The sequence below is a fragment of the Cloeon dipterum genome, chromosome 4 (assembly GCF_949628265.1).
Source record: "Cloeon dipterum chromosome 4, ieCloDipt1.1, whole genome shotgun sequence".
NCBI lineage: Eukaryota > Metazoa > Arthropoda > Insecta > Ephemeroptera > Baetidae > Cloeon > Cloeon dipterum.
In genome coordinates this window covers 35,164,461-35,448,409 of record NC_088789.1, presented here as the reverse complement: position 1 = coordinate 35,448,409, position 283,949 = coordinate 35,164,461, and the positions used below count along the sequence as shown (strand labels likewise).

At 39.8% G+C, this 283,949-nt stretch overlaps 18 protein-coding genes, 9 long non-coding RNA genes and 1 other non-coding gene across 33 annotated transcripts; 20 read left to right on the top strand and 8 right to left on the bottom strand.

The window, feature by feature from the left end:
• The first annotated feature begins 56,190 nt into the window (after positions 1-56,190).
• LOC135944400 (uncharacterized) lies at positions 56,191-58,170 on the top strand. The gene is made up of 6 exons (XM_065491305.1): positions 56,191-56,255; positions 56,952-57,007; positions 57,069-57,169; positions 57,493-57,694; positions 57,756-57,878; positions 57,938-58,170. Exons 1-6 carry the CDS (start codon positions 56,195-56,197, stop codon positions 58,130-58,132), a joined length of 738 nt encoding a protein of 245 aa, XP_065347377.1. The 5' UTR covers positions 56,191-56,194; the 3' UTR covers positions 58,133-58,170.
• A 2,190-nt stretch (positions 58,171-60,360) lies between these two features.
• On the top strand, positions 60,361-61,296 carry LOC135943894 (baculoviral IAP repeat-containing protein 7-A-like). The gene has a single exon (XM_065490562.1). It carries the CDS (start codon positions 60,361-60,363, stop codon positions 61,294-61,296), a length of 936 nt encoding a protein of 311 aa, XP_065346634.1.
• Positions 61,297-61,484: 188 nt separating this feature from the next.
• LOC135941697 (uncharacterized) lies at positions 61,485-61,841 on the top strand. Its single transcript, XR_010575003.1, has 3 exons — positions 61,485-61,565; positions 61,626-61,680; positions 61,730-61,841. It is a non-coding gene; the product is annotated as an uncharacterized LOC135941697 (long non-coding RNA).
• Positions 61,842-64,083: 2,242 nt separating this feature from the next.
• LOC135943893 (uncharacterized) lies at positions 64,084-65,499 on the top strand. The gene is made up of 6 exons (XM_065490561.1): positions 64,084-64,222; positions 64,271-64,509; positions 64,559-64,693; positions 64,742-64,777; positions 64,830-64,947; positions 65,375-65,499. Exons 1-6 carry the CDS (start codon positions 64,147-64,149, stop codon positions 65,497-65,499), a joined length of 729 nt encoding a protein of 242 aa, XP_065346633.1. The 5' UTR covers positions 64,084-64,146.
• A 10,121-nt stretch (positions 65,500-75,620) lies between these two features.
• On the top strand, positions 75,621-76,183 carry LOC135944303 (uncharacterized). Its single transcript, XR_010575306.1, has 4 exons — positions 75,621-75,793; positions 75,852-75,900; positions 75,954-76,072; positions 76,129-76,183. It is a non-coding gene; the product is annotated as an uncharacterized LOC135944303 (long non-coding RNA).
• A 748-nt stretch (positions 76,184-76,931) lies between these two features.
• On the top strand, positions 76,932-79,152 carry LOC135943892 (uncharacterized). The gene is made up of 14 exons (XM_065490560.1): positions 76,932-76,983; positions 77,061-77,225; positions 77,275-77,519; positions 77,581-77,637; positions 77,691-77,724; positions 77,775-77,842; positions 77,896-78,004; positions 78,057-78,168; positions 78,226-78,364; positions 78,417-78,473; positions 78,559-78,592; positions 78,643-78,701; positions 78,748-78,850; positions 78,905-79,152. The coding sequence occupies exons 1-14, from the start codon at positions 76,932-76,934 to the stop codon at positions 79,150-79,152; spliced, it is 1,482 nt and encodes a 493-aa protein (XP_065346632.1).
• A 1,213-nt stretch (positions 79,153-80,365) lies between these two features.
• On the top strand, positions 80,366-88,309 carry LOC135943891 (macrophage mannose receptor 1-like). The gene is made up of 19 exons (XM_065490559.1): positions 80,366-80,744; positions 80,802-80,835; positions 80,894-80,967; positions 81,020-81,122; positions 81,176-81,426; positions 86,076-86,166; positions 86,218-86,382; positions 86,424-86,668; positions 86,731-86,787; positions 86,841-86,874; positions 86,926-86,993; positions 87,049-87,157; positions 87,210-87,321; positions 87,372-87,510; positions 87,561-87,617; positions 87,672-87,705; positions 87,756-87,814; positions 87,865-87,967; positions 88,022-88,309. The coding sequence occupies exons 1-19, from the start codon at positions 80,379-80,381 to the stop codon at positions 88,267-88,269; spliced, it is 2,349 nt and encodes a 782-aa protein (XP_065346631.1). The 5' UTR covers positions 80,366-80,378; the 3' UTR covers positions 88,270-88,309.
• Positions 81,494-83,764, top strand: LOC135942224 (uncharacterized). Its single transcript, XM_065488236.1, has 14 exons — positions 81,494-81,568; positions 81,621-81,785; positions 81,827-82,071; positions 82,123-82,179; positions 82,233-82,266; positions 82,320-82,387; positions 82,440-82,548; positions 82,597-82,708; positions 82,762-82,900; positions 82,950-83,006; positions 83,090-83,123; positions 83,174-83,232; positions 83,281-83,383; positions 83,439-83,764. Exons 2-14 carry the CDS (start codon positions 81,683-81,685, stop codon positions 83,684-83,686), a joined length of 1,368 nt encoding a protein of 455 aa, XP_065344308.1. The 5' UTR covers positions 81,494-81,568; positions 81,621-81,682; the 3' UTR covers positions 83,687-83,764.
• LOC135942223 (uncharacterized) lies at positions 84,610-86,048 on the top strand. The gene is made up of 7 exons (XM_065488235.1): positions 84,610-84,720; positions 84,788-84,839; positions 84,886-85,343; positions 85,401-85,434; positions 85,493-85,566; positions 85,620-85,722; positions 85,774-86,048. Exons 1-7 carry the CDS (start codon positions 84,691-84,693, stop codon positions 86,046-86,048), a joined length of 1,026 nt encoding a protein of 341 aa, XP_065344307.1. The 5' UTR covers positions 84,610-84,690.
• A 1,091-nt stretch (positions 88,310-89,400) lies between the features above and the next one.
• Positions 89,401-90,533, top strand: LOC135942903 (P-selectin-like). The gene is made up of 6 exons (XM_065489245.1): positions 89,401-89,497; positions 89,554-89,587; positions 89,637-89,710; positions 89,765-89,867; positions 89,924-90,177; positions 90,375-90,533. The coding sequence occupies exons 3-6, from the start codon at positions 89,687-89,689 to the stop codon at positions 90,480-90,482; spliced, it is 489 nt and encodes a 162-aa protein (XP_065345317.1). The 5' UTR covers positions 89,401-89,497; positions 89,554-89,587; positions 89,637-89,686; the 3' UTR covers positions 90,483-90,533.
• A 69-nt stretch (positions 90,534-90,602) lies between these two features.
• Positions 90,603-92,546, top strand: LOC135942902 (uncharacterized). The gene is made up of 13 exons (XM_065489244.1): positions 90,603-90,830; positions 90,884-90,940; positions 90,993-91,026; positions 91,077-91,144; positions 91,196-91,304; positions 91,357-91,468; positions 91,522-91,660; positions 91,713-91,769; positions 91,819-91,852; positions 91,910-91,968; positions 92,024-92,126; positions 92,192-92,433; positions 92,492-92,546. The coding sequence occupies exons 1-13, from the start codon at positions 90,675-90,677 to the stop codon at positions 92,501-92,503; spliced, it is 1,182 nt and encodes a 393-aa protein (XP_065345316.1). The 5' UTR covers positions 90,603-90,674; the 3' UTR covers positions 92,504-92,546.
• A 1,195-nt stretch (positions 92,547-93,741) lies between these two features.
• LOC135942552 (uncharacterized) lies at positions 93,742-94,166 on the top strand. Its single transcript, XR_010575101.1, has 3 exons — positions 93,742-93,943; positions 94,003-94,036; positions 94,090-94,166. It is a non-coding gene; the product is annotated as an uncharacterized LOC135942552 (long non-coding RNA).
• A 2,270-nt stretch (positions 94,167-96,436) lies between these two features.
• LOC135942034 (uncharacterized) lies at positions 96,437-97,024 on the top strand. Its single transcript, XR_010575042.1, has 2 exons — positions 96,437-96,831; positions 96,885-97,024. It is a non-coding gene; the product is annotated as an uncharacterized LOC135942034 (long non-coding RNA).
• An 11,630-nt stretch (positions 97,025-108,654) lies between these two features.
• On the top strand, positions 108,655-112,599 carry LOC135942717 (uncharacterized). Its single transcript, XM_065488993.1, has 24 exons — positions 108,655-108,883; positions 108,934-108,976; positions 109,031-109,140; positions 109,197-109,257; positions 109,315-109,502; positions 109,558-109,591; positions 109,643-109,716; positions 109,769-109,871; positions 109,922-110,178; positions 110,238-110,328; positions 110,385-110,549; positions 110,601-110,845; positions 110,892-110,948; positions 111,004-111,037; positions 111,087-111,154; positions 111,210-111,318; positions 111,371-111,482; positions 111,540-111,678; positions 111,732-111,785; positions 111,845-111,878; positions 111,929-111,987; positions 112,036-112,138; positions 112,194-112,435; positions 112,488-112,599. Exons 1-24 carry the CDS (start codon positions 108,833-108,835, stop codon positions 112,497-112,499), a joined length of 2,445 nt encoding a protein of 814 aa, XP_065345065.1. The 5' UTR covers positions 108,655-108,832; the 3' UTR covers positions 112,500-112,599.
• A 2,849-nt stretch (positions 112,600-115,448) lies between these two features.
• Positions 115,449-155,195, top strand: LOC135943961 (uncharacterized). Of its 3 annotated transcripts, none has more exons than XR_010575251.1 (5): positions 115,449-115,631; positions 115,975-116,058; positions 116,115-116,237; positions 116,650-116,885; positions 155,079-155,195. It is a non-coding gene; the product is annotated as an uncharacterized LOC135943961 (long non-coding RNA). The 3 variants fall into 3 exon arrangements; XR_010575249.1 differs by lacking the exon at positions 155,079-155,195 and adding an exon at positions 129,972-130,103 and having other exon boundaries at positions 115,450-115,631; XR_010575250.1 differs by lacking the exon at positions 155,079-155,195 and adding an exon at positions 117,069-117,244 and having other exon boundaries at positions 115,450-115,631.
• Positions 118,346-126,522, bottom strand: LOC135943959 (uncharacterized). 2 transcript variants are annotated; one of them, XM_065490626.1, is made up of 12 exons: positions 126,456-126,522; positions 123,580-124,050; positions 123,312-123,528; positions 123,126-123,216; positions 122,865-123,070; positions 122,628-122,809; positions 122,430-122,565; positions 122,143-122,365; positions 121,791-122,047; positions 121,518-121,735; positions 121,383-121,461; positions 118,346-121,316 (listed from the first exon to the last, which is right to left on the bottom strand). In XM_065490626.1, exons 2-12 carry the CDS (start codon positions 123,991-123,993, stop codon positions 118,753-118,755), a joined length of 4,587 nt encoding a protein of 1,528 aa, XP_065346698.1. In that variant the 5' UTR covers positions 123,994-124,050; positions 126,456-126,522; the 3' UTR covers positions 118,346-118,752. The 2 variants fall into 2 exon arrangements, with proteins under 2 accessions (XP_065346698.1, XP_065346699.1); XM_065490627.1 differs by having other exon boundaries at positions 123,312-123,507.
• On the bottom strand, positions 130,639-157,120 carry LOC135943964 (uncharacterized). Of its 2 annotated transcripts, none has more exons than XR_010575253.1 (3): positions 156,887-157,116; positions 156,679-156,823; positions 130,639-131,129 (listed from the first exon to the last, which is right to left on the bottom strand). It is a non-coding gene; the product is annotated as an uncharacterized LOC135943964 (long non-coding RNA). The 2 variants fall into 2 exon arrangements; XR_010575254.1 differs by lacking the exon at positions 130,639-131,129 and adding an exon at positions 156,240-156,258 and having other exon boundaries at positions 156,663-156,823; positions 156,887-157,120.
• Positions 136,533-148,789, bottom strand: LOC135943092 (uncharacterized). Its single transcript, XM_065489498.1, has 12 exons — positions 148,655-148,789; positions 141,906-142,399; positions 141,602-141,779; positions 141,421-141,511; positions 141,164-141,369; positions 140,928-141,109; positions 140,699-140,834; positions 140,412-140,634; positions 140,050-140,306; positions 139,731-139,996; positions 139,595-139,673; positions 136,533-139,537 (listed from the first exon to the last, which is right to left on the bottom strand). Exons 2-12 carry the CDS (start codon positions 142,335-142,337, stop codon positions 137,064-137,066), a joined length of 4,524 nt encoding a protein of 1,507 aa, XP_065345570.1. The 5' UTR covers positions 142,338-142,399; positions 148,655-148,789; the 3' UTR covers positions 136,533-137,063.
• LOC135943965 (uncharacterized) lies at positions 152,822-153,919 on the top strand. The gene is made up of 3 exons (XR_010575255.1): positions 152,822-152,941; positions 153,405-153,641; positions 153,817-153,919. It is a non-coding gene; the product is annotated as an uncharacterized LOC135943965 (long non-coding RNA).
• Positions 157,121-161,139: 4,019 nt separating the features above from the next.
• LOC135943955 (uncharacterized) lies at positions 161,140-177,148 on the bottom strand. Its single transcript, XM_065490622.1, has 12 exons — positions 177,035-177,148; positions 168,483-168,967; positions 168,266-168,359; positions 168,038-168,122; positions 167,781-167,983; positions 167,566-167,726; positions 167,346-167,481; positions 167,056-167,284; positions 166,688-166,944; positions 166,378-166,631; positions 166,240-166,318; positions 161,140-166,179 (listed from the first exon to the last, which is right to left on the bottom strand). Exons 2-12 carry the CDS (start codon positions 168,903-168,905, stop codon positions 161,936-161,938), a joined length of 6,165 nt encoding a protein of 2,054 aa, XP_065346694.1. The 5' UTR covers positions 168,906-168,967; positions 177,035-177,148; the 3' UTR covers positions 161,140-161,935.
• Positions 177,149-186,074: 8,926 nt separating this feature from the next.
• Positions 186,075-187,164, bottom strand: LOC135943963 (uncharacterized). Its single transcript, XR_010575252.1, has 2 exons — positions 187,069-187,164; positions 186,075-186,666 (listed from the first exon to the last, which is right to left on the bottom strand). It is a non-coding gene; the product is annotated as an uncharacterized LOC135943963 (long non-coding RNA).
• Positions 187,165-190,930: 3,766 nt separating this feature from the next.
• Positions 190,931-197,069, bottom strand: LOC135943889 (uncharacterized). Its single transcript, XM_065490556.1, has 12 exons — positions 196,647-197,069; positions 196,425-196,533; positions 196,160-196,276; positions 195,975-196,065; positions 195,717-195,922; positions 195,479-195,660; positions 195,229-195,364; positions 194,942-195,164; positions 194,572-194,828; positions 194,303-194,520; positions 194,160-194,241; positions 190,931-194,098 (listed from the first exon to the last, which is right to left on the bottom strand). The coding sequence occupies exons 1-12, from the start codon at positions 197,067-197,069 to the stop codon at positions 191,394-191,396; spliced, it is 4,749 nt and encodes a 1,582-aa protein (XP_065346628.1). The 3' UTR covers positions 190,931-191,393.
• A 6,204-nt stretch (positions 197,070-203,273) lies between these two features.
• On the top strand, positions 203,274-203,392 carry LOC135944823 (5S ribosomal RNA). Its single transcript, XR_010575369.1, has one exon. It is a non-coding gene; the product is annotated as a 5S ribosomal RNA (ribosomal RNA).
• A 2,421-nt stretch (positions 203,393-205,813) lies between these two features.
• Positions 205,814-211,381, bottom strand: LOC135942800 (serine/threonine-protein phosphatase 6 regulatory ankyrin repeat subunit C-like). The gene is made up of 3 exons (XM_065489113.1): positions 211,169-211,381; positions 211,034-211,112; positions 205,814-210,977 (listed from the first exon to the last, which is right to left on the bottom strand). The coding sequence occupies exon 3, from the start codon at positions 210,787-210,789 to the stop codon at positions 206,389-206,391; it is 4,401 nt and encodes a 1,466-aa protein (XP_065345185.1). The 5' UTR covers positions 210,790-210,977; positions 211,034-211,112; positions 211,169-211,381; the 3' UTR covers positions 205,814-206,388.
• Positions 211,382-211,448: 67 nt separating this feature from the next.
• LOC135941941 (uncharacterized) lies at positions 211,449-212,229 on the bottom strand. Its single transcript, XR_010575032.1, has 3 exons — positions 212,093-212,229; positions 211,809-212,031; positions 211,449-211,699 (listed from the first exon to the last, which is right to left on the bottom strand). It is a non-coding gene; the product is annotated as an uncharacterized LOC135941941 (long non-coding RNA).
• Positions 212,230-215,794: 3,565 nt separating this feature from the next.
• mEFTs (elongation factor Ts, mitochondrial) lies at positions 215,795-217,982 on the top strand. Its single transcript, XM_065488703.1, has 4 exons — positions 215,795-216,036; positions 216,396-216,641; positions 216,888-217,194; positions 217,671-217,982. Exons 1-4 carry the CDS (start codon positions 215,896-215,898, stop codon positions 217,853-217,855), a joined length of 879 nt encoding a protein of 292 aa, XP_065344775.1. The 5' UTR covers positions 215,795-215,895; the 3' UTR covers positions 217,856-217,982.
• Positions 217,983-218,050: 68 nt separating this feature from the next.
• LOC135942546 (villin-1-like) lies at positions 218,051-227,079 on the top strand. 2 transcript variants are annotated; one of them, XM_065488702.1, is made up of 12 exons: positions 218,051-218,177; positions 220,472-220,596; positions 221,854-221,967; positions 222,019-222,215; positions 222,685-222,910; positions 222,966-223,253; positions 223,600-223,849; positions 224,233-224,483; positions 224,539-224,817; positions 224,999-225,222; positions 225,556-225,997; positions 226,801-227,079. In XM_065488702.1, the coding sequence occupies exons 2-12, from the start codon at positions 220,510-220,512 to the stop codon at positions 226,996-226,998; spliced, it is 2,556 nt and encodes an 851-aa protein (XP_065344774.1). In that variant the 5' UTR covers positions 218,051-218,177; positions 220,472-220,509; the 3' UTR covers positions 226,999-227,079. The 2 variants fall into 2 exon arrangements, with proteins under 2 accessions (XP_065344774.1, XP_065344773.1); XM_065488701.1 differs by lacking the exon at positions 218,051-218,177 and adding an exon at positions 219,702-219,838.
• Positions 227,080-238,236: 11,157 nt separating this feature from the next.
• Positions 238,237-254,443, top strand: LOC135943622 (uncharacterized). The gene is made up of 5 exons (XM_065490263.1): positions 238,237-238,715; positions 243,579-243,809; positions 251,414-251,572; positions 252,890-252,997; positions 254,064-254,443. Exons 1-5 carry the CDS (start codon positions 238,275-238,277, stop codon positions 254,262-254,264), a joined length of 1,140 nt encoding a protein of 379 aa, XP_065346335.1. The 5' UTR covers positions 238,237-238,274; the 3' UTR covers positions 254,265-254,443.
• Positions 254,444-283,949: the final 29,506 nt, after the last annotated feature.

The window sequence follows — 283,949 nt, the reverse complement described above, 5'->3', positions numbered from 1 at the left end:
AGGCAGTGTTGGAGTTTTTCCAGCACAAGGCAATGAAAAGCGTTTCCTTAGAATGGCCTTTCGTAGGGTTCGTGGAGTAATTGTCCACTGAGAGGCAATCTACCAGCATGTTGGTCATTTCTTTTCGGTTGAGGAAGCTGCCTTCGTAGATTGGGTGCTCAAGATTGAGTATTTCTTCGAATTTAACGATGAGGTAGTCCTCCGTAATGCGACACATGCGGCCGTCCTTGGTGTGGGCAGTCTGCAACTGCTTGATGTACATCTTGGCGCTCTCCTCAAAGTTGGAATTCATCATTTGCTGTTGGTTATCCATTTGAATATCTGCAGGTAAAAAATGTTGTATATCATACACTGCATAAAAAGACTAAAGAATTGGCAAAAAACTGACTCTAATCCAGTTAAATCCGAGCCTAAACTAGTAAATTGTGTATTCCCTCGAATCCTCTCCACAATAACGTGCATTCTCACCTTAAATTCCGTCAGAAAACTCGTAATTTCAGAGATTTTTTCGACTCAAGCCTGTCCGAACACGTGCGAGGAAACAGCAGTAACCTTTGTTTGTTTGGTTACGAGAGTGTAATAGACCAGAAGAGGATAGGCACACTGGCCGCCATAGTGAAAACCAACTACAGCGCCACTGATACCATTACACAGGCTACAGTGGCAGTAATTTTAACTAAATCGGCACAAATGAGCCCGCGCAATTGAACGTATGATTCAAAACGGATCAGTCTATTGCGAGTAGGATATTTCTTTGATCATTTGGTTTCGGCAATGAAAAAATATTGAAGGCTGCATTAAGAGCACGAGGGTCAGGGTTGGTTGCGATCTGTGTTTGTTCCCGCTTGTCAGAAGTCAATATGGCGTTGAAATAAGCGCCCCTCATGGCTTCAGACTAAATCAAAGACAAAATTGGTGTGTTCTTGTTGTTATTGTTACCTGGCAGCAGCTGTTTTAATCCTGGTTTTCTTATTTTCAGCGCAAAAATGTACAAATCAAGGATATAAGTCATGGGCCTGTTTTTAAATGTTTGTCATTTTGCATACATGGAAAATATATATTTACGTGTGTTGGCATTGACAGTAAAGAGGCTTGGGGACCAATTTTTCCAATGTTAGCCTCATCTATATGTAACGTAGGCAAATAAAGTCATATTAAAGATTGCATGAAAGAGAGAGTTCAGCTACAAAATCTTTGATATTGAAGTCAGATGCTAGGTAATTACTTTTGCATGATTTTGATTCTTATAGAGAGAATCTATAGAACGTTGTCTTGTAGTGCTATAGAGCCACCACTTTAAATATTCCATAGACGTGAAAAGCTTCACATTTTCAATATTCATGTTTTGCACAGTATCAAAAATTCAATCAATAGAATTGGAATCCTAAAAACATAATTAGATTAATAATTGCTCCATGAGAATTTCGAACAGTTGCGACTATTTGAATATTTGGTTTTTCAAATTGAAATAATAATAACACGAGAAAAAACTTAAAAATTAACTTTTATTTATAAGTGTCGACACATTTCAACTAACACGAATTCGATTGAATTGGTCAGTAATAATTTTGATACAAAGCAAGAGTATCAATCAGCTCGTCGTCAACGAAAACGTCTTTGACTCTTTCATCAGATGTCTGGCCAGAGAGGAATGCTGCTTTGAAAATTTCGCTTGTCTTCATGCGCCTAGCAAGAAACAAATAATCCGCGCCACAGCAAGAAAACTTCAAATCTTTCAAATTTGGCAGGAAAGCAGACGCATATTTTATCATTTGATAAACAGCCATGGAACCATCAGCGGTCTGATCAAGACTCGCGTCTATTCGTAATATTTCCAATTCTTGCAAAATTTGCTTCTTTTCTATCAACGTTGCAATTCTTCCAGCTTGCTTTTCCAAATAAGGTGAATAGATTTCTGTCAGCTCCAATTTCTGCACTCGAGGCAGCAGAAAAAAGTCTGGCTCGAAACTGAAAAAATTAATAAAATTCGAATTAAATTCAACATATTTGAAAGTATATTAAGAGTTTGAAGCTGCTGCGAATTCAAAGTTGGTGCCAGTATTTAAGTTAGATTTTAGTGGACCACCGCAATGATTTTAGGCTCAATCTTGATTATTTTAGCAATCTAATATGGTGACATTTTATGACCTGGATGCGCTCAAACTGATAATTCGTCTAGCCAATCTCCGTACAGAGGTAAGAACAATTTTTTTTTAATATTTCACAACGTTTCGACCAATTTTTTATTCAGCAAAGCAAAATTGAATATTTTACGTGGCAGAACATTGTTATCTAAATTATCCGTAGATGCCATCTATTAGAAAGGCAACTGGTCAATAAATTTCAAGAATAATATTTTCGTATTAATTTGAATGCTAATAGCATCAAAATATCATATTTAATTAAGTATATCGATTAATCTTACCGTAAAAATCCAATCCAGGATATTTCTTTTAGAAGTGGGATGTAAGCCACATACCCAGGACTGGTGTAGCCTCGTGAATGTTCAAGTGAAAGGCTCTCAATATTAGGACAAGAATTGAATACGTGCTCAATATTCAACTGTACATCATCCTCTGGGTTCCTTGGCTTTCCCAGCTGAAGGGAAAACGAACGCAGATTTTCGCCAAAGTGGTTCAAGAATCTTTCAGCTAAACGCATCAAAAAGGTTTTGATCTCTTGGTTTGAAGTCTCAATCGAGAGTGACGAGATGTTTGGGAAATGAGGAAGTAAGAGGTTGGCCACACCGACATCAAACGCGTCGTCACCCTTAACCTGGAAAATAATTGTGGTCATGTTTACGTTGAATAAAAGTATATTTACCTGGAGATGTACCATGTTAGGGTGTCTTTCGTGTATTTCGGCCTCTGGATGATCCCCAACTGGGTGCAAGAAATCGTCACAGGAGAGCCTGGTGTGTTTCAGGTCGGTGACAATGTCAAGGTTGGGCACATGCTGCCTTGTGATCTGAATTGCCTGACGTGACATTTCCATATCTTCAACGACAAGTAGTCTTAAATTGCGGAGGGAATTTGATATTTCTTCTCCAGAAGGAGGAAATACGTATGGAATATAAGAAAATTTCAGTACTCTCAAGCTTGGTAATAGTCCACACAGAAACACAAGGTCGCGCAGGTCAGCTGTAAAATTTCGCACTTCTAGGATTTGTAGATGCCGGAAGTTAGTTACAAGTAGAATCAAAAGAGCAATATTTGCAGCGATGTCATTATCTGTCAGTATTCCTCTGTTTTTGAAAGAGAGGCGCTCAATATTTGGTGCGAGGTGAGCAGCCCTGTTCAGAACCTTGAAGAAATTGAAATAAATACAGTGGACTTTTACAGTTTTTTTTTTTCTAAAATACCTCATCAATATAAGGTGGACCAAGGCAGTCGTAAGACATTCGCAAATCAAGTACTTTTAGGTTTAAAATCTTCGTCATCGGGCTCAGAAGGAACGGAATGAACCTCTCCAACTTTTCGAATTGCTCAGGGTATTTGATCCGTCTGAACACCTCTTGCAGCAACTCGTCACGCAGTTCTGGAGCTGAAATTTAATTTTCAGAATTACTTACACATTAAACCATTATAAAATAACTTACAGACTCTTGCTGCTATTTCATTTCGTTCGTTTAAGGATGTACAAGAGTTGAAACTTCCGATAATAGTTTCGATGGCGTTCTGTTTCAGACTATTGTCTCTTAACAAGCTCTTTAGTCTCTTTCTCGAAAGCTCCACAATATCAGTAGGAGTGTTTTCCATCCTGGACGGAGTTTGCGATGTTTCTATGAAAAACAATCCTTATTTTGCTTATTGCTATGAATTTAAATGCTTCAATACCTCTATTTTAAAGTTTTTAAAACAAATATTTTCAAGAATTTTGTTGACCCGATCCTGCACTGGTTTGTTTGTAAACACAAAACATGTGTTATCCAGCTCATCCCCTGTTCACTCATGCGGCGCGAAAATGCGCCAGCTAAATAGTTCTGCAGCCATACACAGGTGGCAGGTCGATAGCTTTTTAAGCCAATCAGAGGCAATCTTTAAGTTTGTTACCTGTTACGCCCACGAAAAACTCCGCACACACGCCCCTCTTCGCCTCCTTCTATACGATCCTTCTCATTCAAGATCTCGTTATATGAGTCTATCTCTCTCTCTCTCTCTCTCTCTCTCTCTCTCTCTCTCTCTCTCTCTCTCTCTCTCTCTCTCTCTCTCTCTCTCTCTCTCTCTCTCTCTCTCTCTCTCTCTCTCTCTCTCTCTCTCTAACACACGCTTAAAAATGATTTCAACAAATTAGAGCGCAACCGCGACCTAGCTTGAAACTTAATATTATCTGCAAGTGAGCAACAATGAGCTGGGTTTGATAAATTGCTTTGAGAAGTTGTTGTTGCGAGTGGTTTAAATTCTCCCGCCCTAGCTCAGGCGCAAAACGAAAACATCCATGAATCTCGGCTAGGGTTACCACATGCCCAATTATACTCAAAGGTTATTCTTAGTAATTACTGTTTTAAGCGCGAAAAGCGTGAAAATCTGCTCAATATATATTTAGGATTTTCCAGTTAAAAAATTTAAAATCAATTATCTTGCATAAATCACTCTGGAAATTCAGATATTATTGTCCAATCAGCTGGCACCCCTAGCTCCATGCTCGCAGCGCCATTAAGCCGGAACTAGAGTTGTTATTCTCATCTCCCAGCTGTAGCGTCGCGTGCGTTTTCGCTGTTGTTCCGAAAATTTCCGATTTTCAACTGAATTGAAGGTGAGTTTGCAGTTAAACTTGTTGGAATTACCTCAGCGAAGGTTTGGCGATAACTTTAAACGTGTAGCCGGGTTCCCGTGATCCCGTGTGGCACGAAACTAGCCGATTGAATCAAAACCTTCCATAAATACCACATGGTCGATTCGGATCTCTGAGAACCAAAATTTCTTGTATTTCCGGGGCTTATTCGATCATTTTTCTCCGTGATCATAATATTTCAAAAGGAAACTACACTTTGGTTATGCTAAGTGCAAAGATTTCTCAAATTATGTTGAAAACGTAGGTACACAAAAATATTCCTGGCCATTCATAGTAAGGATTTGCTATTCACACGTATATTTGGTGCAAATTAGAAGGGCTATTCCTTGTGTATCCCTCAAAATTATTAATTTTTTGGTTCATTTTGAAAGGCATTTTAAAATAGAAGGTTTCTCTGCAATGATTTCTTTCCAAATCCTGCACCAAATTTTGATAAATCAAAAGTCAAAATATTTTCGTAACTAGGTGAGATTTTATTTTACCGTAAAATACGGCCGCTGGTGCTACCTTCGACCGTGACCCCTCATCGAATAGCTATTCGTTTGGGCTATACCCTGACGACCTTGTTTAGGGTACCACGACCACCTCGGGGGCAATTTTTTGCACTTTCTTAGCGATTTTGCGAAGCCTGCGGTACGGCGGCGCACGATTCTGCTGCCACCAAAAATTCAACCACTCGTCTGATCGGCAACCACGACCCCTCGTTGAATAGGTCTTGGAACAGGCTTTAACCTTACTACCTTTTTCAGGGTACCGAGAGGTCCGAACAGCTCTAGCCACTATACTTGTTTAAAGAGGATATTAGTGATCGATATAAATTCTTAATGGGAATGATATATATTTGTGACCAAAATATAATTTTCACAAAAGATGGCACCAAGAATTTGTTACTTGGACTTTGAAATGGAATAAAAATCAGAAGCGAAGCAAAAATTTCATGCTTTCTGACTTCAGGCTAATTAAGATCTCAAACAAAATAATTTTTTATTTTCAGATGAGTGCGAACGGTGAAAAGACAGGGAAGAAGCCCCTCTCTCTAGAGGAAATGGCTTTTAACACAGCCTTAGAAAACTTTACACGCTACGGCGAGGAGCTCATCGTGTCAAAAGTTTGTAAGGAAATAAATTAAAAATGGAGGAGAGGATTGTACATAATAATAATTTTTTCTTTATATTTTCAGCTCCACCTTTTCGGAGAGAATTGTATGCAGAAAGGGTCAAAGGTTTTTCGTTGGAACGCTGGAATACAGGGAAAGAACCCGTACCCGAAGAAAGATACGGTCTTTGGAGATTGTTGCCATATATTGAGCCGCACAAAGAGAGGGAATATTTCCAGTTGCCTCATAGCTTACGTTGGATTGTTTCCAAGTTTGATGTGAAACCTGGGGAATCTGATTCCAAGATTGAGAATGAACGGAAGTATGGAGTCTCATTAGACGAGGTAAATGCACCACGTAAGAAAAAGAAATAGCTAAAAACTAACACAATTTGGTTTCGATTCTCTCAGGTCCTGCAATACGTTATACAACATGCACCAAACGTGAAACATATACGCTTAGATGACACGCGTCCGTACAAGTGGATATACAAGAAGCCCCAGCTCGGGCAAAAATCCATTGATCTGTTCGTCCAGATGAAAATTTTGATAACAATCTCGTTACTCGAAGTTAACATCAACTTTTCGGGATTTGTACGCATCTGCAAGGAGTGCAAAAATTTGCAGGAAATCGAGGCAGAGAAAATTGTGGTTGACGTTCCATTATCTGATATTAAAGCGACCATGGAGACATTCAACACTGAATTTTATCTTCAACACTACTATCAAGATACTTTCCCGCGGAAATTTTCCGTTATGTTCTGGAAAAGACACCCAGTGAAGTTCTGCCCGCGCCGGTTAGCGAGCGTAAAATTAGATGATTCGATTTTCGCTGACTTATTTGCACCTCAGCTATCGCACCTGCAGGTATTAACTTTTTAGGTTTGCTGATTAACTGTTAATTAATTTTTTTTATTTTGCAGGCTTCCGGCAGTGAATCTGATGATCATCAGTGTCATGCGAAGAATTTGCTGCACATGCTGAGCAAAGTAGGAGGGAGTTTGAGAAAACTTTACCTCTATGATATAAAGCCAAAATCTAAATTGACGTTCAATCAACTTTTTGAGCACTGCAAAAGCTTGGAGAGCCTTTATTTATATGATTCATATATTGCTGATGATGACAAACCGATAACATCTTTTGGGAAACTGAGAAAATTATTCTGGCGCTCAAAGTACGTAATAATAATCTCAACTGATTTATTGCAGTCTAATTTATAATTTCTTCTTTTAGAGGAGACTGTGTCTATCCCATCATCCTAAGAAGCATTCTCCATGCACCGCTTCTTGAAAAAATAGAAATTGATGCCTATGAATTTGATCTGGGCGGCAAAGAGACTCTTTTCAACCTGATTAGAAACGGCAAAATTTGTACAAACGTAAATTTTTTTTGGGTTTTTGACCATGTATATGATGATGACCCTGTTTGGAATTACTTTTTCCAAATTTTTAATGCAATTGACATGAATCGTCCAGAACCTATTAATTCCCACTTAACGATGTTATGACTTGACGTCTGACCCCTTTGACCTTCCCTCTTCGTAGTATTCACACAATTTCTTTGCTGAGATTGCTATAAATCATTTAGCAAAATCGAACAGCTCATGTGCAAGACAAGAGAATGTAAATTGTATCGCATGTAATATTTCTGTTAAATAATATAATTTTAAAATATTTTTTGACTTGATAATTTGTATCAAACCTATTCAAACATGGCCGCTCCTCGCAGAGTACAGAAATTTCTACCATCCCTGCTTGAAGTTATTCCTCAGAATATAGACATTCTTTGCTAGAGGGAAAACGATAATTTATGTTTTTTTAGCTCTATACCTATATGCATCATTTCTATGACGAATAAAAGTTTTCCGTTTAAGTAAAATTCTTAGACAATGAGATCGATAAATAATTCAAATACTTAATTGTTTAATAGGATTCTCCGCCAGCATGGATATTTGTATCAAGTTTTAATAGATGATAGATGAGTTTAGTTTTAAAATCAATCAAGTACTTATTATTTAATTAATAAATAAACACCAATCGTGTACAACAGACATGGTCATGTACAATAATATTCGTGACTAGCGTGCCTGGTGAAAACATGTCTATTTAAATTGAAACACGAATTATTCCAGCCCGAAACGCCCTTTATTGCTGGGGTGCCATAAAATCCACATTGATTTGAGAGAGCTTAAAAAGTCTATTATATATTAATAAAACTATTAAAAGCTGTCTCAGGAACTAAAATATTTTGGAGAGGATTGTTGACAAAAAAATCAGTGTCAGCTAGCACATATGCCAATCTAGAATTCATGGATTTTGACAATGCTAAGGCTTTTTGAGAAAAAGAGATTTTTGGCAGATTTTTTCTTATTCAATTCCATCAAACCCGCATTCAGGAAGTCTTAGTATTTAAATTAAAACAATATTTTCCGATCAGCAGTCATTGACCATAATCTTGGACTGAGATACATGCATAAGAAATACCTTCCTTTTTTGCAGTCACATCATCTGCTGGTGGGAGTGGTTTTCTCACCGCACGATATGAGCTGCGGATGAGGAAGAAACATATAATAATTTATATGATTAGGAACAACAATACACACTGCAATATCAAATTGATCTACACTTTACCAGTTCCCAAAGAATTAAAATTAACTGCTTAACTTACACTGGTTATTCTTAATATTTTTAAGAATGGTAGGATGTTTTAGGTTTTCTAGGATTGCAAATAAACTTAAATTTATTAATTTTGAATTTGCAACCTTCACCTTTATCCTGCCATCGCCAACAGCCGGTTCGTAAGCTTCTGCCATCGTCAAATATGATGAATGGTCCTCCTGTTTTTATTAAAACTAATTTTAATCATTGTTTTAAATTTTAATAAACTTAACCTAAAATACAAGCTTATTAAAATTAAGTTGTTTTTCCTATTGCGAAAGGCATAACAATAGGAAATAACTAAATGCAATAAAAATATCAAAGTTGCTTTTTTCCCAAGTCGAAAAAGTACCAAATAAAATTCATCCTTCTTTATATGTATCTGATCCATCTGAAGATCCCCAACATCGGAAAAATAGTCCTGAGCTCGAATATAGACATGAAAATTCAATCCTCACCTTAGTTCGTGGAAACACTCAGCTGAACAGGAGATTTCTGGAAAATTTCTAAAAAACGTGCAATAGAAGGTTCTTGGTATGATATGAAATAGCATTTAGGATTACATCAACGGGCATTGCACTGCAACTGCACAGCAAACACGCTCGCGTGGGAGTTGGAACTGGAATGAAACAGCTGGCAGCTGCAGCTGGCTCGATGGCTCCAATGGCACCCTCTAGCCGTCAAGAGCGTAACTATGGGTTTAACTTCTTGCCATGCATGGGAATTATCACAAATAAACGTCTTTTTAAATTTTCTCGTTGATGGGCACCTGTTGTTATTTATATTAAATTTTGACAAAAATTACGAGGCGTCGTTCAGTACTGATTTCAAGTAATTTGAAGTAGCCGCGTGATAAAGATTGTTAAAATAAAATTGTGAAGTAAAACGCTCCATTTTTTTACCCTTTCCTGCATATAAGGGAGGAGTGGGCGTAACTCTCGTTGACCGCAGTGCCGTCTGCTCAACAGCGCTTCATTGCGTGTTAATTATTCATCACTAAAGAAAACGGCGGCGGCTGACACACTCGCTGACTTGTACACTGTAAGTGCAGGTGGGTTAAAGGTGGAGTTGTGGCTCTGCTGATGACACCCTGCCAGGGCGAGTTAGTAGAGGGTCAGTCGCCTTTTGTTTTTCTACATTCTTTTCCTTTTTTGTTTCGATACACAACATATAAAAAATATTTATGTTCACCATTGTATTTTATTCCTGTCGCTTTCTTTATAATAAAGTATGACAGTGTGATTAATAGAAAAAATAGCAATATATCTCGAATAAAGCTAAATTGTTTAACGTGGAATTGATTAGGGTTTCCAATTGAAGAACTAAGTATACTTTACCGTAGATCTTAAATTTTTAATTGGAATATACCTAAAATGGACATGAGATTGGTACAAACAATAGACGAACTGACCTTCTACTAACTCGCCCTGGCAGGGTGTAATCGGCAGAGCAACAACTCCACCTCTAACACACCAGACTCTTCCAGATGACAAGACAGTGAGACTGCCATTGAAGGCCTTAGGCGCTTCACGCTATTTCTGATTGATTATTTATTCGAAAGGAAGCTAGATTTGAACTTAGTGTGAAATTGTTAAGTTTAGAAAGAGGGCAGGGGTGGCTTGGTAACTCGGACTCTTTCGTCGGCGAGCGCGGCCTTTTCGGACGCTGCCGTTCATCGTCGGTGGGGCAATTGGAACAGATAGAGGGCCTCACAGCAAAACTCGCATGGGCCCTCTCGGTGCCGAGCCCAGCGGCCCCGCGAAGCAACTCTGTTAGCATCCGCGAGGCCACACCAGGCGTAGTGGACCGGTTCCCCTAAAATTAAATTTAAATTAAATTCCCCTCTTTGCTTCAAGGCCCTATAAACGCCAGAAAATAATTAGGAGGCGTTGTTTTTAGTACTGATTTCAAGTAATCTGCAGTGGCCACGAGATAAAGATTGTTAAAATATAATTTTCAGGTAAAACGCACCAATTTTCTCCCCTCTTTGGATTTACGGAGGAAGAAGAAGGCGTAAATCTTGTTGACCAATGTTCCATCTGCTCAACAGCGCTTAATAGCGTGACATTTATAATTGAATAATTCTTTGCAATGAAGATGGTAAACTAAAATAATGTGCATTCATTAAATAATATTTTAAATTCATATAAAAATAAAAACTACATTGCAGATGAGGAAAACGGTGAAGGTTATTCATTTGCAAACCAGCAGATAAGATTTAAACTTTTATTCATCTCTAACTAATATGCTTTAGTTGCGAATACAGCGTTTTATTATGATAGAAATCTTTGACTGAGTGTCAAAGAATATACCAGTTTAACTATTATTATTGTCATCACCAGATTTGAATCTGAAATGCATATTTGTTGCTATTTTTAACCCTGTCCGTGGAGCGGGAAGGGCGCGCACTGCACTAGCACGAATGTTGAAACCCGCGGGGTGCGAATAACACCGCGAACGGATTGAATGGACGCAACAGGTCGCACAGGGTCCAAGCCCACTCAAGGGCCACTTGCCGCCGCACCGATTTCCAAAGAGATCTCTTTCAACTGACGTGCATATTTTGATAAAATGACCGCGAGAAGTTTGATATCTAAGAGGAGAGGCCGTCTCTGAGTTTGTTGCCTGTTACGCCCACGGGCAGAGGGAGGCGGGGACGGGCGTGTTTGCGGAGTTTTTTATCCAGCTGACTAATCGTGGTCAAATAAAAATCGATTTTCAATATCGATGTTATTTCTGACGATATTCATCGGCTTCTATCGTTATTTTTGTGGGGCGGATCACAGCACCGTTTTTTAACTCGACCTTGAAACACTGTACAATGCTTGCCTTATGCCCAGCGTTGCCATTTTTTCTCAAGGTTGCGTTGCCGTGATCCGCCCCTGTAGCTTTACATTGGGTATATAGGACGAAATTTTTCCATCGATTATTTTCAGACGATATGTATCGATGATCAAAACCCTTTGGTGACTACTACCGTACCGTTGACACGCGTTTTCGGCCATGATGAAATTTTTCACGAACTATAATGCCGCTGAATTCATGACGGGAAAATGTGGTGAGAGTTTGAACTAAAAAAACAACAGTCTCTTTCTCTGCGCGCTAGTGTGTTGAGATAAGCTCAACCCTATTCAGGTGACGTCACGTACTCTCAGCAGATGTTACATGGAAATTACAAATAATGTTCTTCTTTTTTATAATTTACGAATTGATGAGCCGAAGTTACTTTTAGATTTAAAATTTAGAGTAAATTACATATCGTTGATTGATACCAATTTCAAACAATTTAGAGAAGCCATGAGATAAAGATAATGAAAATGAAATTTTCAAAACGCGCCGATTTTTTCCCATTTCTAAATATGAGCGAGGAGTGGGCGTTACCCTCGTTCACTGCAGTGCCGTCTTCTCAACAGCGCTTCATCGCGTGTTAATTATTTTAAACTAAAGAAAACGACGGCGGCTGACTCTCGCTGAATTGTCAAACTGGAGGTTCAGGTGGATTAAAGGTGGAGGTGTGGCTCTGCTGATGACACCCTGCCAGTATTTCGTGAGAAAAAAATGTCAACATGGCAGAGCAGATATAATAATAATAATTCAATCATAACATTAAACTGATATGTTATTCTTAATAAAACTTTGAAATGCTTTATTCAAATAATTTTAAAATCTCGTTGAGAATAATGTCAACATGTTTGGCAGTATTCAAGTGATCATACCAATACTTTTGTTGGTAGGAAAATTTTAATTTTCTTAGTTCTGGGAGAACTGCAGCTGCATTGGTCACTATAGCCGCAATTTCCTTGTAGACGCGATCAGGAGTAGATAATTTTATTTTCCATTCCAGGGACTTCAACGAGGAGAGTATCTTGTTTTCGATCAACAATGTCTTAACCTTCTGCAGATCCTCGAGGTTGTGCTGGATGGTGTTGAGCATCACCATTTGCAGGTTTCGAGCAGAGGAAAAAAGCGTTGCTAGGAACTCGCCAGACTTGCTGCAATTGTTTTCATGTGTTTTAATTCAATTAAAAAAACTCCCGAGTAATATTGACTTACCACTCCGTTTGATCAAAAACTAATTCCGCCAGATATAAAAATTTTGCCGGTTTGGAGTAATTTCCTGTTACTTTCACTCCTCTCAGGTGGAGTACTTCAAGCTTGGGAAATAGTTCAGAAATGCGGTCGAGTTGCACACTTGGTAAACTGATTCCTGTTATGGAAAGCCATCGAATGTTCGCTCCAAATTTGAGCAAAATGTCATCAACTGTTTCTGAAACGTTCCATAAGGTCAGGTTCAAACTGTCAAGTAAGATTGGCCACTTCAGGATCTTCTCAAAGGTGTCCCACGTTTCCTCGTTGTAAAAAAGCTATAATTCATTAGATTAATTTAATGGAGACAAAATGAATGATTAATAATTACATTTAAGTGCCTGATGCTGGAGAAATCTGCATCGGCAAAAACTGTCGAATAAAAAAGGTAAGTTACAGAATCGAGACATTTTCTTCCTCTTGTTTGATGATTTTCGTCTTCAATGAAATCTTCCAAATTGAGTCCGTTTGCTCCGACATTCCGGACGATCTCCAAATTAGGCAGAGTCTTCCAAATCTGGCACATTCTGTCTGAAGAATAGAAATCATATTCAAGCAGTGAAAGGTGTCCAAATGATTTTCTGATTTCTTCCTCGGACATCTTGCTGATATCCAAATCTATCATATTTGCGCTAAACACACGCAAATCGGGAAGTGCCTTGCACAACAGCGCAATGTCCACTTTTTTGTTGGACCATCCGACGATCTCTAGGATTCTCAATTCCTTCAGGAAACTTAGAAAACGAATACACGCGTCTCGATTGAAATCGCTGCTGAAACAATCTTCGATGTTCTTAATGTTTATTTTTAAGTGCCGAACGTTCGGAGCAGTAATCGAGAACATCATGAGAACCTATAGAAAATTAATTTGACTAGTCACAATCGAGGTTTATGTTTATGAGATGTTTTACCTGGTAGAACTCATCCTTGGTAGTCATTCTTCTTGGATGAAAAGACATGAGGTAGTCCAAATCGAGTATTTTGGTCCTGGTGTTCATCAAAACACACAAAATCTTCTTCTTTTCAATGTACAAGTCCGTAGTAGTTGTTTCAATATGGCACCTGCTCCTCAGCAGCAGCTCCTGAAGCACGACATCCCTCAGATCTGGGGCTGAAATAGAGAGAATTCACCTATAAATCATTTTTACTGAACGCTTTTAGTACATACACAATTTTTTTTGCATGTAGTTTCCTCCTTGTTTTTTAGTTAGTGCATCCAAGTTTTGCAGAATGGTTTCCACTGCCAAATCCTTCAATTTCTTTAGTCCCCGCAACCGGGATTTGGTTTTCTCAAGCAGAATGGCGTCCGTCATCCTGAGTCAGACCTGTGGAGAGCGAAACTGTATTCGGAGCTTCTTGTATCTCGCTTGCAATAGGGGTTTCAAGGCATTTCAAACAATACTGACTCTGTTAAATTTCAAAATTAAGCTGCAGTCAGCAAAACTCACCTTCAATTCGTGTTTTTTGGCGAGAAAACACTGGTGTTTGATGGCTTCACTCAGTCTTCAGATGTTTTTTGGAGTAAACAAACACAGACTCTTCACTTTGTAAAAAGGATTGCTAGTCATCGCCACGTTTTTTCCGTTTGAACTTTCCCGCCCTCAGCGATCCGTGTAAATCATACAGGCTATATGACGTCACTCGTAATAAAAATGAAAACATGGCATCTAGGCGTGCACTCTTGTGGCCTTTCAAAGTACTGATATCAGCGCCACTCCGTGGACGTGTTCAGCTTAAGAAACAAAGAAACAGATGAAAAACAGACCAAGGGCTTCAAGCAAACACGTGATTTGAGCTGCGGGAAATTCAATTTTGTATTTGAGATTAACTTACAAAATTATATTATCAAAAGGAGTAAAGTAAGCGACAGTTATTGAGTTCAAACAGCGGCCAATGGAATGAGAGAGGCCTAATCGAGACTGTCGCTCGCTCATCCGTTTCTCATGTGCGTGAGAAACAGCCAAAACTGCGCCCTTTTATTCTTTCGATGCGTAATAAATCCTCACGATGGAGATTTTCTTGTTTATAAAATAAAATAAAGGTCCAAGACCGTAAAATTCTAGTTATTTTCTCCTATATTTACTAAAATTTTCTTGATCGGGTGTGTCATAATTATTCAGATTTCAAGCGTCTGATGCTTTCTTTTATCGATTGCAACAGTGTCTCTCTCATCCCATGATTTTGCACCGTCTATATTGAATACAACCGAACACAGCAAATGGAATATAGTCAGTAAATTGGCATCAGCTCCGCTTGTCAGGGATGGTAATATCACAGAAATTACCAAACCCTGAGTTTTTTACTGATCCAACTACGCTCCTTCACCTGAGTATTCAGGGCGGAGCTTATTAGTTCCAGCGACTCTAGCGCTCGGCTTCGAGTTGTGGTAATCACATACTTCCAGAGGTTTTCTGTTTCAAATTAATTATAAATAACACAGCGCGCCTGTTAGTTTTATATTTAAAAATTGTAAATAACTACAACGCATTGAATTATATCGTTTTCAAATTATTTAGAGTTGCCTTGTAATAAAGATTGTTAAAATAAAATTTTGAGGTAAAAGGTACCAATTTTTTCCCCTGCCTTGATATGAGGGAGAGGGGTTGTTACTCTCGTCAAGTGCAGTGCCGTTCTGTACTGTAAATAATAAGCGGCGGCGGCTGACCGATGGTCAGTTCGCCTTTTGTTTTTTTCTTCATTTTATTTACTTTTTGTTTCGTCACAGTTTACATTCGCCACTAGTCTGTATTGTCTTCTATCCCTGTCTCTTTCTTAATAATAATTATGGCAGTATGATTCATGATAGAAATATTTTCCATCTCAAATAAAGATTAATTGTATAAGTTTGAAATGATTATGGTTTCCAATTTCCAAAAAAATATCTAATTATACTTAACCGTAGATCTAAAATTTTTAATTGGAGAAATACCTAAAATTGTCATGCAAAAACAAAAGGACGGACTTTCTACTACCTCGCCCTGGCAGGGTGTCCAGACTTTAATTGTACTCGCGCTTCTTAAAATAATTGAAATCTGATAAATTTCAATAAAATTTTCGATTTAAAACTATACAAAAACGTCTTCAAACCTTACTAGAGTAAACTGCAGATTTAAACAAATTTCAACTATAATTAAAAGGACTTGATGAGCAACTCGACCTGGCAGGAATTCAACAGAAGCGAGCCATAATACTCCTCCTTTAACAAATCTCCAGCACGCATCACAGAGCAAGCAAGCCTCTGCCGTTTCATCTCGTAAATAATAATTCACACGAAGACGCCGCTGCAATCAACAGAATTATTAGTTTAATTTTTCCTCTAAGGGTCGAGATAGAGGGAAGTTATTGCGATTTTCTTGGAAATTTAAATTTAAATATCTTTATCTCATGTCCATTCCGAACTATTTGAATTATGTACCGATCTGCGCCTTGTAATCAAAAGAGAAAACTTGAAACCAAATCACAAAGATGGCTCAATGAGTATGTTGGTTGCCGGCTTTAAATTCAATATAAAACAGAAGGACCCCGACATTTCATTATTTTTGTGCTCTAACTAATAAAGCAATTAGAGTTCTTACAAAAATATCATTTTTATTTCAAATGAGTGAGTACGATGCAAAAACAGAGAAAAAGCTGTTCTCTCTATAACAAATTGCTTTTAAAACCACACTAAAAAACGTTGAATGTTACAAGGAGCTAATCAAGTCAAAAATTAGTAAGAAAAAATTTGTAAAATGAGAAAGCAGATAGAAATAATGTTTTCTTCTTAAAATTTTCATCTCCTCCTGGTACTATTTCATCATCGTGGGGTAGGCCAGCTGTCTGATGTACGTTGCATTACCCACACCTATGTGGAAAGTGGAAATCGTTGCAACATTGTAGCGAAAAACTTCTCGTTCGCGTAGCAGTGCAAAGTGACACGAATTGGCAGTTGGCAGCACATCAACATCAAAGATACTTTTTTATTTACTTCTGGCTACAGATTTTACCCTAATTCAGGACCAATTATACAGATAATTCTTGTTTATTCTCATCATGTCATAATACAAATACAGTACATCATATCAAAGTCAAAAATTATCGATGAGTAAAAGGCAACAATGCTAGCGGAAAACCGATTTAACAGACCAAAGTCATCGCAATGCGCCCGTGGGAAAAATCACTAACACTAAAAGCACACGTTCACAGACACTTTAAAACTCTTGCCACATGTGCTGCTTGAGGAGAGCGGGGAATTGCGCGGCGTTGCAGTCTTTGAGTGCCGGAGGCAAATCGTTCCATGGCTTGACTACCCTGAAGGAGAACGCGCGCTGGCCGAAAACACTGCGGGTCGGAGGCGGCTGGAGGCGGGGGTGCTGGCCACTATCACCTCTCAATACACGACCCTCAATTATTCTCGCACGCGCGTTAAAATCGGTCTCACCAGACTCACACTTTTTGAAAGTCATTGGTATCTCAGCAGCATTGGGAATGGCATGATTTTTTGCTCATTGGCCGGTGGCGGATTGCGACCATAGATGAAATGCACCGCCCTCTTTTGCACCCTCTCCAGCCTGTTGACGTTGTCTTGTGTTGTCGGGTGCCAGGCTGGGAGGCCGAAAGTCATCACCGGTCTCACAAGAGTCAGGAATGCCACCCTCTTAACGCGGGCCGTGCACCCTTGCAAGTTACGCGCCACGAACACGAGGTTTCGTGCTGCCTTCATACGCACGATGTTCGTGTGCTCGTGCCATCGGAGGTGTACACGCCGAGCATACGCTCCTTGTGCACGTACTCGACAACCGAAACATTCACAACAATTTACGTGAATTAATTACAATCAACCCTTTATGCATATCCACATGACTTTAATACAGAGATTGTTTTTACTTTTGAACGAATAAATTCTTCTTCTGCTGCGGATCGTCGCATTTATTTATAAACAAAAATTATTGTGCTCTAGCTGCTAATATAAAATTCTTACACAAAAAGTATTGGCTAGAGTGAATTTATTCAAATGGCTTTAAATTTTCCCAATATGCTTTAAGTAATACGTAGATCATCATTAAAATAAATGTTTTATTTAAATTCAAACATGAAATTAAACTGATGTTATTCTTAATAAAACTTTGAAATGCGTTATTCAAATAATTTTAAAATCTTGTTGAGATTTTTGTCAACTTGTTTGGGAGGATTCAAGTGATCGTACCGATAGCTTCGTTGGTAGGACAATTTTAATTTTCTTAATTCTGGGAGACCTGCGGCTGCATTCGACACTATAGCCGCAATTTCCTTGTAGTCGCGATCAGGAGTAGAAGAACACATTTTCCATTCCAGGGACTTCAACGAGGAGAGGATCTTGTTCTCGATCAACAATTTCTTAACCTGCTGCAGATCCTCGAGGTTGTGCTGGCTGGTGTTGAGCATCACCGTTTGCAGGTTTCGAGCAGAGGAAAAAAGCGCTGTTAGGAACTCGCCAGACTTGCTGCAATTGTTGTCATGTGATTTATTCTATAAAAAAAATCCCCGAGTAATATTGACTTACCACCACTCCATTTGTTCAAAAACTAATTCCTCCAGATGGAAAAATTTTGCCGGTTGGGAAGAAATTCCTGTTACATTAGCTCTTCTCAGGTGGAGAACTTCAAGCTTGGGACATAGTTCAGAAATGCGGACGAGTTGCACACTTGGTAATATGATTCCTGTTATGGAAAGCCATCGAATGTTCTCTCCACATTTGAGCAAAATGTCATCAACTATTTCTGGATCGCTCCATAAGGTCAGGTTCAAACTCTCAAGTGTGATTGGCCACTTCAGGATCTTCTCAAAGGTGTTCCTCTTTTCCTCGCTGTAAGAAAACTGAAATTCATAATAGATTAATTAATGGACACAAAATGAATGATTAATTACCTTCAAGTGCCTGATGCTGGAGAAATCTGCATCGGCAAAAACTTTCGAATGCAAATGGTAAATTTCAAAATCGAGACATTTTCTCCCTCTTGTTTGGAGATTTTCGTCTTCAATGAAATCTTCCAAATTGAGTCCGTTTGCTCCGACATTCCGGACGATCTCCAAATTAGGCAGAGTCTTCCAAGTCTGGCACATTTTTTCCGAAGGTAAAAAATCATATTCAAGCAGTGAAAGGTGTCCAAATGATTTTCTGATTTCTTCCTCGGACATCCTGTTGATGTCCGAATCTATCCTTTTCAAGCTAAACACACGCAAATCGGGAAGTGCCTTGCACAACAGCGCAATGTCCACTTTTTTGTTGGACCATCCGACGATCTCTAGGATTCTCAATTCCTTCAGAAAACTCAGAAATCGAATACACGCGTCTCGAGTGAAATCGCTGCTGAAACAATCTACGATGTTCTTTATATTTATTTTCAAGTGCCGAACGTTTGGAGCAGCATTGGAGACCATCATGAGAACCTATAGAAAATTAATTTGACTAGTCAGAATAGAGGTTTATGTTTATGAGATGTTTTACCTGGTAGAACTCATCCTTGGTAGTTAACTCTCTTGGATGAAAAGACATGAGGAAATCCAAATCGAGTTTTTTGGTCCTGGTGTTCATCAAAACACACAAAATCCGCTTCTTTTCAATGGACAAGTCCGTAGCATATTCTTCAATTTGAATATGGGACCAGCTCCTCAGCAGCAGCTCCTGAAGCACGACATCCCTCAGATCTGGGGCTGAATTAGAGAGAATTAGCCTCTAAATCATTTTTACTGAACGCTTTTAGTACTTACACAATTTTTTTTGCATGTAGTTTCCTCCTTGCTTTTTACTTAGTGCATCCAAGTTTTGCAGAATGGTTTCCACTGCCAAATCCTTCAATTTCTTTAGTCCCAGCAACCGGGATTTGGTTTTCTTAATCAGAGTGGCGTCCGTCATCCTGAGTCAGACCTGTGGAGAGCGAAACTGTAATCGACGCTTCTTGTATCTCGCTTGCAAAAGGGGTTTCAAGGCATTTCAAACAATACTGACTCTGTTAAATTTCAAAATTAAGCTGCAGTCAGCACTACTCACCTTCAATTCGTGATTTTTGGCGAGAAAACACTGGTGTTTGATGGCTTCGCTCAGTTTTCAGGTGTGTTTTGGAGTAAACAAACACAGACTGTTCACTTTGTAAAAAGGATTGCTAGCCGTCGCCACGTTTCTTTACGTTTGAACTTTCCCGCCCTCAGCGATCCGTGTAAATCATACAGGCTATATGACGTCACTCGTAATAAATTTGAAAACATGGCGTCTAGGCTTGCACTCCTGTGGCCTTTCAAAGTACTGATATCAGCGCCACTCAGTGGACGTGTGCAGCTTAAGAAACAAAGAAACAGTTGAAAAACAGACAAAGGGCATCAAGCAAACATGTGATTTGAGCTGCGGGAAATTCAATTTTGTATTTGAGATTTCCTTACCAAATTATCAATAGGCGTTAAGTAAGCGACGGTTATTGAGTTCAAACAGAAACCCATGGAAAGATAGGAGGCCAAGCTGAGTCTGTCGCTCGCTCATCCGTTTCTTATGTGCGTGAAAAACAGCCAAGACTGCGCCTTTTTATTCTTTTGATGCGTAATAAATCCTCACGATGGAGATTTTCTTATTTATAAAATAAAATAAAAGTCCGAGTCCATAAAATTCTAGTTATTTTCTCCTATATTTACAAAAGTTTTCTTGATCGGGTGTCTTAGTTATTCAGATTTCAGCCGTCTCATGCTTTCTTTTATCGATTGCAACAGTTTCTCTCTCATTCCATGATTTTGCACCGTCTATATTGAATACAACCAAACACAGCAAATGGAATTATAGTCAGTATGGTGACATCAGCGCCGCTTGTCATGGATGGTAATATCACAGAAATTACCAAACCCTGAGTTTTTTAAAGAAGATGACGAGAATTTTAAAATACGAACTGCGAGAAAATATTTATTTTGCAAGTAGTTTTAACTTCACTTTTTTCTCTCATTTTGGTAACTTCGCATTACAGTTGCCTGCAGCAGAGGGTTGCGTCGAGGTGCCATTGTTGGTTGGCGGTGTCGTCAAGCGAGAGCCAGGGTTACGAGGGCGCACGCGCTGGGGCCGCACAGGGCCCACGCGAGATCAGCGCATCATCAAGCCGAGCCGACGTCATTTTCCAGACGGACAATTTTTTTGCCTCCGTGACTCTCATCTCGCGTTAATGCAGATTAGATATCTTTAAACGATCAAATTCTCTTCCTGCTGCATTAACAAAAAAATTGTTAGAGTTCTAGCTGTTACTCCAAACGGCAAATAAAGCAATGGATAAATTATTTATATAATACATAGACTGCAAGCAACCTCTTTAATAAAAAAAGATCATATTTCATATTAATATAGACAAAATTTATTCATATAATTTTAATATGTCGGCGAGATTTGTGTCATTAATTATGGCTTCATACAAGCTATTGCCATTTGACCAGGGATTGAATTGGATTCTTTCCATGCTTTTCAAAAATTTCACAGGGCGACTCTCATAAGTAAGTTCGCACCAACGTTTTCCCCTCTCTGCACTTATAGAAGAAGAGTTGGGTGTTACTCTCGTTGACCGCAGTGCCGTCTGCTCAACTGCGCTTCATTACGTGTTAATTATTGATAAATAATGAAAACGGCGGCGGCTGACTCTCGCTGACTTGTCAAACTGGAGGTTCAGAGGAGTTAAAGGCGGAGTTGTGGCTCTGCTGATGACACCCTGCCAGGGCGATTCAGTAAAAGTTCAGCCGTCTTTTGTTTTTTTCTACAATCTTTTTCCTTTATTCGTTTCACCACAGAATAAAAACAACTTAAATATGTTTAAATACTCTTTATCTCATGGCTACTCCAAATTAAATGAAATTAAAACCGTTCAATTCCTTGTAATTTACGGAAAATTTTAAATTAAAATCACCGCATTCGTACATTAATAAGAAAATATTATGTATGATAATACGCAGTCTTGGTTTTTTTACTGATCCAACTACGCTCCTTCACCTGAATATTCAGGGAGGAGCTTATTAGTTCCAGCGACTCTAGCGCTCGGCTGCGAGTTGTGGCTAATTGCATACCTCCAGAAATCTTCCGTCTCATTTTAATTAGAAATTACACGGAGCGCGTGTTAATTTTCTATTTAGAAATTGCTAATAATTACAAGGTGTTGAATGACATCGTTTTCAAAGAGTTCAGAGTTTCCGTGTGATAAAGATTGTTAAAATAAATTTTTGAAGTAAAAGGTACCAATTTTTTCCCCTGCCTTGATATGAGGGAGAGGGGTTGTTACTCTCGTCAAGTGCAGTGCCGTTCTGTACTGTAAATAATAAGCGGCGGCGGCTGACCGATGGTCAGTTCGCCTTTTGTTTTTTTCTTCATTTTATTTACTTTTTGTTTCGTCAAAGTTTACATTCGCCACTAGTCTGTATTGTCTTTTATCCCTGTCTCTTTCTTAATAATAATTATGGCAGTATGATTTATGGTAAAAATATTATCCATCTCAAATAAAGATTAATTGTATAAGTTTGAAATGATTATGGTTTCCAATTTCCAAAAATATCTAATTATACTTAACCGTAGATCTAACATTTTTTATTGGAGAATACCTAAAATTGTCATGCAAAAACAAAAGAGGACGGACTTTCACTCTCCAGGTCTTGGTCTGTCAAAGGTGGAATTAAAAATCTGCCGATGACACCCTGCCTGAGGGAATCCTGAGTAGGTCAGTTCGCCTTTTTATTTATTTTTCGAATTCTAATTTTTTCATTGAAAAATAAGTAGTATATATAGGTCAGTACTCGCCGGGACTCTCTGCACTCTGAGAGCTATATGGAATAAATATCTCTATAAGAAAAATGCAAAATAAATTCAATTATTTTTTAAAATATCCAGACTTTAATTGTACTCGCGCTTCTTAAAATAATTGAAATCTGATAAAATTCGATAAAATTTTCGATCGAGAACAATACAAAAAACGTTTTCAAACTTTACTAGAGTAAACTGCAGATTTAAACAAATTTCAACTATAATTAAAAGGACTTGATGACCAACTCGACCTGGCAGGAAGTCAACAGAAGCGAGCCACAATACTCAACCTTTAACAAATCTCCAGTACGACGTCACGAAGCAAACAAGCCTCTGCCGTTTCATCTCGTAAATAATAATTCACACGAAGACGTCGCTGCAATCAACAGAATTATTAGTTTAATTTTTCCTCTAAGGGTCGAGATAGAGGGAAGTTATTGCGATTTTCTTGGAAATTTAAATTTAAATATCTTTATCTCATGTCCACTCCAAACTATTTGAATTATGTACCGATCTGCACCTTGTAATCAAGGGAGAAAACTTGAAACCAAATCACAAAGATGGCTCAACGTGTATGTTGGTTGCCGGTTTTAAATAGAAATCAGAGGCAAATCCGACATTTCATTATTTTTGTGCTCTACTAAAAAAGAAATCAGATTTCTTACAAATATATTATTTTTTATTTTCAAATGAGTGAGTACGATGCAAAAACAGAGAAAAACTGTTCTCTCTATAACAAATTGCTTTTAAAACTACCTTAAAAAATTTGGGATGCTACAAGGAGCCAATCAAGTCAAAAATTTGTAAGAAAAAATTTCTACAATTTCATCAATTTCGGGTATTCCAGCTGTCTGATGTACGTTGCATTACCCACACCTATGTGGAAAGTGGAAATCGTTGCAACATTGTAGCGAAAAACTTCTCATTCGCGTAGCAGTGCAAAAGGACAAGAATTGGCAGTTGGCAGCACATCAACATCAAAGAAACTTTTTTATTTACTTCTGGCTACAGATTTTCCCCTAATTCAGGACCAATTATACAGATACATTCACAACACTTTACGTATATTAATTAATAACAACCTTTTATGCATAACCACACAATTTTTATAAAGATGTTGTTTTCACTTTTGAACGAAAAATTCTTCTTCTGTTGCGGATCATCGCGTTTTTTATAAACAAAAATTGTTTTAGCTCTAGCTGCTAACATTAAATTCTTAGATATAAAGTATTGGCTAGAGTGAATTTATTCAAATGGCTTTAATTTTTCGCAATATGCTTTACGTAATACGTAGATCTTCATTAAAATAATTTTTAATTTAAATTCAACCATGAAATTAAACTGATGTTATTCTTAATAAAACTTTGAAATGCTTTATTCAAATGATTTTAAAATCTCGTTGAGATTTTTGTCAACATGTTTGGGAGGATTCAAGCGATCATACCGGTAGCTTCGTTGGTAGCACAATTTTAGTTTTCTTAATTCTGGGAGACCTGCGGCTGCATTCGACACTATAGCCGCAATTTCCTTGTAGTCGCGATCAGGAGTAAATGAACTCATTTCCCATTGGAGGGACTTCAACGAGGAGAGGATCTTGTTTTCGATTAACATATTCTTAACCTGCTGCAAATCCTCGAGGTTGTGATGGCTGGTGTTGAGCATCACCCTTTGCAGTTTTCTAGCAGAGGAAAAAAGCGTTGCTAGGAACTCGCCAGACTTGCTGCAATTGTTTTCACGTGTTTTAATTAAATTAAAAAAAAATCGCGAGTAATATTGACTCACTTCCACTTCATTTGTTCAAAAACTAATTCCTCCAGATGGAAAAATTTTGCTGGTTGGGAAGAAATTCCTGTTACATTAGCTCTTCTCAGGTGGAGTACTTGAAGCTTGGGACATACTTCAGAAATGCGAACGAGTTGGGCACTTGGTAAACAGATTCCTGTTATGGAAAGCCATCGAATGTTAAATCCAAATTTGAGCAAAATGACATCAACTATTTCTGGATCGCTCCATAAGGTCAGGTTCAGACTCTCTAGTGTGATTTGCCCCTTCAAGATCTTCTCAAAGGCGTTCCACGTTTCCTCGTTGTAAGAAAGCTATAATTCATTAGATTAATTTAATGGAGACAAAATGAATAATTAATTACCTTCAAGTGCCTGATGCTGGAGAAATCTGCATCGGCAAAAACTGTCGAATAAAAATGGTGAGTTTCAGAATCGAGAAATTTTCTCCCTCTTGTTTGGAGATTTTCGTCTTCAATGAAATCTTCCAAATTGAGTCCGTTTTCTCCGACATTCCGGACGATCTCCAAATTAGGCAGAGTCTTCCAAATCTGGCACATTCTGTCTGAAGAACAGAATCCATATTCAAGCAGGGAAAGGTGTCCAAATGATTTTCTGATTTGTTCCTCGGACATCCTGTTGATGTCCAAATCTATCCTTTTCACGCTAAACACACGCAAATCGGGAAGTGCCTTGCTCAACAGCGCAACGTCCACTTTTTTGTTGGACCATCCGACGATCTCTAGGATTCTCAATTCCTTCAGGAAACTTAGAAATCGAATACACGCGTCACGAGTGAAATCGCTGCTGAAACAATCTTCGATGTCCTTAATGTTTATTTTCAAGTGCCGAACGTTTGGAGCAGCAATTGACACCATCATGAGAACCTATAGAAAATTCATTTGACTAGTCACAATCGAGGTTTATGTTTATGAGATATTTTACCTGGTAGAACTCATCCTTGGTAGTTAACTCTCTTGGATAAAAAGACATGAGGCAATCCAAATCGAGTTTTTTGGTCCTGGTGTTCATCAAAACACACAAAATCCGCTTCTTTTCAATGTACAGGTCCGTAGTATTTGTTTCAATATGGCACCTGCACCTCTGCAGCAGCTCCTGAAGCACGACATCCCTCAGATCTGGGGCTGAAATAGAGAGAATTCACATTTAAATAATTTTTACTTGACGCTTTTAGTACATACACAGTTTTTTTAGGACGTAATTTCCTCCTTGTTTTTTAGTTAGTGCATCCAAGTTTTGCAGAATGGTTTCCACTGCCAAATCCTTCAATTTCTTTAGTCCCAGCAACCGGGATTTGGTTTTCTCAAGCAGAATGGCGTCCGTCATCCTGAGTCAGACCTGTGGAGAGCGAATCTGTAATCGACGCTTCTTGTATCTCGCTTGCAATAGGGGTTTCAAGGCATTTCAAAAAATACTGACTTTGTTAAATTTCAAAATTAAGCTGCAGTCAGCAAAACTCACCTTCAATTCGTGTTTTTTGTCGAGAAAACACTGGTGTTTGATGGCTTCACTCAGTTTTCAGGTGTGTTTTGGAGTAAACAAACACAGACTCTTTACTTTGTAAAAAGGATTGCTAGTCGTCGCCACGTTTCTTTCCGTTTGAACTTTCCCGCCCTCAGCGATCCGTGTAAATAATACAGGCTGTATGACGTCACTCGTAATAAAATTGTAAACATGGCGTCTAGGCGTGCACTCTTGTGGCCTTTCAATGCACTGATATCAGCGCCACTCCGTGGACGTGTGCAGCTTAAGAAACAAAGAAACAGTTGAAAAACAGACCAAGGGCATCAAGCAAACAAGTGATTTTAGCGGCGGGAAATACAATTTTATATTTGAGATTTCCTTACCAAATTATCAAAAGGTGTTAAGTAAGCGACAGTTATTGAGTTCAAACAGCGGCCAATGGAATGAGAGAGGCCTAATCGAAACTGTCGCTCGCTCATCCGTTTCTCATGTGTGTGAGAAACAGCCAAAACTGCGCCCTTTTATTCTTTCGATGCGTAATAAATCCTCACGATGGAGATTTTCTTATTTATAAAATAAAAAAAAATCCGAGTCCATAAAATTCTAGTTATTTTCTCCTATATTTACAAAAGTTTTCTTGATCGGGTGTCTTAGTTATTCAGATTTCAGCCGTCTGATGCTTTCTTTTATCGATTGCAACAGTCTCTCTCTCATCCCATGATTTTGCACCGTCTATATTGAATACAACCAAACACAGCAAATGGAATGGTCAGTATAGTGGCATAAGCGCCGCTTCCCATGGATGGTGTTGCTACAGAAATTATCAAATCCTGAGCGAGAGCGGGAATTGGACAGAAGATGACGAGAATTTTAAAATAAGAACCGCGAGAAAATATTTATTTTGCAAGTAGTTTTAACTTCACTTTTTTTCTCTCATTTTGGTAACTGCGCATTACAGTTGCCTGCAGCAGAGAGTTGCGTCGAGGTGGCATTTTTGGTCGGCGGCGTCGTCGAACGAGAGCCAGGGTTACGAGGGCCCACTCGCTGGGCCGCACAGGGCCCACGCGAGTGCGGCGCACCAACAAGCCGAGCCGACGCCATTTGCATGACGTTAATGCAGATTGGATATCTTTAAACGATCAAATTCTCTACCTGCTGCATTAACAAAAACATTATTAGAGTTCTAGCTGTTACTCTCAACGGCAAATAAAGCGATGGATAAATTATTTATATAATACATAGACTGCAAGCAACCTTTTTAATCAAAAGATCATATTTTATATATATTAATATATACAAAATTATTTGATACATTTTTAAAATATCGGCGAGATTTGTGTCACTAATTATGGCTTCATACAAGCTATTGCCATTTGACCAGGGATTGAATTGATTCTCTACATGCTTTTCACAAATTTCACAGGGCGACTCTCGTAAGTGAGATTCGCATCAATTTTCTCCCCTCTCTGCACTTATAGAAGAAGAATTGGGCGTAACTCTCGTTGACTGCAGTGCCGTCTGCTCAACAGCGCTCCATTGCGTGTTAATTATTTTCAACTAAAGAAACGGCGGCGGCTGGCGCATTCGCTGACTTGTCAAACTGGAGGTTCAGAGGAGTTAAAGTTGGAGTTGTTGCTCTGCTGATGACACCCTGCCAGGGAAAGTTAGTAGAAGGTCAGCCGTCTTTTAATTCAACAATACTTTTCCTTTATTCGTTTCACCACAGAATAAAAACAACATAAATATGTTTAAATACTCTTTACCTCATGGCTACTCCAAATTAAATATATTATAGTCTTGTTTATTCTTGCAGTAGTCAATCCAATAAATACATTGAATAGAAATATTAAAAGCAAGAAATGGCAAACAGTACTAGCAAAATAAAGCTAAAACGGTCCTTTACAGAGTAATATCACGCCGCAGTGAGCCGCAAATTAAAATTTTAACACTATCACTATGCACTTGCCACAAGTACTTTTTGAAGAGGGACGGAAATTCAACCAAGGTGCAGTCCTTGAGCTCAGGTGGTAGATCGTTCCACGGCTGTACCACTCTGAGGGAAAAAGCACGCTGGCCGAAAACACTGCGTGCTGGTGGCGGCTGCAGAAGCTGGTGCCGGTTGTTCGCGTCACCTCGCAGCTGCCGCCTGAAATTCAAACCGTTCAATTCCTTGCAATTTACGGAAAATTTTAAATTAAAATCACCGCACTCGTACATTAATAAGAAAATATTATATGATAATATGCAATCTTGGTTTTTTTACTGATCCAACTACGCTCCTTCACCTGAGTATTCAGGGAGGAGCTTATTAGTTCCAGCGACTCTAGCGCTCACCTTCGAGTTGTGGCTAATTAAATACCTCCAGAACTTTTCCGTCTCATTTTAATTAGAAATAACACGGAGCGCGTGTTAATTTTCTATTTAAGAATTGTTAATAATTACAAGGTGTTGAATGACATGGTTTTCAAAGAGTTGAGAGTTGCCGTGTGATAAAGATTGTTAAAATAAATTTTTGAGGTAAAAGGTACCAATTTCTCCCCCTTCCTCCAAATGAGGGAGAAATGGTTGTTACTATCGTCAAGTGCAGTGCCGTTCTGTACTGTAAATAATAAGCGGCGGCGGCTGACCGATGGTCAGTTCGTCTTTTGTTTTTTTTTGTACAATTTTTCCTTTTATGTTTCGTCACAGCTCGACGGTGAATTATTTAAATTGGTCCACGACTATTCAATTGTCCACAATCCACAAGAATCCTTTGTTCAAATGATCTTGCTTTGATCCTTGGGCACGTTTGAGGAAATAAAGAGAAAATGTCGTATTGAAATCGAGAGACGATCGGTCTTGAGAGGCAGCCGGAGCGGCCAACGAGTCTTCCTTAGGACACGCCAGGACCCGGACCCGCATTAGATCCTCAAATCATGAGTTGGACGGTTGTGGGGTACGTGCTATTCATATTTTCTGGTGTTACACTGTGATCAAGAAATTTGGATTTAAATTTGAAAACCATGCTTGCCAACGCACGCAAAATTTTCCTATTCATATAATTGATATTTTGGAATCAAACATAATAAATTTAAATTTTGGTGCAGAACAAAATACAGCTGTGGATTATCAGCTCTGATGCCATTGTCGCCTGCTATTATTACTACCAAGCTTAAAATTTCCCACTGAAGTACTACCCAGATTTTGCTATTTCAGATTTAAATATCAATAAACAGAATAAATGATTAGCACTTGTGCAAAAAACGATTAGTGCAATTTACAAACGTGTAATATGATTTTTAAAATAGGCAACCCCTCGAGGTTGTTTTATTTTTTTGTATTTTTTTAAACGATGTTACATTAGATATCGCATTGATTTTAATTTTGTTTTTACTCATGATTAGGCTGTACTGGATGACGTCGAAACTAAAGTCGAGAGATTAAAAACGACAGTTTTTTTGCAACGAGGATGAAGCCTGGTTTAATTTATTGCCATTATGTAATTTAAAATATAATTGTTAATAAGAAATGAATGACAATATCTGATTGAATATTATAAATTAAAGATTCCAATTTAAGTACATTAAACCGTATATCTAAACAAATTATAATAAAAAAAGATCTTTGAAATTGAACAAAATCAAATGCCAAACTGACTACACTCAGTCCATGAAACCCCAAGGAGCCCTCGAGAGAAGAGAAAGCTTGAATATTAAATAGTTGGTTTTATTAATCTTTATATCATGGCTACTATAAATTAAATGAAATACATATCGATCAATTCCTTGCAATTTGCAGGAAAATTTAAAATAAAATTTCCGCACGCGTACATTATTTAGAAACTAAAAATATATTCCAATCTTGGTTTATTCTACTGATTCAGCTGCGCTACTTCACCTGGGTATTCAGGGCGGAGCCTATTAGTACCAGCGGCAGCAGCGCTCACCTGCGAGTTATGTCAAATATTAACTTCCGGAGGTTTTCGTCTAATTTTAATTAGAAATAACACAGCGCGCGTGTTTGTTTTATATTTAAAAATTTTAAATAATTGCAAGGCGTTGAATTATATCGTTTTCAAATACTTAAGAGTTGACATGTGATAAAGATTATTAAAATTAAATTTTCAAATAAAACGCACCAAATTCTCCCCTCTCTGCACTTGTAGAGGGAGAGTTGGGTGCTACTCTCGTTGACTGCAGTGCCGTCTGCTCAACAGCGCTTCATCGCGTGTTAATTATTCGTCTTTATTGAAAACGGCGGTGGCTGGCGCATTCGCTGACTTGTTACGCTGGAGGTTCAGAGGAGTTAAAGGTGGAGTTGTGGCTCTGCCAATGACACCCTGCCAGGGCGAGTTAGTAGAGGGTCAGTCGCCTTTTGCTTTTGGTTTTCAAATTTAAGTCATGTCTTGTTATTTTGTCACAGCGCCCTTAAGCCTGAACTAGAGATGTTATTCTCCTCCTAAAGAAATCCGTGTTAACTGGTTTCGTTTATTTATTTTAAAACCCTGAAATACCTGAAATCGTTAAAAAATTCTAATTAATTAGTTTCCAGCATCCCACTTCGATTTTGTATTCATAGCTGACAAAGAAAGTAATTTAAAACACTTTGAAGTAAAGAAATCCGTGTAAACTGAATCCGTTGAATTTACATTAAAACCCTGAAATACCTGAAATCGATAAAAAAATTCTAATTAATTAGTTTCCAGCATCCCACATCGATTTTGTATTCATAGCTGGCAAAGAAAATAATTTAAAACACTTTGAAGTAAAGAAATCTGTGTAAACTGAATCCATTAAATTTATTTTAAAACCCTGAAATACCAGAAATCGATAAAAAATTCTAATTAATTAGTTTCCAGCATCCCACATCGATTTTGTATTCATAGCTGGCAAAGAAAATAATTTGGAACACTTTGAAGTAAAGAAATCTGTGTAAACTGAATCCATTAAATTTATTTTAAAACCCTGAAATACCTGAAATCGATAAAAAATTCTAATTAATTAGTTTCCAGCATCCCACATCGATTTTGTATTCATAGCTGGCAAAGAAAATAATTTAAAACACTTTGAAGTAAAGAAATCTGTGTAAACTGAATCCATTAAATTTATTTTAAAACCCTGAAATACCAGAAATCAATAAAAAATTCTAATTAATTAGTTTCCAGCATCCCACATCGATTTTGTATTCATAGCTGGCAAAGAAAATAATTTGGAACACTTTGAAGTAAAGAAATCTGTGTAAACTGAATCCATTAAATTTATTTTAAAACCCTGAAATACCTGAAATCGATAAAAAAATTCTAATTAATTAGTTTCCAGCATCCCACATCGATTTTGTATTCATAGCTGGCAAAGAAAATAATTTAAAACACTTTGAAGTAAAGAAATCTGTGTAAACTGAATCCATTAAATTTATTTTAAAACCCTGAAATACCAGAAATCGATAAAAAATTCTAATTAATTAGTTTCCAGCATCCCACATCGATTTTGTATTCATAGCTGGCAAAGAAAATAATTTGGAACACTATGAAGTAAAGAAATCCGTGTAAACTGAATCCGTTTAATTTATTTTAAAACCCTGAAATACCAGAAATCGATAAAAAATTCTAATTAATTAGTTTCCAGCATCCCACATCGATTTTGTATTCATAGCTGGCAAAGAAAATAATTTAAAACACTTTGAAGTAAAGAAATCTGTGTAAACTGAATCCATTAAATTTATTTTAAAACCCTGAAATACCAGAAATCGATAAAAAATTCTAATTAATTAGTTTCCAGCATCCCACATCGATTTTGTATTCATAGCTGGCAAAGAAAATAATTTGGAACACTTTGAAGTAAAGAAATCTGTGTAAACTGAATCCATTAAATTTATTTTAAAACCCTGAAATACCTGAAATCGATAAAAAATTCTAATTAATTAGTTTCCAGCATCCCACATCGATTTTGTATTCATAGCTGGCAAAGAAAATAATTTAAAACACTTTGAAGTAAAGAAATCTGTGTAAACTGAATCCATTAAATTTATTTTAAAACCCTGAAATACCAGAAATCGATAAAAAATTCTAATTAATTAGTTTCCAGCATCCCACATCGATTTTGTATTCATAGCTGGCAAAGAAAATAATTTGGAACACTATGAAGTAAAGAAATCTGTGTAAACTGAATCCATTAAATTTAAATTAAAACCCTGAAATACCTGAAATCGATAAAAAATTCTAATTAATTAGTTTCCAGCATCCCACATCGATTTTGTATTCATAGCTGGCAAAGAAAATAATTTAAAACACTTTGAAGTAAAGAAATCTGTGTAAACTGAATCCATTAAATTTATTTTAAAACCCTGAAATACCAGAAATCGATAAAAAATTCTAATTAATTAGTTTCCAGCATCCCACATCGATTTTGTATTCATAGCTGGCAAAGAAAATAATTTAAAACACTTTGAAGTAAAGAAATCTGTGTAAACTGAATCCATTAAATTTATTTTAAAACCCTGAAATACCAGAAATCAATAAAAAATTCTAATTAATTAGTTTCCAGCATCCCACATCGATTTTGTAGTGATGGTTGGCAAAGAAAATAATTTAAAACACTTTGAAGTCAAGAAATCCTTGTAAACTGAATCCGTTTAATTTAAATTAAAACCCTTGAAATACCTGAAATCGATAAAAATTCTAATTAATTAGTTTCCAGCATCCCACATCGATTTTGTATTCATAGCTGGCAAAGAAAATAATTTGGAACACTATGAAGTAAAGAAATCCGTGTAAACTGAATCCGTTTAATTTATTTTAAAACCCTGAAATACCAGAAATCGATAAAAAATTCTAATTAATTAGTTTCCAGCATCCCACATCGATTTTGTATTCATAGCTGGCAAAGAAAATAATTTAAAACACTTTGAAGTAAAGAAATCTGTGTAAACTGAATCCATTAAATTTATTTTAAAACCCTGAAATACCAGAAATCGATAAAAAATTCTAATTAATTAGTTTCCAGCATCCCACATCGATTTTGTATTCATAGCTGGCAAAGAAAATAATTTAAAACACTTTGAAGTAAAGAAATCTGTGTAAACTGAATCCATTAAATTTATTTTAAAACCCTGAAATACCTGAAATCGATAAAAAATTCTAATTAATTAGTTTCCAGCATCCCACATCGATTTTGTATTCATAGCTGGCAAAGAAAATAATTTAAAACACTTTGAAGTAAAGAAATCTGTGTAAACTGAATCCATTAAATTTATTTTAAAACCCTGAAATACCAGAAATCAATAAAAAATTCTAATTAATTAGTTTCCAGCATCCCACATCGATTTTGTAGTGATGGTTGGCAAAGAAAATAATTTAAAACACTTTGAAGTCAAGAAATCCTTGTAAACTGAATCCGTTTAATTTAAATTAAAAGCCTTGAAATACCTGAAATCGATAAAAATTCTAATTAATTAGTTTCCAGCATCCCACATCGATTTTGTATTCATAGCTGGCAAAGAAAATAATTTGGAACACTATGAAGTAAAGAAATCTGTGTAAACTGAATCCATTAAATTTAAATTAAAACCCTGAAATACCTGAAATCGATAAAAAATTCTAATTAATTAGTTTCCAGCATCCCACATCGATTTTGTATTCATAGCTGACAAAGAAAATAATTTAAAACACTTTGAAGTAAAGAAATCTGTGTAAACTGAATCCATTAAATTTATTTTAAAACCCTGAAATACCAGAAATCGATAAAAAATTCTAATTAATTAGTTTCCAGCATCCCACATCGATTTTGTATTAATAGCTGACAAAGAAAGTAATTTAAAACACTTTGAAGTAAAGAAATCTGTGTAAACTGAATCCATTAAATTTTTTTAAAACCCTGAAATACCTGAAATCGATAAAAAATTCTAATTAATTAGTTTCCAGCATCCCACATCGATTTTGTATTAATAGCTGACAAAGAAAGTAATTTAAAACACTTTGAAGTAAAGAAATCTGTGTAAACTGAATCCATTAAATTTTTTTTAAAACCCTGAAATACCTGAAATCGATAAAAAATTCTAATTAATTAGTTTCCAGCATCCCACATCGATTTTGTATTAATAGCTGACAAAGAAAGTAATTTAAAACACTTTGAAGTAAAGAAATCTGTGTAAACTGAATCCATTAAATTTATTTTAAAACCCTGAAATACCAGAAATCGATAAAAAATTCTAATTAATTAGTTTCCAGCATCCCACATCGATTTTGTATTAATAGCTGACAAAGAAAGTAATTTAAAACACTTTGAAGTAAAGAAATCTGTGTAAACTGAATCCATTAAATTTTTTTTAAAACCCTGAAATACCTGAAATCGATAAAAAAATTTAATTAATTAGTTTCCAGCATCCCAAATCGATTTTGTATTCATAGCTGACAAAGAAAATAATTTAAAACACTTTGAAGTAAAGAAATTCATGTAAAACCAGTTCCGTTTAATTTTAAACCTCCATTTAGAACGCTCGTATTTTGCTGATGGTGACGAACCGATAAATTCTTTTGGAAAACTGAAAGAATTACGCTGGAACAACCCGCAAGAAAAGATTTAAGTGCTTTTGGCAACTATTAATGTTATTTTTGCCATGCCGTCCAATTTAATCTTGCTACTTATTATTTTAGTCAAGTGTGTGGCTTTCCTCTCAGTAAACAAAAATCGCGACAACGCCAATGGGCTTCTTGACTATCGACCCCGATCAGCTGGCTTTTAGACCAGGGGTTCGTGTTCGGTTATGACCGCAGCACAAGTCGCAAGCGGGGCGAGTTCCACTCCAACAACCCGTCGGCAAGCAGAGCGCAACCACGACCAAACTCATAAATTTATATTATTTGCAAGTGTACAACAATTAGCTGGGTTTGAGAAATTTCATAATAGAAGGTGTTGTGGCAAGTATGATTTAAATCTTCCCGCCCAGCTCAGGCAAACATATGATATTTACTCTGACTAACAGGCTCCATGCTCGCAGCGCCACCAACCGAGAGCTAGGGTTGTTATTCAGGTTATTCTCCTCTCACAGCTGAAAGGTCGCGTGCGTGTTCGCAGTTGTGTCTTCAAATATCTGAATTTCTCTTGAATTTAAGGTGAGTGTGCAATTAAATCGTTGAAATTACATCAGTGAAGGCTCGGCGATTACTTTAAACTTGTAATTGTGTTTGCGTGGTGCCAAATATTGACAAAGCGAATCAAAATCTTCTCGAATTTTAATACAACGTGATCAATTCAGGCCTCTGATTGCCGAATTTCAGTATTTATCGAGCCAAATCTAGATATTTTGTCTCCGAATCCATATTATTTAAAAAGGAAGTTACATTTTGGAAAAGGTTAGACAGCTAAGAATTCTTTAATTATTTTAAAAATAGAAGTAAATCTAATTTTCTGATAATTCAAATTATGAGTTGGCTATTCGCACGTACATTTGGTGCAAATAGGAAGGGTTGTTCCTGGACCCCCGTGTCCACGTAACATTAGCAATAATGGAATGAAAATGAAGTATTATAATTTTTTTAAAATATAGTAAAAAATATAATTTTATCTGTCGTGACTCTAACTTAAATTTCATGATCTCTGTGTTCAGGCTAAAAAATCAATTCTATTGTTGTTTATTCTCACATTTTGATCTCTAAATAGAATTTTATTCTATTTTCAGATGAGCGAGTCCGATGCAAAGACAGAGAGCAAGCTGTTCTCTCTACAAGAAATAGCTTTTGACACTGCCGTATGCAACTTGGGACGCTACAAAGAGCTCATCAAGTCGAAAATATGTAAGAAAAAATTGCCTACATGATAGAGCAGATTTTATTAATATTTTGTTATTTATTTTTTCAGCTCCACCTTTTCGAAGAGAATTGTATAAAGAAGCGATGGGAGGCATTCGGAACAAAACTTACAAAGAACGATACGATCTTTGGAAATCCTTACCATATCTTGAACCGCACAAAACGGCGGAAATTTTTCGCTCTCGAGAACTATATTGGATTTCACCCAAGTGTGAGACTAAGCCAAGAAATTGGAATAATTCTGATGATGAGGATGACTCTGACACTGATGGTGACTATGAGGTCACATTAGACGAGGTAAATGTGGAAAAATGAAATTACTGAGAACTAACTCGACTAATTGTTAATTCCCTTAGGTGCTGCGCTACCTTGAACAATATGCGAAAAACCTGAAAGAAATATTCATTGAATACCCGCGGCCCTTTATTAATTACCAGAAAATATCCAAAAATCGTCAGCTTGGGCCAAGTTCCATTGATCTGATCTGCCGAATGGAAAATTTGACAACAATCTCGATAAGCGAGTTTACCATCAACTTTACGGGATTCGTGCGCATCTGCAGGGAGTTTGATTATTTGCAGAAAATCGAGGCAGAGAAAATTTTGTTAGATGTTCCAAAATGTAATATGAAGACGATCCTGGAGACTTTTAACAATGCATTTGATCACCAAGAGTACAATGAATGTACTTTCCCAACGATATTTGAAATTACTTTCAAGAAAACAGACTCTGTAGAAAACTACCGGATAGCGCGAATCAACTTAGATGATTCGATTTTCGTAGACTCGCTTCCTGAGATAACACACCTCGCGGTAAAAGGTTGTTAGATTTGCTGAGTAGCTGTTAAAAATGTTTTCATGTTGCAGACTGGTTGCGGATATGAATGTGAAGATTATCAGCGCCATATGATGAATTTTCTGCGCATCTTGAGCAATGTAGGAGGGAGTTTGAAGAAACTGACTCTCATTGATTTCGAACAAATTGCCGAATTGACGTTCAAGGACATTTTTGAGCACTGCAAGAGCTTGGAGTCCCTCGATCTACGTGGTTCGTACATTGCTGATGCCAACAAGCCGATGAATTCTTTTGGAAAACTAAAAGAGTTTGACTGGAGTAACGGGTACGTTATATTAATTTTTACTGATACATCGCAATCTAATTCATAATTTCTTTTAATTCGCAGAGATAATCACCACAAACTCGCCCTAAACAGCATTCTCTGCGCACCCCTTCTTGAAAAGATTCATCTGATATCCTTCGAATTCGATCTGGGCGACAAAGAGGCACTTTTCAATCAGATTAGAAAAGGCGATATTTGCACAAACGTTAAAAAATTTACGGTTCTTGATCTGGAATTTGATGATGAACCTGGTTGGGATGAAATTAGCGAACTGTTTCATGTAATTAAAATGAATTCTCCTGAACCTGTGGATGCCGTGTTAGAAACGTGTAGTTTTCGCCCCCACTGTATGTCCTGGTGGTAGTGTTTAAGATTCTCACGATTTTTAAGTGGAGATTGCTAGATATGTAACAGCCAAAATGCAATAAGCAAAGGATTTTAACTGATCGAATATCATGTATTATATTTTTTAATTAAAACATTTCGCTGATTTCTTAAAATCTATTCATTTCTTGTTATTGGTTCTGACGCACTTGTTTCTCTCGGCTTCAATTTTATGAATTTTGAACAAAAATCCAATGGAAAAGTAAATGCATAAAAATAACGTAACCAGCTCTTTTAACTTATGTAAGAGACATTGTCATTTTGCACATATTTTTCTTTAAGCGTAGTGTACCAAGCATGAGTTCTCTGGTGCCATGTTTATAACGACTGTTGCTGATTTTGTGTTTGCGGGGATGACACAAAACTATTAACAAGGAAGGAGTTCCACCTTTGGAGGGCTCTTGGGCTATGACCTTCTGTTGCAGGGCCGGAGAAGTTTAGGTATTTGGTTTGGCAGTTTGTCGTGGAGCCGTCACTCAGGAAATTCCTTTCAGGTTTCCGGCGGGTGAACGGCCAGGCTGCTGCTAGTCCCTGCCGGTTTTAAAGTCAGCAGCCATTGCTGCCAGGAAGACTGGCTCGACATCTTCAACATGTACCGACGGGAAGCTGGTCGGCCAGTACTGCAGCGCCACAGTCCTCAAGGTCCTTCGATCAGCTGGTTGGCAGACGCACGCCGTGTGCCTCTCTCTCGCTTTGAAACTAATTCATCAAAAATCACAGCGCCTGCAGCAAGGTGGAAAGCAGGCCGAGCGCAACCACGACCTACCTTTATTCTGCGAGATGAGCTGCTGGGTTTGTGAAATTGCAAAAGAGTGCGTATTGACATGTGGTTTAAATTCTCCCGGTCTTTAACTTAGGCAAACAAATGAAGGTTGCCCTGTCTATATATCAGTTTCGTTAAGTAATTACGGTTTGGAGCATAACAAAAGCGTTTAAGTCTGCTTACTACATAATTATATTGTTCATTATCGACACTGAAATTCCCTTTTCTCGCATGCATCCCACTCAGAAAATTTAGATTACATAGACCAAGCAGCTGGCATCCCTAACTCCCTTGCTCGCAGCACAACCAAGAAGCCAGAACTAGAGATTTATACACTCCTCTCACATCCCAAGTGTTCGCTGCTGAATATTCAAACATTTGAACTAAGGGTGAGTTTGTAATTAAACTTATTTAATTTACTACCGTGCAGGCCCAGCGATTACCTTAAACGTGTAACCTGGTTTCCGTGGCGTCAAATATCGGCCGCTCGAATTTTAATTTAATCACACCATATGCTAAACTTCAGCTGATTTTTCCTACCCCTGTTTGAGGAGCAGAAAGGGCGCGCAATGTGACAGCACGAATGCCAATTACCCCGCGAATGGACACCATGGAAGACCCAGGCCGCACAGGAGCCCGGCCCACTGAACGCCACTTTGGTCCGCACACAGTATTATTTTCGTTACTCAGGAAAATCCTCCGCAGGTCGGAAAGGCGGAATCAGGCAAGTAGCGAGTTTGCCTAGAGCTATGCTATTTCTATATATTTTCGGGGCTTCAAATATAAAGGAACAAATATTTTTGAAAGTGATAATCGACAAATATGATACAAAAACGGATGTTATCGAAATAATCTATTTAAATTATAGGTCTGTGCTGCGAGTTTTAAGGCGTCTGCTGGCGGGATCAAATTTGGCCGTTTTTTCCTAGCCATATCTCGGCTGACAATAATTTAAACGTTAATTTTTATTGATCTTAGCGGGCAGAAGGGCCGGAATAAAATTTTCTCCTGCGTGCTTTTTAATTGTTGACCCTATTTCACCGGCAGGTGCCATCGCGACCCAAAATTTGCCGCCTGGCTGAGACCTCTAATAAAAATCGATCATCACATATTTTTCATTTAGCCATATTTTCAACAAAACCCCTCAAAAACTAGAAAAGTTCCAATACAAATTCTAAAATGTTGATTTCAAGGTGAAGGGGTACAAACGTTTTAAAAAAGATTTTCCATTCACAACCTGTCAAATACAGGTCTCTCGCCTAGAATAATTTCATGCTTTCTGTGCTCGATTAGGTCTCTAACACTCATAATATTCTATTTTCAGATGACTAATAATGATGCAAAGAAAGGAAAGAAGGTATTCTCTCTACAAGAAATGGCTTTTAAGACTGCCTTAAAGAACTTGGGTTGCTACAACGAGCTCATAAACTCAAAAATTTGTAAGAAAAAAAATTTTCAACTCATGATAGAGCAGACGATAGTAACAATTAATCTTTTATCTTTATCTTTTTCAGCTCCACCTGTTCGGACAGAATTGTATGAAGAAGCGAGGAAAAGTGTATGGAAGAAAACTTACAAAGAAAGATACGAATTTTGGAAAGCTTTTCCATATCTTGAGCCGCACAAAGAGACGGAGTCTTTTGATTTATTACGCGACTTGGATTGGATTAAACCTAAGTTTGAGGTGAAACCTGGGCAATCTGATCCTAATTGTAATGATGAACGGGACTATAAAATCTCATTAGACGAGGTAAAATTTTATACTAACAAAAAGAAATCTCTTTAAACTAACATGACTTTGTTTTGTATCACTCAGGTTCTGCTGTACCTTGAACAACATGCGCCGAACCTGAAAAAAATATTCTTAGTTGACAAGCGGTTCTCTGATGACCAGAAAATATTCCAAAAGCCTAAGCTCGGGCCAGGTTCTATTAATCTAATCATCCAGATGAAAAATTTGACAACAATCTCGACACACAATGTTGCCATCAACTTCTTGGGATTCGTGCGAATCTGCAGCGAGCTCAAAAATTTGCAAGAAATCGAGGCAAAGAGAATTTCGGTTGACGTTGAACCAAAATATAAAATGAAAGTGATCCTGGAGGCTTTCAACACTGCATTTGATCACCAAGAGTACAAGGAATGGACTTTCCCACGGAAATTTGGCATTGTTTTCAGAAAAACAGACTCTGTAGAAATCTATACCGTCATGCGCAAGTCAAATTAGATGATTCGATTTTCGTCGACTCAATTCCTGACATTACGCACATGGAGGTGAAAAATTTTTAAATTGGCTGATTACCTGTTAAAAATGTGTTTTGTTGCAGACATCTTGCGGATATGATTGCAAAGATAATCGGTGCCACATGAAGAATTTGCAGCGCATCCTGAGCAAAGTAGGAGGGAATTTGAAAAAGCTTACCCTCAATTATTTCGATCGAAAGTCGAAATTGACATTCAAGAAAATTTTTGAGCACTGCAAAAGCTTGGAGTCCCTCGAGTTAAGACATTCGTTTGTTGCTGATAACCACGAACCGACGAATTCTTTTGGGAAACTGAAAGAATTAAGCTGGTACAATCCGTACGTATTACCAACTTTAACGTAATTAGCGCTGTCTATTTCATTATTTTTTCTCAATAGCAGAGTTTGGAACTGTCCCATCAACCTGAAAACCATTCTCTCTGCGCCGCTGCTTGAAAAAATTGACGTCACAGCCTTCAATTTTGATCTGGGCGACAAAGAGGCTCTTCTCAGTCGCATTAGGAATGGCGAGATTTGCACCAACGTTAAATATTTTAGGGTTGATGATAAAAAGGTTCGTGATGAACTGGTTTGGGATGTCTTTAACAGACTGTTTGATGCGATTAACACGAATTCTCCACAACCTATTCGTTCCCACTTAGAGATGGCGAGGGTATATTGACCCCGTCGCTATTCTTGCAGAAGGCAACAATTATCTGACGATGATTTGGATTTCAAATTTGAAGGCACACATTGATTGTGTAATAGCCCCTGATTTCCCGTCAAGTTGAAAATATTGGATTAGAGATGAAATTTTTTAGAAAATAATACTGTAATAATTTATTTTAGCTGATATACACTGTTGGGTGACTCATTAAAAATACGTTTAAACTGACCAAGCTGTAATTAATGTAAATATATTTGTTATTTTTACATTGTTTTAAAAACCAAGTAACAATTTTATTTGTCTGACTGCAAAATTTATTACATAAAATAGCAAATCTTGTGTTGATTAGAATTAGGAAGTGTTATATAATTAATTAAATTAACTCTTTATTTAAAAATGTTGAAAATCTCGTTCAAAGCCCGAACTTGAATTTTAAAAATTCTAAAGGCAATTACTAGGTTAAACTTGTGCTTGCAAACCTATACACCGCGAACGGATAACATGGGCGCACCAGGCCGCACAGGGACCCAGCCCACTGAAGGGCCACTTGTCTCCGCACCGAGGACTGCATTGAAACGCTAGACATTCGTCCCGTGAAGCCAAATCACGCATGCTGGAAAGGTGCAAAGCAGCCCGTTGAGCAATTTGAGGAATTCGAGTCACTAAACGAACCACTTTTTGCCATCTCTGACGCATTGGGTAGCCAGTATTAGATCTCCCAACTGCTCAAATACCTTCTCATTGTTTTGACACTCCTGAGAGTGCGGCTGAACAATGCGAGCCAACGGGCTGGTCTTCACCTCATTAAATTCTGTTCAAATTCGAAATTGACGTTCAAGAAAATTTTTGATCACATCAAAAACAGTCCCTCGATTTACATCGCACACACATATATATTGCTGATGCCAACAAACCGATAAATTCCTATGGTAAATTGAAAGCATTTTGCTGGAGCTAATTGTACGTTTTAATAATTTTAACCGATTAATCGTAATCTCATTTGATTTTTTTTTATTCGCAGAGGTTTTGACCACACACTCAGCATAAACAGCATTCTCTCTGCGCCGCTTCTTGAATCAATTCAACTCACATCCTACAAATTTGATTTGGGCGAGAAATATGCTCTTTTCAATCAGATTACAAACGGCGAAATTTGTAACAGTGTTAAATGTTTTTTTGTTGAAGACCTGATATATGATGATGAACCTGTTTGAAACGATTAACAGGAATTTTCCACGACCAATTCGTTCCCACTTAGAAACACGGTCGAGATTTCGCTACTTTTATTTTTCCTCTTGGATAATAAGATTCCCACGATTTCCATGTTGAGATTGCTATATATCATTTAGTGAATTGGGACAGCCGAAATGCATGAAAAAAGATGTTAATTTTGAAACATACTGTAATATTATTGTTAAATACAATGTATTAAAATATTTTTGGCTGGATAAATTGTTCAAATCCTTTTAAAGCTGCTCATAGAGTCAGAGAATTCAATTATACATGTTTGAAGTAAGTATCGGAATGTCGCAAATTAATAAAGGCACACTACACTGGACTTTCTTTCCTGTAGCTAGAAAAGATTTAAGCGCTTTTGGCAACTATTAATGTTATTTTTGCCATGCCGACCAATTTAATCTTGCTACTTATTATTTTAGTCAAGTGTGTGGCTTTCCTCTAAGCAAACTAGACATGCCCAAATAAAAATCGATTTTTAATATCTATATTTTTTCTGACGATATTTATCGATTTTTATCGATGTTTTTTGTTGCTTAACATAGGTTATATAGGACGATATTTTAACATCAATATTTTTTCAGACGATATATATCGATTTATATCGATAGTCAAAAACATTTGGTGATGTCTAAAGCAAACAAAAATCGCGACAACGCCAACGGGCTTCTTGACTTGACTATCGACCCCGATCAGCTGGCTTTTCGTGTTCGGTTATGACCGCAGCACAAGTCGCAAGCGGGGCGAGTTCCACTCCAACAACCCGTCGGCAAGCAGAGCGCAACCACGACCTAACTCATAAGTTTATATTGTTTGCAAGTGTACAACAATTAGCTGGGTTTGAGAAATTTCATAATAGAAGGTGTTGCGGCAAGTATGGTTTAAATTTTCCCGCCCAGCTCAGGCAAACAAAATGATGTTTACTCTGACTAACAGCTGGGGCTACCACATGACCATTTTTACTATTTTATTTTTCATAGAAAATGCAGTTTGAAGCACGGAAAGCGTGTAAATCTACTGACTGTAATTAGATATCCCAGCATAAAAAGTAAAATATCCCTTTTCTGTCTTAAAACACTCGGAAAATTCAGATTTTAATGTTCAAGCAGCTGGCAACCCTAGCTCCGTGCTCGCAGCGCCACCAACCCTGCCTGAACTAGAGTTGTTTTTCTCCTCTCACAGCTGAAAGGTCGCGTGCGTGTTCGCAGTTGTGTCTTCAAATATCTGAATTTCTCTTGAATTTAAGGTGAGTGTGCAGTTAAATTCGTTGAAATTACATCAGTGAAGGCTCGGCGATTACTTTAATCGTGTGACCGGGTTCCAGTGGCACCAAATATCGGCCGATTTAATCAAAATCTTCTCGAATTTTAATACAACGTGATCAATTCAGGCCTCCGATTGTCGAATTTCAGTATTTATGGGGTCAAATCTAGATATTTTGTCTCCGAATCCTTAATTTTTTTAAAAGGAAGCCACATTTTGGAAAAGGTTAGACGGCTATGAATTCTTTAATTATTTTAAAAATAGCAGTAAATCTAATTTTTCTGATGATTCAGAATTGCTATTCGCACGTACATTTGGTGCAAATAAGAAGGGTTGTTCCTGGACCCCCGTGTCCACGTAACATTAGCGATAATGGAATGAAAATGATTTTTTTTCAAATTATAGTAAAAATATAAGTCGTGACTCTAACTAAAGGCAATTACTGGGTTGAATTCGTACTTGCAAACCTTAATAACGCTTTTTAAATATTATTTTCCAAGTTTGCAGCAAATTTGAGCGGTTAGAACTCGAGATTTTGGGGTTTGGAATGTTTGTACAACACAAAAATCACTATAATTTCTTGACTTTTCGAATTTTGCACACTCAAAATCTCGGATTCTTACCGTTCAAATTGCTAATATTAACAAATAACACTGTTGGACTCATCTCCACCTCCCCTGATCATTTAATCGGTTTAAGGGTGCTTCCCTTCCACCCCTTATTGTAATTGGCACTGCATAAAAAACCTTTGAAAAAGTAGTAAAATTTTAACAAAAAATTAATGTATTAATTTATATTTTTTTCATATTTTTCTGTGTTTCTTTTAAAGAACGGACGTAGCGGTAATTAAGAAGGAGTTTTGGGCAATTTTAAATATTTTTAAGCCCTGAGGAATCATAAGTTTACATTTATTTATTTTATCCATTGTTATTATTTTTGGATAAATTATCATTTGTTTATTATACTTGTCTAACAGTCATAGTTAACTTCTTTAATAATTCCAATCAAACAAAAGAGCGGACGAGACGCCCTAGATTTTTATTTTCCCTAGTTAAACATTTTTGTTAGCGGCTCTGTGTTTTAATTAATGGAGCCATCTGGGCCTAAATTGGTAATAAGTGAAGGCGCTAGTGTTTAGTCGAAATCATGAGCGCGGGAGTTAAAACAAGCCTGAAATTCACGTCCGAAAAGAGTCCCTTTTTGCCTGGCCAGAAAGAGTGAATCTGAGCAGTCACGTGACTCAATCCCTCCATCTCATTGGCTAAGAGTCTCTTGTCTCGTTGCTAAATCCTTTCCATACTCCCGTGCCTGCTCTTGGCCAATGAGATGGCGAGATTAAGTCACGTGACTGCTCAGTTTCACTGCTCTCTCGCTGGGTATGTGCCAGTATGTGCTGATGTCTCTACTGACTCCTGTTCCAGCTGTTGTGCCAACATGCCATTATTTGTTGTTATTTCCTTACTAACAGCTGATTACGCCTGTATTAGGCGAATCAACCATACTGGATATAACACATTTAATTCCTTGCTTAAGGTACGCAGGTGACTAAAATTAAAGAGGAGAGCAGTACTGGCCGTTGGCGTGCTCTCACTCGCATATCCAGGACAATTAGTCAGCCAAAGGTTGTGCGCAGGCGACAGTAGAGACATCTTCGCATTCCCAGTAAGAAGAGTGAAGCTGAGCAGTCATGTGACTCACTCTCGCCATCTGATTTGCCAAGAGCAGGCAGGGTAGTATGGAAAGGAGTTAGCAACGATCACAAGAAACTCTTCTTAGCCAATGAGATGGCTTGATTGAGTCGCGTGACTGCTCAGCTTCACTGTTCTCTCGCTGGGTAAGTGCAGATGTCTCTACAGTCTCTATATCACACGCTCAACAGCGCCACCGAGTCGTAACTAGAGGATTTGTTTACATTTCTACTCGCTATCGGAGGGTCGCGTGCGTGTCCGCTGTTCCCTTTTCTAATTTATCGATTCCAACAATATTTAAGGTGAGTTTGGAACTAAACTTAATGAAATCAAGTCAGAGAAGCCTCAGCAATTACTTTAAACGTATAGACGGGTTCCCGGGGCGTCAAATATCGGCCGATTCAATCAAAATCTACACGATTTTGATCACCACGTGCTCGATTCAGACTGCTGAAAGCTAGAATTTCCAGTATTTTCTGGGCATAAACTGCCTGACTCTTGACTCTTGACTCTTTCGTTAGACTAGAGAGCGAAGCAGGAATTATGTAAGTGGTAGTCGCCTGCTTGTTCTTGTTAGTCTGTCCTGCTGCCTGTCACCCCCTCCCCTGCTGCTTAACACAGGCAGGCAAAGGCATACCATGCAAGCGCGTGCATGCTTGTGCAGCCGCCGCTACCGCGCGCAGACTAAAATCGTCCTTTTAACCCTTTCTTGTCCTTCGTCATAACCAGATCTGTATTTAAAAATATGCCCGTTTGTCGTTAATTTAATTAGGACAATTTATTTAGCTTTAGTGATAATAGAATAGAATATTTATTAAACGCCAACGGCGTACAACTATTTCCAGCATTTATATGAGGCAGCTTTGGTTAAAGTCAAAGGTTTTAAAGGACAATCAAGAATGTGGTACATACTATACAGATCAGCATTACAATAACTACATTTACATTTGTCGGTAACATCCGGGTGAAAACAAGAATTTGTGCAAATAAGAAAATGATACCCATAAAATGAATGTCTGGTTAACATGGAACGATCCTTACAATTCGTTTTCTTCCAATCGGTATTTAACATTGTGGGAGTATAATAGAATTTTGGATCAATATTTTGCTTTTCAATATTCATATTACTTACAAACTTGACAAAAGCTTCGGAACAAGTGAGAGAGAATTTTGATTTTAGCTCATTTACGAATAGGTCGGTCTGTACAAGTTCATAAACCAATCTCGAACGCATTTGTTTATCAACGCCCAGTGCCTTTTTAAAGAATCTAGAATCTAGCTTTAGTGATAATAATCAAGTTTATTTAAATGAATTTATAGCAAAATTTCAATTTTTGACTCTGGGGCTTCATAAATTTTAGTTGAATAATGAAAAAATTGTAACTTGCTCTTGCTCACATGTTCCACTGGTGTCCACAGAAATCTTGCCCGCGACCCCTGTTCAGCATGCAGAGCCCGAGGAGCATTTCTTCGGAGGAGGCCATGTTAGCCGAGGCGAAATTCCTCAAAGAAATTTCGTTAAAAAAAATCGACCACGATCGCGAAATGCGCCGCACCAAGCGCCGCGCAATGGGCCTGCACAAGAAAATGCTCGTGAAGTCCATGGTGAGGCAAACGCGCAGAAAGATCGATTTTTGCAGGCCGAACCTTGACATTCGGCCCAAAAACAGCGGTGCGACGCGGGCACGCCTGAAGCGTCGCCAGACGATGAGCAAGAGGAGGAGGGAGACAATGGAGGCCGTCCTCTCAATCCTTCTCGAGAAGAGACAGTCCCAGATGGTCGACTCAGGCGTCGCGGATCCTGAGACTGAACCTCAGCTGGCCGACCATAACGACCAGTCGACAACGATGGAAATCGGCCGCACCACCAGCCATGTTTGCAGCCCCAGCTTGGGAAGCCTTCCCAACCAGGACGCCGCGTCGTCCGGCAACCTCATCTCCCTGCAAGAGGCCGAGGACTCTAGCTCGGACAAGGAAAACTGGCTGCAAACCACCTACCTGGACCCACGCGTCCGCGAGATCGGACAGCGGACCATCAGCATGCAGCACGAGATTTGTCTGACCAACAGCGGTGAAACACAGAACTGCCTGATGCGTCGCCAGACGGTGAGCGAGAGGGAGACCGAGGAAGCCGTCCTCTCCATCCTGCTGAGTTAGGAATTGAGAAAAAGTGGGGAGACATGGCCGACGCAGTGCGGCTCCTGCTTATTACTGCCACAACTGTGGTAATACGATCTTGCAGACTGGGACTTCGGACCACCAGAGGTATGAAGACCCGCACTTGGGATTTCGGCAACTGGACGGTGCCGACGGCACCTCTTCTGTCCGGGAGCTGAGTTTTCCCGTATTGCAAATCGTGCTGCATTATGGGCTGCAGCGGACACTCGAGCAGTTCAGGGAAGGTAGACGCAGGAAGAACCTGACCGCCCGGCACCAGCTCATCCTATCTGGTATGCGCACCACTCGTCCGATTCAAAAGCGAGGCCGACAAGGACCGTGCGATGCGCAAAACTGAAGAGGACAGAAATCGTGGTGTCCGATGCCCTTGACACCAATTTATTTTTCTGTATATAGCAATGGATGGGGGCTAAATAGCCCTACAGAATTATAATAAAGAACATTGGAAACTAAATATATGTTTTTTATCCCTTTAAAAAAATACCTATCCGCGTAGGAATGTTGATTCCATTAATATTTCGGTTATTCTTAGAACATTTCGTAATTTTCTGGAAAAATAATACCAATAAATTAATTCCTTATCAATTTTGACAAATCTTCCACGGAAACAATTAAATTATTTATATAAAATTCTGTCTTAAGTGACGTGAGCTACTCGATTGCCATGGAGAGAAGAGCAAGTGGCGGCGTTGACCAGCAAGGAGATCATCCTACCCGACATCATTGTCCGAAGCGTCATGCACAAGTATACCTGGAGAAGAATTGCCAAGTCACATATTGAACCATGTTTCAGAGATTATCCTATAACCGTGCACGGATGGTCATAAATTTTCTTTTGACAGCAGCCTTTTTGTCGCTCTTGCGGGCTGCAGGCAAAGTGCAGGCCGAGTGCACGTGCACGAGAACAATAGCCCGCGCCGCGCACGACCTTAGTGACCCGATATCCATACAAAAGAAATCGAAAAAAATTACTGCTTTCGGTGAAAATCAATTAATTCAAGTGTTGCGGCAGCAAAAGCAAATATTAATTAGGGAAAATTAATATGGCGTATTACAAAAAACATACCAATAACTTAACCATAAAAAATTACTCGGATTAAAAATAAAATGTTAGCTAAAATTCAATCAAACAAATGATTGATGATGACTACGGTCTGTTTTATCGGTTTTCCGCTAGCGTTGTAGCCTTTTTTCATCTGTAATTATTGACCTGTACATTGTATATGTATTTTTGACTTAGATGAAAATAAACAAGTATAATAATACAATTAAACTCAGGATCATAAATTCTAGCGAATGCAGCAATAAAAAATCAATCAATGAAGACTCAATATTTACAATTTATCTTATTTATTCATAGTATTTACTATGTTTGAAGCATTAACAAGCGCTAATGTTTGCTCATTAAATAATTTTGTTTTTCATTATTGACAGTGATATTTCCTTTATTTAAAGTATATAAGAACCACTTAGAAAATTAAGATTTTAGAGACCAAGCAGCTCCAGGGCTCGCAGCGCCATCGAATTTGAGCTACAAGTTGTTTTCTCCTGTCGCTATCCAACGGTCATATGCGTGGTCGCTGTTGCGTCTTCGAATTTCTGAATTTTTAACCGACTTTAAGGTGAGATTGCAATTAAATTCGTAATAATATTACTTGAGTGAACGTCCAGCGAATGCTTAAATCATGTAGGCGGGTTCCTGTGGCATCAAATATCAGATAATTGAATCAAAATCTTCTCGACTTATATGTAAACACACCAATAATATGCTAAATTCAGAATTTCTGATCTGATTGTTATCCCTGTCCGAGGCATTGTCCTAGAACGGATATTATCGGAATATTCAATTTATTCAATATAGCTGAAATTTTATAGAAATTAATCGATTGTATATACTATAAAATTAAAGCCTTATAATTATTTTTCTCTTTTTTGTGCTGTGATAACTTCAATAACGCAACCAATCCCCAATATTTTCGAATATATGGTTTGGCTCTGCAAATAAGTGTAAAACACAGCTGTCACCTGACTTAATTAAAACGTTCAACGCTATTTTTCTTGCAGGAGAGTTTACAAAGACTCTTCAACTTGTTGCTTATTACTGATTCACACTGCTCGTTTCTACTTAACAACTAACTAGTGATTTCCCTTTCTTAACTAAAACAATGGGTCGATCACACAATCCATAAATTCTAACGCATTTGACAGGTCAGAGATAATTATATTAATTTTATCTCTCAGCTCGAACAATTTAGTGCTTTCGTTGCTCGGGCTAAACAAAAATCTCTGACAAAATATTTGTTTTATATCCAGATGAATGTGTACAAAGCAAAGAGAGAGATGAAGCTGTTCTCTCTACAAGATATGGCTTTTGACACTGCCTTAAAGAACTTGGGACGCTACAAGGAGCTTATCATCAAGTCAAAACTTTGTAAGAAAATCATTTTGATCATGATCCAGCAGTAGATAGTAATAATAATTTTTCAGCTGCGCCTTTTCGGAAAGAATTGTATGAAGCAGCGATGAAAAGTGTTTGGGAGAAAACTTACGAACAAAGACACGGACTTTGGACAGCTTTACCGTATCTTGGGCCGCACAAAACGGCTGAAACTTTCCATTTGAAAGAGTTGGCTTGGGTTTTACAAAAGCTTGAGGTGAAACCTGGAAATTCTGATTCTTCATATTGTGAGCAACGGAAGTATGCAGTCTCATTAGACGAGGTAAATTAACTTTAAAACAAAAAGAATTAAATAAAAACTAAAACGATTGTTTGATTCTCTCAGATTCTGCGATACCTTGTTCTACATGCGCCAAATCTGAGACAAATGTTCATTGATGACCCGCGGCCCTTTGATTTTGGTTACCAGAGAATACACCAAAAGCCTCAGCAGCTCGAGCAGAGCTCCATTGATCTGATCGCCCAATTCAAATATTTGACAAAAATCTCGATACGCAGTGTTACCATCAACTTTACGGGATTTGCGCGCATCTGCAGAAAGTTTGAAAATTTGAAGGAAATCGAGGCAGAGAAAATTGTGTTAGATGTTCCAAAATCTAATATGAAGACGATCCTGGAGACTTTGAACGCTGCATTTGACCACCAAGAGTACAATGAATGTAATTTCCTAACGATGTTTGGAATTATTTTCAAGAAAACGGACTCTGTAGAAAATTACCGGAAAGCGAAAGTCGAATTAGATGATTCGATTTTTGTTGAATCAATTCCTGAGATAACGCACCTGGAGGTAATAAGTTTTTAGGTTTTGCTGATTAGCTGTTGAAAAGGTTTTTATTTTGCAGGCTTCTTGCGGGGACGAATGTGAAAATTATCAATGCCATGTGAAGAATTTGCAGAACATCCTGAGGAAAGTAGGAGGGAGATTGAAAAAACTAACACTGTTCTATTTCGATCCAGAATCGAAATTGACGTTCAACGACATTTTTGGTCGCTGCAAAACCTTGGAGTACCTCCATTTAGAACGTTCGTTTATTGCTGATGACAAAAACCCTTTTAATTCTTTTGGAAAACTGAAAGAATTACGCTGGAACAACCCGTACGTAATATTAATTTTATCTGTTTTATCGCAATCTATTGTATTTGTGTTTATTATTTGCAGAGATCCGGACTGTCCCATCAACCTAAAAAACATTCTCTGTGCACCGCTTCTTGAAAAAATTGTTCTCACAGGCCACAAGTTTGATTTGGGTGACAAAGAAGCCCTTTTCAATCGCATTAGAAAGGGCGTGATGTGCACTAATGTCAATCATTTCACGGTAGAACATATGGCTTATGTTGATGAACCTATTTCGGATGACTTTTACAGACTGTTTGAAGCGATTAACACGAATTTTCCAGAACCTATTTTCTCCAACTTAGAGATTGTGTGGTATCGCCCCCGTCGCTCCTGTTCCAGATGGCAACAAATATCAGAATAGAATTGGTATTTTTTAAATTTGTACTAGCCCCTGTTTTCCCGTGACGCTAATGGATTTAAAAAAAAGATTTTGAATTTTTTCTAAACGTTAAACACAAAATTCTAATGCAAGTTGAAATTTTTGTGTTGCATATTTTTTACTTTTAATTTAGGAAGCCCTATAGGCTATTTTTTAATTTAGTTAGCTGCAATACTTTGGTGGGTGACATCATTAAAAAAGCGTTAGAACCAACCTAGCTACAACTAACTAAGATACATGTGTTATTTTACATTATTTTAAAAACAAAATCACACTCCTATTTGTCTCCGACTGCACAATTTTTTCAAAAAAGTTGCAAATCTCGTGCAGAATGAAACTGGACGTTCTTTAAAGCAGGTGAAAGATAATTTATAAAATGTTCTCTATTTGAAACTGTCGAAAATCACGTTCAAAGCAAGAAAGGTTTATTAATGCAAGAATTTACGCATTAAAATAAAGGATAAATATGTTTCTTGGTAGCAAGCTGAGAATAAAATTAGTTCCGGAGGTCCAAGAGCTTTTTATTTTATGCACCGGTTCTTCACCTTTCTGCACTATTTTCATCGGCAAAATTCTTGGGAGTTACTCAACACCCTGATGACCCAGCTCTCACTTTGAAACTAATTCAACAAAAATCACAGCATTGGCAGCAAGGTTGGAAGCAGGCAGAGCGCAGTCACGACCTACCTTCTTTCTACAAGCGATAAATAAAACGATAAATTTGTTTGAGAAATTGCATTAGAGAGTATGTGTTGTGACACATGTGGTTAAATTCTCCCGCGCTAGCATAGGCAAACAAATGAAGACTGTCCTGTCTATCAGTTGCGTGGTAATTACGGTTTGAAGCATAACAAGCGTTAGAGTCTGCTCACAACATAATTATATTTTTCATTATTGTCACTGAAACTCCCTTTGCAGGCTTAAAACCCTCTCAGAAAATTCAGATTGCAGAAACCAAGCAGCTGGCATCCGTAACTCCCTTGCTCGCAACGTTACCAAGCCAGAACTAGAGATGGTGTATTATTCTCCTCGCACAGCCAAACAACGTACGTGTTCGGGAACGCTGGTGAATCTTCCAACTCGTATACCTAAGGTGAGTTTGTAATTAATTTTAATTAAATTCCCCGGCGATTACTTCGTTCGTATCAAAACCTTCTTGATTTTTAATTGTAACACACCATAAGCTAAATGGGGACTGCTGATTTTTCCCACCCCTGTCCTCTGCTCGGAGCGGGAATAAGGGCGCGCACTGCACTAGCACGAATGCTGAATTACGAGTGCCAATAACACCGCGAACGGATAGCATGGGCGCACCAGGCCGCACAGGGTCACTCAGGGTCCCACTCAAGGGCCACTTGCCTCCGCACCAAGGACTTTTTTTAACGCTAGACATTCGTCCCGTGAAGTCAGATCACGCATGCTGGAAAGGTGCAAACCAGCAAGTTGCGAGTCGTCCTAGAGCAATGGTTTTTCTATTGTTTTTTGGCCTGAAAAATATATTTAACTTCTTTTTCATAATACATATTTCAAAATATTAAAAAGAAAACTTATTTTTGAAAAATCGATCAAAGCTTATTCATTAATAGCTATGTTTCCCAAATTGGAAAACAACCCTCTGTCACTAGAATAATTCCCAAATTTTGTTTAAAATTTTGTTATACAAATTTCACAATATTGATTTTAAGGTCAAGGGGCTTTTAGACGTTTTAAAAAATGGATTTTCTATTCTCACGCACATTTGTTGACTACACATTACATTTACTACGAGGTATATTTTTCGTGTTAAATTCTTTGCTTTCTATGTCTATTAAAATCTTTCCGATCATTGAAGGGAATTATCGCAGAATCCATAAATTCCTAATTTCCGAAGTGTTAAGCTGAGTCTATAGAATTCCTAACGCATTTAACAGGTCAGAGATAATTAATTTAATTTAATCTCTCGCCTCCAATATGATCTCATGCTTTCTGTGCTCGGGCTAAGCAAAAATCTTAATTCGATCCCTAACTTATTTACAACATTCTATTTTCAGACGAGTAAGAATGATGAACAGAAAGAGCAGAAGCTGTTCTCTCTACAAGAAATGGCTTTTAGCACTGCCTTACAGAACTTGGGACGCTACAAGGAGCTCATCAAGTCGAAAATTTGTAAGAAAATCATCTTGGTCATGATAGAGCAGATAGCAATAAGGTTTTGGTTTTTTCAGCTCCACCTTTTCGTAAAGAATTGTATGAAGAAGCGATGAAAGGCGTTCGGAACAAAACTTACAAAGAAAGATACGATCTTTGGAAATCCTTACCATATCTTGAGCCGCACAAAACGGCTGAAACTTTCCATTGGAAAGAGTTTGGATGGATTATACCTAAGCTTGAGGTGAAACCTGAAAATTCTGATTCTGCATGTGATGAGAAACAGAAGTATGCAGTCTCATTAGACCAGGTAAATAAACTATACACAAGAAAAAGAATTAAATAAAAACTAAAACAATTGTTTGATTCTCTCAGATCCTGCAATACCTTGTACAACATGCGCAAAACCTGAAATATATATTCGTGGACATACCGTTGCTCTTTTGTTACGAGAGAACATCCGAAAAGCCAAGTTGCATTGATCTGATCGTCCAAATGAACAATTTAACAAGCATCTCGATGCCATATACTAGAATCAAATTTTCTGGATTTGTGCGCATCTGCAGAGAGTGCAAAAATTTGCACGAAATCGTGACAGAGAGAATTTTGGTTGACATTCCAAAATCTGATATGAAGGCGATCCTGGAGACTTTCAACACTGCATTTAATCACCAAGAGTACGCTGAAACGAATTTCCCGACGATGTTTGGAATAATTTTCAAGAAAACGGACTCTGCAGAAATCTACCGGAAAGCGAAAGTCGAATTAGATGATTCGATTTTCGTAGACTCACTTCCTGAGATAACGAGCCTGGAGGTAATAAAAGTTTTTAGATTTGCTGAGCAGCTGTTAAATTTTGATTTTCTGTTGCAGACGTCTAGCATATATGATTTTAAAGATTATCAGAGCTACATGAAGAATTTGCTGCACATCCTGAGCAAAGTAGGAGGTGGTTTGAAAAAACTGTACCTCATTGATTTCGATCAAAAATCACACAAATCCAAATTGACGTTCAAGGACATTTTTGAGCAGTGCAAAAGCTTGGAGACCCTCCATTTAAGACGTTTGTTTATTGCTGATGACGACGAACCGATTCAATCTTTTGGAAAACTGAAAGAATTATGCTGGAATAACAAGTGCGTAATAATATATTATTTTCACTGATTTCATCGTAATATATTATTTTTCCGTTTGTTATTTGCAGAGACGTGGACTGTCCCATCAACCTAAAAGACATTCTCTGTACGCCGCTTCTGGCAAAGATTCATCTCACAGCCTACAACTTTGATTTTGGCGACAGAGTGTCTCTTTTCAAGCGGGCTAGAAAAGGCGAGATTTGCACTAATGTTAGAGAATTCATGGTTGAAGATCTGACACGTGATGATGGAGCTGTTTGGGATGATTTTTACGAACTGTTTGATGCAATCAACATGAATTTACCAGTACCTATTTTTTCCCACTTAGAAACGTGTAGTTTTCGCCCTCATCGCCCTGATGTTTTCGATTGCAGTTGTGGCCGATTTCATAGTTCAGATTGTAGTTTATTATCACTTGAAACAGCTCAGGTTTAAGATATTCAATAATTGTTAAATATAATATTTTAAAATATTTTTCAGCCTATTATTTTGTATGAAACCTATTGAAACATGGCCGCTGCTCTCAGCAGAGTCGAAGATTTCAACCATCCTTGCTTGAAGTAAGTCGCAAATTATAAAAAGCAAACGGCACTTTCTTTTCTGTAGCAAGGAAAGGGATAGCATTGTCTTTTTTTCTCACGTCCAAAAGTATTAAATTTTATAAATGGGACCACCGACAAAGAGTTATAAGAAAGAGGACATCTTCATAATAATTACGTGTCGCTGTAAGGACGCAGAGGCAGAGGACGACGCCAAACAAAGTCGTTGACCACTTCATGATGTCCACAAGATAGAGACTGTGACATACCGCGCCCCGCCACCTTTTATACCCATCTCAGGACGCACGTGTTCGTTTTCTGTCGTGTGGCATATCAGTTTTTTAATCTAGGTCAAAAGGCACAATTTCCAGCGCTTGCTGTTCTCTGAAAAAGATAACTGAAAAAATAATGATATGTTTGATAAGAAAATAAGGCCATAAAATTCACTATCACACTGGATACGAAGAATACTTGCTGACCTGGAAACGCCGGTGAGTTTCACCGTCGATAGCAACTTCCAGGCAGCGTGTTTTATCTCTGGTGAAAATGCTGCGTGAAAACACGTACGCTGCCCACGGAAGGTGCTATCGCAGGGGACATTCACCTCCGTTTCGCTTTTTAGGTCAGCAATTATTCTTTATCACCTCCAACAAAAAAGAAAATTGAAGAACTCACAAAGCAAAGGGGAGATATGAAGGAAACGACTCAGCAATTAAATACGATATTCTACCTTTTATTTTATTTTTTTTTTTTTTGCTCTTTTTTTATCCCTGTCCGAGGACCGGAGGACCGGGAAGGGCGCGCACTGCACTAGCACGAATGCTGAAACCCGAGTGCCAATAACACCGCGAACGGATAACATGTGCGCACCGGGCCGCACAGGGACGCAGCCCACTCAAGGGCCACTTGCCTCCGCACCGAGGACTGCATTGAAACGCTAGACATTCTTGTCCCGTGAAGCCAAATCACGCATGATGCAAAGGTGCAAAGCAGCAAGTAGCGAGTCGGCGCCGGTGCGCCTCCCAGCCCGTTGAGCAATTTGAGCAATTCGAGTCACTAAACTAACCACTTTTTGCCATCTCTGAAATTGGGTAGCCAGTATTAGATCTCCGAACTGCTCAAATACCTCTCATTGCTTTGACACTCCTGAGAGTGCCTTAACAATGCGAGCCAACGGGCTGGTTTACGTGGAAAATAAAAATTAAAAGCCTCTCTCGGTTGTTCGTTTCCGGTGATAGCGAATTTTGTGGCCTTCTTTTCTTATCAAATACATATCATTATTTTTTCAGTTATCTTTTTCTGAGTACGGCAAGTACTGGAAATTGTGCCTTTTGACCTCGATCAAAAACTGATACGCTGCACGACAGAAAACGAGCACGTGTACTGAAACTGGTATAAAAGCTGGCGGGGCGCGCGGTATGTCACACTCTCTTTCCTGTGGACATCATGAAGTGGTCAACGACTTTGTTCGGCGTCGTCCTCTGCCTCTGCGCCCTTGCAGCGACACGTAATTATAATTATTTTCAAGTCGAACTGTTGGTATCATTATTCAGCCGAATTGAATAATAGTCCATTGAACCGCAGTTAAAGAAAAAGAAAATTTATTGGAACATGATAAGAGAAAAAGATAGTACTTAGCGTAGCAGATTTTGTAATATTAAGAGATTTTTTAGCACAATGGCCACGACTATCGAATATTTTTAAAACATAGAAAAAAGAGTTGCCCTATTGAACAAACACAAAATGCGTTAACACACCCTTTAGGATAATTACTTGTATTCAAAAAGAGAAAAAACTAAACCCCGGTGAGATGTCAGGGTTTTACCTGACGATATTACGATCGCATCCCCCACTCTTCCACTCTTGCTCGCGTGCAATCAGGAGAGCGAATGTCTGTGTGCGATCAGGTTGTGTGCTCGCGAGAGGGAGGCCTTTATTAGTACCTGAGTTTCTCCCTCCGCCCTCCCTTGTGGCTGGGCGCCCGAAAAGTCACGTCATTATACATATCGATGCACAACAATTATATTAATGCAATCGTAATTCGCAATATCATCAGGTAAACCCTGGCACAGCGACAAGTAATTATTTTCAAGTTGTTCCCCCCTTTCTCTCTGAAAGTTCTGAGCCACCGATTCGGATCTCTGAACTGAGACATCATTTTTTTTTAATTATACACAAAATCTTTTTGCTCATCCCTTTGCAGGTGTGCAGGGACAGACAGTGGCAACGGATGCCAACCCTGGCGAATTCCCTTACGTGGTAAGTGATGGGAAATGTCGCTCACCTCGAGGAATCCGTTGAAATTGTGATTTTAACGCAGGTGAATCTTAATTTGCTGGATAAGGCGTACCCGGTAACGGCTCTAGGACTTGTTGTCAGTGGCAGATATCTCCTGACTTGGGATAAAGCATACGTTCAAGGGTAATAAGTTTGTAGATTTTTTTAAAAAATATTTGCTTGCATAAATACTCTGCTACGGCACTGCTCAGAGTGGCGAATTCAATTATTTTTCGTTTTGATAAAAATTTCAAATGGGGCGGATTTTTAACTTGACCTTGAAACACTTACAAAGCAGTCCTTATGCCCGCAGCGTTGCCATTTTCTTCCAAGTTTGTGTTTCCGTAATCCACCTTTGTTAAACCTAAACACACGATATATATATATATATATCTTTTATAGATCTTATCTAATACATATCGATCAAAAACACATCTTCTAAACTTTCACATTACTTTTAATTGCAGAGATGTATCGAAAATGAAAATTATTGATCAGCTGGGCGTGGTTCGCACACCGATCAAGATTGAGAAAATTGTTTCTGACAATTTCGCGTACGTCAAGTTTTGCAAAATATTTAAAGGGGCAAAGTATCCGATGACGGCGTCGCTTTTCAACAATCTCTCATCAAAGGTTAGCGCATCATTGATATTTTTCAACGGCACCTCGGTAAGTGATGTGTATCTATTTGATCGTGGATTTTTAGTTTTTGGGTTTTCTTGAAATTTAGCACGTACTGAAGAAAGTTGCAGCAATGGCATTCGACAACGTAACTTGCGCTTCAAACGAAGGAATAGACGATGCTACTAAAATAATTTGCATGGCGCGGGATACCACCGTGGGATTTTGCAATGTGGGTGAACATTTATTACGTGCAGATTAGATTAATCAGCTGACTTGTATTTTGTGTAGATGCTTACCGACAGTGCGGTGAGCCCGACTTACATGTGGAATTCGATGTTAGCGATCAATGGCCAAGTGCAAGGCGCTAACTTTAACCTCAGATGTGGCACCAATGGTGGCATGATCGGTGTTTTTCTTTTTAAAAACATCGATTACTACCGCAGCGACATACTAAATGAACTCCCCAGTGTTGACATCAAATAAAGCAATCCATCTTGTGTGTTATTGGTATATCGAATCAGATCAAATAAATTGGAACGATAAAATAATAATGCTTGTTTTACTTAGAAAATCAATAAATCCTGAAACGACTGTCAATGTCCAGATTAAGGATCTCGTCAATGCTTGTTCCTCTTTTTATTTTTACGAAGACACTGGCTTGAATTGATAAAAACACTTAACATAAAAAAGTTCAACTACTAAACCATTTGAGATATACTATAAATTAATGTTCTTTTGATTCAAATACGACGAGAGTATAGCATCTTCCAAATAATTTTTTTAATATAATGTCCAACCGCTTAGTTGAACTGAGCAAAACACAGCTCATGACTTTTATGGAGCAGACAAACTGATCAAAATAAATAACCAATGATTGCTGTGATGATCGGATGGTGGACCTGAACCATCATCCCCTTTCTCTCTCTCCCCCGCTCATCCCTGCATTTTGTACTTTTCTGCGGTAATAAACTTGTAGGTATGGAAACAACGACTCATCGCCTCTTTCGTTATTCCGTGTTGTTGTGTTGCAGGGACGACATATGCAACTCGAGACGCGCTGGAACTTCGCAGGTTGCATACCTTAAGCTAAACAGGTTAAAAAATCGGAAAATTACAATATCACGCGTTCGGTTAAAAATTTAATGCGCTTTTTGCGTCAGCGGGTAAAGGGCACATAGCCGACCTTTGAACCTTTGGTCCTTCGGACGCCTGAACGTCGAGAAAATCGCGCCGAAACTATTGTATTATACCTATTATATCCCACTTAAAAACGTTTTCGGTTTTCTTATTTGCCGTTGCCGTTGTAGCCGATGTCGTAGTTCAGAATTAGATTTATTATTATTTGGAAAAGTCCGCCAGGTTTAAGAAACAAAGGATGTAAATTCAATAATGTGTAATAAGATTGTTCAATTTTAAAATATTTTTCGGCCTATTATTTTGTATAAAACCTATTCAAACATGGCTGCTGCTCACAGAATCAGAGATTTTTACCATTGTTGCTTGAAGCAAGTCTCAGAATGTTGCAAATTAAAAAGCAAAATGGAATTTCTTTCCTGTATAGCAAGGAAAGGGATAGGTGTGTTTGTTAGCATTTAAGTGTTTAGTTTTACTCTTCAGACACGTTCTATTTTTTTGCAATGCAGTCCAATTTAAATTTGCTTCTTTTATCAGTTTAGTGTGTCTCTTTCCTCTTTGCAAACAAATCGCGATAATGCAAACGGGCTTCTGACACTCGGCTCCGATTAGCCGGCTTGGGTAGATAAAGCAGGCGCACCCGATGCCTTTCTCTCAACAAAAATCACAGCGCCGGCAGCAAGCGGAGCGCAACCTCAAGCAAAATCGTGAAATAAAAAATCTTCGTTTTTTTCTTCCGATAAAAATGTAAAAATTGCAAATTTCATAGCGCAGTTCAGACTGTGCCTATTTTTATTATTACACGTCCTCGCCTTAACAAACCTGATAATTTATTTCCGTGTTCGAGTTTAAGTGTAAAAAGCTCGCAAGTGGGTGAAGGAGATATATAAGTGTGAGACTTTTTTATCACGTGTGTCTGACTAATTTAAAATTCTTTAGGTAATGAGAGGCTTGTTACATTTCAAAAGAAAACTTTGAGGGGGGAATCACCAATGCTTGCCACGCTTGCGTCTCGCTTATCAATAGCAGGGAGAAAAAGTCTAACACGAAGTAAGCGTGTAAGCATACAGACTTTTAAGTCTACTGACTAAAAATATCGCAACTGGGAGTCATTTATATCTCGCCGACACAAGTGGAAATGTCTGAATACCTGCGACGGGGGTTCCGAAGAGCACCAAATCCCGTGCGGAATGGGACTGGACCTTCTTCCCAGCAAGTGTAAGTTAAATAATTTATTCTACTCTCTTTAAAACTGTTAAATATCACGTTCAAAGCCGAAATACAATTTTTTTCTTTAAGAAATTACACATTAAAATAAAAATAAATCTGTTTTCAGGCAGCAAGTTGAGAATGAAATTAGTTCTGACGGGCCAAGGGTTGCCAACTGGAATCTAGACCTTTCCCTGCACCGGTTCCTCACCTTTCCGCCCTCTTTTCGTCGAGAGTATTCTTGCGAGTTGCTCCACATCCTGGCAGAAGTGGGCATGTACTTCAAGACACAAAATCTGCATTGCAATTTTTGCGAATTCACCATAAGTAGGCAAGACTTCCCTAAATATTTGTCGCGCGGCGCAGAAATGGCCCGATTGGAGATTCTAAAACACCAAGAAAAATTCAACTGCACAATCAGCAGCGGCGATTCGAAGAACGTGCCCTTGGGAAGCGTTTTCAGGACGCCAAACTACGAGTTCGAGGCGTTTCGTCTGTACTCGCTGGTGAAAAAGAGCGACTGGCAGTTTGTCAAGCCGTTTGACCTGGCGAGGAGCGGATTTTACTTCACGGGCGAGGAGGACAAAGTGAGGTGCGTCTTTTGCATGCTGGAAGTCAGGGGCTGGGAGGAAGGAGACACGCCGCACGGGGAACACCTCCGTTGGAACCCCAATTGCCCATTTCTGCGCGACAGCCGAAGCGTCGCTAATGTCCAAATCGGAGAGGAACTCGTTCATCAGGGGCAAATCCGTGAGAATCCATTCACCGAGGCGAACGGAATTGAAAAATACGGACCAAACCTTCACTTCCTGAAGACCAGCAACCTGCTTTTCCTGGACCTGAGCATCAGGAGTTGGTGCGCACCCGTGAACCCTGGTTTCGCAACCCTGAAGAGCCGTATGGACTCGTTCCGGGAGTTTTGGCCGCCGAGTCTCGGGCAGAAAACGGAGGAAATGGCCCGCGCCGGATTTTTCTACACCGGAAGAGGCGACCGCGCCATCTGCTTCCACTGCAACCTGGGCCTCAAGGACTGGCACCTGGGCGACGACCCTTTCGACCAGCACGCCCGCTGGAGACCGACCTGCCAGTTCCTGCCCATGTGCTCTGCACCTGTGGAAAACGCGGGAGCAGGAAAAAGCGGCGATCTTCTCCGGTGTCTAAATTGCAGGAATGCGTCGGTCTCCAAGGTGAACCTGCCCTGCGGACACCTGACCCTCTGCAGCACCTGCACCCAACCTTCTTGCAAAGCGTGCGGAAGGGAAATCGTCGCGGAAATTCAGTTGCAAGGATTTGCTGAATGTTAGTAGAGAAATTCTGGAATTAATAAATATATTCGTGTAATTCCAAACTACTGTTTTCTTGAATAAATTAAATGTGTTAGAAAAATATTTCATACTCGCACAATAGATGGCGGAATGTTGTATCATTCAAAAAGGTTTTCCAATACTACTTGCTAAATGAAAACATGTTCGTCCTGTTTGAAAACAGTTGCTGCTGTCGACAGGTAGCCGCGCAGTTGCGAATGGAATTCAGGCCGCTCGCACGATTTCTCGTCATTTTCATCATCCTCATTGTAAAATATTCTTTGATTTTTCCTCTTTTCTTCGAACTGTCATGAATTTTATTGCTTCAGGTGGTGTATGAAAATGTCGCAAACGCTCAGAGGAGGAAAAATAAACCGATTAAAGGTATAAGATTAACTTTTAAACAAGGTGGGTAAAGATAAAAAATAATCAGGAGGCCGTCGGTACATTGTGAAATGCTGTGGAATTTCAAAATGCATCCCAAAACATCGCAAAGTCAAACCCACTACAGGCCATTTCATAAACATCACTGCAATAAACAAGGCGTGAGTTATGATTTTAAAATGTCGTAAACTTAAATTGTTTGCGTTAAAATGCGAAATGCGAACAGTTTCAGCGGGGAATCCTTGTCGAAACAGGAAACCACGAGCCCTGAGTCACCACAGGAAGCCGCAGAAACGACAAACACGACATTCCCTGCTGCAGGCACTGAGGTTCCCACGCAAACAGGCACGATTCATACTTCAGTACAAAATAAAAGTTTCGAATTAATTTGCCTCTCTTGTGAAGAATCTTCCACGCCTGACGTCCCAGCGACAGGTTGATTTTATTCTTCTTCATATTGCAAAGATGTTTTTTTTTAATTTACTCCACAGATGGGGAATCAACAAAAACTCAGCCTAATTTCGGTTGGTTCATTGAATATTTTTATTAACCCTCGATCGATTTATCGTACACTTGAAGTTGAGCAGTCAACGACAAAATTCGGATTCGTTGAATCTAAGGCGTTTGAGGCAGCTCAGACGACGGGAGCAGGAACATTTATCTCATCACTTTCAAGTGAAAAGACTGTTTCTTCAATCAAAACAACTCCATCCTCGACTGGAACGACGTCTCCCTCGAGTGGAACGGTTTCTACGGCATCAAGTACTTCGACGCTCGCTCCGCCCACCACGAGTCAGGTTGAAAATCACTTCTTGCAGTCCTGCCAATCTTCAAGATGCGGAAAATTCAAACTTCCGCAGGTAGAACAAAGATTTTGCCCACTTCTTTCCTCTGAGTTTTTATAATTATTACAGATTGCTGTGAACAAATCGATTGGTTTGAGGAAATAAAAAGAATTTATTTGAACTATTTATGACGGAATTAATTTCAGGAGTTACTGTGACAGTTGGGGACAGCACTTTTGTCTTCGTCTCGACCGTAATGACGCAAACAGAGGCAGCGCAAAATTGCCTTTCCTTCAACTCGAATCTTGTTTCCTTGCAGGACATTTCGAAACTCAATCTCATCCAGTCGGTCATTTCAAGTAGGTTGAGCGAGATGAGAAGAATTTTCTTGTGTAACTATATGTGACAGGTTTCAAAATCGATTCGATTTGGACATTTGGCTCGAATGAAGGAAACGACTCATGCAGGGCTGACACTTTTCTCCAATTTGCGTGGTGCGGGAAAAATACCGACCTCGATGCGACGATTCAGCAGAAAATTAGCGGAAGAGAGGCGCAAAAAGGGTTGGCTTTTTCAGCAAATTTGTCCCTGACGCCGATTTCCTCCGTCTCGAAGCTTCCGTTCTTATGCGAAGTTGTAATTTTCTTATTTTCCAATTGATTTAAATTTTAAAAATTGGTTTTTCAGGCAAGTGAGGTCTTGTACAAAGACTCTTGCTTGGCTTTGAAGTGCGCCAAAAATGTACTAATTTAAAAAACTTTATGACAAAAATAGAAATTACGGAGTTTATAATTTTCAGTCTTCATTAATGGACGCGAATGGAATTTTGAAAGACCGCGAAAAGTACGGAAAGTGGATCGAAGCCTGTGGGAAGAACTACCTTTTTTCCAAATTCCTCGTAAATTAATTAAAAAATCAAAGTCAAATTATTTAATTAAGAATTTCCAGGGCACGTGGGAGCAAAGCGCGCAGTTTTGCTGCAATTTGGGTCTTTTTCCTTTGTGGTTCGGCTCGGCGTCCGAGTTTGAGTGCTTTTCGGGGCTGAGCAAAGCCAACTGGAACTACTGGACGGCGGGCCGCGCCATGGGCGGCTGGGGCAGGTGGGCGTGGTGCATTCCCGGGCCGCGTCCCCTCGCCGACGCGCTGGCCTGGGCGAGCGGCCAGCCGGACCACGCCAACCCCCAGGAGCTCTGCCTCCACCTGCAAATCGACAGAAATAACAAATCGGGATCGCTCCTCACGGACAGAAACTGCAGCCACAAATACGTCATCGCCTGCCAGGTTGAAAATTAATTACGTTTGGAATGAATTTAATATAAAAATAATTAATAGGGCGACGTTGTAGTTAACAATCAGTGCAAGCCGAAGTGCCCGACCAATTGCAAGAGAAACGTAACAATTTTATTCAGAGCAAAATTTTAATAAATCAATTTTAGTCAACCCTATTTAGCAATTCAATAATTAAGGGTATAAAATAGATAAAAACAAATTTAACTCTAAATGAAAGAAATATTTTAATTTTCAGATCTTTTTGTACATGGCTCCTGGAACTCTGCATGCGGAAAAGAATATTTATTCTCGAAACAATCAGTATAAATTATTAGTTTCATGTTCATATTTTTATTAATTAAATTAAAAGTTGAATTGGCTTGACGCTTGGAACTACTGCTGCTCAGTCGGGATGAAATTGGCTTCGGTTTCGGACTACGATGAACTGCGCTGCCTCTCGAAAATGGTCAATCGATACCCTGCAGCAGGTGCAAATCACGCCTATTAATAATTTTAATTATTTAACAATTTAAAAGTGTACCCGCATCAAACAAACCGTGACTTCTGGACTTCTGGCTCGAATCTGGACTGCGCCGGGCCTCATTTTTGGTGCTCGGAAGGCGAAAAATGGCGTCAGGATGATTTTCCAGGCGAAAACTGGAAGGGAGGACGGCCGCCATCGCAAGTGGCCGGCAACTGCATTTTCATCAACCTGTCAAACAGCTCCATTCTTGGAGCCGAACTCTGTTCTGTTGAAAAACAATTTCTCTGCGAGGTATTTTATTATTCTTGCATTTAAATATTCTAAATTTCAGTGGATTTAGGTCTTGGGAAATGAAAACAAATCGATGCGGATCAAGGAAACTTGCAAGGAACTTTGGGACGTCAGCGACCAGGAAATCGATGATCAAATTTTGAACGCGTCCGCCCTCCAAGCGCCGAGCAAAAGGAATTTGATGGTGCGCCCGTTTTATTAAAATAAAAATTTAAATCTAAAAATATTTCAGTGCTACATCCGATGCTGCGGCGTTCGGGGCGAAGTCGTAAAAATTGCATTTTATCGGCATTTTGGAAATTTAAAACAAATGCGCATAGATTAAGTACGGACAGCTGATGACCGAGCTTATAATTCGCAACCTTGAGGACCTGACTGTCGACGACCCAGCCCTGATGCAGTCCTCCTTCGACGGACTCGACAAATGCACTTCAATTCGTAATTAAAATTTATTAAACAATTTAAAGACCGACTTTGACAAAGTCTCTGAGCTCACCAATCGATTCCTGAGGATCGTATTAGGTAAATTAATGTTTTTAGCGACCAAAAAGTGCTTCGCGACGTGCGAACGTTTTTTCCCGCCAAAACAATGTGAATGCGAGATGTGCGCATGCGTGAGACCTGGCTGCATCTGAAAAAGAAGTCATTCGAACAGGCGGTCTCTCGGCAAAAGTGCTCAAATCAGCTCTGACGCATGCGCAGTTCTCTCATTCATATTGTTTTGGCGGGAAAAAACGTTCGCCCGTTGTTTTGGACTTTTTAGTCGCAAAAAATATCAAGTATAACTAATTCAACCCTCGGGAATCGATTGGTGGGCACAGAAACCTCGTCAAAGACAGTATTTTAAGTCTTTCCTCTGTTTAAGGCCACGACGACGAGTGCAAAATGTTCTCCGAATCGTATTACTGCGGCAAAAGGACGGATCCAACCCTGACAACGGCCCTCCTGGACGCCAACAAAGGAGGATCAACCGTGGGTTTATTTAAATAAATTAGTTCACATGTTGTTTGATTAACAAAACCAACAGATCATCCCATCGCCGACGGGAAACATCAACACCAAGTACCGCACGTGTCCTGATTACGGTCCTTGCATTTCAGACGTGATTTTTGCTTTCGTATAATCTTAAAAAATAATTTAAAACGTTATTTTCCAGCCTGCTGCTGTGAACCAGTTGAAAACAACGGGGAGTTGTAAATATCTCTTTGTTTTTATAAAATATTATATTCTAAAAAAAATATTAATCAGGGTCTGGCGGCAAAACAGTCAATACGTCAACAGGGAACAAATACTACCTGAAATATGTGGCCAAAATGGTATGCAAATGTTGAAAAAGTCTTGTTGAGTCTAATGATTTGTTCATTTTTTTTTTCTTATAGGCCTTGAGTTTAATGCACATTGAATGCTGCAAAATCGGATCACACCTGGCCATATTCAACACTTTGGACGACTTCAACGCGCTGCTCAAAGAAATCACAAACCGTAAGAAGCAATTAAAATACGAAAACTTTTCTAGCGGCGAATGCAAATGACAAATTCCCGAAATGTTTTGAATTTCTTTGTTTGAGCAGCGTCGCAGATCGCAGCGTGGATGAGTTTGGGACCAACGTTCGACAACGGCGACGGCACCGACACCTGGTGTCAAAACTGGCAACCAATGCCTACCGGAATGATCACGAACATCAACAAGTACTACCGGACCATAAAAGCACCAAACACCATTTTCATGAACGGAGAAGGCCTCAAGATTGAAGCTGGCGTGAAAACGGGAAACATTTTCTGCGGTCCTCTTCCCTTCTGATTGAGAAATCTGCAAAAAATACATAAATTTCTATTTTATTTGGTCTGTTAATCTAAAATACAAAAGAAATTGAATAAAATATGATCGAGAAGCAATTATTAAATTGGAAATATGTGCGTCACTCTATTATTTCGTGCGCAGAGAAGCTGAAATTTGGGTTTTGGTTTCTGGTGAATCAACGGCGCGCGCGCTCGTCCTGTTTGGCAACAGCCGCTGTCGACGGCAAACCTCCCGAAAATGAAAATTGCACGGGCCACTCTTATCATTTACCACAAATTTTACTGTCATCGATGCTGTCAATTTATTTGCCCATTTTAATTAAAGGCCATTAAATTTTCTCTTCAGATTTGTTTCATTAAAACGCCGCAATTGCTCAGAAGAGGAAAATAGAATTAAATTTTTACCATCGGGGTCCGGATTGCGATCTGTGTTGAAGCTGCGCAGTAAACTTGTGCGCATCTTAAGCATGCGCAGTGCGTTCAGATCGCATCTAAATCTCACAGGGAGTCTGAAAATCATCACTGCGCATGCGTGACACAAATCAAAACCTTCTGCGCAGTCGTAATTCCCAACGGGGGCCGGGTTGCGACCTGTGCGTTCGTTCTCGCCAGTCAGAAGTCAAAATGGCGTCGAAATAATGCAGGCCAATCAGAAGACAGTCCAGCGGCCAATCAGATACGTCGAAAAAGAGGCGTGCCGACCTAATAATAATTTTACCACGTATTTTGTTAAATTTCCATCAGCCTCATGTGCCATCCAACGGTCGATTCACCAATCACCGGGCCAATCAGCTGTTAGCAAAGAAAAAACAAGAAAATATTAATTGTGCTGAAAGAATAATTGAATGTCCAGGCTTGAAAAGACGAAAAATGAGTTTAAAATTTATATGAAACGTAAAAACTAGTTATTAACAATAAAATTTTGGGTGGACGCTGAAAAACATCCGTTGTTCGCATGAGTTTCATTTCCGCTGTTTCGGCTTGCTGGAGCACACTTTTCGGCCTAACAGCGCCCGTGCCACACGTATTTTTCACGTTTAAATTACCAGAAAATATTTTAATGTCAATTTGCAGCAGCTTTTTAAAGAAGAATATGTTGCCCTTTCACTTCTTTGCTTTATTGCTGGCACTCTCAAGCTCATTAATTGTGATATTGAGTCATTTTCTGTGCCATCAATCCTAATTTATTCGTTTTCCAGACCGATTCAGAAGCTAAACGTTTAGTTATTAAAGTGAAATACGGTAAGAATTTGAAATAAATTAAAAGTAGGAGTAGCCTATGGTCTCTTTGCAGTGCGAAAGACTCCAGCTCGCAGGATTTTCATCAAGAAATGCTGCTCGAGTTACAATCGCTGCAACTCAACGACCACTGCCTCGCCCACTCCACCAAAAACCCACGTAAAATTAATCCATTAATTCAAAAATCATTTCAATCCATTTTTCAAGAAGAGGACAACATCTGCGATTAGAACCACCGTTTCGGAGCAGGAGACTTGTAAATTTTAAAATTTCATATAATACGAGTACAGAGCCCGTAATTTACTGATCTTAAAGCTCTACCGCCCGCCACGGAGGAAACAATTCTTCAGACAACACTGTCCGAATTCAAGACCACTTTTTCCGAATCCGAACCGACGCAAACAATGGAAATTCAAAGCCCATCAACTGTTACCACCACAGGCCCACCAACAGCAATCGCTGAAACGACCAAAGTTGGGACCACAACTCCGGAAGTGACGTCAACCAGCACAGTGGCTACAACAACAGAGGGGCCATCAAGCACAGCTACAACACCGACAACTACTACTAACGGAACCAGCACAATCCTCACTTTAACGGCAGCCTCTACAACGGTGAAAACTACAGCGGCAGAAACGACAGTCACAACTACCCCCACCACAACAACTACGACAACTACCACCACTACAACTACCCCCACTACAACAACATCTACAACTTCAACAACTACCCCCACCACAACAACTACGACAACTACCACCACTACAACAACTACTCCCACCACAACAACTACGACAACTACCACCACTACAACAACTACCCCCACCACAACAACTACGACAACGACAACCACTACAACAACTACGACGACCACGACTCTGCCACCATGTCTGAAATACTCATGTGTGACTCAGGTAGGAAGCCCGGAAATTGCTACGGCGCATTTTATTTTTATTTATTTTTTGCAGCCCTCGTTGTTGGACGCAAATGGCTACATTAATAGTACGAGATTCCTCTTTTTATTTTTAATTCTATTTTATTTTGTATTAGCATCAGTTGGTGCGGCTGTTGGGGGATCTTTTCGATTTTCGTGCGGTAACATGTACTTTTTCAGCGATACATCGGTAAGAAATGAATTCTTATGCAGTAGAACCTAAAATAAAAATTAAAACAAAGGCCGACTGGGCTGGAGCAGCGTCGCAATGCTGCGCTCGAAACATGAAGCTGGTGAGCTTTGAAGCCTCGGATGAATATTTGTGCTTCTCCAAAATGCTCACTGGTACGCATTACAATTAAAATATTAGTCATCAAAACTATAAAATGGCGAGTTTTACAAATGTCAGTGCCAAACTACGGCATAGGAGGCGCCTTTTGGACAGCGGCAAGCAACAAAATCACCGGTTCCTACATTTGGTGCACGGCCAGCCCGGCTCAAAGTGTTTCCGGACTAAAATTTTTTCCCGGCGAGCCCAACAATTCTGGAGGAAGAGAGAACTGCTTTGAGATGGTCGTGGGAGGAGGCACACCCCCGAATAACCTTCTCATTAACGACCGTCCTTGTCTCAATGATTTCTACGCCAGATTCGTTTGCGAGGTACAAAAGAGGATCGAAATTGAACGGTCTTTTTATTATAAGTTTAAATTCTAGACGGCTGCTTTGGGATGTCCGTTTCCTCAATGTCCGACGGTGCCGTGCCAAACGGAAGCTGCCAAACTCAGCAATTCACAAAACTGGCAAAGTTCGATAGTCTCCGCTCTTATTATTATTTTTGTTAATTATAATCATCATAATCTCATAGGCAACTCTGACGGCGTGTTCAGGCCGGCTTGCGGGCGTCAGTATTTCATTTCCAAGGTGGCAAAGACCTGGGCCGACGCGCAAACAGAATGCTGCAAATACGGAATGAAACTGTTGAGCATCGAGTCGTTTCAAGAACTTGTATGTCTGGCGGCCATGAATAAAAGTAAATTGAATTTGAATGATGGAGAGAAATCCCTAATCTCGATTGGAAAGTCCAATTCCGGGACACCAGCAACACTTTCTGGACTTCTGGCACCAACCAGGGCTTCGGCTGCGAATTTACATACGGATTTTGCGGCTCGAGGACGTTGCTGTACCAAAATTTTTCAAACTGGCGGCCAGGAATGCCCGACAATCCGCTAACAGAGCAATGTTTGGAGATAAAACTCGATTTCGATCCGAAACTGATTAACATCAATGACTTACCGTGCAGAGAAACGCGATTATTTATTTGCGAGGTGAGATAGTTCAACTTCATAATCTACTCGAGGTTAATTTCTTTACGAAAAATAGGGAAATCAAACGGATTGCTCACCTACCTGCCCGGCCAAATCGTCATGCGTCAAACAAGTATGTTCTTTTTAAAGTTTCTCATTCCAGTACTAACTTCTGTCAAAAGGATTCTCTTTTCAACGCCAAAGGGGAACTGCTCAGTAAAGAATCAGTTAAAATAAATTTCTTTTATTACTAGAATTATTCTGCAGACGCTTTTAGTTACGGACGATGGGCGGTCGGCACGGATAAAAACTATCTTTATTCCACCGTTCGAGGGGTTTCACTGTTTTAAATCAAATTTTCAACCTAAAAATTTATAATTTGTGAAAAAGCTCCCGTGGGCAACAGCCTACAACACGTGCTGCTCGATCGGAATGGACTTGCTTTCGTTGGCGAATGACCAGGAAATGCAGAACGTCTTCAAGCTGAACAATGACAATAGTATAATTATAATATGAGAACTGCTAAAAAATTTACTCATTTTCCGCGAAGGTTTGTTGAGGTACAACACCGAGTTTTGGACGAGTGGGACGCAGTTGGGCTGCAACTTTCGCTACACCTACTGCTCCACGGGCACCACTTTCTTCTGGAACGACACCAAATGGTGAGAATTTAATAAAATCTTGCCAAATAAATATACCGGAGAGTGGCTTACAGGACCAATAACCAGCCGGACAATTTAAACGAGCAGCAGTGGTGCGTTTTTTCGCGTATCGTGCCGGCAGGTACGTACAGCCTGAGTGCAGCCTATCTCGACGACGCCCCTTGCACCGATTCTCGTCATTTCATTTGCCAGGTATTAAAAATTCTTATATCCGCGGCGATGCATAAATTAATTATGTTTCTTATTGTTAGATGCCAGTCAAGCCGTGTAACTCGGTCCCCTGCTACGACTACAACTGCACTGTTAACGTATTTAAAACAATAATTTGACTTAACGACCATCTTTGGCAACGTGTCTGAGCACACCAATCGATTTCTGAGGGTCGAATTAGGTAAAATGGATGTTTTTTCCGTTAAAAAAGTTCAGCGAGATGTGCGAACTTTTTTCCCGCCAAAACAAAATGAATGCGAGAAGTGCGCATGCGTGAGTGCTGGTTTGAGCACTGTACGAATGATTTCCTTGTCACATCCAGTCAGCTCTCATGCATGCGCACTTCTTGCATTCATATTGTTTTGGCGGGAAAAAAGGTTCATTGGCGTCGCGCTCGACTTTTTGGTCGGAAAAATATCCATTTTACCTAATTCGACACTCAGGAATCGATTGGTGGGCTCAGAAACTTCGTCAAAGACAGTATTGACTTTCAAAATACTTGTTCCGCAGCCAGCTAAGGTTGCCGAAGTGACAGCAATGACAGGTTTTGACCAGGAATAAAAATTAAATAAACCCAATTAATTCGAAACAGGCCCCAGTGGACAGTACCAAACATTTTGCGGCCGAAAATACTTCTTACACAAAGACTCGGTTAATTCAAATCAATAATCTCACGGAGGACTATTTTACCGATCAAATAATTTTCAGAAATCTTACAAAGACGCGTATTACGAGTGCTGCTCGTTCGGAATGAAACTCGTTTCCGTTGAGACGGATGCAGAACGAGTTTGCATTCACAACGGCTTCAAATGTGACATGTTTAAAAATAGAGCCATCATCCCTCTAACAATAATTACAGCTGCTGGCTGGCCTTTCGGTTACATCTGGACGTCAGGCACGGATAACGGAATCGGGTGCGTCAACAAATTCGGCTGGTGCCCTGACGGCACGTTGGTAGGCAGCGACCTTCGTTGGGGAACAGCTCAACCTGATTCGCCCTACGGTGAAAACTGCATCAACATGGTCATGAGCGGCGGCGATGCCTCGGCCACCATCTTCAATGACTTATCTTGTGACATGGCAACCCGGTTTCTCTGCGAAGTAACGATTGATTTTTATAAATGAAATATGTTAATAGATAATTAATAATTCCAGCAGGCAGCGTGAACTTGAAGATGATTTTGATTTTTCAATTTTGTGAAACTAAATCTTTAATATTGAAGTAAAATAAAATAGCTATAGGGCACATTAAAAACTCGTTTCATTCCAATGCACTTACTATCCCATCATGGTGTAATTTGTCAAAATAAAATGCGGGCTTGACATGATAATCACCGGACACCACGTCCGTTCAGTGCGCGCTGCACGAGTTCGGCTTAACTTTGCTCAAAAACAGTCGGCAACTGAAACATATCAGCTGCAGCCTGCAGGCAGTCGACACCCTCAATCCAATATTTTCCAAAAGGTCGTGAGTTACATAGGGATGAGGTATGAGATGTTTTAAATTAATATGTTAATACACAGGTTCTACGGAAATGAGAAAACGATGCATGCTTTGGAACTTACAATTAGTTGTAGCCACGATTTTGGTGCTCTCCTTCTCAGATGTGAATCGCTTTGATTTTTCTCTCTTTGAACATGAATACATATACGCTTTCTTTTTATAGGCCGTAAGATCCGGCAATCGTAAAACAATACGAATAGAAATTGGTATTAAATATAGAATTATATAGAATACAAATGGTTTATACCGAGTTGTTTTGCAGTGCGTGTCACTGCACACCGCAGGGTCTACATCCAAAAGTGCTGCGCGAGAAGCAGAAATCAATGCAACGTGACCAAGACGACAAAAGCTATGCAAACCAGCTCAAAATCATCTGCTGTAAGCCAATACTCACAAACCTAGAGGTCAAAATTAATTAAAAAAATAAATAAATAAAAGAAAATTGCATTCAAAACCACGCTTGCAAGCACTTTGAGCATCCTGGATGAAGGTAAATTCGTAATTATATTATGAGTCACCTGAGTTTTGCGTTTCAGAGATGACGATAGAGACCACTTTGTCCGAAATGACTACAGCAACGGAACCTCCCACTAGCACTCCTGTTGCAACATCAACAGACACGTCCTCAACAACCACAACCACTATAACTCCAACCTCAACTTCATCTTCAACCGATACACAAACAACCATGATGACCACGACTTCAACTTCAACACCAACCTCCCTTTTAACTCCAGCCTTTACTTCACTATCAACTTCAACTTCAACCATAACACAACCAACCTCAACTCAACGCTCAACCGATACCCAAACAACCACAACAACAACCATGATGTCCATGACTTCCACCTCAACTCCAACCTTACCTTTAACTTCAGCCTTTACTTCATTCCCAACCTCAACTTCAACCAGAACACAACCAACGACAACTCAAAGCTCAACCGATTCCCAAACAACCACAATAACAACAACCATGATGAGCACGACTTCAACCTCAACTCTAGCCTCTTCTTTAACTCCAGCTCTAACTTCAATTTCATCCTCATCTTCAACCGATACACAAACAACTACAACAATGATTTCAACCTCAACTGCAACCTCATCAGCAATTCCAGCGTCAACTTCATCTTCGACAGATATACAAATCACCACAACTACAACCACGACGACCATGACATCAACCTCAACTCCAGCCCCAACTACAACCATGACTTTAAAAACAACTACAATAAGAACCAAAACAACAACGCCTCCATGCCTTCCACACACGTGTGTGACACAGGTAACCTCTTCAATATACCGCTTCATGAATTGTTTTGGAGTAGAAATAATCTCCACAGCCTTCCTTACTTGATGCTAGCAACAACCTAAACAGTATATCATATTTTACATAAAAAAAAACTATAGATTTAATTCTCATCTATGTAAACAGCATCTGTCGGAGCCACTATTGGAGGAGTCTTGCGATTCGCCTGTGACAACATGTACTTTTTTAGTGACGTTATAGTAACTTAAAAAACATGCAAAAGAACAAACCAATTCACCAAATATGTACAGACGGAATGGGCAGTAGCAGCTTCTCAATGCTGCGCGCGGAACATGAAACTGGTGACCTTTGAAACCACGGCAGAATATCTGTGCTTCTCCAAAATGCTCACTAGTAATTATTATAAATTGACAGAGAAACCAGAATTGAGAAAAAAATTTCAGTTCCGAATTACGGTTTGAACGACACCTGGTGGACAGCGGCGAGCAACATCCGCACGAGCGGCCAGTTCATTTGGTGCATGGACCAGCCGGTGATCAACGTCACGTCCAACCTTATATTCAGGCCAGGCAATCCCGACAATTGGCAAAATAACGAGCACTGCCTGCACATGATGGCGGGCCCAGGCACGCCTCCCTACAACCTGCTGATGAACGACGTGCCCTGCGATGCTTCCTATCAAATCAAATACGTTTGCGAGGTACACCTGACGACCTGATTCCATGCACCATTCCAAATTAATTTTAAAACGTAGACCAAAGCTGTCGGATGCGCATTTCCAGAATGTCCGACGATGCCGTGCCAAATCAACAATTCACTGAATTGGCAAAGTTTGATTGCATCCTTTCTTCAAATTATTTTGAAAACTTAATGAAATAATCACAGGTAGCTCAGAGGGCGTGTTCAAATTGGCTTGCGGGCGTCAGTACTTGATTTCTAACGTCTCCAAGACTTGGAACGACGCTCAAACCGAATGCTGCAAGTACGGAATGCAATTGTTGAGCGTCGAATCGTTCCAAGAACTATCCTGTTTAGCGGCCATGAACAAGGGTTCGATAAAGCAACACTTGAGTTGCTAATATTTAATTATTAGTTGAGTTCAAGGACAGGAGCAATTTTTACTGGACGTCCGGCACCAACCAGGGTGTCGGCTGCGAGTTCACCTACGGATTTTGCGGATCAAGAAGCCTGCTTTACCAAAATTTCTCAAACTGGCAGCCAACGACGCCTAATAACCCGTTGACGGAGCGTTGCTTGGAGATGAAAATGGAATTTGACCCGAACCTGATGGTTTTTAATGACCTAGGCTGTGCACAGACACGAAAATTCATCTGCGAGGTAATTATTGACATTTTTTAAATTAATAATTAATAAAAAAAAGTAATTTTGCAGCAACCGTAGTTAATTTGAAGACAACTGGATGAAATTAGTGATAAAATTACAATTTGCTTTATTGATTATTCTCTTTGTATGTGTTTCAAAATAAATGGTCTGATCCTGATGACATTTTTGGAGACATTAAAAATATGAGATATTTTTTTCAAATTGAAATCCGTCTTGGAATGCACCAAATCCCGACTCAAAGCATAATCTTTGGCTGCTGGCAAGTGTTCAAATGAACCAAGGACCTTTAAAAGCGCCGCTAATTGATGCAAATAATATAATTTCAATCACTCACCACCCTGGCTTTCCTGGAATTTCGGCTCCAAAGACCAAATCCTCATCCTTCGCCGCTGAAAACATGAAGTATTGTTACTTTATTGAACATTTTTAAGGGATTTTTAATGAAAATTATGTTAAGCATAAAATAAAAATATTTTTGCCAAATTGGAGTATAATCAACAATGTCTCTGATTCTTTTTAAATAAATAATTTAACAGCTGATTTTAGAAAATTGCAGCATTTTTATATCAATTTCTGTTCACACGTTATAGCAGAACTAGAAAATGTGGAGCGAGCAAATAGTTGACGTCAATGAGAGTGTTTGACGTCACATCCACACAATATTCTTTATACAGCATGAATATCTGAAATGAAGCTGCAGTATGTTCGAGAAATAATTTTCCCATAGCAGGGCACAGGATGTAAAGAGCGACATCCGGAGTTGGCACACACCGCAACGTCATTCCCACTGCCTCCCCGGTCGTTACTTGGAAAGTTTCGATCATTTGCAGCCTGACAGCCTGTCGAAATATGTTATTTTCAAAATAATATAGGTACTATTTTTCCAATAAGATAGGTGAGTGTAGGAGTGACATTTAAATTGCACAAATCACTGTGTTGATTAATCATTTTCAAGTTGAAAGGAATATTATGCAGTGGAATTCAATGCTTGCCGCATTTCTGGCGCTCATCTCCATTGTTGTAAATAAATTATTTTGTGCCTTAAATAAGATGATGCAAAATCTTCTTAAACTTTCAGACTGTAACAGCTGCTGTTCGTCGCAATAATGTAATACGAATCAAATTTGGTTGGTTCAAGGTTTAAATTTTTCTCCGAATTTAATTAGGTGTATTTCTGCAGTGCATCGTACAAATTTAGCTCGCCGGATCAGCATCAAAAAGTGCTGCTCGAAATTCCCTCGTTCCTGCAATGTAACAACCACAACCATGGAAACCACCTCTAAACCGGACACTAATAACGTACGTGGAATATCATATCGAAATTTCCTTTCTGTACTAAAATTCGTGGCTTTTAGAAAAAGACAACAAAGCTAACTGGAATTGCGGCCACTGCGTCCTCTGCCCCGAAAAGTGAGGAAAATCATTAAAAAAAGGACATTTCACAATTATATATAAATATAGTGACTTCAAGAGGCGCAACGGACGAAAATGCACAGCCAGACAACACGATCGGCATTGGCAACCCGATTGCTGATTCTACGAGCGTTTCAGACCTACAAGAAATTCTGACAGACACTTCTATTAGCAGTGGAGACAAAACGACAACTCTGGGAACAACAACAAACTCGATACCAGCGTCAAGCAATGCGGATTCACTAGCATCAACTACAACAGCAACCAACTTAGATGCTCCAACAACAACATTCTCAGACGCTCCAACAACAACATTATCAGATGCTACAGCAAGAACTACAACAATTCTTTTGTCAGGTTCACGGCCAACAGGATCAACTTCAACACAAATTGTCACTACAGCATTAGATGCTACAACAACAACTATCAAAGATGCTACAGCAACAACTACAACAATTCTTTTGTCGGGTGCACCAACAACAGCATCAATATCTTCAACCCCGATTGTTACTACAGCATTAGGTGCTTCAACATCAACCACCAATACGATACCAACTACCCCAACAACTACAACTATTCCAGGAACCTTGTCAACAACTACAACTTCAAATTCTTCAACCACATCTACAACAAAGCCCTTATGCTTGAATAACGCGTGTGATACACAGGTAAGCACTTGAAAAACCAGCGAAAAAACGAACTTGACGAGATGATTTAAATGGTTTATTCAGACGACTGCCGTGGGATGTCCATTTCCTCAATGTCCGACTTTGCCGTGTCTGGAGGAAGCCGCGAAGGTCACCGCTTCGCAGAACTGGCAGAGTTTGTCAATTTTCTTAAATTAAAACTGTCCGAAGCAATTCTAAAATCGTAGGCAACGCTGACGGCGTGTTCAGGTCGGCTTGCGGGCGTCAGTACTTTATTTCCAAGTTGGGCTTGACCTGGGCCAACGCCATGACCGAATGCTGCAAGTACGGAATGAAATTGTTAAGCATCGAATCATTTGAAGAGTTATCTTGCCTGGCGGCCATGAATAAGGGTTAATATTTATGAAACTTTAAAAATAGAAAAATCATTCCAATTTATAGTCCAGTTCAAGAACGCCGATCATTTTTACTGGACATCAGGCACCAACATTGGACTCGGCTGCGAATTCACATACGGATTTTGCGCCTCGAAGACGCTGCTTTACCAAAATTTCTCAAACTGGTTCCCGGGACAGCCTGACAATCGGCTAACAGAGCAATGCTTGGAGACGAAGATAGCGTTTGACGCCAAACAGATTATTGTCAACGACCAGGGATGCACCAATGGGCGATACTTCATTTGTGAGGTATTCGAATTATTAATTTAAATCGGAATATCATACGAAACGAGTGTTTTTTCTTGAAAAGGGCGAACAAAAGGATTGCTCTCCCACTTGTCCTAGCAAATCCACGTGTGTCAAGCAGGTTCGTCTTTATTAAATCAATTTGTATAAGATAATAATGTTAATAATTAACAGAATAATCTCTTCAACTCGAAAGGAGAACTGCTGAGTAATATTTTATGAACATTTATTGTTATATCATTACGTATTTGGTTCCAGATGCCTTTAGTTACGGACGTTGGGCGACCGGAAGTGCAAAAACTTATCTTTTCTCTACCATGAGCGGGGTTTGTTAGGTTTTTCTGATTTAAAAGTTGTTTAAAAATGATTTAATGATAAGGTGAATTGGGCAACTGCCTACACCGCATGTTGCAATTTGGGAATGGACTTCCTTTCCATTGCCAGCGACCAGGAAATGCAGGACATCTTCAATTTAAACAATAATGACCGTATAGGCCTAAATTGAATCAAACAACAATCAAATTAAATTTTATTTCGCAGCCCTTCTGCGGTACAACACCGATTTTTGGACGAGCGGCACACAGCTTGATTGCAATTTCCACTTCAAGTATTGCTCAACCGGCGTTGACTTTTACTGGAACGACACCAAATGGTTGGAGTTAATCTTTTTATTTCAACTTGAAATTTGGTGATCTGAATTTGAAAAAAGGCTTTCTGGAGAGCCAGAGAATATAAACGAGCAGCAGTGGTGCGTCTTTTCTCGATTCGGAACGGCCTCGACTTACAGCAAGAGTGCAGCCTATCTCGCCGACGCTCCTTGCACCGAATCGCGCAATTACATTTGCCAGGTACCCATTAAAACACTTCGTAAATTGATTTGTTTCCTCTAATATTTTGTAGATGCCTGCTCTACCCTCCTCGTCGGTCACCTGCTTCGACTACAACTGCACTACCGATGTAAATTTAAAATCATTAAAACTCTTTTAAAATTACCGGAAATTCAAATTCTTTTAGCTATATACTTTAATCACTATTTTCTTAGCCTGCAAAATCTGCTCAAGTGACAGCAATGTCTGGTATGGTTTAACAATTTAATTATTTACTGATAATGATCGGAAAAATGCAGGATCTGATGGACAGTTCAAAACATTTTGCAACCAAACGTACTTCCTGCACAAAGATTCGGTAGGAAAGTCTTCCTGATGTAAATATAATGAAATCCCCTCTTCAGATGTCCTACAAAAATGCATATGACACTTGCTGCTCGTTTGGAATGAAGCTCGTGTCGGTCGAGACGGACGCAGAACGCGTTTGTCTTCACGATGGATTTAAATGTGCGTGTCATACAATAATCATTTTAAATCTGATTAAATTTTATTTTATGGCAGCTGCCGGCTGGCCAGGTGGCTTCATTTGGACGTCAGGCACCGACGTCGGTATCGGCAGCGTCAACAAATTTGGCTGGTGTCCGGACGGCCAGTTTCTCTACAGCAACCCCCACTGGTGCGGAGGGGAGCCCAGCTCACCCTACGTTGAAAATTGTCTCGTTTTAGCCATGAATGGCGGCGATCCGTCGAGCACTTGCTTCAATGACAACAATTGTGCTACCGCCTTCCGCTTTGTTTGCGAGGCATAATTATCATAAAATAAAATTCGGATGAAATTTGGTTATATTGAAAATATCTACTCAAATAAATTAACATAACAACTGAAAAAATATCTTATTCTTCCGTTTCACAAGTAGTTGAAAAACGCTCAAATTTTTTCCTTCTGCTCCTCTCGCTGATTTGACAAGAAAGATTTGTGATGAAAAGTGACGGTAAAAAATGTTCAGCCAGCATTATAGAATATTCAACGCTTAAATAAAATAGTTCTCTTTTTACGGTTGTTTTAAGATAACAGCTGACTTTTATTTCAATTTCTGCTCACGTGATAGTAGAACACTAGAAAATGTGGAGCGAGCAAAAGGTTTTGGCGTCAGTGAGAGTGTGTGTACGACGTCACTTCCACGCAATATTCACTATACAGCCTGAATATATGAAATGAAGCTGCTGTGTAATAGATAAATCATTCTCCCATGCACAGTTAAGTACATGAAGCAACATCCGGAGTTGGCACACACCGCAACGTCATTCCCACTGCCTCCCAGGTCGTTCTATGGAAATTTTCCATCATTTGAAGCCTAACAGCCTTTCAGAATAACAGTTAGTTTCAAATTATTAGAGATAGTATTGTTTAATAAGACAGGTGAGTGCAGGATTGACATTTTTATTCAACAAATCACTGAGTTGATTAATCATATTCAAGTTGGTAGGAAAATTATGCGGTGGAGATCAATACTTGCCGCATTTCTGGTGCTCATCTCCATTGTTGTAAAATCAAAAAATCTTTTGCATTGTGCTTAATGAGATGTTGTACAATCTTCTGATACTTTCAGGCTGTAACAGCTGCTCTTCGTCGTAATAATATAATACGAATTAAATTTGGTTGGTTCCAGATTTCAATTTTGACTCTGAATTCAGTTAGGGGTATTTATTTTTGCAGTGCATCGTGCAAATTTAGCACGCCGGATCAGAATCAAAAAGTGCTGCTCGAAATCCCCTCACTCCTGCAATGTAACAACCACAACCATAGAAACCACCTCTAAACCAGTTACTAATGTAAGTAATAAGTAATAACGTGGAATATCAAATCGTAATTTTATTTCTGACTCTCAGAAAAAGACAATAAAGCTAACTGGGATGGCCACTGCATCCTCTGCCCAGAAAGGTAAGGAAAATCTTTCAAAGAGGACATTGCACAATTAGATTTATAGTGACTTCAATCGGCTTAACGGACGAAATCACACTGCCAGACACCACGATGGCAATTGACAAGCCAACTGTGGATATTACGACCGTGTCACAAGAAATTCCTTCTACAAGCATTGGCGAAACAACCACGACTCTGGAAACGACAACTAAATCGACACCAGCGACTACCATCTCGGATTCGCCAACTTCAACTACAACAACAACAACAACAACCTCAGATGCTTCAACATCAACAACAACAATTTTACTGTCAGATTCTCCGACAACAGTAACAACAACTACAACATCAAGTACTTCAACATCAACCACCACTACAACGCCAACTACCTCAACAACTACGATACCGACCACAACAACCACCACTACAACAACCACCCCAAAGCCTTTATGCTTGGACTACTCGTGTGTCACACAGGTTAGCACTTGAATAACCAGCTTAAAACGAACTTAAGACCTTATGTCGATCTTACAGCCCTCGTTACTTGATGCTAGCAATTACATAAACAGTAATAAATCTTAATATTTTCTATAATAACCGAGACAAGCTTTATTCTTCCCTCGCAGCCTCAGTTGGTGCTCCTATAGGTGGAGTTTTAAAAATCGCTTGCGACAAAATGTATTTCTTCAGTGACGCTGCGGTAGAAACATTTTTATTGTGTTTTAAAGTGAAATACCTGAAAAGCTTTTCAGGCAGATTGGCCGGGAGCAGCTTCACAATGCTGCGCGCGGAATATGAAGCTCGTGAGCTTCGAAACCGCAGCTGATTATTTGTGCTTCTCGAAAATGCTTCAGGGTTTAATTTTCGAATTTTATAAATTTTCGTATCTTAAACTTCCGAAATCTTAGTTCCAAACTACGGATTGGGGGGCGCCTGGTGGACATCTGGAAGCAACATATTTAGCGGATTCTACCTTTGGTGCACTGGTGACCTGGCGAGTAACGTCACCTCCGACATCAAATTTGTGTCCGGCGAGCCCAACAACGCTGGAGGAAATGAAAACTGCATTGAAATGGTCGTGGGAGGAGGCACTCCTCCGAATAACCTTCTGATGAACGATCGGCCCTGCACCGCCTACACAACCAGATACGTTTGCGAAGTTTGTCTCCAAACCATGACGTTATGGTTTAAATTATTAAAATGTTCTCAGACGACTGCCGGGGGATGTCCGTTCCCTCAATGTCCGACTTTGCCGTGTCTGGAGGAAGCCGCGAAGGTCACCGCTTCGCAAAACTGGCAGAGTTTGTCTATTTTCTTAAATTAAAACTATCCGAGGCAATTCTAAAATCGTAGGCAACTCTGACGGCGTGTTCAGGTTGGCTTGCGGTCGCCAATACTTTATTTCCAAGGTGGGCATGACCTGGGCCGACGCCATGACCGAATGCTGCAAGTACGGAATGAAATTGTTGAGCGTCGAATCATACGACGAGTTAACTTGCTTGGCGGCCATGAACAAGGGTATCTTAAATATCAGAGCAAAATATCATTCCAATGTGCAGTCCTGTTGAAGGACACTACAAGTTTTTACTGGACGTCAGGCACCAGCAATGGATTCAACTGCGAATTCACATACGGATTTTGCGGCTCGAAGACACTGCTTTACCAAAATTTCTCAAACTGGTCACCGGGAATGCCTGATAATCCGCTAACGGAGCGATGCTTGGATATGAAAATGACGTTTGACCTGACACAGGCATTTTTCAATGACGAGGGATGCACCACTAGCCGATACTTCATCTGTGAGGTATTCAAATTATTAATTATATGATGGAACGTTGAGTGTTTTCGTGAAAAGGGCGAACAAAAGGATTGCTCTCCTACTTGTCCAAGCAAATCCACGTGTGTCAAACAGGTTTGTCTGCAAGTAGCCTAATTATACAAAATATTAATGATAGTATTGAACAGAATAATCTTTTCAACTCGAAGGGAGAACTGCCGAGTAATATTTTATTAACATATATATTGTTATATTCCTACGTTTTTTGGTTGCAGATGCCTTTAGTTTCGGACGATGGGCGTCTGGAAGTGCAAAAACTTATCTTTTCGCTACCATGGCCGGAGTTTGTTCAGTTTTATCTTATTTATCTTGAATAATAAAGATTTCATAATTAGGTGACTTGGGCCGCTGCCTACACCGCTTGCTGCAATTTGGGAATGGACTTCCTGTCTATTGCGAGTGACCAGGAAATGCAGGATATCTTCATTTTAAACAATGATGACCGTATAAGACAAATTTAAATTAAACACAAAAAAAAACTTTTTTTCGCAGCTCTTCTGCGGTACAACGCTGAGTTTTGGTCGAGCGGCACACAGCTCGATTGCAATTTCCGTTACAAATATTGCTCGACCGGCGTTGATTTTTACTTGAACGACACCAAATGGTTGAAATCTTTTTATTTAAACTTCAAATTTGATTATACGAATGTGTAAAAAGGCTTTCTGGCGAGCCAGACAACTTAAACGAGCAGCAGTGGTGCGTCTTTTCTCGATTTGGAACTTCCTCGACTTACAGCCTGAGTGCCGCCTATCTCGCCGACGCTCCTTGCACCGATTCGCGCAATTTCATTTGCCAGGTACGGATTAACATTCCAGAAATTCAATTATTTCCTCTAAATTTTGTAGATGCCTGCTATGTCCCGCACGTCGGTCCCCTGCTACGACTACAACTGCACTACCGATGTAAATTGAAAAAATTAAAACTCTTTTAAAATTACCGGAAATTCAATTCTTTTAGCCATATGCTTTAATCACTATTTTCTTAGCCTGCAAAATCTGCTCAAGTGACAGCAACGTCTGGTATGGTTTAAAAAATAATTAATTACTGATATAATGATCGGAAAATACAGGACCTGATGGAGAGTTCCGAATTTTTTGCAACAAAATGTATTTCCTGCACAAAGATTGGGTAGGAAAATCACCCTGATATATGAATAAAATTAAATCCCTTCTTCAGATGTCCTACAAAAATGCATATGACACTTGCTGCTCGTTCGGATTGAAACTCGTGTCGGTCGAGACGGACGCAGAACGCGTTTGCCTTCATGACGGATTTAAATGTGCGTATTATTTTAATTTTTTATTTAAACCTGATTAACTTTTAAATTATGGCAGCTGCCGGTTGGCCTAGTGGCTACATTTGGACGTCAGGCACCGACAACGGTATCGGCTTCGTCAACAAATTTGGCTGGTGTCCGGACGGCCAGTTTCTCTACAGCAACCCCCACTGGTGCGGAGGGGAGCCCAGCTCACCCTACGTTGAAAATTGTCTCGTTTTAGCCATGAATGGCGGCGATCCGTCGAGCACTTGCTTCAATGACTACACCTGTGCTACCTCCTGCCGCTTTGTTTGCGAGGCATAATTATCATAGTATAAAATTCGGACGAAATTTGGTTATATTGAAAATATCTACTCAAATAAATTAACATACAAGTGAAAATATATCGTATTCTTCCGTTTCACGTGTAGTTGAAAAAAGCTCCTCGTGTTCTATAATTACTCTGAAAACGCTGATTTGATAAGAAAGAAGAGTTGCGATAAAAATGTCGGTAAAAAAATGTTCAGCCAGCAATCAAGAATATTCAACTCTGTCTCTGTTTTATCTTAATTTTAATAAATCTCTTTTTTATATAGTTGTTTTTCGATAACAGCTGCCTTTTTCAATTTCTGATCACGTGATCGTAGAACACCAAAAAATATGGAGCGAGCATAGGGCTGACGCGCGTGTTTGACGTCACTTCCACACAATATTCACTCGACAGCATGAATATTGGAAATGAAGCTGCGTTGTGATAGAGAAATCAAGTTCCCCTAGAGCGAAACACAGGAAGCAACCAGAAACATCCGGAGTTGGGCACACGCCGATTCTGCTGTAGCAACGTGATTCCCACTGCCTCCCGCAGGACGTTAGATGAAAAGTTTCCATCATTTGCAGCAAAACAGCCTTTCAGAATATCAGGTTTTTCAAAATATTATAGATACTTTTTCCAATAAGACAGGTGAGTGAAGGAATGACATTTTTATTCCACAAATCGCTGAATTCAAGTTGAAAGGAAAATAATGCAGTGGAAACCAATGCTTGCCTCACTTCTGGCGCTCATCTCCATTTTTGTAAAACAAATCATTTATTTTGTTTTTAATTGGACGTGCATAAAATCTCATGACATTTTCAGACTGAATTAGCTGCCCTTCGTCGTACCAATATAATAAAAATCAAATTTGGTTGGTTAAAGGTTTAAATTTGGTTCTTGCATTCAGTTGGGGGTATTTATTTTTGCAGTAACTCGTGCAAATTTAGCCCGCCGGATCAGCATCAAAAAGTGCTGCTCGAATTCTCCTCGTTCCTGCAATATAACAACCACAACCATGGAAACCACCTCGAAACCAGTTACAAGTGTAAGTAGAAACGTGGAATAATATAAAAATATCATTCTGTACTTAAATTTGTGAATCTCACATTCAGAAAAAGACAACAAAGCTGACTGGAATGACCACTGCGTCTTCTGCCCAGAAAGGTAAGGAAAATCATTCAAAAAGGATATCTCACAATTAGATATAAAGTGACTTCAAGCGCCGCAACGGACGAAATCACGCTGCCGGACACCACGATGGCGATTGACAACCCAACTGTGGATACTCCGACCGTTTCACAAGAAATTCCTTCAACCAGCGTTGGCGACACAACCACGACTCTGGAAACGACAACTGACTCGACACCAGCGACTACCATCTCGGATCTACCAGCTTCAACTACAACAACAACCACCTCAGATGCACCAACAACAACTACAACAATTTTACTGTCAGATTCACCGACGACAGTAACAACAACTACAACGTCAAGTACTTCAACATCAACCACCACTACAACGCCAACTACCACAACAACTACAACTACTCCAGCAACCACATCTACAACTACAACTACTTCAACCACTACGACAACAACAACCACTACAACAACTACGACAACAACCACCCCAAAGCCTTTATGCTTGAATTACACGTGTGTCACACAGGTAATCACTTGAATAACCAGTTTAAAACGAACTTAAGACCTTATGTCGATCTTACAGCCCTCGTTACTTGATGCTAGCAACTACATAAACAGTAATAAATCTTAATATTTTCCATAATAACCGAGACAAGCTTTTTTCTTCCCTCGCAGCTTCAGTTGGTGCTCCTATAGGAGGAGTTCTACGAATCGGTTGCGACAAAATGTATTTCTTCAGTGACGCCGCGGTTAAACCCATTTTTATTATGTTTTGAAATAAAATACCTGAAAAACTATTTAGGTAGATTGGCCGGGAGCTGCTTCGCAATGCTGCGCGCGAAATATGAAGCTGGTGAGCTTCGAAACTGCAGCTGAGTACTTGTGCTTCTCCAAAATGCTTCAGGGTTTTATTTCGATTTTGTTTTAAACATCAATATGAACCACTAAAATCTTAGTTCCAAGCTACGGATTGGGAGGCGCCTGGTGGACATCTGGAAGCAACAAATATAGCGGATACTACCTTTGGTGCACTAGTGACCTGGCGAGTAACGTCACCTCCGACATCAAATTTGTGTCCGGCGAGCCCAACAACGCTGGAGGAAATGAAAACTGCATTGAAATGGTCGTGGGGGGAGGCACTCCTCCGAATAACCTTCTGATGAACGATCGGCCCTGCACTGCCTACACAGCCAGATACGTTTGCGAAGTTTGTCTCCAAACTATGACGTGATGATTTAAATTATTAAAATATTCTCAGACGACTGCCCTGGGATGTCCGTTCCCTCAATGTCCGGCTCTGCCGTGTCAGACAGAGGCTGCGAAGGTCACCGCTTCGCAAAACTGGAAGGGTTTACCGAATTTCTTAAATTTAATTCTTGAAAGCATTTAAAAAAACGTAGGCAACTCTGACGGCGTGTTCAGGCCAGCTTGCGGGCACCAGTACTTTTTTTCCAAGGTGGGCATGACCTGGGCCGACGCCATGACCGAATGCTGCAAGTACGGAATGAAATTGATGAGCATCAACTCATTTGAAGATATATCGTGCTTGACGGCCATGAACAAGGGTATCTTAAATATCAGAGCTAAATATCATTCCAATGTGCAGTCCTGTTGAAGGACACTTCAAGTTTTTACTGGACGTCAGGCACCAGCAATGGATTCGGCTGCGAATTCACTTACGGATTTTGCGGCTCGATGAAACTGCTTTACCAAAATTTTTCAAATTGGTGGCCAGGAATGCCTGACCTTCTGATATTAGAGCGGTGCTTGGAGATGAGGATGGCGTTGGACCCGACACAGGTTATTATCAACGACCTGACATGCACTAGTCCTCGATACTTCATCTGTGAGGTATTCAAATTATTAACTTAAATCGGAATATATGATGAAACGTTGAGTGTTTTCTTGAAAAGGCTGAACAAAAGGCATGCTCTCCTACTTGTCCAAGCAAATCCACGTGTGTCAAGCAGGTTCGTCTTCATTAAATCAATTTGTACAAGATAATAATGTTAATAATTAACAGAATAATCTCTTCAACTCGAAAGGAGAACTGCTGAGTAATATTTTATAAACATTTTTGTATTATATCTTACGCATATGCTTCCCAGATGCCTTTAATTTCGGACGTTGGGCGACTGGAAGTTCAAAAACATATCTTTTCGCAACCATGGCCGGAGTTTGTTTAGTTTTTCCTGATTAAAACCTGAATAAAACATGTTTAATAATTATAGGTGACTTGGGCCGCTGCCAACACCGCGTGCTGCAATTTGGGAATGGACTTCCTGTCTATCGCGAGTGACCAGGAAATGCAGGACATCTTCAATTTAAACAATAATGACCGTATAGGCCTAAATTGAATCAAACAACAACCGAATTAAATTTTATTTCGCAGCCCTTCTGCGGTACAACGCCGAGTTTTGGACGAGCGGCACACAGCTCGATTGCAATTTCCATTACACTTATTGCTCAACGGGCGTTAACTTTTACTGGAATGACACCAAATGGTTGCAATCTTTTTATTTAAACCTGAACTTCAATCCAATCTTGAAAAAAGGCTTTCTGGAGAACCAGACAATTTAAACGAGCAGCAGTGGTGCGTCTTTTCTCGATTCGGAACGGCCTCGACTTACAGCAAGAGTGCAGCCTATCTCGCCGACGCTCCTTGCACCGAATCACGCAATTACATTTGTCAGGTACGGATAAGCTTTCCAGGAATTCAATTATTTTCTCCGACTTTTTGTAGATGCCTGCTCTACCGTGCACGTCGGTTCCCTGCTACGACAACAACTGCATTGTCGATGTAAATTTTTAGAATTAACTGAAATTCATAAAATCTTTTGGACTATTTTCGTAGCCTGCAAAATCTGCTCAAGTGACAGCAATGTCTGGTAAAATTATAAAAAAAAATAATAACTGATTAATGATCGGGTAACTGCAGGACCTGATGGTCAGTTCAAAACGTTTTGCAACAAAATGTATTTCCTGCACAAAGATTCGGTAGGAAAATCTTCCTGATATAAATAAATATAATTAAATCCCCCCTTTAGATGTCTTTCCAAAATGCGTACGACACTTGCTGCTCGTTCGGATTGAAGCTACTGTCGGTCGAGACGGACGCAGAACGCGTTTGCCTTCATGACGGATTTAATTGTGCGTGTCTTTCCATAATCACTTTAAATCTGGTTTAATTTTATTTTATGGCAGCTGCCGGCTGGCCAAGCGGCTCCATTTGGACGTCAGGCACCGACGTCGGTATCGGCTGCGTCAACAAATATGGCTGGTGTCCGGACGGTCAGTTTCTCAACAGCAACTCCCACTGGTGCGCAGGGGAGCCCAGCTCACCCTACGTTGAAAACTGTGTCGATTTGGTCATTAAAGGAGGAGATTCGTCGAGCACTTGCTTCAATGACAACACCTGTTCTAAAACCTTCCGCTTCGTTTGCGAAGCATAATTATTATGAAACTTATTTGCTTTATTGAAAATAAAAACAAATAAATTTACACACAGCAGAAAAAAAACTATTTATTTGTTCCATTTCTCCTCGTGTTGAGCAGTTCATCTGGCAACGCTGTTTTGGCAAGCACACGATACAACTCTCAGCCTTTTAGTGACGTGCTTGAACATATGTGTTCCACTTTTCCAATATTTTAAAACGCGTATAAAATTCAGCACAGTGGGAGCGTGTCTACCAGCGGAAGCAACAAAACATCCGTTTTGTGAGAACGCTGTGTTTCTGGCCGAAATTTGGTGCAGTTGCAGTCACAAAATATTACTGGACACTTTAAATCGGCAGTTTTGTTAATAGGGTGAGTTAGGGTTAACATATTATCAGTGGGATTTTGTTTAATTTATTTTCTAAATAAGACATAGGAATATGCTGTGGAGATCAGTGCTTGCTATAATTTTTGTGCTCACCATGCTCACTGTAAATGTATTGAGAGCTTCTGACGTATTTTAAATAAAAAAATATTCTCAATTAGAAAGCAAAATCTCCTATTCGTAACATAATTCGAGTAGAAATCGGTAGGATTTTGTTTAGAAATTAATATCGGAAAGAAACTTTGGAGTTGTTTTGCAGTGCGTGTAATTACAAACCGAAGGGTCTACATCCAAAAGTGCTGCTCAGGAAACCCTAGTCAGTGCAACACCACCACAACCACAAAGATGCAAACAACTTCACAAATATCTATGGTATAAACTCCCAAACTAAAGAACTTGACATCTAAACTTAAATTAAATTTAAAGACAAAGCGATCAACAGCAATTAGTACGACGCTCGGCAGCTCCTCCGCGGTCCCAGAAACCAGTTAATTTTATATTTGAATGAAAAATCAGGCATTCAAACAATTCTCTTAGCAGCTACGACCGAAACCACGGACACAACTACAACAATTCCCACGACAGTTGCAACTACTACAACTGTAGAAACTTCTACCGAACCAACCACAACAACATCAACCACAACAACATCAACAACATCAACAAGTACAACCACACCTACCACAACTACAACTACAACTACAACAACTACGCCTACAACTACTTCAACGTCGACTTCCACCACCACAACAACAACCACAACAACTACAACGACTACGACCACGACTACAACCACCACCACCACAACAACTACAACAACACCAAAGCCTCTATGCTTGAATTACACGTGTGTCACACAGGTTTACTATTTAAAATAATTGAAAAACGAATTTCTAAACTAAAATATGATTTACAGCCCTCATTGCTGGACGCTAATGGCTACATAAAGAGTACTTTAACCTTGAAAATGAATATTAAAATAATTTCTTTTGCACACAGCCGCAGTTGGCGCCCCTGTTGGTGGCGTTTTTCGATTCGCCTGTGACAGAATGTACTTTTTCAGTGATTCTGGGGTAAGACAACAAATCATTTCTATATAGAACTTATCCCAATCAATAAAAAATCAGGTTGACTGGCCGAACGCCGCTTCGCAATGCTGTGCGCGCAATATGAAGCTTCTAAGCATAGAAACCGCCGCGGAATACCTTTGTCTCGCCAAAATGATAAGTCGTGAGTTCTAAACTCGAAAAAAACCCAAATATTTTAATTTGGTGAAATTTTCCAAGTGCCAAACTACGGCATTGGAGGCTCATGGTGGACATCCGGGAGCAATAAGTTCAGTGGATACTTCGTTTGGTGCACGGCCGACCCTGTAGTCAACATCACCTCGGACGTAAAATACGCAGCAAACGAGCCAAACAACTTTCAAGGAAATGAAAACTGCAATGAAATGATCGTGGGAGGAGGCACACCCCCGAATAACCTTCTGCTGAACGACCGTCCCTGCGTCAATGCCTTCTCAAGCAGATACATTTGCGAGGTATAAAATAGGATCAAATTTTAACGGTCTTTTATTATAGGTTAAATTCTAGACACCTGCTTTGGGCTGTCCGTTTCCTCAATGTCCGACGGTGCCGTGCCAAACGGAAGCTGCGAAACTCAGCAATTCGCAAAACTGGCAAAGTTTGACAGTGTCATATCTCTTTTTTAGAATTATTAAAATCATCATGATCTCAGGCAACTCTGACGGCGTGTTCAGGTCGGCTTGCGGGCGTCAGTATTTCATTTCCAAGGTGGCGAAAAACTGGAACGACGCCCAAACAGAATGCTGCAAGTACGGAATGAAGTTGTTGAGCGTCGAATCGTTTCAAGAACTATCCTGCTTGGCTGCCATGAACAAAGGTTTTAAAACTAAAGACGGGAACTGACACTAATTAAATTAAAATAGTCCAGTTGAAAGACAAGACCAACTCTTTCTGGACTTCAGGCACAAATCAGGGCTTCGGCTGCGAATTTACATACGGGTTTTGCGGCTCGATGACGCTTCTGTACCAAAATTTCTCAAACTGGACGCCGGGACAGCCTGCAAATCCGTTGACGGAACGTTGCATGGAGATGAAAATGGAATTCGACCCGAAACTGATGGTTTTCAATGACTTTGACTGCGCACAAACACGATTATTCATCTGCGAGGTAGAAAAACATAAAAGGATAACATTTATTTCGATTTAATAAAATTTTAAAAGGGCGATCAAAGTGAATGCAGTCCTACTTGTCCAAGCAAATCAACTTGCGTCAAACAAGTAAAAGTTTCTGATACTTAAAAACATTTTACTTTAATTTCTGATAATCTAGAACGATAATTTCAACTCGAAAGGACAACTGCTGAGTATGAATCTATTTTACTCTAGAATTTATGACCTTAAACTTGCTCCTTAGACGCATTTAGCTACGGACGGTGGGCGACTGGAACAGACAAAACCTATCTATACGGCACCAAATACGCGGTTAACATTTTTATAATTTTAATTTTTAATTAATTTAAATATATGGTCCAGCTAACTTGGACGGCAGCCTACAACACGTGCTGTTCCATAGGAATGGAATTGCTCTCGGTTGCGTCCGACCAGGAAATGCAAAACGTCTTCAACCTGAACAATAACAACAGTAAATCGAATTGAACTTTAAGAAATTTGCTCATTTTAGAATATGTTTCAAGATTTGCTCAAGTACAACTTGGATTTTTGGACGAGCGGAACGCAATTAGGCTGCAACTTCCGCTACAACTACTGCTCAACCGGAACTATGTTCTCTTGGGACGACTTAAAATGGTTGAAACAGAATTTTAATACTTTCTTTACGGTCTGACGTTTTCCAACAACAGGAACACGAACCAGCCGGACAACACGAACGAGCAGCAGTGGTGCGTCAATTCGCATTTCGGGCCGGCCGCGTCCTACAGCCTGAGTGCGGCCTATCTCGATGACGTGCCTTGCACCAACTCGCACAACTTCATTTGCCAGGTACTATTAATTTTTAAATTAAACCTTCACTGAAATTCTTCTTATTTATTAGATGCCAGCCACACCCTGTAACTCGGTTCCTTGCTTCGATTACAACTGCACCGTCGATGTAATTCTAAAATTTTAATATTTGAACCCAATATTTAAATATTTTTCAGCCCACCAAATCTGCCCAAGTGACAGCAATGTCAGGTATTCGTAAAAATCTTTATTTTAAAAAGAAAAAAATTAATCTTTGCATTTTTAAAGGTCCGGATGGACAGTTTGGAACGTTTTGCGGACGAAAATACTTCTACCACAAAGACTCAGTATAGGATTCAACTTTATGCCTCCTTTTTCTTATCAACCCTAAAAAAATTTCAGAAAACTAGCAAAGACGCGTATTACGAGTGCTGCAAATTCGGGATGAAACTCGTTTCTGTCGAGACGGACGCTGAACGAGTTTGCATACACAACGGATTCATGAGTAAACTTTTCTGTTCAATTTTTTAAACTTCTCTATTTATAAATTCCAAATTAAATCCAATCCAGCCGCCGGTTGGACCGCAGGCTCCGTTTGGACTTCGGGAACGGACAACGGAATCGGGTGCGTCGGCAAGTTCGGCTGGTGCCCAGATGGAACTTTTCTGGGCAGTGACGCCAAATGGGGTGCGACACAGCCTGACCTGCCTTACGTCGAGAGTTGCGTCCACCTGAACATTGTGGGTGGAGATGGCTCGGCAACCCATTTCAACAACTACCCGTGTGATATTGCATCTCGTTTTCTCTGCGAAGTATATTTTAAAAGAAATTTATGATTTATGATAAAAGTTTGACATCGCTCTTTCACAGCAACCTGTGTAGATTTAGAAACGGAAATGGAAGGATGGCCTCGAGATAGAATATATTTTGTTATGCTCTCTCAAATAAAAATTACATACAACGGTGCAGTAATTTTGTCATTTTTAAACCTAAAATATAAATATCATTCTTTGCGCTAAGCAATGAAGCGCAAGAGTTGCGATACGAATAATTTTAATTTGTGGCTAAAACGTAAAATAAAAATATTAAGGTTAGCTCGAGTACTTCACTCTTTAAGAATGGAAATAAGCTGGTCTTTACGTCACTTACTATTTTAGTTATTTATTTAATTTCTTCTTCTGTACGATTGTGAATAAAAAAAAATTGGAAATAAAATATTGTGTAAAATTTACGAACTGCCCAAGTTTCTATTCAGTGTTTTGCTCTCTTCTGCTTCCTCGTCAGCAAAATTTTAATCATTTTAATTCACACACTGTATAGTGATGACTCCGCTTTTCTGTTTCAATTAATTTGAAAACTGCTATTTGGCTAATTGGAAAAAACCACTCTCATGGAATACGTCACACACCGGAAGAATGGAAACACCCGATGTGCAGACGTAGCTCTGACTCTTGCACTAGAACGTGAAGTGTTAGGCTGAATTTTATCAAATATCATTCTCTAAAGCATTTAGGTCTCGAAGTCTTTAAAACAGATTTTTAAGTTCAGTTGTGAAGGTGAATATGCTGTGGAGACCTGTCCTTGTGGCAGGTGCAGTGCTCTTCTTTTCAACCGTAATAATAGCTCGATGTACCCCCTTTTTGGTTTGATTAATTTCTCCTTTCAGATCTTTACAGCGGCTCTTCCTAAAATAGTTCGCATAGAAATCGGTATGATTCAAGCAGATAATTAAAAACTTTAGCATTTGCAAGTTGTTTCGCAGTGCGAGTGATTACCAACCGCAGAGTCTACATCCAAAAATGCTGCTCTGGTACCCCTGGCGACTGCAACTCGACCACCACCACCCCAATCAAGCAAACAGGCTTGACGACGGTAGGCTTTGATATCAGATTATATCTAACAATAAGAATTATAAAAACTTCAATCATACTGTAATTCCCAAGACAAAGAGAAGAGCAATTATTACAACAACGCTTGTCAGCAGATCCTCCAGCAAGAAAACCAGTAAAAATATTAATCAAAGAAGCAAAAATTGTACCTGAAATTTGAATTTAAAAAGAAACAACAACATCAGTCGTCGAAATAACCACAGCGCCTCCCACAACCGTTGAGGCTACAACCACGACTGAATCGACCCCGACAACCTCAACTTCAACCTCAAAAACTACTAAAACTTCAACTACAACCATGACATCAACAACAACTTCTTCAACTACAACCATGAAATCAACAACAACAACAACTTCTTCAACTACAACCACGAAATCAACAACAACTACCACAACTACGCCTCCATGTCTACCATACACGTGTGTGACACAGGTAATTTCTTGTAACTCAATTGATGGTTTATTAGTATTTATTTATTATTATTTTGACAGCCTTCGTTACTTGATGCTAACAACTACATTAACAGTAAGTTGAATCTGCTCAAAAAAATACCTTAATTAATGTTGTTCTCTACGTAGCATCTGTCGGAGCCACCATTGGAGGAGCTTTGCGTAACGCCTGTGACTCCTTGTACTTTTTCAGTGACGCTGCAGTAACTAAAATAATTTGAGCTTGGAACCGAAAGTGACAAAAAATTTAGTTAGACTGGGCAGCAGCCGCTTCTCAATGCTGCGAGCGGAACATGAAACTGGTCACCTTTGAAACCGCCGCGGAATATGTGTGCTTTTCCACAATGCTCACTGGTTTAATAACGATTTAACAAAGAAACGAGAATTTTAACTGTTCTTCAGCTCTGAACTACGACTTGAGTACCACCTGGTGGACAGCGGGAAGCAACGTACACACGAGCGGCCAGTTCATTTGGTGCATGAACCAGCCGGTGATCAACGTCCCCTCCGACATCAAATTTTTACCAAACCAACCGGACAATTGGCAAAACAACGAGCACTGCATGGAAATGGTCCTGGGAACAGGCACGCCACCCGACAACCTCTTGATGAACGATATTCCCTGCGATACTTACCAAACCCGATTCGTTTGCGAGGTAAGTATTAAACGGTACAGAAAATGCCTCTCTTCTCACAAATATTTAGACCAAAGCTGTTGGATGTGCATTTCCGGAATGCCCAACGGCTCAGTGCCAAACAGACGCAATTAAACTCAGCAACTCACAGAATTGGCAAAGTTTGTTTACAGTCTTTCTTGGAACTATATTGTATTTTTTATTTTAAAAATCAGGCAACTCTGATGGCGTGTTCAGGTCGGCTTGCGGGCGTCAGTATTTCATTTCCAAGGTGGCGAAAAACTGGAACGACGCCCAAACCGAATGTTGCAAGTACGGAATGCAATTGTTGAGCGTTGAATCGTTTCAAGAACTATCCTGCTTGGCTGCCATGAACAAAGGCATTAACAACTTGATAATAAATATAAAAAATACTTATTAAAACTTAATAGTCCAATTAAAGGACACAACCAACTTCTACTGGACGTCAGGAACGAATAATGGATTCGGCTGCGAGTTCACCTACGGATTTTGCGGCTCGAGAACGCTGCTTTATCAAAACTTTAACAACTGGCAGTCTGCAATGCCCGACAACCCGCTGACAGAGCGCTGCTTGGACATGAAGATGGCAATCGATCCAACTCTGATGACGTTCAATGATCAGAAATGCACGGAGATTCGAAACTTCATCTGCGAAGTATCATTGAAAATAACTCCTTGCCGATAATCATTTTGTTAAAAAGGGGAGTCAACCAGATTGCATTCCTACGTGCCCAAGTAAATCTACATGTGTCAAACAGGTTTGTTGAGGTTATTAAAAAGACTCCTAAATCACGAGTTTGTTAAAAGGACATCCTTTTCAACTCGAAAGGAGAACTTCTTGGTATGAATCATCTTTTCTCCTATATTAAATTCTGATAAAAATTAATCCAGACGCCTTTAACTACGGTCGATATGCGAGTGGAACAGATAAAACCTATCTTTTCTATACACAGGCCACGGTTTGTTCAGTCCAATTTCTTTAACAATAAAATCAACTAAGTGGAGCAGGTGTCCTGGGCAGAGGCCTACAACATTTGCTGCAATTTAGGAATGGATCTGCTCTCAATTGCGACGGACCAGGAAATGCAGGACATCTTCAATTTAAACAACAACAATAGTGAACACTATACACAGGAAAAAATTCCAGTTTTAATTCTATAGGTAGATTTGCTGAAGACCAACAAGAATTTTTGGACGAGTGGAACGCAACTGGACTGCAACTTCCACTACAATTACTGTTCCACAGGCACAACCTTCTTTTTAAACGACACCAAATGGTTCTTTTTACGTTAATTGTTTGGATTTTAATTGGTTTTTTAAAAGGAAAAGCAACCAGCCTGACAACATAAACGAGCTGCAGTGGTGTGTTTATTCGCACTTCGAAACGGCCGCGTCCTACGGCCTGAGTGCAGCCTTCATAGACGACGCTCCTTGCTCTGATTTGAACAACTTTATCTGCCAGGTACAGAAATAATTAGGCTGAAAATTAATTCATTGTTTTTCTTAGACGCCAAAAGTGTGCACATCGGTCCCTTGCTATGACCACAACTGCACGGTTGAAGTAAACAAATAATTAGGAAGCCGCAAAAATAGATTTCAATATTCTTTTCACTTAGCCCAGCAAAGCTGCTCAGGTGACGTCAATGTCAGGTAAGAAATTATAAAAATTAGACCTTAATTGTTTCTTATATAAAATTAAAGGACCTGATGGGCAGTTCCAAACGTTTTGCGGCCGGAAATACTTCTACCACAAAGATTCGGTACGAGATATTTCAATTCGATTACAATTTTTCTTGAAACCGGTTTTTTGTTCAGATGTCTTACAAGGACGCGTACTACACGTGCTGTGCATTTGGAATGGAACTCGTCTCGGTCGAGACGCATGCCGAGCGTGTTTGTCTGCACAACGGCTTCATTTGTCAGCGTTTCAACAAAAATGTAACGGGTTACCATATTCATCATCTCAATTTCAGCCACTGGTTGGTCCGGTGTTTCCCTTTGGACCTCGGGGACCAACGTCGGAGTGGGATGCGTCAACAAATTCGGTTGGTGCCCTTCAGGAACGTTGTCTACCATTGAACTGCATTTTGGCGCAGGAGAGCCGAATATGCCCTATGAGGAAAATTGCCTCAACTTGCAAGTGAACGGCGGCGATGCCTCGAATACCTATTTCATTGACTTGTTCTGTAATAGAACAGCACGTTTTCTTTGCGAGGTATTTTCATCTTTTCAAGTTTTTCTTCCTCAGTAATTTACATCTCTTTCCAGCAACCTGCTTAACTTTGCTGACTTGCTGGGTGTTTACTGTGTCATTTTATTTAATAATGAGATGGCCTCAAGATAGAACGAGTTAAAAAATGAAATTATTGTGTGCGGTGTTCACTCAAATAAAATTCAAATACGACGGAGCAGAAATTTTGTCATTTTTAAACCTACAATAGTTATTTTATTACTTTCCAATCGAAGGAATGCTACCTCCGTCACGCAATGAAACGCAAGAGTTGTAATAAGCATAATTTTAATTCGTGGCTCAAACCCAAACTATAAATATTAAAGTCAGTTTCAGAAAACAATTAAAACCAGAGTTTTTTTACTCCTTTCGTTTGATAATGAGCTAGTCTTTTCGTGGCATACAATTTTAGCTATTTATTCAAATTATTCTTCTATACGATCGAGAGTATAAACATGGAAAAACAATATTGTGTACAATTTATGATCTTCCCAGGTTTTTATTCAGTGATTTGCTCTCTTCTGCTTCCTATGGTCAGCAAAAATGTTACTCATTTTATGTCACTCAGTGCATAGTGATGCATTTCTCCGCTTCCCCACTTCAATTGATTTGGAAATGCAATTACTGCTGTTAGGTTTATTGGGAAAAAACCACTTTCATGAAATACGTCACACACCGGAAGAATGGAAACACCCGATGAACAGACGATTTGTCAGACTCTTTCACTAGAACGCGGAGTGGTAAGCTGAATTTTATCAAATACCAATCTCTAAAGCATTTAGGTCTCGCAGAATACAAATCAATCTGATTATTGCTAAGGGTAAGATGAATCCAGACTAAATCGTAACATGCTCTTCGAATTCCAACCATCTTGAACTTTAAATTAAATTCTAGTCATCCATATATTTCATAAAAAATATGTGCTTGTGGGTTTAGTGAGATATTTAATATTCGCTGTTCATTCCTGTTAAGAATTACTCCTTCAAAACGGACATAAATTCATTCACTTATGCTTCAAAAAGTTAATATCTAACGACCGAAAACCCAGATTTTAAATTTCAGTTGCGAAGGAAATATTTCTGAGATGAACATGCTGTGGAGACCTGTGCTCGTGTCAGGTGCATTGCTCTTCTTTTCAACCGTAATAACTCGATGTGCCCCCTTTTGGTTTAATTAATTTCTCCTTTCAGATCTTTACAGCGGCTTTTCCTAAAATACTTCGTATAGAAATCGGTATGTGAATAATTCGATAGTTAAAATTTCTAGCATTTGCAAGTTGTTTCACAGTGCGAGTGATTTCTAACCGAAGGGTCTTCATCCAAAAATGCTGCTCTGGCACCCCTGGCGACTGCAACTCGACCACCACCACCCCAATCAGCAACATTATGACGGTATGCATTCAAACATTATTTAATTTTAGTTTCACAAAAACTAGAATCTTTCTGTAATCCTCAAGACAAAGAGAAGGGCAATTATATCAACTATAGGCTTGTCAGCAGCTGAAATTAACATCGTTCCTTTCCACAGAAACCTGTGAAGATTTAGGAATAGAAAAAGAAGGATGGTCTCAAGATAGAACACGAAAAAAAATAAAATTATTTTGTTTAATGTTCAATTAAATAAAAAATGAAATACAAGTTTGTGATGTCTCCGCGTCTACTTTATTTCGTTTTATTGGAAAACGCAACTGTTCCTAACCGGAAATATCTCTCTCTAGTACACACCGGCAGAAAGGAATGGAAACAAGTGGTGTGCGGACGCTATGTGTGTGTGTTGGACGCTGTTGCACTAGATCGCGCCGCTGTGGTACACTGAATTTTATCAAAAAACATTCGCTGCAACATTTCGGTCACGCCGAAAACAAATGAATTGCAGCAATCTATCAAAATGGTTCGAGAGGCTTCAGTTTAACATGCTGATCGTTTTCAATGAACCTCAAATTTTGTATTTAATTCAATTTGCATAGAAAAATAATTCACAAAAAAATCTTTGCTTCTCACAAAGTTAAGCAAAGTCTATTTAAAATCCAATTTCTCATCATTATTGTTTATAATTATTTCATAAAAAAGTTTTAGCTAGTTGTTTTTATAAACACATGACTTTTCAAAAAATTTGTTTTGAGATTGCATGGCCTGCACTGCACAGACTTTTGACCAAATAAAGAAACAAGCACATATATTTTCGCAAGCTTTGTTTATTTAGAACGCTACTGGTCAGCTTGTTGCGAAATCATGTTCCTGGCAACATGTTGCAGACAGGAAGAATGGAAACATCCGGTACATATTTTCCCACGCTTCTCCATCACTTCGTTGTCGTGTTCACTACAGCTTTTCTGGGCAACGCAGACGAACACGAATCACCAGCGCGGTTGAGTTGTTATTTCGAAATTTGTAAGGATAGTAACACCAGATTTTAAATTTCAGTTGCGAAGGTGAAAATGCTGTGGAGACCTGTGCTTGTGGCAGGCGTAGTGCTCCTCTTTTCAACCGTAAAAACTCGATGTGCCCCTTTTTTGATCAGATTAATTTCTTCTCTCAGATGATTTCAGCGGCTGTTCCTAAAATACTTCGTATAGAAATCGGTATGTTTCAATCAGATAATCAAAATTGTAATCATTTGCAATCTATTTTGCAGTACGGGTGGTTACCAACCGCAGGGCATTCATCCAAAAATGCTGCTCTGGCACCCCTGGCGACTGCAACTCAACCACCACCACCACCCCAATCAAGCAAACCAGCTTGCTTACGGTACGCATTAAATAAAGATTAAATTCAAGAATAAGTAAAACTTGAATCTTTCTGTAACATCCTCAAGACAAAGAGAAGAGCAATTATAACCACTACGCTTGTCAGCAGCTCAACCAGCCAGGAAACCAGTAAATTCTAATAATAATGTAGCATTTAATGTGTAACTGAACTTTGAATTGAATAAGAAACCACTACACCGCCTCCCACAACTGCAGAGGCTACCACCACGACTGATTCGTCAACTTCAACTTCAACCTCGACTTCAACATCAACTTCAACCTCAACTTCAACCACAACTACTACAACTGCTTTAACAAGTACGACTCCATGCTTGCCATACACGTGTGTGACAGACGTAAATTATTTTACTAAACTGATGACCTATTATTGAGCCTAAAAATGTGACAGCCTTCGTTACTCGATGCCAGCAACCACATAAACATAAGTAAAACCTTGCTCAAAAAATGTCTAGATTTATTAAGTTCTCTACGTGTAGCAACTGTCGAAGACACCATTGGAGGAGCTTTGCATACCGCCTGTGACAGTTTGTACTTTTTTAGTGACGATGAGGTAACTGAAATAATTTGTGCAATGGTCCCGAAAATAACCAAACAATTCAGTTAGACTGGGCAGCAGCAGCTTCTCGATGCTGCGAGCTGAATATGAAACTGGTGACCTTTGAAACCACCGAAGAATATTTGTGCTTTTCTAGAATGCTCACTGGTTTTATAACGATTTAACGAAGAAAAGAGAATTTTAACTGTTTTTTCAGTTCTGAAGTACGACTTCTATAGTATCTGGTGGACAGCGGCAAGTAACATACACACAAGCGGCTTCTTCATTTGGTGCATGAACCAGCCGGTGATCAACGTCACGTCCAACCTTATATTCAGGCCAGGAAATCCCGACAATTGGCAAAATAGCGAGCATTGCATGGAAATGAGTTTGAGGACAGGCACTCCACCTGAAAACCTCTTAATGAACGATAATGTCTGCAATACTTCTTACCAATACGTATGCGAGGTAAGCCTTAAACGCTAGACAACAAATGCTTCTCTTCAAACAAATATTTAGACCCAATTAAAAGCTGTTGGATGTGCATTATTTCCAGAATGCCCAACGTTTTCGTGCAAAACCTACATTTCACATATTATTTCAATCTAAATAGTTTTTTAATTAACACAAGCAACCTTAACATTATTGGTGGCGATGGCTCAGCCACCCATAAGTGTGATGATCCGTATCGCTTTCTCTGCGAAGTACGATATTTAAAAAGAAATTAACATGGTTCCTTTTCAGACACCTGTACACACTTAGGAACGGAAATAGAAGAATGGCCTCAAGATAGAACACGATAAAAAATTAAATAAGTGTTTTATATGAAGAATCAAATAAAAATTAGACACAACAGTGCAGCTTTGTGTCATTTTTAAACCCAAAATATTTATTTTTATATTTTCGGATCGTAGAAGTGCCACTTGCGCCACCCAATGATAGGCAAGAGTTGCGTAATGAATTATTTTAATTTGTGGCTCATCGGGGTTACTTTCAGGATATCATGAAAAACCAGTGCTTTTTTGTTCCTTATGTGGTGGTCCCTGCGTTGCCCACAGTTATAACTTTTTAATAAACTTATTCTTCAGTAAGATCTGGAACCAAAAATTGGAAAAATATTATTGTGTAAAACGTATGATCTGCTCAAGATTCTTTTCCGTCTATTGCTCTCTATCTCGTCGGCATCATTGTCAGTAGTGATGTCTCCGCTTCTCTATTTCGTTTGCATTGGAATGCAACCGCTCCCAACCGGAAGCATCTCTCTTCAGAAAATAAGTCACACACTGCCGGAAAAATGGAATGGAAACAGCTGGTGTGCGGACGCGATGTGTGTGTTTGTGACTGTTGCACTAGATCGGGGTGTGGTGGGCTAAATTTTATCATAGCAATTCGCTGCATCATTTTGGTCACGCAGAAGACAACCCAATCGAAATTATCTAATCATTTTTTAATGTAAGATGATTCCAAACTGAAACGTTACGTGCTTTTCGTATTCCAGCAAACTGAAATGGAGAATTCAAGTCCAGTTTCATTAACAAATATTTTTTTCATAACGTAAATCTGCTTCTCATCGGGTTTATTAAAATCCGATTTCCTAATCATTCCTGTTTATAATTATTTCTTCAAAACATTTTAATTATTTGTTTCTATACAAACACAATTCTTCAAATGATTAATTATTTGAAATTTATCTTTTGACCAGAAAAAAATAATAAAGCACAAAAATGTATGCAAGTTTTGTTTATTTAAAACGCTACTGGTCAGCTTGTTGCGAAATCACGTTCCTGGCAACATGTTGCAGACAGGAAGAATGGAAACATCCGGTACATATTTTCCCACGCTTCTCCATCACTTCGTTGTCGTGTTCACTACAGCTTTTCTGGGCCACGCAGACGAACACGAATCACCAGCGCGGTTGAGTTATCATTTTTAAATTTGTAAGGATAGTAACACCAGATTTTAAATTTTAGTTGCGAAGGTGAACATGCTGTGGAGACCTGTGCTTGTGGTAGGCGTAGTGCTCCTCTTTTCAACCGTAAAAACTCGACGTGCCCTTTTTTGGTTTGAATTATTTCTCCTCTTAGGTCGTTTCAGCGGCTGTTCCTAAAATACTTCGTATAGAAATCGGTATGTTTCAATCAGATAATCAAAATTGTAAGCATATTCAATCTATTTTGCAGTGCGGGTGATTACTAACCGCAGGGCATTCATCCAAAAATGCTGCTCCGGCACCCCTGGCGACTGCAACTCAACCACCACCACCCCAATCAAGCAAACTAGCTTGCTGACGGTAAGCTTTGAATTGAGATTAAGATTTAGAATTATTCAAACTTAAATCTTTCTGTTACATCATCAAGACAAAGAGAAGAGCAATTTTAACGACTAGGCTTGTCAGCAGCTCCTCCAGCAAGAAAACCAGTAAATTCTAATAATAATGTAGCATTTAATGTGTAACCGAACTTTGAATTGAATAAGAAACAACTACACCGCCTCCCACAACCGCAGAGGCAAACACTGCGACAGATTCGTCAACTTCATTCTCAACTTCAACTTCAGCCTCGACTTCAACCTCGACTTCAACCTCGACTTCAACCTCGACTTCAACCTCAACTTCAACCTCTACTTCAACATCAACTACAACAACTCCGCCTCCATGCTTGCCATACACGTGTGTGACTCAGGTAAATTCTTTTAATAAATTAATGGCCTACTCTTGAGCCTAAAAATGTGACAGCCTTCGTTACTCGATGCCGGAAAGTACAGAAACAGTAGGTCTTATCCAGCTCAAACAATATCTTGATTAATTAAGTTCCCTATTTAGCATCTGACGGAGCCACCGTTGGAGGAGTAGTGCGCAACGCCTGTGACACCTTGTACTTTTTCAGTGATGCTGCAGTAACTGAAATAATTTGTTGTGCAACGAAAGGAAAATAACCAAAAATTCAGTTAGACTGGGCAGCAGCAGCTTCTCAATGCTGCGCGCGGAATATGAAACTGGTCACCTTTCAAACTGCAGAAGAATACTTGTGCTTTTCCGAAATTCTTACTGGTTTTAAAACGAATTAACCATTAAAGAAACAAGAATTATATTACTGTTTCTTAGATCCCAACTACGACTTCAGTGGCACCTGGTGGACAGCGGGGAGCAACGTAGGCACAAGCGGCTTCTTTATTTGGTGCATGAACCAGCCGGTGATCAACGTCCGCTCCGATATCAAATTCAGACCAGGCCAGCCGGATAATTCGCAAAATAACGAGCAATGCATGGAAATGGTCGTGGGAACAGGCACGCCACCCGAAAACCTCTTAATGAACGACAGACCCTGCGATACTTCTTACCAAACGCGATACGTTTGCGAGGTATGCATTAAATTGCAGAAAAATGCTTTTCTTTAAAACGATAAATTAGACTGTTGCATGTCCAGAATGCCCAACGGCTCCGTGTCTACCAGACGCCACTAAACTCAGCAATTCACAAAATTGGCAACGTTTTTATTCAGCCTTTCTTTGAATTATTTAGTATTTTGGATTTTAAATATCAGGAAACACCGATGGCGTGTTCAGGTCAGCTTGCGGGCGTCAGTATTTCATTTCCAAGGTGGGAAAAAACTGGAACGACGCCCAAACCGAATGTTGCAAGTACGGAATGCAATTGTTGAGCGTCGAATCGTTTCAAGAACTATCCTGCTTGGCTGCCATGAACAAAGGCATTAACAACTTGATAATAAATAAAACAAATTCTAATAAAAACTTAATAGTCCAATTAAAGGACACAACCAACTTCTACTGGACGTCAGGAACGAATAATGGATTCGGCTGCGAGTTCACCTACGGATTTTGCGGCTCGAGAACGCTGCTTTATCAAAACTTTACCAACTGGCAGTCGGCAATGCCCGACAATCCGCTGACAGAGCGCTGCTTGGACATGAAGATGGCAATCGATCCGACTCTGATGACTTTCAACGATCAAAAATGCACGGAGATTCGAAAATTCATCTGCGAGGTACCATGGAAATCGAATCTTTACAATTAATTATTTTGTTTCAAAGGGGAGTCAACCAGATTGCAGTCCTACGTGCCCAAGTAAATCTACTTGTGTGAAACAGGTGAGTTCACATTTTTAATGAATATAAATAATATCCACGATTTTGTTAAAAGGATGACCTTTTCAATTCGAAAGGACAACTTCTTGGTATGAATCGTTATTATCTCTTATTAAATTCGAATCGAAATCATTCCAGATGCCTTTAAGTACGGTCGATATGCAATCGGAACAGATAAAACCTATCTTTTCTTCACGGAAGACTCGGTCTGTTTGTTCAGCATCAATTTCTTAACATAAAAAATCAACACAGGGAAGCAGGTGTCCTGGGCAGAGGCCTACTACACTTGCTGCACTTTAGGAATGGATCTGCTCTCAATCGATACTGACCAGGAAATGCAGGTCATCTTCAATTTAAACAACAAAAGTGAACTAAACATGCCTAGAGAGATAATCTCGTTTTAATGCCTTTATGGAAAGAATTGCTCAAGCACAACACCGAGTTTTGGACGAGTGGAACGCAACTGAACTGCAACTTCCACTACAAATACTGTTCCACAGGAACCACCTTCTTCTGGAACGACACCAAATGGTTCTTATTACGTAAATTGTTTTGATTCTAATTGTTTTTGAAAAGGAAAACCAACCAGCCGGACAACATAGACGAGCTGCAGTCTTGTGTTTATTCGCACTTTGAAACGGCCCTGTCCTACAGCCTGAGTGCAGCCTATCTCGACGACGCCCCTTGCTCTAATTTGAATAACTTCATTTGCCAGGTACAGAAATAGTCTGGCTAAAAATTGGGTTATTCTACGTTTTTTATATTTAAGACGACAAAAGTGTGCACTTCGGTCTCCTGCTATGACTACAACTGCACGGTTGACGTAAGCACACTCAAGTAATACTAATTTACATTTAAATAATCTTTTCACTTAGCCCAGCAAAGCTGCTCAGGTGACAGCAATGTCAGGTAAGAAATTTTGAAATTTAACAAATTTTACTTTTATAAAATAAAAAAGGACCTGATGGGGAGTTCAAAACGTTTTGCGACCGCAAATACTTCTACCACAAAAGTTCGGTACGAGATATTTTAATTCGATACAAATTTTCTTGAAACCAGTTTTTTGTTCAGATGTCTTACAAAGATGCGTACTACACGTGCTGTACATTTGGAATGGAACTCGTGTCGGTCGAGACGGATGCCGAGCGAGTTTGCATACACAACGGCTTCAACTGTCGGTGTTTCAATAAACGAAACGGGAGGCATCAATCATGATCTCAATTTCAGCCGCTGGTTGGTCCTGGTCTGGTGTTTCCCTTTGGACCTCGGGGACCGACGTCGGAGTGGGATGCGTCAACAAATTCGGTTGGTGCCCTTCAGGAACTTTGTCTACCAGTGAACTGCTTTGGGATGCAGGAGAGCCAAATATGCCCTATGAGGAAAATTGCCTCAACTTGTTGGTGAACGACGGCGATGCCTCGAATACCTATTTCATTGACTTGTTCTGTAATAGACCAACACGTTTTCTTTGCGAGGTATTGTCATCGTTACTCGTTTTCCATTTTCAGTAATTTAAATCTCTCTCTAGCAACCTGCTTAAATTAGCTGACTTCGGTGTAATTAATTCCTTTTCAGTTAATTTTTATTAATAATGAGAATAAATCATTAAATTCGACATTTATTTGGTGAACTGCAAATCGTGCAATTTATTTAATTATCTCCGTGAACAACATCCTAAAATGTATTTTTTATTCTGAAACAAATTGTGAAAATAAAATCCAATTACGTTAAATGATTTAATTTAAATTGCTTCATACTCATAAGTATTAAAATTAGCCTCCCTATAGCATGATATACGTTTCCATCGCTCGACGTGTTGGAAAAGTAATTTTTCTGACGCAGAGTTGCACACAGGAAGCGAAAGAATCGAAACATGCATGGACACTGTGTGACTGTCTTTTCCGACAGCTCGCAGCGAAATGAGCAAATTTATCAAAACGGGCACAAAATTCTACTGAAACGACACCAAGTGGTGTTCACCAGCATTATTTTACATTTTATTGTAAATCAACAGTTTTTTTTTTAAATTTAAAATTGAACACAAGCTAAAACAGCCACTTGAACATTATTAATAGAGATGGCTCGACCACCCATTTCAATAACCACCAGTGTGATAGTCCAAGTCGTTTTCAATAACAAATAAAATATTTTAAAATGAAATTTACATCGTTCGGATCCTGTTCAGCAACCTGTATGTTTTAGGGATTGTAAGCATGGAGTCAAGATAGAACACGATAAAAAATTAAATTATTTTGTAATTCTGACTCAAATAAAATTGAAATACAACGGGGGCATAAATTTTGTCATTTTTAAAACCTACAATAATTATTTAATAACTTTCCAATCGAAGAAATGCTACTTGCGTCACGCAATGAAACGCAAGAGTTGCAATACGAATAATTTTAATTTGTGGCTCGGACCCAAACTATAAATATTAAATAAATTAGTTTCAGAAAGCAATTAAAATAACCAGAGCTTTTTTAATCCTTTAGTGTGATGATGAGCTAGTCTTTTCGAGGCATAAAATTTTAGCCACTTATTTCAATTCTTCTTCTATACGACCAAAAGTGTAAATATGGAAAAACAATATAGTGTACAATTTATGAACTTCCCAGGTTTTTATTCCGCGTGTTTTGCTCTCTCCTGCTTCCTATCGTCAGCATAAATTTTACTCATTTTATTTCACTCGGTATAGTGATGCATTTCTCCGCTTACCCAGTTCAATTGATTTTAAAATGCAATTACTGGTATTATAGGCTTTTATTGGGGAAAAACACTTTCAAGAAATACGTCTCACAAACCGGAAAAATGAAAACTGACTCTTGCACTACTAGAAAGCGGAGTGGTTAAGCTGAATTTTGTCAATAATATCGTTCTCTAAAGCATTTAGGTCTCGTAGAATACAAGCAATCTAATTATTGTTAAGGGCAAGATGAATCCAGACAAAAACGTAACATGCGCTTCGAATTTCAACAATCCTGAACTTTATATTCAATTCTATCAGTCATCCCATATATTTCATAAAATAAATATGTGCTTGTGGGTTTAGTGAGATATTTAGAGTTCCATGTTTATTCCTGATAAGAATTACTCCTTCAAAACGGACATAAATTCATTCACTTGTGCTTAAAAAAATAAATGAAATAATTGAATTAAATTAACGAAAAACTTTTTTAGTATGGTGTACGAGCATCTTTTTTAATTGAGGTTAACGAAGAATATTTTAAATTTGAATTTAAAAAGAAACAACATGAGTGCCGTCGAAACCACCTCCCACAACCGTGTTATTGAGGCTATAACCACGACTGAATCGACTACTTTAGCTCCAACCACAACTTCAACTCCACAAACGACAATTTTAACTGGTTTTGCCGTGCGATAATTACAATTCGACTCGTTTTCTCTGCGATGTACGATATTTATGAATAAAATTTGTACAGATTTAGGAACGGAAATAGGAGTATGGCCTCAAGAAAGAACACGATAAAAAATTAATTTATTGTGTTACAGTCACTCGAATAATATTGAATTTCATCGGCGCAGTAAGTGTGTCATTTTTAACCACTTGCGCCACGCAATGAAACGCAAGAGTTACGTAATGAATATTTTTAACTTGTGGCTCATTGGGGTTACTTTCAGAAAAACACTAAAAACCAGAGCACAACCACAACTTTTTAATAAAAAAAATTTCTGTAAGATCAAGAAAAAATATTATTGAATAGTTTTATGATTTGCCCGAGTTTCTTTTAAGTCTATATCTCCTCTGATTATGTGGTGATGTCTCCGCGTCTACTCTATTCCGTTTGTTTTGAAATGCAACTGCTTCTAACCGGAAATATCTCTCTCCAGTAAATACGTCACGAACCGGATGAATGGCATGGAAGCTGCCGATGTGCGGACGCTATGCGTCTGACTGTTGTACTAGATATCGCGGAGTGCTAGACTGAATTTGATTTAAAATCATTCGCTGCAGCATCTAGGTCACGCAGAAACCAAATCATTTGGAGCAATCTAATTTATTTTTAAGGTAAGATGAATCATGCTTTTTGTGTTCCAAATATCTTCAATTGTATACAATGTAATTCTAGTTTATCTATAGAAAAAAATATTTAATAACAGAAATTTGTGCTTTTTATAGGGTGTAGTCAGATAAGATCTACTTAAAATCTAGTTGCTTGATTATTCCTGTTTATAATTATTCCATCAAAATGGATATTGTTCGTTGTTACTACAAACACAACCCTTCAAATGATTTCCTCATTTAATTATCTGAGATCATCTATCGCTCAGACTTTTGACCAAATGAAGAATTAAGCACTAATATTTAGGCGAGTTTTGTTTATTGAAAACGCGTGCTGTCCAGTTTGCTTGCGAAATCATGTTCCTGGTGAAGAGTTGCAGACCGGAAGAATGAAAACATCCGGTTTCTAGTTTGCTGGGCTTTTCCACTTCACTGTGGTGTATCGAGCAACATTTGGGCCACGCAGATGAGCACAATTCACCAGCGCGATTGAGTTGCCTTTCAAAATCTGTAAGCATCGTAAAACCAGACGATATTGAATTTCAGTTGCGAAGGTGAACATGCTGTGGAGACCTGTGCTCGTGGCAGGTGCATTGCTCTTCTATTCAAGTGTAATAATTCGATGTGCGCCATTTTTGGTTTGATTAATTTCTCCCCTCAGATCATTTCTGCGGCTGTTCCTAAAATACTTCGTATAGAAATCGGTAGGTTTAACTCGAATTTGTAAAAATTTGAAGGATTTTCAATCTATTTTGCAGTGCGAGTTATTAATAACCGCAGAGTCTACATCCAAAAATGCTGCTCTGGCACCCCTGGCGATTGCAACTCGACCACCACCACCCCAATCAAGCAAACCAGCTTGCTGACGGTAAAGGCTTATGTTTTGGAATAATTAAAACTTGAAACTTTCTGTAACATCTCCAGACAAAGAAAAGAGCAATTATAACCACTACGCTTGTCGGCAGCACAACCAGCCAGGAAACCAGTAAATTTCAATTTTAATGTAGAATTAAATGTGTTCCTGATTTTCGAATTTAAAAAGCAACAACCACACCACCTCCCACAACCGTGGAGGATACAACCACGACCGAATTGACAACTTCAACCTCAACGTCAACCACAACCACAACTACTACAACCACGACTACTACAACTACAACCACGACATCAACAACTACAACAACCACAACAACTACGCCTCCATGCTTGCCATACACGTGTGTGACACAGGTAAATTCTTGTAAAATAATTGACGGCATATTTTTTGAGCTTGAAAAATTGACAGCCTTCGTTACTCGATGCCAGCAACTACATAAACAGTAATTGTAACCCTGCTCTAAAAACATCTTGATTAACTGATCTCTACGTAGCATCTGTCGGAGCCACCGTAGGAGGAGCATTGCGCATCGCCTGTGACACCTTGTACTTTTTCAGTGATGCCGCAGTATAATTTAAACAATTTATGCGAGCTATACCAAAAGTAACCAAAAATTTAGTTAGATTGGGCAGCAGCAGCTTCTCAATGCTGCGCGCGGAACATGAAACTGGTCACCTTTGAAACCGCCGCGGAATATTTGTGCTTTGCCAAAATGCTCACGGGTTTTAAAACAATTTGCCATAAAAACAAGAGTTTAAACCATTTTTTTCAGTCCCCAACTACGGCTTCAGTGGCACCTGGTGGACTGCAGGAAGCAACGTACACACAAGCGGCCAGTTCATTTGGTGCATGAACCAGCCGGTGATCAACTTCACCTCCGATTTCAAATATTTGCCAGGCCAGCCGGACAATTGGCAAAACAACGAGCACTGCATGGAACTTGCCTTGGGAGGAGGCACGCCACCCAATAACGTCCCGATGAACGACAGGCCCTGCGATACTTCTTACCAAACCCGATACGTTTGCGAGGTAAGTATTAAACACTAGAAAACAAATTTAATGCTTTTTATTAAACGAATCATATTTAGACCACAGCTGTTGGATGTGCATTTCCGGAATGCCCTACGGCTCCGTGTCTTCCAGACGCCACAAAAATGAGCAATTCACAGAATTGGCAAAGTTTGTTTACAGAGCACTTCCTTAAAATCTGTTTAATTTTAAATTTTAAAAATCAGGCAACTCTGACGGCGTGTTCAGGTCGGCTTGCGGGCGCCAGTATTTCATTTCCAAGGTGGGAAAAAACTGGAACGACGCCCAAACCGAATGCTGCAAGTACGGAATGCAATTGTTGAGCGTCGAATCGTTTCAAGAACTATCCTGCTTGGCTGCCATGAACAAAGGCATTAACAACTTGATAATAAATATAACAAATGCTTATTAAAACTTAACAGTCCAATTAAAGGACACAACCAACTTCTACTGGACGTCAGGAACGAATAATGGATTTGGTTGCGAGTTCACCTACGGATTTTGCGGCTCGAGAACGCTGCTTTATCAAAACTTTTCAAACTGGCAGTCGGCAATGCCCGACAATCCGCTGACAGAGCGCTGCTTGGACATGAAGATGGCAATCGATCCGACTCTGATGACTTTCAATGATCAGAAATGCACAGAGATTCGAAACTTCATCTGCGAGGTACCATGGAAATTGAATCTTTGCGATTAATTATTTTGTTTCAAAGGGGAGTCAACCAGATTGCAGTCCTACGTGCCCAAGTAAATCTACTTGTGCCAAACAGGTGATGCGAGTTCCGATGTCAAATAAACACATAAAATTCATGGTTTTGTCTAAAGGACAATCTTTTCAACTCCAAAGGAGAACTTCTTGGTATGAATCATCTATTATCTACTTTTAAATTGAATAAAAATCATTCCAGATGCCTTTAACTACGGTCGATATGCAAGTGGAACAGACAAAACCTATCTTTTCTATACACAGGCCACGGTTTGTTTGTTCAACATCAATTTCTGAAACAACACATATCAACTAAGACGAGCAGGTGTCCTGGGCAGCTGCATACAACATTTGCTGCACGTTGGGAATGGATCTGCTTTCTATTGCGACTGACCAGGAAATGCAGGACATTTTCAATTTAAACAACAACAATAGTGAACCCTTTACGCAAATAGAAAAATCACGTTTTAATTCGTTATTGGGTAGATTTGTTTAAGCACAACAAGAATTTTTGGACGAGCGGTACGCAACTGAACTGCAACTTCCACTACAATTACTGTTCCACAGGCACCACCTTCTTCTTGAACGACACCAAATGGTTCTTTTTACGTAAATTGTTTGGATTTTAATTTTTTTTTTTTTTTTTTTTAAAAAGGAAAACCAATCAGCCTGACAACATAAACGAGCTGCAGTGGTGTGTTTATTCGCACTTCGAAACGGCCGCGTCCTACGGCCTGAGTGCAGCCTTCATAGACGACGCTCCTTGCTCTGATTTGAACAACTTTATCTGCCAGGTACAGAAAAATATTGATAATCGGACAGAAAATTAATTTATTTTTTGCTTTAGACGCCGAAACTGTGCACTTCGGTTCCTTGCTATGACTACAACTGCACGGTTGACGTATATAAATACGATAAAGAATTCTAAGGATAGATTTTAATATTTTTTTCACTGATTAGCCCACCAAAGCTGCTCAGCTGACGGCAATGTCAGGTAACAAATTTTGAAATTTAACAAATTTTACTTATTTTAATTTAAAAAAGGACCTGATGGGGATTTCCGAACGTTTTGCAACCGGAAATACTTCTTCCACAAAGATGCGGTACTGTTTATTAATAAAACTATTTATTGAAACCTGTTTTCTGTGCAGAAATCTTACAAGGACGCGTACTACACGTGCTGTACGTTTGGAATGAAACTCGTCTCGGTCGAGACGGATGCCGAGCGTGTTTGCATTCACAACGGATTCATTTGTGAGTTTTTTAATAGAAACGTTACAGGAGATATCGATTATGACCTCAACTTCAGCCGCTAGTTGGCCAGCAGGAAACGTTTGGACCTCAGGCACCGACATCGGAGTGGGATGCGTCAACAAATTCGGTTGGTGCCCTTCAGGAACGTTGTTCGCCAATGAAGTGCGTTGGCGCGCAGGAGAGCCAAACGGGCCCTATTCGGAAAATTGCGTCAACTTGATTCTGAGCGGCAGTGATCCCTCGGGTACCGATTTCAATGACTTGGACTGTTCCAAATCGATTCGTTTTCTTTGCGAGGTATTGGAATCATTTCACGTTTTCTCTTTTCGGTAATTAAGATCTCTTTCAGCAACCTGATTAAATTTGCTGACATGGGTCTAATTGGATTACAAATTTTCTTGATAAATAAAATTTTAAAATCTACATTTGGTGAAATAAAAATCGTGGAATTAATTCAATAACCTTTTGTTTTTGTACGACATCATAAAAATTAAATCAAGGTAATTAATTTAATTTATATTGCTACACACTCCAGTGGGAAAATCAGCATCCTTGTAGCATGATACACGTTTTCATCGCTCGACGCGTTGGAAATGTAATTTTCCTTAAACAGAGTATTGCACACCGGAAGCGTAAGAATCGAAACGTTCGTGGACACTGTGTGTCTGTGGGTCTCTGCGTTGCTTACAATTTCAGCTATTTTTTAAAATTATTCATCTGTAGGATCAATAATAAAAAATTTGGAAAAATAAAATTGTGTGTGATCTATAAACTGCCCAAGATTTTTATAAGTTTATTGCACTCCTCTTTTTCCTCGCATAAGCAAAAATAATTTTATACTGTAGTGATGCCTCCGCTTCTCTATTTCGTTCGGTTTGAAAACGCAACTGCTGGACTAACCGGAAATATATCTCTCCAGTAAATACGTCACACCGGAAGAAAGGAATAGAAACAGCCGATGTGCGGACTCTTGCACTAGATTGCGGTACGCTGGATTTTATCAAAAATTATTCGCTGCAGCATTTAGGTCACACATAAATTTGATTATTTTAAAAAGGTTGCATGAATCTAACTGAAACGCAACACGCTCTTCCTATTCCAACAATCTTGAATTTTATATTAAATTCTAGTTGCATCAAAAGAGATAAAATTTACAACATGCAGAAATCTGTTCTTGTCTCAGGTTTAGTGAAATAAATTTTAAATCCAATTTCTAATTCATTCCTGTTTATAATTATGCCTTCAAAACGGTTTTAGTTAAATTTACCACAAACAAAAAGAAAAGTTTTATTAAATTTTAAAATATCTAGAGATTTCGAAACAAGGCAAATTTATATTAATGTTATTTCCGTAAATTAAATTTCCCTCACAGATACATACATTAATTTCTTTGTACAACTTGTCTCAAAACGGTTGAAAATCGTCCGGATGAATCAGTCGAATTGAGCCGCGAATGAAATGAATGCTGTTCTCTTTATTCTCACTGCTCCTTTTTGAAACGCGAGGCGCGATAAAATCCAAATGTAAGACTTTCCTGCGGTGACGGCACACGGCCAGATAAAATGTTTCCAAGGTCAGCGCTCTCACAATCAGCCGAGCAATTTTGTAAGTTGGACTTTTCTCGATATGAAAAGTCTACCAAATTCTGTTCCTAATAAGTCTATAATTTTTAATATGTAGACAATTCTGGGCAAATTAGAAAATGTGAGACACCTTTAATAAAAAAAAATTATCTGTAGATAAAACGTCACTAAAAATAAAATAATAAGTAGCCGCAAATTATTCCAAAAAATAATTTCTGAACAATTTGGTTTCAATTGCAGGAATACCATTTAAAAAAAATAAATGCCTTTGGTGCTTTCCGGCTCAGCTTAGTGATTAAAAATAATCCAGATCCGGCAAGTAGTTACGAGAGTGCTGGAAAGGAAAACTTACCAAAACTGCCGAGTGGAAAAGGTGTAGATGAGCGCATCCGTCCTTCTCTCTGGTGTTGCTCTCGCTCACGACCTATTTGCGGCTGCCTCCTTTTCTCTCTCAGCGAAGAGTGAGAGGTGAGAGACTTTTCGTCGCTGCCTGCCTGCCTGCGCGTTTATTAATCGAGTAACAAAAACGAACAGGCTGCGCGCACGATTGTCGAGCGGTATAGCCCTCTCGTCGGCGCCCTGACCCAACGAAAAACACAAAAAATGCACTCGCAGCCGCACGCAAATCAACTCGCCGGCTCCACCTGAACCTGAACCTATTTGTAAATTTGTCATTGCTTAAATTTTCGATAAAGAGGAAAAGGTGATAAAAGCGTGTTCTAATTTATTTTAATGTTAATTTTCGACTGTGTATTGTTGCAGACGCGGATTTTGGCGCATATTTTCGAGTGTAAGTTTACCTGAGATGCATGTACCTTCTCAGCGGAGGAAAAAGACTTTGGAGGCTGACCGCGGAGCTTAAATTTCTTCAAAGCCGGACCACTGAGTGTTGACAACCCTTTTAATTTTTTTATTTAATTACTTCGGGCCGAAAATGAGACAAACCAATCTCGCAATGAGCTCTTTTTATCACATCAGAGCTTTTTAAGAATTTCATTTAATCAATTTTAACATTTATTAATTTTTATTGTGATTTGTCGGAAATAATGGAAATCATCTGCTTTGATGTTCGTATCTTGAATTAAAGTGCTTTCAGGTTTAAAAATGTATGTTTCATTGTACAAAATACATAAATTTGCTACAAATCGCGCACTGCTTCTAATTATTTTAAATATTGAGTGATGCGCGGCAGCCAAAGTAGGATATTTTTCATGAATTGACTTCTCGCCTTCCGTCAAATCCCAGTTGAATTTAATTGTGACATTTTTACCATTATTTTTATCACTCGTCTCTTCCAAGGGACAAACCAACAAAGCAAAGCCGATAAAATACCTTCGTGTTTGGGCGTGGCTAAAATTTAATGAAATTAACTTGAACTGTTGCGCGCGGCCGTTGCTTGCTTGAAATTTATTTGTTCCCGCGACTATGCGCTTTATGTGTAGTCTCCTCTGGTCGCTGCTTTTTATTCCGGCTGCGGCCGGCCGGCCGGCCGCTTCACTCTTCCTTTTTTCTCTCCTGCCGTCTGCCAAGCTCCTCCATAGAAAACAAACGTGGTTTTGGCGCCTAAAGTGATCGAATTGATTGACGTCACAGTTCTTGCCAAGCTGCAGGAAACTCTGGCAGTTGCCACGCGAGGGCAGCACTGGGCAGCACCTCTCTCGCACACACGGCCACACCCACTGCTCTATTTTCTTTTTCACGGCCAGCAGAGCAGCTGATCGAGCCCGTGTTTGTGTTTACGTCTCGCGTTTTGGACAGGATCGGCGGCGATGCAGCGGCTGTTGCACTCGTCGGCGCCGCTGTCGGCGCCGCCGGACAAGGCTACGCTCGGCAAACTGCGGGAAAAGAGCGGCGAAACGTTGAGAAAGTGCGAGAAGGTGCTCGAGAACTGCGCCAATGACAACGCAAAGGTATTAAAAAAACCTTAAATTCGCTCCTGCGGAGATTTAAAGGACGTTCGACCCTGCAGGGCGCACCTTTTAACAGATTCAGAGCTGTGTGAAATTTTTATTATCTGCGGTGTGGTTAGAATTTAAAAATTGTGGATTTCAAGGGGACATTTTTTAAATTTAATTCCGTTTCCTTGATATCTATTTAAATTTTGTTAATTTTAACATTTATGAGCAAAGTGAAGCAAGGGAATGATTATTTTTAAAGGCATGCAAAATTTGAGAACCATTACAATTTTTACCAGGTTTAAATCTCTTAAGGAATTCAATTTTTCCTTAAAATAATTACCTTTTGACCTTTCAGGTGGTACCTTGAGGACCGCGAGCAATACCCGCCGGTGATCAGTGGATCTCCCTGGTGGTGCCTGGTCTTTTAAGAATAAAAAAGGTGCGTTTCAGCCTAACCCTGCATTTCCACATTTTAATTTTTGAAATAAAATTCAGGTTCGTGGAGAGTATTTGTGCTCGGTGAATAATTCCGCTGGCGAGGAGACGGTGCAGGTGGCGCCGACAATGCCGCCAGCCCCAGCATCAGGTCGTCGACGTCAGAAAGGCGGCCGTGTTCAGGTGAGAACAGTTCCATTTAAATTATAATAAAATATTAATAAAATGTCGATCTTGGCATTTTTAAAATTAATATTTTAATTAAATAAACGTATCTGGTTGGTTTAAAATAATTTTAATCTGGTATCAGGGTGAAATTTAACCACCTTTTAAAATATCAGACCTCTCTTTTTCTCAGGGACCCTTTTATAAGGGTTCAAAAACGCTAATTTGGTTGATTTCGAGGCCAAAGAAATATTTCAAATTTTAGCTGAATTAAATTTTTTTCATAGCCTTTTTTGATCTGAAACCTTTTGGGGTTATATATCAGGGTGTTTTTTTCTCCAGCTGATCGAAATCTCGATTGATCAGGTGTTAAAATTGCCAAAACAGAGTAAATTAAATAATGACACTGAAAAAAAATTTTTATTTGCAGACACGTGAGCGTAGCCATTGCGTGAGGAGGTCGCTGACCTGCCGAGGGTTGCCGTTGATTGGTGTGGAGAAAAGGACACCCTGGGCAGCGACTCGGAGGTGGAGCAGCAGCACCGCGACTCCTCGTCGTCGTCCGAGACGTCGGTGACGAGCGGCCGCAAGTCGTATCCTTCGCCGAAGGGTCAGGTGCGCATCTCCAGCCGCTACAAGCTAACAATTCCCCGACCTGGCATCAGGGTAAAGACCTTGAGTTTTTAAATTGTTCAAAATTTGATTTATATAGCTATTTTTATTAAAATTTTTTTTTTTCAAAAAAAATCCTTTCTATTCTCTGAGTCAGGGTAGGATGTTTTTATTACCTTCTATGTCCTCACCTGGTTTGAAGGTGGTTTCGATTTAAATTTTGGACTCGTGTTTCAGTTTTGTGGCGTCGAAGTGGGCGTCGGCGTGCGAGTCGGGCCGCTTCTCCGAGTTCGCGCCACGAGTCGAGTGCCGCCTCGCCACACCAGGGACACCGCCTTCCAAAGCAGCCTCTAGCCATTGTCTGTGATTTGCCCGCCACCCCTTTTCAAAAATATATAATCACTGCGTTAACTGACCAGAATCTCGAATTTTCTTTTCAACCTTCTTCAAATTAATTAATGTCGGCCGCGCTGCTTCAACACTCCCACGCGCTGCAGCCGCTTTTAGAAATTAATTACAGGCTTTGAGATTCTTTGTTATGAATTCGCAGTATTTAGGAATAAAATCTGAGAACCCCTGCAAAATTGAGTCTTGTTCTTTTTGCAAATTTCAGCTGCAAGTTGAGCACATGGAGGTAGCGTCAAAGTCTTTAACCTGCGAGAAAGGTGGAACCTAAAAATAACCTGAAATTCGGCATAATCAAATTTAAATTTTTTCATTTTGTTTGGAAATGTCTCGAAAAATGTCGGCAGTTGTATTTTGAAAAGCAGTTTTCGCGAAAATATTTTTAAACGCGCGAGTAAAATAAATATTGCAACATACAAATTTCAGGAGTTAACGCTAATCAACCAAGCATAATCTAAAAATCCTCAAAATAATTATGCGGATTTAATAAAAAAAAATAAACTCAAATTGCATTGATGAAGCAGTCATACGCGACAAGCTGCTTTTAGAAAAGACCGCGAATATGGAATAAATTAATGAAAAGCCAAAAACGTTTCAAGCAGATAAAATAAACGTGCAATTAAATTAAATACAAGTCATAATTATCATCCTGAGATAAATTCATTGAATGATTACCATCATAAATAAGCACGGATTGAGAGTTTTGTTGCCAGCTGGCAGGACCCAAGAATTGTGTCAATGGTGTTTTCTGCATATATGGATTTTGCCAAATTTCTAGTTCTAATGATAATTAGCATTGATTTTGGAATGCTTAAAATTTCTTTGACTATAATTACGCGGGAACTCTTCAGCTGCGGTCGTCACTCAGCTTAATTTGTTGCTGCCTGAATTTGGCGATGCTCACCTGAACATCGCGAGTGTCACTTATACCTGTCACGTGTCCTGGGACCGACCTTTTGCCCTTCTTGCTGTTAGCGGTGGAGGCGGAACTTCTTCCGTTTCATCAAAGCCGGGCGGGCGGGTGAGTGTTGACAATTTGTTTATTTAATTTATTTTAAGCTGGAAATGAGACAAAGCAGTTCAAGGTTAAAAAAGTTCAAAATCAAATCTTAAATTTTATTAAAACGTGTTTTATTTAGAAAGAAAAAATTGATGCAATACATTTTTCCATTAGTCCAAAAATTTTCATTTTTTTAAATTAGTTTGATGTATCTAAAAATAAGATAGTTAGCAACTGATTAATTATCCAAACGTATCTTTTAGTTCTACCAGATGATAACTGTGACTTATTGTTTACATTTCTTAATGATAAACACACACGACGGCGACTGCTCCACCAATCCTTAATTGGTACATGATTACAAATTTATTAATTGTTTACAATTAAAAAAGTTAGTGTTTATAATATAGTACAATAAGTTTGCAAATATTTTGGCTCAAGTAATATTCCAGCTTTGAAACAAATTTTATTCATTTTCGCCAACAACTTGTTCGAATATTTAACAATTCATCAGAGTCATTTTAAAAATAGATTCTTAAGTTTGTATTTGAGGGTATTTATGTGCATGCTCCGAAATGCGGCAGTGCATTCTTTGTCATTGCTAATCATTTTATTTACTTTGGCACCATGCTCGAGCAAATTTAGAACAATTCCTCTCACTGGTTTATACTTAACCGCGAAATATAACGCAGTCTCTCCGTGATTTGTTTTTAAGTTAATATCAGGGCCTTTCTCGAGAAGCTGGTGCACTACTTCTGGAACTTCGCTATATCTAGCGGCGTAATGCAGAGCGGTCCATTTGTCATTGTCTTGTGCGTTTACTCTGGCGCCTTTTTTAAGCAATATTTGCACAATTTCTGGGTTTTTATTCCATCTAGCAGCTATTTGAAGGGCTGTAAGTCCGTCTTTATCTTTGGAATGAACGTTGGCGCCTTTTTCCAACAAAATTTTCACCATTTCTGGCTTTTGATTCCACATAGCAGCTAGGTGAAGGGCTGATGCTCCATTGAGTGTTTTCAAATGAACATCAGCAGAACGTTCGAGCAGCTTTCGGATTATTCCTGCAGCTGGGTTTAATTTACTGGCCAAACAATGCAATGCGGTACATTTTTCATTGTCTTGTGCGTTTACTTTTGCACCATTGTCAAGCAAAATTTGCACCATTTCTAGGTTATTGATCGAAGCAGCTATATGAAGAGCTGTCTTTTCCTTCCGACCTTTGAAATTGACATCCGCACCTTTGCGAAGAAGTGCTTGCACTAAATCTAATTGATTTGACTTGACGGCATAGTGCAAAATTGATTCGCCCCCTCGACTGATTTTGTTTACCTCGACATCGGCCGATATAAACTCTTTTACCACTTTCCATTTTTTTCTTTCACAAGCTAGCAGAAGTGGCGAATCTTTAACAATGCTTTCAGCGTTTTTGTCCACTTCAGTGTTTTTCAAAAGCCAAATAGCCACGTCCTCGCTGCATTCTTCGTCATCGATCGCCAGGTGGAGACAGTTGTCTCCATTGTTGGTGGTTTCGGTCGCTAACTTGCTGTTCTTTTCGTGCACCATTTTGACCATTTCAAGGTGCCGCAATGCGAAGTGCAAAGCGTTTTTACCGTCTTTATCTGTTAATGAAAGATAAGGGCTTAGCAACTTGAACATTTGTCTCAAATCCTCTCGACAAATTTGGCTCGCTAATTTCAAAGGCTCGGTCGATTTAGCCAAATCTCTAAAAGCCTCTGCGTAGGTCTCGTCCTTCCCCTTCTCCGTAGAAAAGAAAAGGTCAACAAACTTCCTGCACTGCATCAGTTCATCGTTGAATAAGGGAACTTTCTCAGGTCCTGGATTTTTTAGATCGGTTATAAATTTTTGTGCGGTGAGAAATTCTGCAAACGTTTGGTGCGTGAAATTCACCTTGTCATTGCAATATGTCACTACTCCAAAAGCGTTGATCTTCTCTAACTCTACCTTTGTTACACTGCCTTGGTCGATCTTCACTCCTGTTACGAAACGAGAGGCCACCAATTGAATAACCTTCAATTCTTTGTCGATCATGTGTTTTCCGACATCTTTGTTTTCATTTTCTGTCACCAAACAAATTTCTACTTTGCGCCGCACGATTGTGTCAAAGATTTCGTACAAGTTTCCATTGCTTTTGTTCTCGGCCAGCAATTTGAGATAGAGTGGATTTCCCAGAATGTTTTGGTCTTTGAAGATTTTCATCAATTGTTCGATTTCCTGCTGATTCTTTCCGGCAACAATCTTCAGAAACTCGATTTGCATCTTTTTATCAAGGGGTTCAATCTCGACCATCGTAGTGTTTTTTATCCTACCTTGGATGTGGTGCACTTCGTGAGGCCTGGTCCCGACAAACAGTGGGACACTTGCTTGCTTTAACGCAATCAAAATTTTGATGATTTTTTCTCTGAAATCTGGACACACTTCGTCAAATCCGTCAAGGAAAACAATGGCTTCTCTCTTCTTTATCCATTTCTTGATATCGTCGTGAGAATTGCAGGTGGTCTTCGCGAGAAATTCGATTTCATTCACATTCAATGCAGGCATGTCAAATAGGTACCGATAGTATTTTTTCAGAGGAATTCGCAGTATTTTGAATCCTCCGTAATATTTGGTGAGTTGGTGCGCCATTTCTCCGAGAACGGTTGATTTTCCTGCTCCAGCAACTGAATTAAACAGCCAAACAATGCTCGCTTTTGCTGAATTTTTTGCAGAAGAGACATTTTCTGGAGAACTCCCCGTTTCAATCGATTTTTTGTTTTCCTCAAACAAATGCTTGGCCTTTTCCGTTAATCTATCAAAGTCGATTTTTTCCACCAAAGGCGATTGCGTTGAATTATTTAAACTACCCGTTTGGTCACGGGAAATTTTTGTGTTTTTTAGTTTAAATTCGGGATTAACAAATGTTCTTGACCAATTAGGAAATTTGATGAGATACTGCAAAGTTGAATTGAGAAGAACGACATCTTCTCTTTTGGACTCACGAGTTAGCAGAGGCTCCAGAAGTTCTTGAAGGCTTATTTTCTCATCGATTTTTCCAAGGAGTTCAATCAACTTCTCTAGTGCATCTGTATAAAACGTTTTTTTAATAATTATGCAAAATTTTTAATAAAACCCATTCTTTCTGAACTTACCTTCATATTTTAAAATCAATACTAGCCAGCCACTGTGGTTTGTAGCAGAGACTTGTAGTTCTTTCACGTCCACAGAGATCTAATTTAAAAGATATGTATCAAAATAATCTTTTGCACAATTGGAGTCCAGCTTACATTGTCCGTTTGTGGTGCTTCAACGTTAACAACAATCAGAATTTTCGGCTTTCCTATCAATTTATCGTTTTTAGGGCCGACCAAGCTGTGTAGGATGTCCGTGATTGGACAAGTCGTTTTACCCACGCGCACGCAAGCCTCTTTCTGTTCGTTTTCACACACAGGGCCAAATATGCAGGTCATAATGCAGCCCACATCAGGTTCCAACTCGGTGGACACTGTAAAACCAATATTAACTCAAATTTACCTCCTCCATTGATTTGATGCACCCACCTATCTTAAAATAAAATTCCATGGATTGACCATTAAGTGTCCAGTCTGTGATTTCGAAGTCCAGGTTCTGAAGAACTCTTTTCATTTCTTGAACTTTTTTACTTTGGACCACGGATAAAATGAAACCTCTGCGACCCCTGATGTCCTTTCTCTCATCCGATTTCCAGGAGAAATGTTCGGGATGTTTTTCATTTGAGACTTTGCTCACGTTTCCAGACCCATCAGTGTTTGAAAATGGTTTTGATACGGTTTTCGCCCTGAAAAATGGTTGAAAGAAATCCTAATACTGTTTGCCAGATTCTTAGTTATTAGTCAAGTTGGATTGCTTATCCAATTCATTTATCATACTTACTTTGAGATTATGAATATCCTGTCCTGTTGAAACATTTTGAGCTCTGGTGTCTGCCCAAGAGCAGTGTTTTCACCAAAGGTTGTGAAATTGCGTGACGTTTCATGCATTCGATTCTGAACAATGGTGAAGAATTTCAACAAGGGCTTGCCATCAGCTTCGTTCAGACACGTGCAGATGTTCCTTACCAACCATGAACCATTTTCATCAGTGTTTGCCACTGTCGCTGTAAGGTTTTAAGAATTAATTAAGCGGTTACGAAAGGCGAAATCAATGTCGTTTAAAATTACTTTCTACTGTCGAATAATAGACAACATAGTTGTGCATTTTCGAGCGAATGGTGATTCTGCATGAATTCCTGTTTGCATAGTTTTGGTATGGATTCTTCATGTCGAACTTAGAATCCACCAACGACCCCCGACATGGCTAAAACAAAAAGAACAGTGATATACTATTAATCTCGCAATTTTCTTAGTATCGAAACTTACCCCAAAATTCACGACTTTCAGACATTTGTCGAATTTTGTTAGCGTCTGTAAAGAGTCAAGGATCTCATCTGTTGTGAAACATTCGTATTTGTTTGTTTTCCTATCTAAGTGGTCGGTCGCTATCTCTCCGTTCTCAGACCCGTGAGAGAGAATGAAAAGCACGAAAACTGAAGGAACGTCATCTGAATCAAAAATGTTATTATATAATTTAGATTAATATTAATTTGATCGTGATACCTTGTGAGTTGAAAAACTGCAAAAGCTTTTCTTCATCGCTGAGAAGTTGGAGCAAAGTCTTTTTGTCCGGTGACTGAAAGCTACGGAAATTGCAATTCCGGTTTTCCCCTAAGAAAGTCTTCAGGCGTTTCACGTCACAGGCGTCTCCCTTTCGGAAATATTCTGGATTGTTTTTGAACTCGTAGTGAATAACCAGGACACAAACACTTAAAAGAGCAATAACATAGTTTCTAATTAGATCTATAAACTCAGGATAATTACTTGTCTGCGTTTTGTCTGATGACACGTCCATCTATTTCAGATTCAAAAATTCCTAGATTTGCTACTCCTTCAGGTCGAATGTGTGTATCGCCTGGAATAAATGAATATCTAGTTATTTTTTCCCTACTCTTTAGTATTTATTGATGACATCTTTGTAGTTAACACTCATCAAAGAGAATTAATTACCTCTCTTATCATTCTCCGAGACATCGTGCGACTCAATCGGTTTTTCCATTATTTCTCTCCTTGCGTCCTCTGGTGGCGTAAAGTAAAGACTTGCTCTTGCAGATACAGATTTTAACTCTGCGCTCTGTGAGACCATTGTATAATCTATGCTTCTCTTTTGCTGATTGGATTCACCATTCCTGATTTGCTTGTTTTGCTGGAACATTGTCGGGAAAGTCTGTTAGTCATAATAATATATTTCCTCTCAAAGAAAAATCTCTTGATGTACCTGCTCTGGCTCGTCGTGTTGTTGGCATCCAGCGACAGAATTATCCAACCGTCGGTTTATTTCTGGAACTTTGATTTGGCAAACTTGGATTAACTTTTGTAGTTCTTGGACGGAGGAAGCAGTGGCAAGAACGAGACATTCTTTGTACTCTTCTTTGGTTAGCAAGTACTGGAAATCTTTGTTGGATTTTTTGTCCAGGAAGGACCCATCGTCAGGGTCTACCTCCAAAGACTCGTGATATGCTGATTGGAACACAGATCCCCAGAAGTCTTCTCCAAGAGTGACAAAGGCAACACCTGGTTCCGAATATATTGCTTTTGGTCTTGGGTTTAAAAACCCTGACGGCACGATGAAGTAATTTAATTTTGTCTTCGTGTCCAAACAGTAAGCGAAATAACTCTTTTCTGCTTCCATGTTACTGGGATGAACACAACGTCGTTCTTACAAGCTTTTATATTTCCATTTCACCAACTGTAATCACAGAAATTGACACAACGGAAGAATTAATGCACACTCATTAATATACTTTATTAATTACAAAAAAGCCTGATTACCGATAACTATGGAATGAAGCACACATTATGTAACAAAAGAACCATTTACTCAATTTTGCTATTTAGTAAAATTCAGAGAGTTAATCCATATTTGTAGATTTAAGATTCAGCATTTCTTTAACAAAACTTAAACATAGAGTAAGGAAGCTAATTTGCCCTACATAGCCATTTATAATTATTTAAAACAGGGTGAGATATTGATTTAAAAACTATCGAAGAACTGAATCTTAAAAATTCTCGAAATGCACGCGAGTGTTCATTCATAGATTATATACATAGTTCCCCAGGCACTGAACTTGAAAACAGCCTAAAGCACATGCAACACTCAGCCAGCCACCTGCGTGTGGGATTTGTTCAGCATAATCGAGTATAGGGTAAATATTAATTGTAAGCAACGCATATTAAGGAAGTCTATGTCTATGTTGGCAGAACATGTGAAATTATTGACGCAAGACAAAGGCAGAGATTTGATTAAATAAGTCTAACCAAGTATATTCCGTGCGACAGATTTCTTCTAATTAATTATTCCGCGCGATAATTTGAATACATTGAAGAAAGAACACAAAATTAAGAACTACACTGCATCTAAAAAAGTCTTACCGTGACATAAATATACCGGTTAATGGCCACCATATTATTACATTTATACTATCACATATAATTAAATTTACTACATAAATATAAATAAATGGAATATTGAATATCATGGTTTGACGGGCGAAACATAAAAATGTCTTACCGATTTAATCCAGCACTGGCTTTCACATCAACGAACTCCAAATTTCGTTGCACGGCGACAGAATCTATATAATATTGATGTGCGTAGGCCTTTTACGAGACTGACCAAAATGCACAAAACATTTAAACCGATCGTAGTAGGTTCTCGGATTAAAAGCGACGCGCAGATCGTGAATGAGATGGAGCTGAATTCTTGATTGATTCGAATTTCCGATGACCGTTCAACTTTCGTTCACGCCAACTATGCCGATACATGTGCAACCTTTTCGTCATGTTTTTCCTTTTTCCCAATTTCTTTCTTAACCTTTCCTGAGAAATTAATTCAATTAAATTATTTAAAATTGCTTTTGAAGGAAAAACCATGTCACGTTGATAAGGCTAAACTGCTTCGAGAGTGCTTTGACAATTAAGTTAAATATACATGTTATTTTGTGCACTCCATTTTGAAAAAAGAAACGTCCGACGTCCCAGAAATTATTTAATTTTTTCAAATTTCGTATTATACTTATATCAGCCCTTATACGCCACAAAATGAATTACTTCCGCGTATCGAATCGGTAAATCAGGCGAGGGAGAAAAACCGTCGAAATGTGCTCGAAATTATACCGAAAAAGAATTAAAAACCAGCCTGCGAGAAGATTTACCCTGAAAAAATAATTTGATCCAATCAAACAGCTGTCCGATGAAAGGTCGTGGTCGACGATCGCACGAACGGCCGAAATTTAATAAAAATAAAAATCATTTTCGCATATTATTAAGTGAGTTTGACTCGTCGCGAAGACGAAAAACACTAACAAAAAATCAAATTTACTATGTGCACTAAAAAGCCCTGAATCAGGTATTTCAGCCCGCAAAGATAACACGACGAGCCGTAAGAATGCGTGTCACAGGCCGGCGGCGGCGGCAAAGAGTGTTTTGCTTGCGCGCCTGCCTAAAAAAACGGCACGGCAGCGCAAAACCGAAATAACCGAATAAAACTAATTTTAGCAAACTCGAGATTTTAGTTTCTTTTAACCCCCCCCCCCCCGGCGTGATTGAAATGGAAAGAAATCAGCCACGAGGTCGGCGGGGCCCATTTGGCCATTTTTTCGGCCGACACATCGTCATCGTGGGTGTACGCGGCGTTCACTCGGCTGGTAATCTCACGCTGCACGCTTTGGCTCGGCCTTGAAGCCTTCGGGACTCGATCGCTTTGAATATTTTTAGCATTACTTGCCGCGGGCAGTGTACGCGTCGCGTTGGCCGAACAAAATGATTCCAATTCAATTTAATTTAAATTAAATTAAAAATATCGATTCCAAGATTAATAAACAGTTTTGAAAGTCTCACTGTTCAAGTTGGACTTTTCTCTAAATGAATAGTCAAACTAATTCCAATGGTAATTCATAATTCAAGGAGAGAATTCAGAATTTCTTGTGAAAATTTTAGCTTAATCGGCGATAAAAAATATTTTCAAACGATAATTTCTGAAATAAATTTCCCTTTGAATTATATAACGATTTTTTAAAAATCACACACGGCTTTCAGTATTATAAATATGGGCCAAAATTCTGTTAAAATGTAATTCAGTGCTGGAAAACTTACAAAAACTTTGCTTCCGCTTTCGACTGACGTGCGCCTGCCTCTTTGTTGGTATCCTCTCTTGCTCTCATCATCAGCGGAGAGAGAGTGAGACTTTTTATCGCTGATCGGTGGTGGCCAACAGGCTGTGCCGACCGCAGATCGCGCAGCTTTCCCTCTCTTGGCTCCTTACCAAATAGAAAACAGGCCGGAATAAAGCAGCCGCAGAGATGTTGCTAAAATCGGTGAAATGCTCGACGTTATTTCTAGTTATTTTATGCCTGCTCTTCGCTTCTATTTATTTTTTTATTTTAATATTTTTAAAAATGATGCGATCGACACGCAACAAAACTGCCGCACTATTTCCATTGAAATTAAACGTGGTTTTCGCGCCTAAAGTGTTTGAATTGAGAGACGTCACAGATCTTGCTGGCTGCAGATGATTCTCGCAGTTGCCACGCGAGGGCAGCACCTCTCACCCACACCCACTTTGCAGCTGGTTTAGCCTTGTTTATGTTTACGTCTCGCGAATTGCGAATTGGACAGGATCGGCGGGGATGCAGCGGCTGTTGCACTCGTCGGCGCCGCTGTCGGCGTCACCGGGCGAGGCCATGCTCGGGAATATGCGGAAAAAGAGCGGCGACACGTTGAGCAAGTGCGAGAAGGCGCGCGAGAACTGCGACAACCACATCGCCAAGGTAAAAAAAACTAAAAAGTCGCTCCTGCAGAGGTTTCAAGGGCCCTTCGACCTTCGAGGGCGCACCTTCGTACTGGTTGAGGGCTGTTCGATGATTCATCAGCTGGCAATGCGTTTAGAATTCGGAAAATGTTTGTGGATTTTAAAAAGGAAATTTAAAAAAATTCAATTCTTCATTATTTTAAATTATCATTCATTTAAAACGAGCAAACTAAATGGAATTATATATTTTTAAGAAAGAATGAAATTTTTACAAAGCTAAATTTCTCAGGGTGTTGCAATTTTTCCTTAAAATAATTCTTATTTGACCTTTCAGGTGGTAATACCTTGAGGACCGCGAGCAATTGCTGCCGGCGACTTTCCCTGGAGGCGCCAGGTCTCTTAAGAATCTGAAAGGTACGTTTTATCCAGACCCTGAATTTCCGCATTTAATTTGTTCAAATTAAATTCAGACTCTTGTGGAGGACCGTGGAAAGTATTTGTGCTGCGTGAATAATTCTGCTGGCGAAGAGAGGGTTCAGGTGGCGCTGACAATGATGGCGCCGCTGTCTGCCCACGTCCAGATCGTTGACGTCGAAAAGGCGGCCGTGTTCAGGTCAGAATATTTTTTTTAAATATAAGAGGAAAAATTGGCTTGTTAAAATAGTGAAACTTTCATTTTTGGCGTTTTAAAATTAATATTTTGATTTAATAAAATGATGTGGGTCATTTAAAATCATTTTAACCTGATATCAGGGTGCAGTTTAACCATCAAACGAAGTTTCAGACCTCTATTCCTCTCAGGGCTCCTCTTATAAGGATTTAAAAATGCTGATTTGGTGGAAATCCAGGCGAAAAAACTCGTGTTTCACGATTTTCAACTGTGAATAACAATTTTTGCAAAAACCTGAGAGGTCTGAAACCTTCTGAGTTTAATCTCAGGGTGCTTTTCTCTAGCCATGCCAATTTTCAGCTTTCCAAGTAATCAAAATCCCGATTTATAAGGTGCTAAATTTTCCAAAACAGCATTTTAAACCAAAAATTGAAAAATCAACCCTAAAATTTATTTTTTATTTGCAGACACGTGAGCTGATGCGCTGAGCTGACGAGAGTTGACCCTGATTGGCAGAAGCAGGAGGTGGAGCAAGGTGCGAAGAAAAGGACGCCGTGGAAAGTGACTCGGAGGTTGAGCAGCATCACGGCAACTCCACCTTTTCGTCCGAGACGTCGGTGTCTAGCGGCTGCAAGTCGTACCCTTCGCGTCAGGTGCGCACCTCCAGCCACGCTGACGACACCACCTTCAGGGTAACTGATTCGAATTCACTTACCTTCATGCTAAAAGTTCCCATCTCCTGATCTCAGGCTAAATACCCTTTAAATTGTTCAGAATTTTATTTCTATTCTTTTTTTTAATATTTAACGTCTTATTTGTCCCGCCTGGTGTAAGTTTAGTTTCAATTTTAATTATGGTCTCGTGTTGCAGTGTTGTGTCGTGGGAGTGGGCGTCGGCGTGCTAGTCTGGCTGCTCGTCTGACTCGCACCACCAGCTGAGAGCTGAGAGCTGGGAGAAACTGCCAGCCATTTAGGCGACATGTTTTCGACGCCGAGAGCCACGAGTGAAAAACCCTGGGCAGCGACTCGGAGGTGCGGAGCAGCAGATGGTGTCGTTCTGGCACCGCCGCGTCCTCCGAGACGTCGGTGTCGGTCGGCCGCAAGTCGTACCCGACTCGCAGCTGAAAGCCAAGCGAGGCCGAGTGCAGCCTCGCCTCACCAGGGACACCACCTTCCATGTCTGTGATTCGCCCCTTCACACCCCAAATCCACCACTCTAAAAAAATATTCACTGCGTTGACTGACCAAAATCTCGACTTTTTTTTCTTTCGAATCCACTTTGAATAATTAATTTGGTCTCAGCTGCGCTGCCTCAACACTCCCTCTCGCGGAAAGCAATTTTAGGAATAAATTAAAGCTTTGAGAATTTTTGCTGTGATTTTAGCAATAAAATTTTCTAATCCTAGTTAACGCGAAAGTCTCAATTTTAATGCAAAGTTTATTCAGCAAGAATCAATTTGGCAAATCAGTGGAAGGTGGAGGAAGCAAATTAGCCTTTTTCCGCGAGAAACAGCGAGCAGCAACCTCGTCAGGCTCGTCGGACTGAATTGTTCAAACCTTCTGCTTTCTGCTTCAATTTGTTCTCCTTGCCAGCGGCCACGATCGATTTTGAACCAAAAGCATCGCGTAATTTTAAAATTTCAGCCAGGTTGAAATCTTCCTTTTCATTTTTAGCCAGTTTTTGTTCGTTTTTCAGCTCGATTTGCGATCATTTTCGGTCTTATCTAAGATAGATTTTTTATCTTGCTGTCTCTTCGTCACAAGAATAGAGCGGTGTGCCATTTTTGCTTTAATTTAAAAAAGGTGGATTTTTACAATAATTAAAACGGCACCTGGTAGGGAGGGAGAAACTGCATGCCATTTAGGCGACATGTTTTCGACGCCGAGAGCCACGAGTGAAAAACCCTGGGCAGCGACTCGGAGGTGCGGAGCAGCAGATGGTGTCGTTCCGGCACCGCCGCGTCCTCCGAGACGTCGGTGTCGAGCGCCCGCAAGTCGTACCCTTGGTGACTCCACCTTCAGGTATAATCATCCAAAGTCACTTACCTTCTAACCTCAAAGTTGCGAGGTCTTTAACCTGATTTCAGGGGTTTGTAAATTGTTAAGAAGTTATTTCTATTATTTTTAAAAATTATTTTTCAAAAGAATGAACCTGAATATACCCTGAGTCAGGGTAGGATGTTGTTATCGGCATCTATGGCCTCACCTGGTTTAAGGGTGTTTGCGATTTTAATTTTGTGCTCGTGTTGCAGTGTCTTGGCGTCGAAGCGGGCGTCGGGCCGCTTCTCCGACTCGCAGCTGAAAGCCGAGCGCCACTTCGCCTCTCACCTCGACAGGGACACCGCACCTTCCAAACCAACGTCCGGCCATTGTCTGAGATTCGCTACCCCCTCCCCTACTTAAATACAATTTTTTGCTGACAAAAATCTCGAATTTTCTTTATTTTATCAATTAAACCCGCTATTCTTTTAATTAATAATAATCAAACATCTCGGCTGCGCTGCTGCAACACTCCATCCAATTTTTTTAGAATTTGGAATAAAATTTGAGAATCCTTGCACACAAACTAAAAAGTTTAGCAGGCGGAGGAATCGTTTCGGCACATCGGTTGGCGAATAAAGCGAATTAGTCTTTCTTTTCCGCGGCAAAGGTGCAGCCGCAACCTACACATTCGCCTGAGATTTGGCATTCTATTCATTTTTTATAATCAAGATTTATTTTAAAAACTTAAATTTGACCGATTTAATTTTAAATTGCCTTAAAATCTTATAAATTGGCATGGCAGTTTTATTTTGAAAAAGACTCAAAGAGGAAAATTAAATTCAGTTACCTCTAACTTTAAAGTGTTTTTATTTTTTTATTTAAAATTATGCGATGATCACATTGAAAGAGTCAGTGGTAATTAATTAAGCCTCTATCTAAATTCTTTAATACACGTGTATTTATTTGTATTGATCAATTTAACAACCGGATTTTTAGCTGTAATTTGTGATTTCCTTCCTTGAAACATGACAAACTTGCATTATTAACTAGAAAATTATCTAAAATTTAATTACGCGTGCGATTAAAATATTAAACACAGATTTTAAAAATAATTTTAAGAAATAGCCAAAAATGTTTTAAACACAGGACTTTTGACAGGTTACCGCACCCTGAGATCGATTCCAGTGAAACTTTTCGCAATTTGTTCAACATCCGCTCAGGGTTTTTTCAACATAATTCAAAAGAAGCGAAGCAAAAAACGCGTGCTGCGCGAATGTCTCGCCGAGGCGGCCGCCGGACCGGAGGTCTGTCTGAGGAGCCGTCTGTCGAGCCGGATCGGAGGGCCCAAAGGCTGCTTCCTGCTTCTGCCGATCAGGGTCAACCCTCGACAGGTCAGCGAGCTCCTCACGCAACAGCTAGTCACGTGTCTGCAAATAAATAAACAAAAATTAAGGGATGATTTTGAATTTTCTTTCCAAATTGCGCTATTTTGGAAAATTCAACACCTTAAAAATCCAGTTCTCGGTTATTTAGAAAGATGTAAATTATTTTTGCAAAATAAAAACACCCTGGGATGAAACTCATAAGGTTTCAAACCTGTCAGGTTGTTGTGAAAAATTTTATTCACAGTTGAATATTGTGAAAAATTAAATTTTTTGCCTTCACTCGAACCAAATGTGTTTTTAAACCCTTATCAAAGGCTCTGTGAGGAAAACTAAGGTCTTAAATATTTTAGAATGGTTAAAATGCACCCTGATATCAGGTTATTAAACCAACTAGATTTAAATATTAATTTAAAAATTTCCAAAAATGACATTTTTTTATTTTTTATTATTTACCTAAAAATATTGTCACCTGAACCCGGCCGCCTCTCCGACGTCGATAACCTGGTGCTGAGGCTGGACGTCGGTCGACCCTGTCAGCGACACCTGCAATTAACGCCTCCTCGCCAGCCGAATTTTTCACCCAGCACAAATATTTTCCGCGATCCTCCAGACAAACCTGAAAGGGAATTTTATTTTTAAAAATTAAAAGTGGAAATTTAGGGTCAGGGTAAAAACGCACCTTTTATAGATTCTTAAAAGATCTGGCGCCACCAGGGAGAACCGGCACGAATTGCTCGCGGTCCTCAAGGTACTAACTGAAAAGTCAAAAAGAAATTATTTGAAGGAAAAATTAAATGCCCTGAGAAAAAAATAGATGGATAGAGAATTTGTTGGCAGGTGGCAAGACCCAAGAGTCGTGTGTGAACTGTTTCCGCAGCCGATTTTTGCAAAATTTCTATATTTCTAATAATAATTATTAACTTCTAAAAATTGACCAATTTCACGGAAACTTCAGCTGTGATCGTCACTCAGCTTAATTTTTGTTGCAGCCTGAATTTGGCGAATTTCCCCTGGACGTTGTTGGCTCTTGACCAGCCTCAGCACCAGGTCGTTGACGTCGGAAATTCGGCCGTCTTCAGGTGAGAAAATTTTTATTTAAATAAGGAAGAATTAAAAAATTTTAAAATTTTGGTTTAAAATCATATTAACTTGATATCAGGGTGCATTTTAACCTTTCTACGACATTTTAGACCTCGAATTATCTACGGGCCTCTTTTGTAAGGGTTTAAAATTTAGTAACGCTGATTTTTTTCATGTGGAGGTGAAAAAAATTATTTTTCACAAATTTTTAGTAAATTAAATTTGTATCAAAAACCTAGGTGACAGATCTGAACTCTTTTGGGTTTAATCTCAGGGTGTTTTTGTCTAGCAAAGCTAATTTTAAACTTTCCAAGTAATCAAAAAACCGGATTTACAAGGCAAGTTGGAAAGAAAATAAAAAATTGGCCGTGAAAAAATATTTATTTGCGCGAGGAGGTCGCTGACCTGACGAGGGTTGACCCTGATTGGAAGAAGCAGGAGGTACACAAGGTGCAGAGCAAAGGACAACCTGGGCACCGCGCGATTCGGAAGCGACTCCGCACCACGTCCTCCGAGGCGTCGGTCTCGAGCGGCCGCAAGCCGTACCCTTCGCGCAAGCCCAAGCCCAAGGGCCAGGTCGCTGGCAAGCGCCAGGTGCGCACCTCCAGCGGCTACTCCAGCAACACTGACGAGACCACCTTCAGGTATACAGATCAAAATTCACTTACCTTCTGTCATTCATGCTAAGAGGTCTTCAACCTGACCTCAGGGAAAATACCCTGAGTTTTGAAATTGTTCAGAATTTTATTAATATTCATTTTAAAAACATTCCCTCAAAAGAATGTACCCAAAAATACCCTGAGTTTACCCTGGTTTAAGTATAGTTTCGATTTAAAATTTTTATTCTTTTTACAGTGGTCTGGCGTCGAAGCGAGCGTCGGCGTGCGAGCGGGTGCAGCAGCCAGGCCGCTTCTCCGACTCGCACCACGAGCTGAGCGAGGCCGAGTGCGACCGCGGCCGCAAGCCTCGCCTCTCGCGCACCAGGGACACCACCTTCCAAATCAACGTCTAGCCATTGTCTGTGATTCGCACCCTCCCCTCCTCCCTGCCCTCATCCACCAACGACCACCACTCAAATATAAATATATTCACTGCGTTGACTGACCAAAACCTAGACTTTTCTTTCTCTTCAACCTTTTTACCTATAGAGTTAATTTGATCTCTTCAACACTTAGCACACGACAAAAGCTGCACAATCTGATTTTCAGCAGTAAATTTTTAGCTTCTTGCTTGCAACAGTTACAACCTATATTTTTTTATTGCTATATTATCAATAAATAAATGATCAAAAGTTTGAACTAGAGGTTTTAAACAGACCAAAAATGTGGAAGAAATGATAGCAAAAACACGTAAATTACAAACAAATAAATAAGAAATACATACATAAAAAATGTTTCATTTGCACGGAAAATAAATTTGATAAATTTCTATTAATTTTTTAACATAGATGGAAATTGATGAAAAAATTAAAATCAATTTAATTTGATAAATCTAGCCACATTAATTGTAATATCGATTGAATAAAATTCCATTTTTATCTGCCGTCACAATACATAAATAGATATTTGGTTGTCAGCTGGCAAAACCTTAAATCAATGTGTGAAGTGTTAAAAGCGAGTCTTACGTACCTGTCACGTGTCCTGGGATCGATGTTTTTCCCTTCTCAGCGGAGGAGACCATATACCTTTGGTGGCCGACAGGAGCTCACATCTCATCAAATCTAGACCGGCGAGTGTCGACAACCCTTTATCTTTATTTATTAATTTATTTTGAGGTCGCAATGAGACAAAGCACGCCGTTTTTGCTTTCGTTTTTATCAAGAAATGAGTTAATTGTTTTAACTTGAGTGCGAAATTGTTCTCTTTTATATTCGGTCAAAGGTTTGTATATGAGTTTCAGTTTTGCTCTGAGAGTAGATGATAAAAATTTATTAATATTAATTGATTAGCTTTGTGATTTGCCGGAAAAATGGAAATCTGCAGTGCTCGGTGTTTTGAAACGAATCAAGCAAAAATAAGGTCAGAAAAGGGGTGCAATAATCATAATGAAACAACCTTCAAATTTATAAATGCCAGTTTTAATTTACATTTACAGTAAAGCTCTCGCACTATCTGCTATACCATGCAAATATCCTGCAATTCGTTTAGTGATGCAAAATTTTGTTCTAAAAAAATAACATTTCCGTTTAGAAAATATGAAAAGTTGTGCAGAAAAAAGTGTTGCAGGTGCAGAAATGTGTGACAGTAGTACACTGAACTTCATAGTGGTTGTAATCAGTGACTGCCAAATCTATATACTGAGTGTGTTGCGGACTTTGTGAGAGATGGAGCATAGAGCCAAACCAAAGGTATATGATTAGTGCGCCCGCTGACACCTTTTACCTTACAGCTCGCAGAACTGGTGCGCCTCCTGACTCCTTATTATCTTGCTTATTACTCGCTGTCGCCGAGTCGTCCCTTGAGCTCGTCGTTGCGCCGGCTGCCTCTCACGATCAATCGTCTCTCAGATATCATTTAATTATTTCTATTAATCTCTAACTTCCGCCGTGGCCAGATGGGCCCAAACAAGATCAGTCGAACTAAGTTTACTTGTAAAGTCCCAGAGCCAATCTGAATTATTCAACGTCGAGAGGCACGCAAGAATAGAGTCCTTATATTTAAATATACGCAAGACCAAAGTATGTATAATCATGATATGCCGCGCGGTAATATCATCTTAAAAATATTAATTGAGCTTTGAGAGATGTAAGAAGGTTGCTCCTCAGTGAGCCATTAATTGATTGTGTAATATTCAGATTACTTTACCGTTCCTTCAATTTACGCCAAGAAGAAGGATAAAAAACAATGAGACAGATTGAAAGTTTAGCCTAAAAATTAATTATTTCAATTTGGTTCATTACTCAAAAGTTACACTAACAGACAGGAAGACTTTTGCGATCGCGAAATTGGCGTTAAATTACGATACTAACGTCTGTGATCGGAAAAATACAGTTAGGGTTTGGAAGACTCCAAATCTACTCTACGTTAGACAACACCCGCTTGTCATTTAATGAAAAATGAAGGAAGGCCAATTTTATACAGAAACAGTGGTTCTTGGGTGGCAGCCACGCGTTAGGGCTGATTTCAAAAATTAAAAAAGAAAAACGATCTAAATTTCAGTACATATATAGTGTCAGGACCAAATAGACCATACTCTTACCTATATCTTTTATATATGCCGTGAAAAGAATTGTGTATACACTGCAAATCAGGGGTGAGAAAATCTCACCCCACCGCATGCCACTGCTGGGCGGTGCGAAAAACTCACCTTTGACACTCCAGGTATAGTGATGACATACGGCGGGGTGAGATTTTCTCACCCCTGACTTGCAGTGTACTCACTGACTGCAAAACTAAACCAGTGTGTAGCTCTTTCCTGGTTCTCGGCCAGGGTTGAGACGAGGATGGAAGTGAAGTGTCGCAGGTGGAACCAACCTGTTTGATCGAATGCCAATGTGCGAGTATACCTAACAAAGCTCTTTGCAAGAATCGAAAGGCACGAGAGTGAGCCTTTTTCTTAACTCGACAGCTGCATACCACCAGGGTGTTTTACGCTGCTGGAGGGGGTCGCTCTTTCTGTTGCAACAATTTGAGTGGAGGATATTCTGTTGGAATGCGTACTCGTGTGTATGTTTAGTTTAGCCAACAGATGGCGCAACCATAGACTTTCTTAAAAATTTAGTTTTAAGGCCCTTCCGCTGCGATTTCAGACTCAATCTAGCTGCTGTGCATTCTTCAATTAATATGCTTTTTTTGACGTTCTGAAAACCAAAATCGGTTCAACCAATCACCGTAGAATCGTGAAAAAATATTTTTTGAAATAAAAAAAATCTTTTCCAACGTTTCTGCGGCGATTGGCTTAACCGATTTTGGTTTTCAGAACGTCAAAAAAGCATATTAATTGAAGAATGCACAGCAGCTAGATTGAGTCTGAAATCGAAGTGCTTTAAAACAATTTTTTTAGGCAAGTGGCAAGTCTATTGTTGCGCCATCTGTTGGCCGCTTGGAACACTAAGGGTTTATGCAACTGATCAATTAAAAGAAAATTGTAATTAATATATTTTGGTTAAACGCGGGTGGTCGCACTCGGGCCCTGAATATCGGGTCCAGGCGAAGGAGAGTAAAGCTTTACTCTCCTTAGTCCAGGTGCGCTCAAGCAATGAGATGTGTGAAAAAATCAGGTACGAGCGGGTCCGGGTTGCGTCACTAGGGTACGGTCCTGCCCGGACAGCAAAAATTGGGACCAATGAACGCACTAAATTTGGATATTCTTAGCAATTTGGCACATTAATAAATTCTAAGAAGATCTAAGCAAATGGTTAAAAAATATATGCAGAAAAAGATTTATTTAAAAACATTCCAAAACCCGTACATATTTATCCCATTCCAAAATATTTACATTTGTATTTAATTGAATAAAGATTAAATTATAGAGTAGATAATAGTAAAACTTACTAACTATTAAAATGTATCTTCTAGTTGTATCGGATAGTATCAGCTAATCACATGTGATTAACTGCTCATTTCCTATTGCTATACTCATAATTGGTTATGCTTCAATATCTCTTAAATGGTTTTAGTAATTTATAGAGTTCAAAAGTTAATATATGTTTGCCGTTTACAATAAGTTAACAAAAATGTGGGCTCTCGTGTGATTCGGATGTAAAATTGCAGTTTTCAAACCGGTTCTTTCAAATTTGGCGTAATTCAAATCATCTTCTCCCAATTTGTTTGGTTTTACATTATCTAAGAGCAATTTTTTCAGAAACGAAATGGAACACAACAGACTTCATTTATCATTTACCATTACATCAAAGATATATTTTACGGTTTTTTAATATTTTTTTTCTCTAGAATATTACGGGTTATTGTTTATTTGACGTAATACAGTTTCGCAGTCGATGTCATTCTTTATCTTATTATCATTTCTATTGGCACCATGCTTGAGCAGAATTCGAACCACTTCTTCTTTCACGAGACTATGCTTAGCCGCGAGAAATAAAGCAGTCTCTCCTGCATCATTTTCTGCATCTATCTCGGCGTCTTTCTTAAGCAGCTCTTGAACAACTTCCGAAACTGGGCTAAATCTAGCGGCATAATGCAGAGCGGTCCATTCATAATTGTCTTTAGCGTTTACATTGGCGCGATGGTAAAGCAAAATTTTAATGATTTTTGGGTTTTCATTCCTCCAAGCAGCGTGGTGAAGAGCTGTGAGTCCGTCTTGATCTTTTGAGTTAACGTCGGCGCCGTTTTTAAGCAGCTTTTGGACCACTTGTGCATCTGGGTTAAATCTAGCAGCGAGATGCAGTGCGGTGCGTTTATCTTGTTCGTATACTTCAGCACATTTATCAAGCAACATTTTCTTCATTTCCGGGTTTGCATAGCAATCAAAAGCTATATGAAGGGCTGTATCCCCTTCATGATCTTTTAAATAGACATCGGAGCCCCTATCAAGAAGTGCTTGCACGAAATTTAAATTATTTGACCGGACAGCATAGTGCAAAATTGATTTCCCTTCTAGATTACAATTTTTTAACTCAACATTGTATTCAAAAACAAGCACTTTTGCTAATTCCCATTTGTGTCTAGCACCTGCAAGCAGAAGCGGTGTGTCTTTACTTTTGGTTTCAATGTTTTTGTCCACTTCTGTGTTTTGCATGATCCAAATAGCCACTTCCTCGTTGCATTTTTCGTCAGCAATCGCCAGGTGGAGACAATTTTCTCCATTGTTGGTTATTTCGGTCGCTAATATGCTCTTCTTTTCGTGCACCATCTTGACCATTTCAAGGTGATGCAAAGCGAAGTGCAAAGCGTTTTTCCCGTCTTTATCTTTAACTGAGAGATCGGGATTGAGCAACTTGAACATTTTTCTCAAATCCTCTCGACAAATTTGGCTCACTAATTTCAAAGGCTCAGTTGATTTAGCCCAATCTCTAAAAGCCACTGCGTAGGACTCGTCCTTCCCCTTCTCCGTAGATAAGAAAAGGTCAACAAACTTCCTGCACTGCATCAGTTCATCGTTGAATAAGGGAACTTTCTCAGGTCCTGGATTTTTTAGATCGGTTATAAATTTTTGTGCGGTAAGAAATTCTGCAAACATTAGGTGAGTGAAATTGACTGTGTCATTGCAATATGTCACAACTCCAAAAGCATTCATCTTCTCCAAATGTTTCTTTGTAACACTACCATGGTCAATCTTCACCCCTGTCACAAAACGAGAGGCCACCAATTGAATGAACTCTAATGATTTGTCAATCATCTCCTGTCCAACAATATTGCCTCCATTTTCTCTCACCAAACAAATTTCTACTTTGCGCCGCACTATTTTCTCAAATATGTCATACAAGTTTCCATCACCTTTGTACTCGGCCAACAAGGTGAGATAGAGTGGGTTTCCCATAATGTCTTGGTCATTGAAGATTTTCATCAATTCTTCGATTTCTTGCTGATTCATTGCTGCCATGGTCTGCAGAAACTCGATTTGACTTGCTTCATCAAAGGGTTGGATCTCAACGATCGTTGAGTTTTTTATCTTCTCTTGAATGTGGTGCACTTCGTGAGGCCTGCTCCCGATGAAGAGAGGTACGCTTGCATTATTCAATGCAATTAAAATTTTGATGATTTTTCCCCTGATTTCCGGCCATGCTTGATCAAATCCGTCGAGGAAAACAATGGCTTCTCTCTTCTTTATCCATTTCTTGATATCGTCGTGAGAATTGCAGGTTGTCTTCGCGAGAAATTCGATTTCATCCACATTCAATGGAGACATGTAAAATAAGTACCGACAATATTTTTCCAGAGGAATTAGCAGTATTTTAAACCCTCCATCAAATTGGGTGAGTTGGTGCGCCATTTCTACGAGTACGGTCGATTTGCCTGATCCAGCAACAGAATTAAACAACCAAACAATGCTCGCGTCGATTGTATCTCTCGTTGCAGAGATAGCCTCAAAGTCTCTGACGGGATTCGACTTGATCGAAGATGTAATTTTTGGATTTTCAAGACGACTCTGTGTCTCTAATGATTTTTTGTTTTCCCAAAATAATCGAATGGCCTCTTTCATTAATGTATCAAAATTGATCTTTTCAGCAATACGAAATTTCGTTGACATTTTAGAACTATCAATTTGATCACGAGGGGCCCTTTTAACCAATAAATCGGGTTTGACAAATGCTCTTGGCCAAATTGGAAATTTGACGAGATACTGCAAAGTAGAATTGAGTAGAACCGCATCTTCTCTATTTGACTCACGAGTAAGCAGAGGCTCCAGAAGTTCTTGCAGGCTTTTCTCTCCGATGTTTCCAAAGAGTTCAATCAATTTCTCCAATGCATCTGAGAAAAAGTTTTTAAATAAGGGCACTAATTAATCACGTTCTGTCTGAACCCTACCTTTATATTTTAAAACCAAGACGAGCCAGCCACTGTGGTTTGTAGCAGACACTTGTAAACCTTTCATGTCCTCGGAGGTCTAAATTTTAAAGATATGTTCAAACTCTACTTTTTCATCCCTTGGAGTAAAGCTTACGCTGTCCCTTTGTGCAAGTTTATCGTTTTTAGGGCTAATATTCCTTCCATTATCCGTTTGTGATTCATCCACGTTGACAACGAACATAATTTTTGGCTTTCCTATCAATTTATCGTTTTTAGGGCCGACCAAACTGTGTAGAATGTCTGCGATCGGGATCTCTTCACCATTTTGAACGCTCACGCAAACTTCTTTCTCTTCGTTTTCACACACAGGGCCAAAAATGCAGGTCATAATGCAGCCCACGTCTGGTTCCAATTCGGACACTGCAAAACCATAATTAAATCAAATTACAATCCTTCATTGTTTTAATACTCACCCTTCTTAAAATAAAACTCCATGGATGTGCCGCTAAGTGTCCAGTCTGTAATTTCGAAGTGTAGGTTCTGAAGAACTCTTTTCATTTTCTGCACTTGTTTGATTTGTTTCACGGACAAAATGAAACATCTACGACCTCTGATATCTTGTCCTACATCTGATTTCCAGGGGAAATATCTGGAGAGGATTTCATTTGAGACTTTCCTCTCGGTACCAGACCCATCAGTGTTTGTAAAAGGTTTTTCTGGGATTTTCGTCCTGAAAAAATATTTTGTACGGTTTGTTAATAAGTTTCTTTAGATTTATAATGATTAAACAAGGATTGCTTTTATCGACATAAAACTTTTTATTTTGCACACTCACTTTGAGATAACGAATTTTTTGTCTTGTTGAAACATTTTGAGCTCTGGTGTTTGCCCCAAATGAATGTTTTGTACAAATCTCGTGAAATAGCATGACGCTTGATGCATTCGATTCTGAACAGTGGTGAAGAATTTCAACAAAGGCTCATCATTAGCATTGTTGAGACAAGTGCAGATATGTCTGACAAACCACGAACCAAGTTCATCAGAGTTCGCAGTTGTCGCTGTAACAGATTTTAAAAAATTAATGTTATACGAAGGAGTAATAGTTGTATATTAAAAAATTACTTTCAACTGTCGAATAGAACACGATATAGTTGTTCATTCCTGGTCGATTGGTGATTCTGCACGAATTCTTGTTTGCATAGTATGAGTATGAATTTTTCATGTTGTACTTAGAATCATCGAAACACCCCCGAGAAGGCTGAAAACATGAAAGAACATTAAATATACACTATTACTAAATATATATTTTTTTTAATTTTCCTTGTTTTCTATGTTTGTGTTCGTAGTTTACCTCAAAATTCACGATTTTCAGACATTTGTCGAATCTCTGTAGCCTCTGCAATGAGTCTAAGACTTCATCTGTTGTGAAACATTCGTATTTGTTTGTTTCTCTATCAAATTGGTCTGTCCATATTATTCCGTTTTCAGACCCATGGGAGAGAATGAATAGCACGAAAACTGAAGGAACGTTATCTGAATCAAAAATGTTATTATATATTTAGATTAATGTTAATTTGATCGTGATACCTTGTAAGTTGAAAAACTGCAAAAGCTTTTCGTCATCACCGAGAAGTTGGAGCAAAGTCTTTTTGTTCGGTGACCGAAAGTTACGGAAATTGCAATTTCGGTTTTTCCCGAAGGAAGTCTTGAGGTTTTCTACGTCATGGGGGACTGCTATTTTGAAATAATCTGGATTGTTTTTGAACTCGTAGTGAATGACCAAGACACAAACACTTGAAAGAGCGATGTTAGTTTCTAATTAGATGGAAACTCAGGAAAGTTACTTGTCTGCGTTTTGTCTGGTTACTCGTCCATCTATTTCAGATTCGAAAAATCCTAGATTTGCTTTCCCTTCAGGTCGAATGTGTGCAGCACCTTGAATAAATGAATAGCTATTATTTCCTCACAACTCTAAGTGACGCTGGATGAAATCTTTTGTAGTTAACACTCATCAAAGATAATTACCTCTATCATCATGCGACTCGATCGGTTCTTCCATTTCAATCTGTGTGTCCTCTGGTGGTGTATCGGAAGGAGATGCTCTTGCAGAAACAGATTTCAACTCCAAGCTTTGGGAGAACATTGAATTATCTTTGCTACTCTCTTGCTGATTGGATTCACTACTCCTGAATGGCTTCTTTTCCTGAAACATATTGTCGTAGAAAGTCATTTTTTATCACTGTCCGAGGTTTCGGGTTCTAGACGTAAAGATCGTATTAGAACCTTTAAATAAAATATATTGTTTTCAAAGAGAAAATTTTAGATATACCTGCTGCGGCTCGTCGTGCTGTTGACTATCTGAAGCGACAGAATCATCGTAACGTCGTTTTCTATTTTTAACTTTGAGTTTGTCGGCTTTAATGTTATGTCGCAGTTCTTGGATGGTGGAAGCAGTGTCAATAACGAGGCAATCTTTGTACTCTGCTCCAGTCAACAAGTGCTCGAAATCTCTGTCAGTTTTGAGTTCTTCGTTCAGGAAGGACCCATCGTCAGGGTCTACCTCCAAAAACTCGTGCCATGCTGATTGGCAAAAATCCGACACTGCCGTTCGTTTTTCTTGTCCAGTAGTGTCGCAGTCATCTCTTGGTGTTGAATTTGTTTCGTTTTGTCTTGATTTCAAAAACTTTGAAGGTACAATGAAGTAATTTCTTTTAATGTTCGTGTCCAAACAATAAGCAAAATAATTTCTTTCTGCTTCCATCTTACTGAGATGACTTCAATGTCGTATCCACAAGCTGTTATATTCCCATTTCATTAAGAAAACTGAAATCAAAGAAGAGAAACAACGCGAGAGTTAATATAGACTCATATTATAATTAGATAAATGCTTGATTTACGATGGTTATAGATTTATCATATTTCACAAGTTATTGCAAGACTAAATTGGAGTTAACCTTGTAAAACAATTTTATGTTGGTCATGACGAGAAATAAAAATGTACTTTATACGTACTTCAATATGTTGATTGAAATGCTATACTGACGAAGTTATTGAAATTGTTTTGGAGTTGTTAGAGTGCTGCTGATACGAGGCCCAAAGGGGTTGAATTAAAAACCGAGTTGCCCCGTTAGGCGAGGGGTGAGAGGACATTCGTTGCGTGTTCGCACTTTCAACAATGTGGTTCTGAATAAACTTCGTAATATGAAAAGATTCGTTCAGGTGCCGCACGCGGCACCATACTTCAAAGTGCAAAGCCGCAAAGCTTCGAAACAGAGTGCTGACCGTACAGCAAAAATTATGAGAGAAAATGTTGGTGGCGCCGCTATCGCGCGTGTGTGCGTTGCAGCGCAAGTGCAAATTGTGCATTAAGACACTCAAAAGATCCGAAAAGAATCAAAAAGCACCGGAAAACCACGTAAGAACAGTTCTCAGATGGCGTGACCTGACGAAGTTTGGTCAGGCGAGGTTGGAAAATCGTCGCCGTGTATTGTGAACTTAGCCAGAAATCGCGAAAAAGCATTAAAATTCGAGCTGGGAATGGATCTCAATACGCGTTACTCTGAAAAAGGTCGTTTTGGCAAGCCAGGTTGAAGCCCTTCCCGAGACGCGTCCAATTAGGGTCGTTTTGCCGACAATTTGACAAACGGTCGAATTTAAAAAAAAAACGCATGCTTTTGAGACAGTGCGAAATCCGCGTAAGATGAGCGCTAACAATCACGAAGGAACCGAAAAGAAGCGCTGGCACCGGCAACACCGCGTAAAGACAGTTCTCAGGTGTTGCAACCTGAGGAAGGTCGTTGATGCCAAAGGTGAAAAATCGCCGCCGAGTGCCGTCAATTGTGCAAGAAAACGCTTAAAAAGCATTAAAAACGGGCCTGGGAGAGGATCTCAGATCGGGATACCCTGAGAAATGTCACTTGGGCAAGCCAGGTTGAAGCCCTCCCCAAGACCTGTCGAATGAAGGTTCGTGGTCGACGATAGCATGAACGGTCGAATTTTAACAAAACAAAAACGCAAAAGTTGCGTGTATGCCGGCCGACGGTGCGCTTTTGACATGAAGAGGGTTGGTTTCCGAGCTGAGCGACTCGAAAACCGAGTGTATCCACCCCTCGGGGGGTCGTAACGGGGTGGTAAACATAAATTGGTGTACTCCCGGAGGTCTGAGAAGCCCAACCCAGGGATTTTCGCGTCGATCGGATGGTACGAAGCGATCTCGAGCTCAGAAACGCCCTCCGGAGACCCCTATGCCCATTTTTTTCGCTCCGGGGGCGCCGAAAGTGATTTTGTAAAAAAGTGAAAAAAAATCATCAAATCGAGAGAGGACACGAGCGCCATTCAGTTATTTCTCAAATTTAGAGTATTTCTCTCTAACTCTCGATTATTATTTCTAACAAAGAAAGCACAACTTTCGCTTGCTTTTTTCTTGTGTCATGTTAATTATTTCGGAGGTACAAGCGCTTCGCGTGCGCTGACGGGCCGCTCCATGTGACACGTCGAATTATTAGACAATTAAAACCGTGTTGCACTGTCCGCGTTATGGTTATCGCAATACACGCCTTCATTGCGTCATACAAGTTGGCTGCATTGGAGAAATCACGGAACGATGCTCTGGGACAGATCTCAGGGTGGGGTACCCTGAACAAGGTTGTAGGGTATCTCAGGTAAAAGAGCCTAAAATAGACATATCCGGTGAGGGGTCGAATTTTAATAGAGAGAAAACCATTTTCGCCCGTGATCTTGACATATTGCAAAGCCGAAAAAACGGTAAAAAAAATCAAAATTAATTTTTCTGTGGGTTCGAAATTTCTCAAAATTGGTTTACAAAGCTGCGTTTGACTTACGCGTGTGATGGAACAAGTGGAATCCCTTAATGAGCACCCATGCGGAAAATAACTGTGATTTTTTATTTTCCCATGTCATTTTCTTTTGGAGAAAGCGCAAAAACCACGTAATTAAAACTTCAAGATGCCACTCCTCCTAAGGATTTTGAGTCTCAAAATGATTGATTTATTGGGTTTGTTGAATTTATTCCCCATCCGCGAGATATACGGCGTCAGCCAAACGGAAGTTTTCGGAAAAAAATAAATTTTCCATTATTTATGTTGGAAACTAGTTCAAAGATTTTTATTTAACTTTCTAAAAATATACTTCATCTAATTCCTGGCCAGATCTTTGAAAAGTATCGAAATTTTGGGTGAAAAAAAAAACGCAAAATGGTCCGATTGTGGATTCGCACGGGCGGACGCACTCCACCACCGGGCCCCGAAAACAAAAGCTGTAAACGTCACAAACCACATATTTTCACTTAAAAAAATTAATAACTTGCCTCCTACGGGTCTTGGAGTAAAAAACCAAAGTTAATTAAACTCGCCGTACAATTCTGCGTATTTAAAACACCTTTGCCACGTTCGTCTACCCCCAAAATCTGCGTAAAAAGTTTGATTTGGTTGAATATTTAATTAAATTCACCTATGGGCCGGACGGTGATTTCGACTCCTTGATATTTCATTACGCATCAATACGCGTCGATTGCTCGGGTTTAGCGCCTGATTTCGCGTTTTGGCGATTTTTTTCTTGGGAAAAAAAGAGAAGCGGTTTGCTCGCGGAGCCCATTTGAAAAAAGCGGCTAGGCGTAATTTTCGACTTGGGTGTCGACCAGAACGTGCAAAAGCGGCCAAACGCTCACCTGAGCGAGTGTGCACGCCCCGCGTCAAGGTCAGAGGGCGTACTAGACGCTCCAGCCTGGCACCCGCAACCCAAAAGCAACAGCGATTGGCTTGAGAGAGTGCAAAAAAGGCAGCGTGCTTTTTTGTACGGCCGAAACCCGCCGCCGGTCCGCGAGCAAAACAACACGCGCCTCTCCCAAATGCTGCTACAATACAAAAAGTGTGGGCGTGGTGAAACTGACTTTGTTGCGCGCGCGAGAACCATCTCATTGTCAGGGGTGAAAGTCGATTAGCACCCGCACCTCCAGGGTCGTAAAACCCTGAGCTAAAAAAGACTGCAGCGCCGCGCAAAAAAAAAATTTCGAACGCGGGCGCATCGCGACGGTTAAGCCAGCATTGTTACCTTTTTTTAGTATTTAATTCATATTATTTTCCACGTGAAAAATTTAAACAACGAAGAAAACATTTTGGCTATAGTTTGCTTCGTAAGTTGATAATAAATTTTAATCAGATTTAGGCTTCTCAACGACACATTTTAATTTCTGTGTCAATAAGGCTGAAAAAATTGCTCCCTTTCAAGAATGTTATAAAATTCTGGGGAAACTATTTTAGCGCGATTCAATCGGAAACAGGATTTTGAACGCCAAGGAGGACTTCTAGACAGAATTATTAATGTGATTTAATTGACACAATTAATTAAATTCATTAGTTAAACCACAAAAACTCGAATAAATAATTAATGTACGGGTTAAGAATGATTATTTGCCACACGAATTTTTAGACAACAAATTCTATTTTTTTTTAATCCGGACACAAAAAAAGCATTCATCAAATCAAGAGTGAACCTCTGTAGGCGCATCCTTTTCCGTTGCATCAAATAGATTAGACTTTTGATATCGAGAAAAGTCCGACTTGCAAAATTTCTCTGCGGAGAGAACGAGCGGCGCTCGCTGGCCTTGGAAATTATTACATCCGTCGTGACATCACTGCAGGAAAGTCTAACATTTGGATGATATTATCACGTCGCGTTTAAAAGAGACGCGCTGTAAATAGGCTCCCAAGCAACTTATTGAGAAGCAAAATATGGACTAATTTTTGTTTTGAACCGTTTCGAGAGGGGCAGTAAAGTTACAATCAAATTATTTTAAATCTGAGATGGAAAATTTCCTTCTGCTAGTTATGTTGATTTCAAATTTACGTAAAATCTGGAGTAGAATTTTTAAGATTCAAAAAACATATCATTTGATTACCATTTTTTACTGATTACTTTGACGTCAGCTCCTCTACATACAATTGTTTTTTTAAATTTAATCTTTTACCAACATAAAAAAATGCGCAAATTCAATTTTATGCACGGTGTTGAAATTTAAACCAATTAGAAAGAAACGCATCCCACTTGGATGGCAAAGCACGACGGAAGATATCATTTTTATATTAATCAATGCGGCGCGATACAAAGATTTGATCGTTCTGCATGACAACGTGATGACCTAAAGCAAAAAAATAATAAAGCGTTCTCAATATTTGTGTGGCAAAGATTTTATAATTCCGAAAGAATTTTCTTAACATTTTATAGCGGCCAATAATTTATCTATCCGGGCATTATTTACGACTCACAGAAGTGCTCGGCAGATTGTGAGAGAACGAGCTGCACGTGTTGGCCTTGGAAATTATTGCCCGCCCGTGACATCACTGCACAAAAGTCTAACACAGCGTCGCGTTTAAAAAAGCAAATTTACAGGCTGCAAGCATTCATTTGATCTCTAGAATTCCAATGACCAGCCCGTGGCTCGCATTTGTTAAAAGGTATTTTCGGGAGTGGCAAAGTAACGGGAGATATTCGGGCTGCCCAATGCTAGGGATTTGGAGATATCAAAAGGTGCTTTACTTTTGGCGACTCTAAATGCTCAAATAGCTCAACGGGATGGTTTTCGCGCCTTTCCATCTGGCGTTTTAATCAAAGAGACCTTGATTGGTGCGGCCCAGGGTTCGCAAAAACCCGCATTTTCCGAAAAAACCGACTGCATTGAAAAATAAAGATTTTTTTGCGGGGTTTTCTGAAATTTTTAGCATTTTTCCGAAACACATGCATTCTTATGGGAGATCCTAAATTCTCATAACCAAAATTAAGAATTTTAAAAAATCAGTTTCACCAAAAGACGGAAAATTTTTACTCTTAACGTAATTTTCCAAAATTTCTGACTTTTTCGAAGCGAAATCTGACTATTTTCGGGTTAAATCCCGAAAAATGCGGAAAAATCCAGAGCTGGTGGGTTTTTCCAGCTGATTTTTTGCGCAAAAACTCAGTGGTGCATTGCAAAATTGGCGAACCCTGGCGGGCAGGCGAAAAGATGGCCGCACGATTGAGCGCAAGCTCCGCTCTGCGGCCACCCGCGAGGCCACATCCGCTCAGCAGAGTGTGTTACTGCGTGGTCGGCTCACATCCGACGGCAAGTTTTGAGCAGAGGTTAAAACAAAATTCTTATCTACGTGGGCGAAAACCAAAACCCGTCTTTTTTCATCTGTGCAGGTCACCTTTTTTATGCTTACGTTGAGCCGCGAATCAAATGGAATTTATTTGCTCTTTTTTAAACGCGACGCGATAACATGCAAATGTTTGACTTTCCCGCGGTGATCAAGCCAGCACGAGCCGAAAATAATTTCCAAGGCCAGCATACATGCAGCTCGTTCTCTCACAATCAGCCGAGCACTTTTGTGACTCGGATAGATAAATTGTTGGCCGCTATTTAAAGAAAATTCCTTTTGAATATTAAAATGCTTTTCTCAGATTTAAAAATAATTTGATAATAAATCTGCTTCCCCTCTCGAAATGGTTGAAAACAAGAAACAGTTTCTTTTTTGCTCCTCAAGTTGAGCCGCGAATAAAATTAATTTATTTGCTACGCCCCTTTTTTTAAACGCGATAACAAATAACATGCGCAAGTGTTGGACTTTGCTGCGGTGACGCCAATCACAGCTCACGCCACATCCTTCCCGCCGCCCTTCTCATCATCCCAGCATTTTTATGCCAAGCTTAGACTTTTCTTGCTATGAAAATGTAAAAAAATTCCGATGATAATGATTTAATAATTTACATTATTTCCAGATGATAATTATAAAATGTAGACGATTTTGATGAATATTAGACCGAGGGAGGAGACTTTTCACCTCTCGTTAAAACGCTCTCATCGGCGATAATCAATTGGCCGCAACAACTTTTGAAATTAAATTCCTTTTGAATAAAACGCTTTTAAAAAATCACACGCCTTCGGAAAAAATAATTTGTTTCCAATAATCGCAGGAAAACTATTTAAAAAGAAATCTTTTTGGCATTTATATATCCTGGCTACGTTCGTAATTAAAAATAATTCAGATCCGGCTTTCGATGAGTGCTGGAAAATGGAAAACTTACCCAAAGTGCAGAGTGAGAGAAAGGGGAAGCTCAGCATGCGCCCTTGCTTCTCGTTTGGCTGATTTGGCTGTCGCTCTCGGCTCGAGTGCGCCTTCCTTCGATCCTCTGCTCTCGCTCTCACGCCAGGGAAGAGTGTGACAGGCTTTTTATCGCTGCCTGCCTCGCGTTTGCTTTTCTAGTGGCAAATAGGCTGCGCGTTATTTTGCGGAGGCCGCCGAGCAGTTTGATTCCCTCTGTCGGCGCCTCGTCAAAATAAAAATTAAAAAACATAAAGCGAATCGTGTGACCCCTCATTTTTGCAAACGACCTTTTTTGTAAATTTCAGCACATGCTTGATTTGAACATTTTTCACCGTTGCCGTCTGTTCCTTTTTGTGACTATTAATTCCTGGCCTTTTCAAAACAGCTTCTCGTCATAATTAAAAATAAACAGCGGCCAAACCAAATCACCGATTTTAATAAAGATTTAAATTGATGCATCGAATCCCTTTAATAATTGTTGAATGCTCTTGAATCAGCTGTGCGGCCGCATCGACAAAATTGTGATCGCTCAAAGATTTTTTCTAGATTTTAATGTTTTAATATCAGCCGGGAAGAACAGAGAACCGCGCGCAAAGTTTTTGTGCAGCCATTTTTCTAAGAGAGCAGTGATAAAAGCGTGTGCTTGTGATCGTTTGATCTTAGTTAATTGTCGGTTTATGCCTGTCAATTGTTGCAGTCGGATTTTGGCGGATTGCGATTGATGCAGACGGACTGGTGAGTGTTGATAACCCTTTTAATTTTTTAATTTTTCTCTTAATTAATTTTGGGCTCGAATTCTGCGACGAAGCAGGCGACGGTTTTGCTCTTGATTTGAGCAAGAAATGAGATAATTAAGTTCACTTGAGTGCGGAATTCGCTTTTTTATTTTGGACGAGGTTCAGTTTAATTTATTTGCTCTCACAATCAGAGGAGAAACATTTATTTATTTTCTATGCTGCGCGGTTGGGAAAAGCAGTGGGGCCAGGTAACAGGTAACGGCTCTAAAAAAGGTCGCACCGTCAAACCCTGCGTGGCTCGCTATAAAAATAATCAAGAGTTAGGCTTTCAACGTGTCAGGCCGCGTATTTCGACGGCTCCCGTCTAATGCCAGACCTTTTCTTAGAAAAAATGTGCTTTTTTAATGAAAATGATTTGTGATTGTTTATTTCTCTGCGAAAAATTGACATAGAGGGATTTTAGTAGAATTAGAGTGGAAATTTCGCAGCACAGAGCAGCTATCGATCGTAAATACTTAATTTTAATTAATTCCAATAAGAAAATTTAAAAAAAAATAATTATAATCACAGCAGCATGCGAAAAGGTTTGTTTGATTGATAAATAATTTTTAATTTATAAATATGCCTTATTTGGCCTGCGACCTGCGACCGACACACTTTTCTATTAATTTATCGCCAATTCCGATTTAACCATTTGATAACTGGATTTTTTATTGCCTGCCACGGTCATGGTGAAAAATGAAGGCTTCCTCCACTTTTCCGACACAGTTGACGCTGAACGCAGGGGCGAATTGGCCTATATTTAAGTGTCTGATCGCTTTCTTTCGTTGTTGCCAGGCGGAAAGTGACAGAGTTGGACTTTTCATCAACTGACATCTCGGCGCCTTTTGTGTCGAATCCCAGTTGAATTTCGAAGACACAAACAAAAACAAATCAAGACCGGAAACCCCTGGTGTTAATAGTTAAGGGTTAAGGCGAAGGGCGAGGCAAGAATAAAAATAAATTAACTCGAACTGCAGCCCGGCCGTTGCTTCCGTTAAATTTATTGACACTTGGCTACGCGCGGCCTTTTCGTCTCTCCTAATCGACGCTGCTTTTTATTCCGGCCGCCGCGTCACTATCTGTGTTCCTTTTTTATGTCCTGCCAAGTGCCAAGCTCCACTCCGAAAACGCAAAAGCGGCCTTGACACTCAACTTCTTTCAAATCAACAAGATTAACTAATAACCACGCCTATTTTTTCAAGTAAAAAATAATTCGATCGAAAGACAAGATGCGCTTCATTTCCGATAAATTGCTTTCTAATTAATTCAAAAATTGTTATCATTTTAGCAGAGCCCAGTTTCACACAGGGAATTTTCCTGAATTTATTCCCAATTTTTCGAGTTTTCACGCAGAGAAATAAAATCCAATCTGAGCTCGATGAGAGGAAAAAGGTCAACTCGAACCGTGCCGTTTGGTTGTTGATCGACTGACCAGCCCGATTTGGTGCAAATAATAATTAATAAAAAAGTGTAGACACCCACCGGTCCTGATTTGCTGGAATTCCCGCCGAAAGAATGGCTGGAATCGCAGGAAAAAACGATTTCTAAGCACCTCAAAATCGAATATTAAACACTGAGTAAATAAAAGGCTGAGAAAATTAGTCGCTTTAATTGATGTGATAAAATTATTTTACACCTAGGAGGTGTTTGCCCAATTACCATGAAAATATCTCTGGACAAACAAATACAGTAAACTTGAAAATTTAAAAGCAGGAAATGGCAAAGAGCAAAATAAATGTAATTAAAAAGTAAAATATCACGCTGCACTGAGCCACAAATAAAAATAAAATCATTGTGCATATTTGCCACAAGCGCCTTTTTTTGCAGAGGGTGGGAAATTCAGCTAACAGGGTGCAGTCCTGGAGATCTGGTGGCAGTTTTTTTCACTCTGAAGGAAAAAGCAGGCTGGCCACAAACCGAAAAGTGCCGGTCGGTCGCGGTGCCTCGCGGTTTTACAAGTCGGTGCGGCACCTCCCTCGCGCAATTTTTGAACAAATTCAAGTCTCTAATTGTAAGCGCATGTTGATGGGCATCGTGTTCGCCTCTTGCGGCGGCGGTCGTCTGCCCTTTTTCCACTTTTTCCGCTTTTTCATCGTGTTTGGAAGTCCGTCGGTGAGGACTCGGGACGGGCTTCACGAGGGACTCTCTCGACCCTCTTGGTGCAGCCGCGCAGGTCGCGACTGTCCGCACGGCCCTTCGAAGATCGCTGCTCATTTGCTTCTTGACGTAAATTCATTATTTCTTTTTTAAATAATCCCCTTGCAAAATATTACCTGGAAAAAGGTCGTAATCGGTTTATAAATCATCTCTCTTAAATCTTAAGACCATCAGATAATCCAAATATTAATTAATAAAACGAGTACTTAATTGAAAAATTATTCTCATCTGTTTAAATGTTGCTAATATGGTTCGATCCTCGACGTTCTTTTTATTTTATTTGTATGCCTGCTCATCGCTTCTAGTTTAAAAATTGTAGAGTAAAAAAACGCTACTGCCACGCTATTTCCACAGAAAATCAACGTGGTTTTCGCGCCTGAAGGGTTCGAATTGAGAGACGTCACAATTCTTGTTGCTGGCAGCAAAAACTTTCAGTTGCCACGCGAGGGCAGCACCTCTCGCACTCGCTCCTTTCCTCGCTCCTTGGCGTTTTTTGCGTTTGCGGCGAGCGGAGCGGAGCAGCTGATCGAGCCGCGTTGTTTGTGTTTACGTCTCGCGCATTGGACACGATCGTCGGGGATGCAGCGGCTGTTGCACTCGTCGGCGCCGCTGTCGGCGCCGCCGGACAAGGCGACGTTCGGCAAGCTGCGGAAAAAAAGCGGCGACACGTTCAGAAATAGCGAGAAGGCGTTCGAGAACTGCGGAAACCACGTCGCCGAGGTACAAAAAAAAACTCAAATTAGCTCCTGCAGAGGTTTCAGGCCCTTCGACCCTGCAGGGCGCACCTTCGAACTGATTCAGGGCTGTCTGATGCTTCATTAGCTGCAATGCGTTTGGAATTGAGAAAGCTCTTGCGGGTTTCAAAAAGGAAAATTTTCTAAAATTTAATTTCCTTTTCTTGAATTTAGAATTTATTTAATTTAAAACACAAGCATACTGAAGGCAATACATATTTGTAACAAATCTTTACCAGTTCCTATTTCTCAGGGCATTTAATTTTTCCATGAAATAATTACCGTCTGACCTTTTTCAGGTGCTACCTTGAGGACCGCGAGCAATTGCTGCCGGTGGCCGTAGGTCAGCGGCTCTCCCTTGTGGCGTCCTTTTAATAATCTCAAAGGTGCGTTTTACCCAGACCCTGAATTTCAACCTCTAATTTTTTTAAATAAAATTCAGGTTCGTCTGGAGGACCGTGGAAAAAATATGTGCTGACTGAATAATTTGACTGGCGAGGAGACGGTTCAGGTGGCGCTGAAAATGACGGCGCCGCTGTCTGCCCACGTCCAGCCCCAGCACCAGGTCGTCGACGTCGGAAAGGCGGCCGTGTTCAGGTCAGAATTTTTTTATTTAAATTTATGAGTAAAAATTGGCTTGTTAAAATAGTGAAACTTTCATTTTTGGCGGTTTAAAATTATTATTTTGATTTAATAAAATGATGTGGGTCATTTAAAATCATTTTAACCTGATATCAGGGTGCAGTTTAACCATCAAACGAAGTTTCAGACCTCTATTCCTCTCAGGGCTCCTCTTATAAGGGTATAAAAATGCTGATTTGGTGGAAACGGATGCAAAAAAACTCGTGTTTCACGATTTTCAACTGGGAATAAAAATTTTTGCAAATACCTGAGAGGTCTGAAACCCTCTGAGTTTAATATCAGGGTGCTTTTCTCTAGCCATACTAATTTTCAGCTTTCCAAGTAATCAAAAACCCGATTTATAAGGTGTTAAATTTCCCAAAATAGCATTTTGAACCAAAAATTAAAAAATCAACCCTGAATAATTTTTAATTTGCAGAAATATGCGCTGATGCGGGAGGAGGTCGCTGAGCTGACGAGGGTCGACCCTGATTGGCAGAAGCAGGAGGTGGAGAGCAAGGTGCGAAGAAAAGGACGCCCTGGGCAGCGACTCGGAGGATGTGCAGCAGCACGGCAACTCCGCCTTTTCGTCCGAGACGTCGGTGTCGAGCGGCTGCAAGTCGTATCCTTCGCGCCAGGTGCGCACCTCCAGCCACACTGACGACACCACCTTCAGGTTAACTGATTCGAATTCACTTACCTTCATGCTAAAAGTTCCCATCTCCTGATCTCAGGCTAAATACCCTTTGAATTGCTTGGAATTTTATTTCTATTTTTTTAATATTTAACGTCTTTTTTGTCCCGCTTGGTGTAAGTTTAGTTTCAATTTTAATTATGGTCTCTTGTTGCAGTGTTGTGTCGTGGGAGTGGGCGTCGGCGTGCTAGTCTGGCTGCTCGTCCGACTCGCGCCGCCAGCTGAGAGCTGAGAGCTGAGCGAAGCCGAGTGCTGACTCGCCTCACCACCAACACCACCTTCCATGCCTGTGATTCGCCCCTCACACCCCAAATCCATAAATCTAAAAAAATATTCACTGCGCTGACTGACCAAAATCTCACTTTTCTTTTTTTCGAACCCACTTTGAATATTTAATTTGATCTCGGCTGCCTTGCCTCAACACTCCCTCTCGCTGCAGGCAATTTTAGGAATTAATTACAGATTTGAGAATTTTTGCTTTGATTTTAGCAATAAAATTCCCTAATCCTAGTAAAAGCAAAAGTCTCAAATTTAATGCAAAGTTTATTCAGCAAGAATCAATTTGGCAAATCAGTGGAGGTGGAGGAAGCAAATTAGCCTTTTTTCCGCGAGGAACAGCGAGCAGCAACCTCGGCAGGCTCGTCAGACTGAATTCTTCAAACCTTCTGCTTTCTGCTTCAATTTGATCACCTTGCCAGCGGCCACGATCGATTTTGAACCAAAAGCATCGCGCAATTTTAAAATTTCCGCCAGGCCGAAATTTAACCTTTTCATTTTGAGCCACTTTTAGTTCGTTTTTCCGCTCGATTTGCGATTATTTTCGGTCTGTTTAAGGTGGATTTTTTTATTTTTGCAAGCTTGTGAGCGAAATATTTTGCTGTCTCTTCGTCACAAGAAAAGAGCGGTGTGCCATTTTTGCTTTAATTTAAAAAGGTGGATTTTCACAATAATTAAAACGGCACCTGGTAAGGAGGGAGAAACTGCATGCCATTTAGGCGACATGCTTTCGACGCCGAGAGCCACGAGTCAAAAACCCTGGGCAGCGACTCGGAGGTGCGGAGCAGCAGATGGTGTCGTTCCGGCACCGCCGCGTCCTCCGAGACGTCGGTGTCGAGCGGCCGCAAGTCGTACCCTTGGCGCCAGGTTACTCCAGCCACACTGACGACTCCACCTCCAGGTATGCTCATCCAAAGTCACTTACCTTCTAAGCTTAAAGTTGCGAGGTCTTCAACCTGATTTCAGCGGTAAAAACCTGTTTTTTAAAAATTGTTTTAAGAATTTTCTATTATTTTTAAAAATTATCTTTCAAAAAAGTGAGCCTAAATATACCCTGAGTCAGGGCAGGATGTTGTTATTGCCATCTATGGCCTCACCTGGTTTGAGGGTGGTTTCGATTTTAATTCTGGACTCTTGTTGCAGTGTCTTGGCGTCGAAGCGGGCGTCGGGACGCTTCTCCGACTCGCAGCTGAAAGCCGAGCGAGGCCGAGTGCTCCTCCTCTCACCTCGACAGGGACACCACCTTCCAAACCAACGTCCGGCCATTTCCTCTGAGTTCGCTACCCCCTCCCCTACTTAAATACAATTTTGTACTGTCAAAAATCTCGAATTTTCTTTATTTTATCAACCCGGCCAACCCGCTATTCTTTTAATTAATAATAATCAAACATCTCGGCTGCGCTGCTGCAACACTCCCTCTCGCGGCTGCTTCAGTTTTGGGATTTTTTTATATGAATTTTTAGAATTTGGAATAAAATTTGAGAATCCTAGCACACAAACTGAAAAGGTTTAGCAGGCGGAGGAATCGTTTCGGCACATCGGTTGGCGAATAAAGCGAATTTTAGTCTTTCTTTTCCGCGGCAAAGGTGCAGCCGCAACCTACACATTCGCCTGAGATTTGGCATTTTTTATAATCAAGATTTATTTTAAAAATTTAAATTTGACCTATTTAATTTTAAATTGCCTTAAATCTTAGAAATTGGCAGTTTTATTTTGAAAGAGACTCGGAGAGGAAAATTAAATTCAGTTACCTCTAACTTTAAAAGGTTTTTTTTTAATTAATTAAAAATCATGCGATGTTCCCATTGAAAGAGTCGATGGTAATTAATGAAGCCTTTATCTAAATTCTTTAATACACATGTATTTATTTGTATTGATCAATTTAACACCCGGATTTTTAGCTGTAATTTGTGATTTCCTTCCTTGAAACATGACAAACGTGCATTATTAACTAGAAAATTATCTAAAATTTAATTACGCGTGCGATTGAAATATTACAAACACAGATTTTAAAAATAATTTTAAGAAATAGCCAAAAAAATTTAAACATTGACGAACTTTGACAGGTTACCGCACCCTGAGATCGATTCCAGTGAAACTTTTCGCGATTGTTCAACATCCGCTCAGGGTTTTTTCGACATAATTCAAAAGAAGCGAAGCAAAAACGCGTGCGGCGCGAATGTCTCGACGAGGCGCCTGCCGGACCGGAGGTCTGTCTGCTGAAGACGTGTCGAGCCGGATCGGAGGGCCCAAAGGCTGCTTCCTGCTTCTGCCGATCAGGGTCAACCCTCGACAGGTCAGCGAGCAACAGCTAATCACGTGTCTGCAAATAAATAAAGTATTTTTAAGGGATGATTTTGAATTTTCTTTCCAAATTGCGCTATTTTGGCAAATTTAACACCTTAAAAATCTAGTTCTCGGTTATTTAGAAAGATGTAAATTATTTTTGCAAAATAAAAACACCCTGGGATGAAACTCGTAAGGTTTCAAACCTGTCAGGTCTTTGTGAAAAATGTAATTCACAGTTGAATATTGTGAAAAATTAAATTTTTTGCCTTCACTCGAACCAAATGTGTTTTTAAACCCTTATCAAAGGGTCTGTGAGGAAAATAAAAATCTTAAATGTTGTATAACGGTTAAAATGCACCCTGATATCAGGTTATTAAACCAACTAGATTTAAATATTAATTTAAAAATTGCCAAAAATTACATTTTTTTATTATTTACCTAAAAATATTGTCACCTGAACGCGGCCGCCTTTCCGACGTCGACGACCTGGCGCTGAGGCTGGACGTGGGTCGACCCTGTCAGCGCCACCTGCAACGCGTCTCCTCGCCAGCCGAATTTTTCACCCAGCACAAATATTTTCCGCGATCCTCCAGACGAACCTGAAAGTGAATTTTATTTTTAAAAATTAAAAGTGGAAATTCAGGGTCAGGGTAAAAACGCACCTTTTAGATTCTTAAAAGATCAGCAGGGAGAACCGGCAGGAATTGCTCGCGGTCCTCAGGGTACCACCTGAAAGGTAAAAAATAAATTATTTGAAGGAAAAATTAAATGCCCTGAGAAAAGATAGTTGGATAGAGAATTTGTTGGCAGGTGGCAAGACCCAAGAGTCGTGTGTGAACTGTTTCCGCAGCCGAATTTTGCCAAATTTCCAGTTCTAATAATAATTATTAACTGCTAAAAATTGACCAATTACACGGGAACTCTTCGCAGCTGTGATCGTCACTCAGCTTAATTTGTTGCAGCCTCAATTTGGCGATATTCACCTGGACGTTGTTGGCCATTGACCAGCCTCAGCACCAGGTCGTTGATGTCGGAAAGGCGGCCGTCTTCAGGTGTGAAAATTTTATTTAAATAAGGAAGAATTAAACAATTTTAAAATGTTGGTTTGAAATAATATTAACCTGATATCAGGGTGCATTTTAACCTTTCTACGACATTTTAGACCCCTGATTATCTACGGGCCTCTTTTGTAAGGGTTCAAAATTTAGTAACGCTGGTTTTTTTCATGTGGAGGTAAAAAATTATTTTTCACAAATTTATACTGAATTAAATTTTTGTTAAAAACAAACCTAAGGTGACAGATGTGAAATCTTTTGGGTTTAATCTCAGGGTGTTTTTATCCAGCAAAACAAATTTTAAACTTTCTCTAAGTAATCGAAAAACCGGATTTATAAGGCAAATTGGAAAGAAATAAAAAATTGGCCCTGAAAAAATATTTATTTGCGCGAGCAGGTCGCTGACCTGACGAGGGTTGACCCTGATTGGCAAAAGCAGGAGGTTAAGCAAGGTGCAGAGAAAAGGACAACCTGGGCACCGATTCGGAGGTTGAGCAGCAGCACCGCAACTCCACCTTTTCGTCCGAGACGTCGGTGTCGAGCGGCTGCAAGTCGTATCCTTCGCGCCAGGTGCGCACCTCCAGCCACGCTGACGACACCACCTTCAGGTTAACTGATTCGAATTCACTTACCTTCACGCTAAAAGTTCCCATCTCCTGATCTCAGGCTAAATACCCTTTAAATTGTTCAGAATTTTATTTCTTTTTTAAAAATATTTCTTCGAAAGAATCAACCTTTGTATACCCTGATTTAGGGTAGGATGTTTTTAACGTCTTAGATTAGTTTCAATTTTAATTATGGTCTCGTGTTGCAGCGTTGTGGCGTGGAAGCAGGCGTCGCGCCGCTTCTCCGCGACTCGCGCCGCCAGCTGAAAGCCGAGCGAGGCCGAGTGCCGCCTCTTGTCTCCAGTCTCCAGGGACACCACCTTCCATGTCTGTGATTCACCCATTCTCACCCCTAATCCACCCCTCAAAAATAAAATTAATCGTGATGAATGACCAAAATCTCGACTTTTCTTTAGTTTCAACCCATTTCTAATAATTAATTTGGTCTCGGCTGCACTGCTTCAACACTCCCTCTCGCGGCAGACAATTTTAGAAATTAACTAAATTGGTAGGAGATTTTAGACAAAGAAATTTTAATTAAAATGAGTTCAAATTTATTTTTTACGCATGTCATCTGGTCTATTAAATTAAAAAAACGCTACAAATCTTGGCTGTGGGCACGGCACTTTTATTTTGAAAAAAAAAATTAATCGAAAGAGGAAAATAATCGGAAGTTTAAATTATTTTTTACTATAAAAAAACCGCAGGTTGCGCATTTCAAGAGTCAATTGTGACTGATCTAAATTTCGGAATAGATAAAATTTATGTTTATCATTTTATTTTTTAAATAACAATGTTGCACTGACCAAGCGAACACACCGACAAAATTATTTACTGAAATTAAGAAACCGCGCAAATACGGAAGAATCAATTACAAGAAGCATCAATTTCAAAAATAAAATATTTGGAAAAGGTAACATTAACGTTTCATTGGCATGGAAACGAAATTAGGGCAATTTTTTACATGCATAGATATCAGTTCTGCTTGGAGTAACAAAGTTTTGATAAAATTAAACCTGCAATTCCCTTCCAAAAATTTAGCAAAGTGTCTGAAATCGATCCATTTAATTTCCTTAAATTTGGTTTCCCTCCCATTTTATTATATTTGCAAAATTAATGCATGTTTTGCCGCATTTCAATGTTGCGTTGTGACTTGTGACGTCACCGGGTGCAGTGCTTACGCGCGTTTCGCGCCAGTTTGGAGACGGCTCCCGTGATTGGTCCATCGGTTCACCGGCTGATCGTAGCGGCCAATCATCATGCAGCTGTTTTTCTGCATACTTTTTCAGTTTTCAGTCTTGCTTTCTGTGTGCCAGGACCTTCGAGTGTTTTCAGACGGATTTTCAGGTGTTTTTCGCGAGTGCAGTGCCGAAAAAATACTAAAAAGGTGCGGTGCGAGTGTTGTGTCGTCGGACTGTCCGGTTTGCGGTGTCGGAGACGTGCTTTCGGAGCAGTAAATCCAGAAATGCCGCGGACCGGTGGGTGTAAATGGCTACAAATGGCCCTCGTGAATTAATTTATGATCACCTTGCCAGCAGCCACGATCGATTTTGTACCAAAGCATCGCTTGATTTTTAAATTTAAGCAAGGCCGAATTCATCCTTTTCATTTTTAGCCAGTTTTAGTTCGTTTTTCGGTCTCTGTTTCAAATGGATTTTTAATTTTACATGCATTTGAGCGAGTTGCGGAAACTTGCAAATCTCTTTTTCTATAAAAGAGAGGTGTTTGCCTTTTCTGCTTTAATTAATCAATGGAGGATTTTTACACCCCAATAGATAGATTTGCTGACGAATTAAATCTGGAATTCAGAAAAAGCACGTTTTAACGTCTCTTTCGGAGTTAAAATAGTATTTGTGTCAAAACTCGCGCAAGTGCCGAAAATTCGCGGAAAATCTCATGGTCACTGGCAAGACCAAAAATAATCGTGTGGGAAGTGTTTCTGAAGCCGAACTTTGCCTATTTTAAAAAGTGCAAGTGGAAATTTGATATCTGATTTTAACATTAGGCCTGCTACACATCACTTGGGAGCTCTTCAGCTGAGCTTGGTTACTCAACTTAATTCTTGCATTCTAATTAAAATATCAGCTAGAAAAGACGGTGAATTTATTTGCAGCTGGATTTTGGCGATTTTCGGCTGGTAATTGCGAGTGGGATCAGGATTTAAGGGGAAGATATGGCGGATGGGCCTCTCTCTCTCTCTCTCTCTCTCTCTCTCTCCACCCCTTGCATCTAAAAATCGAGTTTTACTTACCTGTCACTTGTCCCGGGATCGATCTCTTCCCCTTCACAGCGGTGGAGACGGACTTTGGAGGCTGACTGGAGCTTGCATCTCATCAAAGCCGGGCTGGTGTGCGTTGACAACGCTTTTAATTTAACTTCTTTTGGGCTGGAAATGAGACTAAGCAAACCGTTTTATATCTCTTGCCCGCTCGGCCGACTTTCCCCTTGAAAAAACTTTTCTAACACTTGGTTTTCCATTTTGGTCTTGATTTGGAAATAAAATTAAAACAAAAATTTCAGATTCTTATTTGAGCTATTGCAAAGAAACACATTTTTTACTTTGAAAATCTTAATCTCCCCCTAGATTTATAGAATGATCGGTTCGGTGGTCTCAAAAGTAGTCATCTAAGCTAAATTTCAATCAAAAACAAAAATTTCTTTAGAATCTAAATCATCCTGGACCTGAGCTAGCCCTGAGAGTAGATTTTCAGGGACTTATAAATTGCAATTAAATAAAAAAATGACTAATTTCCAAATACTAAACTCGACCTAGTAGAACTGGTAGAGGGGCATTGAATGAGACCCTTCGGATCCCCGTAGGGTCCATAAATAGATTGCTGAAATGTAAAAAACACGTTTTTATCAACTTAAGAATCTTATAACTCTGCTCCCATCGTTCGTTTTCAGGGTTCCGAATTTTCCCCACCCGGATAAAACCCACCCGGGTTTTATCGGGTTTAACCAGACTAAAAAACCCAATAAAACCCACCATTTTACCCAAGGCTCCAATATTTTTAGTATCAAAAATAAAAAAGCTGGAAAATAAAAAAATTGTTTTTTGGCTGTTTTTAAAGCTGAAAAGGTAGTGCTGCATTTTTACACATTGAAAAATTGGCAAGTCCCGGGCCAAGAGGATTAAATTTCTTCGTTTCTTGAAAAATGCAGTGAATAGCAAATTTGAAAAACCCAGAAAAACCCAAAAAACCCATATTACCCCCCAATAAAACCCAAAATGTAAAAAACCCGGGTGTTTTGGAACCAGCGTTCCACCAAAAGGCAAAAAGCTCTAATCATTTCCGGTCAAATTCTGCGTTGATTGGGAACTATTGCCAACTCACCATGATCACCTGTGGCAAGGTATAAAAGATGCTTTTTTTACTCTTTAAAAGCGAACTTGTCAAAAGCCAAAATGGCATATCATCTCGCACGAAAGAGTTAATTTGGGTTATTCACCACAATTAAGCTTGGCAATTATTTCTAAGTAGTTTTACGCAAAACAATAAAAATCTTGTATTTCTTTTAAGAAAATGATTTATTTTAAAGCATAGTTTATAAATATAATAAAACATTTTATTTCGAATAGTAAAAATAAATATTTTAGAAACATTATTTACATTTTTATTATACATTTGCAAGTGTAATTAGTTTAATTCAATCAAACCTACATATTAAGAATTTATTTACTATTTTAATATTAAAAAGTATTATTTAGTACTACCACATTGTCGCTGAACAAGTTGTTTATTTTTTAACGCTTTATATACACTTATAATAGGTCAATCGATACTTCAATGCTACATAAAATGGACCTAATAATTTTTACGGTTGAACGGATAGTATGTTTTTTAAATAGTGCAATATGTTGCAAAAAATTTGGGCTCATGTGATTCTGATGTAAAATAAAAGCTTTCAAACCAATTTTCTCGATTTTGCAATTTTCTAAAAAATTTCAAATATTTTTCCCACTTTGTTTGATTCGCTTTTTATTTGAATATGTTTCACAAAAATAAATAGACTGTCTGATCACAAAAAATATTTAAAGAATGGATTGTTAAAGGTTTCTAGGTTTTTCTTTCATTTTTCGTAATGCAGTGAAGACTTCTTTGTCATTCCTTATCATTTTATTTACTTTAGCTCTATTGTCAAGCAGTTTTTGAGCCACTTCTTTCACCGGATTATGCTTAGCCGCCAGAAATAAAGCAGTCTCTCCATTATCATTTTCAACATTTATCTTTGCACCATTTTCGAGCAGCGTTTGGACCACTTCTGGAGATGAGTTTAATCTAGCAGCGTAATGCAGTGCGGTCCATTTGTCATTGTCTCGTGCGTTTACTTTGGCTCCTTTTTTAATCAAAATTTGTACTATTTCTGGATTTGTATTCCACCCAGCAGCTAGGTGAAGGGCTGATGATCCATCTTCAACTTGTGAATGAACGTCGGCGCCATTTTCCAGCAGCATTTGGACAATTTGTGAACTTGGGTTAAATTTAGCGGCCAAATGCAGTGCGTTCCATTTTTCATTGTCTTTTGCTTTTAAATCAGAATCTTTTTCCAGCAAAATTTTCACTATTTCCGGGTTTTTATTATACCGTGCAGCTAGGTGAAGGGCTGTTTTTTCTTGTTCAGTTTGTAACTGAACGTCGGCGCCTTTTTCAATAAGCATTTTGAGAATTTCTGAAGTTGGGTTAAATTTAGCCGCAAAATGAAGTGCTGTCCATTTGTGATTGTTTTGTTCGTTTATTTTGGCGCCTTTTTCCAGTAAAATATTCACTATTTCAGGGTTTGTATTAAACCCGGAAGCAAGTTGAAGGGCTGATGATCCATATTTGTCTTTTAAATGAACGTCGGCACCGTTTTTAATCAGCATTTGGAGAATTTCTGAAGTTGGGTTAAATTTAGCCGCAAAATGAAGTGCTGTCCATTTGTGATTGTTTTGTTCGTTTATTTTGGCGCCTTTTTCCAGTAAAATATTCACTATTGCAGGGTTTGTATTAAACCCGGAAGCAAATTGAAGGGCTGATGATCCATCTTTGTCTTTTAAATGAACGTCGGCACCGTTTTTAATCAGCATTTGGAGAATTTCTGAAGTTGGGTTAAATTTAGCCGCAAAATGAAGTGCTGTCCATTTGTGATTGTTTTGTTCGTTTATTTTGGCGCCTTTTTCCAGTAAAATATTCACTATTGCAGGGTTTGTATTAAACCCGGAAGCAAATTGAAGGGCTGATGATCCATCTTTGTCTTTTAAATGAACGTCGGCACCGTTTTTAATCAGCATTTGGAGAATTTCTGAAGTTGGGTTAAATTTAGCCGCAAAATGAAGTGCTGTCCATTTGTGATTGTTTTGTTCGTTTATTTTGGCGCCTTTTTCCAGTAAAATATTCACTATTGCAGGGTTTGTATTAAACCCGGAAGCAAATTGAAGGGCTGATGATCCATCTTTGTCTTTTAAATGAACGTCGGCACCGTTTTTAATCAGCATTTGGAGAATTTCTGAAGTTGGGTTAAATTTAGCCGCAAAATGAAGTGCTCTCCATTTGTGATTGTTTTGTTCGTTTATTTTGGCGCCTTTTTCCAGTAAAATATTCACTATTGCAGGGTTTGTATTAAACCCGGAAGCAAGTTGAAGGGCTGATGATCCATCTTTGTCTTTTAAATGAACGTCGGCACCGTGTTCAATCAGCATTTGGAGAATTTCTGAAGTTGGGTTAAATTTAGCGGCAAAATGCAGGGCGGTCCATTTGTCATTGTCTTGTTCATTAACTTTGGCGCCTTTTTTCAGCAAATTTTTCACTATATCAGGGTTTGTATTAAACCCGGAAGCTAGGTGAAGGGCTGATGATCCATCTTTGTCTTTTAAATGAACGTCGGCACCGTTTTTAATCAGCATTTGGAGAATTTCTGAAGTTGGGTTAAATTTAGCCGCAAAATGAAGTGCTCTCCATTTGTGATTGTTTTGTTCGTTTATTTTGGCGCCTTTTTCCAGCAAAATTTTCACTATTTCTGAGTTTTTTTTAAACCTAGCAGCTATATGAAGGGGTGTATCTCCATTTTGATCTCTTAAACAAACATTGGAGCCTCTATCAATAAGTCTTTTCACTAAGTCTAATTGGTTTGACAGCATAGCATAGTGCAAAATCGATTTTCCATCTGGACTAGATTTGTTTAGTTCAACATTAGAGAACACAAGCTTTTCTACCACTTCCCATTTTTTTCTTGCACCTGCAAGGAGAAGTGGTGTGTTTTTAGGTTTGGTTTCAGCGTTTTTGTCCACTTCAGTGTTTTGCAAGAGCCAAAGAGCCACTTCCTCGCCGTATTCTTCGTCATCAATCGCCAGGTGAAGACAGCTTTCTCCATTGTTGGTTTCTTGGTCCGCAAGCTTGTCGTTCTTTTTGTGCACCATCTTGACCATTTCAAGGTGCCGCAAAGCGAAGTGCAAAGCGTTTCTGCCGTCTTCATCTTTTAATGAGAGATCAGGGTTCAGCAGCTCGAACATTTGTCTCAAATTCTCGCGGCAAATTTGGCTGACTAATTTCAAAGGGTCGGTAAATTTAGCACATTGCACAAAAGCCTCTGCGTAGGTCGCGTCCTTCCCCTTCTCCATAGAAAAGAAAAGGTCAACGAACTTTCTGCACTGCACCAATTCATCATGAAACAGGGGCACCTTTTCAGGTCCTGGGTTCTTTAAATCGTATATAAATTTTTGTGCAGTAAGAAATTCTGCAAACACTTGGTGAGTGAAATTTACTGTGTCGTTGCAATATGTCACTACTCCAAAAGCGTTGATCTTCTCTAACTCTTCCTTTGTTACACTGCCTTGGTCGATCTTCACTCCTCTTACGAAACGGAAGGCCACCAGTTGAATGATCTTCAATGATTTGTCAACCATCTCCTTCCCAACATCTATATCTCCATGTTCTCTCTTCAGACAAAGTTCTACTTTGCGCCGCACTATTGTGTCAAAGATATCGTACAAGTTTCCACCACCGTTGTACTCGGCCAACAAGGTGAGATAGAGTGGGTTTCCCAGAATATCTTTGTCTTTGAAGTTTTCCCTCAATTGATTGATATCTTGTTCATCCTTTCGCGCAACGGTCTGCAGGAACTCGATTTGTTTTGCTTCATCAAGGGGTTCGATCTCAACTATCGTCGTGTTTTTAATTCTCTCTTGAATGTGGTGCACTTCGTGAGGCCTGGTCCCGACAAAGAGTGGGACTCTTGCATTATTTAATGCAAATACAACTTTTAGGATTTTTTCTCTGAAATCTGGGCACATTTCGTCAAATCCGTCGAGGCAAACAACGACTTCTCCCTTTTTAATCCAGTTGTTGATGTTGTCATGTGAATTGCGAGTTGTCTCTGCGAGAAATTCTATTTCATTTACTTCTAATGCAGGCATGTCAAATATGTATTGATAATATTTTTTTAGAGGAATTAGTAGTATTTTAAACCTTCCATCATTTTTGGTAAGTTGGTACCTTATTTCTTTGAGAACGGTCGATTTGCCTGCTCCAGCAACAGAATTAATTAACCAAAAAAAGCTCGCGTCAACTGAATCTTTCAGTACAGAGATATCTTCTGCGTTTTTTACTTGATGTGACTTTATCGAAGTTTCAGCATCGCTTGAAAATTTATTTCCCACTGTCTGAAGCTTACTCTCTGTCGAATTTTCGTTTCCCTTAGTCAATCGTTTGGTCTTTTCCGTTGAAACATTAAAATCTATATTTTCCTCAATAGGAGATTTCGTTGAAATATTTGAACTATCGATTTCGTCTTCGGTAATTTTTGTATTTTTGAGCTCGATTTCGGGCTTGACAAATGCTTGTGACCACTTTTGAAATTTCATGGAGTTCTGCAAGGTAGAAACCAAGGGATTCACATCATCTCCATTGGACTCACGAGTTGGCAGAAGAGTATTATCGTCTTGCAGGCTATTCTCATCGATTTTTCCAAAGCGCTCAATCCCAAATGCAAACGATTTTTTGTTTTTCTCAATCAATTGTGTGGCATTTTTCAATAATGTATCAAAATCAATCTTTTCCTCATTAGCAGATTTTGTAGAAATTTTAAAACTAACCATGTGATCAGTGGGGATTTTTGTCTTTTTTAGCTTGAATTCTGGTTTAACAAATGTTCTGGGCCAAATAGGAAATTTGATGAGATACTGCAAAGTGGAATTGAGAAGAACCGCATCTTCTCTATTCGACTCACGGGTTATTAGCAGAGGCTCCAGAAGTTCTTGAAGGCTTTTTTTCTCATCTATTTTTCCAAATAGTTCAATCAACTCCTTTGCAGCACCTGTGAAAAAGTATTTAAATACGCACACCTTTTAATAAAATGCGTAATTTTTAAACTTACCTTCATATTTTAAAATCAAAACTAGCCAGCCACTGTGGTTTGTAGCAGAAACTTGCAAATCTTCTTTGTCCACAGGGAACTAAAAATTTAAAGATGAGTATCAAATTCATCTTTAGCATCGATTCGATTAGAGCTTACATGGTACGTTTCAGGTGCCTCCACGTTAACAACGAACAGAATTTTCGGCTTTCCTATTAATGTATTGTTATTAGGGCCAACCAATCTGTGTAGGATATCGGTGATCGGAATCTCTCGATCCTTTTCCACGCGCACGCAAACTTCGTTTATTACATCTTCTTCTTCTTTTTTACTTTCATCCTTCTTTACTTTTTCACACACAGGGCCAAATATGCATGCCAAAATGCAGCCCACGTCTGGTTCCAACTTAAACACTGCAAAACCATAATTAAATCATAAATTTAAATTCTTTCATTCATTTCATACTTACCTTCCTTCTTTTTTTTATCAGAATCATCGTCGTAACCTATAAGTTCTGTAAGATTCATGTATGCAACTTCGAAGTCTAGGCTCTGAAGAACTGTTTCCATTTTTCGCACTTGATCGCTTTTGACTGCGGATAAAATGAAACCGCTGCGACCCCTGATGTCTTTTTTATCATCCGATTCCCAGGAGAAATATGGATCATCTTTGATCATGTCAGCAATATCATCATTACTGCCACTAAGTTTTTCTGTGATGTTTGGCCTGAAAAAAATCGGTTGTATGAAGTGTTATGCTGTTTGCTAACTTCTTTAGATTTATGATTAGACAATTAGGATTGATTTTATAGAAATCTGTTCAATATATGCTACTCACTTTGAGATTATGAATTTTCTCTCCTGCGTAAACATTTTGAGTTCTGGTGTCTGCCCAAGATATCTATTATTTTCATTGGTCCAGTAAACGCGAAGCGTTTCATGCCTTCGATTTTGAACAATGGTGAAGAATTTCAACAAGGGCTCATCATTTTTCAAGTCGTTCAAACACGTGCAGATATCTCGAACAAACCATGTACTCTTAGCTGTATCCCCGCGTGCCATTGTCGCTGATTAAGTTTTAAAAGAATTAGTAATACGAAAGGAGCAATTGTTGCCGTTAAAAATTACTTTCTACTGTCGAATAGAACACGACAAAGTTGTGCATTCCTGGGCGAGTTGTGATTCTGCACGAATTCCTGTTATCATAGTTGGTGTTTGATTTATTAGTGTCGTACTTTGAATCCTCCAACGGACCCCGACAAGGCTGAAACATAAAAAATATTTTGATATTACTGGTCATTTTAAAAATTTTCCAGGTAAGGTTTATAATTGTGTTTGTAAAACTCACCGCAAAATTCACTATTTTAAGACAATTTTGGAATCTCTCTAGCCCCTGTAATTTGTCCAGTACTTCATCTGTTGTGAAAAGTTCTTTGTCATCGGTCTCTATCTTTCCGTCTTTACCCCCATGGGAGAGAATAAAAAGCACGAAAACAGAGGGCACGTCACCTGAAATTATAATGTGATCGTAAGTTAAGATGAATTTTAATTTGAATGTGATACCTTTTAAGTTGAAAAAATCCATAAGCTTTTGTTGATCGCCGAGGAGTTCGAGCAAATCATTTTTGTTCTTTGAACAATCACGGAAATTGCAATTTCGGTTTTTCTCGAAGATAGTTCTAAGGTCCTCTACGTCACAGGCGTCTCCATTTTTGATACATTTATCACGATCTCTGCATAGGTAGTCAATAACCAGGACACAAATACTAGAAAAGGCGAAATTATAGTTTCTAATTAGATGTAATTTCGGGGAAAATTACTTGTCTGCGTTTTGTATGGTTTCACGTCCATCTATTTCAAAAAATCCTAGTTTCGCTACCCCTACAGGTCGTTTGTTTGTATCGCCTGGAATAGATGAAATGATGTTGAATTTGCGCAACTCGAGTACAAATATTGGCGGACGGAAATCTTTGTAGTAATCATGGATCAAAGAGAAAAGTAACTCTCTAAAATCAGACGACAAAAAAAGACATAAAATATTTGCACACCTCCAAAAGATGTTGAAGAGTTTGACTCCTTCGAGCTTTCTAAGGCCATTGTGTTATCTATATTACTCGTTTTACTCCTGAATTGGTCGTTATCCTGAAAAATTGTCATAGAAAATCTGTTTTTTTATCATTTTTGGATGTTTTGGATTCTAGACGTCATGCGCTCTAGCCACAACCTATAGTAGTATTGTTTTCATAGGAAAAAATCTCGACGTACCTTCTGCGGCTCGTCGTTTTCTTGACTTCCTGAAGCTACAGTAAAATCCAAACGTCGGTATTTTCTTGGAAGTTTGATGTTGCTGGCTTTAATGTGCTTTTGAAGTTCTTGAACGGAGGAAGCAGTTGCTAGAACGACACATTCTTTATGCTCTGCCTCGATGAGCAAGTGCTCGAAATCTTCGTCAGTCTTGGGTTTTTTGTCCAGGAAGGATCCATCGTCAGGGTCTACCTCGAAAGACTCGTGCCATGCTGATTGGAACACAGCTCCCCAGAAATGTTTTCCAAGAGTGTCCGAGACAACTCCTGGATTCAAATGTCTTGCTTTTGGTCTTGGATTCAAATATTTTGATGGTACAATGAAGTAATTTATTCTGGTGTTCTTGTCTAAACAGAATGCGAAGTAATTTCTTTCTGCTTGCATTTTACTGGGATGACTTCAACTCCGTTTTCACAAGTCCTTTTGTTTGCATTTCAATACGAAAACTGTAATCAAAGATGATTTACGGTCTATGTAACAAGCTATTCCAAATTGTTAGACTTAATTAACAGTTATCACCCTCTGTACAAAATTTTCCAAATTGAATAACCAGAAAAAAGAATGAGGTCATTAATCCTATTACTCAATATTAATATTATACTATTGCAAAAATTACATTATATTTTCATGAAGAACATTCTTCATCAATTAATCATCGGAACAATCAATATTTTAATTTTTACATCTTAATTCTCTCCAGTAGTGGTTTTTGACACGGAAATCTGCTGCCATGCGATGACAAGTCTTTTGCACGCCAAAGTGGCCACCTCCACAAAGTCTAGGGTGTATCATGTTGGACAGACCGGTTCTCGTTTAGGTCCCCGAAGTTAAGCAGTCAGTAGATGGATGGGCGACCACCTGGAAACCCTCCCTACCGGCTGCTTAACTCTAGGCCGACTCGCTACTTGCTGCTTTGCACCTTTCCAGCATGCGTGATTTGTAGGTTTGGGAAACTTAGAGGATCGACTATTTTTTCTGTGCTCAATGTCTTTCCAAAAACATGAAATCTTCACGAATCATGAAAAATGATGACGATTGACACCCACTTAAAATCGTCTAAAACCGTCTAAATTGCCAAAAATCGTCTAAGCCCGCCTGAAACAGTCTAAAACCGTCTAAAAGCCCCCAAAATAGGCCGTTTGCTGGGGAAATTCTCACACTATACAATATAACAGAATGCAACGTTGATATGCCGCGATTATCTAGGATCCCAGAGCCATCTCTGCATGGGTGGATTTTTTTCGCCCACACCTAGCCACGGAATTCTAAATTTTAACCTGCACCCGCGGTGACGTGTGTTCCAAAAACCCGCAACCGCATTACCAAAACCCCGAATCTTCATATTATAAATTTTGCTATTCACACCAGTTGCATTAAGCCCTTAGTGTTCGAAGCCGCCACCAGATGTCGCCACCGTATACTTTCGTAATATATTTAATTTTAAGGCACTTCCGCTGCGATCTCAGACTCAATCCTGCTACTATGCATTCTTCACTTAACATTTTTTCTTTTAACGTGCTGAAAACCAAAATCGGTCCAGCCATTCGCTGTAGAAACGTCGGAAAATATTTTAAATTTAAAAAATAGTTTTCCAAGATTCTACACAGATTAGCTTAACCGATATTGGTTTTCAGCACGTTAAAAGAAAAAATGTTAAGTGGAGAATGCACAGTGGTAGGATTAAGTCTGCAAGTGCCTTAAAATTGAAAGTATACGGTGGCGCCATCTGTTGGCGGCTTCACAAAATATTTCATGGTTTTTAGTGTATGAACCCGCAACCGCACCGCACCCACCAGAAATGACAAAATATTAAACCAACCCGCCACACGGTGCAGTTAACCGCGGGTTTAAACCCGCATTCTTACACCCGTGCAGTGCTCTATTAGATATGTCGTTGGTGGTGTCATTTGGGTGACAGAAAAATAATAATAATTCATTGTATAAGTACATTTTCCTGTTTTTTCCAAGGAACTTTGGTAATATTTAAGTGAATTATTTGGCCAATAATTTCAATAATAGAAAGAAAAACTGAAAAAATATTGAAAATGCATGAAATTGGCACCAGAAATTAACCTTCTCAAAATAGTCTAAAACCGTCTAAATCACCAAAAACAGTCTAAAAAACAGTCTTATTGAGGGCAAAAAGCGTCTAAAAATAGTCGACTATTTTGTACAAAAAAAAAACAGTCTAAGTTTCCCAATCCTAGTGATTTGGCTTGACGGGACGAATGTCTAGCGTTTCAAAAAAAAAAGTCCTCGGTGCGGAGGCAAGTGGCCCTTCAGTGGGCTGGGTCCCCGTGCGGCCTGGTGCGCCCATTCAAACCGTTCGAGGTGTTATTCGCACCCCGGGTTTCAGCATTCGTGCCAGTGCAGTGCGCGCCCTTCCCGCTCCGAGGACACGGATAAAAAGAGCAAAAAAGCGAGCCAGCAGCGCGGTGGTTCAGCGGTGGAGTGCAGCGGCGAATAATGTTATTCCCCCAGTTCAATTTATTTAGTCACCATCTCCTTGCACCCTGTACATAATGATTATCCACCTCTTCATCGCCACAGGGTGCAAGGAGGTGGCGACTAAATAAATTGAACTGGGGGAATAACTTTATTCGCCGCTGCAGGTTGGTTTAAGTTCGGTTGTACCGCACGATCAGTCTCTTTCCTGTTAATTTCGCAGTGGCAAGCGCGATAGCCATGCGCCAACCATGGCTCTTCTCGTGTGAAATCCGCTTTCGCGCATTACTGAAATACAGCATAAAAAATCGGCTCGGAAGCGGCGGCCAGGTCAGGGCAGGTTGAAGCCCAGACTGAGAAGCATCCAACGAAACAATCGGACAAGCGGTTGAATTTTGGGAAAAATAAATCCATTTTCGTGTCGATAAAAGAAGCGTCAGACTTCATTCAATATTTAATTGGCCGCCTTTCCAGTGGCTCTAGTGAGAAATGTCTGAGTTTCAATAAAAGATATCATCGCGGGGGGGGGGGGGGGGGTTGCCATGATTGGGCCACTTTTATTCGCTCAGCGCTGTTATTTGGTGGTGAGCTCACATCCCACGGGAAGTGCTGTTGAAAAAACCTCTGGTAATTACGTGGCTAGAACGAAGGAATGGACCAGGGGGCTATACCACTCTTATGGGCCGAACTCGTTCCCGCTAAGAGCTTCCCGACCCAACCGTTGGTGTTGCGCCGGTCGCTTTAAAACAGGTCTTATGGCCGCCATAATATACGGTGTTTTGTGGGCGTAACTTTGTGACGCAACACCTCGTCTGCGTTTTAATAGTTAACGTAACGGTAAATATGGCCAATATCGCGATTGAAAGCCTTTTTATAATTGTTAGAGTCACTTTTACGTTCCAATAAAACCACATCATAAATTATTGTTAGTCAGCAGTTAAATGATGGTGTATAATGTCTACTTTTCCATTTGATAAATACAGAGAATTCAAAGATAGTAACGTAATTAATAAAGAGGAGATTAATTTGTCAATCAGTTTGCTAATTTTTGGAGAAACTGGACTATTTATTTGAGTTTAAAAGTTGCTGAGAATATTTAGTCGCGCGCTCTTGCCAGGCCAGCAAGACGCAGATATTTTATTCTAAGGATTTCGGACTGCTCACAAGAAGTGGCGCAATTAATATTTCTAAAGTCTCATAATTATTCCAACTCGCTGCCGCGCATGAGCAGCCGAGTTGCTAATAATTATGACCGATTGTTGGCGTTATTAATCAGCCTAGTTGAATAATATAGTTCAGTGGATCACAGTTTAAGGAGAGTGAGTTTATTGTTAGACGCATAATTAAAGAGAGCAAATAATTATAATAATATAATAATAAGCGAGGCAGAATTAGTAATATTGAGGAGAGGCTTTTGAGAATGGCTTGGCGCAGCAGCAGATAGAGTGTTTAATTGAGATAGATCGGCGCGGCGGCGGCGGAGGCGCAGGTCTGCTCGGCACGTCGGACGACCCTCCCGGCTCTGCGTGGACCGTAAGTTACAGGAAACAGCCAGGCATAACATTTTTCGTGGTGTTACAGAGAGAAAGGTTAGAAATGGTTATTGTGGAAAAAGATGATAAGCTTTGCCGCGTTGGATATGCGTCTGTTAGTCTGTTTCCAATTTAAAATTAAATTTGATCGCCAAGAAATAAATTATGCTTATGTTTTCAATTTTAGTTAAAAATTTATAAGAAAGTCTTACTTAATAAGAGATGGAGCTGACGGATGGAAAAATAGGCGAGTGAAAAGTTTTTAAATCTCAAAAATTATGTTCTAGATTTTGAACTTGGTTAAATTTTATGTCAAAATTAGTATCTCAAATCAAATATAAAATTTGTGATAAATATTTAAGGCGTCGCATATTTACTTACATTGGAACTGTACACTACTCCTCTCGAAGTGACTGACATTGAGAAGCGGAATCAGTCCCTATTTTTTGCTCCACAAATTAAGCCGCGAATCAATTGTAGAGCCTATAAATTTGCACGGCCTCTTTTTTAAACGCGACAACATGCAAATGTTAGACTTCTCTGCAGTGATATCACGGGCGAATAATAATTTCCAAGGCCAACACGTGCTGCTCGTTCTCTCACAATCTGCCGAGCACATTTGTGAGTCGTTATTGGCCGGATAGATAATTGCGGAAATCCGCGCACGCGCGGACGCGCTCCACCAACGGGCATCAACTGGTGCCGGAATCATTGCCATACGGCCTACCGGGCCCCAACTGGGCCCCGAAAATAAAAGCTGTAAACGTCACAAACCACATATTTTCACTTAAAAAAATTAATAATTTGCCTCCTATGGGTCTTGAAGTGAAAAAACAAAGTTAATTAAACTCGCCGCACAATTCTGCGCATTTAGAACACCTTCGCCACACCCGCCCGCCCCCAAAATCTGCGTAAAAAGTTCGATTTTTGGTTGAATATTTTATTAAATTCACCTATGGGCCAGACGGTGATTTCGACTTCTTGAGATTTCATTGAGAATCAATCCGCGTCGATTGCTCGGGTTTTGCGCCGGATTTCGCGTTTTGGCGATTTTTTTCTTGGGAAAAAAGGAGAGCGGTTTGCTCGCGGAGCCCATTTGAAAAAAGCGGCTAAGCGTAATTTTCGATTTGGGTGTCGAACAGAACGTGCAAAACCGGCCAAACGCTCACCTGAGCGAGTGTGCACGCCCCGCGTCAAGGTCAGAGGGCGTACTAGACGCTCCAGCCTGGCACCCGCAACACAAAAGCAACAGCGATTGGCTTGAGAGAGAGCAAAAAAGGCAGCGTGCTTTTTTGTACGGCCGAAACCCGCCGCCGGTCCGCGAGCAAAACAACACGCGCCTCTCCCAAATGCTGCTACAATACAAAAAGTGTGGGCGTGGTGAAACTGACTTTGTTGCGCGCGCGAGAACCATCTCATTGTCAGGGGTGAAAGTCGATTAGCACCCGCACCTCCAGGGTCGTAAAACCCTGAGCTAAAAAAGACTGCAGCGCCGCGCAATAAAATTTCGAACGCGGGCGCATCGCGACGGTTAAGCCAGCATTGTTACCTTTTTTAGTATTTAATTCATATTATTTTCCACGTGAAAAATTTAAACAACGAAGAAAACATTTTGGCTATAGTTTGCTTCGTAAGTTGATAATAAATTTTAATCAGATTTAGGCTTCTCAACGACACATTTTAATATCTGTGTCAATACGGCTGAGAAAATTGCTCCCTTTCAATAAAATTCTAGTGAAACTATTTTAGCGCGATTCAATCGGAAACAGGATTTTGAACGCCAAGGAGGACTTCTAGACAGAATTATTAATGTGATTTAATTGACACAATTAATTAAATTCATTAGTTAAACCACAAAAACTCGAATAAATAATTAATGTACGGGTTAAGAATGATTATTTGCCACACGAATTTTTAGACAACAAATTCTATTTTTTTTTAATCCGGACACAAAAAAAGCATTCATCAAATCACGAGTGAACCTCTGTAGGCGCATCCTTTTCCGTTGCATCAAACAGATTAGACTTTTGATATCGAGAAAAGTCCGACTTGCAAAATTTATCTGCTGAGAGAACGAGCGGCGCTCGCTGGCCTTGGAAATTATTACATCCGTCGTGACATCACTGCAGGAAAGTCTAACATTTGGATGATATTATCACGTCGCGTTTAAAAGAGACGCGCTGTAAATAGGCTCCCGAGCAACTTATTGAGAAGCAAAATATGGACTAATTTTTGTTTTGAACCGTTTCGAGAGGGGCAGTAAAGTTACAATCAAATTATTTTAAATCTGAGATGGAAAATTTCCTTCTGCTAGTTATGTTGATTTCAAATTTACGTAAAATCTGGAGTAGAATTTTTAAGGTTCAAAAAACATATCATTTAATTACCATTCTTTACTGATTACTTTGCCGTCAGCTCCTCTACGCACATTTTTTTTAAATTTAATCTTTTACCAACAAAAAAATGCGCAAATTCAATTTTTTGCACGGTGTTGAAATTTCAACCAATTAGAAAGAAACGCATCCCACTTGGATGGCAAAGCACGACGGAAGATATCATTTTTATATTAATCAATGCGGCGCGATACAAAGATTTGATCGTTCTGCATGACAACGTGATGACCTAAAGCAAAAAAATAATAAAGCGTTCTCAATATTTGTGTGGCAAAAATTTTATAATTCCGAAAGAATTTTCTTAACATTTTATAGCGGCCAATAATTTATCTATCCGGGCATTTACGACTCACAGAAGTGCTCGGCAGATTGTGAGAGAACGAGCTGCACGTGTTGGCCTTGGAAATTATAGTCCGCCCGTGACATCACTGCACAAAAGTCTAACACAGCGTCGCGTTTAAAAAAGCAAATTTACAGGCTGCAAGCATTCATTTGATCTCTAGAATTCCAATGACCAGCCCGTGGCTCGCATTTGTTAAAAGGTATTTTCGGGAGTGGCAAAGTAACGGGAGATATTCGGGCTGCCCAATGCTAGGGATTTGGAGATATCAAAAGGTGCTTTACTTTTGGCGACTCTAAATGCTCAAATAGCTCAACGGGATGGTTTTCGCGCCTTTCCATCTGGCGTTTTAATCAAAGAGACCTTGATTGGTGCGGCCCAGGGTTCGCAAAAACCCGCATTTTCCGAAAAAACCGACTGCATTGAAAAATAAAGATTTTTTTGCGGGGTTTTCTGAAATTTTTAGCATTTTTCCGAAACACATGCATTCTTATGGGAGATCCTAAATTCTCATAACCAAAATTAAGAATTTTAAAAAATCAGTTTCACCAAAAGACGGAAAATTTTTACTCTCAACGTAATTTTCCAAAATTTCTGACTATTTTCGGGTTAAATCCCGAAAAATGCGGAAAAATCCAGAGCTGGTGGGTTTTTCCAGCTGAGTTTTTGCGCAAAAACTCAGTGGTGCATTGCAAATTTGGCGAACCCTGGCGGGCAGGCGAAAAGATGGCCGCACGATTGAGCGCCAGCTCCGCTCTGCGGCCACCCGCGAGGCCACATCCGCTCAGCAGAGTGTGTTACTGCGTGGTCGGCTCACATCCGACTGCAAGTTTTGAGCAGAGGTTAAAACAAAATTCTTATCTACGTGGGCGAAAACAAAAACCCGTCTTTTTTCATCTGTGCAGGTCACCTTTTTTATGCTTACGTTGAGCCGCGAACCAAATGGAATTTATTTGCTCTTTTTTAAACGCGACGCGATAACATGCAAATGTTTGACTTTCCCGCGGTGATCAAGTCAGCACGAGCCGAAAATAATCTCCAAGGCCAGCATACATGCAGCTCGTTCTCTCAGTCAGCCGAGCACTTTTGTGACTCGGATAGATAAATTGTTGGCCGCTATTTAAAGAAAATTCCTTTTGAATATTAAAATGCTTTTCTCAGATATAAAAATAATTTGATTATAAATCTGCCTCCCCTCTCGAAATGGTTGAAAACAAGAAACAGTTTCTTTTTTGCTCCTCAAGTTGAGCCGCGAATAAAATTAATTTATTTGCTACGCCCCTTTTTTTAAACGCGATAACATGCGCAAGTGTTGGACTTTGCTGCGGTGACGCCAATATGGCCGACGAAATTATTCCAAGGCCACAGCTCACGCCACATCCTTCCCGCCGCTCTTCTTATCATCCCAGCGTTTTTATGCCAAGCTTAGACTTTTCTTGCTATGAAAATGTAAAAAAATTCCGATGATAATGATTTAATAATTTACATTATTTCCAGATGGGAATTATAAAATGTAGACGATTTTGATGAATATTAGACCGAGGGAGGAGACTTTTCACCTCTCGTTAAAACGCTCTCATCGGCGATAATCAATTGGCCGCAACAACTTTTGAAATTAAATTCCTTTTGAATAAAACGCTTTTAAAAAATCACACGCCTTCGGAAAAAATAATTTGTTTCCAATAATCGCAGGAAAACTTTTGAAAAAGAAATCTTTTTGGCATTTATATATCCTGGCTACGTTCGTAATTAAAAATAATTCAGATCCGGCTTTCGATGAGTGCTGGAAAATGGAAAACTTACCCAAAGTGCAGAGTGAGAGAAAGGGGAAGCTCAGCATGCGCCCTTGCTTCTCGTTTGGCTGATTTGGCTGTCGCTCTCGGCTCGAGTGCGCCTTCCTTCTTTCCTCTGCTCTCGCTCTCACGCCAGGGAAGAGTGAGAGACTTTTTATCGCTGCCTGCCTCGCGTTTGCTTTTCTAGTGGCAAATAGGCTGCGCGTTATTTTGCGGAGGCCGCCGAGCAGTTTGATTCCCTCTCTCGGCACCTCTTAAAAATAAAAATAAAAAACATACAGCGAATCGTGTGACCCCTCATTTTTGCAAACGACCTTTTTGTAAATTTCAGCACATGCTTGATTTGAACATTTTTCACCGTTGCCGTCTGTTCCTTTTTGTGACTTATTAATTCCTGGCCTTTTCAAAACAGCTTCTCGTTATAATTAAAAATAAACAGCGGCCAAACCAAATCACCGATTTAATATTTTAATAAAGATTTAAATCGAATCCCTTTAATAATTGTTGAATGCTCTTGAATCAGCTCTGCGGCCGCATCGACAAAATTAATTGTGATCACTCAAAGATTTTTTCTAGATTTTAATGTTTTAATATCAGCCGGGAAGAACAGAGAACCGCGCGCAAAGTGTTTGTGCAGCCATTTTTCTAAGAGAGCAGTGATAAAAGCGTGTGCTGGTGATCGTTTGATCTTAGTTAATTGTCGGTTTATGCCTGTCAATTGTTGCAGTCGGATTTTGGCAGATTGCGATTGATGCAGACGGACTGGTGAGTGTTGATAACCCTTTTAATTTTTTAATTTTTCTCTTCATTAATTTTGGGCTCGAATCCTGACGAAGCAGGCGCCAGTTTTGCTCTAGATTTGAGCAAGAAATGAGATAATTAAGTTCACTTGAGTGCGGAATTCGCTTTTTCCGACCTTTGGACGAGGTTCAGTTTAATTTATTTGCTCTCACAATCAGAGGAGAAACATTTATTTATTTTCTATGCTGCGCGGTTGGGAAAAGCAGTGGGGCCAGGTAACAGGTAACGGCTCTAAAAAAGGTCGCACCGTCAAACCCTGCGTGGCTCGCTATAAAAATAATCAAGAGTTAGGCTTTCAACGTGTCAGGCCGCGTATTTCGACGGCTCCCGTCTAATGCCAGACCTTTTCTTAGAAAAAATGTGCTTTTTTAATGAAAATGATTTGTGATTGTTTATTTCTCTGCGAAAAATTGACATAGAGGGATTTTAGTAGAATTAGAGTGGAAATTTCGCAGCACAGAGCAGCTATCGATCGTAAATACTTAATTTTAATTAATTCCAATAAGAAAATTTAAAAAAAAATAATTATAATCACAGCAGCATGCGAAAAGGTTTGTTTGATTGATAAATAATTTTTAATTTATAAATATGCCTTATTTGGCCTGCGACCTGCGACCGACACACTTTTCTATTAATTTATCGCCAATTCCGATTTAACCATTTGATAACTGGATTTTTTATTGCCTGCCACGGTCATGGTGAAAAATGAAGGCTTCCTCCACTTTTCCGACACAGTTGACGCTGAACGCAGGGGCGAATTGGCCTATATTTAAGTGTCTGATCGCTTTCTTTCGTTGTTGCCAGGCGGAAAGTGACAGAGTTGGACTTTTCATCAACTGACATCTCGGCGCCTTTTGTGTCGAATCCCAGTTGAATTTCGAAGACACAAACAAAAACAAATCAAGACCGGAAACCCCTGGTGTTAATAGTTAAGGGTTAAGGCGAAGGGCGAGGCAAAAATAAAAATAAATTAACTCGAACTGCAGCCCGGCCGTTGCTTCCGTTAAATTTATTGACACTTGGCTACGCGCGGCCTTTTCGTCTCTCCTAATCGACGCTGCTTTTTATTCCGGCCGCCGCGTCACTATCTATGCGTGTTCCTTTTTTATGTCCTGCCAAGTGCCAAGCTCCACTCCGAAAACGCCAAAGCGGCCTTGACACTCAACTTCTTTCAAATCAACAAGATTAACTAATAACCACGCCTATTTTTTCAAGTAAAAAATAATTCGATCGAAAGACAAGATGCGCTTCATTTCCGATAAATTGCTTTCTAATTAATTCAAAAATTGTTATCATTTTAGCAGAGCCCAGTTTCACACAGGGAATTTTCCTGAATTTATTCCCAATTTTTCGAGTTTTCACGCAGAGAAATAAAATCCAATCTGAGCTCGATGAGAGGAAAAAGGTCAACTCGAACCGTGCCGTTTGGTTGTTGATCGACTGACCAGCCCGATTTGGTGCAAATAATAATTAATAAAAAAGTGTACACACCCACCGGTCCTGATTTGCTGGAATTCCCGCCGAAAAAATGGCTGGAATCGCAGGAAAAAACGATTTCTAAGCATCTCAAAATCGAATATTAAACACTGAGTAAAAAAGGCTGAGAAAATTAGTCGCTTTAATTGATGTGATAAAATTATTTTACACCTAGGAGGTGTTTGCCCAATTTCCATGAAAATATCTCTGAACAAAAAAAATATATTAAACATGAAAATTTGAAATCAGGAAATGGCAAAGAGCGAAATAAATATAATTAAAAAGTAAAATATCACGCTGCACTGAGCCACAAATAAAAATAAAATCATTGTGCATATTTGCCACAAGTGCTTTTTGCGGAGGGTGGGAAATTCAGCTAACAGGGTGCAGTCCTGGAGCTCTGGTGGCACCTTTTTTCACTCTGAAGGAAAAAGCAGGCTGGCCACAAACCGAAAAGTGCCGGTCGGTCGCGGCGCCTCGCGGTTTTACAAGTCGGTGCGGCACCTTCCTCGCGCAATTTTCGCAATTTTGGAACAAATTCAAGTCTCTAATTGTAAGCGCATGTTGATTGGCAGAATTCTCGGCTCTTGCGGCGGCGGTCGTCTGCCCTTTTTCCACTTTTCCGCTTTTTCATCGTGTTTGGAAGTCCGTCGGTGAGGACTCGGGACGGGCTTCACGAGGGACTCTCTCGCCCCTCTGGGTGCAGCCACGCAGGTCGCGACTCTCCGCACGGCCCACCGAAGATCGCTGCTCATTTGCTTCTTGACGTAAATTCATAATTTTTTTTTTAAATAATCCCCTTGCAAAATATTACCTGGAAAAAGATCGTAATCGGTTTATAAATCATCAAATAACGACTCTTAAATCTTAAGACCATCAAATAATCCAAATAATAATTAAGAAAACGAGTACTTACAATTGAAAAATTATTGCCATCTGTTTAAATGTTGCTAATATGGTTCGATCCTCGACGTTCTTTTTATTTTATTTGTATGCCTGCTCGTCGCTTCTAGTTTAAAAATTCTAGAGTAAAAAAACGCTACTGCCACGCTATTTCCACAGAAAATCAACGTGGTTTTCGCGCCTGAAGGGTTCGAATTGAGAGACGTCACAATTCTTGTTGCTGGCAGCAAAAACTTTCAGTTGCCACGCGAGAGCAGCACCTCTCGCACTCGCTCCTTTTCTCGCTCCTTGGCGTTTTTTGCGTTTGCGGCGAGCGGAGCGGAGCAGCTGATCGAGCCGTGTTTGTGTTTACGTCTCGCGCATTGGACACGATCGGCGGCGATGCAGCGGCTGTTGCACTCGTCGGCGCCGCTGTCGGCGCCGCCGGACAAGGCGACGTTCGGGAAGCTGCGGAAAAGAGCGGCGACACGTTCAGAAATAGCGAGAAGGCGCTCGAGAAGTGCGGAAACCACGTCGCCGAGGTATAGAAAAAGTCTAAAATTGGCTCCTGCAGAGGTTTCAAGGGCCCTTCGACCCTGCAGGGCGCACCTTCGAACTGATTCAGGGCTGTCTGATGCTTCATTAGCTGCAATGCGTTTGGAATTGAGAAAGCTCTTGCGGGTTTCAAAAAGGAAAATTTTCTAAAATTTAATTTGAGCAGTTATTCGCGAGATTGGAGGTCGATTGGACGCGATTTTTCAGCGTAGAAATTTTTAGATGGCAGTTATATTTGCTTAAAGTACTTGTTAATAGATGGTGAAATTCCAAATTTGGAGCTCGGGAATGGGGGCGTTCCCTATTTTTTCGGTATCTCAAAAATACCCGAAAAACGAATTGTGTTAATGAATTCTAAACTGCAACTCTTGACTGCATTGAGGTATCACCTTGAAATTTTCACTGCCCAACCTAGTTTTTGATCCTGAACAACATTTGCATTTACAAAAAATTCGCAGGTCGAAGGTCGAGGTCACCTTTTGCGACCTTTTTTTGAAAATTCAAAATTAAGGGATGATAGCCCCCTACGATTTTTTTGGGGTTCAGGGCTGAAATGTAGCCCGTGAAATTCTGCACAAGCACACCAAGTTTCATAGGTGCAATCGCGATACTTTTGCTGCAATTCGAATTTGAAGTTTGAAAACCTGCTCGAGGCCGCTTTACCGCGCGTGCACTTTGAGCGGCGATTTCGCCTCTCGTTCGTAAAGTTGATTTTTTTCGCATTTCACTTGCTTAGAAACACCAATGGGGCCTAGAGTAGACCAAGAAAGGTCAAAATCGACCTTCAGGGTCTGTCCCTGACGTGACCCTGAGATCCGAAATATCGAAAATTTCCAATTTCATCGAACTTGGTGTCCTTTCATAGGTTTTCCCCACCGTAGAGCTCAAATATACAGCCAAAACGGCCGAATGACAATCCTGAAAACGGTTCTTGAAATAATTGTGGTAACAATTAATCCAGACGTGATGTGTGAAATGGTCAAATTTTGAAATCTTAAATTTATGAAAAGATTCTTCTGTTTTGTACACACGAAGTTTATATTAAGTTTTAAAAAAACCGATCGTTTTTTTTACAAAGTTAACAAATTTATTTAGAGCAATAACAAATAAATTACATGTTTAAAATTTTTACTTAAAGAAGTAAGGAAACAATTTTTTTTAGTTTTTAAAAGTAGACTATTATTTTTTATTGCATTTAATAACATTTGTTCATAGTATTAAGCATAAGATCCTTTATTATCAGCACATAATATTATGTGCAAAATATAAGTCCCTTTTCATAAATTTAAGATTTCAAAATTTGACCATTTTACACATCACGTCTGGATTAATTGCTACCACAATTATTTCAAGAACCGGTTTCAGGATTGTCATTCGGCCGTTTTGGCTGTATATTTGAGATGTACATCGGTGAAAACCTATGAAAAGACACCAAGTTCGATGAAATTGGAAATTTTCGAAATTTTTTATCTCAGGGTCACGTCAGGGACAGACCCTGAAGGTCGATTTGAAACTTCCTCTGTCTACCCTAGGCCCTCTTGGTGTTTCTAAGCAAGTGAAATGCGAAATAAATCAACTTGAAGAACGAGAGGCGAACTCGCCGCTCTGAGTGCATGCGCGGTAAAGCGGCCTCGAGCAGTTTTTCAAACTTCAAATTCAAATTGCAGCAAAACTATCGCGATTGCACCTATGAAACTTGGTGTACTTGTGCAGAATTTCACGGGCTACATTTCAGCCCTGAACCCCAAAAAAATCGTAGGGGGCTATCATCCCTTAATTTTGAATTTTCAAAAAAAGGTCGCAAAAGGTGACCTCGACCTTCGACCTGCGAATTTTTTGTAAATGCAAAAGTTGTTCAGGATCAAAAACTAGGTTGGGCAGTGAAAATTTCAAGGTGATACCTCAATGCAGTCAAGAGTTGCAGTTTAGAATTCATTAACACAATTCGTTTTTCGGGTATTTTTGAGATACCGAAAAAATAGGGAACGCCCCCATTCCCGAGCTCCAAATTTGGAATTTCACCATCTATTAACAAGTACTTTAAGCAAATATAACTGCCATCTAAAAATTTCTACGCTGAAAAATCGCGTCCAATCGACCTCCAATCTCGCGAATAACTGCTCATTTCCTTTTCTTGAATTTAGAATTTATTTAATTTAAAACACAAGCATACTGAAGGCAATACATATTTGTAACAAATCTTTAACAGTTCCTATTTCTCAGGGCATTTAATTTTTCCATGAAATAATAACCTTCTGACCTTTTTCAGGTGCTACCTTGAGGACCGCGAGCAATTGCTGCCGGTGGCCGTAGGTCAGCGGCTCTCCCTTGTGGCGTCCTTTTAATAATCTCAAAGGTGCGTTTTACCCTGATCCTGAATTTCCACCTTTAATTTTTTAAATAAAATTCAGGTTCGTCTGGAGGAGCGTTGAAAGTATTTGTGCTGAGCGAATAATTTGACTGGCGAGGAGACGGTTCAGGTGGCGCTGACGATGACGGCGCCGCTGTCGGACCACGTCCAGCCCCAGCATCAGGTCGTCGACGTTTGACGTCGGAAAGGCGGCCTTGTTCAGGTGAGAATATTTTTATTTAAATTTAAGAGGAAAAATTGGCTTGTTAAAATAGTGAAACTTTCATTTTTGGCGTTTTAAAATTCATATTTTGATTTCATACAATGATGTGGGTCATTTAAAATCACTTTAACCTGATATCAGGGTGCAGTTTAACCCTCAAACGAAATTTCAGACCTCTATTCCTCTCAGGGCTCCTTTTAAAAGGGTTTAAAAATGCTGATTTGGTGGAAATCGAGGCAAAAAACACATTTTCTCAATTTTCAACTTCGAATTAAATTTTTTGCAACAACCTGACAAGTCTGAAACCCTCTGAGTTTAATCTCAGGGTAATTTTCTCTAGCCATGCCAATTTTCAGCTTTCCAAGTAATCAAAATCCCGATTTATAAGGTGTTTAATTTGCCAAAATACCATTTTAAACCAAAAATTAAAAAATCAATCCTGAAAAATATTTTTAATTTGCAGAAATATGCGCTGATGCAGGAGGAGGTCGCTGAGCTGACGAGGGTTGACCCTGATTGGCAGAAGCAGGAGTAAGGGCAAGGTGCGGAGAAAAGGACGCCGTGGAAAGTGACTCGGAGGTGGAGCAGCATCACGGCAACTCCACTTTTTCGTCCGAGACGTCGGTGTGGAGCGGCTGCAAGTCGTATCCTTCGCGCCAGGTGCGCACCTCCAGCCACGCTGACGACACCACCTTCAGGTTAACTGATTCGAATTCACTTACCTTCATGCTAAAAGTTCCCATCTCCTGATCTCAGGCTAAATACCCTTTGAATTGTTCAGAATTTTATTTCTATAATTATATTTTTTTAATATTTAACGTCTTTTTTGTCCCGCGTGGTGTACGTTTAGTTTCAATTTTAATTATGGTTTCGTGTTGCAGTGTTGTGTCGTGGGAGTGGGCGTCGGCGTGCTAGTCTGACTCGCACCACCAGCTGAGAGCTGAGCGAGGCCGAGTGCCGACTCGCCTCACCACCAACACCACCTTCCATGTCTGTGATTCGCCCCTTCACACCCCAAATCCACCACTATAAAAAAATATTCACTGCGTTGACTGACGTGAAAATCGCGACTTTTCTTTCTTTTCAACCCACTGCTTCTTTTAATTAATTCGATCTCGGCTGCGCTGCCTCAACACTCCCTCTCGCTGCACTCGCTGCAGGCAATTTTAGGAATAAATTAAAGCTTTGAGAATATTTGCTGTGATTTTAGCAATAAAATTTTCTAATCCTAATAGTTAACGCGAAAGTCTCAATTTTAATGCAAAGTTTATTCAGCAAGAATCAATTTGGCAAATGAGTGGAAGGTGGAGGAAGCAAATTAGCCTTTTTTCCGCGAGGAACAGCGAGCAGCAACCTCGGCAGGCTCGTCAGACTGAATTCTTCAAACCTTCTGCTTTCTGCTTCAATTTGATCACCTTGCCAGCGGCCACGATCGATTTTGAACCAAAAGCATCGCGCAATTTTAAAATTTCCGCCAGGCCGAAATTTAACCTTTTCATTTTGAGCCACTTTTAGTTCGTTTTTCAGCTCGATTTGCGATCATTTTCGGTCTTATCTAAGATAGATTTTTTATTTTGCTGTCTCTTCGTCACAAGAATAGAGCGGTGTGCCATTTTTGCTTTAATTTAAAAAGGTGGATTTTCACAATAATTAAAACGGCACCTGGTAAGGAGGGAGAAACTGCCAGCCATTTAGGCGACATGTTTTCGACGCCGAGAGCCACGAGTGAAAAACCCTGGGCAGCGACTCTGAGGTGCGGAGCAGCAGATGGTGTCGTTCCGCCACCGCCGCGTCCTCCGAGACGTCGGTGTCGAGCGGCCACAAGTCGCACCCTTGGCGCAAGGGCCAGGTTGCTACAGCCACACTGACGACTCCACCTTCAGGTATAATCATCCAAAGTCACTTACCTTCCAACCTTAAAGTTGCGAGGTCTTCAACCTGATTTCAGCGGTAAAAACCTGTTTTTTAAAAATTGTTTTAAGAATTTCCTTTTATTTTTAAAAATTAACTTTAAAAAAGTGAGCCTAAATATACCCTGAGTCAGGGTAGGATGTTGTTATCGGCATCTATGTCCTCACCTGGTTTGAGGGTGGTTTCGATTTTAATTTTGGACTCGTGTTGCAGTGTCTTGGCGTCGAAGCGGGCGTCGGGCCGCTTCTCCGACTCGCAGCTGAAAGCCGAGTGCCGCCTCTCCTCTCACCTCGACAGGACACCACCTTCCAAACCAACGTCCGGCCATTGTCTCTGAGTTCGCTACCCCCTCCCCTACTTAAATTAAATTTTGTACTGTCAAAAATCTCGAATTTTCTTTATTTTATCAACCCGGCCAACCCGCTATTCTTTTAATTAATAATAATCAAACATCTCGGCTGCGCTGCTGCAACACTCCCTCTCGCGGCTGCTTCAGTTTTGGGATTTTTTTAAGAATTTTTAGAACTTGGAATAAAATTTGAGAATCCTAGCACACAAACTGAAAAGGTTTAGCAGGCGGAGGAATCGTTTCGGCACATCAGTTGGCGAATAAAGCGAATTAGTCTTTCTTTTCCGCGGCAAAGGTGCAGCCGCAACCTACACATTCGCCTGAGATTTGGCATTTTTTATAATCAAGATTTATTTTAAAAATTTAAATTTGACCTATTTAATTTTAAATTGCCTTAAATCTTAGAAATTGGCACGGCAGTTTTATTTTGAAAGAGACTCAAAGAGGAAAATTAAATTCAGTTACCTCTAACTTTAAAATGTTTATTTTTTATTAATTTAAAATTATGCGATGTTCCCATTGAAAGAGTCGATGGTAATTAATGAAGCCTTTATCTAAATTCTTTAATACACGTGTATTTATTTGTATTGATCAATTTAACAACCGGATTTTCAGCTGTAATTTGTGATTTCCTTCCTTGAAACATGACAAACTTGCATTTTTAACTGGAAAATTATCTAAAATTTAATTACGCGTGCGATTAAAATATTACAAACACAGATTATAAAAATAATTTTAAGAAATAGCCAAAAAATTTATATACTGACGACCTTTGACAGGTTACCGCATCCTGAGATCGATTCTAGTGAAACTTTTCGCGATTTGTTCAACGCCGCCGACCATTTTCACACTACGCCAACGTTTTCGCCATTGTTCAACATCCGCTCAGGGTTTTTTCAACATAATTCAAAAGAAGCGAAGCAAAAACGCGTGCGGCGCGAATGTCTCGCCAAGGCGGCCGCCGGACCGGAGGTGTGTCTGTCTGAGGACGTGTCGAGCCGGATCGGAGGGCCCAAAGGCTGCTTCCTGCTTCTGCCGATCAGGGTCAACCCTCGACAGGTCAGCGAGCTCCTCACGCAACAGCTAATCACGTGTCTGCAAATAAATAAAAATTTTAAAGGTTGATATTTTTGAATTTTCTTTCCAAATTGCGCTATTTTGGAAAATTTAAAACCTTAAAAATCCAGTTCTCGGTTATTTAGAAAGATGTAAATTATTTTTGCAAAATAAAAACACCCTGGGATGAAACTCATAAGGTTTCCAACCCGTCAGGTTGTTGTGAAAAATTGTATTCACAGTTGAATATTGTGAAAAATTAATTTTTTTGCCTTCACTCGAACCAAATGTGTTTTTAAACCTTTATCAAAGGGTCTGTGAGGAAAACTAAGGTCTTAAATATTTTAGAATGGTTAAAATGCACCCTGATATCAGGTTATTAAACCAACTAGATTTAAATACTAATTTAAAAATTGCCAAAAATGAAATTTTATTATTTACCTAAAATTATTGTCACCTGAACACGGCCGCCTCTCCGACGTCGATAACCTGGTGCTGAGGCTGGACGTCGGTCGACCCTGTCAGCGCCACTTGCAATTTTAACGTCTCCTCGCCAGCCGAATTTTTCACCCAGCACAAATATTTTCCGCGATCCTCCAGACGAACCTAAAAGTGAATTTGTATTATTTTTAAAAATTAAATGGAAATTCAGGGTCAGGGTAAAACGCACCTTTGAGATTCTTAAAAGACTTGGCGCCACCAGGGAGAGTCGCTGACCTACGGCCACCGGCAGGAATTGCTCGCGGTCCTCAGGGTACCACCTGAAAAGTAAAAAAGTAATTATTTTAAGGAAAAATTAAATGCCCTGAGAAAAAAATAGATGGATAGAGTATTTGTTGGCAGGTGGCAAGGCCCAAGAGTCGTGTGTGAAGTGTTTCCGAAGCCGAATTTTGCCAAATTTCTAGTTCTAATAATAATTATTAACTGCTAAAAATTGACCAATTTCACGGGAACTTTTCAGCTGCGATCGTCACTCGGCTTAATTTGTTGCAGCCTCAATTCGGCGATTTTCACCTGGACGTTGTTGGCCCTTGACCAGCCTCAGCACCAGGTCGTTGATGTCGGAAAGGCGGCCGTCTTCAGGGGAGAAAATTTTTATTTAAATAAGAAAAAATTAAACAATTTTAAAATGTTGGTTTAAAATAATATTAACCTGATATCAGGGTGCATTTTAACCTTTCTACGACATTTTAGACCTCTAATTATCTACGGGCCTCATTTGAAAGGGTTCAAAATTTAGTAACGCTGGTTTTTTTCATGTGGAGGTGGCGGAAAAATTATTTTTCACAAATTTATACTGAATTAAATTTTTGTTAACAACCTAGGTGACAGATCTGAAATCTTTTGGGTTTAATCTCAGGGTGTTTTTGTCCAGCAAAACAAATTTTAAACTTTCTAAGTATTCAAAAAACCGGAATTAAAAGGCAAATTGGAAAGAAAATAAAAAATTGGCCCTGAAAAAAATATTTATTTGCGCGAGGAGGTCGCTAACCTGACGAGGGTTGACCCTGATTGGCAGAAAAGCAGGAGGTAAAGCAAGGTGCAGAGCAAAGGACAACCTGGGCACCGATTCGGAGGCGACTCCTCAACGTCCTCCGAGGCGTCGGTCTCGAGCGGCCGCAAACCGTACCCTTCGCGCGAGCACAAGCCAAAGGGCCAGGTCGCCGCCAAGCACCAGGTGCGCACCTCCAGCGACTACAAGCTAACAATTCCCCGATTTGACATCAGGGTAAAGACCCTGAGTTTGTAAATTGTTCAGAATTTTATATCGATTCTTTTTTTAAAAAATATTCCTTAAAATGCTCCGGCTAGGCTGTTTTTAAACATTTCGTTTGTAGTTGGTTTCGATTTAAATTTTGGACTCGTGTTGCACTGTTGTGCCGTGGAAGCGAGCGTCGGCGTGCAAGCGGGTGCAGATGTTGGCGTTCGGCCGCTCCTCCGACTCGCGCCACGAGCTGAGAGCCGAGCGAGGCCGAGTGCCGCCTCGCCTCACCAAATTGTGAAAAAAATATTTCTCGCATCCACATGGACCAAATTAGTGTTTTTGAATCCTTGTCAAAGGGTCTGTGAGAAAAATAAAGGTCTTAAATTTTGTGAAATGGTTAAACTGCGGACCCTGATATCAGGTTAAAATAATTTTAAACTAACTAGATAATTCAATTTAATTAAAACATTAATTTTAAAACTTCCAAAAAAATATCCCTTTTTATTTTTAATTATTTAGATAAAAATCATAAAAATATTGTCACCTGAACGCGGCCGCCGTTCCGACGTCAACGACCTGATGCTGGGGCTGGACGTGGGCCGTCAGCGCCACCTGAACCGTCTCCTCGCCAGCACAAATACTTTCCACGGTCCTCCAGTCGAACCTGAATTTTATTTTTAAAAATTAAAGGTGGAAATTCAGGGACAGGGTAGAAACACACCTTTGAGATTTTTAAAAGACCTGGCGCCAGCATGGAGAGTCGCGGACCAACAGCCACTGGCAGCAATTGCTCGCGGAACTCAGGGTAGCACCTGGAAAGCTGAAAAGTAACTATTTTAATGAAAAATTAAATGCCCTGAGAAATAGGATCATAAAATAGATGGATAGAGAATTTGTTGCCAGGTGTAAAGACCTACCAATAAGAATCGTGTGTGAAGTTTAGAGGCGGAATCAAAATCCACAAAAATTGAGCCGCTTTATCAAATGAATTTATTTGTTGCCTCACTTCCTTTTTCCTTTCAAACGCAACGTTTTAAGTCTAAAAACCGAAAGCTGAACTTTTCTGCGGTTACGTCTGCGCCGATAATCGATTTGCAAAGGCAGCACACGCCGTATGCTTCCTGCTGCCCGTCTTATCAGCCCAGCATTTTTGTAAGTTTGTTGACACGAAAAGTTGAACAAATTCTTATGTTAATAACTCAATACAAAATGAAGAAACCTCGTCTTTTTAGAAAAGCAACTCATTGCCTGTTAAAGTGTTTGTTAAACCCTTTTTTCACCGTGCTGCATGTCACAGCTGGTGAAATAAATATTTCTGCTGCAACCAAACTATTTTTCTACTGTTGAAAAATAAATAGCAGCCGGATAAAATCACGAATAAAATTTTATTAAAGGTCCAGATTGATGCATCAATGTGGCTCGAGATGAAATGTGCGATTCGGAGGTGGAGCAGGAGATGGTGTCGTTCCGGCGCCGTTGCAACTCCGCCTCGTCGTCGTCCGAGACGTTGTTGTCGAGCGGCCGCTAGTCGTACCCTTTGCCCAAGCGCCAGGTGCGCACCAGCAGCCACACTGACGAGACAACCTTCAGGTATCCTAATTAAAATTCACTTCTATCCTAGAAGCTGACAACTCCCTGATCTGACATCAGGATACATACCCTGAGTTTTTAAATTGTTCAGATTTTTTTTAATATTACTTCAAATGACTCAACCTTAAGTCAGAGAGGGAAGTTTTTAAGGCCCACCCACGCTTCTCCGACTCGCACCACGAGCTGAAAGCTGAGCGAGGCCGAGATTTGAGGTTTTTATTGTCAATTCTAACTAATATTGCGAGTGGGATTAGGATTTAAAGCGGAAATTACTAACCTTTCACTTGTCCTGGGATCGATCTTTTCTCTTCTCAGCGGAGGAGACGCACTTTGCAGGATGACCAGAGCTTGAATCTCATCAACGCTGGACCAGCGAGTGTTGACAACCCTTTTCTTTTCATTTATTTTAGGCTCAAAATGAGATAGAGCAATCCATTTTTGCTTTAATTTTTACCACGAAATGAGCAATTTTTATTCAGTCAGAGTTTCGGTTGAGTTTATAATTACTGGCTTATTTTTGCTCTCAAAATCGGACGGTAAAAATTATAATTATTGTGATTTGCCGGTAATCATGGATTTCAGCACTTTCGTGTTTTGAAATTCAAGCAAAACTCGGCTCAGAAGGGGTGGAATAAATATATGATTAAATATACTTTCTATTTTATTTTACTAAATATTGCATTCAATTTACAGTAACGCGCTGATCGACTGCATTCTGTAACTACGTGTTATTGCCTGTGGCCAACAATAAAGAAAATAAATCTTGGTTTGTTCGAAAATTCTGTGACTGTCTAAATTAAAACCACTTTTAAAATTCTTGACAAAGAATCGATGAAATCAATTTAAAGAAAGCTTAAAGGGAAACATCATTTTTTTCATTCTTAATCAGCCAAGCTAGAATTATATAAATAGGCTCTTGCACGAAAGGGTCAAATTTGAAAATTCAAAGCAATCTTGCTCACTAAAACATTGTAAAACATGGTACGCTAAAAGCTAAAAGTCGAATCATTCTTTTAAGATGATATTTTATTTAAAAACATCCCAGCAGTACATTAAATTACATTAGTCTAAAATATATACATTTTTTAAAATAAATTTCAACCTAAAAATTGGATAAAAGCAACTAAAATAATTAAAAAATTTAACATTTAGTGATTAATTGTTCATTTCTTAATGCTTTGCATACAATAAAATTAATCCATCACCTATTCAATGGTACAAATATGGATTTTTGATTAATTTTAACGATTGAAAAAGTGTATTTGTGTATACACAGTAAGTTTGCAAAAATTTGAGCTCATTCAGATAAAATTGCAGATTTTAAGTTAATAAAGTCTCGATCAACTTACAAATAATGTGTGTCTCGTGTTATTTCTCTGCACTCTTTTTTTCACGGACAAAATAAACAACGGCGTTTCCGATCACCTCAAAATGCGTCAAAAGAGCCATTTTCGTTTAGTCATTTAATGATTCAAGGTTTGATTTTCATTTGGCGTAATACCTCGGTGCATTCTTTGTCATTCGTAATCATTTCATTTACTTCGGCTTTATGATCGAGCAGTATTTGAACCACTTCTTTCGCTGGATTATGCTTGGCCGCGAGAAATAGTGCAGTCTCTCCATTATCATTTTCTGCATTTATCTCGGCGCCTTTATTAACCAGCTGGTGAACTACTTCTGGAACTGGATTATATCTAGCGGCCAAATGCAGTGCGGTCCATTTTTTATTGTCTTCTGCATTGACTTTGGCATCTTTCTCAAGCAAAATTTTCAATATATCTGGGTTTTTGTTCCACTCAGCAGATAAGTGAAGGGCCGTCGATCCTTCTTGATCTTGTAAATTAACGTCAGCGCCGTTTTCGAGCAGCTCTTGCACCATTTCTGGAACTGGGTTAAATTTTTCGACCAAACAATAATGCAGAGCGGTCCGTTTTCCATTGTCTTGTGCGTTTACTTTGGCACCTTTTTGAAGCATATTTTTCAATATATCTGGGTTTTTGTTCCACCTAGCAGCTAGGTGAAGAGTTGTGAATCCTTCTTGATCTTGTAAATCAACGTCGGCGCCGTTTTTGAGCAGCTCTAGGACCACTTCTGGGCTAAATTTTTCGACCAAACAATAATGCAGAGCGGTCCGTTTTCCATTGTCTTGTGCGTTTACGTTGACACCTTTTTGAAGCAATATTTTTACTATTTCTAGGTCAATTCTCCACTCAGCAACTCGATGAAGAACTGTTGCTCCATCATCATCTTTTAAATTGACGTTGGAACCCCTATCAAGAAGTGCTCGCACCAATTCTAATTTATTTGACTTGACGACATGGTACAAAATTGATTCTTCCAATAGCTCATTTTTGTTCAGTTTAACACCGGCCAATATAAGCTCTAGTGCTACTTTCCATTTTTTTGTTTTACACGCCAGAAGAAGCGGTGTGTCCTTCAACCTGGTTTCAGCATTTTTGTCGACTTCAGTTTTTCTCAAGAGCCAAATAGCCACTTCCTCGCTGCATTTTTCGTCAGCAATCGCAAGGTGTAGACTGCTTTCTCCATTGTTAGTGGCATCGGTCGCCAGCTTGCTGTTCTTTTCGTGCACCATCTTGACCATTTCAAGGTGCCGCAAAGCGAAGTGCAAAGCATTTTTTCCATCTTCGTCTCTTAACGAGATATCTGGTTTGAGCAACTCGAACATTTGACTCAAATTCTCACGACATATTTGCTTGACTAATTGCAAAGGGTTGCTTGATTTAGCCCAATCAACAAAAGGCTGTGCGTAGGTTGCGTCCTTCCCCTTCTCCGTAGAAAAGAAAAGGTCAACAAACTTCCTGCACTGCACCAGTTCATCGTTAAACAAGGGCACTTCTTCAGGTCCTGGATTTTTCAAATCGTATAAAAATTTTTGTGCGGTAAGAAATTCTGCAAACGTTTGGTGAGTGAAATTGACTGTGTCATTGCCATATGTCACAACTCCAAAAGCGTTCATCTTTTCCAATTCTTCCTTTGTAACACTGCCATATTCGATTTTCACTCCTCTTACAAAACGCGAAGCCACCAATTGAATGACCTTCAGTGATTTTTCAATCGTCTCATCTCCAACATCTTTGCCTCCATTTTCTCTCTTCAAGCAAATTTCTACTTTGCGCCGAACCATTTTGTCAAAGATATCGTACAAGTTTTTATCATCGCTGTACTCGGCCAACAATTTGAGATATAGTGGGTTTCCCAGAATGTCTTGACCTTCGAATCTGTTCCTCAATTGTTCAGTTTCTGGCCGATTCTTTTGGCAAACGGTTTCCAGAAACTCGATTTGCTTTGCTTCATCAAGGGGTTCGATCTCAACTATCGTCGAGTTTTTTATCTTTCCTTGAATGTGGTGCACTTCGTGGGGCCTGGTCCCGACAAAGATATGCACTCTTGCATTTTGTAACGCAATTAAAATTTGGATGAGTTTTTGTCTGAAATCTGGACACACTTCGTCAAAGCCGTCGAGGAAAACAATGAGTTCTCTCTTCACAATCCAGTTCTTGATATCATCATGAGAAATGCAGGTTGTGTTTGCGAGAAATTCGATTTCATCCACTTTCACTGCAGGCATGTCAAGTATTAACCGATAATATTTTTTTAAAGGTATTTGAAGTATTTGAAACCCTCCATAAAATTTGGTGAGTTGGTGTGCCATTTCTTCGAGAACGGTCGATTTGCCTCCTCCAGCAACAGAATTAATTAACCAAACAATGCTCTCTTGAGCTAAATTTCTCGCTGGAGAGATAGCTTCCAAGTTTCCGACGGGTTTTGAGTTTATGGAAGGTTCAATATCGCTCGAAAATGGAAGATTATCCAGACAAATCATTATTTCAATCGATTTTTTGTTTTCTTCAAACAATCGCATGGCCTTTTTTAATAAAGTATCAAAATCGATCTTTTCCTCAATAAGAGATTCCGTTGACTTCACAAAACTAACTATCATCTGGTCACGGTGGATTTTTGTCATTTTTAGTTTGAAATCGGGTTTGACAAATGTTCTTGGCCAATTAGGAAATTTGATGAGATACTGCAAAGTAGAATTGAGAAGAACTGCATCCTCTCTGTTGCACTCACGAGTTAATAGAAGAGGCTCCAGAAGTTCTTGTAGGCTTCTCTGACCGATTTTTCCAAGGAGTTCAATCAAATTCTCCAATGCATCTGTGAAAGATGTTTTAAATATGGGCACCTTTTTAATAAAACACGTTTTAACTGAACTTACCTTTATATTTTAGAATCAATACTAGCCAGCCACTGTGGTTTGTTGCAGAGACTTGTAATTCTCTCATGTCAACAGCAGATATCTAAATTAAAAGGTACGTATTAATGTCATTTATCTTTTGCATCAGTTAGAGTAGAGCTTACACTGTCAGTCTGTCGAGCTTCTACGTCAGCAACGAACATAATTTTTGGCTTCCCAATCAATTTATCGTTATCAGGGCCAACCAAACTGTGTAGGATGTCCGTAATTGGAATATCTTGACCCTCTTGCACGCGCACGCAAACCTCTTGCTGTTCGTTTTCACACACAGGGCCAAATATGCAGGTCATAATGCAGCCCACGTCTGGTTCCAACTTGGACACTACAACCACAATTTTACCAAATCTGAGTCATTCATTGTGTTAATACCAACCCATCTTCGCATAAGAAGCGATAGATTGACCGCTAAGTGTCCAGTTAGTAACTATGAAGTCTAGGTTTTGAAGAACTTTTGTCATTTCCTGTACTTTTTGGCTTTGGACCACGGATAAAATGAAGCCTTTACGACCCCTGATATCTCGGCCTTCATCTGATTTCCAAGAGAAATATGGAGAAAGTCGTTCATTTGAGACTTTTCTCGTGTCACCAAGCCCATCAATGTCTGAAATTGTGTTTGCTTGGATTGTCGCCCTGAAAAAAATTTGGTTGATTGAAATTTGTACAGTTTGCTACACTCTTTGGATTTATGTTGAGTCAACTAGGATTGCTTTTATCGACTTTATCTATTTTTTAATGTAACTCACTTTGAAATTATGAATTTTTTGTCCTGTTGAAACATTTTGAGCTCTGGTGTCTGTCCAAGAGGAGTGTTTTTTTCAAAGTTTATTAATATGAGCGACGCTTGATGCATGCGATTCTGTACAATAGTGAAGAATTTCAATAAAGGCTCATCATCAGCGTTGTTCAGACACACGCAGATATTTCGGACAAACCATGAACCATTTTTATCAGTGTTTGCCAATGTTGCTGTAACAGATGTTAAAAATGTGTTAATTTTATGAACAAGCAGACGCTGCCGTTAAAAAATTACTCTCAACTGTCGAATAGAACAAGACAAAGTTGTGCATTCCTGGGCGATGGGTGATTCTGCATGAATTCAAGTTTTCATATTTTTCTTTTGATTTTTTTAAGTCAAACTTAGAGTCATCCAATAACCCACGGCATGGCTGAAACATGAAACATGTTATATATTTTTATATGGTCCTATAAAATACCATTCTCGCAATATATTCCTAGGATCATGCATGTTTACAAATTGTGTGCTCGGATCTAGATCTTACCCCAAAATTCACGACTTTTAAACATTTGTCGAATCTCTTTAGCTTCTGTAATGAATCAAAGACCTCATCTGTTGTGAAACATTCGTATTCATCATTGTTCCTTTTAATGTGGTCTGTCCATATTATTCCGTTTTGAGTGCCATGAGAGAGAATGAAAAGTACGAAAACAGAAGGCACGTCATCTGAACCAAAATTGGGGTCATAAGTTCATATTAATATTGATTCGAAAGTGATATACCTTGTGAGTTGAAAAACCGCAAAAGCTTTTGTTCGTCGCCGAGAAGTTGAAGCAAAGTCTTTTTGTCCGGTGACTGAAAGTTACGGAAATTGCAGTTCCGGTTTTCCCCGAAGAAAGTCTTGAGGTATTCTACGTCACATGCGTCTCCATTTCGGATCTCTTTAGGATCATTTTTGAACTCGTAGTGAATGACCAAGACACAAACACTTGAAAGAGCGACATTAGTTTCAAATTAAATCTAAACTCAAGGATAATTACTTGTCTGCGTTTTGTCTGATGACACGTCCATCTATTGCAGATTCAAAAAATCCTAAATTCGCTTTCCCGTCAGGTCGAATGTGTGTATCACCTGTAGTATATGAACAACTGTCATACCAAGTAAAATGCCAGATGGGAATCTTTGTGAACTTTGCAGCAAACACGTAGCATGGAGAAATACGTACGTCTGTCGTCATTCTCCGAGTCAACGTGCGATTCTATCGGTTCTTCCGTTTCAATCTCTGTGTCCTCTGGTGGCATAGAGAAAGGAGTTGCTCCTGTAGGTCGTTTGTGTGCATCACCTGGAATATATGAAATGATATGAAACTGTCGAAACTCTAGGACTAATAATGCTGGACGTAAATCTTTGTAGTATACACGCATCAAAGAGAAATACCTCATTTTAAAGTTAGATTTATGCAATTTGAAAATGACAAAATAATTGCACACCTTCTAGAGATGTTGCAGAGGTTGACTCCTCCAAGCTTTTTGAGGCAGTTGGGTTATCTTTATTACTCGTTTGCTGATTGGATTCGCTACTCCTGAATTGCTCGTTCTTCTAAAACATTTTTGTAGAGTATATTTATTTTTAATCCTTGTCTGAGGTTTTTGGCTCTAGACGTCTAGATCAAATCAAAACCTATGGTCTCTTCATAAATTCTCTTGTCTTACCTGCTGCTGCTCGTCGTGCTGTTGACTTACTGAAGCGTTAGAAACATCCAATCGTCGGCATTTATTTGGAACTTTGATGTTGCAGGATTGAACGAACTGTTGCAGTTCTTGGACAGAGAGAGCTGTGGCAAGAACGAGACATTCTTTGTGCTCTGCCTCGGTCAGCAAGTGCTCGAAATCTTTGTCATTTTTGTGGCTTTGGTCCAGGAAAGACGCATCGTCAGGGTCTACATCCAAAGATTCATGCCATGCTGATTGGAACACAGCTCCCCAGAATTCTTGTCCAAGAGTGTCCCAAGCAAATCCTGGATTCGAATGTCTTGCATTTGGTCTTGGTTTCAAAAACTCTGACGGTACAATGAAGTAATTTATTTTTGTCTTCACGTCCAAACAGTAAGCGAAATAATTTGGATCTATTTCCATCTTACTGGGATGACTACAACGTCGTTTTCACAAGCTGTTATTATTCCATTTCATTAAGATATCTGTAATCAAAGAAAGTGACAAAAAGAGAGTATCAATAAAAATTCTCTTACATACTTTATAAATTTCAAAAACACGCGATTAACGATATAACGATGTATTGTTAATAGTGCAATGTGAAATTAGCACAGACATTTAAATTATGAAAATGATATACATATTTATTCATTATTGTTTTACCAAATCTTTAACGGGTAATTGAGAGTCAGATAGCCTCCAACACTTTAAGTGTGACACACATCCCGTGGTTAAGGCTGTTATCTCTGCGAGTCGTCTCGTTCTCGTGCACACTCAAAAATGTTTAGCATACTTTTGAACAGGATGGATTTGAGTTTCGTCATTTTGTGTATCACTCGGCCAACGGCATCAGCATAAACGCGCCGCGTGTGTTCTCATCTACGCCCGCGTTCGCTCCGCCACCTGCATTTGCATTCAGCGCGACCAACGACCAACTCCTCGCTTAATTTCATCATCTTCTCATTCAACACAAATCCCGCAGCGGAATCGCTTCCTAATCCTCTCCCTGCGTCTAACACCGATTTTTAAATCCTAAAATCTATCACCTGTTAAAAAGCATTCATCAAATAGATAGAGAACCTGCTAACGAAGTGGCTGAGAAGCGGAATCAGTCCATTTTGCTCCACAAATTGAGCCGCGAATCAAATGCCTGTTTGCTGGGCCTCTCTTTCAAACGCGACGCAGCAACATCTAAATGTTAGACTTTCCTGCGGTGATGTCATTGGCCCTATTTTTATACAAGGCCAGCACGCGCCACTTTTCTTTATCTGCCTAGCAATTTTGTAAGTCGGACTATCCCGGAAATGATTACAATTTTAGCAGGGAAATAAAAATGAGAATGGGAGACTTTTGAAAAAAGTCTATATTCAGTATGTTCATCGGTGATTAAATAAATTATTGGCCACAATGGATTTTCAAATTGTAATTTCAGATATAAAATTCTTATTTAATAACTCTACGCTTTCAAATAGCTTCTCGGGAAATAAATTTGGACCGAAATTTTGTTTCAATTGCAAGAATACACTTGAATATCTTTTAAACAGTTGTTTTGGCGATTTCCGGCTGTTCGTAATTACAAATAATTTCGGCAAGGAGATAAAAGTGCAGGAACACTTACAAAAACTGCTGATTTTGAGTGAGAAATGTGTAGCGCATCCGTCTTTTCTTCAGCTTTGGCTCTCGATCCCTCTCGACTTAAGAACGCCTGCCTCCTTTTTTCTCTCGCTCTCTATGAAGAGTGACACTTTTTATCGCTGCCTATGCCTCGCATTTATCCATCGAGTGGCAAACAGGCTGCGCGTGTGTGTGTCGGAGGCAACCGCAGCTTGCTTCCCTCTCTCGGCGCCGCGACTTAATAAAACACACAAACGCCGGATCGTGCAATCGCAGCCCAACACGCGACCTCTCATTTCCACAAATCAACTCATCCGCTCAACTTAATAAAATTCGAAAATTTGCCAGGCTTATTTTGGCTAGAACTCCAATTTAAAAAACATTTTTATCCATCCCCCAGTCCCCGTCAGTTCCTTTACTTTTTTTTAATTATTCCTTTGTGACGTCCAAGACGACCTCTTTAAAAGATCTTCATCTAGTGTCCTGTTTAACCCTTTATGGTTAATTATGTTGCACTTGAGGAAATAAATATTTCTGCTCACTCAAATACAATTTTCTAAATCCAAGCTTTGCTTCTAATTGAATAATATAAAGCAGCCAGATGAAATAAAGAATTTAAATTTTTATTAAAGGTCCGAATTGATTCGTAAATTCCCGCTCCTCTTTCATTTTCTTATTGAAAAGCAGCTGCACATCCGCCGAATGTGGCTATCGTGATTAAATTTGCTTTTCCTTCGCTCGCACGACCTCAGTTCTGGACGCTTTTTGAAAGTGAAATGCCGAATGTGATTGTTGATTGGCCTTTTAATTGTTGCAGTCGGATTTTGGCGGATTGCAGGTGATAAGAAAAGAATATCACAACGATAAAATAAAATGTGCTCTCCTGTATATAGGCGTCGAAATAGGCAGCAACGATTCGGAAAGTGATTCATAGTCACGCTTAAAAATAATTAGACAAGTGCAAATATTGCGAGGAAGGCAAAAACTTGACGCGACACGAATTGCAAAGACAAAAATCTCTCCATGTGGATGCGAACAGCTGCGGCTTCAATTCGCGATAATTTCTCCGCGAAGGAGCTGCAGGAGAGCCGGAAACCGAGACCAATTCGGCGCGAGCCAAATAGACAAACGTTGATTTGCTTTATTTCTTTCTAAATTTGCCAGCCCTCCCGGTGATCCCCAGTTTGCAATTAATAATTTGTGAGGAGTTTGAACCAGGCCAAAAATATTCACGAGCTGATTTGACTTGGACAAAGGTGGAAAAATGTCGCGGAAAACAGTATTAGTGTTCGTGAACTGACGGCAAAATAATCCGAAATAAATGAATAGTTTTTTTTAAATATTAATAAATTCGCCCAAGTATATTTTTTGTTATCGATATTACAAACAGAAATTTATTGCAAGAATTGTGAAAAATATGTTCACCATCCCCTTTTTAAATTAATTTAATTGTAAGTTTATACTACCCCCTTGAAGCGGTTGCGAAAACAAGAATCAGTCCATTTTTGCTGCACACATTGAGCCGAAAATCAAATGAATGCTCGGGGCCAGTTTATTTGCTGCGCCCCTCTTTAAATCGCGACACTTTAACATACAAAACGTGGACCTTGCTGTTGCCTGATAATTTTTCCGAGGCCTGCACGCGCCGCTATTTCTCTCAGCCGAGCAATTTTGCAAGTGCTGCGACTTTTCTCACTATGAAAAGTCTAACTAATTCCGATGGTAATAATTTACTACTCTAACAGGCAATTAAAAATTAGGACAATTCTGGTGGAAATGAGAGAATGTGACACTCTTTGCCTTTGCGATAATTAATTGGCCGCAAGCACTTTTCAAATTATAATTTCCGAAATTAAATTCCTATTGAGTAATACGTTTTTACAAATAATTCTGATCCGGCAAGGAGATGCGAGTGCTGGAAAACTTACAGAAACTGCCGAGTGGAAAAGGTGTAGATGAGCGCATCCGTCCTTCTCTCTGGTGTTGCTCTCGCTCACGACCTATTTGCGGCTGCCTCCTCTTCTCTCTCGCTCTCGTCAGCGAAGAGTCTGAGACTTTTCGTCGCTGCCTGCGTGTATCCAACCATTTATTTTACCGACCAGCTTCCCTCTCCCGGCGCCTCTCCCAAATAAAAAACCGAACGCAAAGCCGCGCGTGACCTCTCATTTATTCCGCTGCGACGATCCTGGCCCTTCATAATTAAAAATAAAAAGCGACCAAATCAAATCACCAAGAAAGTATTTTCAAAGATTTAAATTGATGCATCGAATCCCTTTTCTCGATCAAAAGCAGGTTAACCCTTTTATTTTTTTCTAATAATTTATTTTGGGCTCGAAATGAAACAAAGCAAGCGCCGTTTTTGCTTTAATTTTTACTTTATCACGAAATGCGTCGAATGCGCCCTTTTTATTCGATCAGAGCTTTCCATAAGGTCCAGTTTATTTTATTTACATATTTATTTGCTATTTTGCTGGCACAATCAGACGATAAAAACGTTTATTTATATTCTATGCTGCGCCGTTTTGAAGAAGCAGTGGGGCCAGGTAACAGGTAACGGCTCTAAAAAAAGGTCGCACCTTCAAACTCTGCGTGGCTCGCTAGAAAAAAATAATCAAGAGTTGGACTGTTTTTGTTGTCAGGCCGATTAATTCGATGGCAAATTCCGCTCCCATTTAATATGCCAGATTTTTTTCTCCATTCTTTTTAGGATTTATTTTTTATACTTTTTCTCCTAAAAAATTGACAGTTCAACTAGAGTGGAAATTCGCAGCACAAATTTACCATGAATTAAATTCTAAAATTAATGAAAATAATCACAGCAGCTGGGCTATATAGCTTGGTTGATGAACTATTTTTAATTTTCCTTTGACCTGCAACCCGCCGTCTTCTGTCCAAATCCCCATAATAAAGTTGAATTTAACTGAGAAAATTGTTCCATTTGGTTTGACTCTCACCACTTGCAACGAACATACAAACAAATCGAGGCCGAAAACTTTGGTGTTTCGTGTGAAGGCGAAGAGCGAGGCAAAAGTGAAATAAATCAACTTGAACTGTTGCTTCCATTCAAATCATTTATTACCACGATGACACTTCGCTGCGCGGCCTTTTTTCGTCTCTCCTCTCGTCGCTTCACTGTGGAATTTTTTCTCCTGCCAAGTGCGCCGACCTCCTCTCCGAACACACAAATCGCGATAACCCAAAAGCGGCCTTGACATTTGACACTCAACTTCTTCCTAATCAGCTCACAAAAATTCACCGGCTAAATTTTCTAAATAATTCAATCAAAAATCAATTAATTGCCTTTTCTAATTCATTCAAAAATTATTATCATTTTACCAGAACACACTTCCTGAATGTTCTCCCAATTTTCCAAATTTTCACGATGAGAAATAAAATCGAATCTGAGCTCGATGAGAGGAAGAAGGTCAACTCGAACCGTGCCGTTTGGTTGTTGATCAGCTGACCAGCCCGATTTGGTGCAAATAATAATTAATAAAAAAGTGTAGACACCCACCGGTCCAGATTTGCTGGAATTCCCGCCGAAAAAATGGCTGGAATCGCAGGAAAAAACGATTTCTAAGCACCTCAAAATCGAATATTAAACACTGAGTAAATAAAAGGCTGAGAAAATTAGTCGCTTTAATCGATCTGATACAAATTATTTTACACCACGGAGGTTTTTGCCCAATTTCCATGAAAATATCTCTGAACAAAAAAAATATATTAAACATGAAAATTTGAAAGCAGGAAATTGCAAAGAGCGAAATAAATCTAATTAAAAAGTAAAATATCACGCTGCACTGAGCCACAAATAAAAATACAATCATTGTGCATATTTGCCACAAGCGCCTTTTTTTGCAGAGGGTGGGAAGTGGGAAATTCAGCTAACAGGGTGTAGTCCTGGAGCTCTGGTGGCACTTTTTTTTCACTCTAAAGGAAGAAGCAGGCTGGCCACAAACCGAAAAGAGGTGCCGGTCGGTCGCGCCACCTCGCGGTTTTACAAGTCGGTGCGGCACCTCCCTCGCGCAATTTTCGCAATTTTGGAACAAATTCAAGTCTCTAATTGTAAGCGCATGTTGATTGGCAGAATTCTCGCCTCTTGCGGCGGCGGTCGTCTGCCCTTTTTCCACTTTCTCCGCTTTTTCATCGTGTTTGGAAGTCCGTCGGTGAGGACTCGGGACTCAGGACGTGCTTCACGAGGGACTCTCTCGACCCTCTGGGTGCAGCCGCGCAGGTCGCGACTGTCCGCACGGCCCACCGAAGATCGCTGCTCGTTTGCTTCTTGACGTAAATTCATTATTTCTTTTTTAAATCATCCCCTTGCAAAATATTACCTGGAAAAAGGTTGTAGTCGGTTTATAAATCTTAATAACGACTCTTTAAATCTTAAGACCATCAGATATTAATTAAGAAAACGAGTACTTAATTGAAAAATTATTCCCATCTGTTTAAATGTTGCTAATATGGTTCGATCCTCGACGTTCTTTCTATTTTATTTCTATGCCTGCTCATCGCTTCTAGTTTAAAAATTCTAGCGTAAAAAAACGCTACTGCCACGCTATTTCCACAGAAAATCAACGTGGTTTTCGCGCCTGAAGGGTTCGAATTGAGAGACGTCACAATAAAATTATTGTTGCTGGCAGCAAAAAACTCTTTGAGTTGCCACGCGAGGGCAGCACTTCTCGCACTCGCTCCTTTTCTCGCTCCTTGGCGTTTGCGTTTGCGCCGTTTGCGGCGGCCGGCGAGCGGAGCAGCTGATCGAGCCGCGTTATTATAAATGCCAGGTTTACGTCGAAAGGGAAAATTCATCCGTTTTTTTCCCTCAGGTTTGTCCAAAACCAAAGGCGAGAAACAATTAGGTAGGGCTTTTTATCGCTGCTGTGACGTCAAAAGGAGCAATAATTATTATTGCTGTGGTGCCCGCCCGCGCTTTACGATTCTCCTGACACCTATCGGTTAATCAGGAAATATAATCTCATGAAATTATATAGCTTTTCTTGTCAAGGTATTAGTGTCTACGACCACATCACGTTGAAAACACCGGTTCTCGTCCGATCACCGAAGTTAAGCAACATTGAGTGCAGTCAGTACTTGGATGGGTGACCGCCTGGGAACACTGCATGTTGTAGACCTATCGATCTTTTTGCCAATCGGCATTTTGTTTAAATTTAATTTCCGTCTTAAAAATTCGTTTTATTTATTTTTAGGTGCAATTCAAAGCTTTCAGGAGGTTTATTAAAATTAATTACTTATCAAATAGCGAGATTTATTTTTTCTCCAAGCACAAAAGACACTCACGCAGTCACTCTCGGACTCTCGGAGTCTCGGACAAAGAAAAATAAACAAAATTGCTCATCGACGCAGCGATTCCATCCAGAAAAGTGCTTTTAAATCGGGTTTCCCTGCTCGTTCTTCTCTTCATGCCCTGCATCAGCACCCCCTTCGGAGTCTACAAATTGATAATTTTTGTTGATTTTCGGACTGCCAGCCAGCTGTCCGTTATTTGTTTAAATTTATTTATCCCGACAGTGCGCAATAATGGCCTTTTTTCGTCTCCCCTCTCGTTGCTGCTTTTTATTCCAGCTGCCGCTTCATTTTTCTCTCTCCTGCCAAATGCCAATCTCCACTCGGAGCACACAAATAAGCGAGATAAGGCAAAAGCGGCCTTGGCGCTTACTCAACTTCTTTCCAATCAACATCCAACATTTAGCGGGTAATTTTTATTTCGCATCAAAATAATTGGATCAAATATCAAGTTTCCTCTTCTCCGCGATAGATCGCTTCCTAATCAATTCAAAAATTATTACCATCTCTCACTCAGCAAAGCCCATTTTCAGTCAGGAAAATTTGTATGAATTTTTATGTATCATTAATGTTGCATGGTTCGATTTTCTCCTTTCTTTTCTTTGATTTTTACTTCTTCTTGTTTCTTGTCTTCTTATTGTTAGAAAGTAACGCGATCGACACGAACATGCCACCTTCTCAATAGAAAACAAACGTGGTTTTCGCGCCAAATGTGATCGAACTGCATGACGTCATATTATTTTCTTGCTGGACACCACCTTCCAAATCAAAACGTCTAGCCATTGTCTGTGATTCGCCCCCTCCCCTCTCACCCTTACTCAAAAAATATATTCACTGAGTTTGACTGACCAAAATCACGATTTTTGTTTTCTTTTATCAATAACCCATTATTCTTTTAATTTCGATGACAAAATAATAAACAGCAAGGTCAGCGCGCATCTCGGCTGCACTGCTGCAACACTCCCTCTCGCAGCTGCTTCAGTTTGGAGATTTTTTTATATGAATTTTTAGAATTTGAGAATCCTCTAGCACACAACCAAACATGAAAAATGTGTTGGACGCACCTGACCCTGCTGGAGAGTAAACTTACTCGTAGAGCCCGCTCGCACACTCGATCGTATCTTTGGTGTGTTTTTCGTTAAATTAGAAGGTTTAATTTAGTCCATAAAACGCGTATACGTATTATTTCGTCTCAAATTGGCGAGTGTACTCGAAAAGAGAGAGGAAATGCCCTCGCATTCAGTCAATTCTAATTTTGTAGGCATCACCGACTAAGCTAGAGTGCCAATACAGAGCGATCTTCGAGTGTTTTAAAATATCTTTCAAGCAGGCAAAAGATATTTAATTATTAATAACATTCAAATAGACTTATTAAATGCATTTTTTGTACTTTTGACAGTTTTTTGAGTTAGCGATCCAGTAGAGTATATTTAATTAGAAACTGAAAAGCGAAACAAATGGAGACGAAATTACTCACAATCAGATCCGTCTCTGTTGTGAGCTTTCAGCTCGGGAAAAATAATATTTTTCTATTTGACAATCAGTAAATTGAAAACAAAATACTATTTTATTAAATGCAAAAAACGTATTGAAATGAACTTACTTGACTTTAAGCACAGGAATGGCCCTCCGCATCCGCTGTATTCGCTGATCCAAAGCACGAGCAGCAAAATCCACTCTGGCACCGCGCAAGAGAGACAAAGTGAACCATCGTCCCTTTCCTATACAGTGAGGCCTCGACATTTTAGCCTATATACCAACTTACCACTCCATCTGTTGCTAAACGCGAAAATCTCGAAAGGGGTTTTGCTGCAAATAAAATAGGAAACTGGGATTCAGACCAAATCAGTGTAGCTTGATGTTACTTTTCCTCGCGGTCAACTTTTACGGCTCTTTAACAAGAAATTCAATCAATCAAACTCCAGATTTTCTCGTAGGTTCAATATAGCCAAGGGGAGAGTTTAGTTTGTTCGCAAAATCTACCATTGTCTTAATCGGGCTGACGAAAAACTGCTTTTGAAATTAGCAACGTCAGTTAAGCAGCAAATAAAAGCACCTCTGGAATGAACTTGTCGACAAAGTGATGCAATTTTTAGGTTGGAAGCAACACCACTCGCTAACACTTTTATTTTAAAATATTCATCTCGTATTTTCTTGGATTCCTCTCTTCCTTCAATAATGTAATGCGATGATGAATGCAACACCTTTTCAAGCAAATAAATCGCCGAAATTATATTATAAAAAATCAATTTATAGAAGGAAACTATATTATTTTATTCATTCCACTGGACTACTTCCACTCGAAAGGGTCAATCAGATTATTCACAACAATTTTCACTCTAATACATTCTAAGAGTTTAACCAAAAATTGAAAAATTCTATTCAATGTTTGAAAAAACTTTACTTTACAACATACCAGCATGAATACATTTTTATTCCATATACATAAATACAAAATATTTAACAAAACCTTTGATACAGTAAAAACTATATAAAGCTAACAGCAACTCATTTACAAATACATGTTACAAAGCAACTACTTATTGTTCTATTAACAGATGGAGACTGTTAATTAACTGTACATTTATTTCTTAATGCCATCCTACACTCAAAATTGGTCCATCAATACTTTAATTTACACAGCATGCACGGATCTATTAATTTTTACAATTGAAAACTTACTTATCAGGCCTGTGTGTTTCTGATGTAAAATTGCAGCATTCTAACCAAAAGTCACTGCTTTGCAATAATTAATTGTAACGTAATAAAGATAGCAATCCCCAACTTTTGTCTCGTTTACTTTATCTGCGCCCTTTTTTCACCATCAAATTAAACAACAGTCTTTTCGATCGTTTTTGGTTAGTTTTTTTAAAATTTCCCCGTTGATTTTCATTTGACGTAATACAGCAGCGCATTCTTTGTCATTCAATATCTTTTTGTTTACTGCGGCTCCATTGTCGAGCAGAATTTGAACCACTTTTTCCTCACAATTGTGCTTAGCCGCGAGAAATAAAGCAGTCTCTCCTTTACTATTTTTTTCATTTATCAAGGCGCCCTTATCAAGCAGCATTTGGACCACTTCAGGACGTCGGTTGTGTGTAGCAGCGTAATGCAGTAGTGCGGTCCATTCACCATTGTCTCCTGCATTTAAGTTGGCACCATTTTCAAGTATGATTTTCACTATTTCAGGGTTTGTGTTGTACCCAGCAGCTAGGTAAAAGGCTGTGTATCCATCTTTATTTTGTAAACGAACGTCGGCGCCGTGTTGAATCAGCATTTGTACAATTTCTGGAGCTTGGTTGAATCTGACAGCGAAATGCAGTGCTGTCCAACCGTCATTTTCTTGTGCGTTAACATCAGAACCATTTTCAAGCAATATTTTCACTATTTCAGGGTTTATATTATGCTGAGCAGCTAGGTGAAGGGCTGCTTTTCCTCCACTAGTGTGTGAATCAACGTCGGAGCCGTTTTCGATCAAAGTTTGGACGATTTCCGAAGCTGGGTTAAATCTAGCAGCGAAATGCAGTGCGGTCCATTTATAATTGTCTTGTGCGTTTACTTCGGCACCTTGTTCAAGCAAAAGGTTCACTATTTCAGGGCTTGTATTATACCAAGCAGCTAAGTGAAGGGCTGATTCTCCTTGTTGATTTAGCGAATCAACGTCGGCGCCATTTTCAAGCAGCTTTTGGACAATTTCTCCAGCTGGGTTATATCTAGCGGCCAAATGCAGTGCGGTACATTTATCATTGCTTTCGGCGTTTATTTTGGCACCATTTTCTAGCAACATTTTCACTATTATTGAGTTCTTATTCCTCCTAGCAGCTAGGTGAAGTGCTGTGAATCCATCCTTATCTTGTAAATCAACGTCGATACCGTTTTCGAGCAGCTCTTGCACTACTGCTGTAGCTGGGTCAAATGAATCGACCGTGTAATGCAGAGCAGTCCATTTATTATGGTTTTGTACGTTAACTTTGGCGCCTTTTTCTAGTAAAATTTTCACTATTTCTGGGTTTCTATTCAACCCGGCAGTTTGATGAAGGGCTGTATTTCCATAAATATTTTGTGATTGAACGTCGGCGCCGTTTTCGAGTAGTATTTGGATCACCTCTGCATTTGAGTTCTTTTCAGCGGCCAAATGCAGTGCGGTACATTTATCATTGTTTTGTGCGTTTACTTTGGCGCCATTTTCAAGCATATTTTTCACTATTTCAGGGTTTGTATTCCACCCAGCAGCTAGGTAAAGGGCTGTGTATCCATCTTTATTTTTTGAATGAACGTCGGCGCCGTTTGCGAGCAGCATTTGGATGATTTTTGAATCTGGGTTATATCTAGCGGCAAAATGCAGTGCGGTCCAGTTGTCATTGTTTTGTACGTTAACTTTGGCACCATTCTCAAGCAAAATTTGCACTAGTTCTGGGTTTTCAGTCCATTCAGCAGCTAGGTGAAGGGCTGATTTTCGTCCTTTAGTTTGTGAATCAACGTCGGCGCCGTTTTCGAGCAGTTTTTGAAACACTTCTCTGGATGAACTATATCTAGCGGCGTAATGCAGAGCAGTCCATTTATTATGGTTTTGTACGTTAACTTTGGCGCCTTTTTCTAGTAAAATTTTCACTATTTCTGGGTTTCGATTAAACCCAGCAGCTAGGTGAAGGACTGTATTTCCATCACTGTTTTGTAAATGAATGTCGGCGCCATTTTCGAGCATTTTTTGGATAATTTCTGAAACTGGGTAATGTCTTGCGGCGTAATGCAGTACGGTACATTTATCTTTGTTTGTTGCGTTTACTTTAGCACCTTTGTCAAGTAAAATCTTCACCATTTCTGGGTTTTCATTTGACATAGCTGCTAGGTGAAGTGCTGTGAATCCATCCTTATCTTGTAAATCAAGGTCGGCACCGTTTTCGAGCAGCTCTCGGACTACTGCTGTAGCTGGGTCAAATGAATCGACTGTGTAATGCAGAGCAGTTTGTTTTTTATTGTCTTGTGCGTTTACTTTGGCTCCTTTTTGAAGAAAAATTTTCACAATTTCTGGGTTTCTATTCCTGGCAGCTAGGTGAAGGGCTGTAGATCCATATATATTTTGTAAATGAACGTCGGCGCCGTTTTCGAGCAGTGTTTGGATCACCTCTACATTTGGGTTTGTTTCAACGGCCGTATGCAGTGCGGTCATTTTATCTCTGTCTTGTGCGTTTACTTTAGAACATTTTTCAAGCAAAGTATTCAAAATTTGTGGGTTTTTATTCCACCTTGCAGCTAGATGGAGTGCTGTACATCCAACGTCATCTTGTATATCAACATCAGCGCCATTTTCGAGCAGTTTTAAGACGATCCCTGGAGTTTTGTTATATTTAGCGGCGAAATGCAGTGCGGTCCATTTGCAATTGTCTTGTGCGTTTTCTTTCGCACCACTTTCAAGCAAAATGTCCGCTATTTCTGGGTTTTCATTCCATCGAGCAGCTAGATGAAGAGCTGTGCGTCCGTCATCATTTTTGAAATTGACATCGGAGCCCCTATCAATGAGTGCTTTCACCAAATCTAATTTGTTTCCCAGGATGAAATAAGGCAAAATTGACACTCCAGTTTTAACAGTTTTGATAGCTTCATCATCGGCGAATATAAGATGTTGTGCCACTTCCCATTTATCTGTTTCACCAGCTAACAACAGCGGTGTGTGCTCAAAAATTGTTTCAGCGTTTTTGTCAACATCAGTGTTTTTTAAGAGCCAAATAGCAACTTCCTCGCTGCATTCTTCGTCAATAATCGCTAGGTGGAGACAATTTTCTCCATCGTTTGTTGTTTCGGTTGCCAACCTGCTGTTTCTTTCGTGCACCATCTTGACCATTTCAAGGTGCCGCAAAGCGAAGTGCAAAGCGTTTTTACCGTCTTCATCTTTTAATGAGAGATCGGGATTGAGCAAGTTGAACATTTGTCGCAAATTCTCTCGACAAATAAGTTTGACTAATTTCAAAGGGTTTGATATGGCCCAATCCGCAAAAGCATCAGTGTAGGACGCGTCCTTCCCCTTCTCCGTTGAAAGGAATAGGTCAACGAACTTCCTGCACTGTACTAGTTCTTCGTTGAACAAGGGCACTTCCTCATCTACTGGATTTTTTAAGTCCTCAATAAATTTTTGTGAGGTAAGAAATTCTGCAAACGTTTGGTGGGTGAAATTGACTCTGTCATTGCAATGTGTCACAACTCCAAAAGCGTTCATCTTTTCCAATGCTTCCTTTGTAACACTGCCTTGGTCAATCTTCACTCCTCTTACGAAACGAGAGGCCACCAGTTGTATGAATTTCAGTTCTTTGTCAATCATCTCTTCTCCAACATCTTTGCCTCCATTTTCTCTAACCAAACAAATTTTCACTTTGTGCCGCACTATTTTGTCAAAGATGTCGTACAAGTTTCCATCACCGCTGTACTCGGCCAACAAGGAGAGGTAGAGTGGGTTTCCCAGAATGTCTTGGTCTTTGAAGATTTTCCTCAATTGTGCGATTTCCTGTGGACTCTTTCGGGCAACTTTCTCCAGAAACTCGATTTGCTTTGCTTCATCAAGTGGTTCAATCTCAACTATCATAGATTTTTGTATCCTGTCTTGAATGTGGTGCACTTCGTGAGGCCTGGTCCCTATAATGAGTGGGACTCTTGCTTGATTTAACGCAATCAAAATTTTGATGATTTTTTCTCTGAAATCTGGACACACTTCGTCAAATCCGTCAAGGAAAACAATAGTTTCTCTCTTCTCAATCCAGTTCTTAATATCGTCATTAGAATTGCAGGTTGTGTTTGCGAGGAATTCGATTTCATTTACTTTCGATGCAGGCATATTAAGTAAATATCGATAATATTTTTTAAGAGGAATCAGCAGTACCTTAAAACCTCCATCATGTTTGGTTAGTTGGCGCGCCATTTCTTTCAGAACGGTCGATTTACCTGCTCCAGCAACAGAATTAAATAACCATAAAATGCTCGCTTCAGCTGAATTTCTCACTGTAGAAACAGCTTCTAAGTCTTTGACGAGATTCAACTTTTTCGAGGGTTCAATTTCACTTGGAATTTGTAGTTTTTCTTGAAGACTCATTGTCTGAAGAAGACTTTCAATTGATTTCTTGTTTTCCTCAAACAATCGTTTGGCCTCTTTAGTCAATGTATCAAAATCGATCTTTTCCTCTATAAGTGGTTCCGATGAATTTTTATAAATTTGTTCACGGGGTATTTTTTTCATTTTAATTTTCAAATGGGGTTTGACAAATGCTCTTGGCCAATTAGGAAATTTGATGAGATACTGCAAAGTGGAATTGAGAAGAACCACATCTTCTCTATTTGACTCACAAGTTATCAGATTCTCCAGAAGTTCTTGTAGGCTTTTCTCACCGATTTTTTCCAACTTTTCATTAAACTTTTGTAGTGCATCTGTGAAAATATATTTTCTAAATATGCGCAACTTAATAAAACCTTTTTTAACGTACCATCGTATTTTAAAATCAAAATTAGCCAGCCACTGTGGTTGGTTGCAGAGACTTGTAAATTTTTCGTGTGCAATGAGATCTAAATAAAAAATCCGTTTCATCTAAAAATTTCTTCAGCTGTAGTAGAGATCTTACACTGTCCGTTTGAGGTGCTTCCACGTTAACAACAAACAGAAGTTTTGGCTTCCCTATAAATTTATCGTTTTTAGGACCAACCAAGCTGTGCAGGATGTCAGTGATCGGAATCTCTTGGCCCTTTTGCACGCGCACGCAAACCTCGTTGTGTTCATTTTCACACACAGGGCCAAAAATGCAGGTCAAAATGCAGCCCACGTCTGGTTCCAACTCGGACACTGCAAAACCATATAATTATAAACCAAATTTAAAATTCCTTTGACTTTATACTTGCCAATCTTAAAATAGAAATTCATGGACGCACTGCTAAGTGTCCAGTCTGTGATTTCGAAGTCTAGGTTCTGAAGAACTCTTTTCATATCTTGTACTTGTTTGCAATGAGTCACGGATAAAATGAAACCTCTACGGCCCCTGATGTCTTGTCCTTCGTCCGATTTCCAGGCGAAATATCCGGAATGTAGTTCATTTAAAACTTTGCTCTTGCCACTAGACGCATCAGTGTTTGAAATAGGTTTTTCTGTGATATTAGCCCTGAAAAAAATCGGTTGTTACACTCTGTCTTACTGTCTTCTGGATTCAATAGTTAATGATAAGTATTCTTGAATAATTTTTGTCGGGATCCATTTTATGCGATACTCACTTTGAGATTACAAATTTTCTGTCCTGTGTAAACATTTTGAGTTCTGGCGTCTGTCCCAGTGGAGTGTTTTTTGCAAAGTTCATTAAACTGCGTGACGAATGATGCATTCGATTCTGAACAATGGTAAAGAATTTCAACAATGGCTCATCATCGGCATTGTTAAGACACATGCAGATATTACGGACAAACCACGAACCTTTTTCATCAGTGTTTGCCATTGTCGCTGAAAGTTTTATAAATTAATTGAAGTTAGGCAGTTGTAATCTTTGCCGTTAAAAAATTACTCTCAACTGTCGAATAGAACATGACATAGTTTTGCATTCCTGCGCGATTGGTGATTCTACATGCATTCCTGTTTTCATAGTTTTTGTACGAATTCCTTGTGTCGTATTTAGAATCCTCCAACGAACCCCGACATGGCTGAAACACGGAAAATTTTGTTATATAACTATTCATCTCGTACTTTTCCTTTTTATTTATAGTTTTAAGTTTGTGTGGTCGAAGCTTACCCCAAAATTCACGATTTTCAGACATTTGTCGAATCTCTTTAGCTTCTGTAAGGAGTCAAGGATCTCATCCGTTGTGAAACATTCGTATTCATCAGAATTCCTTTTCAGGTGGTCGGTCAATATCGTTCCGTTTTCAGTCCCATGAGAGAGAATGAAAAGCACGAAAACTGAGGGCACGTCATCTGAATAAAAAAGGGACAATTTATGTTTAGATGAATATTAATTTATTGAACGTGATACCTTGTGAGCTGAAAAACTGCAAAAGCTTCTCTTGATCGCCGAGAAGTTTGAGCAAAGTTTTCTTGTTCGGTGACCGAAAGTTACGGAAATTGCAGTTCCGGTTTTTCCCGAAGATACTATTTAGGCGTTCTACGTCACAGGCGTCTCCCTTTCGGAAATAATCTGGATTGTTTTTGAACTCGTAGTGAATGACCAGGACACAAACACTTGAAAGAGCAATAATTTAGTTTCTTATAATGAGATCTAAACTCTGGAAAATTACTTGTCCGCATTTTGTCTGGTGACGACACGTTCATCTATTTCAGATTCGAAAAATCCTAGATTTGCTTTCCCTTGAGGTCGAATGTGTGCAGCGCCTTGAATAAATGAATAGCTATTAATTCCTCACAACTCTAAGTGACGGTGGATGAAATCTTTTGTAGTTAACACTCATGAAAGATAATTACCTCTATCATCATGCGACTCGATCGGTTCTTCCATTTCAATTTGTGTGTCCTCTGGTGGTGTATCGGAAGGAGATGCTCTTGCAGAAACAGATTTCAACTCCAAGCTTTGTGAGAACATTGAATTATCTTTGCTACTCTCTTGCTGATTGGATTCACTACTCCTGAATGGCTTCTTTTCCTGAAACATTGTCGTAGAAAGTCATTTTTTATCACTGTCCGAGGTTTCAAGATCAAATCAACCTTTGATAAAATTGGTTTAAAGAAATTAGACTCTTGATGTACCTGCTCTGGCTTGTCTTGTTGTTGACTTCCTGAAGCGACAGACTCATCCAAACGTTTGTATTTCTTTGGAACTTTGATGTTGCAGGATTGAACGAAGTGTTGCAGTTCTTGCACGGAGGAAGCAGTGGCAAGAACGAGACAATCTTTGTACTCTGCCTCGCTCAGCAAGTGCTCGAAATCCTTGTCATCCTTGGGTTCTTGATCCAGGAAGGACCCATCGTCAGGGTCCACCTCCAAAGACCAGTGCCATGCTGATTGCAACACAGCTCCCCAGAAGTCTTGTCCAAGAGAGTCCCAGGCCAATCCCGGATTCGAATGTCTTGCATTTGGTCTTGGTTTCAAAAATTTTGACGGCACAATGAAGTAATTTATTTTGGTGTTCGTTTCCAAACAGTAAGCGAAGTAATTTTTTTCTGTTTCCATCTTACTGGGATGAGTACAATGCCGTTTTCACAATATATTATTTTTCCATTTCATTAAGAAATCTGTAACCAGAGAAAGTGACACAACGAGAAATTTAATAGAAACTCATCTATGAGGCATACGTCTATATTATAAGATTTTATTTTCATCAAAACCGTTCGATCCACAAAGCTACCCACTGACCATGGCTCTGCTTTCGCCACAGCGCAGTAATTCGAAAAACAGTCCGGTTTAAAAAAAAAAAACTTCACATGGGGAGACGCACCTTACCAAGGGGCATCGACTGGTCCAAGAATCATGAGCCTGGGGCCCATAGGGTCCGGATCGCGCCCTGAAAACCACCAGGAAAAAAGCCATTCGCCGTAGAAACGTTGGAAAAGATTTTTTTATTTCAAAAAATAGTTTTTCACGATTCTACGGCGATTGGCTGAACCGATTTTGGTTTTCAGCACGTCAAAAATTAGCAAATTAATTGAAGAATGCACAGGAGCTTGATTGAGTCTGAAATCGCAGCGGAAGTGCCTTAAAATCGAAAGTCTAAGGTGGCGCCATCTGTTGGTGGCTTCGAACACTTAGGGTTTATGCAACTGGTGAATTGAGCAGAGAATAAAAATGCTTCAGACGAACGAATTTGTACAATGTTGCTCTTATTTTGTTTACGAGGGTGATATGTCTGCTGATCTGAGGCATAAAGGATCGCAAAATTCTGCTGAACAGTACGAGAATTTGTTTTTTAATTCCCTCCCAGAGTTTTTATCATAAAATACAATGAACTCTCGAGAGCTAATTTCCCACGCCGAGTATAGAGATGAACAATTATGTTTTTCTTAAATTCAGAGTATTTCGAATTTAAGTACATTTATTTTACTATCACCTCACATTTAATTATACATTTTTTTGTGATAAATATTTTTGCCGTCGTGGTTTTAAAGCTGCATTAAATTTCTCCTCTCCAATTAATTTATTTTTTTCTTTGCCTCACTTCCTTTGAAACGCGAACTTTCCTGCGGTCACGTCTTCCGCTGACAATGTTTGCAAAGCCAGGACGCGCCGCACCCTTCCTGCCACTCTTCTTATCAGCCGAGCATTTTTAAGTATATTTAATTTCCATGATATGAAAAGTGGAACAAATTCCGAGGGAAATAATTTTTCAACATAGGAGGGAATTAAAACGGTACAAAATTCTGGCGAAAATTAAAAAATGTGACATTCCCTTCTGAAAATAAATTTGGGCCACAATTATTATTGCAGGAATTCTATTTTAAAAATTAATCCTGTTTGTGCTCTCTGACTCTGCGCGCCATTAAAAATTAATCAGATCCGGCAAAAAACTTACCAAACGTGCCGCGATTGTGGGTGAAGCTCGTACGTCTTTCCCTCTCGTTTGGCTGTCACTCTCGACCTTTTTTCTCTCCTGCTCGCGGTCAGAGAAGAGAGAAGAGTGAGACTTTTCGTCGCTGCCCGCGATCATCCGTCTGTGGTGGCAAACAGGCTGCGCGCGAGTGAGCGCCAGCAAGTCAGCTTCCCTCTCTCGGTGCCTCGAATAAATAAATAAAAAAACGCATGCCGTAAAGCAGTCGCAGCTTTTTTATTCATGCCCATGTCTGTTTTTTTTTTTGTAATTATTGCACTGTGACGAGCTATGATGGCCCTCACCTTTTTAGAAGAGCAATAAATATTTCTAATTGAAAAATAAATAGCAGCCGGATAAAATTGGGAAAAAATTATTAAAGGTCTAATTTGATGCACCAATTCCCGCCAAATGTGGCTCTATTTCGCATAAATTATGGTTGCTCTTAAGTTTTAATGCATCATATCATGAAAAATGTTGCCTGGTTCGATTCTCGACGTTTTTAATCTATTTAATTTGACATTTGCAACTGCTCCTCGCCTCTAAATTCTCATTTTTGAAAATGACGCGATCGATGCACTAGCTGCCACTAGTACCACAGAAAAACAACGTGGAGTTCGCGCCTAAAGTGTTTGAATTGATTGACGTCACAGTTCTTGCTGGCTGCAGATAATTCTCGCAGTTGCTACGCGGGGGCAGCACCTCTCTCACTCGCTGCTTTTCTCGCTCCTTGGCGTTTAGCGTTCGCGGCCACCAGAGCAGCTGATCGAGCCGGCGGACGTGTTTTTTCTCGCCAATTGCATCAGATTCGGCACGTTTTTCGCGTGTTGGCGGAGATGCAGCGGCTGTTGCACTCGTCGGCGCCGCTGTGGGCGTCGCTGGACAAGGCCATGCTCGGCAAGCTGCGCAAAAAGACCGGCTACACGTTCAGCAACTGCAAAAAGGCGCTCGAAGTCTGCGGCAATGACATCACCAAGGTACCAAAAAACCCGAAAATTCCCAAAAATTCGCTTCGGCAGAGGTTTCAAGGGCCCTTCGGCCCTGCAGGGCGCACCTTCGAACCGATTCAGGGCTGTGGGGTGGTTCATTAGCTGGAAATTCGTTTAGAATTCAGAAAATTCGTGGATTTTAAAAATAAAAAATATTGAAAATCATTAAGAATGTTTGAAATTGTAATTTTTTGACACATATTTCCATTCAATACTGTATTTGCAAACCAGAACTGCAATTTCCACCATTTTTATTCTAAATAAACGTAAGAATTTTGAAAATCTTTAAAGGAACAAGTTTGAATTTTCCCGCCCTCACACTCGGCCATGTTGGATTGGTGTTTCAGGCGGAGGAGTGGCTGCACGAGCAGGCCAAGGCGCTAGGCTGGGCCAAGGCGAACAAACTCGAGGGCCGCGCGACTGCGCAGGGCCTGGTGGGCGTGGCCTCCGACTCGAGCTGCGTCGCCATGGTCGAGGTCAACTGCGAAACTGACTTCGTCGCCAGGAACAAGACCTTCCGCTCGCTGGTCGAACGCGTGGCGGCCGCCTGCCTCAACCACGCCAAGACCCTTCCGCAGGACAACCTGACGAAGGTATCGGAACGAATTTTTTGATTGAAACGTAAAAATTTCCAAAATGGCGTCCGTGAGTCGTCTCTAAAACTCATATTCTTCTTTCAAAATGGTGTCTTAACCTTTAGCATTTTTCAAAATGGTGGACATTTTCAAAATGGCGGACATTTTCAAAATGGTGGCCGTGAGTCGCCTCCAAAGCTCATTACTGTTTTAAAATGGCGACTAAACCTTTAACATTTTTCAAAATGGCGGTTCTATTTGCAGAGTTTCCTTTCAGCTGATCAGTTGAAGACTGTGCCCTGCGGCAAGGAGGGCGGCCCTTTGGCCGACCACGTGGCCCTGGCGATCGGCAACGTGGGCGAGAACCTGTCACTGCGGCGATGCGCCGTGTTGCAGGCGCCGCCCAGGTCGGCGGTGCACCTGTCAGGGTACACGCACCCTGCCGAGAACTCGCTCGGCGTCGGCCCTGTGCTGTGCGGCAGGTACGGCGCCCTGGTCGCCTTCAAAGCCGCCCTGGACTCGGCGCCGAAGACGCAGATCCTCGGAAGGCAGCTTTGTCAACACATTGTCGGTGAGCGCCATTTTTTAAAGATGGCGGCGGTTGCTAAAACACTAAAGCGGCCATCTTGGTTTTTGTGTTTGATCATTTTTGTTCACTGGAGGTTTATGACAATTTATTTTGGTTAAAATCAAGATGGCGGCTTTAAAGTCCCATGCGTCCGCCATCTTGAATTTTTCAAATTCTTTATTTTACATGATTAGGGATGGATTTTGACTTTTAATAACGATTTTAGGCTTCCAACTCCTTAAATTGGCATAAATTGCACTTTAAAGGACCCGTCAATCCGCCATTTTTATTTTTTCTCTTCAAAATTTTCCCTAATTTAAGACTTTTGAAGTCTACACCAAAGGAATTTCACTCAAAAATTCCTCAATCTTCCTCTTTTCATTCCTAAACTCCAGCTCTTGAGGGGGGGCCAAGTGTGTGGTGGTCAATTTTTTTAGTTTCTAACCCTTAACACTCATTCCTCAACCTATTGTTTCCAGGAATGTGTCCTGAGCGGATCGGCGACCCTGAGAAGGACTCCCCTAACCCTGACACGGACTCGGAGTCGGTTCTGATCTTCCAGGAGTTCCTGCTGGACGTGAACCAGACCGTGGGCAACGTCCTGGAGGAGCACGACGCTTCGATTTTGGACTTTGCGCGTTTCGAGTGCGGCGAGAAGTGTTGAACAAAAAAGGAAACCTGTGAAATTTAGAATTGCAATTTAATCTCTCGAGTCAGGCGGCCCAGTCGTGACTAATTTGGGCCGAGCGAATAATAAATTATGCCATCGACTGCATATACACACACTCACACACGGCTAGTTTTTATCGCAGCCTGATAACCATTGATTGACTGAGTGGATGTAGAGACGCTCTTTATTGTAATCGGGGCGGGATACACGCCACGCCATTTGCCTGGATGAATATTATCAGCGATAAGATCGAGAGAGAGAGAGAGAGACGTGTCTCATCACTCTCGTTCCCTGCGGCCCTGCAGCAACCCATTCGGTGAGTCGATCCTTTTCTAAATAATTGTCTGTGTATGCAAATAGTCGGGAGAGGAAGAACGAGTTGAGGCAATTAAATGTGCCCGACCGTGAATAGAATTTTTTCACGCAACCAAATACCTCTTTAATAGCTGCCGGTGGGTTTTATTAGGCACTAACCGTCCAGAGAACGTAAAATTCGTTGGAGAATTCGTAAAGTGGGCGTGGCAGGTGCTGAAAACCGTGGATTTTTGGAATTTTAAGTGTCAGCATTCCAAGTAAATGGGGATAATAGATAAATAGGCTTGGATTGAGCCGCGGAAATGGGCGTGGCTTGAAAGAATTTTTTTATTTGGCGCCAAAAAGTCATTTAAATGGTTTTGGTCTCAAGAATTCTGTAAAAATTGGTTGCTATTACTGGGAAATTAGAAAAAGGGACGTGGCAGGCGATGAAAACTGCGGAATTTTTGTGATTTTAAATGTCAGAATTAGAAAAGAGGGAGGAAAATACCTAAAATAGGCTTGGATTGAGTCACGGAAATGGGCGTGGCTTGAAAGAATTTTCTTAATTTGGCGCCAACAGTCTTAAAATTGGTGTTGTTCTTGAGAATTCTTTAAATAACGTTTTTGTTCTTACCGGGAAATTAGAAAAGGGGCGTGGCCGGTGCTGAAAACCGCGGAATTTTGTAATTTTAAGTGTCAGAATTAGAAATAAGGGATGGAAATACCTTAGATAGAGTCACAGAAATGGGCGGGGCTGAAAAGAATTATTTTATTTGACGTCAAAAGTCTTAAAAACGGCGTTGGTCTTGAAAATTCTGTAAATAATGGTTGCTATACATACATGTTTTATTATTGTGCCACGCCCCTCTAACCCGATGCTGTCACCTGATCGGAGTGAAGTTGGCTCCTTGGTGGCGTGCCGCACGGTAAATAATGACGTCACTCTGATCACGTGACCCGTCTGGCCGACAGGGACAGATTTAAAATGACGGAATTATAAAGGGGCGTGGCTTGCAGATTTGTTTCAGTCATTTTAATAATAAATACTGATTTTTTTCTTTTTAAAACGAATTAAATTAGCTCGGACGAGGTACATCTAGAGTCAACATTGCTCTTGTTCCGTTATTTCGAGATAAGGATTAATCTGTCTTGGCGAAGGAGCGGTGAAAGATAATTAATCACCGAAATGCCAAGTCAAATAATTAGTGAAAATTATTAACGAATATTCAAGCGCGGCGAGGAATTTTTCACGCTTGCTCACTCAAGCGTTCCGTTCGTTGGTAAGTTTGGTCACAACAAGAGTGCGGCTCTTATTAAATCAACGCAGCTACCGAGGCGTGAAATTAAAATTTCAAAATATATAAAACGGCTTCATTTTTCCCTGAATTTTCCTCTCCTTAAATCGGAATCCCTGAGCGAGTGAGTGCTCCCCGAGGCGCTGATTGTGAGCGAGGCGAGGCGAGCGAGGAGCAAAATAAAAATAAAAAAGAGGAGCCGGCCGGCGCGGCCGGCTGGCTGTGTGCCGTTAGGCGCAGGTCGGGAGGGGAGGCGGCTGCCAGGGCGATGCCGGGAGGGGACGGACGCACGGACGGTCAGTGGCTCGAGAGGAAGAGCCGAAGCCGCTCGCCCGTTCGTTCGCTCGCTGCCAGCCATGCACTAGACGCGGACCCTTTAAACCAGGTATTTTCACCTTTGGGAGCCATTTTCGCCACCTGCGAGAGAGTCAAGGCCGCCGAGGGGCGGTAGACAAAGGTCGCGCATGCCTCTTTTCACACTTTCTGGCTCGTCACGCTCGAATGCATCGCATTTTTCGAATTTACAAGTCTAGAAATTATTTTATCTTATCGAATTTGAAGCGAAACTGATTCATCATTAATTACTGACGCTTGAACCCAGGAAGATAACTGTGTGACAGTTACATTAAATCAATCATCTGGCTGCGGGTAAAGAGCAATTTATCCGCAATCGCGAAATTCACCGTTATAGCTCGAAATTACGAGAGCAGCAGCTCTCTGGCCGCATCCGCGAGAATATTCATGACGAGCAACAATTGTTGCGCCGCTGCTTCCTTTTCAAAGCAGATCGATTCTCTTGCGCGCGTGGGAACCAATTATTATAATTATTTGGGTTTGTTTAATTTTTATTTCTATTTCAAGTGGAGAGCAAAGCAACAGAAATATAAAATGCGCCCCGAGCAAGCCGAACGAGAATATTTCCGAGATTAGATTAAACAATCGAATGTGGCGCGATTATCTCTCGCTCTCTGCGTGTCGTTGATGAGCTGCACGCACTAATTTGTTCTCTCTCTCTCAGCCGAAGCAGACTTGGACATTGTTGGGCTCGTCGGCGCAATGTCAGGCAACAACGCAGGCAACGTCGACCCGGCCTTCGCCAGCATCCCGCGCAACTCCACCGGACTGCACATATGGAGGATAGAGGTAACTAAAATTCATTTATTACCAGATTTATACAAATATTAGATTTCAGAGCCGCAATTTATTTTTTATTTTTGGTCAAGCTCGTGTAAAAATATAGGCAAATAGTTGCGAATTTCAACGTGTTTCATCGCGGGGAAGGGTAATTTCAGGTCTAAAACCATATCCGGCTAATTGGTGAATTAAAAAAATTAATTAAATCAAACTTAAAATTAGCGCAGATTTTTGGGGCGGGCGGGGGCGGTAGAATGGCCTAAAATACGTAGAATGTTACGGCGAGTCAGATAAACTTTGGATTTTTACTCTACGACCCATAGAAGCCGAGTTATTAATTTTTAAAGTTCAAAAAAGGTGATTTGTGACATTTCAAAATTTTGGTTTTCGGGGCCCAGGCGGAGCCCTATGGGCCGGATGGTGCCGATTCAAGTACCAATCGATGCCCCTTAGTGAGGCGCATCCGTTCGTGTTTACTTTTTCAAAATCAAACCATTTTTCGAATTGCTACGAATTTTTTTCCACCAGAATAGTGAAAAAGTCGAAAATTTGGTTTTATTTTTATTTAAATTCGGCCGTTCGTCCGATCATCTACCACGACCCCTCATCAGAAAGGTCTCGGAAGGGGCTTTGACCCGCGGTACCCTAACGACCTTTTTCAGGGTACCCCGACCTGAGATCCGCTCCCAGACCGGTTTTTAATACTTTTTCCGTTCTTTCGAGTAAATTTAGCGATACTAAGTGGCGATTTTTCATCCTTACCTGTCACCGACCTTCCTCAGGTTGCATATTTGAGTCTAATGGTCAATTTCGTCAATAAATTATATAAAAAGAAATTTTTAATTTAAAGTTTTCAATTAGTTTTTTTTTCCTTTTTTCAACCCTGAACCTTAAGCCGAACTATAAACCGTCTAAATCATTAAAAAAATTAAATGGATAGTTAAATTTAATTACTATATTTCCTATAACAGCAGCCGAAATTGTAATTTAAATTCAAATCTTCCCTGAAATTAATATTAAAATTTTAAACGAATAATTTCCTTCGCCTAAAACGATAAATCAGCGTTTATTTTGTAGTACCAGGGCGTATGTCATCCAAATTACCAGTTTGATTAATGACAACGATATTCTAAACTTATCTTATCTGCACGCACGCTGTTTGACTTGGCGGAGAGCCGTTTTTTTATCATCCTGCCATGCACAATTGATGTCAACAGGCAGAAATGCAGGGTGATTCACCACTAACGAATGTTATGTCTGACTCAGAACCTGAAGGTGGTGGCCCTGCCGAGGGACCAGTACGGCCAGTTCTCCGAGGGCGACTCGTACATCGTCTACGCGGCCTCCGAGTACGGCAAGCCGGCCACGGCCGACATGAAGGTAAATAAAATTAAAATTAAATCGATTTTTATTAATTCGGACCTTTTTCAGCCGTCTCCCGTCAAGGGCAACCCTGAAATCCACCTGCACTTCTGGCTGGGGCTGGAGACGTCGCAGGACGAGGCCGGCGTCGCCGCTTACAAGACGGTCGAGCTCGACGACCTGCTCGGCGGAGGGCCCGTCCAGCACCGAGAGATCCAGGGACAGGAGTCCTCCCGCTTTCAGGCTTACTTTCCCAAGGGCATGCGGTAAGCACCTTTCAAAATCAACCTTTCGAGGAAAAATTCATTCTGGAGGGCTGTAAAAATAATTTTTATTTTACAAAATGGTAAAAATTCGATTTTTTATCAATTAAAAAATTCAGGGTGCTCAACCACCCTGAAGTTCAGGATTTTTAACCACCCTGAACCTGAAAAAGGGTCGTCTCTGAACCCAGGAATGTTAATCAGGTACCTTTTAACCGATGTAAAAATTTTAAATCTTACCCAATATTTAGCTCTGATTTTTATTTAAAAATCAAACAATTAAAAAAAAAATCGTCCTCTGCTGCGACCTTTAATCCCATCATATAATTAACGAGCCAACGCCATAAAAGGTGCTATTTGGCGAGTGCTAATGGCAATTAGTCGCCGTAAAGATGTAAAGATTAGCCTTATCTCGGCAGAATGTCCTCGCTAGGAATATAATTACCGACAATAAATCCACTCTGCTTTTCAGCCTGATGAAAGGGGGCGTGTCTTCCGGCTTCAAGAAGGTGACGGACACGTTCACGCCGCGGCTGTACAGGGTGAAAGGTCGCAGGTCGCCCGTGATGACCGAGATGGCGGCCATCAGCTGGAAGCACTTCAACAGCGGCGACTGCTTCATCATCGACACCAAGGACATCGTCTTCGTGTGGACCGGCAAGAAGGCCAACAACATGGAAAAACTCTCGGCGGCGAAGGTACAACTCCCATAGGTCTAACCTGACAAAATCAACCTGAAACGAAAATTTCCAGATGGCCCAGCAGCTGAAGACCGAGCACGAGGCGACTGGCGTCGTCTTCATCGAGGAGGGCCAGGAGCTCGCCCTTCCGGACGTCGAAAGGAAGATCCTGTCGCTGTACCTGGACCCCAAGGCGGCCAGGTCGGAGATCGCCGAGGCCACCGAGGACGCGAACGACGCCGCAGTCGAGACCGCGGCGCGCCAGCAGCTCCGCCTTTACCACTGCAGCGACGAGTCAGGCACTCTAAAGGTCACAGAGGTCAAGACCGGCCCGCTCAGCCAATCAGATCTCTCGTCCACTGTAAGTGAACCGCCATTTTTAATTTTATACCAGCGCCTTTAAAAATGATATGCGAAAACCCTGAAAGGAACTGGGAAGCCGCCATTTTGAAAATTTATAAATTCATGATTCACATTAAATTAGTTCTGTTAGCTGTATCAGGATCCAAAATGGCGACTTTAAAGCAGTAAGGTGAAAATTCTTAAAGGAACTATACAGCCGCCATTTTGAATTTTTTAAATTTAAAGCATATCAAGTAAATAAACGTACTGGGATCCTGTGAATCCTGTTCCAATAATTCTAACGTTCAAAAAATGGTTAAAAATCCACAATCATGTCCGCCATCTTGAATTTTTCCCCATTTTAGGACTCCTACATCGTGGACAACGGTGCAAACGGCATTTGGGTGTGGGTGGGAAAGCGGGCCAGTCCAAAGGAGCGCGTGGAGGCGATGCGCAACGCTCACGGCTTCGTCAAGAAGAAGGGCTACCCGAGCCACACAGCCGTCACCAGGGTGATCGATGGCGGCGAACCAGTCGACTTCAAACAGCTGTTCGTTTCATGGCGCAACAAGGACCAGACCAGCCCCGCCATGCTCAACCAGCGCCCAAATTCCGGTGAGTGACTGATTTCTTACCTACTGCGCATGCGTGGAGTTGGTTGATGATGTCGGCGCAGCAGGGACGGACCCTGAGCATGCGCAGTAGTATTTGTTGCCATCTACGTATGCGCAATATGTACCAGATGCTTTGAAACATGCGCAGTAGATACCCGAATCCTTTGGACATGCGCAGTAGGATCGGGAACATTTGAAATTTGCGTGGTAAATTCTGAGACGTGCGCAGTAGATACTTGAACCCTGTGGACGTGCGCAGTAGGTGGCCAAGCCCTTGGGACATGCGCACAAGGCACTGGAACCTTTTTAGACATGCACAGTAGCTTTCCAGACTAATTGCACATGCGCAGTACAACTCTAACGATTTCTACTCCTTATTTGCAGCAAACCGGATCGCCAGGACAGTGTCAACGGTGTTTGACGCGACGACGTTGCACGAGAGGCCGCAGATGGCGGCCGAGACGCAGTTGGTGGACGACGCGAGCGGTGACGTGCAGCTGTGGCGCGTGCGAAAGTTCGGCCTTGAGAACGTTGAAGACAAACACGAAGGTATCTTCTTCTCTGGCGACTGCTACCTGCTGAAGTACACCTACCTGAACGGCACCAAGGAGCAGTACATCCTCTACTACTGGCTGGTAACTGAGCCTTCCCCTCCTCCTTCAGTCCGAAGTATTAAAAATCGTATTTCAGGGTCTGGAGAGCTCCCAGGATGAGCAGGGTACAGCGGCCCTGAAGGCCGTGGAGAAGGACATGGAGCTGGGTGGCTCTGCCGTTCAGGTCAGGGTGACTCAGGGCAAGGAGCCGCCGCACTTCCTCTCGCTCTTCGCCGGCAAGTTCATCATCATCAACGGCGGCTACGCGTCCTCCTTTGACGAGTCTGAGGGACAGAAGACGCGCGAGTGGGTCGTGCCTGAGGAGTACATGCTTCAGGTCTACGGCAACAGCAAGATCAACACCAGGGCCACTCAGGTACCAGTGCTTTCTGGGATTGTTAAATTTACGCGAAAAGTGATCCAAGATGGCGGTCATCTTGAAGAATCCTTTAAGAATGGTCCACCATCTTGGAAACAGACGCCAGAACTACACTCACAACAGCTTTAAGCATGATGACCTTGAAGGCTCCTTTAATAGTTTTTTTGACCTTTTTCAGGTGCCATTCAGAGCCGCGTCGCTCAACACGAATGACGTGTTTGTAGTGAAACACAAAGGGGGCGTGTACGTTTGGTGCGGCAAGGGATCAACGGGAGACGAGCGAGAAATGGGCAAGGGTATCGCCTCAAAGGTGGGTGGAGAAGACAACACCTTCGTCTCTGAAGGACAGGAAAAGGAGGACTTCTGGAAGGTTCTTGGCGGGAAAGAGCCTTACGCCGACAGGTACGTCAGATTGGAAATGAGTAACGAAAAAAACCTGAACTTTAAAGGAACCTTTAAGGAGCTGTCCGCCATTTTGAATTTTTTAAGAGGCCAGAAAGCATTAAAATCAAGATATAAGACAGCTCTTTTTACTAAAATTATAAAGACTCCGCCATTTTTAATTTAGAAATCTTAAAGGATTTCTCAAAGTCCGCCATCTTGGAAATTTTAATTCCATTTATCTACTTTAAAATAATCAGATATTACCTCAAACAGGTTTACATGGTGTTTTTAAGACCCTGGCGCTTATAAAATGATTTTCCCGCCATTAAAATTCAAAAAATTCCTTTACAGCAAACGTCTCTCCGACGCTGCAGACCCGATGCCAGCGCGTCTGTTCCAATGTTCCAACGCCACAGGCACGTTCCGTGCCGAAGAGATCGTGAACTTCGCCCAGACCGACCTGATCCCTGAGGACGTGATGCTGCTGGACGCGAACGAGTGCATCTTCGTGTGGGTGGGCAGCGAGTCGCGCAAGGACGAGCAGAAGGCGGCCGTCGAGCTGGCCCTCGAGTACCTGCGCACGGACCCTTCGGGCCGCGGTCAGGGCACGCCCCTTCTGCAGCTCAAGCAGGGTTTCGAGCCGCCGAACTTCACTGGCTTCTTCGGCGCTTGGAATCCGAACCTGTGGAGCGAAAACAAGTCCTTCGAGCAGATGCGTGCCGACCTCGTCAGCCAAAATGGCGTCATCAAGCTCGACGTCAGCTCTGTCAATGGCGGCAGATCCACCTTTAAGGTGAGAATTTGTCTTAAAGGACCCTGCTGCCACCACCTTGAATTTATTTCTGTTGTATTCTTTCAGAGGTAGATTATTGTGTTGGTTTTTAAACTGTAGGACGCTATATCCTGTCATGACCGCCATTTTTTAAATTGTGGGCCATTTTTAATCTTAAAGAATCCAATATGGCGTCCTTAATTGCCATTAAAAATGGCTTTCTTAAGGACAGATTTACTATTTGCACCAATTAAATTAATTTTGGAGCTGAGTTATGAATTTTTAAAGTTAAAAACGTGATTTGTGACATTTCAAACTTTTATTTTTGAGGCCCAGGTGGGGCCCTATGGGCCGGATGGCGCCGATTCAGGTACCAATCGATGCCCCTTGGTGAGGCGCATCCGTTCGTGTTTACGTTTTCAAAATCAGACCATTTTTCGAATTATTACGAATTTTTTTCGACCAGAATTTTGAAAAAGTCGAAAATTTGGTTTTATTTTTATTTAAATTCAGCCGTTGGTCCGATCATCTATCACGACCCCTCATCGGACAGGTCTTGGACGGGGCTTTGACTCGCGGTACCCTAACGACCTTTCTCAGGGTACCCCGACCTGAGACCGGTTTTTAATACTTTTTCAGTACTTTCGAGCACATTTTGCGATACTCGTTCACGATTTTTCATCTTTGCCTGTCACCGACCTTCCTCAGGTCGCCTATTTGAGTGCTTTGGTCAATTATTTGCACCAATTAAATTAATTTTTCACCAAATAACATCACATTTTGGGTTTACTGGTCCTTTAATATTTAATTTTATCTCTTTAAAGGACTACCCGAAGTACCCGTTGAGCGTGCTGAGTGAGAAAGACCCTGAAAAGCTTCCTGAGGACGTCGACCCGACAAACAAGGAGATGCATCTGTCGAATGAGGAGTTCAGCACACTCTTCGGCATGGACTTTGCCGCGTTCGAGGCGCTGCCGCAGTGGCGCCGCGCCAACCTCAAGAAGCAGGCCGGCATCTTCTGAACAAAACAAATAATAATTTGTAAGCAAACGCGTTGTGAAACCTACGATTAAGTTGAAATAAATTTTTTGCCCTTTATTCCACCCGTTGGCTGCTTTTACTCACAGGGGTGCAACAGGTCTGATCGATTTGCTGCTTTAATTCGCTGGGCTGCGTGCAGAGGGCAAACATGCCGCCCTTTTATTACCTTTGCTTTGAGCCGCGAGCAAACACGGCGCGCGCCTTTGATATTCTAATCCAAAGCCGGCCTTTCATCTCGAAATCAAAGAAAACGTTGAAAAAATTGACTCATGTGATTTTTTGTCTTTTTACGCCCCTTGAAAATCAACCCCAAGTTATTAGGGAGCGTTGAAAATTATTAGGGTGATAATTATAAACCCTAAGATTCATTCTGTAGAGTTAAAACCATTTTATTTAAGATATTTAAAAAGAAAATGAATTTTAAAATCAAAGAAAAATAGGCAAAAAATGACCGATTTGATTTTTTTTTGTCATTTTAACCCCCTTGAATAACAAGCCCTATTCATTGAGGAGGGTTGAAAATTTTGATGGTGATAATTATCAACCCTGAGCACCATTCTGTAGAGTTAAAACTATTTTATTTAATTAATTTAAATAGAAAATCATTTTTAAAACCTAAGAAAAACGAGCGAAAAATGACCGATTTGATTTTTTTGTCATTTTTACCCCCTTGAATAACAAGCCCTATTTGTTGGGGAGGGTTGAAAATTTTAATGGTGATAATTCTAAACCCTTCGATTCATTCTGAAGAGTTAAAAACATTTTATTTAATATATTAAAAGAGAAAATGAATTTTAAAATCTCAGAAAAATGAGCAAAAAATTACTGATTTGATTTTTTTGTCATTTTTACCCCCTTGAATAACAAGCCCTATTTATTCAGGAGGGTTGAAAATTTTTAAAAGTGATAATTATCAACCTTGAGCTCCATTCTGTAGAGTTAAAAACATTTTATTTAATTTATTGAAATAGAAAATCATTTTTAAAATCTAAGAAAAACGAGCGAAAAATGACCGATTCGATTTTTTTGGTAATTTTCACCCCCTATAATAACAACCCTTGGGCATTTGAAAAGGTTTTAAGTATTTAGGGCAATTAACCTCTACCCTGAGAGTCATGATGGAGAGTTTGAACCTTCTGTCTTCCATAGTTAGATTAAAATTAAACTTTAAAAATTAAAAAAAATGACCCGAAAATGACACTTATGATTTTTTTGTATTTTCACCCCTCAAAATAAAAAACCCTGAGTATCTCACATGGTTCTAACTTTCCAGGGTGGTTAACCTCTACCCTGAGCCTGGTTCCAGAAAATGTTTAACCTGACAGTCTGCAACAAAATTATATTTTAGGGTATTTTCTCAAGCAATAAATTCATTTTTTTTTTAAATTACATGGAAATTTTTTTAACAGCTGTTTACCTAAATATTGCACCTTTATTTAAATTTCAGGTAGCCACGATCGGAATAAATTTCTGCATGTCGAAACGACAGAATTATACCGGTCTCCGATAAAAAGCGCACCCCTATTTGGGCGGAAACGATATAAAAAAAGGAACAGGCACCGCTGTTCGGCCTTGGAAGAGAAATCTCGATCACGCACCGAATTACAGTTGTTGGAGCATTTGAGGCTATCGAGCGCGTTTCTCTTGCTTGAATTGTACGAGCGAGCGAAAAGAATGATCGGCTCAAAGTGACGAATAACAAATTGCCCCGCCGCCTGCGTCGCTCGCCGATTAATTATCTCTTTCTTGGCTGGAATTAATTAGCAAAGAGGACGGAATCACGTGAACAGCACTTTTCTCCGACTTCTCTCTTCTCTTCACGCGCGCACTCGCTTCTCCGCCTAATTTATTACGTTTTTAATGCGCGAAAGCACTCAAAGCGCCGCGCAATATCATTTCTCAACGGAGCGGCTGTATAATTTAATGTTTAAAATCTCGAATTTCTTTTCCATGGGGAATTAAAAAAAAATTGATTTTTTTTTCGTTGGAGAAAATGTGTAAAATATCATTTTTTAGCCGACTCACAGGTTTAAAATTCTCTGAATCCAGGCTCAGGGTAGAGGTCAACCACCCTGGAAAATTATAGCCACGTGCAATACTCAGGGGTTGTTATTTTAAGGGGCGAAAATGTGAAAAAAATCCCATTTGTCATTTTTTAAGTCATTTTCTTGAATTTTTAAAGTTTAATTTTAATCTAATTATGGAAGACAGAAGGTTCGAACTCTCCATGATGACTCTCGGGATAGAGGTTAGTCGCCCTATATACTTAAAACCCTATCAAATGCTCAAGGGTTGTTATTATAAGGGGTGAAAATCACGAAAAAAAATCAGATTTGTCATTTTTAAGTCATTTTCTTGAATTTTCAAAGTTCATTTATATTCTAATTATGAAAGACAGAAGGTTCAAACTCTCCATGATGAATGTCAGGGTAGAGTTTACTCACCCTGGACACTTAAAACCCTATCACATGCTCAAGGGTGTTTATTATAGGGGGTGAAAATCACGAAAAAATCAAATTGGTCATTTTTCTTCGTTTTCTTAGATAAGATTTATTGCCTCTGGAAATTTCAACCCCCTCAAATTGTTTGGGGGTTGATTTGTAAGGGGGTGAAATTCGACGATATTTTTAAAAATTTCAGAAAAGTGAAATCAAAGATATTAACCATTTAAATCTGAATTTAATTAAAAAGTTCTCCCTGATATTTGGAAATCATGTACCTGACGTCAGGGTCAGGTTTTTTATCATATGAAATTTCATCTAAAATAATATCGGGTTTTTCTAAACTGAGAGGTCAAAAATATCTTAAACTTTTTTAAATTGCAATGCATTATCCTGAGTAATTTTTTATTAAAATTAGATCCTGAGGGTAAAATTTTGCTAATTTTAAGGGGTTGATTTGTGCCAGAATATTGATTTTCAACTTGTCACACCTTGAATAATCACGAGAGTGTGATTAAATTGAGAGTCGCGACAGCGGAATGATTGCCGAGCAAGGAGCTAAATTTGGCATAATTGCTCACTGCTCAGCGAACACGAAGTTGTCGACAAGTGGATGGAGCGATTTAATACAAATCGGCAACAACAAACGCGCGGAGGGAGCAGATAATTGGCCAAACTTGTGTGTGCGAAAAGCAATTAAGCGTTCTTCTCGCGCCGCGCGCGCGCTCGCTCGCGGCACGTGACTCGACTGCGCCACCAGCAAAATCTAGCTGTCCGACATTTTTATTTTGTTTTGCCGGCCCGCGAGAAATGATAACAGCAGTTTTGTCTCTCGCTTCTTTTTCTTTTTGGCCGCGCTCGTGCGCCGCATTTGTTGCGCGCTCCTCGTTCTCTAGATAAAATTTTCGTCCCATAAAACTCGCGCGTTTAGTCAACTTTTTGATATTTCTAAGCGCGTGACTGGAATTTCTCTGTTATTTTTAAAACTTTTCATCGCGAGGCGTCCTCAAATTGTTTCCGCGAAAAACCTTCAACCCTTTTAAAGAGAAAAAGAGGATGGAAAAATGATTATTTTAATAAAAAGAAAAATTAAATAGGGTGAAAATTAGAAAAAAAAAATCATTTTTTTTCAATTTTTGAGTTTAGTTTCTTTTTTAATTTTAGAAGACAATAGGTTCAAACTCTCCATAATGACTCTCAGGGTAGAGGTTTACCACCCTGGTAAATTTGAATCTTCTACAATACTCGGGGGTTGATATTTAATAGCGGAAATTTACGAAAAAAATTAATTCGATGAAAATTTGCTCATTTTTTACAGAATTTGAGATTTATTTTCTCTTTAAATTTCCAAAATAATAAGATCAAAACCCTACGAAATTAAGTTCAAGGTAGAGGATTATCAATCTGGAAAAAATCAAACCCTCATTTAAATCTAGGGGTGCGTATATTAGGGGGTAAAAATGACAAAAAAAATCATTTCGGTCATTTTTTCATCGTTTTCTGGGATTTTCAAAATTATTTCTTCCTACTTAATTCACAAGACAAAAAGTTCAAACTCTTCATAATGACTCTCAGGGTAGAGGTTTACCAACCAGGAAAATTAAAACCATCTACAATGCTCTAGGGTTGATATTTTAGGGGGTAAAACTGACAAAAAAATCAAATTAGTAATTTTTTCGTCATTTTCTGGGATTTTCGAAATTAATTTTCTCTTCTAAATTTTGAAGACAAACGGATCAAACTCTCCATAATGACCTTCAGGGTAGAGGACAACAACGTTATAAAATTTCTACCCTCTACAATAACCTGGGGTGAATATTTTGGGGGTGAAAACTACCAAAAAAATCTTTCGGAAGCTCGAAACAATTTCGTTATATTTTCACTTTTAAATTTCCATAAAATTTATTAGTTTCTGGGTGAGCGGATTTGACGGCACGGACTATTCTGCATAATATTTATGGATTTGTCGTGCTTGCTGCTTGGGACGCGTGCCGGGTCGAGTTTCCGGTCGGCAGGTGCGGAAAAGGGTTGCGGCGTGGGCGTGCGTGCATTCCAGAGCGAATTGCGGCACTCACACACACACACACACACTCGCATTCGCTGGCTGCCTTTATTTAGTGAAAGTTGGAAACTGTGCCGTCGACCGAGCGACTCGAATGCAATTACTGCTTTCAATGCGAACAGTTTGCTTCTGCTTTTGTCCTCGGAGGTAACCAGAGAGTCAAAAGCGACGCGGCCCGGAATTTGAGAGCCACTCGAGCAGAATATCGCGCACGTCGCAGATTTCTGCTGACAGCTCTTGAAAATCGGAGACTTCTCTGTTTACGAGCAGAGCAAAATCAATGACGCGACCAAACACCAAACTTGGTTTCAATTACAACCATGAGGCTAAGAGAATATTTAATGCAGCTCATGCTGAACTTTTGCCCCGGAGGACCACACAGGGTAATTTCGGTCCTTGATTAATTAAATAAACACTGAAAATGTTTTCTTGGAAAGTAGAGTTTTAACTGTTTGTTTTTTAAATTTAATAGAGAAAATTATTTTTGAAAAAAGTTACCAATATGATTTTTTTGCCATTTTTACCCCCTAAAATAACCACCCCTAATTTTTAATTAAGGTTGATATTTTCCAGGATGAAAATCCTCTACCCTGAGCTTGATTTAGTAGGGTTTTAACCTTATTATTTTCGAAATTAAAAGAGAAAGGACATCTCGAAATCCGTGAAAAATGAGCAAATATTGATCGAAATGATTTTTTGCGCAATTTTCAGCTTTAAAATAACAACCCTCGAGTATTGTAGAAGGTTTAAATTTTCCAGGGTTGTTAACCTGTACCCTGAAAGTCGTTATAGAGAGTTTGAACGTTTTATCATTTGAATTTAGAAAATAAAATGAACTTTGAAAATCGAAGAAAACGAAAAAAAAATGACTAATGTGATTTTAAAAATCCATCAACCCCTAATGCTTTAAGGGGGTTGAAATTTCCAGAGGCAATTAATCTTACCCTGATATCAGGCATAGTTCACTAGAATGATTTTTTATAATTAAAATAAAAAAAATTTTAAAAGAGAGACGCCAAATGTCTGATTTCAGCCCTTTATAAATCAACCCCTAATTACCACGAAGGTACGAAATTTTAACAGCTGCGTTACCTTTACCCTGACTCTACGTGCTGAAATTTTTAGACCTACAGCTTTTCTACAAATTGAGAAAAATCAAGTTGAAATTAAGAAAAAATGAAAAAATCTCATTTAGAAAAATCTCCATTTATTTATTTAAAGAAACACACTGTACATGTCTTCTTGTAGGGCGATAATTTATGATGTTTTTGCGCTCGTGCTCTCTTCTCTCTTCACTCTCGGCCTGTTTTGGTGCGTTATTAATAGTTTCGTATGTCAGCGTGAGAGCGCTTTTTCCGGCGCAGACGAGATTTTCGTTCTGCTGGAAATGCGAAATGCGTTGGTTTGCTGCGGAAAAGGGGCCGACGGGGCGTCTTCTTGCGACCGTGCGACGACACACAATGGGCCAGCCAGCAGCAAATGTACACGCGGCCGACAAACACACACACAACTGCACGCGCGCACAAGAAGTTTAGAAAGCGCGCGCGGCTCAGTGAGGCGGCGGCTGCACTTTGCCATTGTACGCCGCGTTTTTTCATCCTCTTGTCATTCAGATTACATCTCGGAAAAGCGGAAAAGAGCGAGTGAGTGACGTCGATTTCGCTTCACTGCTGCTGGACAAGGCAATTTTCTCCGCGTGTCGATCGATTCAAAGTGCTTTTTATTGTAGCTGATCCATGATAAACATGTGTGCATAAATATATTCCTTATGCGCTTCATTGTGATCCGACAATTGAAAATAAATCAGAAAATCCGCAATAAATAAATCCTGGGCTCAGGTTAAACATATTTAAGCGAAAAAATTATCAAAACTGGCATTTTCGCATTTTATTTAAAAAAAAAAACTACCTGACATCAGTTTTTTCACTTCCTATATATTAAAATATAAATTAATCCCTTTTCCAGAGCCCTGAACTGCTACTGGACCTTGCTTCAGGGTAGCATTTAAATAATTAATTAATTAGAAAAGAAATAGGAATTTTAAAATTCATGAAAAATGATTTTGTCGCTATATTCATCCCCTAAAAAAACTACCCCTGATTATTTTAGGTGACTTAAATTTTCAGGGTGGTTAACCTTTACCATGAGAGTCATTGTGGAGAGTTTTGGCCTTTAATCATTTAAAATTAGAAGAGAAAAATAACTAAGAAATTCCAAGAAAACGATGAAAAATTATCGAAATGATTTTTTTGTCATTTTTACCCCCTAAAAAAACAATCCCTTGATTTTGAATGAGGGTTAATTTTTTCCAGGATGATAATCCGCTATCCCGAGCATCATACTGTAGTGGTTTAACCTTATTATTTTGGAAATTGAAAGAGAAAATGATTCTTAAAATCCAAGAAAAATGAGCAAATATTGGTGGAAATGATTTTTTCCGTAACTTTCTACTCAAAAATAACAACCGTCGGTTATTACAGAAGGCTTCAATTTTTCAGGGTTGTTAATCTGTACCCTGAGAGCCGTTATGGATAGTTTGAACCTTTTGTCTTGTGAATTTAGAAAAGAAAATTAACTCTGAAAATCCCAGAAAACGATGAAAAACGAGTAATATGATTTTTTTTGTTATTTTTACCCCCTAAAATAACAACCCCTAGTATTCAATGAGGGTTGATTTTTTCCAGGATGATAATAAACTACTCTGAGCTTCATTATGGAGAGTTTGAACTTTTTGTCTTCTGAATTAAGTAGAAAAAATTAATTTTGAAAATCCCTGAAAACGATGAAAAAATGACCAAAATGACTTTTTTGTCATTTTTACCCCCTAAAATAACATCCCCTAGTTTATAATAAGGGTTGATATTTTTCAGGGTCACAATCCACTACCCTGAGCTTCATTTCGTAGTGTTTGAACCTTATTATTTTGGAAATTTGAAAAGAAAAGACATCTCAAAATCTGTGAAAAATGAGCAAATCAGCATTTTAACATAAAATTATTTTTTAATTCTAGGAACGGTATTTAATTTATTTATTTATTTTATTCATATTTATTTTGTAAATTCTAGGCCCGAAATTTTCTCACCGAGGCTCAGGATAATTTCATCTTCATGTTCCGTGTTTTTTGTAGTGAATTTATAAAATTCGACATCAGAATGAAATTGTTCCAAGAAAATGTAAGTTTCCACTTTCAAAAGCATTAAATTTAATATTTTATTTGGTGTTTGAAGCGAGCAAGAGGACAATTGCGAGAGAGTGCGCTGTTCCTTCCATTATTTTTGTGATAAAAGCGTGACGCAATTTCGCTCTTTCTTTCTTTCTCTCGATTCACAACTTTTAGCCATATTTTTTTTGCCAGCGCAGGAAAGGGAAAAGGTTTTCGTCCGCTTTTCCAGCTGCAGCGTCGATATAACGAGTGAGCGCCGAGCAGAGAGAAGAGAGAACACAAAGATTAGCCGAGAGCAAGCGTATGTGTGTGTGTGTGTGCGGATCAGAGTGCAAACTTTGCGTTTTCCGCCAGCCATCCAGCCAGCCAGCGATAAATACACTCTGGCATGCGAAAACGGCGAAAACGACTCGGTGCGGAGCAGCGAATCGGACGAAACGCCCGCGGCCGCGGCCAATTTGCGCTTCTCCGCCCCGGCACAAAACGGATTAACCCTTTTCTCACGTTCCTTTGCGGTGGTTACGCCTGAAAACATTGTTTTCTTAATAAAAATGAGCAGTTTAAATTTTTAAATAATTTATTTCCTTGTTTATTTGGTGGTAAAAATCCTACGTTGATATTTACATCCCCTTTTTCCAGTCTGAAAATTTAATTCCGAGATTTTGGCAGAAATTTTCTGAATAAAATTTTTATTATGGTTTCTAGGGGATGAATTAGGGTTGAATATTATTTTGGAAGTAATTTTCTGCATAAATTTAGGCACTAATAAGTACTGAAAAAGAGCACGAAAAGGCACCAAAAATCTTTAGGGGTTGAATTATGGGGTTGTTTAGGGGATGATAGAACTTTGAAATAATTAAAAATGTAGGGGTTGTGTTTTAAGGGATGAAATTCACAATCCATTTTTTGAAAACTGACACGTTTTCGCCAGTTTTATCCCCTAAAATAACAGCCCCTGAGTACTTATCGTGGTTAAAAATTTCCAGGGTAGTTCACCTCTACCCTGAGAGTCATTATGAAGAGTCCGAACCATTTTTGTTTTGATTTTAGTAGGGAAATTTAATTTTAAAAAACCCAGAAAACGATGAAAACATGACCAAAATGACTTTTTTGTCATTTTTACCCTCTAAAATACCAACCCCTAGTTTTCAATGAGGGTTGATATTTTCCAGGGCGACAATCCACTACCCTGAGCTTTCTCTCGTAGGGTTTGAACCTTATTATTTTGGAAATTGAAAGAGAAAATAAATCTTAAAATCCAAGAAAAATGAGCAAATATTGATCGAAATGATTTTTTTCGTAATTTTCCACTAAAATATAACAACCCTTGAGTGTTGTAGAAAGTTTAAATTTTCCAGGGTGATTAACCTCTATCCTGAGGGTCATTATGGAGAGTTTGAACCTTTTAACTTGTTAATTTTGTTGAAAAATTAATTTTGAAAATCCCAAAAAACGACGAAAAGTGACAAATGAAATTGATAATAAATTTTTCTTATGAAAACTAAATAAAAACCATGATTTCTGGTTGAAGAGGGGTGAATTTCAACATTACAAGGGTTCAAAAGAATTACATTCTATAATTTTTACCGATTTTTCGTTAATTTAGAGCAAAGCAAAAACAGCTTTGAAGTTTGCATAGGTAAAGAGAAATTAATCGAACAAATATTTACTCGTAATTTCCCTCTCTGTGCCGAATAAATTAATTCGTGTCTGTCGATGAGCGTTATTGAAATATTGATTTAGCTCGGGCAGGCAGGCAGACGCGAGTGACGAGGAATTTATTCCAAATAAAAAAGCGATCGGACCAACAGCAGAAACAATAGGAATTATAATTAACGCTCGTTTATCCGCGCCACTGATCGATTGCCAGAGTTATTTCGGGATAAAAAGCCGTGTGTTCAATGAAGCATGAAAAGCGCGCAGCCAATCCAAATAGAGACGCCGCCAAAAATGCAAATGGGGACCGAAACAATGATTTCCCGGGAGGCAATCGAAGAATCGCTGCTGCTCCGAGCAGCGACAAACAAAAATTGTCTTTCTGCGCCGCTCTCGCTTTTTCGGCAAACAATAATCGGATCCGCCATTAGGCCGCTTGTCTGCTCGGAATGATGAACTGCTCCTCCTAAAATCCGATTCGATCGCTCGCAAAGTGGAAATATGTGCCATTAGACGCGCCGTTTTTGCACCACGCAAAGCCTATTTCAGAGCAAAGGCTTTCGCCGGCAAATACGCAAATAATGAAAGCAAATCTGCGGTTAAATTCACTCCGCCGTCGATTCCAGACCGAGCTTGTCTGAGAAACGACCGCTTTTTGTCTCTCCAAAGGCATTTCGCTCTTTCAGCAGCTGCCAACCAACCAACCAACCACGCGTTTTCAAAGAGCTAAAGAGAAAATAAACCAGAAAACACGGAAGTTTAGCTCTAATTTAAGATTTCTTTCCTGTTTTCTCCCCTGATATTACAGCAAAGCAACGGCAGAACACTTTTTGCGAGTTCTGGCAACTGTTTTTACAAATCCAGCCTATAGGGGAATTAAAAAAAATATATAGAAAACCTTCAAATTGCGCAGAGTTTGGGGGCATTGGAGGCGGCGGGGGCGGGCAGGGGTTGCAAAGGGGCCTAAAAGACGTAAAATTTTACGGAAAGTCTGAAAAATGTTGGTTTTTTACTCTACGACCCATAGGAGCTGAGTTATGAATTTTTAAAGTTCAAAAAACATGATTTTTGACATTTAAAAATTTTGGTTTTTGGGGCCCAGGCGGGGCCCTATGGACCGGAGTGTTCTTATTTTGGCACCAGTCGATGCTCCTTGGTGAGGCATGTCCGCTCGTGTGCGGTTTTCCAAAATCGGACCATTTTTCGAATTTTAACGAATTTTTTTCAGCCGATTTTTCGAAAAAGTCAAAATATTTCACAAAAATGGTTTTATTTTTATTTAAATTCGGCTGATTGTCTGATCATTGACCACAACCCCTCAATGGACAGGTCTTGGACGGCACTTTGACCTGGAGTACCCTAACAACCTTTTTCAGGGTACCCCGACCTGAGATCCGCTTCCAAGCTGGATTTTAAAACATTTTTCAGTAATTTTTGAACATTTTTGCCATTGTCTGTCATAGACCTTCCTCAGGTCACGTGACCTGAACTATTTTTCAGTATTTTTTACTCCGCGACGCATAGGAGCCGAGTAATTAATTTTTAAATTTGAAAAACGCGATTTGTGACATTACAAACTTCGTTTTTTGGGGCCCAGGCGGGCCCCTATGGGCCGGACGGCGCCGATTCTGTCACCAATCGACGCATCACGTCGATACGCGTCCACCCATGTTCAGTTTTCCAAAATCGGACCATTTTTCGAATTTTTATGAATTTTTTCGGCTGAAAATTAAAAAATTTTCTAACAATTGCAATTTCGCCTTCTAATGTGTTCTAGATCGTTAAAGAAGTAGATTAAAATTTACGGAAGAGGAGAGGAGGAAGGAGGTATGCGCAGAGTCAGGTACGGCACTGGGAGAGGCGGCTCCCCTCCACCTGGACGTCAGGTGCGCGCATACCTGCGGAGAAACCAGTCAGTGTGTGTGAAATGCCGCGATGACGACGACCTCGAGTGCAACCCTGCTGACGGACAGCAGCCAGGGCGTGCTGGCCGACCCTTCAGGTCCGAGCCCTGACGCCAGGTCGCCGCCGCCGCCCCTCAGTGCCTCCGACGGCGCCGACCGCCGCCGCGTGCATGCCGGCGCCTCCCAGCTCCTCCTGGCCGCCGGCCTCCTCGTCTGGGCGGCCGTCGCGGTGTCCGCCGAGGCCGCCCTGGCACCCGCGGCCGCGGCCTCAGGTCTAGTCGGCGGCCTCTTTGCCCTGGCCGCCGGCCTCGCGGGGCTCGCCGCCCGACGCGCTAAATTGGCCGCCAGACGCTGTCACTCGGCCGCTGTAGTGGCCGTGGCCGCCTCCGCCATCTCCCTGGCCGCCTGCAGTCTCGTCCTCGCCCTGGCCGCCACCGGCCTCCTCAGGGACGCAAACCGCCCGGCCACTCAGGTATGGAATTTTTTAAACAAACCTCAGTTAACATTTAAAAATTTTACCCTGAAGTTACCCTGAATATTTTCCTACCCTGAAAAAGGTACACTTTAGAATTCATGCGATTTGATTAATATTAAGAAAAAAAGCTAGGATTTGCCATTTTGGATAATTTTGTCAATTTAACCCTGAAAGGGTGTACCCTGACGAAGGTTGTTTTACCTGAAAGGTTGAAATTGGCAAACATTGCGATGTATTGAAATCGAATTTTCGCAACAAACCTTGAAACACATCCACATGCCCTGATAATAAGTACAATAATGAACCTGTCAAAGGTAAATTACCCTGAAACCTGAAAGAGCAGACAAGCTAATTAATCTTCGATTGGAAAATTACCGTCGTGCTTGTGATGAAACCTGATGATAATGAAACAATTGATTACCTCCATAAGGAAAGGGAATAGATACATACCCTGACGAAGGTTGTCTTCCTTCTCAAGCCGTCCGGACAGGGCTCATTATACAAAATTAAATCGGTCGACTTGTTATCCTCTCGGACAGCTCTACTTCTTATCAGAATGACCCTGAAAACGGTTACGAAACACACCCTGAGAATGTTTTCTGACCCTGAAAATTATAAATGAGGTTTTTTCATTAAATTTTGGAATTTTATACAATTTTATTTTAATACAGGCTACTTGAGGAATTAATTTTACCTGAAATTCCAGTACCCTGAAAAAGGGTAGGCTGACCTGAGAATTAGAATTTTCTAATTTTAATAAAAAATCTTATTTTTCTTCATAGTGAATATTTTCTTTCTGAAAATTGACCCTGATAAAGGTGAAAATTTGATAAAAAGCATTTTTACGGTTGAATGAAATATGCAAATCACTCATCCTGTCCGGAAAGCCGTCGTGAAAACGGAAGGTGGTGCGCAGGGGAATTTTGAAAGAGGCTGGAGAGTGATATTATTGGGAAATGTGCGGCGAGGGCTTTGCCGGCGACCTGAGCCCCGAGGGACAAAAACTTTCATCTTTTCGCCGGCACACACTCAATTATGAAACACACTGGCCGCGCGCGCGGGCAAACTTTCGCTGCTGTTTTAGGCGATATTGGGCCGGGAAGTTGTCGTTTCGCGCCCGCCGGCCTTTTTCCCCATCCATGTCGGCAAAACACGCCTGCGAAAATCTCGGACGGAGCGGCTTCGATCGGCTCCTGCCTTGTTTTTCATCATCGGCAGATGAACAAGGCCGAGGAGAAACGCCTTTTGTTTTGCTTTTGTGTGTCAGCCACCGCGCGCTCCACCTTTTTTCTCCGTTTTGCAATCGAATTTGCGCCTGAGGAGATTTTGGGGGCGGAAAAAATGCCTAAAAGACGCAGAATTTTTCAGGGAGTCTGGAAAAGTTTAGATTTTTACTGTGCGACACATAGCAGTAAAGTTATTAATTTTCAAAGCCAAAAAACGCGATTTCTGTATTTGTGACATTTCAAACTTTTGTTTTCGGGGCCCAGGTGGGGTCCCATGGGCCCGATGGCGTCGATGTTGGTACCAATCGATGCCCCTCGGTGAGACACGTCTTTTCATGTTCAGTTTTTCAAAATCGGACCATTTTTCGAATTTTTACGAATTTTTTTCTGCAGATATTTTGAAAAAGTCAAAATTTCCGAAAAAAATTGTTTTATTTTTATTAAAATTCGGTCGTTTGTCCGATCGTCGACCACGACCCCTCATTGGATAGGTCTTGGATGGGGCTTTGACCTGAAATACCCTGACGACCTTTTTCAGGGTACCCCGACCTGAGATCTGAAAAATTGGCGTTATTTCTTCTAAAATTCACGGATTAATATGTTTTTCCTATCTGATCAAGAATTTCAAGGTAAAATTAATGACAGCAACAGGTTGGCTGGAAATTTTATTTTCTGGTGCTCAGAAAGCGCTTTTAAGTCGCATTGTCTGCTGGAATTGCGTTTGAAAGGCCGGACAAAACGCAATTTGCCGGCGCTTTTGTGCGCGGAGGAAGCTTTTGGGTGTGCGTGCGCGAGGCGCGGCGTTATATTATTTTCATTTATTTTGTGTGTCACGAGTTCAGTAGCGATTCAATTACGCCAGACGGACTAGCTGTTATGGTTTCGTTACGCTCATGTTCACAATTGTTTGCATTATGATGAGAATTGTTCCCTTCATGCGCTGGCACGCGAACCGTGAATTTATTTTCGAGCAAAGATTGTCGTCGCGAGCATTGTTGCTCTCTTATTGCGAATACGCGCGCGCGTTGACACAAAGCCATCATTCCTCAGCCCTGCACTGCACGCTCTCTAAGCACGCCAATTATCGACAGACAAGCCGCTTAGAATCACAATTTATATGAATGTGTACAATTGCTTTCGAAATTGACTCGCTCCCATTTGCCTTCGGCAACAACGACTGATTGTGTTGGCAAACGCGTCACTCTATCGATCCTCCGTTTATTTTTATTCCTCTATTTATTCTGCGTATGCTTATTGTTATCGCAGAGGGATGGAAATAAACTTACAACTGTTTCAGCCACACTTAATTTAGCTCGAAATCGCCCTCGAGCCTCCAATAATACATTTTGGTCCGAATTTAATTATCAATTTCCGATTATTGGTGAATTTGAATGGTTTAATTTTCATTGCCGGTACTAAAATCGATAAAATTTCATTTAATTTAAATATGTTTCTAATAGAATTGGGGGCATTGGCGGCGGCAGGGGTGAGCGGGGGCTGCAGTTGGACTTGATAGACGTCGAATGTTATGGCGAGTTTGAAAATTTTTAGTTTTTTACTCTGCGACCCATAGGAGCTGAGTTATGAATTTTTAAAGTTCAAAAAATGTGATTTGTGATATTTCGAAATTTTGGTTTTCAGGGCCCAGTCAGGGCCCTATGGGCCGGAGAGTAATTATTCTTGCTTCAATCGATGCCCCTTAGTAAGGAGCATCCGCCAATGTGCGGTTTTTAAAAATCGGACCATTTTTCGAATTTTAACGAATTTTTTTCGGCCAAAATTTTGAAAAAGTCGAAAATTTGGTTTTATTTTTATTAAAATTTGGCCGCTCATCCGATCATTGACCACGACCCCTCATCAGACAGGTCTTGGATGGGGCTTCGATCCGGCATACCCTGACGACCTTTTTCAGGGTACCCCGACCTGAGATCTGAAAAATTGGCGTCATTTCCTCTGAAATTCACGGATTAATAATATTTCTCCACTCGGCACTGCTCCTTCATTCAGGCAAACTTTTCATCGAGCCAAAACTTTTGAATGCTGCGTCGTATTTTGACACTTTCACGCTTTTTGCTGAGCTCGCTCGCTCGCTCGCTCGCTTTCTTCTCTCTTTCTTTCTCTCTCTCATCTGGCGGTCTGTTGGCGAGTAAAGAGGACGGCGTGAAAGTCAATCGAGAATGAAATAAGCGGTCGTGTACACGAGCGAGATAATCAAAGCAGCAGCGGCGGCGGCGGACCAGCCGTTGCCCCTTCCTCTGCTGCTCCGCGCGCGAGTCGATCGATGGATGCCTCTCCGAAACGCACACAATATTATTTATTCGGTTCAGCGCTGACAAGACAGTTTATAAATAACCCGCTTAATATTAAAATCCGGCGCTTTGATGTTCGTGCGGATTTTCACGCCGGGGAATAAATTAAAATGCAAAGCACGGCACGTGAATAAGACAAGAAAAGCTCTGAGAATAATTTTTAATAAAAATCAGAAGCTGCCGGGACTTGGTAAAAGCCATTTAGATGATTATCTGAATTGCTGGCAACATGACAGACATAAAGAAAAAAAGAAATAAATTCGGGAAAAGGCAATTTCCCTGTCTCATATTTGTTCGGTTGATGGCGGCAGCTAGGCCGCGGGGTCGAAAGGCGAGCACTTGTCTTGTTTTGCCAATATAAGGCCCGAATTCGAAGAGCTATACGGCAAATATTGCTGCGTGGTGTTTGCCAACAACAAGAGTCGTAATAAGTCGGCGCCAAGAGGCAAAAACGACGGGTTGGACGCAGCAGTTTCTCCGCAGGCGCTGCTCGTGTTCGAATTAATCCTTTCTCCGCGAAAATCATTAGCATGGAACACAGAGTCTAGAAAGCTCACGCAATTGCGGAATACAACCAATTTCGTCCAATTCGGGGCGCTGAACCTTTTTCAGGGTACTCCAAAAATTTTTAAATTAAATTTCTTATGAAAAAGGCGAAAATTTAGCAATATTTCATTTTTCAGGGTGGTTTTCTCTCTCAGGGTAAATTCAAAATTTTCAGGGTAGCACCTTTTTCAGGTGGAACAAAATTGTAATTGTTCGTCGGAACGAAAATATGTTGAATTTGTAAATTAATGGAGGATGGAATTGGAAGTGACCTTTTTCAGGGTAGTCCACCCTCTCAGGGTAGTGAATAATCTTTTTTTATGTACACGTTTTCGGGAGAAAGGAAAAATCATGAGCTCGTAAAATTAAACGTTAATTTTCAATTTTTTTGAACGTAACCTTTTCCAGGGTAGTGTCCATTCTCAGGTTATGGCTTACAACCTTTTTCCTGTGACTAAATTAATATTTGTGATGTGTTGATTTCACATTTAAGATGAAATTCAGGAAGGTTTTGACCTTTCTAAACCTTTTTGAGGTTCCATACCCTTCAGGGTAACTTACAAAACCTTAATTCAGGGTGCAAAATACCTTTATTAAGGTTTTAAACTGTCCATAAAAATATTTTTCATGTCATTACCTTTTTCAGGGTACTCCTATCCTTCAGGGTTAATCTTTCAGGGTACCTTTTAGAAAATGCAAAAAACCACTTCCAATATTACATTTTCAGGTTGACTCGACCTTCAAAGGTACCAATTCTCAGGGTTTTTACATGTTCTCAGGTGACTTGGGGCGCCGTGATGGCGAACGTAGGTCTGCTGCTGACATCAGGACTGCTGGCGGCCGCGTGCCTCGTGTCTGTCGCCCTGTGGAGGAAGGACGCGGGACTGTGCAGCTCGAGACGGCCCGACCTTTTGGCCCAGCCCCTACCTGACACGCCCCCCGCACCCCACAAACACAAGCTGGTCAACAACTGGCTCGGACAACAACCTCCCCTCTTCATCATCAGCCCAGTAAGAAATTTATAAATTTATAAATAATTTTTTTATCGGCCTCAGGTGAGTTATGTGTTTTGAAACAAGTGCGACCTGATTTACCGGAGGAAGGAGTTCGGAATTTGGCGTAATCACGCGGGTAATTGCACTGGCAGCTGCGGTAATGCGCTGACATTTAACTTTCTATCCGCGCTCGCTCGCGTTCGATCGAAATTGCCTCGTCCCGAATTTCAAGGCCTGCGCTGGAAAATGGGAAAAGGTGGGCCCTGACGCAAGCTCAGGTCGACGGCCGGGTGCTCGCGCACTTTCACTATTCCGAAACCGAAGAGGCGCGAGCCAAAAATAAATAAATAATAAATAAATAAAAGGCGCAGCAGGTCTTCTTTTCTTTGGTTCGCGCGAGAGCGATCGAGCGCACCTTTGGCTCCGCCGATATTGCCTGGGACGATTCCGCGTCGCCTTGCCGCCATTCCGCCCCACGGCGACACACAAAGCCCTTATTTTTATTGAAAGCATCGCCTTTTTGTTCCGCGCGTCTCTTCAAATTGTAAAAAGTGAAATACTTTGTTTCGTATCTTCGCTTGCTGCTCCAACACACACACTCGGCTTTTATCTGTCCCTTTTATTTTCTTTCGCCACACGGAGCAAATAAAATTTACCTGGAATGACACCTGCGATCTCCAATCGAACGGCAAATAGAAATTCGTGGAAACTTTTCTTTGAGCGAAAAAAAAAAAAAAATCACTTCTTGGCAATTTTCGAGATTGATTTGTTTTCACACAACCTGATGTCACATTTTATATTTCTCTGAGAGTAGCTTTTTGACCTAGTTAAGCAAACGGCCCCATAGGAACATAGGAACCCCGCAGGAGCCCCTCGACCGAACCGGTTCCCTATCTTCCAGTGTAAAAAAATTGACAAAAATGTGAATTTCGCCACAAAACCAGAGCAATCGACGCGTTTCAACGTTTAATGGTGTTTTTGGAAGTCAAAACCTTAATCCGGGCCATAGGAGAATTTAAAAAAAAATAAAACCAAATTTTTAAAATTGTGCAGATTTTAGGGGCAATGGAGGCTGCGGGGGCGGGCGGGGGTGGCATTGGTGCGTAAAAGACGCAGAATTTTACGGAGAGTCTGAAAAATTTTGGTTTTCTACTCTACGACCCATAGGAGCAGAGTTAATAATTTTTAAAGCCCAAAAAACGCGATTTGTGACATTTAAAAATTTTTGTTTTCGGGGCCCAGGCGGGGCCCTATGGGCTGGATATCCATAATATTGGTACCAATCGATGCCCCTTAGTTGGACGCGTCTGTTCATGTCCAGTTTTTCAAAATCGGATCAATTTTCGAATTTTAACGAATTTATTTCCGCCGATTTTTAAAAAAAGTTGATATTTTCCAAAAAATGGTTTTATTTTTATTAAAATTCGGCCGTTTGTCATATTATCAACCCCGACCCCTCATTGGACAGGTCCTTGATTGGGCTTTTACCTGGAATAACCTGACAACCTTTTTCAGGGTACCCCGACCTGAGATCCGTTCCCAGGCTAATTTTTAATGCTTTTTCAGCACTTTCGAGCTAATTTTTTAATTCTATATATTTTATAAATTAGATTATGGTGGTCCAGGACCTGAAATCAGGTCCTCAGGGTAGATTTTAGAGGAAATTAAATTGTTAAATTTTCAAAATTCAGTCTGGTTTTTGCATTTAAATTAGTTTTACAGAATATTTTATTTTATTCCCATCCCCTAAATCCGTAAATAGGGGTTGTTTTTTATTTTTTCAAAAATAAATTACAATCGCAGGTGTCAGTAATTCAGGGTGTGGCTTTTATATTCTATTTCGTTTTTCGGGGCGGAAAACAATCGATGGTGCGGCGGCGGCGGCGGCTTTTTGTTCGGCGTGGCTGAGAGGAAGGGGTGAAAAACGAGCCGCGCGAGTGTCACTTTGAATGAGCCTTCTCGTCGCTCATTAATTTCAAAGGCGCGCGCGTGGTTCTCGCGGATTTCCCACAGCGCTGCAACACTTTGTCCGCGATAACTTTTTGCCCTTTGAGTCTGACAAAACGCTCGCTCGCGAATGTGAATGGAGCGAAAAATCGAGAGAGAATGCAATTGCGATCGCCTGCTTTTACTATAGAAATAGACGCTTTTCCGCTCGATTTCCGCGAAAAGGCCGGACACGCGGACAATTAACTGCCTTTGCCCGCTCTTCCGCGCCGATTCGCTCCAACAATCGCGCCGATTATTCGATAACGAATGCCAAATTCGAATTAAATCGCCATTTCTTTGAGAGAAAATCCGATTTTGAATTTAAAATAGAGGACGGCCGGATTTCCGCGACCAGACTGAAAATTGGCATCGACAATTGAGTCGGAATGAAAATTTTCCGATTTGTCTGCTGCGTGCGTGACAAATTGCCGATGGGACGAACGCGACAACAATTATTATTTGCACCAGCAGAGAGCTGATAAAAGCTGGAAACGGCCAATTAGTCGCCGGGGCGGCAGTCGATTTAAATAAATCCGTGTGCGAGCGATCAATTTATTCGTTTAGAAAGCGCGACACACACGGCCGCGCGATTAGAATTTCGGCCGGCGGCGAATATCTCCGTCGTGCATATAAGGAAATCGAAAGCAGCGTAGCGGCGAAAATCGAAAGTATGTGTATGGGTATTAAAGGCGCAGGCGGAATTCTTCTCCGGGTCCAGAGATCAAGGACAAGAGGCTGTGCAGCTTTCAAGGCTCACTCAGCAAATCCACTCGAGAGATCGCAAATCGACAAATTCCAAAGGCCGGAAAGAATTTTTAATCAGTCGCACGGGAAAAATACAACAAAGAGGTCGAATTTTGAATTATTATTAAGTATGTACCCTGAACTCAGGTACAGGATGTTTATTGAGACTAAAAAAACATATTTAAAAAAATATATTTTTCACTCATTTGGTCATTTTCATCCCCTTTAAAATCACCCCCTAATAATGATAGGGGGTAGTAATTGTCCAGGGTTGTAGATTTGTACCCTGAGTATAAGCTCAGGTAATTTGATGGTTGAGAAATTATTATTTATTGTTTTAGCGATTTTTAAAAACCGGAAAAAGTTAACATTTTTAGCCAAATTCCTCTTTTTGAGCGTTTTTGGCTCACAATAAATCAACCCCTAACTGTGATAGGGGGTTAATTTTTTTTAAGGTTGTAGATTTGTACCCTGAGTGTATGCTCAGGTCTTTTGATAATTCTAAAGTTGTTACATTTTGCTTGAATTAATTTTAAAAATAGAAAAAAATTAATATTTTCAAAAAAATTCTTCCTTTTGAGCATATTTGGATCTCAATAAATCAATCCCTATTTGTGATAGGGGGTTGATTTTTTCTAGGGTGGTAGAAATAAATTTTAAGTATAAGCTCAGGTCATTTGATGATTGAGAAATGATTAATTATTGTTTTAGCGATTTTTAAAATTCGAAAAAAATTAAACTTTTTAGCCAAAATCCTCACTTTGAGCATTTTTGGACCACAATAAATCAACCCCTTGGGATTAATTAAGGGATTATCGTTCCTGAAGATAAAGTTTTGTACTTGAAGTTGACGTCAGAGAAGTTTCAGACCTAGCAGAACAAAATTAAGTAGGAAAATTAATTTTGAAATTGGCCGAAAATGAATTTTGCACGTGACAAAATCAACAATTATTATTTTGATTCGAATTTTGACCATTAAAAATATATTTATACAAGTTAATTATAAGCAAATAAATGTCAAACAAGTGATTTACGTTTATTCCCGTATAATTCGATTTAAAAAGCAGCATTTCGGGTCTGTCGGAATGGCGCCATAGAGAATTTATCTGGGCATCGTACTAATCACCTTTTGCCAGAGGCGAATTAGCGGCGGAGCATCTTGGCGGGCAGATGCAGCGGCTCGGCTAATTGGAAATAATGGAAACGTCCGCGCAAAAAGCACTCAGGCCTGCTGGGGCCGAGCAGCAAACCCAACCGAAACCCATCAGCAATCGGATCGATGCAAAAATTGCTCGAATGTTTGCGGTCGCATCAAACCGAAACACAGAAACACAAACACACGCGATTATTCCGACTGCACGCCGCAATCAAAACAAACAAAAATTCCTGGCCGGCGACGTCACCGCAAAAATAATCTCAGCCCAAAAGTCAAGGCCAGAGATTTTTCAGGGTGTTGTCACGGCCGCTGTCCACGCCCACGAATTGATAACAATATTTATTTGACAGCTTTTGTAAAATAAAAATTCCAATTAGACAACTCTCTCCAGAGAGAGAAGAAAAAGTTTCTCTGGCGCCCGGGTCACACCTGTGCCGGGCTGGTTGATTCGATTCGGTTTCATCGGTGACGTGCAGCGAATGCAAATGCGGCGCAACACAAACAAACAATAAAGCGCGCGGTGTTTTGCATGACAAAGGCCGAGATTAGGCGATCGGCGAAAATTAATTCGGACCGGAACAACGGCCGCAGCGTCGGCCTTCTTTCCACGCGCCAACTAATTAGACCAGCAGGCCGTAAACGCACCTATTTATTACGCAAGCAAAGCACGCTTGACTCTCCTTGCGCCACTTCCGCTCACGTCACAATTAACTAGACCAGTTATATTTATTAAATAACAGAAATAAAACTAAAAAAAATTGATTTTTTGAGCCTATTTGAGTGCTAATTAAATTTTTAATTTTATTCTCAGAGAGCCAAAATTTTTTCAACATATAATTTGGATTAATTTTTATCGACACACAAAAATTCAACCCTCTGTGAAAGTTAGAATCTGAAATAGTAAGGGTTGAAAATGCAAAAAATCGAATTTCTAAAAGTGAAAATTACATTTTTAGCAATTTTAAAATTTCAATATCTCTTTTAATTTTAATCCAAAACGTTTTAAATTCTAAATACATCATATTCAACTATATTTTAACAAATATTCAAACTTTCAACCCCCTTCAACCCCGAATTACTGAGTAAAAGGGGGTGGAATATGCTGAAAAAACCACTTTGCAACAAAAATTTCCGGAAACACATTTTTTACTCTCCTTGCGCCACTTTCGCTCTCATCACAATTAATTGGACCAGCTAAAATCATTTTTAAATTATAAAACCAAAAATTAAAAATAAAGGTAAAAAATTAATTTTTCGAGCCTGTTTGAGTGCTAATTTAATTTCAATTTCGACTCTCAGAGAGCCAAAAATTCTTGTACATATAATTTAAACTAAGTTCTATTAAGATACAAAAATTCAACCCTCTGTGAAAGTCAAAAGCTGATTTATTAAGGGTTGAAAACGCTAAAAAATCAGTAACATTTAATTTTTAGCAATTTCAAAATTTAAATATCTTTTTTATTATTCATCCAAATTGTTTCAAATTTTAAACTCATCATATTCATGCACATTTCTACCACCAGTAGAATTTTCAACCCCCTCCAACCCCCAGTTGCCGAGTTAAATGGGGTTGAATATGCGGAAAAAACCACTTTGTAACAAAAATTTCCGGAAATGATATACTCGCATTTTTTTCCGGAAAACATCCCTCGTCTAGGGGTGCATGAGCGTTAAGGGTCGTTGTCATCGATTGACCGATTCAAGGTTGGCACGAGAGCGCGCATTAAGCGTAATGCCGTTTTTATGGCAGGCCATTTTTTATTGTCAAACAAGCTGCGGCGCTTATTTTCATTTGGCCGCCCGGCACACTCCCCCCCCCCCCTCTGATGGACCCGCCGTGGCGTCGAATCTCGCACTAATAGAGCACCCCAGACCGCACGGCCGAATTGGATACTGCTGGTGGACAGAAAAAAAACAAATGTGCCATAAATCCCGGTCTCGCTTTTAAATACATATGTTGGCGGGCAGAGATGAATTTCACGCCTCGTGTCCCACGGCTTTACTTATGCCTTTCCATTTTTCATGGTGAAAACGACACACGATCAAATTGGAGACTGGAGAGCGCTGCTGAAATCGATGCGTTTTTTTGCGGCTGTAAAAATATAGAATATGCTCCAATTTTCTCTTCTCTCGAGTCAATTTTTTTATTGCAAAAGAGATTCTGGTAGATTTTTTCGATGAAAACTTTCAAAATAAATTAATAAAAATTATTTAAATTCAAATGAAATGAATTACGTGAAAGAAACCCCATTATTAACCCTCAGGGGTTGATTTTTAAGGGGCTCAAATTTGTTGCAAGAAACTATACAAAAACGATTTTTTGCCAATTTAAAAAATTTATTTTTAATTCAATTTTTATGTGGCGAATCTCAATCTCTCTGTACCTAAGCTCAGGGTAAATGTCTACTATCCTGGAAAAAATCAACCTCCTGGTTAATTCAGGGGTAGTTTTATCACAGTCAGAAAACTGCTAAAAATTGAAGTGTGACGTGAAAAGAAAAAGATTTTCAGACAATTTCAAACTTCAATTTCAAATTTAATTTTAATTTGGTGAATCTCAAACTCTTTGTACCTGACTTCAGGGTTAAATTCTATAATTTATGAAAAAATCAACCCCCTGGTTTACTCAGGGGTGGATTTATGAAAGTCAGAAAACTGGTAAAAATTGAAGTGTGACGTGAAAAAAACGATTTTCAGCCAATTTCAAACTTCAATTTCAAATTAAATTTTAATGTGGCGAATCTCAAACTCTCTGTACCTGAGCTCAGGGTACATTTCTACTATCCTGGAAAAAATCAACCCCCTGGTTAATTCAGGGGTAGTTTTATCACGGTCAGAAAACTGCTAAAAATTGAAGTGTGACCTGAAAAAACGATTTTCAGCCAATTTTAAACTTCAATTTCAAATTTAATTTTGATCTGGCGAATCTCAAACTCTTTGTACCTGAGTTCAGGGTTAAATTCTACTATTCTGGAAAAAATCAACCCCCTGGTTAATTCAGGGGTAGTTTTATCACGGTCAGAAAACTGCTAAAAATTGAAGTGTGACCTGAAAAAACGATTTTCAGCCAATTTCAAACTTCAATTTTCAATTTAATTTTAATCTTGCGAATCTCAAACTCTTTGTACCTGACTTCAGGGTTGAATTCTATAATTTATGAAAAAATCAACCCCCTGGTTGACTCAGGGGTGGATTTATCAAGGTCAGAAAACTGCTCAAAATTAATATTTGTAAAAAAATAATTTAATTTATGTTCAAACCCTTTTAATTCATACATCAGGGTTGAAAACGTATAACTTGAATTACATTTTCGAGTTTCTGAAGAAATTATTCATCCATTAATAATTGAAAGACTGTGAACATTTCCAGCCTGAATTAATTTCCTCTCGCAATTTCGCAGAGATAATAATTATTACGGAACCGTGCTCAGAACGAAAACTTTTCCGAAACAATACGCTTTCTCGATATCGCAAACATGAAATTCTGTCTCGGCGCGCGGCAAGAACTGTCAGCACAGAGAGAAAAGCAACGACGCTCAAGTTTTGAAACGAACAAAAGTTTTTGTCTTGACGCGCCGCGTGTGTGAGTGCGTGTATGTTGCTGCCAGAGACTCGTCGTCGCGCTGATTATATTTTGCACGTGTTTCTCGAGACGCTAGAAATAAATAAATAAATAACACACAGCGAACGTGAGGAGGAGAAGTGCTGAGTTGATTGCTCTTGTCTTTCAGATGTCGGCGCCAACTGCCGGCTCCATCTACGGTGGCTCCGTGGCGCCGCACATCGTGCCGCTGCACATGCCGCCGCCGCCTATGGTCGTGCCGCCCTACATGCTGCCGCACCCCCTGCCACCCCCGTGCGTCCTCCACACCCTGCCCCACGAACACAGGGTAAGTGAAAAATATTAATTAAAATGCATCTGGGACCATATTTGAAAGGTAAAAAAACCACCCCCGAGGGAGTTAAGGGGTTGAATTTTTGTTTTGGGGGTAGAATTTCACCCTGAAATCAGGTTCAGGAAGTTTGAAAGGGATAAGATTATTAATTAGTTTGGATTATAGTTTTGAAAATTGCGGAAAATGTTTTTTTTTGCTTTCAAGCAGTTTTTAGACCTTGATAAATCTCCCTCTGATGAAATTACGGGGTTGATTTTTTCCTGGACTATAGATATTTACCCTGAGTTGAGGTTAATAAAGTTTTAGAGTCCCTAGATTAAGATTTTATTTAGAATAAATTTTGAAAAATTGCCCAAAATCATATTTTTAGTTATAAACTTTATTTTTTAGCATTTTCAACCCAGAATAAATCATCCCCTGAGGGTAAATATAAGTTTTTCTTAATTAAGAGTTTAATTAAGCATCTTTAATGTATTTTCAAGAAGTTTTTGATCTTTAAAATCATAATTAAAGAAGTAGTAAAACTTGAATTGAAGAAAACAATTTTTGTGTTACAAATCAATTTTTGCGCAGTTTTCGGACCTTGATAAATCTCTCCCTGATCAAATTGTGGGGTTGATTTTTTCCTGGATTGAAGATATTTACCCTGAGTTTAGGTTTAGAAAGTTTTAGAGTCACCAAATTAAGATTTAATTTAAAATAAATTTTTAAAAATTGCCCAAAATCATTTTTTAGTTAAGAATTTCATTTTTTTAGCAATTTTCAACCCTGAATAAATCAGCCCCTGAGGGTAAATATTGGTTTTTTCTTACTTAACGGTTTACCCTGGCTTATGAAATGTGTTTTTGAGTAGTTTTAGACCTTTAATAATTATATTAAGGAATTAGTAAAACTTTGAAAATGAAAAAAAACGATTTTGTCCATCCGAAAAGTTTATTTAAAAAAATCAACCCCTGAATTAGGGGTTGTATCTCCCTGAAATTATGATTTTGGTCATTTTCAAGAAGTTTTAAAATTTGAAAATTGCAACAACTTCACACTAAAGCCTCTAATTTTGCATTTTCAACCCTTAAAAAATAAATAGATAATTTTTTTCATTTCATTAAATTTTAAAAATCCTAATTTTGCTACCCTGAGCTCTGGTTTGCAGCTGAAGAATAAAAAGCACTGGAGATTCTCATCCGGAAATAGCACGTTTTTTCAAATTAATTATATTTGCAGTGAGAGAGAGAGAGAGACGGGTTGAATATTTATTGCGTCGTTGGCTGTGCGGGTGATGAAGCTAATCGGGGGCGCACACATTGTTTGCAGGAGCGGCGCGTGAGTCGGCACAAACGCAGCGAGGCGGACGCGGCGTCGCAGCACTCGTTCAGCCCGGAGGTGCTCGCGGCCGGCGGCCCCGAAAAGGACCCCAGAGAGGTACGAAAGAACAAAAATATAAAAAAGACGCCACCGCAGCTTTTCTTCCGATCCGAATCGAGAGCGAAGAAGGAAGAAGCACGCGTAGACCAGGGCGTGTTTCACTAATTTTAGAGGCAAATTTCGCGCTTGAGAGGACTCATTGCAATTCTCTCGAGAGCTGCTGTTCCGCTGCCCCTTCAGCCTCTCACTTTAATGAGCCTCTCGGCCCCTCCGACCAGTCCCACAAAACATATTTGAACAGCAAAATCAGGTGGTAATCTCTCTCGAAACTATAACACAGCTCGAAACTCCGAGAGGCCTACCTGGTATGTGAAATAGTTGCTATTTCTGTGCTAAAAGTAGCCAAAATGCATTCAATTCACATTCTCTAAGTGGCGGATCTTGAAATTTACCCTGAGGAACGTCCAAAGAAATTTTCATTTAATACAATTTTTGCTATTCTGAACGAAAATAATAAATTTTAACAAAAAACAAGCGTTTTACCCTGAGAAAGGTGACCTTACTACCTGAGAGAGGTGATCTATCCCTGAGAAAGGGGCCTTACTCTGAGAAAAGGTGAATTCTCCCTGAGAAAGGTGATTTCACCCTGAGTAAAGGTGATTTCACCCTGAGAAAAAGTTATTCCACCCTGAGAAAGGTACATTTACCCTGAGATAGCTTATTTCATCCTGAGGAAAGGTTATTTCACCCTGAAAAAGGGAATATATCCTGAAAATGGGTACATTCTTAACCTTTTTCAGGGTTCATTCACCTTTTTCAAGGTAAATTAACCTTTTTCAGGGAAAATTAACTTAATTTATATGCAGCCCTTTAAAGGGTCGGGCTTCTTATAACCTGACCCTGATAAAGGTCCCGTCCTGAGGAAGGGTTCTTTACCCTGAAATTCCGCTACCTTAAAAATCCTTTTAAATATTATCTCTATCCTTCACAGTTAATTTAACCAAACCCTGAGAAAAGGCTCCCTGCCCTGAAATAATCTTACAGAACTCAAATCAAGGCATTTTTCTCCAAAAATTTCCTGAGAAAGTCAAACTCAAAGGTTAATTTTGAATTTGTGTCGTAGGCGGAGCGTCTGGCGGCGCTGGCAGCGAAGCGACAGCGAGCGGCGGACGCGTTCACCGACGAGGAAGTGGAGCAGAGCTACACCGGGCTGGACCGCGTGATCGCCGAGGATTTTATCTCGCAGACGATCGAGCGGCACCAGTCGAGGGCCAACAGCACCGCCGACGACCACTGCGTCGTCCTCGAAAACAGCAGACTCTGAGTGTCATACAAACAAAGCAGTGGATGTCAACCAATTGTTAAGAATTAATACAAACAAAAAGTCTATTGCTCAGTTACGTGTATAAATATAATTTTAATTATTGTTTTTGTAAATATTCAACCCGAGACATATCTCCGTAGCAGTAACCAATAAATTTATGTACTCATTTTACGACCAAATCATGTTTGCGTTTTATTAATTCCTTGCTAATGTTTGTTGGGCCTAAATTGGCTGCAGCGGCAAACTTTGCTAATTGATTTTAATTATAGATAACGCCGCCGCCTACTGCCAACGCCGCGGAATGTGTCCGACGAAACTAAATCAATTAAATTAGCTTGCATATCTCACAAGTTGGAATTGATTGCGAGTAAAACTTCTCAGTAAGCCAATTAAGATGTATTTATTAGAAAAAAACAATTAACTAGCCACTTTTATTAGCGGAAGTTATCTCAAAAGGTGTTTTAGAATTTGTTTACATTTATTGCTGCAGCTTTTATTTATTACAAAACAGAGACATACATCCAAAAAAGCTATGATTTATTTTCCGTTCCTAAAAGTTAAGTTGCTATAAATCTTCCACAGGGGCTGGTACTCAGGGTTTGAGAGACAGATGTCAGCGAAGTTCTTTTCCACTCGGCAATAAATATCTCTCAGTTTCAATCCTGTTTCGAGGGGCACGGCGTGCAGGTTGGCCACGCCCCCAGCCTTGGAAATCAGTACGAACGGAAGCTGGGCAAGCAGTTCCGAGCCAGAGGCTAGAGCGAGGGGCACCCTGGCATCAGGGCGGTCGCACCAGCGCAGCACGCCGTCAGTATCAACGAAGGCTTCCCCCCATAAGGTTTCCTTGGTACCTGATGGATTTTTTTTAAGAATATTTTTCATGGGTACCATTTATTAACTACTGAAAAGTTTGTAGATCCTTTGAAACTCGTCAGGGGAGGTGGCAAATAAAATAGATCCATTTATTCTTTTGCATTGCTGGAAAATATTCTTTAACAAATATTAGAGTGGGATTAAGTTTTGATTTGCAATTTGTAGGCTTACGGAGGTAATGATTGCCCCGACCAATTTGAAAATAGTAAAATCCAGGCCTCTGAAGAACTCGTTGAAGTCGCTGTCTGAAAATTTCCCGCCAAACTCAATTGGCATCAAAATAGGGGAAAGTTTGAATTTTTACTGAGTAATACGCAAGCCTCCCGAGTATTCAGTGGATTTTCCTGAACGCTGGAAGTGCAGTCCGTGTTCAGGTACAGGTCGCTGGGCACCGGAGCAAAACGCAATAAATTGCCCTTTATCGAGTTGCTCACGTTTGGTGGGAAAGTGAAGGCGGAATTCCAGTAGGGAGAACCACTCATCCCTATTCTTTCAACCTTTGCCCACTCTTTGGACCTAAAATCCGAGCCATTCAACATGCACCGTACGAATTCGAACACGTAAGTGCACTCTGCTCGGCCAGTTGTGACTGAAAATAGCAGAATATTCATTTTTAAAAATTAAATGGAGTGAGAGCACAATTATTTCTACCTGATTTCAGGCACCTTTCAAAGCGGCTCATCAAATCGAATCTAGTGGTGCCGCTTGAGTCACGGTCCGAAGACATTTTCGACATGCTGGCCATCATTCTGCTAACGAACCAAAACCCGCCGTACTTTTCGATTGTCTCGTTTGCTGTTTGTGTGTCCATATCGAAGACTAATTAAGATTATAATGGTTGATATTAGCTTTAGTTTGATAGTTTAATATAAATGAGGCTTACAAGTCGTGTTTACCGAATTTGTTGAATCAAAATTTGAACCCAACAGATACTTGACCACATTGTTCAGAATAAAGTTTTCACCGCCAAAAATCTGCAAAAAAACGATATTTTGGCTTTGTTCGCACTGCAGTTAAGAATTGGACATTCAAAATGCATCAAGGCCACAAAACTGATTAAAGTGAGTAAAATCTTATAAATCAAACCACTGATGAATTAAAGCTTAAGAAAATTAAACCTGAAGCAGTCACAAATTATTGCAGAGAGGCTTATTCATATTAATTGAAATTACCAAACCACCGAGCTCTGCCACGCACTGCAAGTGACACTACAAATCGCGATTAAAAATCACATTAATCTTTGAAGAATAAATTGAATTTAAACTAAATGCCTTCATTTTGTAGGTGAAGCTGTCAATCTGATCCATTTGCAACTTATTTTCCTCTTTTGAAGTCAGTCGATTCACCGTCTTACATTCTTGAACCACCGTTGAAAATGTTCCTAACGCCACCGGTCGTGACTACAATTCGTCACCTTTTAGGGAATCCACCGTTTCTTTATCTTAGGACTGACCTCGCAGACGAAACTAAGTTCCTCGTCACAATTTTCCGTACCTAGAACAGCCCCTACGATTTCCTCGTTAATACTTAGCCTGAAAATTCAATTATGTTCACCCTGGATCGCATCATTCTGGAGCGTGACGCAAGATGCATTTCCACGGTTTTTGCGCCACTGCAGATTCGCCTTCAAATAGTCCGAAAATGTGCCTGCGCACCAGCGGAAGACACCTGGACACGGACGGTCCGTGCCTGACGTCCAGAACTGCGTCTTAGAATCACCTAAAAACTCAGAATTACAATCTAACTTGAACAATTGTTTGTCTAACTTTGTCGAAGAACTTCTTGGAGGCAGTGCTGCTTTTCTAAGGAATAAATCGAGACCAAACGCATGCTGATGCTGCAACAGAAGGAACGAGCGGCGTTCCAGCTCATCTAAATATATTATTTTAAATATGTATATAAATAACGAACTCAAATTCAACCTTGGCATTAGGAATTAGGTGGTAGACGCCACACGATTTCTTCCACTCGCCAACTAATTTTGGTTCTTTTGAATCCGAGCAAGTTAGTCAGGGTGGAAAAATAAATGAATTTAATATTTACTCGCTAGAAGGTATCCTTGAATTCCGTTCTGGATTAATCTACGCAGCTAAAAAAATTAAGGATATGAAAAAATACTAATTATTTTTAGTCATCAAACAAACATCCGGATTGCAATTAATAGTTTCACACGCCGGCTGTCGTGAGCAGCCCAAATCCTGTCCCAGCTAGTAGAAGTCAAATTAATATTTCAATATTTTTCGCAACAAACCTTTTTCTTCGAGGGCGCAATGAGTTGTTCTACGCTTTTATTTCTAGACTCGCAGGCGGCGTTGACTAAGCGGGAAGTGCATGGGATTTGCGACACCTCGAATGCAGCACTGAACGCATTTATTTTTTGCTTCAGCATGAGGCACGATCCGGGCTCAACAGTGCTCATTAATGTCCAAAACTTTTCGTTCGAGTCCCATGGACCAATATCGTCGTGAAAACAAAACCTTCAGAAATATACTATTTCATTTTCCACTCATATTTTTACATTAATTACTTGTAATGCCCGACGCAGCCCTGTCGAGTTGCCGCCGTCCAATGAAAATTGGCCAGATCAAGGGCGGATTTTCCTTCAATTTGAAGATCTGAACAAAAGTCTTTGTAAATCGAAAGCAATTTTCACCATTGAAATGCGTACCAAAGATCGTACTTTGCCTGAACTTCTCAAGAAAGGCGTCCGTAACTACGATTGGCTTCATTCCTAATTTGCAGCAAAAATTCAGATTTTCCGACCAGCTCATCTGATAATTTATGGTTATCCCACGTTCTTAATTGAATTAAAATTCACCCTTTCGTTTGCGAATAGGTAGGAGACGTTTCCGTTTTCGTATGAAAACTGCAGCCAGTTTCCCAAGCTTGCTCCCTCTTTATTTCCCACGGTTTGAAACGATTTTATTTCAATTAAAAAGAATACTAACGTTTTAATTTCCCGCCGGTGTTGAACAATGAGGCCTGCAACGCGAAATTCAAATGATAAAATATTAATTAACTTATTTCCGCTTACGTTCTTCCTGCACGTGTTGCTACCCGGGCAAATCGGATTTGTGCATTGGTGCTATGGGAATATAAATTACGTAACACACTCTTCAAGAAATGTACAATGTTTTATATTAAAACATATTAATCTATAATATCTTATTTATTGTGTAGAGTGTTTACACACTGCTAAATATACGCTCTTCATTATCAACAAAATTCAGGACTTGCCTCGCAGTAGAAGCTGAGTTTGGCGTCACAAGGCTGCCTCCTGATCAGCCCTGTTTCCTTTTCAAAGGCAAGACACTTGTCTGCAGACACGTCTCTCGACAGTCCAACCTTCTCAGGGTCCATTCGACCGTTTGGCAGGGCGCACCACGAGTAAGCCGCTTCCTTGCACGTCGGTTTGCCCTCGGACATTCCGCTCGTCCACACCAACGGCGTCTTTTCGCTCTCTAAATGTTAAAATAAATTTCTAACCCTTTTGAAATATTTCTGTGTACGCAGCCAGCTAAAAGAGAGTTGACCAAACATGGTTTTTGGTTCTTGCAAACACTTCCGATGCTTCTCGCCACCTGAAATTGAGGCTAGAGACATTCGCCGCTGCGTGCACACCGTCACTGCGTCCTCGAATGTAACCTGAGTGTCAGTTATGTATTATTTCTAAAGATTTGAAAATTAGATGGTTAACCTGAGAGATTCCGAAATAGTAGTAGTGTCCGCACTTGTAGAATCTGTCGCTAACGTGTTTCACTCGGTCCTTGGTAACTGCTGTCACGTAGTCTGCTCAGTTTTAAAGAATGTAAATTTTAAGTTAATTTTTTATTAAATTTAAAGCTCACCATCCAATATGGAAATATAGTCTAGTAGGAAAAATCATTAGTTTTCATTTAAAATATTTAAGAAAATACCCTCAGGGTTAGCCATGTCATCGAATTTCTATTACAAATATTTTAAAAACCAATAAGAATTTCCAAAATCGTCCAAAACCTTTTTGGTTTCTTTGTAAAAGGAGCAATTGGCATTGCAGAATCTAGCAAAGGCCAATTTTCCAGCAAAAACTTTCTTTAAATGAAGTGATGTAAATCAAATTTGCGGTTTGTGGATTTAAAATACCTCAGTGAAGAGGGCGATGAGAAGAATCGAGACACGCATCGTACTCCAAATCTGGGAAATTATCGTATAGCGTCGATTAAAAGAGGAATGATGGGAACTGAGCTCGGATTCTTCCGTTTAATGTGACTCAATCAGGATCTCTACTTTGACACACAGATTTTTCAGCAGAGCACAGCCTCGTCTGCACTGTACCACAGCCAAAAGCCAAGAGAGCAGTATCGTCAGTGACGCCAACCTCGAACCACCGTTTCAAATAACCCGCCGCGCTCTCATTGGCTCAGCCATTAATTGGGGTGTGTACAGAGCGCCCCCACCTTTCCCGAAAGAAAAAAAACACGTGCTTTGACAGCCGCCGGCCACCATCTTGGATTCTGCCCTCGCATTTCACCTTACAATCAGGAACTGGGCCGTTCCGGGGGCCCAAAATCTCACTAGCAGTCAAATAAACTTCAATAATACATAAGAAAGGCCATGTCTGTTCATTTTGGCGCGAAAAACACACATGGATTAAAACAATCTATGTTTCCCGGCCCTTTGGGGTTTTTGGGGGCAATCGACAGTGGTTCCCACCATTCATCCCCTGTTTTTGTACATATATCAACATGCCTCACGTTGCACCTTCGTCCGGTCGGCCAGCGAGTTTTATCGTCTGTTTTGGCGCACTAACACACAGGTGTCTGTATTTTAACTGACTGAGCCTGAGCACGCGGCAGAACCTCTCTCGCACAGCTCGGCTGGTGACGGTGTCGGATATATTCGCTCGCGCGCGGGAAGCTGGGACGCGCACACACCCAGCTCCATGATCTCTCACATGTCGTCAACCTTCGTCTGACTCGCGCATTTGGCGGGAGAGTTTAAGCAGAGTTCCAAATATTGAGATCCACCTACTCCAAATTCTTCCCATGCCTGCGGGTTTTCAAATCAGAGCCATTGACCACCCAGCGGACCGATTCGTACACGAAAATGCACTTTCCCTGACCTGGAGACACCGCAAGAATACTTAATTTTTAAATGTAATTAGAAAGGTTTCTTGTGAACCATCGAATTGGTCTGAATCAACCATTTTTGCTTTCTTATTAACATCAATATTGTCATTTTCTGTCTGAAATTTTGTGAAATCATCTGTTTTGTTCTATAACTAATTAATGGGATTTCAGTTTTGTCAGTGCCAATTGATTTCTGAGGGTCCAATTAGGTTTTTAAGGTTTTTAACAGCCGAAAATGTATGTTTATAATTCATCACGACGTGCCATAATTTAGAGAATACGTAAAAATCGTTAACTTCACGGGCTGTCGTCTAAACCAAAATTATGACACGACTATCAACCAATAAGAGAGGTTTTTCGATTGGCTCACAGCCAGAACAGTTTATATACAACTTCATATAATAGTTCTTCTAAAAAAGTTTTAGCTTTTTGTGAAAATTTATTCAAGCAGCTAAATTATTACAAAACAGCGACATATCCAAACAAGCCAATATTTATTTTCCGCCGCTCAAAGTCAAGTTTCTAGACCTTTTCCAAAATGGCAGGTATTCAGGTTTGGAGACACAGAAGTCAACGAAGCTCTTCTCCACCCGGCAATAAGGTATTTTCTCTTTCAACCCTATTTCGAGGGGCACGGCGTGCAGGTTGGCCACGCCCCCTGCCTTGGAAATCAGTAAGAAGGGCAGCTGGCCAATTAGTTCCGAGCCGGAAGCCAGGGAAACAGGTACCCTGGCCTCAGGGCAGCCGCACCAACGTAGCACGCCGTCAGGGTCAACGAAGGCTTCCCCCCATAGGATGTCCTGAGTACCTGGTGGATTATTTTTAGAATATTTACTCGTAGATATAATTTGTTCACCATTTAAAAGCCTGAGGATTCTTTGACACTCCTCAGGGGAGGAGGAAAACAAGATAGATCCGTTTACTGCTTTGCACTGCCCGAAAATATTCTTAAAAACGCAATTATTATTATTATTTGCAAAAACTTGTATGCTCACGGAGTCTACGTTGGCCCCAGTTAACTTGAAAATGGAAAATTCTTGGCCCTTGAAAAACTCCTCGAAGCCGTTATCTGAAAATTTCCCGCAAAACTCAAAAGGGGTTAAAAATTGGAAGAATTTTTACTCAGTAAAATGCAAGCTTGTTTGATATTTAGCGGATTATCCTGAACGCTGAAGGTGCAGTCCGTGTTCAGGTACGGATCGCTGGGCACCGGAGAAAAACGCAACAAATTTCTCATCATCGAGTTGCTCACGTTTTCCGGGAAAGTGAAGGCGGATTTCCAGTCGGCGGAACCACTCATCTGAATTCTTTCAACTTTCGCCCACTCTTTAGTCGCAAAATCCGAGTCTTTCAACATGCACCGAACGAATTCGAACACGTAAATGCATTCTGCTCTGCCAGTTGTGACTGAAAAAGCAGTATTTTGAAAACAATAAATTGGCGGAAAAACATATGTATAATTTCTACCTGATTTTAGACACCTTTCAAAGCGGCTCATCAAATCGTATCTGGTGGCTCCACTTGAGTCACGGGCCCAAGACATTTTTGACATGCTGGCTAATATCTTGTTCACAAACTGATACCCACCGTAATTTTCGATTGTCTCGTTGGCTTTTTGCCAGTCCTTAATGAAATCTAAGAATAAACGTTGACATTAGCCATTGTTTTATGGTTGCACAATAAGTGACTCTTGTCTTGCGGCTCCAATATTTCAAAATTTGAACCCAACAGGTACTTGATCACGTTGTCCAGAATAAAGTTTTCACCGCCGTAAATCTGCAAAAATGTTCGTTCTGGAGCTAAAGAGTTGGTTGTTCTTCATTGCGAATGCGCCATCGATGCCGATTTCATGAACGTTGATAGTCAACAACGTGAAATAAGATTAAGCGTTTATGCAAAGAAGAAAATATGGTCACTGTGGTATATGTTTGAATCAACGCTGACGATAAAATGTAAAAAATATTTAATTCTTAGTTTTGACTGAGATTGTTGATGGTCAACAACGAATCAACATTGATGGTTACTAGGGTACAATAGGATTTAAACGATTTGAAATTACCAAACCACCGAGCTCTGCCACGCACTGCAAGTGACACTACAAATCGCGATTAAAAATTACATTAATCTTTGAAGAATAAATTGAATTTAAACCAAATGCCTTCATTTTGTAGGTGAAGCTGTCAATCTGATCCATTTGCAACTTGCTTTCCTCCCTCAAAGTCAGTCGGTTAACCCCCTTACATTCTTGAACTACCGTGGAAAATGTTCCTATCGCCGACGGCCGAGACTGAAATTAGTCACCTTTGAGGGAATCCACCATTACTTTATCTTAGGACTAACCTCGCAGACGAAATTTAGTTCCTCATCACAATTTTCCGTCCCAAGAACAGCTCCTCAATTTCCCGTTAATAATTTGCGCGAAAATTTCTATATTATTTTATGTTCACCCTGGATTGCGTCATTCTGGAGCGTGACGCAGGATGCATTTCCACGGTTTTTGCGCCATTGAAGGTTCGGCTTTAAATAGTCCAAAAATGTGCCCGCACACCAGCGGAAGACGCCTGGACACGGACGGTCCGTGCCAGACGTCCAGAACTGCGTCTTGGGGTCACCTAAAAACTCAGAATTATCATTCAACCTTGAACAATTCTTTTTCTAACTTTGTTGAAGAACTTCTTGCAGGCAAAATTGTTTTTCCAAAGAATAAATCGAGACCATACGCATGCTAATGCTGCAGCAGTAGGAACGAGCGGCGTTCCAGCTCATCTATGTATCAAATTCTTAGTTTCTTTAATTTAATTTAAACAGACTCAATATAGAACCTTGACATTAGGAATTAGGTGGTAGACGCCACACGACTTTTTCCACTGGCCAACTGATTTCGGTTCTTGTGTATCCCAGGAAGTTAGTCACGGTTTAAAACAAACAAATTTAATATATACTCGCAAGAATGTATCCTCGATTTTTTCCATTCGGAACTAGTTTATTCAGCTAAAAAATTAAGAAGATGAAAAGGAAAATTGATAACAATCTTCAAAAACCAACATCCGGATTGCAATCAATAGTTTCACACGTTGGCTGTCTCGAGCAGCCCAATTTCTGTTCCAACAGTCAATTATAATATTTAAATTTAATATTATTCCTTGTAAAACAAACCATCCTCTTTGAAGGCGAGACGAGTTGTTCGACGCTTTTAATTCGAGACTCGCAAGCAGCGTTGACCATGCGGGAATTGCACGTGATTTGCGCAGCGTCCAATTCCGCACTCGAAACTTTCATGATTTGTCTCAGCATGAGACAAGATCCGGCCCCAACAGTGCTCATCAATGTCCAAAACATTTCGTTTGAATCCCACGGACCAAGATCGTCGTGAAGACAAAACCTTCGGTTACATTCAAATATATTTTCCACTCGATCTATTTTAAATTATGATTTTCACTTATAATGCCCAACGCAGCCCTGTCGAGTCGCCGCCGTCCAGTAAAAATTGGCGGATATTCCTTCATTTTAAATTCTTAATAGATTCTTTGTAATTCGATTGCAATTTTCACCGTTTAACGTCCCAGAGCTTTGCCTGAAATTATTTAGCAAGGCGTCCGTAACTACAATTGGCTTCATCCCTAATTTGCAGCAAAAATTCAGATTTTCCGACCAGCTCATCTAATAATTTATGGTTATCCCACGTTCTTAGTTAAATTAAAATTCACCCTTTGATGAGCGAATAGGTAGGAGACGTTTCCGTTTTTGTATGAAAACTGCAGCCAGTTTCCCAAGCTTGCTCCCTCTTTATTTCCCACGGTTTGAAATGATTTTATTTTAATTAAAAAGAATACTAACGTTTTAATTTCCCGTCGGCGTTGAACAATGAGGCCTGCAACGCGAGATAGAAAAGATAAAATGTTAATTAAATTTTAATTATTTTTCGCTTACGTCCTTTTTGCACGTGTTGCCGCCCGGGCAAAACGGATTTGTGCATTGGTGCTATGGGAATATAAATTACGTAACACACTCTTCAAGAAATGTACAATGTTTTATATTAAAACGTATTAATCTATGACATCTTATAAATAGTGTAGGGACCACACATTACTAAATATACGTTCTTAATTATCAAGAGAAAATTCAGGACTTGCCTCGCAGTAGAAGCTGAGTTTTGCGTCACAAGGCTGCCTCCTGATCAGCCCTGTTTCCTTCTCAAAGGCAAGACACTTGTCTGCAGACACGTCTTTCGAAAGTCCAACCCTTTCAGGGTCCATTCGACCGTTTGGCAGGGCGCACCACGAGTACGCCGCTTCCTTGCACGTCGGTTTGCCCTCGGACATTCCGCTCGTCCACACCAACGGTGTCTTTTCGTTCTCTTAATGATAAAATAAATTTCTAACCCTTTTGAAATATTTCCTTATACGCAGCCATCCAAAAGAAAGCAGTCCAAGCTTGGTGTTTGGCTCTTGCAAACACTTCCGATGCTTCTCGCCACCTGAAATCGAGGCCAGGGACATTCTCCGCTGCGTGCACACCGTCACCGCGTCCTCGAATGTAACCTAGAAATCAGTATTTTAATGAATATAGTGACTTTAAAGAGATCTGCTAGTCAACCTTAGATATGCCAAAATAGTAGTAGTGTCCACACTTGAAGAACCTGTCACTGACGTGTTTTACCCGGTCCTTCGTAACCGCTGTCACGTAGTCTGCTCAATTTAAGATTTATATAGATAATTTGTTATAATATTTAAAGCTCACTATCCATTATGGAAACATAGTCTACAGTTGGAAATATTAATCAGTTGTGATTTAAAATATTTAAGATATTACCCTCAGGGTTAGCCATGTCGTCGAATTTCTGTTAGAAATAATTTAAATACGAATTTGAAAATTGAAAATGATAAAAAAAACCTTTTTGGTTTTAGTGTAAAGGGAGCAGTTTGCATTGCAGTATCGAGCAAAGGCCAAATTTCCCGCAAAAACTTGCTATAGACGAAGTGAAGTAATCCTTTTTTGTTCTTAATGATTTTATATAATACCTCAGTGAAAAGAGCGATGAGCAAAATTGTGACATGCATCGCACTCCAAAGCTGGGAAAGCATTGTGTAAAAGAGGAGTGATGGCAGCTGAGCTCGGATTTTTCCGTTTTAAATTTAATTTCCTGGCTGAACGCACGGCGATGTTTTTCACTCGCACAAAATCATGAATTCTAGCCACAGCAGTGCACATTTATTAGTGAATAGAAGTGGCTTCTGTTAAATCAAAAAGGGGCTAAACAATCCTAAAGAAATTTGTAATTTAAAATGATTCGCACGCTTCATTTTGTCTTCAAGTTAACCAAAACTTTGTTCATCCAAAGAAGTTTTAGATTTTTGTGGCATTTTATTATTGTAACAAAATACAGCAAATAATTATTTCCCGCTGCTAGAAGTCAAGTTGCTATAAACCTTCCACCGGGGCTGGTATTCAGGGTTGGAGAGACAGATGTCAACGAAGCTCGTTTCCACGCGGCAATAAGGTTTTTTCAATTTCAATCCTGTTTCGACGGGCACAGCGTGCAGGTTGGCCACGCCCCCAGCCTTGGAAATCAGTACGAAGGGCAGCTGGGCAAGCAGCTCCGAGCCAGAGGCCAGGGCGACGGGCACCCTGGCATCAGGACGGTCGCACCAGCGCATCACGCCGTCAGGGTCTACGAACGCTTCCCCCCATATGGTTTCCTGAGTACCTGATGGATTTTTTAAAGAATGATTTTCATAGGTAACAATTTTTCACTATTCAAAAGTCCGTATATCCTTTGGAACTCCTCAGGGGAGGTGGCAAACAAGATTGATCCATTCATTCTTTTGCATTCATGGAAAATATTCTTTAACAAAATTTATTAGATTGAGATGAAGTTTTGATTTGCAGTCTTACGGAGGTAATGATCGCCCCAACCGACTTGAAAATAGAAAATTGTGGGCCCTTGAAAAACTCGTCGAAGCCTTCGACTGAAAATGTCACGTCAAACGCAATTGGTATAAAAAAAACGAACGTTTGAATTTTACTGAGTGAGAGGCAAGCAGAAATAGTAGTCAGTGGTTTTTCCGGAACGCCCAAAGTGCAGTCCGTGTTGAGATACTGGTCGCTGGGCACCGGCGCATATCGCAATAAATTTCCAACTATCAAGTTGCTCAAGTTTGGCGGGAAAGTGAAGGCGGAGTTCCAGTCAGCGGAACCACTCATCTCGATTCTTTCAATCTTTGCCCACTCTCTAGTCGCAAAATCAGAGTCTTTCAACATGCACCGCATGAATTCGTAAAAGTAAGTGCATTCTGTTCGGCCAGTCGTGACTGAAAATAGTCAAATATTTATTTTTAATAACAAAATGGTGGGAAAGCACAATTTTTCTACCTGATTTTAGACACCTTTCAAAGCGGCTCATCAACTCGTATCTGGTGGTTCCACCTGAATCAAGGTCCGAAGACATTTTCGACATGCTGGCCATCATCTTGCTCACAAACCAAAACCCACCGTACTTTTCGATTGCCTCGTTTCCGTTTCTTTTGCTCATAAAGTAGACTAAGAACAATTGTTGAAATTAGCTAGTTTCCTTGTGAATATATAAGTGACTTACAATTCGTGTCGAACATCTCCATTACATCAAAATTTGAACCAACCAGGTACTTGACCACGTTGTCCAGAATAAAGTTTTCTCCGCCGTAAATCTGCAATAAACCAATATATTGTTCATTTTGAAACTAATAGTTCGATATTCCTCATTGTGCATGCGCATTAAATGCATCTTGGGAACAAAACTATTAAATCTTGAGTAAGAGTAAACTGTTAAATCTTTTCGCATGCCGAATCGAAGTCACACGTCTCAGTTTAAATTAAAATTTAAGATAATTGAACGTGAGCAAGCGCCCTAGTTCTAGAAACTATTGAACGTTGATCGTAAACAGTGTCAAATAAAATTGAACGTTGATGCAGAGTTGAGAATGATCACTGCGGTAAACGTTGATTGAAACTTTGACGTAAATAATTAATTCCGGTATTGTCTCAACAATTTGCTTTATTTATCGAATCGAAATTACCAAACCGCCGAGCTCTGCCACGCACTGCAAGTGACACTAAAAATCAAATTAATCCCTGAAGGATGAATTAATTTAAAACTAAATGCCTTCATTTTGTAGGTGAAGCTGTCAATCTGATCCAGTTGCAACTTGTTTTCCTCCCTCGAAGTCAGTCGGTTAACCGCCTTACATTCTTGAACAACCGTGGAAAATGTACCTAACGCCACCGGTCGTGACTGCAATTCGTCACCTTTGAGGGTTTCCTCCATTACTTTAACTTAGGACTAACCTCACAGACGAAACTTAGTTCCTCGTCACAATTTTCCGTCCCAAGAACAGCCCCTACGATTTCCTCGTTAATACTTACAATTAGCCTGAAAATTAATTTATTTTAACCCTGTATTGCGTCATTCTGGAGCGTGACACAAGATGCATTTCCTCGGTTTTGGCGCCACTGCAGGTTTGGCTTTAAATAGTCCAAAAATGTGCCTGTGCACCAGCGGAGGACGCCTGGACACGGTCGGTCCGTGCCTGACGTCCAGAACTGCGTCTTAGAATCACCTAAAAACTCAGAATTTCAATCTAAAACTTGAACAATTCTTTGTCTAACTTTGTCGAAGAACTTCTTGCAGGCAAAATTGTTTTTCCAAAGAATAAATCGAGACCAAACGCATGCTGATGCTGCAGCAGTAGGAACGAGCGGCGTTCCAGCTCATCTAAATATTAAAATCATTAAACATTAAATCAAAGAACACAAATTAACCTTGACATAAGGAATTAGGTGGTAGACGCCACACGACTTTTTCCACTCGCCAATTGATTTCGGTCCTTGTGTAACCCAACAAGTTAGACACGGTTGTAAATTAAAAAAAAACATTAATATACTCGCTAAAATGTATCCATCCTTTCCGTTCTTGACCAGTCTAAGCAGCTATACAAAATTAAGGGAATGAGAAGGATAATATATAATAGTCGTCAAACAAACATCCGGATTGCAATCAATAGTTTCACACGCCGGCTGTTTTGAGCACCCCAATTTCTTTGCAAAAGATAATAAAACTTGAATTTTCAACGTAGATATGAACAAAAAGGAACCTTTTTCTTCGGAGGCAAAATGAGTTGTTCCACACTTTTATTTCGGGACTCGCAGGCGGCGTTAATTAAGCGGGAAGTGCACGGGATTTGCGACACAGATAATTCCGCACTGTACCGTTTCATGGATTGCCTCAGCATGAGGCACGATCCAGCCCCTACAGTGTTTATAGATCTCCAAAACTTTTCGTTCGAATCCCACGTACCAATATCGTCGTGAAGACAAAACCTTCAGAGAAATGCAACTTTATTTTCCACTCATTTTTATATTTTACTTGTAATGCCCGATGCAGCCCTGTCGAGTGGCCGCCGTCCAATAAAAATTAGCCAGATCCAGGGTGGATTTACCTTCATTTTTAGTTTGTTGGCAGAAAACTTTTTAAATCAAATGCAGTATTCACCGTTTATGTACGTCCCAGAGAGCGAAGTTTGCCTGAACTTCTCAAGAAAAGCGTCCGTTACTACGATTGACTTCATTCCTAATTTGCAGCAAAAATTCAGATTTTCCGACCAGCTCATCTGTTAATTTATGGTTATCCCACGTTCTTAGTTAAATCAAAATTCACCCTTTCGTTTGCGAATAGGTAGGAGACGTTTCTGTTTTCGTATGAAAACTGCAGCCAGTTTCCCAAGCTTGCTCCCTCTTTAATTCCCAGGGTTTGAAACGATTTTATTTCAATTAAAAAGAATTCTAACGTTTTAATTTCCCGTCGGCGTTGAACAATGAGCCCTGCAACGCGAGATAGAAAAGATAAAACGTTAATTAAATTTTCATTATTTTTCGCTTACATCCTTTTTGCACGTGTTGCCACCCGGGCAAAACGGAGTTGTGCATTGGTGCTATGGGAAAATAGATTACGTAACAAACTTTTCTAGATATTTACTATGTTTTATATTAAAACGTGTTAATTCTCAACATCTTTTATACTGTGTAGAGATTTTATAGACTACTAAGAACACGCTCTTAATTTTCAACTTATTTTAAGACTTGCTTCGCAGTAGAAGCTGAGTTTTGCGTCACAAGGCTGCCTCCTGATCAGTCCTGTTTCCTTTTCAAAGGCAAGACACTTGTCTGCAGACACGTCTCTCGACAGTCCAACCTTCTCAGGGTCGATTCGACCATTGGGCAGGGCGCACCACGAGTAAGCCGCTTCCTTGCACGTCGGTTTGCCCTCGGACATTCCGCTCGTCCACACCAACGGCGTCTTTTCGTTCTCTTAATGTTAAAGTAAATTTCTAACCTTAAGATTTATTTCTTTGTACGCAGCCAGCTAAAAGAGAGCTGTGCAATCCTGGGTTTTGGCTCTTGCAAACACTTCCGATGCTTCTCGCCACCTGAAATCGAGGCTAGGGACATTCGCCGCTGCGTGCACACCGTCACTGCGTCCTCGAATGTAACCTGAGTGTCTCAGTTATGTATTATTTCTAAAGTATTGAAAATTAGATGGTTAACCTGGGAGATGCCGAAATAGTAGTAGTGTCCGCACTTGAAGAATCTGTCGCTGACGTGTTTTACTCGGTCCTTGGTAACTGCTGTCACGTAGTCTGCTCATTTTAATAAGTAATATATACTTTGAATTTAAATTTAAATCCTCTCACTGTCCATTATGGAAACATAGTCTTTAGTTATAAACATTCATTAGTTGCTATTTAAAATATTTTTGAAAAATACCCCCAGGGTTCGCCATGTCATCAAATTTCTATAAGTGTTATCTTAGAAACCAATTGAAATTTTAAAAATGGTCCAAAACCTTTTTGGTTTCTTTGTAAAGGGAGCAGTTTGCATTGCAGTATCGAGCGAAGGCTAATTTTCCAGCGAAAACTTGCTGCAAACGAAGTGAAGTAAACCATATTTGTAAATAGTTTTTAAATACCTCAGTGAACAGGGTGATGAGAAGAATCGAGAGATGCATCGCACACCAAAGCTGGGATATTATGGTGCATAGCGTCGAGTAAAAGAGGAGAGGGGGCATTTGAGCTCGGATTTTTTATTCCCCCCGTCGTTGGCGCTCAACGACGAGGCCTGCAACGTGAGATAAATTATTAAAGATAAAACATTGAATTTGAATTTAATTATTTTCCTTCCTGCACGTGTTGCTACATGCGCAAGAAGGTATTGGTGCTGTGGGAATCAGAGCCAATCTACGCTTCGTTCCGGAAATTAGTTGGCACATATTATCCCTGCCTCACGTTGCAGGCCTCGTTGTTCAGCGCTCACGGGAAATTAAAACGTTAGAATACTTTTTAATTAAATTAAAATCATTTCAAAACCACGAGCAAGCTTGGTAAAGTGGCTGCAGTTTTTATACAAAAACGGAATTGCTTCTAACGTTTCTATCACTCGAATGGATCAGCGGGATTTTTTCTGCAAATTAGGAATGAAGCCAACCGTATAGTATACGGGCACAACGCAAAAAGAAAATATTGGTAAGATTTAACGTCAAAAGAAAATATATTAAGTGAAGAATGCATAGTAGCAGGATTGAGTCTGAAATCGAAGTGCCTTAAAATTAAATTTGTTACGAAAGTCTACGGTGGCGCCATTTGTTGGTTTATGGTTATATCCAACTGGTGAATTGCTTTCGATTTACAAAAAATGTTGTCATGTTAGAAACACTCTTTAGGAAATTCACATGGCCCCTTTTTATTGGACGGCAACCACGTCTCAAAATAATAAAAAAAAACGGCTAAAAATTTATCTGGAAATTTGGTAAAAGGGATTTGGCGTCGGTGTCCAATTCTGCCTACGTTATTAAATTAGCATTATGTGGTTATATTACATGACAGTGTGCGTCCAAAGTGAAAAAACTTGCAGTGCACTCAGCCAGGAAATTAGATTTTGAACGGAAGAATCAGAGCTCGCGTCGCAGTCGGCCCTCACTCCTCTTTTCTACTCGACGCTACACACATTATTTTACCAGCAATCAATGCATACGATGCGTCTCTCTTTTCTTCTCATCGCCCTCTTCACTGAGGTATTTTAAATTCATAAATAAAAGCACAACTATGTTTTACTTCACTTCATTTAAAGCAAGTTTTCGCTGGAAAATTGGCCTTTGCTCGATACTGCAATGCAAACTGCTCCCTTTACACTGAAACCAAAAAGGTTTTGGACATTTTTTTAAATTTAAATTAGTTTTTAAAAAAAATCTGATAGAAATTCGATGACATGGCTAACCCTGAGGGTAATATCTTAAATATTTTCAAATATATGTGTAATTTTTTAAAAAAAAATATAAATTAAAATTTCCTACTAGACTATATTTCCATAACAGACAGTGAGCTATAAATTAGATTCAAAATAGAAATAGAACACGGTGTATTTCTTAAATTGAGCAGAATACATGACAGCGGTTTCCAAGGACCGAGTCACACACGTTAGCGACAGGTTCTTCAAGTGCGGACACTACTACTATTTCGGCATCTCTCAGGTTAACCATCTAATTTTCAAATCTTTATAAATAATACATAACTGGCACTCAGGTTACATTCGAGGACGCGGTGACGGTGTGCACGCAGCGGCGAATGTCCCTGGCCTCGATTTCAGGTGGCGACAAGCACCGGAGGTGTTTGCTCGAGCCAAACACCCGTTTTGGGCTGCTTTCTTTTGGCTGGCTTCGTATAAAGACATAATTCAAAAGGTATACGAATTAATTTTAATATTAAGAGAGCGAAAAGACGCCGTTGGTGTGGACGAGCGGAATGTCCGAAGGCAAACCGACGTGCAAGGAAGCGGCTTACTCGTGGTGCGCCCTGCCAAACGGCCGAATCAACCCTGAAAGGGTTGGACTGTCGAGAGACGTGTCTGCAGACAAGTGTCTTGCCTTTGAAAAGGAAACAGGGCTGATCAGGAGGCAGCCTTGTGACGCGAAACTCAGCTTCTACTGCGAGGCAAGTCTTAAAATTTTTTGGTAATTTAAAAGCGTATTTTAAGTGGTGTGTAGAATCTCTACACAATGAAAAACGTGTTTTGAATTAACATGTTTTTATAGAAAACATACTGTATATTTCTAGAAGAGTGTGTTACGTAATTTAAATTCCCACAGCACCAATGCACAAATCCGTTTTGCCCGAGTAGCAGCACGTGCAAAAAGGACGTAAGCAGTATTAATTAAAAATTTAATTAATATTTTATCTTTTAAATCACAGGCCTCTTTGTTCAGCGCTGACGGGAAATTAAAACGTTAGAATTCATTTTAATAAAAATAAAATAATTTCAAACTGTGGGAATTAAAGAGGGAGCAAGCTTGGGAAAGTGGCTGCAGTTTTCATACGAAAACGGAAACGTCTCCTACCTATTCGCAAACGAAAGGGTGATTTTTAATTTAATTAAGAACGTGGGATAACCATAAAATAACAGATGAGCTGGTCGGAAAATCTGAATTTTTGCTGCAAATTAGGAATGAGGCCTATCGTTGTAACGGACTCCATGCTAAGAAATTTAAAGCAAAATACTAAAACTGGGATGTATTTTAATGGTGAAAAAGCTCTCAATTTAAAAAAATGTTTGTTAAGAACCTGAAAATGAAGGTAAATTCGCCCTGGATATGGCAAATTTTTATTGGACGGCGGCCACTCGACAGGGCTGCGTCGGCCATTACAAGTAAAACATAAAAAAGAGTAGAAAATAAAATTGCATTTCTCTGAAGGTTTTGTCTTCACGACGATATTGGTCCGTGGGATTCGAACGAAATGTTTTGGACACTGATAAGCACGGTTGAGGCCGGATCGTGTCTCATGCTGAAGCATTCCTCGAATTCGTTCAGTGCTGAATTCGAGGTGTCGCAAATCCCGTGCACTTCCCGCTTAGTCAACGCTGCCTGCGAGTCCCGAAATAAAAGTGTTGAACAACTCATTTTGCCTCCGAAGAAAAAGGTTCATCGTTTATGTTTACATCTACCTTGAATAATTATTTTTTGCACAGAAATTGGGTTGCTCACAACAGCCGGCGTGTGAAACTATTGATTGCAATCCGGATGTTAGTTAGATGACTAAAATAAATCATCCTTCTCATCCTCTTAATTTTCTATAGCTGCGTAGACTGGTCAAGAACGGAAATGATGGATACATTCTAGCGAGTATATTTATGATTTTTTTAATTAACAACCGTGACTAACTTGTTGGGATACACAAGAACCGAAATTAGTTGGCGAGTGGAAAAAGTCGTGTGGCGTCTACCACCTTATTCCTTATGTCAAGGTTAATTTGAGTTTATTGATATACGTATGTATTAAATATAAATATAATTGATTCTGATATTTAGATGAGCTGGAACGCCGCTCGTTCCTACTGTTGCAGCATCAGCATGCGTTTGGTCTCGATTTATTCTTTGGAAAAGCAATTTTGCCTGCAAGAAGTTCTTCGACAAAGTTAGACAAAGAATTGTTCAAGTTAGATTGATATTCTGAGTTTTTAGGTGATTCTAAGACGCAGTTCTGGACGTCTGGCACGGACCGTCCGTGTCCAGGCGTCTTCCGCTGGTGCGCAGGCACATTTTTGGACTATTTGAAGCCGAACCTGCAGTGGCGCAAAAACCGAGGAAGTGCATCTTGTGTCACGCTCCAGAATGATGCAATCCAGGGTAAAAATAAATGATAAATTATTTTTCGTGCATATTATTAACGGGAAAATCGTAGGAGCTGTTCTTGGGACGGAAAAGTGTGACGAGGAACTAAGTTTCGTCTGCGAGGTAAGTCCTAAGTTAAAGTAATGGTGGATTCCCTCAAAGGTGATTAATTTCAGTCTCGGCCGTCGGCGATAGGAACATTTTCAACGGTGGTTCAAGAATGTAAGGGGGTTAACCGACTGACTTCGAGGGAGGAAAACAAGTTGCAAATGGATCAGATTGACAGCTTCACCTACAAAATGAAGGCATTTAGTTTTAAATTCATTTAGCCGTCAGTGATTAATATATGAAATTCAATCGTGATTGGTAGTGTCACTTGCAGTGCGTGGCAGAGCTCGGTGGTTTGGTAATTTCAAATCATTTAAATCCTATAGCGCCTTAGTAACTATACCTATATATCTTTTTTGTCGAACATCATCAATCTCGACAGTCAAAAAAACGAATTCAGTTAAATAAATCAAAATTTTGAGACAATTACTAGCGGGATTTTACGATTTATCGTCAATTTTTACTGCAGTGACCATCCTCAAATCTGCATCAGTCGATTAAGTCGCCATCGATGGCGCATGTTCAAAGATTTTTTACACTTAACTAAATATTTAATCATTTTTGATTCGCACGCAAAATTATGAATATCCAAATCTTGGCCGCAGAACGAACATTTTCAAATCCACAATATCGGTTTTTCGCAGATTTACGGCGGAGAAAACTTTATTCTGGACAACGTGGTCAAGTATCTCTTGGGTTCAAATTTTGAAATATTGGAGCTGGAAAACCTGAATTGTAACTCTCTATATTCACGATGACACTGTAGCGTTTAATTTTAGTCTCCTATATGAGCAAACAAAATGCAAAAGAGGCAATCGAAAAGTACGGTGGGTTTTGGTTTGTGAGCAAGATGATGGCCAGCATGTCGAAAATGTCTTCGGACCGTGATTCAAGCGGCGCCACCAGATTTGAATTGATGAGCCGCTTTGAAAGGTGTCTAAAATCAGGTAGAAATTGTGCTTTCCCACCATTTTGTTACTAAAAATAAAAATACTGCTATTTTCAGTCTCAACTGGCAGAGCAGAGTGCACTTACGTGTTCGAATTCGTGCGATGCATGTTGAATGGCTCGGATTTTGCGAATAAAGAGTGGGCGAAAGTTGAGAGAATCGCGATGAGTGGTTCCCCCGACTGGAACTCCGCCTTCACTTTCCCGCTAAACGTGAGCAACTTGATAGTTGGAAATTTATTGCGTTTTGCGCCGGTGCCTAGTGACCTGTACTTCAACACAGACTGCACCTTAGGCGTCCTGGAAAATCCACCAACTACCCTTTCAGCTTGCGTAGCACTCAGTAAACTTCAAACTACCTCTCATTTAATATGAAATCATTTTGGCGGGAATTATTTAGATAACGACTTCCCCGAGTTCTTCAGAGGCCTGGATTTCACCATTATCAAGTCGATTAAAGCTAGCATTACCTCCGTAAGCCTACAATTTGCAATTCAGAACTTCATCTCACTCGTCGAATAAATTCTTTTAAAGAATATTTTCCAGGAATGCAAAAAAATAAACGGATCTATTTTGTTTGCCACCTCCCCTGAGGAGTTTCAAAGGATCTACGGACCTTTCAATAGTGAACAAACTGTACCCATGAAAAACATTCTTAAAAAAATGCATCAGGTACTCAGGACACCCTATGGGGGGAAGCCTTCGTTGATACTGACGGCGTGCTGCGCTGGTGCGGCCGCCCTGATGCCAGGGTACCCGTCGCCCTGGCCTCTGGCTCGGAGCTGCTTGGCCATCTTCCGTTCTTACTGATTTCCAAGGCAGGGGAAGCGGCCAACCTTCACGCCGTGCCCCTCGAAACGGGCTTGAAACAGAAAAAACCATATTGCCGGGTGGAAACGAGCTTCGTTGACTTCTGTCTCTCCAACCCTGAATACCAGCCCCTGTGGAAGGTTTATAGAAACTTGACTTCAAGCAATGGAAAATAAGCGTATTGTCTTTCTTGCTTTAGTTACACCAATAAAATGTCACAAAATATAAATGGATGAAAAAAGTTTTAGTTTCACTTGGATAAAACCCTTCTGGGTAAATCCACCTTTTAGAAGTCTAGAAATCTTTCCATTGTTGTATGCAAACTGCAATTTCACAAGCTTTTGGTTCTCATGGTTTTGAAATGATTTTATTTCAAATAAAAATAATTAAAACGTTTTAATTTCCGTCGGTGCTGAACAATGAGGCCTGCAACGCTCGAGATAAATTATAAAAGATAAAACATTGAATTTGATTTTAATTATTTTCCTTCCTGTACGTGTTGCTACATGCGCAGAACTGGGAATGAGAGCAACACTGCGGATCGTTCCAGAAATGGTTGTCACGTTGCAGGCCTCTTGTGTCAGAATCAACGGGAAATTAAAACGTTTGAACATACGTTTAATTTGCAATTGTGAGATAAATAAAATATTTTCCAACGTGTCTACAGCGATTTTGATTTTCAAAGAAATAAAAAAATAAGTGAAGAATTAACAGTGACAGGATTGAGATGGAAATTGCAGCGGACACGGCTTAAAATTAAATTTTATACCAAATTATACGGTGAATGCCATCTGCTGGCAGCTTCAGACACTGACGGTTTACACAACTGGTGAATTGCTTTCGATTTACAAAAGTTTTCAAGAGAGAAACTATCTTAAGAAAATTAATCCTTGGATTTTTTAGTGGACAGCAACCACGTCTCAAAATTCTAAATTAGGACAAAAAATTAACAGTTTATTAAAAAACGACCATTGGCTCCTATTATTTTTGTCTGCTTTTGGCGTCGGGTTTCAATATATATAGACAAGTTTGCCAACGCCGTTAAATATGTAGTGTGGTTTCAATTTCATGAGAGTGTGCGTCAAAAGAGAAAAAACTTGCAGTGCACTCAGCCAGGAAATTAGATTTTGAACGGAAAAATCAGAGCCGACGTCAGTTGCTCCTCACTCCTCTTTCCAACTCGACGCTACGCAGTAATTTTCCAGCTTTCAATGCATACGATGCGTGTCTCAATTCTTCTCATTGCCCTTTTTACTGAGGTATTTTAGAATCATAAATAAAAGCACAAATATGTTTTACTTCACTTCGTTTAAAGCAAGTTTTTGCTGGAAAATTGGCTTTTGCTCGATACTGCTGTGCCAACTGCTCCCTTTACACTTCAACCAAAAAGGTTTTGGACCTTATTTAAAATTCAAATAACATTTTTAAACCATTCCAATAGAGATTCGATGACATGGCGAACCCTGAGGGTATTTTTCACTATTAATTTGAAAATATCTAATTGATATTTCCTTAGACTATGTTTCCATAATGGATAGTGAGCTTTAAATTCAATTATGATATATGGCTTTATGCTTCTTAAATTGAGCAGACTACATGACAGCGGTTGCCAAGGACCGAGTAAAACACGTCAGCGACAGATTCTTCAAGTGTGGACATTACTACTATTTTGGCATATCTAAGGTTAACCATCAAATCCTTTTAAAGTCACTATTTATAAAAATACTGATTTCTAGGTTACATTCGAGGACGCGGTGACGGTGTGCACGCAGCGGCGAATGTCCCTAGCCTCGATTTCAGGTGGCGACAAGCACCGGCAGTGTTTGCTCGAGCCAAAACCCAGGATTGCACAGCTCTCTTTTAGCTGGCTGCGTAGACAGAAATATTTTAAAAGGTATACGAATTAATTTTAACATTTAGAGAGCGAAAAGACGCCGTTGGTGTGGACGAGCGGAATGTCCGAGGGCAAACCGACGTGCAAGGAAGCGGCGTACTCGTGGTGCGCCCTGCCAAACGGTCGAATCGACCCTGAAAAGGTTGGACTGTCGAGAGACGTGTCTGCAGACAAGTGTCTTGCTTTTGAAAAGGAAACAGGGCTGATCAGGAGGCAGCCTTGTGACGCAAAACTCAGCTTCTACTGCGAGGCAAGTCCTGAACTTTGTTGATAAATAAAATCGTATTTTTAGTAATGTGTGGTCTCTACACAATAAATAAGATGTTATAGATTAATACGTTTTACTATAAAACATTGTAAATTTCTTGAAGATTGTGATACGTGTAATTTTAATCCCATCAGCACCATTGCACAACTCCGTTTTGCCCGAGTAGCAGCACGTGCAGGAAGGACGTTAGCGGAAATAAGTTAATTAATATATTATCTTTTAAATCTCTCACGTTGCAGGCCTCATTGTTCAACGCCGACGGGAAATTAAAACGTTAGAATTCATTTTAATTAAAATAAAATCTTTTCAAACCGTGAGAACTGAAGAGGGAGCGAGCTTTGGAAACTGGCTGGAGCTTTCATACGAGACCGGAAACGTCTCTTACCTATTCGCACACAAAAGGGTGAATTTTAAAATGAAAATTACAAGGGGAAAATTAAAGAATTAACGCAGATGAGCTGGTCGGAAAATCTAGATTTTTGCTGCAAATTAGGAATGAAGCCAATCGTAGTGACGGACGCCTTGCTTCAAAATTTCAGGCAAAATACTGGCTCCAGGACGTACATAAACGGTGAAAATTACAATCGAATTACAAAAGGATCTGTAAAGAATTTCAAAATGAAGGGAAATCCGCCCTGGATCTGGCTAATTTTTATTGGACGGCAGCCACTCGACAAGGCTGCGTCGGGCATTACATGTGAAGAAAATTTTAAATAAAAAAAATGGAAAATAAAATTGTACATACTGAAAGGTTTTGTCTTCACGACGACATTGGTCCGTGGGACTCGAACGAAAAGTTTTGGACATCTATAAGCACCGTAGGGGCCGGATCGTGCCTCATGCTGAAGCAAACTATGAATTTGTTAATGGCGGAATTGACAGTGTCGCAAATCTCGTGCACTTCCCGCTTAGTCAACGCCGCCTGCGAGTCCCGAAATAAAAGCGTCGAACAGCTCATATCGCCTTCGATGAAAGAGGTTCGTTGCGAGGAATATTTAAATCTAAATTTGATAATCGAGTTGAACAGAATTTGGGCTGCTCGCGACAGCCAGCGTGTGAAACTATTGATTGCAATCTGGATGTTAGTTTGATGGATAAAATAAAATTGTAGTTTTCATCTTCTTAATTTTTTAGCTTCGTAGACTAGTCAAGAACGGAAATCGAGGATACTTTCTAGCGAGTATATTTTGGTTTTTTTAAATATTCAACCCTGAGACTAACTTGCTGGGATACGCAAGAACCGAAATTAATTGGCGAGTGGAAAAAGTCGTGTGGCGTCTACCACCTAATTCCTACTGTCAAGGTTCTATATTGAGTCTGTTTAAATTAAATTAAATAAACTAAGAATTTGATATATAGATGAGCTGGAACGCCGCTCGTTCTTTCTGCTGCAGCATCAGCATGCGTTTGGTCTCGATTTATTCTTTGGAAAAACAATTTTGCCTGCAAGAAGTTCTTCAACAAAGTTAGGCAAAGATTTTTTCAAGTTACAATGTAATTCTGAGTTTTTAGGTGACCCTAAGACGCAGTTCTGGACGTCTGGCACGGACCATCCGTGTCCAGGCGTCTTCCGCTGGTGCGCAGGCACATTTTTGGACTATTTGAAGCCAAACCTTCAATGGCGCAAAAACCGAGGAAATGCATCTTGTGTCACGCTCCAGAATGACGCAATACAGGGTTAAAATAAATTAATTTTCACACAAAGTATTAACGGGAAAACCGTAGGAGCTGTTCTTGGGACGGAAAATTGTGACGAGGAACTTAGTTTCGTCTGCGAGGTTAGTCCTAAGTTAATGTAATGGAGGAAACCCTCAAAGGTGACTAATTGCAGTCACGGCCGTCAGCGTTAGGAACATTTTCAACGGTTGTTCAAGAATGTAAGGCGGTGAACCGACTGACTTCGAGGGAGGAGAACAAGTTGCAAATCGAGCAGATTGACAGCTTCACTTACAAAATGAAGGCATTTATATTAATATTAATCTATGTCCGTCAGGGATTAATATGATATACATAATCACGATTCCTAGTGTCACTTGCAGTGCGTGGCAGAGCTCGGTGGTTTGGTAATTTCGATTCGCTTAAGGCCTAACACTGTATTAACCATCAATGTTGATGTATGGTTGACCGCGTTCAAAACTTTCAAAAATAACAAGTATTTAGTTAAAATAAAAATTGATCGTCAATGTTGAATCAACATTTATGGCAGTAACCCTTTTTCTTCTCTAAACCGAGGTTGATCCCTATTTGATCATCGTCGATTCGACGTTCACAACGTTGAGTCAACATCGTTTGGTTATTTGGGCGCTCTTTGAATATAAATTTGACTTTTTACTTTTAGTTAAGATTTAATAGTTTTATTTGATGCGCATGCGCAATAAAAAATATCCCACTCTAAGCTGCAGAATGAACATTTCCAAAGCCAAAATATCGGTTTTCGCAGATTTATGGCGGGGAAACCTTTTTTCTGGACAATGTGATCAAGTACCTGTTGGGTTCAAATTTTAATTCATTATTAAAGCCGGAAGATACGAATTGTAAGTGGCTATATTCACGATGGAATTGTAGCTAATTTCAATTATTCGTAGTCTACCTTATGGACAAAAAAGAAGCAAACGAGGCCATCAAAAAGTACGGTGGGTTCGATTTCATCAGCAAGATGATGGCCAGCATGTCAAAAATTTCTTCGGACAGTGACACAGGTGGTGCCACCAGATACGATTTGATGAGCCGCTTTGAAAGGTGTCTGAAATCAGGTATAAATAGTGCTCTCCCTCCATATTGCGTTGTTAAAAAGAAACATGCTACTATTTTTAGTCACGACTGGAAGAGCAGAGTGCACCTTCGTTTTTGAATTCGTGCGATGCATGTTGAATGGCTCGGATTTTGGGTCCAAAGAGTGGGCGAATGTTGAAAGAATCGAGATGAGTGGTTCCCCCGACTGGAATTCCGCCTTTAATTTCCCGCCAAACGTGAGCAACTTGATAAAAGGAAATTTTTTGCGCTCTTCACCGGTACCCAGCGACCTGTACCTGAACACGGACTGCACCTTAGGCATTGAGGAAATTCCGCTGACTACCCTTTCTGCTTGCCTCTCACTCAGTTAAATTCAAACTTTCCTTTTGTCATATCAATGAAGTTGGCGGGAAATTTTCAGATGGCGACTTCGACGAGTTCTTCAAAGGCCCGGATTTTACCATCTTTAAATCGATGGGGGCGCTCGTTACCTCCGTAAGCCTGCCAATTGAAAATATTAACTTAAACTCACTCAAACTCTCGTTACAGAATATTTTCCAGCCATGCAAAAGAATAAACGGCTCTCTCCTGTTTGCCACCTCCCCTGAGGAGTTCCAAAGATTCTACGGACTTTTCAATAGTGAATAAATTGATACCCGTGATAAATAGTCTTAACAAAATCCATCAGGTACCTTAGAAATTCTATGGGGGGAAGCCTTCATTGACCCTGATGGCGTGCTGCGCTGGTGCAGCCGCCCTGAGGCCAGGGTACCCGTTTCCCTGGCCTCTGGCTCGGAGCTGCTTGGCCAGCTGCCCTTCATACTGATTTCCAAGGCAGGGGAAGTGGCCAACCTGCACGCTGTGACCCTCGAAATGGGCTTGAAACAGAAAAAACCCTATTGCCGGGTGGAGAAGAGCTTTGTTGACGTCTGTCTCTCCAACCCTGAATACCAGCCCCTGTGGAGGGTGTATAGCAACTTGACTTTTAGAAACGGAATATAAATACTGGCTTTGAATAGTGTGTTTTTTGAGGCACATCAATAAAATGTCCTCTAATGTGTCTTTAAGACAAATGTATGTGCAAAGACAGGAAAGAAAAAGTTAAATTTTTGATTTTGCAAATTGGCGACATTCCGAACCTTACCTCCAGCAAGGATAGTAGACATCTCAAGATCTGTGAGCAGCAGGCATGTTTGAATCGGTTTTTTTGACAAATTGTTCAGCCAAAAAATATCTTAAAATGATTTATTTAGCAATTAAAAATGCTTTGCTTAATTTACTTGGGCTGTTTTATTTTGCTCAAATTGATGTAGCAATCGCTCTACACAGAATTTGTCAGAATCGTTAATCCCAATCGAAAAAGTGATGGGTGTCAAACCTACGTTTCACCAAGTTGGTTAGAAGAGGTTCTGGAGAATTCATGTTAATCGCATGAAACAGATCTTCAAAGTCATACCAGACGAGTATGTCATCAAAGTCCAGATCATCAACCACAAATTCTTTGACATTAGTACAAATCTCGGCATTTCTAATGCGATTTAAAAGAACCTCTATGTCGCCCAGATCAAATTCGTAGGCTTTGACATTAATTTTTTCAAGAAGCGGTGCATGGAGAATGCTATTTAGGCTGATGGTGTGGTCAGGACCTCTGTGAATAATAAACAAATACAAATCAGAGAGCGATATATGGATTAAAATTATTATTACTTACGAGTTGTCCCAGAAAAATTCTTTCAGTTTTCCAAAAGAATTTATCGGTTCGTCGTCATCAGCAATACATGAACTAATTAAGTCGAGGGACTCCAAGCTTTGGCAGTGCTCAAAAATATTCTTGAACGTCAATTTCGATTTTTGATTGAAATCAGAGAGGGTAAGTTTTTTCAAACTCCCTCCTACTGTGCTCAGGATGTGCTGGAAATTCATCATATGGCGCTGATATTCTTCACATCTAGATCCGCAAGACGTCTGCAACATAAAAACATTTTTAACAGTAACTTAACAAATCTAAATTGTTATTACCGCCAGGTGCGTTAGCTCAGGGAGTGAGTTAACGAAAATCGAATCATCCAATTTGACATTCCCTTCCCGGTAGTGTTCTACAGATCCCGTTTTCTTGAAAATTATGCCAAGTTTCGTTGGAAAGGTCCTTTCATTGTACTCTTGGTGATCAAATGCAGTGTTCAAAGTTGCCAGGAGAGTCTTTATATTTGATATTGGAACGTCAACCAAAATTTCGTATGCACCAACATAATGCAAATTTTCAAACTCCGTGCAGATGCGCACAAATCCCGAAAATTGGATGGGAACACCGCGTATCGAGATTTTTGTCAAATGTTTCATTTGAACGATCAGATCAATGGAACTTGGTCTGAGCTGAGAAGTCGTAGATATTTTCTGGCAATGAAAGGGCCGCGGGTCATCTACAAACAATTTTTTCAGGTTTGGCGCATATTGTTCAAGGTACCGAAGAACCTGAGAAAATCAACAAAAAATCATTTTAGTTTGTAGCGATTTCTTTACCTTGTGTATTTCATTTTACCTCGTCTAATGGGACGCCGTCGTAATCCTCATCATCAGAATTAGCCCTGTTATTTCCAGGTTTCACCTCAGGTTTATGCAAAGCCCAACGAAACTCTCGCAATTCGATAGATTCCGTCGTTTTATGCGGCTCAAGATATGGTAAAATTGTCCAAAGTCCGCATCTTTCTTTGTTAGTTTTCCTCCAAATAATTTTCATCGCTGCTTCATACAATTCTTTCCGAAAAGGTGGAGCTGAAAAAATAAAGAACACAACATTATTGCCATCTGCTCTATTATATGTTGACTATTTTTTTCTTACAAATTTTTGACTTGATGAGCTCTTTATTGTAGCGTCCCAAGTTCTTTGCGGCAGTGTCAAAAGCAATTTGTTGTAGAGAGAACAGCTTTTTCTCTGTTTTTGCATCGTACTCAATCATCTGAAAATAAAATATAATATTTTTGTAAGATATTTAATATTTTTTTTAAATAGAGCACATTGTGAAATATTAAATCAATGGAGAAAACTTCAAGCCTCGAAATACTAAAATATTCTGCTCTCAGTAGACTGAATTAAGCAGGTGGTGTGTCAAATAAGTAAATAACGCATATTTTTATTCACGCAGCCGCTATTTGACGCGACGGGAACCCAATTACACGTTTAAAGTAATCGCCGGGCCTTCACTGATGTAAATTCAACAAGTTTAAATGCAAACTCACCTTCAAATTAGTTC

Coding starts and splice junctions, on each gene's coding strand:
- LOC135942223 (XM_065488235.1), top strand. CDS start 84,691: ATGGAAACCACCTCGAAACCAGTTACAAGT. Junction 84,721..84,787: donor CCTCGAAACCAGTTACAAGT/GTAAGTAGAAAC, acceptor TCTCACATTCAG/AAAAAGACAACAAAGCTGAC. Junction 85,567..85,619: donor ATTTCTTCAGTGACGCCGCG/GTTAAACCCATT, acceptor AAAACTATTTAG/GTAGATTGGCCGGGAGCTGC.
- LOC135943893 (XM_065490561.1), top strand. CDS start 64,147: ATGAAATTGGCTTCGGTTTCGGACTACGATGAACTGCGCTGCCTCTCG. Junction 64,694..64,741: donor CGAGCAAAAGGAATTTGATG/GTGCGCCCGTTT, acceptor AAAATATTTCAG/TGCTACATCCGATGCTGCGG. Junction 64,948..65,374: donor CGACAAATGCACTTCAATTC/GTAATTAAAATT, acceptor CCTCTGTTTAAG/GCCACGACGACGAGTGCAAA.
- LOC135943622 (XM_065490263.1), top strand. CDS start 238,275: ATGACGACGACCTCGAGTGCAACCCTGCTGACGGACAGCAGCCAGGGC. Junction 238,716..243,578: donor CAAACCGCCCGGCCACTCAG/GTATGGAATTTT, acceptor ACATGTTCTCAG/GTGACTTGGGGCGCCGTGAT. Junction 243,810..251,413: donor CCCTCTTCATCATCAGCCCA/GTAAGAAATTTA, acceptor CTTGTCTTTCAG/ATGTCGGCGCCAACTGCCGG.
- LOC135942546 (XM_065488702.1), top strand. CDS start 220,510: ATGTCAGGCAACAACGCAGGCAACGTCGACCCGGCCTTCGCCAGCATC. Junction 224,818..224,998: donor TCAACACCAGGGCCACTCAG/GTACCAGTGCTT, acceptor GACCTTTTTCAG/GTGCCATTCAGAGCCGCGTC. Junction 225,998..226,800: donor GCGGCAGATCCACCTTTAAG/GTGAGAATTTGT, acceptor ATCTCTTTAAAG/GACTACCCGAAGTACCCGTT.
- mEFTs (XM_065488703.1), top strand. CDS start 215,896: ATGCAGCGGCTGTTGCACTCGTCGGCGCCGCTGTGGGCGTCGCTGGAC. Junction 216,037..216,395: donor GCGGCAATGACATCACCAAG/GTACCAAAAAAC, acceptor TTGGTGTTTCAG/GCGGAGGAGTGGCTGCACGA. Junction 217,195..217,670: donor GCTTTGTCAACACATTGTCG/GTGAGCGCCATT, acceptor TATTGTTTCCAG/GAATGTGTCCTGAGCGGATC.
- LOC135942800 (XM_065489113.1), bottom strand. CDS start 210,789: ATGAAAAAAATACCCCGTGAACAAATTTATAAAAATTCATCGGAACCA.
- LOC135942717 (XM_065488993.1), top strand. CDS start 108,833: ATGCTGTGGAGACCTGTGCTCGTGGCAGGTGCATTGCTCTTCTATTCA. Junction 110,179..110,237: donor AAACCCGATACGTTTGCGAG/GTAAGTATTAAA, acceptor AATCATATTTAG/ACCACAGCTGTTGGATGTGC. Junction 111,879..111,928: donor TCAGCTGACGGCAATGTCAG/GTAACAAATTTT, acceptor AATTTAAAAAAG/GACCTGATGGGGATTTCCGA.
- LOC135942902 (XM_065489244.1), top strand. CDS start 90,675: ATGACGCTTCTGTACCAAAATTTCTCAAACTGGACGCCGGGACAGCCT. Junction 91,027..91,076: donor CTCGAAAGGACAACTGCTGA/GTATGAATCTAT, acceptor CTTGCTCCTTAG/ACGCATTTAGCTACGGACGG. Junction 91,469..91,521: donor TCTTGGGACGACTTAAAATG/GTTGAAACAGAA, acceptor TTCCAACAACAG/GAACACGAACCAGCCGGACA.
- LOC135943955 (XM_065490622.1), bottom strand. CDS start 168,905: ATGCAAGCAGAAAGAAATTACTTCGCATTCTGTTTAGACAAGAACACC. Junction 167,285..167,345: donor GTTCTATTCGACAGTAGAAA/GTAATTTTTAAC, acceptor AAACTTAATCAG/CGACAATGGCACGCGGGGAT. Junction 166,632..166,687: donor TGATAAAAAAAAGAAGGAAG/GTAAGTATGAAA, acceptor ATGGTTTTGCAG/TGTTTAAGTTGGAACCAGAC.
- LOC135943891 (XM_065490559.1), top strand. CDS start 80,379: ATGGCAATTGACAAGCCAACTGTGGATATTACGACCGTGTCACAAGAA. Junction 86,383..86,423: donor CTTGACGGCCATGAACAAGG/GTATCTTAAATA, acceptor TCCAATGTGCAG/TCCTGTTGAAGGACACTTCA. Junction 87,322..87,371: donor TACTGGAATGACACCAAATG/GTTGCAATCTTT, acceptor TCTTGAAAAAAG/GCTTTCTGGAGAACCAGACA.
- LOC135942224 (XM_065488236.1), top strand. CDS start 81,683: ATGACCTGGGCCGACGCCATGACCGAATGCTGCAAGTACGGAATGAAA. Junction 81,786..81,826: donor CTTGGCGGCCATGAACAAGG/GTATCTTAAATA, acceptor TCCAATGTGCAG/TCCTGTTGAAGGACACTACA. Junction 82,549..82,596: donor CATTTTAAACAATGATGACC/GTATAAGACAAA, acceptor TTTTTTTCGCAG/CTCTTCTGCGGTACAACGCT.
- LOC135943889 (XM_065490556.1), bottom strand. CDS start 197,069: ATGGAAATAGATCCAAATTATTTCGCTTACTGTTTGGACGTGAAGACA. Junction 196,277..196,424: donor CTCTGCAACATCTCTAGAAG/GTGTGCAATTAT, acceptor CATATATTCCAG/GTGATGCACACAAACGACCT. Junction 196,066..196,159: donor CTCGGAGAATGACGACAGAC/GTACGTATTTCT, acceptor CATATACTACAG/GTGATACACACATTCGACCT.
- LOC135943959 (XM_065490626.1), bottom strand. CDS start 123,993: ATGGAAGCAGAAAAGAGTTATTTCGCTTACTGTTTGGACACGAAGACA. Junction 123,529..123,579: donor AACACGACGAGCCAGAGCAG/GTACATCAAGAG, acceptor TATGACTAACAG/ACTTTCCCGACAATGTTCCA. Junction 121,462..121,517: donor AAGCACCACAAACGGACAAT/GTAAGCTGGACT, acceptor CTTTTAAATTAG/ATCTCTGTGGACGTGAAAGA.
- LOC135943892 (XM_065490560.1), top strand. CDS start 76,932: ATGTCCATTTCCTCAATGTCCGACTTTGCCGTGTCTGGAGGAAGCCGC. Junction 78,005..78,056: donor CAATTTAAACAATAATGACC/GTATAGGCCTAA, acceptor TTTATTTCGCAG/CCCTTCTGCGGTACAACACC. Junction 78,593..78,642: donor TCAAGTGACAGCAATGTCTG/GTATGGTTTAAC, acceptor GGAAAAATGCAG/GATCTGATGGACAGTTCAAA.
- LOC135943092 (XM_065489498.1), bottom strand. CDS start 142,337: ATGGAAGCAGAAAGAAATTATTTTGCTTATTGTTTGGACACGAACATT. Junction 141,512..141,601: donor CGAGTCGCATGATGATAGAG/GTAATTATCTTT, acceptor CATTTATTCAAG/GTGCTGCACACATTCGACCT. Junction 141,370..141,420: donor ACCAGACAAAACGCAGACAA/GTAACTTTCCTG, acceptor CGCTCTTTCAAG/TGTTTGTGTCTTGGTCATTC.
- LOC135942903 (XM_065489245.1), top strand. CDS start 89,687: ATGTACTTTTTCAGTGATTCTGGG. Junction 89,868..89,923: donor TCTCGCCAAAATGATAAGTC/GTGAGTTCTAAA, acceptor AAATTTTCCAAG/TGCCAAACTACGGCATTGGA. Junction 90,178..90,374: donor CAAGCAGATACATTTGCGAG/GTATAAAATAGG, acceptor TCATGATCTCAG/GCAACTCTGACGGCGTGTTC.
- LOC135944400 (XM_065491305.1), top strand. CDS start 56,195: ATGAAGTGGTCAACGACTTTGTTCGGCGTCGTCCTCTGCCTCTGCGCC. Junction 56,256..56,951: donor CTGCGCCCTTGCAGCGACAC/GTAATTATAATT, acceptor ATCCCTTTGCAG/GTGTGCAGGGACAGACAGTG. Junction 57,695..57,755: donor TATTTTTCAACGGCACCTCG/GTAAGTGATGTG, acceptor CTTGAAATTTAG/CACGTACTGAAGAAAGTTGC.
- LOC135943894 (XM_065490562.1), top strand. CDS start 60,361: ATGGCCCGATTGGAGATTCTAAAACACCAAGAAAAATTCAACTGCACA.